Below are 215,250 nucleotides of genomic sequence, written 5' to 3'. Positions count from 1 at the left end.
TTAAGGGCTGTGCGGAAGGCCTGGACGGTGGTGAGGGTACGAATCTCCACGGGGAGATCGTTCCAAAGGGTCGGAGCTACTACTGAAAAGGCTCTCCTCCGTGTAGTTGCCAGTCGGCACTGACTGGCAGATGGAACTCGGAGGAGGCCTAATCTATGCGATCTAATTGGTCGCAGGGAGGTAATTGGCAGGAGGCGGTCTCTCAAGTGTCAAATTCAAGGCCGAAGGGGCCGGATCTGGCCCGCTGGGTATTTACCGTGTTTCCCTGAAAACAAAACCCTGTTTTGACCCCCGAAATAAGCGCTTGGCCTTATTTTCGGGGAGGTCTTATTATTTTTGAGGTGCAGGAGGCGGCGAACGTGGTCACCTCATGGCTGCTGCTGTGTTGCACTATTTTGGCTTATTTTGGCGCATGTGCTCAAAAGCCCAATTGCGCTTATTATCCAGGAGGGTCTTATTTTCGGGGAAAGAGGGTAGATCTGGCCTGTGGGGCCACCCGGGAAACAGTAAAGGTGCTTCTGCCAGCGAAAACAGAGCTCGGGAGTTTGCAGGAGTGTTGTAGGAAGCTGTGGCAACCGAAAATAGAGCTCGAGATCCTGGTTTTGCTGGCAGAGTGCTCGGGCCTCCACAGCCCCCCTCCCTGACACGAGTGATGTGAGCTGGTCACACACATCATGGTCACGCCCACCCCTGCTCCCGGAGATCAAACACAACCCTGATGCGGCCCTCAATGAAATCGAGTTTGACACCCCTGCCTTATTTTGATCTCTATTAGTACAGTACTAGCTGTACACACATCAGGTGTAGGCCAGCAATAGGACTGATTTCCAGTTTCCACAGGGCCTTGCTTATTTTGCTGGATAGTTTCCGTTAGAGAGAGACAGTTTGATCTAGCGGTTAAGGCACCAGGCTAGTAAGTAGGAGATTGTGAGTTCAAGTCCTGCCATGAAAGCCAGCTGGGTGATTTTGGATGAATCACCAAGAGACTGGGAGTTCTAGTCCCACCCTAGGCATGAAAGTAGGTTAGGTGACTTTAGTCCAATCACCAGGAGACAATGAGTTCTAGTCTCCACCCCCACCCCTTAGCCATGAAAACTGATTGGATGACTTTGGGCCAGTTGTTCTCTTTCAGCCTAGCCCACCTCACAGGATTGTTGCTGTGGAGAAAATAGGAAGAGGAAAGTGTGTTGGTTCGCCGCTGGTGGGATAGAAATAAATAAATAATCACAATTACTGTAATAATAATTAATAATAGTAATTAATAAACAGGCTACGACTGTTTCCCCTCCATGTGTAGACATGTTTTAAAATCGATCTTCCTCTGCATTTGGCAGGTGAAAGAAAACACAACGTGACACATTATCAACAAAAGAAAATAAGGATCCCAGAGAATCCATCTGGCATGAAAATCTAAGAGGCCGGGCATTCTTTCTATGACGGCACGAAGACACTACACGCTCCCACGAACTCTCTTAACACCTCGCTTTTACTCCGAAGGGACGATGGCTGGCATTGCCCAAATCACCCCCTTCCTGTACCTCAGCAAAGGCAGCGTCGCCACCAACCGCCAGCTGCTCTTATCCCGCGGGATCACCTGCATCATCAACGCCACCGTCGAACTCCCGAACCTCAACTTCCCCGACTTTGAGTACGTCCGGGTGCCCGTGGCTGACATACCCAGCGCCCCAATTTCTCTTTACTTCGACAGCGTGGCAGACAAGATCCAGAGCGTGGCTCGGAAGAACGGCGTTACTTTGGTCCACTGTGCGGCCGGGGTGAGCCGGTCGGCCACGCTGTGCATCGCCTACCTGATGAAGTACCAAAACGTCACCCTGTACGAGGCCTACAACTGGGTGAAATCGAGGCGCCCGGTCATACGGCCAAATGTGGGCTTCTGGAGGCAGCTGATAGAGTACGAATGGGAGCTGTACGGACGCAACAGCGTGAAAATGGTGCAAACTGCGTACGGGACGATGCCAGATGTTTACGCAAGGGGAGGGAGGGTCTTTATGCCTTACTGGGGGATCTGAAGAGAGGAAATTGGAGCAGGCGGTGGTGAGGCACCCTAAACTGGCCAGATCGGCGAGGACCTTCCACCTCTCTTTGGAAAGCATCCCACTTCTTGGCTCCAGCTCCTTTTGGGTCACCTGCACCTCAGAAGCATCTTCAAAGCACTAAACCAGCAACCTCTTAATCAAGGGGGCCTTAAAGCTACATCCTGCGGAATCACTTTTGTAAGAAAAATTGCCTTTTGCATCTGTAAAGTGGACTCTGCAAGTTCATTTCAAGGGAAAGAAGAATTCACAATGTCCAGTCACTTAATACGGGGAAGGGACAATGCACCTAGTAGCTATTGGGATAATTGAGGATTAATTATTATTATTATTATTATTATTATTATTATTATTATTATTTTTCTCACTTGTAATAAACGTTTTCTTGGCAAACCATCTCAGAAGGAGGGACCATAACTCTGTACCATGTGACATTAAACAACAACAACAAAAAAGTAATGGTCCATCTCCCAATAGAGAGGAAATTATTAAATATAAGTATTTAGTCAGAAAGGTCTTCCATTCCTTTCTGTTAATGTATAGCTCAGCTTTGGACTTTCAGTTTGGGGGTGAAATCAGGGTGGGGGAAACTGTCAGCTGGACAATCTGCCACAAATAAAATAATTTGGAGAATTCAAAGACTGCATCGTATTTTTCTTTCTTCCTTAGCCATTCTTGCCTTCGCAATTACCTTAGGGATTTTTTTTTTAAATCGATTGCCTTATTTTGTCTAAAACATTTGTCAACTGCTCAGGTGGAAACTATCAGGATATACAGATGGTTTTCAACTTATGACCAAAATTGATCCCAAAATTTCTGTTGCTAATCAAGACAGTTGTTAAGTGAGTTTTATCCCATTTTATGACCTTTTTGACACAAGGGAATCACTGCAGTTGTTAAGTTAGTAACATAGTTGTTAAGTGAATCTGGCTTTCCCAATGACTTGGATTGTCAGAAGATGGCAAAAGGTGTTCATATGACCCTGGGACACTGCAACCGCCATAAATATTTCATATTTTATGAAATAAAATATGAACATGAAATATGAATATGAAATAAATATGAATATGAAATAAAATATGAATATGAAATATGAAATATCTGAGTTTTGATCACATGACCATAAGGATGCTATAACAGTCATAAGAGTGAAAAACAATCATGTCAATTTTTCCACTGCTGTTGTAACATCAAACAGTCACTAAACAAACTGTTGTAAGTCAAGAACTACCTGAAATTAATGAAACAAATACAATAATTCAACCAAAAGTTAAAGGTTCCCCTCACACATATGTGCTAATCATTCTTGACTCTAGGGGGCGGTGCTCATCTCTGTTTCAAAGCCAAAGAGCCAGCACTGTCCAAAGACGTCTCCGTGCTCATGTGGCCACCATGACTAAACCTCAAAGGTGCATGGAACGCTGTTACCTTCCCACCAAAGGTGGTTCCTATTTTTCTACTTGCATTTTTAACGTGCTTTCAAACTGCTAGGTTGGCAGACGCTGGGACAAGTAATGGGAGCTCACTCTGTTACGCGGCACTCGGGATTCGAACCGCCGAACCAGCGACCTTTCTGATCGACAAGCTCAGCGTCTTAGCCCCTGAGCCACCGCGTCCCTAATTCAACCAAACACCTAAGTAAAATCTGAGAGAAGCAAATGATGATGTTCATTCAACAGAAAGGGGAAAATAATTAAAATGATCTTTTCAATGTACAGAAAAACCTGGCCAATTATTATTATTATTAATTTAAAAAGTCCATTTTCTGGTGCCCAAAATAGAATAGAGCACGTCAAAGGTGAACGTTTCCATGTCACTGGTATGTTTAGCCATATTGAGCGAAAAAAAGGGGGAAATGGAATGTGACAGAGGAGAGTGGGTGATAGCCTGGAATCTTGGTTAAGAGTATGGCTTAATTAGCGGTAGTGGGAACTAATTAGCTTAACGGTAGTGGAAACTAGGTACGGCTAGCCCCGTGATGGCGAACCTATGGCATGCATGCCACAGGTGTCACGTGGAGCCATATCTGAGGGCACGCGAGGCGTTGCCCTATGTCAGCTCCAGTGGGTGCTGCCCAGCTGATTTTCGGCCTTCGGAGGGCGGGGGAAGGCCATTTTCACCCTTCCCAGGCTTCAGGAAAGTCTCTGGAGCCTGTGGATGGCAAAACACAGCCCCAACGGACCAGAGGTGGGTTCCTACCAGTTCGCATCTATTTGGTAGAACCGGTTCGTCAAATCTACCGAACCGGTTAGAAGAGGTTCCACCAGTGGATCCGGAAAGCAGGCCACACCTACAGAAGAGGTTCCAAAAATTTTTGAAACCCACCACTGGTCCTTGGATATGATTATTCTACACTATCATGCTCATATTTATAAAACTCAGTGCCTCTGTGAAAGGCAAGGATGACTACTGTGCTTGTGGTGCAATCAGAACATTCCGTGTGTTGAAGTTGTTTTAACGCAAACCAAAGATGCCTTTTAAAAAACAAGTTTACATCATATTCTTATGCATGCCAGTGCTGTGTGTGAGGTAATTTAAGGTGGTTCTGACAAGTGTCATCGGCATCTTCATATCCGGTCACATGGGTGGCAAGCCACTCCCACAAAGGAGGCCACACCCACAGAGTAGGTTCGAACAATTTTTGAAACCCATCACTGCAACAGACCTACCGAAAGTTCGGAAATGAACTTCCAGTAGACCCTTTGGACTATTTTTTTGCCCTCCCCAGGCTTCAAGAGGCTTTCAGTGAGGCCTGCACGCATGCACAGGGGATGAGCATGGGGGGGGGGAGGGCATTGCATTATGGGTGTGGGCACGCACGGGCATGCTCTCACGCCCGTCCGCCCGCCCTTTTGGCACCCGAGCAGAAAAACGTTCACCATCACTGGTTTAGCCTATCGAAGAGAAAGATTGGGGCGACGGGATAACTGTCTTTCAGTACTTGAGAGGCTGCCACAAAGAAGAGGGAATCAACCTAATCTCCAAAGCACCTGAGGGAAGGACAAGAAGTAAAGGGTGGAAGCTTGTTAAAGAATGATCCAGCCTAAAAGTAAGGAGAAATTTCTTGACAGAACAATTAATCAGTGGAATAGCTTACCTCCCGGAGTTGTGTGTGCTCCACCGCTGGAGGGTTTCAAAAACAGAGTGGACAACTATCTGACTGACAGTATAAGGTCTCCTGCCTTAAGCAGGGGGGTGGATTAGAAGACCTCTGAGGTCCCTTCCAGCCCTATGATTTGATGTTCTATGTTCTAATATATCTCTCTCTATATATAAATGTGTGTGTGTGTGTGTGTGTGTGTGTCTCCCAGCATAACTCTGGAATGCCTTGAACAATTTCAACCAAACCTGGGACACAGATGACTTACCCTCTGTAAAAAAATACGGTGGGGGTAAGACACCCCTAACATCCCTCAGGGTTTGTGTTCTGCTAAGATACAGCCTGTTGTGCCTTAAAATGGCTTCTACTGTACAGAGCAGTGTTGTTGCCATGGTAACAGCTTTGCAGTACTCCAACATTAGAAATTACCTTTGGTCTGGAGATTTTCTCCCTATAAATAAATACTTGGACAATGCCGGGTTATCAGCTAGTACTTAGCGTATTATTTGGAGTATAAGATGCACCGGAGTATAAGACATACCAAGATTTTGAAGAGTGAAATTTTAAAAAAAGTTTTTGCACTCCGCAGACCTCCCCAAAACGACCCCTTTTTTTGTAAAAATGGGCCCCTTTTCTGTCAAAAAAAGGGCATGCATAGCCTTTAGGAGGCTTATAGAGTGTTCCTGGGGGCTGGGGGTGGGGCAAAAATGAGCAAAAAATAGCCCATTTTTTGCTCATTTCAGTAGGCTAAAAATGCTGTATTCAGTATATAAGACACACCCAGATTTTCACCCTCTTTTTTGAGGGAAAAAGGTACGTCTTATACTCCAAAAAATACGGTAGTTAAAAAATAGATGTTGAAAAACGGTCAGCTGGAACAGGATGCCCAGGAAGGAGTGTGTATTCATGTAAAACTATTCTTGCTCAATTGAAAAAAAAACACACCTCACTTGAGAGGATCAACATTATGTAGATTGTGCACCATAAGAGCAGAGGTTGGCCAGGTTCTTTCAAAACACCTAAACTGGGAACGGAATAAATTTGTTTTGGAGAGGCTTGTGCAAGAGGTCGAACAATAAACAGACCCAACAAGCTGCACTCACACAACTAAGTGACAAAACAAGTACCCAAGACGAATGCTTAACCCAAGTTAAGCATGTTGAATGGACGCAGCTGCTAGATTTGCCATGTTCTTGGTAATTCTAGGTGAGCAAAACCACCTACTGAGCAAGGGCATTGTACCCCCAAATGATTGTGTGGCCTTGCAGATTCTTCTTCCTCTCTATAGTTGCCTGCTGCTGTCAACACTTGGACCGTGCCAGCTGTGAAGCTGTGAAGCTCTTCGGAGCCTGTATTATAGCCTGCCAATCTGTTTTTATCGCTTAATATCGCGTATCAAAGCCTGCAGGCTGAACTGAATAAGAGTTGATGAAAGGTTCAAAACAGCATTTATTTTGCTTAGAGCAGTGGTTCTCAACCTTGGCAGCTTGAAGATGGGTGGATTTCAACTCGCAGAATTCCCCAGACAGTGGACAATGTGACCAGTGACATCTGGGGAGGGAAACTTTTGCATTTTTAACTAGGCTAAAACCGTGGAAAACTTTTAGAGTTGGTTTTCACTACCTGTGCCGATTTGATGCATCCAATACACATGTTTGAATGTTTGAATGTTTGAATGTTTATTTCATTTATATGCTGCCCTTTTCCCCCGAAGGGGGACTCAGGGCGGCTCACAACTCAAACCAGGGAAGGGGGGATACAAACAAATTAACAACAACACAAAAACAATACATGATTTAAAAACACACAACAATCATACCATTCGAGGCGGGGGCAACGGTTCTTTAGCCCCAGGCCTGTCAGAACAGCCAGATTTTAAGGGCTTTGCGGAAGGCCTGGAGGGTGGTGAGGGTGCGAATCTCCACGGGGAGTTCGTTCCAGAGGGTCGGAGCAGCCACAGAGAAGGCTCTCCTCCGGGTAGTCGCCAGTCGACACTGGCCGGCTGATGGAATTCGGAGGAGGCCTAGTCTGTGGGATCTAATCGGTCTATTGGAGGTAATTGGCAGCAGGCGGTCTCTCAAGTACCCAGGTCCATATGTTCTTTGGGAAATCTACTAGCCTCAGAGTTCTGCTTTCGATGGGTGTGTTGCTTGGAATGCTGACACAAGGCAAGACTGAAACTTATCTTTTTCTGGTTTCTAACTCGAACTTTCGCCACTACATCAACTGACTTGGCTAAAAGTAAAGGTTCCCCTTGCACATGTGCTAGTCATTCCCGACTCGAGGGGGTGGTGCTCATCTCCATTTCAAAGCCGAAGAGCCAACACTGTCCAAAGACGTCTCCGTGGTCATGTGGACAGTATGACTAAACACTGAAGACGCACGGAACGCTGTTACCTTTCCACCAAAGGTGGTTCCTATTTTTATTATTTGCATTTTTACATGTTTTCAAACTGCTACCGTGTTTCCCCGAAAATATGACATGTCCTGATAATTAGGCCATGCTGCATTTTTTTAGTGGGCAAAAATATAAGCCCCCCCCCCCCCCGCAAATAAGCCCCCTGGACAACCCCCCACCTCCGGCCAGGCAGAGCGGCACTCACCAACCTAGCGGTATCCCAAAGGTGCCAAGCCGCGGGGACTGGGGAGGGGGGGAAGGCAAAGGTGATCGAGTTGCTTGGTGCCTTCGGGATATGCTAAGTTGGTGAGCAGCGCTGTGCCCAGCTGAAGAGAGATTTAGAGATTTATTAGAGATTTATTAATATTTGTAGGCCGCCCTTTTCCCTGAGGGGACTCAGGGCGGCTCACATAAAATAGGGGAAGGGGAGATACAGACATTAAGGTAAGACATATAATAAAATAATAAACAACATACATTCATCATTCGGGAGGGGAATTATCCTTGTCCCCAGGCCTGACGGGCGAGCCAGTTCTTCAAGGCTGTGCGGAAGGCCTGGACGGTGGCGAGGGTGCGAATCTCTACGGGGAGCTCGTTCCAAAGGGTCGGGGCTACTACTGAGAAGGCCCTCCTCCTTGTAGTTGCCAGCCGACACTGGCTGGCCGATGGAATACGGAGGAGGCCTAATCTATGTGATCTTATTGGTCGCAGGGATGTAATTGGCAGAAGGCGGTCTCTCAAGTATCCAGATCCACTGCCATGTAGGGCTTTATGGGTGACTAATAGCACCTTGGGTGGTTGCCAAGGGTTGCCAGGCGGCTGCTGTCTTCCGAGTGGGCTCTCAAAGAGCCGGGCACAGTCTCATACGCGAATGGCTGTGTTGTGCTGTCGCAGCAGCACAACACATCAGCCATTAAGCAATCACGCTCACGAGCAGCCACTTGACAAACCCCCTTTCCAGATGGGCACAGCACCATTCACTGACCTAGGGGTATCGCCAAGCCGCGTGAGCACCTGTTTGTCGCCGCCCGGCTCCCATCGCTTGGCGCCTTCAAAATGCCAATGAATGGCGGTCTGCACGGCTGGTAAGGGGGGGTTACTAGAGCGGCTGATCCGCTCTCGCTCATGAGCCTCCCAGCCTCATGATGCCCTGGCCCAGCTCTCCCTGCAGAGCCAGGGCACCTTCACTGCCGCCACATGGCTTTTTTTGTGGCTTCCAAACTGAGTCTTCTGGCAGTGGCCACTCTGGGCGTACGCTCTATGGTTGTGGGTCAGCTGCCGTCAGAGTGTACAACCATAGAGCGTACGCCCAGAGTGGCCACTGCTGGAAGACTCAGTGTGGAAGCCGCAGAAAAAGCCATGTGGCAGCGGCCGCAGCGGAGGTGCTCTTCCTCTGCAGGGAGAGCTGGGCCAGGGCATCATGAGGCTGGGAGGCGCGCGAGCAAGAGAGGAACAGCTGCTCACGCAACCCCCCTCTCCAGCCGTGCAGAGCACCATTCACTGGCATTTCGAAGGCGCCAAGCCATGGGAGCCGGGCAGCGGCGAACAGGTGCTCATGCGGCTTGGTGATATCCCTAGGTCAGTGAATGGTGCTGTGCCCGTCTTGAAAGGGGGTTTGCCAGGTGGCGGCTCGTGAGTGTGGTCGCTCCATGGCTGCTGTGTTGCACTGCTGCGACAGCACAACACAGCCATTTGCCCATGAGGCTCTTTGGGAGCCCGCTCGGAAGAGAGCAGCCGCCCGGCAACCCCAAAACAATAAACCCTCCCCTCATAATAAGGTCCAAGCCATATTTTGTGGGTAAAAAGAAAAGCCTGTCTTATTTTCGGGGAAACATGGTAGGTTGGCAGAAGCTGGACAAGTAACAGGAGCTCACTCTGTTATGTGGTGCTAGGAATTTGAACCACTAAACTGCCAACCTTTCTGATTGACAAGCTCAGCGTCTTAGCCACTGAGCCACCGCGTCCCTTCGCCACTACATCAACTGACTTGATTGCAGGCCACAAATACCCAAATTGGAGACCCAATGCAGGGACATTCTGCTTTTGAGAGAGTTAAAAAGAAGACTCTTTTTCTGCTTCGATTCCACCACCTGGTATTCAAGACGCAGATTGTCCCCATCCAAGGAGGTTATGATTGGCTGAGTGCCACCATCGACTTCTCTCCCAGCAGCTCACCAACCGTGAAGGAGAGGAAGGAGAAGACACACACAGACACACATTGAGAGAGGAAACGGCACTTTATTAAGGATCAGAAAATTTAACAGGAATCAATACAGCATAGAGATTATGAAGGAGCGAGTAGGTCCCTCTGCGCGTGTCTATTTTATTTTATTTATGTGTTGTCTGTGTATGCATATATAAATAAGTTATAAATAAAACAATCATTCTCAGGTTTTTAAAAGTATCAACACCACCGCATAGCAAAGTCAAGGGGAGACGTCACATCACAAGCATGCCAACCACAAACACCATTCTGGAGGCCATCCGTGACGGCCACCAAAGGAACAGACACGTGTTAAAAAAAGAATTGAGATGCAGCCTTTCTTTTCAAGCAAGTTTTTTTTTTTAAAAAAGGTGTCACCATAACAAAGCAGGGAACTGTGATCTCTACAGATCAAACACAAATAGCAGCTTTATTTCAATTTGCTTTAGGGAAGGTGGGGAAGAGAGATTCGTGAATTCCCCAGGGATGCTATTTGCACGCAGTGTATAGAACCCGATATACAGGGAATTTAACGTTTCTTATCTCTCTCTCTCTCTCTTTTGCCATTCTGTATTTGCTACCAGGCTGGCTAGGGAAGCATTTATTTCTCTCTTCTGGCTCAGTATTTACCCAATGGGTTGGACATCCCGAAACATGGGAAAAAATAGGGGGATCGACCCAATGTAAGCCAACTTTAAGATGAACAAGGAGTCTGTGAATTATAGTGTCTCGCTTTGCTCTGAATGGCATGGATTTCAATGCAGAAAAACTCAGCTGTTTTTCTAGTAGTCAGTAAAGCTGCCTTCGGCCACTTCTACTCACACGTCTAAATGTTTGAGTTCCTAAGCAGCTGGCCTGCAGGCTATCGGGATTCGGTACCCCTTTACTAGCCTTCAAAGTCCGGATGAAGGAAGCCTAGTGATCCAATAGGATGCTTGTCCTTAAACCCAGGAATGGATCTGAGGCGTAAAAACTGGCTTGTTTTTCCTCCCCCCCCCCCCGTCGCCACCCCAAAATTGGGATAACAACAAAGAACCGTGTTGAATCAAGGTAGAGACTTAAGGAATTAGCTTGGGGTTTGGATCAAGTCAAGGAAATTGGGGAACAGTGGGTGCAGAAAATGGAAAGGATTGATGGGAGTTGAAACACGGATTGTAAACTGATAAGAGACAGGGCAGGAAACACAGAACTGGTGGAGGGGGAGAAAGCACTCACCGGTTCAATGGTCTCTTTTGCTTCCTTCACCCTCCAAAGGGGGTGCGTGTTTAAGCAAAACAATTTTTTGTAAAAAAGTGCAAGAACAACGGATGCTGGGGGCTTAAGAAACAAACAAAAGAAACCCAAACCAGCTGCAAACCTGGATTTGAAGCGAGGCAAAAGAAAAAAAAAAAAAGAAGAGCCGAACGTAATGAAATCTGCGGAAACACCGTAACCTTGGATACAGTTTCCAAGGACACAGGGGTGGAAGGAATTGGGGATGGGGGGGCTTGGCTAGCAAAGCAAGGGAACGAAGGAAGCTGCCTTAATAGACTGAGGCCTGGTCCAGTGCGACAGTTTGAAGGGAACGAATGGAAGATGAGTGGTTTTGCAATCTCCCCCAAAGAAAGGAAGATGTTTTGTTCTATTACATTCATCATTAAAAAACAACAACAAAAAACACTTGTTTTTCTTTGGGAGATGCTTTGTTCTGAATCATGGAAGCAAGTTTCATCGCCTAGTATCTGTGTATTTTCACACAACCAGTTTCAATAAATGTTTCTGGGAATTCAATTGGAACATCCTGAGTTGTGTTGTCTTTTTTGTTCATACGGGCCATAATTTGGGTTAATGCTTTTCAAATTGAGGCACTTTTAAGATGGGTGGACTTCAACTCCCAGAATTCCCCAGCCATCTGGCTGGGGGATTCTGGGAGTTGAAGTCCATCCATCTTAAAAGTGCCCTCAGTTTGAAAAAAAAAAGCTATGCTGGCTAGGGAATTCTGGGAATTGAAGTCCACCCATCTTAAAGTGCCTCAGTTTGAAAAAAAAAAAGCTATGCTGGCTAGGGAATTGAAGTCCACCCATCTTAAAAGTGGCCAAATTTGAAAAAAAACAACCACCGACCTAGAGGAAAATGCATTTATTGCAATCCCTCCTTTCCCCATTAGCTGCAAATTGGTACATTTCCGTAAACCTGGAGCTATTTTTTCCACTCCCTGGCTGGAATATTAAGCTGGTTGGATCTGTCAATCCCTGAACTCAAGGAGACTCCACCGTTTCCCTCAGCGTTGAAGACCCGACTTTTCTCACCTGAGTGAACCTGTCAGGATGTAGTGAATGCCTTGAAGGGGTGGGGTGGATGTTGGCTCAGCGGCGAGAAGTTTCGGAGGACTGTTTGTCCTACAGAGCCAAGCAAGTTTCTGAGTCACCAAATTTGATTAGAAAGATGGATGATCAATTCCAGCGAGGGCGTGCTTTGTTATTTTCAGTCTCCAAGGGTGGCTATGGGGTGTGGCGGGGATGTGGTTCCATCATTGAGTGGGGATGGGGGCCAAGGCTTGAAATTTTGGGTGATGGGAGGCAAGAGAGATTTGCTTTGAGATTTTGCAGAAAGCTCATCTACATCATTTGGGTCTACATCAATGTCTCTCCATCTTGGGGGCTTAAAGATGGGTGGACTTCAACTCCCAGAATTCCTCAGCCAGCCTTGCTTTAAGTCCGCCCATCTTCAAGCTGCCATGGTTGATGAACACTGGTCTTCCTACAGAGAAATTGACTGTATTCTGCAGAGATTTATCAAAGTGAAGCAAAACTCAACGATGTGACCTTTTTTTTATTACATAAAAGAAGGCGTCCTTTTGCTTTGGGAAATGTGGCCATGGCCACCACATTGGGAGGAGGATTCCAGATGCCAGATGAGAAGTCTGTAGCTTAAATGCAAACTCCAAAGGGACTTAGAGAACCAATATCTCCAACCAAGCCTGGTAAATATCCAACCACATGGAAATGAACTGGAGAGAGAGATTCTTGATTGGCTTATGGTGAGTATAGGAAGGAAGGAAGGAGGGGAAGGAAAAGAGGAAATGAAGGCAAGAAAGAAGGAAAGGAAAAGAGAGAACAGGAAGGAAGGGAAGGAAGGAAAAAGAAAGGGAGGGAAGGAAAGAAGGAAATAAAGGAAAAGAAGCAGGAAGAAAGGAAAGGAAAAAATGGAAAGGAAAGAAGGAAAAAGAAAGAGAAGGAAGGAAAAAGAAAGAGAAGGAAGAAAGAGCAGGGACGGAGAAGGAAAGAAAAACAGTCTCGCAGGGATGAATGCAATCACATGCTGCAATCTCTTCCTGCCTTCCTACTGCCTCTTTTGACTTTCCCTGTTTTTATAACCTGTGGGGGCTGGGGGGGGGGTTGGGGGAGATATCTTTGATTGCCAGGCCTTTGCTCTGAAGCACTGCACTGGGGGACACCTAGACCTGCACCTGGCCAGCCGTTTCAGGGGCCTCCTAAAAGACTCCTGCGCCCTGAGTGGTCTGGCCGCCATGCGCCAACACAGAGGCTGTTTCTGCAAATTCTATTCTCAGGTTGGGAGAAAAACAGTCCTGGGACATTGCAAGGGGGGGGGGCTCTTTTAAAGCCACCTGCAGAGAAAACTCCCCCCCCCCCAAGCAGACGATATAGGAAAATCATCATAGTGGCAAACTGCGGCGGCAAGATTAACTCGTTGAGCTTGGATGATGTGTGTTTTGGGTCAACAGAGAACACCGCCTAGTTTGCCAGCTATGACTTCACGTCAAATTAGAGGAGAGGAAAGATGCAGACTTTTATCTCTGACCAACAGCTCGGATCAAAGCATTTTCAACCTGTAAGCTCATTTCTAATCAGGGAGCATGAGTCATGGGCCAGGGCTATAATTACCATCATTAAACCTGACGTTAAAAAAAAAAGCCTGTGTTCAAATTGTGCACGGTGGCTCGCAAGCTGAAAATAGGGAAGGCAGAAAAAAAAAAGGCCGTGTGGTTCGTTTTGCAACAGCCCCCACCCCTCCATCACAGTCCTGTCTCAGTGGCCATCAAAAAAAAAACCCAGCTTCTGCTTAGAAGTGGAGCAAAGAGGCCTCCACCATCTGATGATGCTTCAAAAGAGTTTCCATCACAAATAGGTTTGCAGGATGAGTGCTCTGTTTGGCTACTAACCAACCTGTACAGTGTTAATGCTGTTAAAAAGAAAACATATAAGTGGAAAGAGAGGGGGTCGAACCTTGTCAACTTGAAGACTTCTGAACTTCAACTCCCAGAATTCCTCAGCCAGCTGGGGAATTCTGGGAGTTGAAGTCCGGAAGTCTTCAAGTTGACAAGGCTTCACACTCCTGGAGTAGAAGATTCTCTGCTTCCACTATCCACTGTTCCTGTGTGCACTTTTCCTACTGTAAAACCGTGAGGCCAAAGCGAAAAGATTGCATTGTAATAAACTAGTTTTAAAGGGCCAGGATTCTTCTATGGCCTGCGCCCCACAAACAGTTTCTGAAAAAGAGTTTTAAGGTTGGAAGGACAATTTGCATTCAGTCAAATATCACCGGATCTCTTCACCTAACTTGGGGTCTGGATTGGGTGGGGAGATACTGGTACAGGTGGGGACACAAAGGTGTGTCAGCAGAGGTGTTTATGTCCATTTTGGGAGGGGGGGATTTCTTTAAAAGGGATTATTTAGGTCAAACAGCAATACATTTTTAGGAAACCTACAAAGTGGAAAGTTCCTTTTTGGGAGAAAATTAAGGAAAAGCCACGGGGTGGGGTAGGGGGCTTTTTAAAAGGGTGTGCATGCTAAAAAGCGAATGAAGCCTCACTCTTTTGGGCCTTGCAAATTGTTGAAACCCAAGATACTCCTTTGAGGAAATTATCATGCACTTCGACAAAAAATAATAATAATCATCAGCGCTTTTTCCACAGCTGAAAGGCGGCATGAGTCCAGTTCTGCTCCAGAAGGCATTTATGCCTTAGTGCAAAATCCTCCCTCCAAAATATCAGGGTGTATCTCCAAATCCTTGCCAAGGTGAGGCTCTTGCAGATTAAAAATGTACCAGTGGCATTTACCCTTCCCATGAGAACAGCTGGTCTAGGATGAATGTTTTGGAAGCGCCCTAAAGCACCAGCACCGTTTCACGTTGGTCTTCTCAAGCACCTAGTTTCAACCCCCCCCCCTCCCTCCGGGCTCCCTCTAGGAATTGCTCCCTTGTTAAGACCAAAGGCTGGCGGAGAACAGTCTGCTTAAAGAAGGTCGGGCAAGAGAAGGCCTGGAGGTTTGGGCTCCACGCAATTGATCCAGAAGTTCGCACAGCTGGCGTGGTACTGGTGCCCTCCGTAAGCAAGCTTGAAGCTGTCCGTCTCGGAGTTGAAGGCCTAGAGCGGAAGGAAAGCAAGAAGATGGCGTGAGAAACACCTTGTGGCGTGTTGGTGCTCCGTGTCATCGAAGAAAGGAAGGGTTGACTGCTTTGGGGCACCAGGTGTGCTTGCCAAACTTCCTATCAAGGCGCTCTGGAGAAAAGGTCTAACCTAGTTTTCCCTAACCGGGGCCACTTCCAGATGTGTAAAACTTCAAATTGGCAGAAGATACAGAACAATTAAAACTAGGACCACACGTCTTCTGAATAGCTTTTATCCCAGAGCTATAATTGCACTCAACAATGAACTAAAGGGCCACCATCAATGAGCTGTTGGACAGCAGTTCTTGGTCTCTTGTGTGGATGCTTGGGTGGTTTAGGGGCGGGGAATTTTTTGGGGTGTGTTTGGGGATTGTTATGTATGTTGGGCCTGGTCTCTGGGTGTTATGTGAATTTCGTTGTATGTGTATACTGTGTATATACTTACAATGACCATAAAGTGAGTATAAATCCCAGAATTCCACATCTAGGGTATCCATTGGTGAGAATTATGGGAGTTGAAGGCCACACATCTTCAAAGTGAGCAAGGATTTGGAAAACGCTGATCTAATCTGGTTCCAAATTGCAGTGGCGCTTAATCCCAGTTGAATCTAGAAATGCTCTATCCAAGGCAGGTTGTCCTCGATTTACGACGATTTATCAACCGTTTGAAAGTGACAACAGTGCCAGAAAAGGTGACTTACAACCCAGTTCTCACGCATAATGACTATGGCAGCCTCTCTACGGTCACGTGATCAAAATTCGGGTGCTTGGCAACCAACATGTACTTACAGTGGTGGTAGTCTCCATGTGTGTGTGTGTGTGTGTGTGTGTGTGTGTGTGTGTGTTCGGGGTTGTCATGTGATCATCATTTGCGAGCTTCCAAGGTAGATTCCAACAAGCAAAGTCAAGGGGAAAAGATGGATTTGCGTAATGACCGCACGATTTGCTTAACGGTGGCCGCGATTCACTTAACAAACATGCCCAAAAGGTTGCAGAACCCGCCACAACTCACTTCACAACTGTCCTGCTTGGTGCTGGAAATTTTGGTTCTCAGTTGTGGTCATAAATGGAGGACTGTTTGTAAGGCTGAGAAGACAAACAAGTGTATTGCGGGTTTGAAGATATTCCTTGCCAGGTGAGGTGAAATAAGCTACTGGACAGGAATGTCTTCTTGGTGATGCTAAACCAGAGTGTGTGTGTCAAACTCGATTTCATTGAGGGCTGCATCTGGGTTGTGTTTGATCTGGGGGGGACAGGGGGGGCATGGCCAGCCAGATGTCACTCGTGTCTGGGGTACTTGTGGTGGACCCAGCGCTTTACCAGTGAAAATGGGCTCCTAAGCTCCGTTTCTGGCTGTGACAGCCTCCTGCAATCCTCTGCCAGTGAAAACGGAGCTCACAAGGGCCGCCCGCAGCCCTCCCAAGCATCGTTCTCACTAGGCAGAGGCACTGCGGGCCGGTCCTTCGCTGTTTCCAGGATGGCCCCGCAGGCCAGTTCTAAGCACCCCGCGGGCCGGATACGGCCCCCGAGCCTTGAGTTTGACACTCCTGCTCTAAACTCTCATCATTGCCCTGCAATTTTTTTAGTTTCTTGGTGTCAGGCAAAGTTCTTTCCATTTCTACAGTTTACTACATACAATTTTAGTCTTGCTGACTAGTCCACCATGCAAGGCATTCTTTCATAATCCTGACAAGAGCAGGATATCATTATTGATTAGCCAGTTATCTATACTGGTGAAAAATGGGTGGAATGTGTCTGAATGGGGTGAATAAGCATGTTCAGAAACTGGAACTTTGAATCTGGCTTCTAGGGACAGGTAGTCCTCTGCTTATGACCAAAATTTCCACCGCTAAGCGATGGGAACAGTCGTTAAGTGAGGTTTGCCCCGTTTTACGACCTTTCTTGTCACAGTTCTTAAGTGACTCAGGTGCAGGTGTTAAGTTGGTAACATGGTTGTTAAATGAATCTGGTTCACTCACTGAATTTGCTTGTGAGAAGGTCCCAAATGTTATTACATGACCCCCGGGGCGCTGCAACCATCATAAATATGAGTCAGTTGCCAAATGAAGTTTGCTGCAATGGTTATAAATGTGAAAAGCGGTCATAAGTTCCTTTTTTCAATGCCACTATAACTTTGAACAGTCACTAAATGAATGGCTGTAGGCCAAGGACTTCCTGCAGACCAAAATTAAATCTGTCATAACTTCAAATGGTTGCTAAGTGACCAGTCATAAGTTGAGGAGAGCCTATAAAGGGCAACAGAAACAATGCAAGAACAAGGTAAAGGTTCCCCTCGCACATATGTGCTAGTCGTTTCCGACTCTAGGGGGCGGTGTGCTCATCTCCGTTCTAAAGCCGAAGAGCCAGCGCTGTCCGAAGATGTCTCTGTGGTCATGTGGCCGGCTTGATTAAATGCTGAGGGCGCATGGAACACTGTTACCTTCCCACCAAAGGTGGTTCCTATTTTTCTACTTGCATTTTTACATGTTTTCGAACTGCTAGGTTCACAGAAGCTGGGGCAAGTAATGGGAGCTCACTCCGTTACGCGGCGTGGAAATTCAAACTGCTGACCTTTCTGATCGACAAGCTCAGCGTCTTAGCCACTGAGCCACCCTTTAAGAACAAGGTACTGAGAATTTATTGTTAAAGAGGAAACAAAGAAGAAGAAGAAGTTCTATCCACCCTTCTCTTATTAAGGAGCCACCATGGAGTTCAGAAATTCTTTGCCATAGACACACATAAGACACCAATAATACGGACTACAAAACTGACAACTCAACAGTCACCACACGAGGGACACCAGCACAAAGCAAGCGACTCACAAAGCAACCGGCATGCTGACAAGACTAAGAAGAAGCAGGAGGTCCTTTGACTTGGGAAGTGCTGGGTTAGTCGATTAAGATCAACGGGTTAAGAGAAAAGGGGGGTCAACAGAGATTGTGGCTGGAGAACAATGGCCCAAAGCTATGCCAAGATCTTGTTTGGGACACACAGTTTAAAAACAAAAAAAGAGTGAGGGGAGGACAAACCAGACAAGGTTTGTGAATTCGTACTTCTCTAGGATGTTCTTCCAGAGGCATTTCTTCTTTCTGAAAACAATGTCGAAACCAAAAGAAATTGTCAGCAACGCTCCATGTCATGACCCTTCATCCCACCAATGGTCAAGATTTGGAGATTGCCAATGAAAACCCCTTCCATCTTGCCATGCTAAGCTGAATCCAGCCTATTCTAATCGCCATGGATAGCAATAGTAATTACTGTGTTTTTCGGAGTATAAGATGAACCTTTTTCCCTAAAAAAAGATTGTGGAAATCTGGGTGCGTCTTATACACCGAATACAGCATTTTTGGCCTCCCAAAACCCCACCCCCTTTGCAAAAACGGCTGTGCATAGCCTTTAGGAGGCTTCCAGAGTGCTCCTGGGGGCTGGCGAGGGAAGAAAGGAGCAAAAAATGGGCCATTTTTTGCTTGTTTTTGCTCCCCCCCAGCCCCCAGGAGCACTCTACAAGCTTCCTAAAGGCTATGCATGCCCTTTTTTGAAAAAAAAACAGGCCCATTGTCATGAAAAATGGACCGGTTTTTTTTGCTCGTTTTTGGGCCCCCAGCCCTCAGGAGCACTCTACAAGCCTCCTAAAGGCTATGCATGCCCTTTTTTTGACAAAAAATGGGTCATTTATGGGATGTCTGCAGAGTGCAAAAACTTTTCTTTTTAATTTGCCTCTTCAAAATCTTGGTGCGTCTTATACTCCGAAAAATACGGTAGTTCACAATCCCCGACCTTTATCAGGCTTGGAGAGTGGCCAGGCAATATCTTTCAGACACCGCAATACTGCAGGAATGAATTAATTGTCTCCTGCAAACTCCACTCCCCTTTAGCTCCTCTTTTATTCCCTATGGGAGGGGCCATTCACCATCCACCTGTGGCCATACTCCCAAGTCGACCCTTTTCCCTTAGCTGTTGCCTTTGTCTGGCAACTCTGCACATGCGCACATCGGGAACAGGCTCCAGCTGTTCATCTGCCCCACTGATCTCTGACTCCGAAGGCAGCTGATAACTGTTGGATGGCCCTGGCCCCATCTCTGTCTCTAATGCAGAGCCCTCGTCCGAGCCTTTCCCAGACTCCAGGACTGGCCCGTGTTCCTCCCCAACCTCCTCACTGTCTGAATCTGCTGCCAGCTCTGCTGGTGGGCCACAACACATTTGCATGTCCATGGGATCTAACTTGTGTGTGCAAAACCATCCCCACTCAACCCCATCATTGCTGTCAATCTATGGAACCAGAAACATTGTGGACCATTGCATTAAGTGATTCCACAGCTGTCTTAAAAATCATGGTCCAAAAGAATTTTCAATTGTTCCTTGTGAAACTAGAAGTGATTTAAGGATTGGGCTACAAGGCTCAATGCTGGATCTGCTACTTTACAAAATGTTCAATAATGACTTGAAAGAAAAGATGGATGGAATACTTATCTAATGCAGAAACTGGGCAGGTTAATTATTATGATAGATGGTTTGATGTCTGAGAAGCGGATTGAAAATAACAATGAATTCTAATAAAGACAAAAGGGGAATTCTTCAAGAAATTTGGGGGGGAAATCAAATATATAAACTGTGGAATGGGGAAAACCTGGCTTGGTAATGCTTTATATCAGTATTTCTCATCGTTGGCAGTTTGAAGATGTGAGGACTTCAACTCCCAGAATTGAAGTCCACATATCTTCAAGCTGCCAACGATGAGAAACATTGATTTATGAGGACTGGACAAACTTAATATAAGAGAGCAGGGTTACTGTGACTGCTAAAATGGCAAATGCAATGTTTAGTCTGCAATCAATGTCATTTCCAAATGGCAGAACGGTGATTGTTTTGCTATATTTTGCCATTGTATTCTGCAAATTGTGTCCAATTTGGGGAACTTCATTCCAAAGACAGATTCTGAAGGACACTTTTAAACGATGGCAAACAAGCACAGGGAGGATAAATCGGCGGGTTGAAAGTTCAACCTCGCCAACAGAAAATGTGACGGGAGATGTACACAAAACAAGAATGTCTTTTTGGTTTGAACCCCCAAAAGAAACCACGTTCCAAATTTCTTCCAAATCTTTCGGATCTGTCCTGGTTTGGCAGAAGCCATATTTGGGGGGGTTCTGGTATTGGCTGCAACAAAATCTGCGAAATCTCTGGCAGAGCCAGAGGTGGGTTGCCAATTTCTTTACTGCCGGTTTGGACACGCTCAACAATTCTGAGCATGTGCAGAAAAATCCGGGCAGGTGGGCGGAGCCTCCTGCTGCCGCTACGCCCGGTTTGGCCAATCTGGGCAGAACCGGCAGCAACCCACCTCTGGGCAAGGCTGATATGCAGGTCCCTTGCTATGGCAGACTCTGGTCACTAGACCACTCATCACAGACATTCCCCTGGCAGAATTACAAAGTTGGAAGGGACCTTGGAGATCTTCTAGTCCAACCATCTGCTCAAGCAGGAAACCCTATATACCAGGGATGGCGAACCTTTTTTGGCTCGCATGCCATAAGCGAGGGGGAGCATGGGGGTGGGGTGGGGTGTCGTGCGTGGGTGTCCTGCACCCATAATGCAATGCGCAACCCCCCCAACACGTATGCGCGCATGCCAGGCATGACCCTCCATTTTTTGTATGCTTTTTTCGCCCTCCCCAGGCTACAGAGACTTTATAGGAGCCTGGGGGGGGGGGCAAAAACAGCCTCCCCTGCCCCTCCGGAGCGCAAAAACCCAGCCCTACGGGCAAACTGGAAGTTCAGGAACAGACTTCCGGTTTGCTCGTAGAGTAGATTTAAGCCCTCCGGAGTCTTCAGGGGCCTTCCAGAGGCTTCCCTGAAGGCTCTGGAGGGCAAAAAATGACCCTATGAGCAAACTGGAAGTGACTTCCCATGGCCTGACAAATGCTCTGCATGCCACCTGTGGTACACGTGCCATAGGTTCGCCATCCCGGCTATATACCATTTCAGACAAATGGCTATCCAACATCTTCTTAAAGACTTCCAGTGTTGCTGCATTCACAACTTCTGGAGGCAACTTCTGTTCCACTGATTAATTGTTCTCACTGTCAGGAAATTTCTCCTTAGTTCTAAGTTGCTTCTCTCCTTGATGAGTTTCCATCCCTTGCTTCTTGCTCTGCCTTTGCTTTGCTTTCCCTTCTTTCTTTGCCACTGCTGATATCCCATTGCAGTAATTCTCACCAGCCTGTCCACTGCTTTGATCTTGGCACCATCCTGGTTATCTCCTCCTCACTGTGATGGTCTCATCAGGAATTGAGGGGCCCTTGGTTGAGCACCAAGCTCAGAGAGCACCAAAGGCCCCTCATTTCAATCCTGAGCTATAAATATTCTCCATTACTGGTCATCAGGAATTGCCAAACAAGCTTCTGGTGTGGTATTTCCCATTGGCCTGTCTTCCCATTCTACATTCATTGATTCATGGATTCATTGATTCATGGATTCATTGATTCATTCATTCAAATATTCATGAAATGAGTGGCCCTTATTTGAATGAATGAATGAATGAATGAATGAATGAATGAATGAATGAATGAATGAATGATATTTTATTTATCAAGTTGACAGGGCCATTCACTTCATGCCAAGAAATTTTGGACTACGAACAATAAAAAGCAATGATTAAAATGTAAGAATGTAAGAATCAATTAAAATAAATAAATAACATTAAGTAAAAACAACAACCTTTCTACTGCCTCTTCCCTTCTCTACCCTCACTCTTCTGCCCAGCCTTGGGTTTTTGACACTCTTTTGCTGGGGTCTCCAATCTTGGCAACTTTAAGACTTATGGGCTTCAACTCCCACAATTCCTCAGCCAGGTGGAGTTGAAGTCCACAAGTCTTAAAATTGCCAAGATTGGAGACCCCTGCCCTTTTGCCTCCCTACCAAAACCACTTCTGCTCCAAATTCACATTTTGGCCTGTAACAGAAACCAAACATTCAAAACATGCATATTTTGGTTTGTACACGGATCAGCCATTTGGGCACAGAATGCTTTCTAAATCCCTAGAAATAGATATGTTTGGATTTGAGCAATGATGGCCGAGGTAATGGGACTTGCAAAAGGATCATCTGGAAAAAGCCTGCAATCTGCTCTTCCAGACTAAAGGGCAAGCAATAATGGATTTAAGTCACAGAAAGGAAGGTTGAATGTCAGGAAAAATTTGCTAAGAGTAAGAAAGGTTTGATAGGTAAAGGTTCCCCTCGCACATATTTGCTAGTTGTTCCTGACTCTAGGGGGCGGTGCTCATCTTCGTTTCAAAGCCGAAAAGCCAGAGCTGTCCGAAGACGTCTCCGTGGTCATGTGGCCGGCATGACTAACCGCTGAAGGTGCACGGAACGCTGTTACCTTCCCACCAAAGGTTTTTTCTCCTTGCATTTTTACCTGCTTTCGAACTGCTAGGTTGGCAGAAGCTGGGACAAGTAATGGGAGCTCACTCCATTACGCAGCACTAGGGATTCGAACCGCCGACCTTTCTGATCGACAAGCTCAGCGTCTTAGCCATTGAGCCACTGCGTCCCCTTAAAGGTTTGATAGGGTCGTATTATTCTTATTTAGGCTTCATGACTTCAAGGGTCTCTTCCAACGCTAAGATTCTCTGGCTGAGTTTACACAACTGGCTGGTTACAAATCTACCGGCCACAAGATTCCCACAAGCTGCTTCTCTAGGTTACTTGCTTATATTTTGGGTGGTTTAGCCGGTTCCACCACAAATCCGTGAAGCCCTTATCCGCGGAGACATAAGCGCGAAGACTAATTCGCGCCGTTCTAAGCGCTAAGGAAAAACGCGACCCTACCGCGATGACATAATCGCGGAGGGCAAATCCGCGCATTCCCAAGCACTCAGTACCCTAAACCTAACGCTAAACCTAACGCTAAACCTAACCCTAAACCTAACCCTAACCCTAACCCTAAAACAAACCCCTAAACCTAATCCTAACCCTTACCTTAATTGAAATCGGCTTTCTGCCGCGGCGCCGTTTTAAAGCGCCCTTCTGTTGCCACGCTGTTGTCGCGGCGGTGATGACGCGCGGTGATGACGTCGCGGCTTTAGCGCCGCAATTTTAGCACCGCGATTTTGACGAGCGCGATTTTGTCGTGCCACGGGTTTAGCCTGGCCGTTCCGTTAATTTAGTTTGCGGTATTGCGCAAACCTTCAAAACCGGCTAATTCTACAACCAGTGTAATTTGCTTTTATTTATTTAAATTTATAAGCGAGTTGTATGAATGCAGTCCATGACCATACTGTTCAATCTCTCATGACAGGAGTCTCTCCATTCTTGGCAACTTGAAGATTTGTGGACTTCAACTCCCAGAATTCCTTAGTCAGACATGCTGGCTGAGGAATTCTGGGAGTTGAAGTCCACAAGCCTCAAAAGTTACCAAGTTTGGAGTTCCCTGCCTTACAAAATGAGTATAGTAAACAAAGAGGGGGAAAATAAAACGCGGAGAGCAAAATGGAAAGAGAGATTGCAGAGTGGGGAGAAGAAGAGATGAAAATGGCCGCTGTACTTGCCTTGCTCCTTGAGTTTACATTTAAGAGGCAGACCCCACAAGCCAGTTCCTGAGCGTTTTTAATCCCTGGGCGAAGCATGCAGGAGGAGAAATCCAGTGAGTTTTCATCAGGCTGCAGGGAGAAAAGAGGAAGATCTTAACATTTCTCTGGGGAGCAAAGAAATGAGCCAATCAAACTTTTATTCTAGAAGAGCCTCTTCTGTCTGGAAGGATCTGTGCTGGAACTGTGAGACCCAGTTTGGTTTAGTGTTTAAGGCGCCAGGCTAAAAAAACGGGAGTTCTAGTCTTGCCTTAAGCATAAAAGCTAAACTGGGTGACTTTGGGTCCATCACTCACCCTCAACCCAATTCGCCTCATAGGGTGGTTTTTGTAGGGAAAACAGGAAGAGGATGTTGTGGTGGATATGTTTGCCACCTTGAGTTCTTTGTAAAAATCGTAAAGGTGGGAGATAAATAAATGTAAATAAACATAAGTAGGAAGAGGCCTTTCTCATAACTTGCTCTTTCGACCTTGAACGGCTGAGTTTCCTATGCCAGAGGTGGCACGCGGAGCCCTCTCTGCAGACACGCAAACCGTCGCTCAGCTCCACTGCGCCTACGGGTGTACCTTCCGCTAGCCACCTAATTTTCAGGTCTCTGCCATGTATGCAGGAGACGTGCGTGCATGCACGGGGGGGGGCATGGGGGAGCATGGTGTGTGTGGCATCCCTCCCCCCCCAGCCTGTTTTTGGTCCCAGGAGGCTTCAGGGAGGCCTGCTAGGCCCAAAATGGGGCACAGGTATGTGTGCCACCCCTCCACAGCCTGCTTTCGATCCAAGCAGCCTTCAGGGAGGCCTGTTAGGCCCAAAATGGGGCACAGGTGTGTGTGTCGCCCCCCCCCCCCCCCCACGGCCTGTTTTTGGTCCCAGGAGGCTTCAGGGAGGCCTGTTAGGCCCAAAATGGGGCACAGGTGTGCATGCCTCCCCCCGCAGTCCGGTTTTGGTCCAAGGAGGCTTCAGGGAGGCCTGCTAAGTCCAAAACGGTGTATGTGAATGTTGCACATGCACTGCATTATGGGTGAGCGCACACGCACACATGCTTTTGGTACGCGAGGACAAAAAGGTTAGCCTTCACTGTCCTAGAGAGACCTCCGAATAAAGCAGATGTTCTTCCTTTGAACTTCCTTCCTTCATGAGGTGATACAGGAAGTCCTTGACTTCTGACCCCAATTAGGACCAGAATTTCCATCGTAAGTCAGACCTAACTTTACAACAATTTTTACAGTGGTTTTTAAATGAATTACCATTAAGTGAATCACATGGCTGTTAAGGGAATCATGCAGTCCGTTAAGCAAAATTGGGCTTCCCCAGTGGCCATTTTTTTGCTGGAAAACAGAATTGAAGATTGCAAACGATGATCAGGTGACTGCAGGACATTGCAACCAAGCGCAAATGTAAGCCTTGTTCGAAGTGAAGTGCCTGAATTACAAATCGTATGACTGACAGGGTGGTGCGACAGTTGTAAGTGCGAGAACAGGTTGCAAGTAATTTTTTTCCTGACACTGTTGTAACTTTGAACCATTGTTAAACAAACTGTCAATAAGCTGAGGACTAGCTACAATTCCACAGGGTTGCAAAAATGTCAATTATTGGTTTCTATATGTGCACAACATGCCCCCAGACTTGATGAAAATTAGCTTAGGGCAGGGATTCCTGGAATGAAGGCCTTGTATAATTCAGGCAATGCCTGTATTAGGATAATAAAACTGAGGGTCCTTGGTGCTCTCTGAGGTTGCCTGTTTTCTTGCAGACGTTTCATTACCCTAACTAGGTAACGTCATCAGTGCTAGTAAGGGGTGCTGTTTGCTGTCAGTTTATCTTCTGGTGTCTTGCCTGTCTGGGTGGGTGGAGGCAGACTTAGGGATTCTTTGGTTGGGCTATTTGCTGGTGGCTCTTTAGCAGTTTCTTGGCTGGGGTATGGCTTACTTGATGGTTGGTCTGAATTTAACCTTTTGAGTTAGTCTAGGTAGATCTAGGCAATCAGGTCGCTGGACTATTCAAATAGTCAAGCTATTCTCCAAAGCACCTGAGGGCAGGACAAGAAGCATTAGATGGAAACTAATCAAGGAGAGAAGCAACCTAGAACCAAGGAGAAATTTCCTGACAGTTAGAACTATTAGCCAGTGGAACAACTTGCCTCCAGAAATTGGGAATTCTCTAACACTGGAAGTTTTTAAAAAGAGACTGGATAACCATTTGTCTGAAACAGTATATAGGTTTTCCTGCCTGAGCAGGGGGTTAGACCAGATGACCTCCAAGGTCCCTTCCAACTATTCTATTCTATTCTATTCCTATTCCTTTTCCCATTCTATTCCATTCCATATTTTATTCTATGTTTATCTGGACTTAGCCTCAGAAATATATATGCTGCCACTCACACATATGCAGTGATCATAATGGCTTAATGAAATTATATGCAGATACAATCCAATTCAACCGTTCTCCTGGCCCCACAGATGTTCCTCAAGCAATTATTCAAAAGCCGCTTACCGTTAACGCTGCAAGGGACATGAATCCAATCAGGTTATTCCACACTTTATCGATATCCTTCAGGAGCAGTTGGAGCTTCTCACTGCAGACGGCGGTGGCTTTGATGCCCAGCTCCACGCGCTTGGTGACTCGATAAACTTCAACGACCCCTAGGAAGCATTTGAAAAAAGAGCAAGAGACACAGCAAGAGGTCATACGGGCAAAGGGGGATGGATTTACCTGTATCATATATGAGATATAGTCTTAGCTCAGAAGGCACTGTGACTAACAGAACTGAAAGATTAACAGAGTTGGAAGGGACCTTATAGGTCATCTAGTCCAACCTCTCCCCCTCACTCAAGCAGGAGACTTTATACCATTTCTGACAAATGGCAGTCCAATCTCTTCTTGAAAGTCTCGTGATGAAGCCCCCACAACCTCTGAAGGCAATCTGTTTCATTGATCGATTGTTCTTGCTGTCAGAAAGTTCCTCCTTATTTCTAGATTGAATCTCTCCTTGGTCAGTTTCCATCCATTATTCCTTCTCTGGCCTTCAGGTGCCTTGGAAAATAGCTTGACCCCCTCCTCTCTGTGGTAGCCCCTCAAATATTGAAAGGCTGCTATCCTGTCTCCCCTGGTCCTTCCCTTCACTAAACTAGCCATGCCCAGCTTCTCTAACCATCGTTCATATGTTGTAGTTGTTAGGTTGAGGGCTGCCTGCACTTGGGCATTAAGTCCCACCATTTTTGCACAGGCATTTAATTTCTCATACTGCTTCTGAACCAAGAGAGTTGGGAGGATGTCCCTCCCCCATCCTTCCTGTTTCCTTTAAAACCTAGGTGAGCAAGGTGATGGCGGTGAAAAAGAGACACAGAGATGAATAGCCAAGAGAAGAAACTATCTTTGCAGGGAGGACTACTATAGGATTTCGCCTCTATCATACGGAAGAGAAAGAAGCCAATCAACCCATTGTCAATGGAGATTCTCAGTCCTCCAGGTCATGGTTGTGACCGACAGGGTCACAACCATGACTAACCCTTTGAGGCAACCAACCCATTGGTTAACTGCTCACCTGGCAGTCTCTGGTTTGATTTGCATGGAAGAGTTGGCAGGGGCAGATGGTTCACACAGGATATCTACTCCCCACCCCAATAACCCAGTTAAATATACCATGTCAACAGAACCTTAATATTTGCTTGGGCCAGAGACAGGTTTTCGGGGTCTTTTGATACAGGAAAATCTTTGCCGTCTGTTGGATGTTGAGGACTTTTGATTCTCATTTGTGCATCCAACCATGGATGAGTTAGATCACTGACCAAATCACATCATGATTTATAAAAGGTAATTTACTTGAAATAGCAACATTTCAAGGGAAAGTAGGCAGAAAGACAAGTATTTGTCTATAACTTTGAGATGGGCGAGATTTAAATCTCGCCCATCTCAAAGTTATAGACAAATACTTGTCTTTCTGCCTACTTTCCCTTGAAACCTCTATAGACAACTAGAAGGGAACTAACTAACTACAAGGGAACTAACTAACAGTAAGTACAAGGGAGCTAACATGGGAAGAATGTTTCTTCTGATGTTAGATTCCTTGTAGTTACTGTTAATTGTTGTCTATGGAGATTCTCTGTCATCCAGGTTGTCCCAAAGGTGCATTTTTCAAGAGGCAACTGGACTTTCTTGTTATTCTTTGAAGATGTTTCACTTCTCATCCAAGAAGCTTCTTCAGCTCTGATTGGATGGTGGGACATGGAAGGATTTATACTCCTTGCAGACAGCTTATAGTTATTGTTACTTCTAGTTACTTCCCTTCTATTTTTAGTTCCTGTTCTATAAATCGATGCCTATCAGCAAGGTTCTCCAACCTTGGCAATTTTGCAACTTGTGGACTTCCAACTCCCAGAATTTTGCAGTCAGAGTTTGTTGCAGCAATCCCATCCAGAAAGCACACACAGAGGTAAATGATTCAGCAGAATTCATTAATTTCTCTTTATATGTAATATAACACATGAAGTAAATATACAATACCAAAAGCAGGTTTTCCAACATGGTAGTAAATACAAGCAAACACAGGCAAAGGAGAGAACAGTTTCAGTTTCAGTTCAGAGCAGCAGACCAGTTTAGAGCTCAGCACAGACTCAGAGCTTTGAACAGTTGAGCTAAGCCACACCCAGGCTCCTCGTTGCTCACACAGCAAATACTGTTTCAGTTTCCTAACAGCCCTCTTTGGCTGACCCAGTTGCCATGTCTATTCATTGGCTGACCTTGTTACCATGTCTTCCCAGTCCAAAACTCTGACAGAGTTGAAGTCCACAAGTCATAAGGTCACCTAGGTTGGAAACCCCTGCCTTTAAGGAGAAAACTCCCTTCTTCCCAGCCAACCATCCTCACAAGCACCTGGTTACTTTTAATTCATGTTACAAGTTGTCCTTGACTTACAACCATAATTGAGCTCAGAATTATAGCCATAGCAGTCATAAATCGAAGTGCCACATGACAAGATTTGAAGTTATGACTGTTTCCCACAATGGCCGTTAAGCAAACACCATGGTGGTTAAGAGAATCCATTTTCCCAGTGGATGTTTTTGAGTCGACTCAGCCTTCCAACCTTCCGAGGTGGGTAAAATGAGGACCCAGATTGTTGGGGGCAAGAGGCTGACTTTGTAAACCGCTTAAAGAGGGGCTGTAAAGCATTGTGAAGCAGTATGTAAGTTTACGACTTAGACTCTAAGTGCTATTGCTAGAAACGAAGTAAATGCCAAAAACTGCCAAAAAAGATCACACATTGTGGTCGGGTAACCGTGGGATGTTGCAAATGGCCATAAAGGTGAGCCAGTTGCCAAGTGCCCCACAAAGCATGTGTATTTGGCACTTGCAACTCCAAATGGTTCTTAAGCAACTGGTCGTAAGTCGAGAACTACCTGCAATTGTGTTACTGAGATATGAAATGAAATAAAATTATACCTAATAAATATTCCATGCCCTGCACAGACTGGATGACTTCAGTACATACAGAAGAGCTGCTGATTCCGTTCAGGATGTCATTCGCTTTCTTGATGACCTATGAGAGGAGAGGTTCACTTTAGCACAGGTGCATCAAAGTTACACAGTCAGCTGCTGAATTCTATCCAATGTTTATCCTACACAGCTTGCTTTACATACGGTAAAGGTAAAAATTCCCCTCACACATATGTGCTAGTCCAGAGATGGTGAACCTTTTTTGGCTCGCATGCCAAAGTCGGGGGAGCGCAGGGGGGGGGGTCGTGTGCAGACGTGCTGCACCCATAATGCAATGCGCAACCCCCCAGTGCGCATGCATGCACTACAGGCGCGACCCCCATTTTTTGCATGCTTTTTCCGCCCTCCCCAGGCTCCAGAGGCTCTAAGACCTTAGAGGTCTTCTAGTCCAACCCCCTGCTCAAGCCGGAGATCCTATACCATTTCAGACAAGTAGCTGTCCAATCTCTTCTTCAAAACCTCCAGTGTTGGAGCACCCACAACTTCTGGTGGCAAGCTGTTCCACTGGTTAATTGTTCTCACTGTCAGGAAATTCCTCCTTAGTTCTAGGTTGCTTCTCTCCTTGATTAGTTTCCACCCATTGCTTCTTGTCCTGCCCTCAGATGCTTTGGAGAATAGCTTGACTGTCTCTTCTTTGTAACAGCCCCTTAGATAATGCAACACTGATCTCATGTCACTCTTAATCCTTCTCTTCATTAAACTAGACCTGCCAATTCCTGCAAATGTTCTTTTTGTTTTAGCCTCCAGCCCCTTAATCATCTTTGTGGCTCTTCTGTGCACTCTTTCCATAATTTTTTATATTGTGACAACAATATAACACAACCAACTGAATTCGATTGTACAAACTATTCTCGCGGCTCTATAGATGTCGTGACCAACTTTCCCCTTTTCAAATCACCATGTAACACCTACATAAAAAGAAAGGAAGCTATTCATGTAGATGGTGGTCACTTACTTACCTGCAGCGCACTTTCCAAGCATCTCTGCCATTCATAGGCATATCTCTCACTTTCCTAGTGGGAGAAAGTAAAAGAAACAATTTCTACAAAAAAACCAACATGGAATGATGTTTTAAGAGTGAATATTTTTCTGCACGGGAGAGCCAAATCCAGGTGTGGAAGATCAGAAACTTTTCAAATTCTCCTTCATCTATAACATAACAATTTGGGAAGGAAAGTTGTGGGTCTCTTCCCACCAAGTTGGGAAGATGAAATAGGGCATTTTGATCACTATCCGCTAGGAAAACTGGTTCCCTCCTACTGTCATTTTGGAAGCACATTAAATGGGCTGGTTCCAAAGAATTATTGGTATGCATGTTGCCTCTTGATTGGAAAATGGGGCTGAACATGGGCTGGTGGGTTTGGTTTATGAGATGGGTTGCTCTCAATCATTTTTCTCATTTGTATTTTATTTTTTGTTCCTTGTCATCATCTTCTTTGTGTTCTTTTTTAATTTTTATTTTAAACACTTAAACACATCAACAAAAACATACGCATGACTTACAAACAACACTGGAACTGAGTGTTCCTTCTCACAACAGATACTGATCGGTACATCTTTACAGTTATTATTTCCCCTTCTATGCATTCTAATTTGACATTTATGGCCACCTTGTTTTTTACTCCTTTGCTTTCGTTGTTTGTGTTAAGTTATTTGTAACAGACTATCATATTCCCTTTGTTATACTGTATATCTTTCTCTTACGTTTATATATCTTAAATTATGCTTCCTATCCTCTTATCGCTATATTCTTATTTTTCTACAATACATTTTACATTTCCCGATTTCTTATTTCTATCCTCTAATCCAGTGATGGAGAACTTTTTTTGGCTCGTGTGCCAAAAGCGGGGGGAACGCAGAGGGGTCGTGCGCATGCATGCCACACCCATAATGCTATGCGCATGACCCCAGCGCGCATGCATGCACAACCAGCATTCTCCCCCCATTTTTGGCGTGCTTTTTTCATCCTCCCCAGGGTCCAGAGGCTTTACAGGAGCCTGGGAAGGGCGAAAACTGCCTCCTTGCCCCCCTGGAGGCCCTCCGGAGGTTTCAGGAGCTTCCCTGAAGCCTCCAGAGTGCGAAAAACCGGCCCTATGAGCAAACCAGAAGTTCAGGAACTTACTTCCGGTTTGCTCGTAGGGCTGGTTTTAGCCCTCCGGAGCCTTCAGGGGCCTTCAGGAGGCTTCCCTGAAGGCTCTGGAGGGCAAAAAACAACCCTACTAGCAAATGGGAAGTCACTTCCGGTTTGTCCGTAGGTCCATTTTTCATCCTCTGGAGTCTTCAGGGAAGCCTCCTGAAGGCCTCTGAAGGCTCCGGAGGGCTAAAATCGGCCCCACAAGCAAACCAGAAGTATGTTTCCTTAATTTCTGGTTTTGTGCTCTGGAGGCTTCAAGGAAGCCTCGGGAGGGTGAAAAATGGCCTCAAAAGAAGGATGAAGTCAGTTGGCCAGCGCGCGCATGCGCGCTGGCCAGCTGACAGGGTAACGCCTCATGTGCCCTGACAAATGGCTCTGCGTGCCACCTGTGCCATGCGTGCCATAGATTCGCCCTCATGGCTCTAATCATTTGTACCACTTTTCCCAAACTAAATATTCTGATTCCTCCTTTCCTTGAATTTCTTTAGTCAATTTGTCCATCTCCGCGTATTTTTCCTTATTATCATCTTTGTTCCATACTGTGTTACTTTTTCATTTCTGTCCATATGGTATTCTGGTCGCTGTGATAATATGTAAAATTAGGTGTAGCATTTCTTTACTGTAATTTGTTGTGGTTAGACTTAATAGAAATGTCTCTGATTTCCAATCTACCATATTTTTCGGAGTATGACACACCAAGGTTTTGAAGAGGCAATTTTTTTTAAAAAAGTAGGTAGGTAGATAGAGGGATAGAGAGGGAGAGAAAGAGAGAGAAATACAGTAGGTAGGTAGGGAGAAAGTGTGTGTAGGTAGGTAGGTAGGTAGGTAGAGGGATAGAGAGAGAAATAGAAAGAGAGAGAGAGAGAGAAGGTAGGTTGGTAGGCAGAGGGATAGAGAGAGAAATAGAGAGATAGAGAAATACAGTAGGTAGGTAGGGAGAAAGTGTGTGTAGGTAGGTAGGTAGCTAGAGGGATAGAGAGAGAGAAATAGAGAGAGAGAAATACAGTAGATAGGTAGGTGTTTCTACTGGCACAGCACTTGATCAATTTAATTCTCATCAATCAGTTAAAAAGTTTTCCAAAAGGGGAAAAAAAGTTTTTGCACTCTACAAACCTCACAAAAATGGGCCAGGTTTTTTTCAAAACAAAGGCATGAATAGCCTTGGAGGACTGGTAGAATGCTCCTGGGGGGAGGGGAACGAGCAAAACCGACTCAGTTTTTTTTGCAAAAAACGGCCCCAGGTTTTTTTTGCCAAGAAAGGGCATGCATAGCCTTTAGGAGGCTTGTAGAGTGCTCCTGGGGGCTGCCCCCCCCCCAAACAAGCAAAAAACTGCCCCTAGGAGCTCTTTGAAAGCCTCCATAAGGGTATGCACAACCATTTTGGTGAAGGAGGCGGGGCTTCAGGAGGCAAAATATGCTGTTTTCAGTGTATAAGACGCACCTAGATTTTCAGTCTCTTTTTTGAGAAAAAATGTGCGTCTTATACTCTGAAAAATATGGTATATGATTCCCGGTTATGTCTTCTAGACAGTTTCTAATTTTAATCCAGAATGTTTATGCTGCCTCACATGTCCACCGTGTGTGGTAATAAGTCCCATAAGATTTTCGACACTTCCAGCACATCGGGGATACGTTTGGAGATATTTCCGCGAGTATCACGGACAGCGGGTGCATTCTGTAAAACATTTTGTAGTGGTTTTCCTTGTATGCCGCAGACGTGGTCAATTTCAAATTTGTTCCCCAAAGTTTTTCCCATTTTTCCAACTCTATATTATAACGGAAATTTAAGTTTGGGAAGAAAAGTTGTGGGTCTCTTCCCACCAAGTTGGGAAGATCAAACAGGGGATTTTGATCGCTATCCGTTAGCAAAACTGGTTCCATCCTACCGTCATTTTGGAAGCAGGTTAAACGGGCTGGTTCCAAAGAATTTTTGGTGTGCATGTTGCCCCTTGATTGGAAAATGTGGCTGAGCATGGGCTGGTGGGTTTGGTTTATGAGATGGGTTGCTCTGAATCATTTTTCTCATTTGTATTTTATTTTGTTCCTTGTCATCATCTTTTTGAATGACCCCATAATCCTTTGCAGGGTGGAACCTGGGCAACCGAGTGAAGCTGAGTGTCTACTGGCCGGATGCCCTTCCTGTCGCCAATGCAGTTTTGTTCAGCAGATAGAATCTCAATGTGCCCAGAGAGAGAGAAATATCTGCCTCTATGTAGGATCAAACTCACAGCCTCCTGATTGTGAGGCCAGAGCACCACCTCTAGGCTAGCGCACCACTCATTTTGTTGCTTGCACTCCTACTGAAATCTGGAATGAATTGGACAGCATGCAGATATGTTTGTAAGTATTTCTCAAACTCAGGAAGTTTTATTATCTATGGACTTCAACTCCCAGAATTCCCCAGCCAGAGTCTGGCTGGGGAACTCTGGGAATTGAAGTCCATAGATCTTAAAGTCGCAGAGACTGAGAAACGCACTGCTGTAGGCAATAAGTGAAAGAATCATAATGAAAACTGAGCGTATCGGGGAAACAAGGTAGCTACAACTCGGCTTCTCTTTCAGCAGCTCCCTATTCTGCCCACAAGGATTTTTGCCTCACCTGCATTTGCAGTTTGGCACCTGCTTAATCAAGCCATTGTTTTCAGCACAGATGCTCCAAGCCACAACCCATTTTTTGGTTCTCCCCTTACCTCTACTTCTCCAGTAAGGTCTTTGTACTTGTCTCGGATGACAGGCAGCGAAGGCTTCTCGCTCAGCGTGTTTGATCGATCCCTAAAGGGCTGCTCCACTGGGGGCAGAGGGGAGGAGCCCAAACTTAGGGTCCTTTTGTGAGAACCTGGAAAGAAAGACAGGTATTAAAGGGGTGGTGAGGTTAGGGTGAATACAGATATTTCTTGACTTATGTTGGAAGAAATATCCTTCTGGGTTCAGTTCCAGGTGGGGAAAAAAGACACTGGATTAATGGAAATTGCTTGGAAAGAATGTTTATTGATGGTGGGCAGGAGGATATGCATGGTTTGAGATCCTGGGGGAAAAAGGGAAGAGGTGATGAGAGTGCCTGAGTTTTACACCCTCTCTGGGCTTTTGAATTTGAGCTTGTATTCTGATTGGTTGTCAGACTCCCATGGGGCCATGCAGAAGCAACTCTGTAGACTGTCCTGAGTCCCTGGTTGAGCCTTGCTGGGTGATGTAATCTTCCCAGGTGCCATGTGGTGAGATGGGTAAAGGGTGACATTGGTTGCCACGATGTAGAAAAGATGCGGAGACTCTAGAAAGAGCGCAGGGAAGAGCAACAAAGATGGTTAGGGGACTGGAGACTAAAACATATGAAGAACAGTTGCAGGAACTGGGTATGTCTAGTTTAATAGAAAGAAGGACTAGGGGAGACATGATAGCAGGGTCCCAATATCTCAGGGGTTGCCACAAAGAAGAGGGAGTCAAACTATCCAAGGCACCTGAGGGTAGAACAAGAAGCCATGGGTGGAAACTAATCAAGGAGAGAAGCAACTTAGAACTAAGGAGAAATTTCCTGACAGTTAGAACAATTGATCAGTGGAACAGAAGTTGCCTCCAGGACTTGTGAATGCCCCAATACTGGAAGTCTTTAAGAAGATGTTGGATAGCCATTTGTCTGGAACAATATAGGGTTTCCTGCCTAGGCAGGGGGTTGGACTAGAAGACCTCCAAGGTCCCTTCCAACTCTGCTATTGTATTGTATTTAATCTTATCATGTCCTGAGGGCCATGTCTTAATCCCAACACCCTAGATCTTAAGGGGTATGTGTGGCAGGGAGCTGTAGGAAGCTTCTTTGTCCTTAAAAACATGTTTCTCCTTTTCTCATCCAGGGAAACATAATATTCTGCCTTTTTAATATTTCCTAGAATATTTCATTTTTCTAGGAGAGGGGTGGGTGCTAACTTCCTACACGTACAACCACAAGAAGCAATGGGTGGAAACTAATCAAGGAGAGAAGCAACTTAGAAGTAAGGAGAAATTTCCTGACGGTTAGAACAATTAATCAGTGGAACAGAAGTTGCCACCAGAAATTGTGAATGCCCCAACACTGGGAGTCTTTAAGAAGATGTTGGATAAAACACAGGTATCTATTATAAAAAAGAAGAAGTATATCAACTGGTTACAACATGCTTTGGTGCTTCTTTTTTCCTGCCTTGTCCTTTGTCGTTTTTGTCTTTTTTTTTGTTCTATTTTTTTCTTTTTTCTTTTTCTTTTTGATTTTTTCTTTTCCCACTGGTGTGGGCAGGTATTGTTCAAGACTATTGTATTAATATTTTTAAATAATAATTACAGTCAAATGAAAATGGATATATAATAATGCTTAAGTTAATATGAGTTATGTTTGTTGACCATGGAGGATCTGTAATCGATTGATACATTTTCTACAGATGTAAAGAAAGATGCTGTACTTGTTTCAATTAAAATTAAAAAAACATTTATTATAAAAAAAAAGAAGATGTTGGATAGCCATTTGTCTGAAATGGTATAGGGTTTCCTGCCTAGGCAGGGGGTTGGACTAGAAGACCTCCAAGGTCCATTCCAACTCTGCTATTGTATTATATTGTATTGTATTGTATAATCAGTGGAACAGCTTGCCTCCAGGAGTTGTGAATGCTCCATCAATGAAAGCTTTTAAGAAAAGACTGGACAACCATTTGTCTGAAATGGCATAGGGCTGTGATGGTGAACCTATGGCACGCGTGCCAAAGGTGGCACATGGAGCCATATTTTCTGGCATGCCAGCCATCAGCTCTGGAGTGCATGCATGGGCCGGCCAGCTGATTTTTGGCCTTCCGGAGAGCCGGAGCAGACCATTTTCGCCCAGGCTTCAGGTAAGCCTCCGGAGGCTGGGGAGCATGAAAAAGAGGCCCAACGGGCCAACCGGAAGTTCATTCCCAAACTTCCAGCTGGCTCGCTGGGGCCATTTTTTGCCCTCCAGAGCCTCCAGAACCCGGGGAAAGGTCGTGTGTGCATTTGCAGGTTGGGTGGTGTCATGTGCACATGCGCAGGTGGGCAGGGATGATTGAATTGGTGATAGCATGAGCGAACACAATTTTGGCAAGCTATAAGAAAAAGGTTGGCCATCACCGGCATAGGGTTTCCTGCCAGAGCAGGGGGTTGGACGAGAAGACCTCCAAGGCCCCTTCCAATTCTGCTATTGTATTGTATTGTATTGTAAAAAAAACAACAGAAAAAAAAGATGACGGCTCCCAGGATCGAACCGGTATGGTCCCATGTCCTGCCAAGTTACTACCTATTTGGCCAAACCGGTAGGAACCCACCTCTGATTCAAAGTTACAACCGTAGTGAAAAGAGTGACTTACGACCATTTTTCACACTTATGACCGTTGTAGCATCCCCATGGCCATGTGATTTACATTTGGATGCTTGACAACTGACTTACAGTTACGACAAGCAAGGTCAACGGGGGAAACCAGATTCCCTTCAGAGCTTTGTTCCTCATTTAAGAACTGCAGTGATTCACTTAGCAAAGGTGACGAGAAAAGTCGTAAAATGGGGCAAAACAAACTTCTCACTCAACAGCAGTTAAGTCGTGGTCGTAAGTACAGGACAACCTGTAATTACAACCACAATATCAGCGTGGGATTCTCACCTTGAACAGAGAGGTCAAAAGTTGCCAGCTCGCTTTTGATCATTTCTTCACTGGATTTCATTTTCCCTTGGGAAGTGGCTAATAAAAAGTCAAATTTGCTGATTTTGGGTTTTTCACCCTGAAACTCCCCAAAGTCATCAAAAACTTCTTTTCCAGCCTCTGAGGAGACGGAGGCTGAGTCAGCCTCTTGAGGGCCGCCTGCGGTTGGTCTCTCGTTTCCACCGTCCGGAGGTCGAGCAAACTCTCCGAAGTCTTCAACTTCGTCCTCGCTTTGGTCGACAGAACGAGGACTGGAACCTTGGAAGTTTGCAAAAGATGAGAACTTCACGTCCTCGTTCGCAAAGGTTGTCACCTTGGAAACGGTGGTCACGGTGATGTTTTCAGAGCTGCCGAAAAAGGTCTCCTTCTTCTGGAGGACAGAGGTAGCTAAGGAGGCTTCGTTTCCTGCAGGAGCGGAGGAGGGGGTAGACTTCCTGCTCTGATAGACATCTTCTTTATCCAACCAGTCGCAGCTTGGGAAGCTACTCAGAAGGGAGCCACTGCTATACGATCCAAACGGGGCACATTTCAAGTCATCCAGACCTAAAAAGAGCAACAAACATCCAAAGAGTTAAGGAAGGGATGGGCGATCTTCTCACCAAACCTCTTGCAAATCAAAACCAAAGGGGGAGACAACATCTGGAGTGGGTGAATTTAGACTAGAAAAGAATAACAGAGTTGGACCTTGGAGGTCTTCTAGTCCAACCCTCTGCTCAGGCAGGGAACGTTATACCGTTCCAGACAAATGGCTATCCAACATCTTCTTAAAGACTTCCAGTGTTGGGGCATTCACAACTTCTGGAGGCAAGTTGTTCCACTGATTAATTGTTCTAACTGTCAGGAAATTTCTCCTCAGTTCTAAGTTGCTTCTCTCCTTGATTAGTTTCCACCCATTGCTTCTTGTTCTACCCTCAGGTGCCTTGGAAAATAGTTTGACTCCCTCTTCTTTGTGGCAACCCCTGAGATATTGGAAGACTGCTATCATGTCTCCCCTAGTCCTTCTTTTCATCAAAGTAGACATACCCAGTTCCTGCAACAGTTTCTCATATGCTTTAGCCTCCAGTCCCCTAATCCTCTTTGCTGCTCTTCTCTGCACTCTTTCTAGAGTCTCCACATCTTTTTTATATCTTGGCGACCAAAACTGGATGCCGTATTCCAAGTGTGGCCTTACCAAGGCATTATATACAAGTTGAGAAACTCCAGTTGCTCCTTCAACTCAAATATCAGAGGTCAGTTCCTTAGCATTCCTCCACGCTCCCCTACCAGAAATAGGATGGGTAGCTTAAAGAAATCGATTATTTTGTTGTAGCAAGGAGATGAGAGAACGTATCCACCCAAGTATCTAAGGAGACATCCAGGTCATGGTTGTCCCAAAGCTGCTTTTCCAAAAGGCAACTAGTTTCTTGGTTTCTTTTTCCCCCTTTGAAAATGTTTTGCTTCTTATTCAAGAAGTAGTGAGAACAGAAGAAGCTTCTTGGATGAGAAGTGAAATGTTTTCAAAGAAAAAACACATTCCCAAGAAAGTCTACTAGCCTTTTGGAAAAAGCACCTTTGGGCAGTGGTGAAATGTAAAAAGTTTTGCCACCTGGGCGTGGCCTGGTGGATGTGGCCTGGTGGGGGGGTGTCATGTGACTGGGTGGGCATGGCCAACTTTTAAAAATTTGGTAAAGCATTTTTTACTACCTATTCGCCTGAACCTGTATTAAAAATTGCTCTAAGTAGAGGAAAAAAAGGTTCAGCGGTGCTGTGTGATCATGGGAACCTTTCCCCCCCCCCCACACATTTTTTAAAGAATTTTTTTTGCTATCGCTTTGGGCCAATAGATAGTAAAAAAAAATCTTTAAAAAGTGAAAAAAGGAAGGGATGGGCGATCTTCTCACCAAATCTCTTGCAAATCAAAACCAAAGGGGGAGACAACATCTGGAGTGGGTGAATTTAGAATTTCCCACGATCACACGGCACAGCTGACTGTCATACAACCTTTTTCCCCCCACTCTTTAAAGCATTTTTTTCTTGCCTATTCGCCTGAACTGGCAGGGGAAAAAGTGCTTTGAAAAGTGGGGGGGGGGGGGAAAGCTTTCGACAATCGCACGAAACAGCTGTGGGGCATGTGATTGTCAGAAATCTTTTTAGCTACTGGTTCGCAGAACCAATTACAATCGTCCCTACCGCAAACCAGTGTGAACCAGTAGCATTTCACCCCTGCCTTTGGGATCTCCACCGAAAGACATTGTCCTGGTTCTAACTTTGACTTCCACTGGATTTATGTGGTGCTCTGCTTCAACTGCGACCGTTCCTCTTGGCCTTCCTCCCCCAGCTGTTGGATCACAGCTCCCATCACCTGTAACCACCACCTCAATCTGCTGGCTGTGGGGATGAAAGAAGGGTACAGGTAGTCCTTGACATATGGCCAACATTGAGGTCGTGCTCACATTTGCGAACTGGTAGGGAAGGCAAGTGTATACCACCCCTGGCTAAGAGCAAGTGTTTTTGGCTCAGTTTAGATCAGTTGCCTTATTCAGGGGTGTCCAACCTTGTCAACTTTAAGACTGGTGGACTTCAACTCCCAGAATTCCCCAGCCAGGCAGCCAATATTAGGAATAAACAACCTGCATCACTGAAATTTGTTTCTTCAGCATTAAGGACTAGTTTTTTGGCTCAGTTTAGATCAGTTGCCTTATTCAGGGGTGTTCCAACTGTGGCAACTTTAAGACTGGTGGACTTCAACTCCCAGAATTTCCCAGCTAGGCAGCCAATATCAGGAATAAACAACCTGCATCACTGACATTTGGTTCTTCAGCATTAAGGACTAGTTTTTTGGCTCAGTTCAGATCAATTGCCTTATTCAGGGGTGTCCGACTGTGGCAACTTTAAGACTGGTGGACTTCAACATGCTGGCTGGGGAATTCTGGGAATTGAAGTCCACCAATCTTAAAGTTGTCACAGTTGGACATCCTTGGCCTTATGTAATAAAGAGAACTGGGATTGCACTGAGCTAAAATCCACAACAACATATGTCCCTTTCAAATAGGGATTCTCCCTATTTCCTCAGCAGCTATGTGGGGGAAAGCAGTGGTGGGTTCTGGGCAGTACGGCCCTGTACGGGCATACTGGCAGCAACTGGGAGCAGCAGCTACCATACCAGAACCGTGGCTCATTGGGCCCGCCCGCCCGCGGTCCTTACCGCTTTTTGAGGGAAATGGGCCAATTGTGCACAGTGTACGGCGCCTGTGCGACCTCCGCCGAGCAGCTGGGGCATTGCAGGGCGGTGGTATGCATATGTGTGCGCAGCGTGTGTGCCTGAGGTGGACGCCCGGCCCCATCGCAGCGCATCGGTTGCGACGGGATCCAGAACTCACCACTGGGAGAAAGAGAATGCATACAAGGCCCAAATATGCAATTGAGGGATTGTATGTGGAATATTAATTTACAATACAATACAATACAATAGCAGAGTTGGAAGGGACCTTGGAGGTCTTCTAGTCCAATCCCCTGACTAGGCAGGAAACCCTATACTGTTTCAGACAAATGGCTATCCAACATCTTCTTAGAGACTTTCAGTGTTGGGGCATTCACAACTTCTGGAAGCAACTTCTGTTCCACTGATTAATTGTTCTGTCGGGAAATTTCTCCTCAGTTCTAAGTTGCTTCTCTCCTTGACTAGTTTCCACCCATTGCTTCTTGTTCTACCCTCAGGTGCCTTGGAGAATAGTTTGACTCCTCCTTCTTTGTGGCAGCCCCTGAGATATTGGAAGATTACTATCCAATATTTCATTGTGTGGACTCTATATAGCCTTCATTGTTGATGAGCAGAACATCATGATTTCCAACAAACGGCAGGATCAACCCAACATTCCAACCTGCGTTGTTATTAAATGAATAAGAAGCAATTGTTTGGTGATCAGGAGATGATAAATTTATGAAGAAGACATGTAAATGAAAGGACAAGCTCTATGGGTGTTCAATGCTATTATGTCAAGTATGTCAAACTACCTTTGCCAAGATTTAGGTGACCTGCCTAGGCCTATAGGTAGCAAAAATCACCTTAAGTTTATGAACTAGGTGGCTGTGTCTGCACTCTTTCCAACTTGAAAACTGGCATGTATTTATGACTGTTATGGGTTCCCAAGGTCATGGGATCACCTGTTGGGACCTTCTGACAAGCAACGGGGAAGTCAGCGTCACTTAACAACTATGTTACTAGCTTAACAACTGCAGTGATTCACTTAACAACCGTGGCAAGGAAGGTCGTAAAATGGGGGCAAAACTCACTTAACAAGCGTCTCAATTAGCAATAGAAATTTTCAGCTCCATTGTGGTTGTAGGTCAAGGATTACCTGACACTATAAACCCTATTTATTTCATAGAATTCTTCCTGCTATGCAGCTATTAGAAATTATATTTTGAGACTGGCTCTTAATACATAAATACTTTACTTATCCATTTTTGTATGGTTTACAGATTCCGTCAGCCACTTTCCCCATTTATTAGCAAAAGAAAAAAAAGGCCTCAACAAACAAAATCAAAAAAGAGAATTGTAAATTAAAAGGTTGTTTTCCAGAAATCTTCCATTTCTTTCCATGTCTTCAACAGCTTTACCCTGGAGAATGTCATTTCCTACTTAGTTCTAATAAAGCAGCCGTCTTAGTTCCAGTTAGTTGCATAATCATCAAACTCATTTTTTAAAAATCTTTTTCTGAAGTTATAACTCCCTTTCTTTATTCTAGCTCTGTTAACTACCAAAGACAGAAAGACAGAGAAAGAGAGAGAGAGAAATAGAGAGAGAAAGAGAAAGAGAGAGACACTTTTCATATAGAAGGGGATACAATTGCTTTAAACTTTTTTTTTTTTTTCCTGATGACCAGAAATTTCTGGACTCAACAAAAAAAAAGTGGGGGTGGGGGGAGAGGAGGAAGGAAAAACCACACATGCTCAGACTTTCAAATTATGCCAAGATAAATATTTATTTAAACACAGCAGGACTTACAGATCACGAAAAAGAGAATGGTATTACAGGAGCTCAAAGGAAATCATCAGAGTCAAAAGCATGCAGGCCAGTCTTTTTGCAGAAGAGAGATTATCAAAGCCGGTTTTCCAAAAAGGCACATTCACACAGGAAAATGTCAAGTTGAAAATAAAAGGCATCAGAGAGAAGTGGAGGAAAAGAGACAGTCGGAAGGAAAATCTCTACCCCGGTTCTGATTCGAAAAAAAATAATTTTTTTTTTCTTCTGATGCAAGGCTTCCGCCAGTTTTGCAAACTCAGCAAATTGGCCCATCTTCCAGCTGTTTAATCGCACTGCAACCGTTTTTGAAAGGGTCAATGGAGGCAAATTAGGGGAAGAGGTGGGGGGGGGGAAGACCGCCACCCCCAAGGCCAAGACAATTCAATCCAATCAGACAGAACGGAGAAAAGGGCTCTTAACATTTGGCAGAAAAGTAAACAAACAGGTTGAAATGAACAAGCAGAGATGCATAGGAGGTTATAAACCTGGGTCAAGATTGTTAATTCCACAATAATGCCAGGGCATTTCGTGTTTGTTACCTTTCGTTCACAGAAATAAAGAACAAAGTTTAAAGAGACAGTATCCCCTTGAAAGAGCTAGAAAAAGTCCCTTCATTCCTGCGGTGTTAAAGAGCATTTAAACTGAAGAGTAATTTATTTGAATATCCTCCACCCCCCCACCCACCCACCCCGCTCATTATCACAGACAGATTCCTTCGAGTTCTCATAGCTGGATTTTGGTCACATAAACTCTGAGAATGGAAACATTAAACGCTAGTTTTGTTTGCAATGTATGCTAATACTGGAATAACCAGATGGTAAGAAGTCCTATGTAACCACCAGAAAAGCACCCTTGAGCAGGGGTGAAATTCAGCAGGTTCTGGAGAACCGGTAGCAGAAATTTTGAGTAGTTCGGAGAACCGGCAAATACCACTTCTGGCTGGTCCCAGAATGAGGAGGGAATGGAGATTTTGCAGTATCCTTTTCCAGGGAGTGGGGTGGGAATGAGGAGTTTGCAGTATCCTTCCCCTGGAGTGGAGAGGGAATGGAGATTTTGCAGTATCCTTCCCCTGGGGCGGGGAGGAAATGGGGATTTTGCAGTATTCTTCCCCCAAGAGTGGGGAGGGAATGGGGATTTTGCAGTATCCTTCCCCCAAGAGTGGCGTGGGAATAGAGATTTTGCAGTATCCTTCCCCAGGAATGGGGATTTTGCAGTATCCTTCCCCTGGAGTGGGGAGGGAATGGGGATTTTGCAGTATCCTTCCCCCAAGAGTGGGGTGGGAATGGGGATTTTGCAGTGTTCTTCCCCAGAAGTGGGGAAGGAATGGGGATTTTGCAATATCCTTCCCCTAGAGTGGGGAACGAATGGGTATTTTGCAGTATCCTTCCCCTGGAGTGGGGAGGGAATGAGGATTTTGCAGTGTCCTTCCCCTGGAGTGGGGAGGGAATGGGGATTTTACAGCATCCTTCCCCTGCCACACCCACTAGTAAAAAAAATTGAATTTCACCACTGCCCTTGAGGAATGGGAAAAGGGAATACTGTCCCTTTCTGACAATTCAGTTTACAGACCAATAGAAACGAGCAAAGAAAAAAAAGATATCTGCTTTCAATTAAAGTATATATGAAACATTACCAATTCAGAACTTGAAAAGTCCCCCCCCTCCTCTCTCTGTATATATACTGTACATTACAGCTTAGGGCTGTGAACATATTTCAGAGAAGGCGCTTTAGAGTACCAGTCTGTTAACTCTTGAAAGCAGCTGTGGGAATCCGAGAAAAGATGTAGCTGTTTTAAAGGGGTGGAGATATGTGCTACATGCACGGATCCTGTATGATTGCTCTTTGGAATCAAATCTGGACCACTTCACAGCTCTAAGATATACACAGAGAGAAGAAAAGAGAGGCAACAGGACAGAAAAATAGTTGATTTATCAAATAACAGTAGACAGAAAGCCCCAAGAAAATTTAGATAAGAAGAAATTTTGTAGTCGGAGCGGATGAAAGTGCTTCTTTGTCATTTTAGCTATCAGCATCTAAGGCGGTGTTTCTCACCCTTGGAAATTCTAAGCGGTGTGGAATTCAACTCCCAGAATTCCTCCACCATTCACCCATGCTGGCTGGGGAATTCTGGGAACTGAAGTCCGCACCTCTTAGGAGTTGCCAAGGTTGAGAAATCCTGATCTAATCCTGATCTAAGGAGCCAAGGTGGCGCAGTGGTTAAATGCAGCACTGCAGGCTACTGCTAGATCAGCAGGTCAGCGGTTCAAATCTCACCGGCTCAGGGTTGACTCAGCCTTCCATCCTTCCGAGGTGGGTAAAATGAGGACCCAGATTGTTGGGGGCAATATGCTGACTCTCTGTAAACCGCTTAGAGAGGCCTGAAAGGCCTATGAAGCGGTATATAAGTCTACTGCTATTGCTATCTAAGCGTTCAAAAAATAGCTGAGGACTTGCCATTCCCTTTCCTCTTGGGATTAAATTCTTCTTACGCCTTAACTTCATTTTATCACTAAGTCTGCATCAAAAAGAACCATGGAAAATGCCACCTAAGCTTGATTCGTAGACAATCGTTAAAATACTTAGCAGTTGATCTTAGTTGGCATTAACCATTTCTTTGGCACAGCTGGAATGGCAAACTGTGGATATGGGTTCTGGGATTTTGATTGAGAGAACAGAGAAGTCCACTATTGATCCGTTAATCGTGATTGGGAAATGGAAATATGAACCCTGAAGAGGCCCTTGGCACCAGAAAGTAGATAAATACTTGATTTCAGAAGATAAGGAATGGGGGTGGGGGGTGGGGAATCATTCTCTATAAAGTTTAGCATCAAAACATAATACTGATTTAATCAACCTCAGGATCCAGAATGTATCCCTCGGTGCAAATTGAATGGCAGTCACCAATCCTTGAATTGCTACGGACAATTAATTCATCCAACAATCACTAAGAAAGATTAGAAAAATAGTAGGAAAAAAGTGCTTTTGAAAAACTCAAAATTTTAAAAAAATATTCAAGGACAAGCATGGTAGGTTCCAGGCGACTGGATAACCAACTAGACCAGATCAAACATTTTAACACTCCCCCCCCCCAAAAAAAAATGTTTAATTTTTCACGAAGCAAGTTTATTCCTGATATTTCAAACACCCTGTTAGAGAAATCCCCTTCTTCTAAAACCACCAAAGGGTTTGTTTCTATGTTCCCTACCTAAAAATAGACTATAAGATTACAGTACAGTTATTTTTTCTCCTCTTTTCACTTACGATCTGGGGTGGGATAGAGGAAAGTGAGAAAGAAACAGCAACTTACCATTTTCTTCCTTATAACTGATGCAGAAGTAAATGGTTTCTGGAGCAACTATTTCTTTGCCACCTATATTAATACTGATTAACCCTTGTTTGTGCTGGAATATTGTGATTTTTCCCTTGTTTTTTTAAAGGCCACAAAATTCAGGGATCCACCCACTGAGAAATTGTACCCCCCTTCCCCCAATCACCAATCCATGAGGTGTTTAATTTAATGATTTACAACTAAGCTGGAGATAACCTATTCATTCTCTGTACGGTATTTGTTCATTTCCCAAAGAAAACTAAAAGGAGGAAAATTCAGTACAACGGTGTTTCTCAACCTTAGCAACTTTTAAGATGCACAGACTTCAATTCCCAGAATTCCTCAGGTAGCATAGCTGGTTGGGATATTCTGGGAGTTGTAGTCTACAAATCTTAACTTTCCCAAGATTGAGAAAGACTGCAAAATAAGATTTCCTTGCTTTTTCATTAGAGAGACAATTAAAGAGGCATTAGTGTTGTTTGCCTTTCAAATGATGCAAATGGGAGAGAGACCAATCCGCCATGTCCTTCTCACCCATCATAATTTAGTACAGATGAGAAAACCCAAGGAATTGGCCACACCCAGGTATCCCAGAGGACAATGATATTCTGTGGGGCCTTTCTATGGAAGGATGGCTTCCAACCTAATAGCAGTTGATGCAAAAGGATTGGTAGAATCCAGTAGAATAGTGATCTCAGTGTTATGTTTTCCTAGATCAAAGTCTATTATTTGCATCCTGAGACAGATTAGCCATGAATGACTATTTCAATGCCAGTATTGGGGATCTATTTTGCAGACTGCATACCAGAATGAAAATAAAATACATTAATAGTACCATTCTGGCTTTATAAAGCTGTCATAATTGTCTCTGTGTGAATCCGGAATGTTAAGAAAGCCATCGATCCACAGTTGGAGGAAAATATCACAATTTCTAGCATTAAACATAGCTAGGGCCTGGACTTCTGTTATTATTGCTAATTTCTTCCAGAATACACAGGGATGACAATCTAATGATCTGTGCAAATGTGATATAGCAGCTATATTATTCAAAGTATATTCTGGTGCAGAAATTGCATGAGGCAGGATTTCAAGTGAATACTGGGTGTATCTTCAACTGGGCCAAATTTAGGGACTGACCCGCTAAGTACGCATTGCCTTAATCTGGTCAGACAGTACTTTAATACCTATGACTAGATTTAACAATGATTCGAAACGGTAAGTTAAACTGGCCTTTAAAGTCCCAGTTACACTGTCATTCTGATTGATTTAACAATTGGGATTAAGGTACCACTTTATTGGGATTAAGGAAAAAGAGGCTGTTTTCATAGTTTAGAGAGACCCATCCCTGCATAGGCCAGAGCTAGGTAATTTCTTTCCAACACTGGGATTTAAAAAAAAAAATCCTCGCAACTGCAGGAAAATTCAAAAGATAGACCAGTGCTTTGGAAAAAGGGAATACCCACGCAACAGGATCAAATGCCTTTCCAACCAGTTAGCTAAACCCAAAGCAGCCTCTTGTTGGTTCTGTCTTACACTATTAGTGACACAACAGAAGAGCATTTTGCCTAAAACTGGGGTTGCTAAGAGGACATACTGTGCAGGACAGGATCTACCTCAAAATCCAACCAATCTAGAAATTACATAGAAGGACAACCAATTAATACTGCTCGATCAAGAGATGGGAAATAGCCAAAAGTACAGATTCCGGAGGTTTTTTTCCCACATCAGGGTCGGCGCAGAATACTGAAATTCAGCTCATGAGACCAACACTTTGGGACTTTCCCGAAGCTTCTGTTACCAGAGCAATCTAACCAGTTCCTCACCTGCTGCTGGTGGATGTTGACCACTAACCGTTGGTAAATCCAGAGAGCTATCAGACAGGACATGCTTAAGGTCTCCTCCCACATCTGCCAGTTTCATGTCAAACTGGACAGAGAGGGCGTCTTCCGAATCCTCCTTGCCCATGCTACTGCCCCCAATGGATGGGAGGTCAAGAGACTTGACAGATGCTGAGTCCTCCTTGGTATGCTTGAAAGCGGCCAATTTGTCGATGAGGGATTTTTCCGAGCTGGAGGAAAACTTGCTCGAGTGGAAATCGGCAAAGTCGTCTTCGCTTTTCACCGATGAAGGAGTATGGTCTTTGAGCTCCTCGAATCCCAACCCGGGGCTGTCCAGAGACAGCTGCTTGAAGATGTCGTATTTGTTGGAAGCAGCAACGGGACTCTGCCCGTTCTTCACGGCACTGGCCAAGGAGCCAGATGGGGGAACTGAGTTGGCCTCTTGCTTGAGGGCCCCGTATTTATCATCCAGCTGCTGCTCCAGAGAGACGGCGTTGTTGTTGAAAGCCATGAAGTCTGCAAACTCGTCCTGAGTGGAAGCCGAAGAACAACTTGGCAACCCTCCAAAAAGATTGAAGTCAGCAAAGTCGCTGGCCAGGGATGAGCTGCTGCCTGGCGCGGGCAGAGTGGTGGTGGCCGATATTGTGTGTGACGGTGTAGCAAAAGTTGCCGGTTTGGGGGAGTTGTACGTGGCTGGAAAGAGAGCAGGTTGGCTCTCTCCAGTTGAGGCTGAGGAGAAGAGGTCCAGGTCTGCCAAATTCAGAGAAGGCTTTGCTTGGGGTTGTGGTTTGGACTGCATGGAAAGAGAAGAGAAAGAGGAAGGAAATGCTTTGTCCTTTGTCGGAGGTTCTAGTGGAGAGATGCTGTCCGCGGTTTTGAAGTCGGTGAAACCGTCGTCTGTTCCCGGGGACTTGAAATCGGCAAAGCCCTCGCCTGAAAAACAAGAGAACAGACAGCAAAGTCCGTAGGGTTTCCTGAACATTTTAAGGGGCTCAACCGAGTAGCGTATCTGCTAACTCCTCCCCCCTTGTTCAAAATGGGCCTGAACTAATTTTATTTTATCCACTTTCCATTTTACTTTTCCTCAAGGATTCAGATGAATAATCATTTTACTGTTTCCCTCGCCCCCCAAAAAGTATAAATAAAATGTAAGAAGCACAAAAACGAGGCAAGTTAAGGATTGGAATGTTCTGTTGATTCCAAGGGAAATGTAGTGGAAAGAGTGTTAATGTTCGGGGCGGAGTTAAAAATGGGAATCAGCCTAGAATCCCTACATAGCCAAGGTCAACCCCCTTTGAGCGCGGTCGACCCTTATCTAACCAGGGTAGCTGAGAGGATTCCTGTACATAGGCACGAATACTAACAAAGGAATGCATTTGTAGCTCAGGGTTGACATGAGGGGTCCTTGGTGCTCTCTGAGCTGGTTTTCTTGCAGACGTTTCGTTACCCAAACTAGGTAACATCATCAGTGCTAACAAGAAAACAAGCAAGCTCAGAGAGCACCAAGGATGCCTCATAGGCCTGAATAGTAGTAAATCAATTTAATTGGACCTTCAGGTCTGGACCTGACCTTTTGTAAAGTATGTATTTATGCACCTTCTCCTCTTTTGGTAGCGAGGCAGGGTCCTTAACATTAAGTTACTGTTGTCCACTGGGGACCAAGCTATGAGTGGATCTTTTTAAAAATTATTTCTGAATATATACACTGCTCCAATCTTCTGTCATGATTCTGAATACAGAATACAGCAATAAGGAATACACACACACACACACACAGTCTTTTATACGTGTGTGTGTGTGTGTGTGTGTACATGTACGTATGTTCCAGCATAATTCTGGAACGCCTTGACAATTTCAACCAAACTTGGCACACAGATGACTTACTCTCTGGAGACAAATACTGTGGGGGTAAGGCACCCTCCGGGTGTGTGTTCTGTTAAGATACAGCCTGTTGTGCCTTAAAATGGCTTCTACTGTACTGCCATATAATATATTCTACTGTACAACGCAGTGGAATTGCCATGGTAACTGCTTCACAGTACTCCACAAGGGGGCTCCCTCTGGTAAGGGGGAAGGTCCAACATTAGAAACTACGTTTGGTCCGGACATTTTCCCCCTATAAATAAATACCCGGGCAACACCAGGTAGTCAGCTACTAAAAGATTAAAAACAAAGACCTACTGCCCAAAAGAGAATGTCTTGGAAAAACTAGGGTCTCTTCAAAAGACCAAAACATCAGACGTTACAAACCTGGGATTAGAGGCAGATTTTAATGGTGTTGTTTCAACAGGACCTCAATGGGAACTATATGAACCCATGGGAGGTGGATGATGTGGGGGCATGGGCCATAAGAGGTGAACCTCACTCCCTTGGTCTCACCAGGTGATATTGTTTAAGCAGTGGGACCGGGAGCACACTGAACTTTGTCAGAATGTGTGACATGGGCAGAAACTATGGGGGACAAGCGTTCCCACAACTAATCAGGCCCTCTGTCACATAGAGCCTTTTATGTAATAACTAGCGCCTTCTAACAGAAGAGAGTATTTGCAGCTCAGGGTTGAACTGTGGAGTCCTTGCTGCTCTCTGAACTTGGTGGTTATCTTGCAGAGATTTCATTACCCTTGCATTGATGATATTACCGAGTTGGGTAATGAAACGTCTGCCAGAAAACCACCAAGCTTAGCGAGAAGCAAGGAATCCACAGTTAGGCACTCAGAAGCCTCCTGTCAATCTGCACAGTTCACAAAGTGGAAGCTTTACATGCCCTTAACTGCCTGTGCCACAGTTTTGGGTGATGGTGACTTTTTTATGCTGTTTGCCATCTTTAGAAACCCACAAAACTACATTTTGGACTCAAGGGGTTTCTAAGGGACATGAGAATTTGGGAGGCCTTCCAAAGTGCTAGGGCAGGGATGGCGAACCTTTTTTTGCTCAGGTGCCAAAAGGACGCACAGGTGCGTGATAACCAACACCCATAATGCAATGCCCTCCTCCCTGCATGCGTGCTCGATCCCTGAGCTTTCCTGAAGCCTGGGGAGGGCAAAAAACAGCCCAATGGGCCTACCGGAAGTTCATTTCCAAACTTCCAGCAGGTCGGTTGGCCCCATTTTTTGCCATCCACAGGCCCCAGAGGCTTTCCTGAAGCCTGGGGAAGGCAAAAACAGCCTCCCCTGGCCCTCCAGAAGGCCGAAAATCAGCTGTGCGCATGCGCGTTGGAGCTGACATAGAACAATGCCTCACATGCCCTCAGATGTGGCTCCGTGCGCCATCATGGTGCTATAGGGTATGCATTTCTCACCATTGTTGTGAAAGAAATGAGTGTGTTGTGTTATTGGGGGCTAGAATATTTCTCATGGCACTCATTCCTTTCGGGAGATCCAGTGAGTTCTAGTCCCACTTTAGGCAAGAAAACTGACTAGGCCAATCACCAGGAGATGATGAATTCTAGTTCTGCCTTGAGGGATGAAAGCCAGCTGGTGATTTTCAGTCAATCACCAGGAAACTGACAGTTCTAGTCCCACCTTAAGCATTGAAAGATGTCTGGGTGACTTTGTGCCAATCATTCTCTCTCAGCCCAACCCACCTCACAGGGGTGTTATGGGGAAAATAGGAGGAGGAAGTGTGTTGGGCATGTTCATAGCCTTAACTTATTTGTGTGTGTGTGTGTGTGTGTGTGTGTGTGTGTGTGTGTGTGTGTATGTATATGACTCGAATTCAACAAGACCAGCATAGATAGATAGATAGATAGATAGATAGATAGATAGATAGATAGATAGAGATAGATAGATAGATATAGATATATATAAAAGCAGGATGCAAACATATAAATAAAAAAACAGGGTCACTAAGAGTTTACATTGATTTGAGGGCACATCATTATAACTTATCACATATGAATGGTTAGTTTAAAATGGAATATTTACTTAACTTCTTCAAATTTGGCTTAACCCATTCACCAGCAGGACGTAGAAACACCAAAATGGCGAAGAAAATACTTTGAACTCAACGCAATTCAAGAGTTGTTCTTTATGTCTGTATCTACCCAGCTACAGCCACATCCATGGGCAAGCACACACTTCATTTTTAATAAACTATTCAAATTACCATCACCAAAGCAAAAATTAAAAACAAAAAAACAAAAACACCCAGTCAAGTCAGTTTCCCAAATGTTGCAGTAGCAAATTGACAGATCAGTTTTTGAGACAGACGTAAATTCTGACAAGTTGGGGTTCTTTGATTCTCTCCAGAAAAGTGGTACAGGTTATATCACCTTTCCTGAAGGTCATTTGTGAAACTGACAGTACCCCAGACCAAGAAATGGGCACAGCAAAACTTGACTTACAGATGGGTTGCAAGCTTTTCCGTTAGAAATGTAAGCTGGTGAAAGGGTTAAAAGTGACAAGAAACACAGTTCAAAACCAACTTGCCTCTTCTGCCCGAAAATGAAATACAGGTAGTCCTCGGTTGACAGTGATTTGTTTAGTGACCATTCAAAGTTACAACGGCGCTGAAAAAAGTGACTTATGACTGTCTTTCACGCCTACGACTGTTGCAGCATCCCCCGGTCACGTGATTTACATTTGGATGCTTGGCAACTGACTCAGATTTATGATGGTCACAACGTCCCGGGGTCACGTGATCCCCTTTTGCGACCTTCTGGCGAGCAAAGTCAATGGGGAAGCCGGATTCACTTAACAACCATGTTACCAACTTAACAACTGCAGTGATTCGTTTAACAAATGTGGCAGGAAAAGTCGTAAAATGGGGCAAAAAAATCTCAACGACGGTCTCACTTAGAAAAGAAAATTTGGGCTTCAATTGTGGTTGTAAGTCAAGGACTGCATATACTGGATTGGCTTCAACATGGCTGCAAAACCTGAGTGAAGTGTGTAGATGTCCAACAAACCCATCACACCTAACATGATTCATAGCAGGAAAACGGGACTTTCAGTGACAACGAGCCAACGAGGATGCTTTTTCACTATTTTTAAGGATATTGCTCCTTAATTCCCACCACCTTTCTATAATTATGTTGAAATCAAACATGGATGCAATTATTAGGGAGTGGGTGGATGGTCCTCACTTTTTAATAATAGTTTTAAACCCCTCCATGATCTACAGGGCAGAGGTGGGTATTCAGCAGGTTCTGACCAGTTCTGGAGTATCGGTAGCGGAAATTTTGAGTAGTCCGGAGAATATCACCTCTGACTGGCCCTGCCCCCATCTATTCTCTGCCTCCCGAGTCCCAGCTGATCGGGAGGGAATGGGGATTTTGCGGCAACCGTCCCCTGCCACATCCAAGCCACGCCCACCAAGCCATGCGATGCCCACCAAGCCATGCCCACAGAACCGGTAGTAAAAGTTTTTGAGTCCCACCACTGTAGAGGCTTTTAAAGCTATTTTAGCCCTAATTTGGTGTCTTTCTTTCTTTCTTTCTTTCTTTTTCTTTTTTCTTTCTTTATCTCTCTCTCTTTCTTCTTTCCTTTCTCCTTCCTTCCCTTCCTTCCTCTTCCTCTTTCTTCGTTCCTGCCTGCCTGCTTGCTTGTCAATTTATTTTACATCCTTCCAAAACTCACTTTCTACAATATTTTGTGTTTATTATGCTAGGACTGAGGCAGGGTTGTGATACAGCTGAACTGGCTGTGAACCCAAGATTAAAAATGCATCTCTCCCAATCTGGAAATATATAAAGCAAGCTGGTTGCATTAAACTAACCTCAGCCCCAGAGTCTGTTAGTTTATAGCTGCCAACCTTTTTCTAAAACCACACACACACACACAAACACACACAGACAGAAAAACCATGCCATGCAGAAGAATCTGATTTTGATGACAGAAATTACACCTTTCTCAGATTGTGCAAGCTACTTAATCTCATAGACTTTATGCAGACTTCCTTTTCGAATTATCTGCCTTAAAAGGATCTCTCATTTCTTGCAGATACATAAGCAACAATAAAGGGAGATGGGAGAGGCACTTTGGAGAGTAAGATGTGTGGCATATAAATTGAACGAATGAAAGAAAGAATGAATGAATGAAGTTATGCCTCTCTTTGGTAGTTCTCCATAATAATAGCAGAGGTGGGTTCCTACCAGTTCGCACCAGTTCAGTAGAACCAGTTCGTCAAATCTACCGAACCGGTTAGAAGAGGTTCCACCAGAAAGCAGGCCACACCTACAGAAGAGGTTCCAAAATTTTTTGAAACCCACCACTGACACACAGACACACACACACAGAGACTCACACAGAGAAAGAGAAAGAAAGGAAGAAAGAAAAAAAGAAAAAAAGAAAAAAGAAAAAGTGAGAGAGAGATGAAAGAAAAAAAGGAAAAAGGGACAGAGAGACAAAAGGAGAGAGAGAGAGAGAGAGAGAGAGAAAACACATGGCCGGCAAGCCACTCCCACCAGGTCACATGCTGGCAAGCCACTCCCACAAAGGAGGCCACATCCACAGAGTAGGTTCGAAAATTTTTTGAAACCCACCACTGAATAATAGCAATAGCATTAGACTTATATACTGATCGATAGTGCTTTATAGCAGGTCTCCAACCCTCAAGCCGCGGCCCAGGGCTGGGTTTCAATTTTTTTTACTACCGGTTTGGTGGACGTGACTAGATGGGGGGACATGTGACTGAGTGGGTGTGGCCAACCTGACATCACTCACACACTCAGTCACATGACCCCCTCACCAAGCCATTCCCACCAAAACAGTGGCAAAAAGTTTTGATGGGAATGGGGAGTGGAGGGGGGGGGGCCCTCCGGCCACACCGAAGCTAAGGGAGCCCCTGCAAACCACCCAGTAAGAAAAAAAGTTTTTGTCCTCCTCGGGCCCCAGGAACAGCCTGCAGGCTTCCGCATAGTTGGGGGAAGGCAAAAACGCCCCCATTTTTGTGAAAAATGGGTAGAAAGCCGGCCATTTTTTGCAAAAATGGGGGCATTTTTCCCTTCCCCCAGCCTTGCGGAAGCCTGCAGAGTACTCCTGGAGGCTGGGGGAAGGCCCATCTCTGGGACTTCTCTGGGACCTCTCTGGGACTGGCATATGTACACCATTAAAAAAAGGGGGGGGAATGTTCATTTTTTTCAATGAAGATTGTTCTGCGCATGTGCAGAACAGAAAATAAAGAAGAGGGTGGCCGAGTGGTTCCACCACAAAACCGCGTTCGACTAAAGGGCGCTCAACGAAACTGCGTAGCTGACGTCATCACAGGGCGACAATAGCATGGAGACAGAAGTACGCTGTAAACGCTAAACCTAAAATTAACACCTAAACCTAAACCTAACCCTAACCCTAAACCTAATCCTAACCCTTAACCTAACCCTAACCCTAATCCTAACCCTTAACCTAACCCTAAACCTAACCCTAACCCTTAACCTAACCCTAAACCTAACCCTAACCCTTAACCTAACCCTAAACCTAACCCTAAACCTAACCCTAAACCTAACCCTTACCTTAACTTGAATCGGCTTGCTTTCAAACTGCTATTTAAAGCTCCCTTCTTTCTCCGCGCTCACTGTTGTCGCCCTGTTGATGACGTCAGCGACGCGGTTTAATCGGGCGTGCTTTAGTCGAGCGCGGTTTTGTCGTGCCACGGGCCGAGTTACTACCTATCCATCCAAACCGGTCCGAACTGGTAGGAACCCACCTCTGTTGCAGTCCATTTGAAACGAGGGCCACATAAATGGCGGGAGAGCGCCCGTAAAACTCCATTTGGGTGCTCACGTGGGAAGCTCCGTGGATTGAAGTGGCAGGGTGGAATTGGGAGCTAAAGCGCACACCTGCTGCTTGTGGAGAACCAACCCCTTTCCCCTCTGCAAAGCCAGAAAGTTTGAAGACCCCAGGCTCTCTAGCCCTCTCTGAGCAATTGGCAGAGTCAGCATACTGGCCCCAACAACCTGGGTCCACATTTTACCAACCTCGGATGGACAGAACATGGAGTCAACCTTGAGCCTCATCAGGATCGAACGCCTGGCTGTGGGCCGAGTTTGCCTGCCATATTGCATTCTCACCAGCTCTTGCATTTAAAGAGAGGCTGCTTATACAGGTAGTCCTCGACTTACAACAGTTTGTTTAGCGACTGTTCAAAGTTGCAACAGCACTGCAAAATGTGACTCACGGGCTGTTTTTCACATTTGCGACCTTGGTAGCATCGCCATGTTCATGGGATCAAAATCCGGATGCTTGGCAACTGACTCATATTTATGACCGATGCTGTGTCCCAAGGACATGGGATCCCCTCTTTGCGACCTTCTGGCAAGCAAAGTCAAGGGGGAAGCCAGAGTCACGTAACAACCGGGTTACTAAGTTAATCGATTGCAGTGATTCACTTAACAACTGTGGCAAGAAAGGTCGCAAAAATGGGGCAGAATTCACTTAACGGAGGTTTCACTTAACGACAGAAATGTTGGGCTCAGTTGCGGTCGTAAGCCAAGGACTACCTGTACTTATGAAAACTATTTAAGCCAGAGGATGGATTAACGTTCTGCACTCTTTTGGGCACATTCCAAAGAACTGACTCTGACCTAAAACACCTTCCCTGCAAAAAAAATAGCTTTTTCCTCTCAGTGACTTTGCTTAATATCATAATAAGCTCCACGGGAGTTTATTCTGACTTTGGGGAGATCCTCAGAGTCTCATAAATTGACGGACATTTCCTCCCCCTTTTAATTGAGAATATAACGGGATTTGAGATTTGGGACCTTCAGGATACCATTCTTCCCTGTTACCGACTCCGGAAACTGCTTCATCCATCAGAAACAGTATTTTTCTCTTGTTCCATTTCCTTATTTTTCATTTATATTGTAACCTTGTCCTTTTCGCGCAAATCATGAAGGACGGCAGATGAATGGCTCTAAATCAAGGAATCAAATTAATCTTTCCCTAACAGATATAGTCTTTTTCCAATCCAGGTAGTAGGAACTGAGAGAAATAAATTGGGAATTTCTGTATACAATTTTTAAAAAAAAAATGTAGCACGGTTCTAGTTTTATACACTACAGCTATATCGCATCCGATCTCCTTGGAGATTAGGGCATTGTAAGTGACCTTTATGTTCCATTATGCTATTATTTCCTCACAACCTAACAACGTACGTTGAGAAATAATCACCAGTCTCAGATAATCCAATGAGATTCCAAGTCAGGTGCAGTCTAGGTTTGATCCTTAATCTTTTTTAGCTTTAATCTGACAGATCACTGTACTAAAAAGGCCTTCAACAGCTTTCCGGATCCTCTCCAGTACCAGTACCTCAATCATTTTTAATTGGAGATATTGGATCTCAATTTACATTGTCTACTACAGGGGTCTCCAACCCCTGGTCTATAGACCAGCACCGGGCCATGGCGGACCAGAAATCGGGCCGCACAAACAAGCTTAGCCCCATCGGTGGGATGCTATTGTGGCCCGCCAGCGGCTAGCGGATCTGGCAGCAGATTTGAACAGTGAGGAGGTTGAGGAGGAACATGGGCTAGTCCTGGAGTCTGGGGAAGACTCTGAGGAGGGCTCTGGGTCCGAGGCAGAGAGGGGGCCAGGGCCGTCTGACAGTTATCAGCTGCCTTCGGAGTCAGACATCAGTGGGGCAGAAGAACTGCTGGAGCCTGTTCCCAGTGTGCGCATGCGCAGAGCTGACAGACGAAGGGATTTACTAAAAGGAACCAGGACTGACTCAGGAATAAAGGCACAGGTGGACGGTGAATGTCCCCTCCCATAGGGAATAAAGAGGAGTGAAAGGGGAGGGGCATTTGCAGGAGACAATTAGTTCAATTCATTAGGGTGAAGTTCTGTTCCTGACTTCTTGCCAAGTAATTGCTGCTACAGAGTGGCGTTTGGAAGATATCGGCCTGGCAGCTCCCCAAGCCTGATAAAGGTCTGTAGCTGTGAAATCTCATGAAAGACTGTTGGCCAGGACTTTGCTGGAGAGGAATTCACTTTAAATTAAATAAAAGGGGCTTTATCAGGACGAGGAATTGGCTTCATACTTTTGGGAGGCCTAGATCAGAACAGATGCAGCATCATGCAAAATCACGCCCCCTTTGGACCATGGGAAAAAAACCTCTCTCCATGAAACCAGGTCCTGGTGCCCAAAAAGGTGGGGACCGCTAGTTAATGCATTAATGATAGGTAGTCCTAAATCCACACAGAGGCAGGTTTTTCCAGTACATCTTATTTTGGAACATCCCTTCCCACCAGAGACTTGTGGTTGGGGAATTCTGGGAATTGAAATCCACAGGTTTTTAAAGTTGCCAAAGTTGGATAGACCTGACTTAAGAGGGCAAACACTCTAGTTGTTCTGACTTGAAGACTAGTGTTTTGACCTGGAAGATATTCGGGGAGCTCCCCTAGACCAGGGGACTCCAACGACCCACTACCAGGCTGCAGCTCCACTTGTGTGAGTGGCGGGTGCTCGTTTGCAAAACTCTGTTTGTGTGGGGGGGCGAGAGCACTCACCTCCACTCACACAATTGGAGCTGTGCACGCATTTATCTAACTCACACTCCCTCTCCCCTCGCCTCTCCCACCAAGCCAGAAAGGTTGGGGACCACTGCTCCAGGCAGAAACAACTAATTTTTATTTATTTTTAGAAAACTTGCACAAGGTGGCTTGCATGAATATATAATACTTTAAATACTTTAAATAACCAAATAAAGTTACTTTCAGAAATGCCTGCTTTTGTTGAAGGCGTACAGGTAGTTTTTCGACTTACAGCCATTTGCCTAGCAGCCATGAAAAATTCTAATGGCAATAAAACAAAGGTCTTATGACTCCTTAACTGTGGTTCGAAAGCAGTACTGCAGGCTAATTCTGCCAACTGCCAGCAGTTCGATCCTGACCAGCTCAAGGTTGACCCATCCTTCCATCCTTCTGAGGTCAGTAAATGAGGATCCAGATTGTTGGGGGCCATAGGCTGACTCTGTAAAACGCTTAGAGAGGGCTGTAAAGCACTGTAAATCGGTATATAAGTCTAAGTGCTATTGCTATTGCAGGCTAACTCTGCCCACAGTCAGGAGTTCGATCCTCAAGGATGACTCAGCCTTCCATCCTTCCGAGGTCGGTAAAATGAGGACCTAGATTGTTGGGAGCAAGAGGCTGACTCTGTAAACCGCTTAGAGAGGGCTGCAAAGCACTGTGAAATGGTATAGAAGTCTAAGTGCTGTTGCTAGGTGCTATTAACCTGCCATGGCATCCCCACTGTCACACGATCAAAATCTGGGTGATTGCCAACCGTCACACATTTACAATGGTTGCAGCATCCCAGAGTCATGTGATTGCCATTTGCACCTTCCTAGCTGGCTTCCAACAAGTAAAGTCAAAGCGGGAAGCCGGATTTGCTTAATGACCATTTGATTTGTTTAAAACAACTGCAGTGTTTCACTTAACAACCATACCATAAATTTGGCCATAATTCACTTAACCACCGCCTTGCTTAGCAATGGAAATTCTGGTCCCAATTGTGGTCGTAAGGCAAGGACTACCTTTACCTTTGAATGAAATCTTTTATATTCTGAGACTGTGATGGCGGCCATGTGGCACGCAGAGCCCTCGCTGCAGGTATGCAAGCTGCTGCCCCAGCTCAGCTCCACCATGCATGCATGCGTGCCTCCCGCCGGTCAGCTGATTTCCAGGTGTCTGCCGAACATGCACCACTTTTGGTCCCAGGAGGCTTTAGGGAGGCCTGCTAGGCCCAAAATGGGGCACCGGGGTATGTGTGTGTCACACACGCATGCACGGGGGGGGGGGGGGGGGGCGCTTTCGGCACACGAGGACAAAAAGGTTAGCCATCACTGTTCTAGGATCTCCACCAGACCCAAATTTAACCGGTGACAGAAAGCACTAGAAAGCCCAAGGAAGGCTGATCTTGGAAGGTTCTGCATTGGATAAAACTTACCTATAGATTTGCTCTCCGATGGCGGCTCCAGTTCTCGAAAAGCACTGTATTTATCTCCATAACCTATGGTGTATATTTAAAAAAAAAGAGAATGTAGTTAAAATTCTGATAGAGCCACAGTTCCTATTCTGTAGTAGCATGCGGACGATATTTTAGTTTAAATTCATTCATTCATTCATTCTTTCATTTATTCATTCATTCATTATGCCACCCATCTCCTGTATAAGGTGACTCTGAGCAGCTTACAAGTTATAATATAATACTGGAAGGTTTTCAATATTTCTGTTTTGGGCAACACTATTTACTACCCATTTTGATAACTGACTAATTTGGATCGAGGTAGGCTGCTCTTGTCAGAACTGGCTCTCGCAAATTTGCGAGAGCCAGTTCTGACAAGAGCAGCCTACCTCGATCCAAATTAGTCAGTTATCAAAATGGGTAGTAAATACTCCTGCCCAAAATGGAGAGGCTATGAGCCTATCTTCCAGATAAGGTAAAATCCAAGTTTAGAGCTCTGATGTTCACAATTTCTGGAATGGAATTGATGAGATTAGAATAGAGTTGGAAGGGACCTTGGAGGTCTTCTAGTCCAACCCCCCGGCTCTGGCAGGAAACCTTTACCATTTCAGACAAATGATTGTTCAATCTTTTCTTAAAAACCTCCAGGGTTGGACCATTTACAACTTCTGGCGGCAAATAATTCCACTGATTAATTGTTCTAACTGTCAGGAAATTTCTCCTTAGTTCTAAGTTGCTTCTCTCTTTGATCAGTTTCCATTCATTGCTTCTTGTCCTGCCCTCAGATGCTTTGGAGAATAGCTTGACTCCCTCTTCTTTGTGGCAACCCCTGAGATATTGGAAGACTGCTATTATGTCACCCTCAGTCCTTCTTTTCATTAAACTAGACAATGGTTATTTATATGTTTTAGCCTCTAGTCCCCTAATCCTTTTTGTTGCTCTTCTCTTCATGTTTTCTAGAGTCTCCACATCTTTTTTACATTGTGGCGACCAAAACTGGATGCAGGATTCCAAGTATGGCCTTACCAAGGCATTATAAAGTGGTTTTAACACTTCACGTGCTCTTGACTCTATCTCTCTATTTATGCAGCCTAGAACTGGTTACTATTTGATTGTAGCCTGGATTGGTAGTGCCTTGACTGGGATATTGTTTACTACTTGATTGTTGGTCTAGTGTTAATATTGGTTTTAACCTCTGCTCATCTGGGTGTTGATTGCTGATTAAGAGGTGTTCTGGTCTGTTTCCTTTTTCACTTTTTGATTGTACCTTTTGAATGTAAGAAAAGATATCTCAGGGGCTGCCACAAAGAAGAAGGAGTCAAACTATTTTCCAAAGTACCTGAGGGTAGAACAAGAAGCAACGGATGAAAACTAATCAAGGACAGAAGCCACTTAGAACTGAGGAGAAATTTCCTGAAAGTTAGAACAATGAATCAGTGGGACAACTTGTCTCCAAAGTTGTAAATGCTCCAACACTGGAAGTCTTTAAGAAGATGTTGGATATCCATTTGTCTGAAGTGGTGTAGGGTTTCCTCTTTAGGCAGGGGGTTGGACTAGAAGACCTCCAAGGTCCCTTCCAACTCTGCTATTCTATCCTATTCTATCCTATTCTATCCTATTCTATCCTATTCTATCCTATTCTATCCTATTCTATCCTATTCTATCCTATTCTATCCTATTCTATCCTATTCTATCCTATTCTATCCTATTCTATCCTATTCTATCCTATTCTATCCTATCCTAAAAGCGGAGGGGGAAAGGATCACATTTACAAAGGTAACATTTTTGGAAAAAATGTCCACGTACCTTCAGCAGGCTTGTCAGATGCTATCCCTTTAAAAACCGCATATTTATCCACAGCAGGTGTCACTTTGGGGCCTGAAAGAGGTATCAGCATTGAAGGAGCACTAAAGAAAAGAAATAATTGGAAAAGGAGGGATATTATCCAGGTAGTCCTTGACTTATAACCGTTCATTTAGGAACTGCCTGAAGTTACAACACTGAAAAAAGGATGTATGACACTTTTTCACACTTACGACCACTGCAGCATCCCCGCAGTCCTGTGATCCCCTTTTGCAACCTTCTGACAAGCAAAGTCAATGGGGAAGCCAAATTCACTTAACATCTATGTAACCAACTTAACAACGGCAGTCATTCAAGTAACTGTGGCAAGAGAAGTCGTAAAATGCAGCAAAACTCACTTAACAACCATCTCGCTTAGTAACATACATTTTGGGCTCAATTGTGGTCGTAAGTCAAGGACAACCTGTTTTGGGACAGACATGGGATATAATAATCTAGAAAAAAATATGATCAAAATCAGTTCTGGTCATGCAACAATTTTACTCAGAATAAAATATGGGATGTTTCAGACATATATCAGAATGAAGGAAGCCACAAAGAACAAATATGTCCAAAGCCTTCCAATCTTTATGTTAAACATTCTCTGAAAATATTTTGGGAACTACTACTTAGAATATGGAATATCAGTTTGCCACCTACAAACATTCTGTCACAAAATAACAGCCCTTTTCTTATGTGGTGTATTTTAACTTTTTTAAAGAGTTAAAATAGGACTGCTGCATCTCAATGCACAAGAAGGTACAGAATTAGTGAATAACAGAATAACAAAGTTGGAAGGGACCTTGGAGGTCTTCTAGTCCAACCCCCTGCTCAAGCAGGAAACTCTACCTGTACCATTCCAGACAAGTGGCTGTCTAATCTCTTCTTTAAAAACCTCCAGTGTTGGATTAATGGTGGAACACAGGTAGCCCTCAATTTATGATCACAACTGAGACCAAAATTTCTGTTGTTAAGCGAGGTATTTGCTTAAGTGAGTTTTGCCCCATTTCGCGACCTTTGTTGTCACAATTGTTAAGTGAATCTATAGTTAAATTAGTAACCAAATAGTTAAGTGAGACTGGCTTTCCCATGGAATTTGCCTGTCAGAAGGTTGCAAAAGGGGATCACGTCACCCCGGGATACTGCAACCATCATAAATGAGTCAGTTGCCAAGCATTTGAATTCAGGACAAGTGACCAGGGGGATGTTAGGCCTGGAAGCCATCTTTTACATTGGGCCTTCAGGCCTGCCACATTTCCTACTGTGGGAAAACAGGAGGGGGGATTATATAGAGTGTGGGTGAGATATAGTCAAAATAACATTCCTTTCTCAGAGAGTCAAGGATGTCTTGCCTTGCACCTAGAGGGGTGTGACCGGGAAGCATCTCAAGTTGGGAAGGTGCCTGATTGGACCATGTGATGGACATGTGGGTGCTGGGCAGGGGTTTGGACTTTCAATTGGGTGGGGAAAACCTGGAAGTTTTCAGATTCGGGTTTTCCCTGATGTGCCAATATGACATCTCTCATAAAATGGAACTTTGAGTCTTCTTTTGTTGGGGGTGTTACTTGAAACCCTAAACATGAAAAACTTTTCTAGCGCTGTTGTAATGTCGGTCACTAAATGAACTGTTGTAAACCGAGGACATCCTGTACTTGGATCAGCAGCGAATCCAACAAAGAAAGAAATCCAGTTGCCATGACTCCACTGGGAAGACATTTATGGAAATGTGGCTCAGTTTTTGTGCAGCCTCTCTAAACTTGCTATTTTATCATGGATCAACCTGTTCATCGTTGATCAAGCCTGCATGGTGCGTTCCCAAAGAAAATGGCTTTTTAAAGCAATTAATCTTGCTAAACAATTATATTCATCCTGAGGAAATGACTGATTAAAACCAGTTCCCAATGAAACACCTTCTTCCCCAATTCTGACATTTGGTTTAGACTTCCATTCAGATCAGGGGTGTCAAAAACTTGATTTCATTGAGGGTTGTGTTTCACCTTGGGCAGCTGGAGTGGGCGTGGCCAGGGTGGGCGTGGACAGATCTATGTCCCTCATGTCCGGGGCGGGGGGGGGGCTTGTGGTGGCCTCAGTGCTCTGCCAGTGAAAACCAAGCTTGGGAGAGCCAGCTGCGGCCCTCCTGAGCTCCGTTTTCTCTGGTAGTGGACTGGGGGCCGTCACAGTCGAAAACAGAGGTTGGGAGGGCCACGCACGGCTTTCCCGAGCTCCGTTTTTGCTGGCAGAGTCATCATGGGCCGATCCTTCTGTCAGGGTTTCAAGTAGCACCCCCAACGAAAGAAGACTCCGAGGCTTGTGGTTCCTCAAAGTTCCATTTTATGAGAGGTGTCATATTGGCACATCTGGGAAAACCCAAATCAGAAAGCTTCCAGGTTTTCCCCACCTAGATAAAAGTCCAAGGCCCTGCCCAGCACCCACATGTCTGTCACATGGCCCAATCAGGCACCATCCCAATTGGAGATGCCTCCCAGTCACACCACTCCAGGTGCAGCGCAAAATGTCCTTGACTCTCTGAGAAAGGAATGTTATTTTGACTATATCTACCCCACTCCATACAATCCCCCCCCCTCCCAGTTTCCCACAGCAATAAATGTGGCAGGCCGGGAGGCCTAGTGCAAAAGATGGCTTCCAGGCCTGACACCTTCACTGTTTTCAGGGCAACCCTGTTAGGAATATAATCTAATGGTTGGGTTGGCAATATATAAACCATGTAACAATGTTGTACCTGTTTCTTTAAATCATACTGTAAAATGTGATTGGTTGCTGTTTCCTCAATCGGCCATAAGAGGGAGCCAGAATGACTGTTAGCTTTCTGTTTGTTAGATGCTGGGCTGATCTGATCTGAGTGCCGTGAGCTATTGTAAGTTTTGCAACTGTTAGCAAACTTTGTGTACCGGACTGATTGTATGATTATGGACTATGTTATTTGGATTATCCCTTAACTGAAAGACATTGATGACTGACTGACTTACCTGTGTATGACTTGGACTGTTTGATGGACTCTGATACCTCTATTTCCACAAAAGTAAAAGCCTATTTAAACTGCAGTGTCTCTGTATGCTGGTTTGTGGGTTCTCCAACAACACTCTCACAAACGCTTCTCTGAACGCACTCGCTCTCCCAACGGGGAGCTTACCTAACAAACCCTGCAGACCATATCTAGGCACTCTGTCACCGGATCCGGCCCATGGGCCTTGAGTTTGTCACCTCTGATTCAGATACATTACCTTTTAATAGCTATGATAATGGTAATAACGATATCACTGAGACTTTTTAAGTCAGAATCACCATTTTACTAAACATAGAGATGAGCACCTCACATTTTCTTTAAATATTAGTTAGACAGCAGGAGAACAATTTTTCATTTTTCCCCTTTTTATTTTCTCGGAGCTTTTAAATCATTTTAGCGCCTCCAGTGTAGCACTGTTGTTCTTAATGCGCCTTTAGATGCTTTTTCTTATTCTGCTGTGTTGCTGAATTATTTATCATTTTACTCAGTTTTGTGAGCTACCTTGAGAATGACAAGTGAGGGAAGGCAGGATAGGAGAGAGATGAAATGAAGGAAGTACAGGTGGTCCTCAGCTTACAACCATTTAAGTGACCGTTCAGGGTTACAATGGCACTGAAAAATGTGATTAATAGCTGGACCTCACACTTACGATTGGCAGCCTCCTCAACATTGTATGATTCTTTGTTTCTTTATTCTTTACCAGCCGATAACCCGGCATTGTCCTGGTATTTATTTATAGGGTGAAACGTAATTTCTAATGTTGGATTTTCCCCCTTACCAGAGGCAGTATCTTTGTGAAGTAATGTGAAGCCGTTACCATGGCAACTTCACTGTGCTGGATAGAAGAAGTCATTTTACGGCAGTACAGTAGAAGCCATTTAAAGGCACAACAGGCTGTATCGTAACAGAGCACAAACCCCAAGGAGTTTTGGGGTTGTTTTGCCCCCACAATATTTGTTTCCAGAAAGTAAGTCATCTGTGCACCAAGTTTGGCTGAAATTGTTTGAGGCGTTCCAGAGTTATGCTGAAACGTACACCCGCACACACACTCACATGCCAGTGGTGGGTTTCCATTATTTTTTACTACCAATTCGCTCCTGCATGCAACTTACAGCCACAATTGAGCCCAACATTTATGTTGCTAATCGAGACATTTGTTAAGCGAGTTAAGCAAAGTTAATGTGGAAGTCAGATTGACTTAACAACCATGTTACTAACTTAGTAATAGCACTTGGACTTATATGTCGCTTCACAGTGCTTTGCAGTCCTCTCTAAGCAATTTACAGAGTCAGCATCTTGCCCCCAACCATCTGGGTCCTCATTTTACTGACCTCGAAAGGATGGAAGTCTGAGTCAACCTTGAGGTGGTCAGGATCGAACTCCTAGCAGTCAGCAGATTTAGCCTGCAATACTGCATTCTAACCACTGTCCCACCTAACCACTGCGCTATCATGGCTCTTCAACTGCAGTGATTCACTTAACAACTGTAGCAAGAAAGGTTGTAAAATGGGACAGAACTCACCATGTCTCACATAGTCACAGAAATTTCAGGCTCAATGCTGGTCATAAATGGAGGACTACCTGAACTGGCCCACTTTCCAAAACTGATGGCTACCATCCTATCATTAGATGAGAATAATGCACACGGCACAAGAACAACTGAAAAGGAGTGGTGGGGAGGCCTAGAGGTGGAGCTCTCATCTCGCAATCAGGAGGCTGTGGGTTCGATCCTAGGTAGAGACAGATATTTCGCTCTCTGGGCACAATGAGAATATATCTGCTGAACAAAACTCCTCATTGGCGACAGGAAGGGTATCTGGCCAATAAACACTCTGCTAGCTCCATTCAGTTGCCCAGACTCCACCCCACAAGGGATTATGGAATCATTAAAAGAAGATGAAGATGACAAGAGCAACTGAAAACAGTAACCCGGTCCAGGATTTCTCAATCTCAGCAACTTTTAAGATGCCCACCATGCTGGTTGGGGGATTATGGGAATTCAAGTCCCCATATTCTAAACGTGTCGAGGCTGAGAAAGACTGACCTGGTCTATATCTTCTCGGCTTGATTAAAAAGCGTTATGCAAAACCTGATAGTTACATGAGAGTGTCAAATTCTCTACCTGCCCCGCTGCTGTGCGGCTGACGTTTTCTTTGATCCTGGCGCTTCCCCTTGAAAATCTGTAAAGGTATCGTCAAGTCCCCCCGACTTGGATGCATCTTGGAAATCCTGAAAGTCGTCATCATCTGTTTTTGCAACCTATATTTGGAGGAGACATAAGAGGTTTTCCCAGGAGAATAGGATAAGGGATGATAAGGGATAGGATAGAATAGGATAGAAACACTAGACTAGACTAGACTAGAATAACACAGTTGGAAGGGACCTTGAAGGTCTTCTAGTCCAACCCCCTGCTCAAGCAGGAAACTCTGGACCGTTTCAGACAAATGTTGGTCCAGTATTAAGTGAGTTTTGCTCTTCCCCTGGAGTTTCAATTTGTTCTGTAAGAGAAGAAGATCTGAAACCCACAGATGTTGCTGGACCCTAACTTCTTTCATCCATGATCTTTGGCCATGTTGCCTGAGGCTGATGGGTATTGGAACTCCATGATGTGGGGAGGGTCATGATCTCAGTTCTCGCTTACGCTTTTATAGACCAAACCAACAGGATTGAATTCAGTAACTTTTTTTTCCAACTGTCAAGTGGAGAATTTCATTTCTATCAAATAGAAGGCTGCCACAAAGAGGAAGGGGGTAAATTTATTCTCCAAAGCACCTGAGGGCAGGACAAGAAACAATGGAGGAAAACTAATCAAGGAGAGAAGCAACCTGGAATTAAAAGAGAGAAACTTCCTAACAGTGAGGACAATTAACCAGTGGAACAGCTTGCTTGAGGGTGCTTCATCACTGGAGGTTTTTAAGAAGAGACTGGACAGTCGCCTGCCTGAAATGGTATAGAGCCTGGGTGTCAAACTCACAACGTTTTCCCCCTTCAAGGAGCTGGGGTGGGTGTGGCCTGCACATGAAGACCCAGGCCCACGGATCGCCAGTTTCACACTCCTGGGTACAGGGTCTCCTGCTTGAACAGGGGACTGGACTAAAAGACCTCCAAGGTCCCTTCCAGCTGATTGGTTGACTGATTGAAAACCTGAAAGCTTTGTTGTTCATATATACCTAAAAAGAAATCATTTTTTTTATTTTTAGTCCATGAATCTATACAACTAATAAGTTCCTAGACTGTCATATTGCAGAGAAGAAAAGAATATCCGTCAAGAGCAGAAACCAGTTTTCTGCACAAAACTGTCTCCCTTTCGTTCAATCAGGTGCTTCAAAATAATTGGTCTAGACCAGTGTTTCTCAACCTTGGCAACTTGAAGATGTCCGGACTTCAACTCCCAGAATTCCCCAGCCAGCATTCGCTGGCTGGGGAATTCTGGGAGTTGAAGTCCGGACATCTTCAAGTTGCCAAGGTTGAGAAACACTGGTCTAGACCAGGAGCCATTAAATATGGCAACTTTTTGACCTGTGGATTTCAACTCCCAGAATTCTATGGGAAGCATACAAAATTATAAAAGCATAATAATAAATAACTCTTATCTAAATCAGTATCCTAGGCATGGCTAGCTCAGGAATTCTGGGAGATGGTGTCCACAGGTTGTCAAGTCGCCATACAGGATAGCAGAGTTGTAAGAGACTTTGGAGGTCTTCTAATCCAACCCCCAGCTTAAGCAGGAAACTCTAAACCAGTGATGGCGAACGGCCATCTGGTCTTCCGGTTCTCGGTGCTCTGGGGCGTGCAAAGACCAGTTGGCCAGCGTGCATGCACATGACTGAAACAGGAAGACCAAGTAGGTGGCGCATGCATGCGCACCGGCCACCTGATCTTCCAGTTTCCGGGGCTCTGGAGGGGTGGGTGGATTTGAGCAATGGGTGCTGAAAAGGTTAGCCATCACTGCTCTATACCATTTCAGACAAGTGGTTGTCCAAAATCTTCTTAAAAACTTCCAGTGTTGCAGCATCCACAATTTCTGGAGGCAACTTCTGTTCCACTGATTAATTGTTCTGACTGTCGGGAAATTCCTCCTCAGTTCTCAGTTGCTTCTCTCCTTGATTAGTTTGCCATCCATTGCTGCTTGTCCTGTCTTCAGGTGCTTTGACCACACCTGGTCTAGATAATATGTTCAGACAGATGCTTGAATTCCATGGCTGAAAGTCAAAAGCTAAAAGAACAAGTTGCCTTAAACCAGCTTTACGGCGGGGAACATATCGGCACTAACCTGGTTTGCAGGGAAAGGTTGGATGAAGCTGCTGGAAGGCTGTGTGGTGGCTCCACCCACTGTTGCTGCCATGCTGATCCCCACCACTGTTGGTCCTATATTAAGAGGCATGGAAACCGGTGGCCCAGGAGGCATCAAAGGCTGTTGGCTGACTGTGACAGGGATGGCCATCTGAAGCCCGCTTAAGGTAGGGATGGGGGCAGAAGGAAACTGGTTTAAACCTTCAGGGCTCATGGCTGGCACTCCTCTCTGTATGAGGGGGGGGGGGGAAACACAGAAAACAGAGCGTTCGCACAACCGAGTCAACTAAAGTATTTGCACATCATATACTACATCATTGGTGCTAACATTAGTTTTGGCCTAATATGTTGCATGTAAACCAGTTTGGCTCGGTTGTTTCAGTGCGTTGTGAAACCCAGAAAATGAATTGCAAGTCTGTCAACTCATAAAGTTGCCATGGTGAGGAAAGGGATGGGGGGAGCGCTTTCCACGCATACCTTTGGCTAGAGTCGGATTTCAGATTACTACAGCGGGCTTGTGAGGTGTGCACCTTGTTGGAGAATGTGATTTATGACACAGACTGAGGGGAGGAAAGAAACAGGGGGAAAGGTCAGCCATAATTAAAATAAGGTCAGATCTGACGGCAGTAGGGTATTCCCGAAATAGTGTTCCTAATAAATGACTGGATTTCTTTTGAAATTTGGCTCGAGGCTCATGAATTAATTAGGGCATCTTTTGGAAACCTGACACAGTCTTTGTGTTATGACTGGTTGTTTAGCGACTGTTCAAAGTTATGGTAGAACATTATAACGTAGATGTGTGTATGTGTGTCTATAAAGTTCTTAAAAACAAAATTTTGTGTGTGTGTGTGTGTGTGTGTGTGTGTGTGTTGCAAGAACATGCTAAGAACTATGCCTGAGCGTATACCAAATCCCATTTACTGTGACATTCTGTTCCACAAAACCACTAAAGTTAAAGAATTAAATAGAAAGGCTAAAAACCAAATCGATGGGCAGACCTGGGTGGAGATGTTCTTTATCTGGTCAACCAACAACAACATAGCTGACCTTGTCAGAGTCCAGGCCAAGTGGCCAACCCATATTTTTAGGACTTTCTGGATAGCCAGGAGAGTCAGTCAGGGCAGGCCATACCTCCAGTGGGAGAATCTTCAAGAGGGTGGGGGCCACTGCAGAAAAGGACCTGCCAGCCAACCTTCTTTGGCAAATGGGATCTGAAGTCCATTTTACTGAAACAGGTTGGATGGGCTAGTCCCGTGATGGTGAACCTATGGCACACGTGCCAGAGGTGGCATGCAGAGCCCTCTCTGTGGGCACATGTGCCAGCCACCTGGCCTTCTGGTCTTCGCGCACACTGGAGCACCAGAAACCCCAAGACCATCTGGCCAGCACTCCGGGATGTGCGAAGACCAGCTGGCCGGCACGCATGCGTTTGCTGGAAACCCAAAGAGCAGGTGGCCGGCACATGCATGCGCACCAACCAGTTGGTCTTCGGGTTTCCAGCACTCTTGACACACACATGTTCCGGTTTGGGCACTCGGTGCCAAAAAGATTCGCCATCACTGGGCTAGTCCCATTAGGGTGAGATGGCTCCTCAGATTACAGAGCTTTATTTGATGATGTCTGTGTAACTATTAAAATGAAAATAAATTGTGGAAGAGGGAATTTAAGATTGCTATGTAAATACTGAACCGATTTTGCTAGAATACCATCACGAAAATACACCGGATTGAAGAGGAAAATATCTAAACACAAAACGGAAAGGGGGAATGGAGAGAGGAGTAGAGAGAAAGATAGGAAGAGGAGAGGAGAAAGGAGAGGGAAAGAAAAAAAAGGAAATGGAGAGGAAGAAATGGAGGGGAAATAAGAGTAGGAGTGAGGGTAGGAAAGGGAAGAAGAGGGGAGGAGTGGGGGAAAGGAAGGGGAAGTAGAGAAGGGAAAGGAGAGGAGGATAGAAGAAAGTAGAGAAGGAGAGAAGGGAGGGAAGGAAGGAAGAAGAAGTAGGGTTGTTGTAAAATAAGATGGGTGTATGGAATGGTAGAAAAGCAATCTGGATTGTATTGTTTATTGTAGGGGAGAAAAATTGTTATAAATGTTAAAAGATAACATGCATTATTAATAATAGTTATGAGATTGTATATTTGTGAATGTATGTACCATATTTTTTGGAGTATAAGATGCACCCTTTTCCCCAAAAAAAGAGGGTGAAAATCTGGGTGCGTCTTATACACTGAATGCAGCATTTTTGATCTCCCGAAGCCTCTTAAAGGCTATACATGCCCTTTTTTGGCAAAAAACGGGGCGGGTTTTTTGCTCATTTTTGCCCCTCCCCCCAGCCCCCAGGGACACTTTGCAGACCTCTCGGTGGCTTCCTGGGGGCGTGGCCTGTTGCCGAGGAGGGCTCCACCGAGCTCCTCAGAGATCTGGTCTGTATATCTAAATAAGATCATAGATAGCACCCCTTTTTGGCTAAGAAAGGGGCAGGGAGGATAGCTCCGTAGACTAGGGTCTATTCGTAAGCCACAGCCTTTTTCTTTTTTTGGCTGTGGAAGAGATTAGATCCAGCCGAAGCGGAGCTTTTATCTCCGGCCAGTTCTTCTCAGCTGCCTTTTTTTTTTTGGCAGCCCCAGACAGGCTAGCCCCCCCCAGGACAAAACAAAGTTTTTTTCAAGCTAGATTTGATACGGGAGGGTACCACCCCTGTGAGATTTATGCTTTTATTACTATCTTAAATACCAGCACCATTCGTCTTAAAGACTTCTTTGTTTAAATAGACTTCAAAATGGCGATTTCTCTCCGTGGATGATTACTGGATGTACTTAGCCGGGCTTATCTTTCTGCAGACCGCTCCTTAACAAAATAAACTCTTTTTCTTTGGAAATAGAGGGGAGCGAAGCGCTGCTTACTTGTTTATTTATTATGGCACCCAGATCAAAGAAGCGTCTTGCTACAAATGTGTCTAAAGAATTTAAAGAATCTTTTTTGGAAATACAGCCTTTGTCTCCTACGCCCTCTACTGGAGAAGTTTTAACACAGGAATATCTCTTTAAAATCTTTAATGCCTTTAAGCAAGAACTTAAGGAATTTGTATTGCAACTTTATGATGATCTAAAATCTAAAGTTAATCAAATGAAGGCGAATACGTTTGCAGCCGTGTCTGCCCTGTCAGATTACTCTGCTGAAATAGAGAACAAATTGGAAAGTCTGGAGAAGGCTAATTTTGATTTGACTACCAATATTCAAATTTTACAAGAAAAAATTAGAAATAACGAAGAACAGCTTATGATGCTAAATTTTGATAGGAAGGCATTTTCAATAAGAGTCAGAGGATTCCGTGAAAAGCAGCAAGAGAATTTGAAACAGACCTTTGCTGAAGCCTTCAGCCATGCGCTGGGAAGCCCGGGACTTAACTTTGATTGGCAGATTCGGAAAATCTATCGCCAGAACTCATTGATAGCGGAACAGCGACAGCTCCCGAGGGACATAATTATACATTTCTCTACAAAAGAATCTAGAAACGCGATTGTGCAAAAGTTTCATAATAACAGTCTCCGAGTTGATGACCAGGACGTGATTGTCTTCAAAGATATACCTTTTCAGATGTTGAAAGCAAGAAGGGACTACACTTTTTTAACTAAAGAGCTTAGGAGTCAACAGATTCGATACAGATGGGAGGCCCCTGCCGGCATCACGGTTACATTTGAGAATCAAAGATTTCGTCTTAACTCTGTTTCGGAGGCTCAAGATTTCTATTGTAGGATTCTGAAGGCGGGACTTCCTGACGCGCTTGGAAGAGAGGAGAGACAAGCGGAAGGAGAAAGCAAACGGCTGGCCATGCGGCTGCAAGATGGAGGGGGTAGCCCCTCCTCCCTCGGAGAAACAGAAGAACGCAGATCGAGAATTTAGATACTTCAAAAGACTTCCTAAAGTTGAGGACTGAATGGGGGTTTGAGACCTCTCTCCGGTAGAAAAAGTGGACTAATTTTTATCAGAAGGGAAAGCTGGGTGAAACTACTTTGAGCTAGATTCTAAAGTAACGTTAGCATAAATTTGATAGTGGTTAAAAGAATGCGGAATGATTTATGTTGTTTAAACTTTGTTAGAGGGGACTATCTTAAAATAGAAGGTTAACTGACTCTTGCTGAAAGTATTATTTGAATATGATCCATGCTATTTAACTTTTATTTGAAGGGAAAGTTGGTTGTAATAGTTCTGAGTTACATCTCAAATAAACGCTAGTATAAATTTGATAGTGGTAAATATTAGACAAGCATGAGATGAGGGTAAAATGCATGTGGAATGAACTACGTTATTTGAGGTAAATATCAGACAAGCAAGGGAAGAGGGCAAAATTTATGTTGTTTAAAGCTTATTAGAACAGGAAGCCGCTTGGGATTATCTTAAGATAACTGTAAAAAGAATGCGGAATGATTTATGTTGTTTAAACTTTGTTAGAAGCGACTACCTTAAAATAGAAGGTTAACTGACTCTTGTTGAAAGTATTATTGGAATATGTGGAATGATTCATGCTACAAATCGCTCTGAGTTATATTTTAAACAAATGGTAGTATAAATTTGATAGTGGTAAATATCAGACAAGTGGGGGATGAGGGTAAAATACATGTGGAATGAACTAAGTTATTTAAATTCTATTAGAAGGGGAAGTTGGTTGGAATTATCTTAAGATAGAAATTGATTCCTGTGTAAAGTAATATCTGATCTACGCTGCTTAACTTTACTAAGAAGGGGAAATCTGGTTAGATTATTTTGAATTACTGTTTGAAAAAGGGGTAAAGAAAGATCATTTACGTTGTTTAAATTTTACTAGAAGGGAAAGTTTGATTACTTGTCTGTAAAGTTATATTTGAATATATGGCATGAACCACGCTGCTTAAATCTTATTGGAAGGGATCATGAGGTTTAGGAAGGGAACGGGAGAGCCTACAGAAGGTCGGGGTAAATAGCAAAGAAGTAAGAGATGAGAATAAAATATAGATAGAATGATTTATACTATTTAAGCATAGATAAAGATGGGGGGCTGAGATCAACACGAAGAGTGGTTTCTTTTTTTCTTTTTTCTCTTTTCTCTTTTCTTTTTTTTCCTTTTTTTTTCTTTCTCTGCTTTTCTTTTTTTTTTGATATATTACTTTTATTTTTTAATCCATATGTATACAAGATATTTTAGATAGAAGGTAGTGCCAGGTGTGGGCCCTGGGAAGCCGGGAGGATTAGGGATGGGGATTGTGGGGGGTGGGGTGGGGGGGTGTTAATATAGTTTTAATAAGAACAAGAATGTATTTATATACGGTGGTTCTTTTTTTTTATTATTATTATTATTATTATTTTCCTTGGTTCACTTTACTTTTATCAGATCAAACAATACTCGAATAAAGGCATACACCAAGGAGGGAGGTAGAGGGAAGGAAGAGGGAGGAGTAAGGAAGGAGTAAGGGGAATGTAAGGAGTAAGGGGAATGTAAGGAGGGTGTCTGGGGAGTAAGGGGAGAAGGAAGGTTTGAGGGGAAAGGGAAGTAGGAGGGGAGTGTTAGAGGGAGAAAGGAAAGTTGGAGGGGGTAGATGGGGTGTATGGAGGATGCAAGGGTTAGGTGGGGTTGTGAATGATGAGTTGTGTTTCCTTTTTATTTGTTCGTTTTATTCCCTTTTTCTTTTTTTTTTCTTTTCTTATAGTAAATACCCTGTATATAAATGATTGCAAATGGAATGTGAAAATTGAATAAAATATTTTATACTACTGCAGACCTCTCAAACTCTTTGTATGCCCCATTTTTCACAAAAAAATGAGGCGTGTAGAGGGTTTGGGTGACCTGCAGAGTACAAAGACTTTTTTTTTAAAAAAAAAAACTTCTTCAAAATTTTGGTGCGTCTTATAGTCTGAAAAATACGGTATGAGAAATAAAAATAAAAAACTTAAAAGATTATAAAGCTTTACATTCCCATTACCCTATCAGGTTCCACAGGGCAGTTCTGGCAATCTTAACTGAAGGCTAGGACTACAGGTAGTTCTCAACTTACAACCACAATTGAGTCCCAAATTCCTGTTGCTAAGGTAATTTTGCCCCACTTTATGACCTTTCTTGGCACTGTTCTTAAAAGAATCACTGCCCTTGTTAAGTTAGTCATATGTTCTTTAATGAATCGGGCTTCCCCACTGAATTTGCTTGTCAGGAGGAGGAGGAGATCACAATGTCAGGTTTCCAAAAAATGCCCCAACTGATTCATGAGTCTCGAGCCAAATTTCAAAAGAAAATTAATCATTTATATTAGGAGCATTTATTTTGGCAAGACCTTTTTGCAGTCAGATCTGAGCCTTATTCGATTTATAGCTGAACTTTACCCCTGTTCCTTCCCTCCCCTCAGTCTGTGTCATGAATCACATTCCCCAATGAGGTGCACCCCTCCCAAGTCTGCTGCGGTAATCTGAGATCCGACTCTAGCCGAAAGTATGTGTGGAATGTGCTCCCCACAACTTTCCTCACCATGGCAACTTTAGGAGTTGACACACGAGGTCACACATGACCCCAGGATACTGACTGTCATCAATATGAGCCAATTGCCAAGCACATGAATTTTGATCACATGTATATGCGGATGCTGCAATGGTTATAAATATGAAAAATGGTCATGAGTCATTTTTTTCAGTGCCGCTCTGCCTTTCAATGGTCACTAAATGAATGGTTGTAAGTTGAGGACTGCCTGTATTTGCAGGTAAAACTGCCCCTCGATAGACCAGTCATTAAGGATGTTGTCGTACCCCCCTCCAGTTTTATCTCTGATCTTGATTCCTACCTGAGTTAGCGCAATCATAGCCAAAACGGTGTAGAGTTCTTCTTTTGTCAGCTTCCCTGGAGTGGTGCGATTGGCTAAGGCCCAGATTTGTCCAAGAGTTTCTCTGGGAAGCCCAGAGGACATCAGAATCGGATAGAGTTTTCCGGTATCTATCCCGGATGGTGTCATGGTGGTTTCCAGAATCTTCTTATAAAGATCTGGGAAGGAAAGAATTTGATCCAAGAGATTAAATAAACTGCAAACTGAAACAAATTGAAAAGGCTGGGCCTTTTCTACCCTCAAACGTTAACCTGGATTTATTTATTTAATTCATATCCCGCCTTTATTGTTTTTATAAACAAGTAGTGCTGATAACCCAGCGTTGCCCGGATATTTATTTATAGGGGGGAAAATGTCCGGACCAAATGTAATTTCTAATGTTGGATTTTCCCCCTTACCAGAGGGAGCCCCCTTGTGGAGTACTGTGAAGTCGTTACCATGGCAACTCCACTGCACTGCACAGAAGAAGCCATTTGAAGGCACAACAGGATGTATCATAACAGAACACCCACCCACCGAGGGGTGTTAGGGGTATCTTACCCCACAGTATGTTTCTATATACATACACACACACACACACACACACACACACACACACACACACTCTTAAGGAGGATATCATATCTAGTGCTCCTTCTTCCTATTTTCTTCACAATGACAACCCTGTGAGGAAAGTTGGGCTGAGAAAGAGTGACTGGGCCAAAGTAACTCAGCTGCCTTTCATTGCTAAGACAGGGTTTGAGATCATGCCTTAATCCCTAGGCTGGCGGCCCCCAACCATTTGGGCACCAGGGATTGATTCTGCAGAGAGAGATTTCTCCGCAAACCAGAGAGGGTGGGGTTTCGCATGCTGCCTGCATCCCGTGGATGGTGCTTCGCTTGTGTGCATGGGCCGGTTTCTGGAACGCTGCAGACCGGTGCCAGTCCATAGACTGCAGGTTGGGTGCCCTTGCCCTAGACCAAACTGGCAAAGATGATAAATTCAGTCATCAAAACTGAACTGCTCCAAAGACGTCACTTCCCTTAAAAGTGGGTGGAATTTGCCTTTTACTAAATTTCACTAACTGCTTCTGAAAGGTTAGCTGCAATTGTGTTTTGTGTTGTGTATGTGTGCGGGCGCACAGCTTCAAGTCAGTTTTAACTCCTATAACCAACTGGCTAAGTCCCTGCAGTTTCCTTGGCAAGGTTTTTCAGGAGTACTTTGCCATTGTCATCTTCCTAGATTTGAGAGAAAGTGACTGGCCTAAGGTCACCCAGCTGGCTTTGAGCCTAAGAAAGGACTGGAACTCCCGGTTTCCTGGTTTGTTCCTTGGTACCTTAACCACTTTGGCTTTAAAAAAAAAAAATCCTTATAGAAATAACATCCTTGACAACAGGATCCAAATTAAAATGCATTTGTTGCCTGATTAAAATTTCGCACGCTACTTTGTCAATAGTATAAAAAACAATGAGCTGATAATAGCAATAGCACTTATATACAACTTCACAGTGCTTTTATAGCTCCCTCGAAGCAGTTTACAGAGCTGGCATTTTGCCCCCAACAATCTGGGTCCTCATTTTATCCCCCTTGGAAGGATGGAAGGCTGAGTCAACCTTGAGCCTGGTGAGATTTAAACTGCCAACTGCAGGCAGCCAGCAGTCAGCAGAAGTAGCCTGCATTACTGCACTCTAATCACTGCGCCACCGCGGCTCATAACAACATGAGAATGACATTTCCTGCTTGAATATAGTATTCATCCTTGTCATTTTATTAATTATTACCTGGAATTAAATTATCGTTGTAAATCCATGGAGGCATCATTTGCTGGATTGGATCCTGGGAAGGAAAAACTCCAACGCCTAGAGACACAGACACACACATAAAAAGATCTTTAGAAAATAGCGAACACAAACGACTCCATTGGGACACATCTATCGAGAGTAGTTCAAAAGAAGGAATCAGCTCTCCAAAGGTGGTTAAAGAAATGAAAAGTGATTGGTTCAAGAAAAACGATTATTGTATTTTTCGGAGTATAAGACGCTCCGGAGTATAAGACACTCCTTAGTTTTTGGGGAGGAAAATAAGAAAAAAAAATTCTGCCTCTGTCTACCAGCATCCATCGGTATTAATCTGGCTAGCAAACAGATAGTAAGCAGCTTCAGCACATTAGCCTGATTCAGCATGAGCAGCTGATTGGCGGGTGATCGGCCTCCCAGAATATCCCCAATCAGCTGTTCCCCAGAAATGAACTTTAGGAACAGATTCACTGGTTGTGCGTGGAGGCCGAAGGGTGCGGGCCAGCGGGTGGGCAGGGCTACATTTGGTGTATAAGACGCACCAAACTTTTTACCCCCTTTTAGATGTGGGGTGGGAGAGTGCATCTTATACTCCGAAAAATACGGTAAATGTTTCTGCATTCATAGCTCTGAAGCAAGCGGTGTATAGTGTAACTTTCTGGAAAACACTATCTAAAGTAAACAAAAATACCACTGCTGGAATTCTGGAAGTTATAGTCCTAGCATATCTGTAAAGGAGGAAGTTGGAGAAAGTCATTTAGGGCAAATAAGGGCCCATTCTACTTGGGCAAGTGAATGGCAGCAAAGAGGAGGAGGAGATGGGGAAACAGAGAAGGAGAAGGAAAAGAGGAGGAGGAGGGGGGGAGAAAGAGGAGGAAGAGCAGGAGGAGGAAGAGCAGGAGGAGGAAGGAGGAGAAAGGAGGAGGAGGAGGAGGAGGAGGAGGAGGAGGAGGAGGAGAAGAAGAAGAAGAAGAAGAAGAAGAAGAAGAAGAAGAAGAAGAAGAAGAAGAAGAAGAAGAAGAAGAGAGGAGGATGAGGAGGAATAATCTTTTGCTTGGAAAAGGGAACAGGCTCAAAACATATGCAAAGGGCTAGTTAAGGGCCAACACTGTATTATGTGTTAAGTCAGGATAAAAGGTGCTTCATTGTTATTATTCAAGCAGGGATTCAGAGCAAAATTACCTAGCAGTCACCTTAAGAGGTTAGAACAGTGAAGCAAGCATCCACCTGGGTTGAAAACAACAGATTTGCTCACCGCACTCTTGAACTGGCAGCTTTTGTTCTGAAGCCTTGTTTGCCTCTGGACAGGGGTCTCCCTTGGGAAGCGCCCCTAGGGACTTCCTGCCACTGGCTGCTAACTGGGGATCAGGGCTGTTTACAGCTGAAGCAGCAGCGCTGAGCTCAACCTCAGGCGCCTTCTGCTTGATTTGAGCCTGCCCCAATTCACTCAACCCGCGAGGTACCAACGGCTTGTCTTCTAAGAAACGGCCTGGATGAATAAAAGGAGGAATTAGAGGTACTTGTTAAATGGCACTTCACTTTAGAGCAAGGGTGTCAAGCTCAAGGCTGGGGCCCGGATCCGGCCCGCGGAGTACTTAAGGCCAACCTGGAAATAGCAAAGGACCGGCCCACGGTGCTTCTGCCAGCAAAAACAGGCTCTTGAGCTCCGTTTTCGGCTGCCACGTTCTCCCGCATGCGGCCCTCCCAAGCTCCATTTTCACTGGCAGAGTGTTGCTGGAGGCTGTGGCAGCCAAAAACGGAGTTCGGGAGCATGTTTCCACTAGCAGAGCGCTCGGGCCGCCACAGGCGCCCCCGACAGGAGTGACGTTGAGCTGGCCACCCCCACCCCACCCCCAAAGTCAAACACAACCCTGATGCGGCCCTCAATGAAATCGAGTTTGACACCCATGCTTTATAGCTTTATCCCATTCCTTCACCCCGCAGGCGAAAGGGGAAACACAAACACACCCACAGCCCCACAAAGAAAGGCTGGTGCGACTCAGTAACAATCTTCAAAGAGGACGATTGTCCCTGGGTCACATCAGTCCTTATTTAAAGATTCTGCATTGCCAACAGAGGCTGCCAATACAGAGTCCTCGACTTAGGACCTTAACAGAGCTCGCCCATTGTGAATGGAAGTCGGGATGGTCATAAAGTGAAACCACTTTATGGGACAAAGGTGACGGAGTGAGATGGCTACATTGACTGCTTTGATTAAAGGGGGGGGGGAAACCCACACAATTACTTTTGTTTCTACTTAGAAACTTCTGGCCTTTTTGTGTTTTGAGGAGGGGTTTGGGTTTAGGTTTATTACATTTATATGCCGCCCTTCTCCCAAGGACTCAGGGCGGCGTACAACATTAAAAGAAACACATAATACAAAAGTTAAAAAAAAATTAAATAGAATAACCCAAACAAACTCAATAAGAATTGACAATAACATTTTTTTTAAAAAATCGAATTAAAATTAACAATGATCAATAATTTATTTTGTTTTGTTCAGGCCAGGCTGGCTTGCTGGAAAAGCCAACTTTTTAGGGCGCGTCGGAAGGACCGGAGGTCGGGGATTATGCAAAGCTCCGGAGGCAGCTCATTCCAGAGGGAAGGCGCTCCCACAGAGAAGGGTCTTCCCCTGGGGGTCGCTAGCCGACACTGTCTGGCCGACGGCACCCTGAAGAGGCCAACTCTGTGGGATCGCACTGGATGGTGGGAGGCTACTGGTGGCAGTAGGTGGTCTCGCAGGTACCCTGGGCCTAAGCCATGGAGCACTTTAAAGGTCATAATTAGTACCTTGAATAGCACCCGGAAGACAACCAGCAACCAGTGCAGGCCGCCTAAAAGGGGTGTAACACGGGAGCACCTAGGTGCCCCCATGATAATCCGCGCAGCCGCATTCTGGACCAGTTGAAGCCTCTGGGTGCTCTTCAAGGGCAGCCCCAATGTAGAGAGCGTTACAGTAGTCCAGGCGAGAAAGGATGAGGGCATGAGTGACTGTGCACAGAGCATCCCGATCCAGGAAGGGGGGGGGAATGAAACTTTGATTCCGGGTTTTTACCGGTTAGATAGGTTTGTTGTTATAAAAGTGGCTAGTTTATACTACTATGTAAAAGTAAAAAGGTTTTCTTTCTTTTTTTCTCTTTACCCTACTCTTTTGCAGTAGTGGGATTCAATTTTTTTTACTACCGGTTCTGTGGGTGTGGCTTGGTGGGCGTGGCATGGCTTGGTGTGTGTGGCTTGGTGGGCATGGCAGGGGAAGCATAGTGTAAAATCTCCATTCCCTCCCCATTCCAGAGGAAAATTACTGCAAAATCCCCATTCCCTCCCAATCAGCTGGGACTCGGGAGGCAGAAAATAGATGGGAGCAGGGCCAGTCAGAGGTGGAATTTACCGGTTCTCCGAACTACTCAAAATTTCCGCTACCGATTCTCCAGAACTGGTCAGAACCTGCTGAATACCACCTCTGCTCTTTTCCTTTCCCTTCTCCCTCCCTTATTTTCCTACTGTTTTGTATTTTTGTATTGTATATTATAAACAAATAAAAAAAAATAAAGTGAAACCAATTTTTTGGCAGTGGTCATTAAGTGAACTACCAGTACTATGAGCCCATCCTGCCAAAAACTGGGGGTAGATGCTGGTTTTCGACAAAAATGTCATAAAATAGGACACTGTAAACAGTGTCAATGCAGGCTGGTTGCAGAGTGTCCAATATATTGTCATGTTGGAACTCTGGAACCATGTTATAGGTGTTCCCAGGAAGGTTTATTTTAACTCTGAATGGTTGCTACTAGTTGTAACTTGAGGACTAACTGTACCAAGCATACTCAGAATTCAGCAGGACAAGAAAAAGGGACAAGAGATGCATTACCCTTTTAAAAAAATATTAAGAGAATTTTTTTACATTCTTAAGGTAAAGGACGGTAATGTCAGGCCTGCAATTATATCCCTTTTAGGATCTTTGGCCTGCCACACTTTTTCTTATTTCATTATGCTGTTTCATTAGTGTAGTTGGTGGGATGGGGGAATAGAGAGGAGTAGGATTGTGGAATGTGTTGTTGTCATTCTTTTCTAGAAGACCAAGGTCATCTTTTGTCTCCGCACCTTTGCACCTGACCAGAACCAGCTGGGTGGAGATGCCAGCGCGGAAGCAGAAGATTGGACCACGTGATGGATTTGTGGGTGTGGGGACAAGATCATGAACTGTCAACTGGGTGGGAATCTGATGTAACATCCAGAATTGGGATTCCACAGCACAATGCTAAGATGTCTGATTTATTAAATTGGAACTTTAAGGATCATTTTGCCTTGGACTCTGATTTAATTCTACATGACACTTGGAACGCTGACAGGTAACTGAAAATAATCCAACCTCTCCAGTATGCAAAATTGGCCTGATTGTTGTTAAATCTACCAGAATGCTTAAAATTGTAAACAGTAAATTGTTAAAATGTAAAATTAAATTTAAATGTACTAGAATAATTTAAATTATAAGAAGGCCTGGGGGGGGGGGGCAAGGAAGCGGAGACACATGGTTCCATTGAGGTAGGGAATTATAATCATCCTCTCTTTGCTTCGGGGTTCATATATTTTTGTTTCTAATAATATTTAATTTTTAACATTGAGTTTTTAGACTTTTGTGATTGGTTTATATACAGTATATGTCACTGTCATTTTATCTGATGGTTGTCTACTGCCCAGAGTTGCTTTTCATGAGATGGTCAGCCATGCAAATTTGATAAATGAAATAATAAAATGTATTTTATTTCATTTATAAAATGTATTGGCTGCTCATCCTACCAGAGAAATAAAATAAAATTTCTGGCTTTTCTGAGTTGAAAATTCGTTATCTTGGCAGAAGTTTGTCAAGTCCCTAGATATATTTATATCAAGGTGATATAAATGTCTTGATACACACAAAGACACACACACACACACACACACACACACACCACTTGGCTATAACGGCTGTTCTTTCTGCAAAACTTTGGTGCTGATTTATTCATTAGGGATACTATTTCTCTCCTGAAATTCAGGATATATTTTCAGTGGGAGAAAATATATTCATTGCTCCTGCATTAAGGGCTACATCAAGAGGCACCTACATTTTTGCAAGTTAGTTTTTAACTTACGACCACAATTGGGGCAAAAATTTCTTTCTATTTTGCACACTGATAAAACAATAAAAGCTATAGAGTCAAAGAATTTCCACTACTAAGTAAGGTGGTTAAATTAGTTGCACTTGATTTTATGATCATTTTTTTCCTTGTTGATTGTTAAGTGAATCACTACTGTTGTTAAGTGAATCACACAATCGATCAAATCCACCCACCCCCACCCCCATTGATTTTGCTTATGGCAAACAGACTGGAAGTTCACAAAAGGGGATCACATCACATCTCCCCCGGAACACAGCAACCGTCATCAATACAAACCAGTTGCCAGGCGTCCAGATTTTGATCACGTGACCACAGGGAGGCTGCCACGGTCCTTAAGTGCGACAACCGGTCATGTCACATTTTTTTCCAGTGTTGTTAATTTCAATTGGTCACCAAACGAATGGGTTGTAAATCGAGGCCTACCTGTATATTCTATTCCCCGAAAGACACAGTGTGTTACCTGTTTTCTGAGTGTTTTGTGAAGCTGGAGGAGGAGAGAAATAGGGTACCGGTCCGACGGTACCCTGGAGGACGGAGGTGACAGGAAACTGGACTGGAGGGAGAGGGTGGGCCGCAGCCTTCTCTGAAAGCCGCTGCCCGGCTTGAGAAACAGGATGGCAAGACTGAAAAGACTGGGAGGAGGTTGGAGGCACGAATGGCGGGGTTTCAACAGGTCCCTGAATAAAGTCACTAAACTCCTCGTCGTCAAGAAAGGCGGCAGTTTGGGAGACAGACACGGTAGAATGAGATGGTTTAGGATGATCTGTGAAATGGAATGAACACAGACATGTACACACACACAAGATGGAAACTTCTGGAGAACAACCAGCTTAAAAAATAAAATAAAATAAAAAAGAAGTGTCGGTTTCTAGGGGCTCTGCTGAAGAGGTACCATATTTTTCGGAGTATAAGACGCACAGAGTATAAGATACACCAAGATTTTGAAGAGGTAAATTAAAAAAAATTTTTTTTTTTTTGCACTCTGCAGGCCTCTTAAACCTTCTGCATGCCGCATTTTTTTGTGAAAAATGGGGCATGCAGAGAGTTTTAGAGGCCTGCAAAGTGCTCCTGGGGGCTGGGGCAAAAACAAGCAAAAAATGGCCCATTTTTCATGAAAATAGGCCTGTTTTTTTGCCCCCCAAAAGGGCATGCATAGTCTTTAGGAGGCTTGTAGAATGCTCCTGGGGGCTGACCCATTTTTTGCTTGGTTTTGCCCTTCCCAGCCCCCAGGAGCACTTTGCAGGTCTCCCAAACTCTCCCCACGTCTATTTTTGCAAAGGGGGCGGGGTTTCAGGAGGCCAAAAATGCTGTATTCAGTGTATAAGACGCACCCAGATTTTCTCCCTCTTTTGGGGGGGAAAAGATGTGTCTTGTACTCCAAAAAATACGGTAAATGGCTTCTTAGCTTCACATTGTAGAGGGGGGGAAATATTCTGCTTTTTCAGCAAGAGGTAAAAGGGAGAAGGGACTGCTTCCTCTCTATGGTCTATGGTCCCCATTTCTGCTTTTTAACAAGCATTAAAATCACTCAAAAAGGCCTTGGTTCCAATGGAGGTATTTAAAATACTGGGCAGAGTACAGGACTTTTATAAATTAAACGGCACATTCACAACTTAGCTCCCTTGTAGAGAGAAAAGTGGGACCACCTCTTTTTAGAAAGCTGAGAATTTATGCAGACAGGTCCCAGCTGCTATATGCTAAATTGGCTTTCACTGATGCACTGGTAATAAAAATATTTATTTTCCTCTGCCTGCTTTATTTTTACGAGCATTTTATTTTCTTGAGGACATTAGCAGCACAGTGGCCTCGTGGTGAAGACACTCGCCTCCAACTCAGAAGGTTGATAGTTCAATTCTAAGTAGCAGCAGATGTTTCTCTCTCAAAGAGAAGAAACTGTCTGCTGTGAACTGCAAGTAGGCATCAGGAAGGGCATCCAGACAATAAACTCTCAGCTCCAGCCAATCGCCCCGACTACAGGGTTGTAAAAAGAAACAAAAATCTTGAGGACATCAGTTTTTAATAGCCACAGCCATTAATTCGATGGTCTTAGAAGATGAGAATCTGCAACTGCAACTTATACAGATGCAGCTTAAGGTTTTTGAAAAGGTTGCTAGTTTTCATTACATGCTCAAAATCAACTGAACATAATTTGGTTATAATTTAATAGGGGTGGAATCTTAATCCAATTAAAATTAAGCACAGTCCTACTGTTCATGACCCAAAAGGGTGTTAAAGATTTTTTTTTTTTAATCACTAAAAGAGATAAAATGTTTTTCTTTGGCAGGTTTCTCAAAAAGTTTCTGGACCCCTTAAAGCAGCATGCATTTTTTAATTTCAAAATCTTGTCCCCAAGTTAAATACCTGCATTTTTGGGATGAGCAGTTGGTGTAGGATGGAGTTTAGCATCTCTGGAAAACCCGTCTAGGTTTCCTTTAATAGCTTCCAGGGCATCATCTCTGCTTTTTTCACCCATCTGAAAGCATATTGACATACCCTATTATGAAACAGCTCTAACAGAATTTTCAACTATTTTAGAAAATCAGATTACATTGGTTACTTGCCAAAAACAAAGTGCACTATTTTCTCAGGGTGGAATTCCTCAAGGAAAATCAGATGAGCAAAACCTATTTTATCTCAAAGTAGATCATTTTACATTCTGGTAAAAAAGTAAAGGTTCCCCTCCCACACCTGTACTAGTTGTTCCCGACTCTAGGGGGCGGTGCTCGTCTCCATTTCAAAGCTGAAGAACCAGCGCTGTCTGAAGAGGTCTCCATGGTCATGTGGCTGGCATGACTAAATGCCGAGGGCACACGGAATGCTGTTACCTTCCCACCAAAGGTGGTTCCTATTTTTTCTACTTGCATTTTTTACGTGCTTTCGAACTGCTAGGTTGGCAGAAGCTGGGACAAGTCACAGGAGCTCACTCCGTTACGTGGTGCTAGGGACCTTTCTAATCGACAAGCTCACTGTCTTAGATACTGAGCCACTGCATCCCATTTGGTAAACAGGTAGTCCCTGACTTATTACCAGAATTGGGATCAGAGTTTCCACTGCAAGAGCGATAGCGAAAGCGTTTATACTTATATACCGCTTCACAATGCTTTACAGCCCTCCATAGTGGTTTACAGAGTAAGTCTCTTGCCCCCAAGAATCTGGGTCCTCATTTTACCCATCTCGGAAGTATTGAAGGCTGAGTCAACCTTGAGCCAGCCAGGATCGAGCTCCTGCCAGTGAGCAGAGTTAGCTTGCAATACTGCATTTTAACCATCATGGCTCAGTTGTGGTTGTTAAGTGAATCACAACCAATTGTACAAGATTCTTTGCCAATTAAGCTAACCGTTGCAGTTGTTAAGTGAATCATGTGTATGTTAAGGCTTCCCCGATTGACTTTGCTCATTGGAAGCCAGCTGGGAAAGTTGCAAATAGAGATGATATGATTCCCCCAGACGCTGCAACCATTTTAAATACATGCTGGTTGCCAAGCGCCTGAATTCTAATCACAAGACCGTGGGAAATGTTGTGATGGTCGTAAGTGCGAGGCCTGGTTGTAAGTCACTTGTTTCCAGTACTGTTGTAACTTCAAACAGTTGCTAAATGAATGGCTATAAGTCAAGAACAATCCCATACTGTTTTGTTGAAACACTGGTATTAGTTTTTTTTAAAAAATTCTATTTATTGTTTTAATTTCCCTCCTCAACAGAAATTAATTTAAATCCAGATGGCTTGCCACTGAATAAATTTATCACCACGTACCTTTGGCTTCACACTGCTTAAAAGCCGTAGCTTTTGCTTCTGTTCTTCAAATTGACGCCTTTTTCTTTCTTCCTCCAAAACCTTCTGCTGGTGTTCAAACCGTTTCCTGCAAGATATATTCAATGATAATTAAAGATGTGATTTAGGCCTCATAGATAGTTTAACTGCTATTTCTGTTACTTTCGTACTCTACCTTATTTGAAGAAACATAGATTTGACCTGGAACCAATGGTGGGTTTCAAAAATTTTAGAACCTCTTCTGTAGGTGTGGCCTGCTTTGTGGGATGGCTTGCCGGCCATGTGACTGAGTGGGCGTGGCCAACTTGTAAAATGTAGTGGAATTCACTTAACAATGCTCTTGCTTAGCAACCAAAATGTTGGCTCAGGAACTCTGGCATTAAAATGTGAAAGTCTTAAAGCTGTCAATTACAAGACCCTCGCACCCCTAACCTTTTAGAAAAAAAAAAAACCCAGGGATGTTCAAACGTGACAGCTTTAAGACTTGTGGACTTCAACTCCCAGAATTCCTCCTCTCGCTCTTCATCTTGATGATGTGCGGACGGGTGGGGGGAGGGAGCTGGAACCGGTTCTAAACGGCACTGTAGAATTGTGGAACCTCTTCTATAGAAGAGGTTAGAGCTGGCAGGAACCCACCCCTGCCTGGAACACAGGAAAAGAAGTGGCAATCTATTAATCTAAAACAGATAATCTAAATCAATCTCAACTGCTGGGACGCAGCCCACCAGACTGCGCAAGCAGTGGGCAAGTGCACGCAGGAAGCTTCATTTGCGTAGTGGCAGGCGCCCACTTGTGCAAATGGAGCTGAACACGCTTACGTGCACGCCTACCACTCACACAGAATAGAATAGAATTCTTTATTGGCCAAGTGTGGTTGGAACTTGTCTTTGGTGCATATGCTCTCAGTGTACACGAGGAGAATAAAATACATTCATCGAGAATAAAAATATACAACACTTGATGATACTCAAGGTTACTAATAAGCTATCAAATTGTACTGGTAAACAAATAAAACAATATAAATTGAAAGATACAAGCAACAGGGTTATAGTCATAAGTGGGAAGACATAGGTACTAGGGAGGAAGAATACCGTATTTTTGGAGTATAAGACTCACTGGAGTATAAGACACACCAAGATTTTGAAAAGGTAAATTTTAGAAAAAAGTTTTTGCACTCTGAAAACTTCCCAAACCCTCTGCATGCCTCATTTTTTGTGAAAAACGGGGCATGCAGAGAGTTTGAGAGGCCGGCAAAGTGCTCCTGGGGGCTGCCCCCCCCCAAATGAGCAAAAACCAGCCCATTTTTTTGCAAAAACAGGCCCGTTTTTTTACCAAAAAAAGGACATGCACAGCCTTTAGGACACTTGCAGAGTGCTCTTGCGGGCTGGGAAGCAAAAACGAGCAAAACCAACTCATTTTTTGTAAAAACGGGCCCAGGGTTTTTTGCCCAAAAAAGGGCATACATAGCCTTTAGGAGGCTTGTAGCTCCGAGCTCCATTTTCAGCAGCCACAGCCTCCTCAACCCTCCGCCAGTGAAAACAAAGCTTGGGCTGTGCAATGGCCTCCTGCAACCTTCTGACAGTTGGCAGAGCGCTCTGGCCACCACAGCCACCCCTGACATGAATGACATCAAGCTGGCCATGCCCCCTGGCCATGCCACCCCCCAACCCCCCCCCAGAGGTCAAACACAACCATGATGCGGCCTTCATTGAAGTTGAATTTGACACCCTTGATGTAGACCTTCTAGTTCTGGGTTGCAAAATTCTGGACAACTCCTAGATGGCAGCAAAGAGCAACAAATCCATTTCTCTGCTCTCACTTAGTGGTGGTCCAGATTTCTGCAGTGTAAATTTGGAAACGGGATGCAAAAAGTTTCCTGAGAGACAATCAAGACCTTGAGACATCGTCAAGAGAAGTCATCCTCCTGAGTCATGCGTTGAGTATGGCAGCTATATCAATTATTTAATTTAAAAAATAATAAAGTCAGATCTATTGTTACAGAATGGCTCACTTACTGCTGTTCTTCAACAAACTGCTTCCGCATATCCGGAGTGTACTGAGGAGCTGCTGCACGCATTCCAAGGTAGGGACTTTGTCCCATATATGTCATCCCCGCTGTTGGCATCGCACCGAGAGGCATGCCACCCTGTGAACCAAATGAGCAGTTCAATCTATATATACAAAAACAGCTTTGTGTGTGCGTGTACGTTCCAGCATAACTCTGGAACGCCTCGAGCAATTTCAACCAAACTTGGTACACAGACGACTTACCCTCTGGAAACAAATACTGTGGGGTTAAGACACCCCTAACAACCCTTGGTGTGTGTGTGTGTGTGTGTTCTGTTAAGATACAGCCTGTTGTGCCTTAAAATGGCTTCTAATGTAAAGCCGTAAAATGCCTTCTACCATGCAGCGCAGTGGAGTTGCCATAGTAATGGCTTCACAGTACTCCACAAAGGGGCTCCCTCTGATAAGTGGGAAAATCCAACATTAGAAATTACATTTGGTCCAGACATTTTCCACCTATAAATAAATATCTGGATAACGACGGTTATCTGCTAATATTAAATAACAAAGAACAAGAGAGACAAGGAGATAAATGCATGGTAAATGACCCAGCAAACTGGATCTCAGGAGACTCAAAATGTATGTGAGCTTTCTTATAATGAAATCTCACCGTCTGCAAATACATGCCCAGTATTTAGAATAGAATAGCAAAGTTTGAAGGGACCTTGAAGGTCTTCTAGTCCAACCCCCCAATTTGTCCATGTTATTTGACGTGCAAAAATTATATGAATTATGGGTAGCCCTGGATTTACAGCTTACAGCTTATCCGTTTAGTGATCATTCGAAGTTGCGATGGCAGTGGAAATGTGATCCACTTAACAACTGTGGCAGAACAGGCCGTAAAATGAGGCACAAGTCGCTTAGCAACCTGTCTTGCTTAGGGACAAAAATCTGGGGCTCAATTGTGGTCGCAGGCCAAGGATTACCTGTATTAAAACAGAAAAAGTTGCAAATACGGTACACCACCCTGCGAGGTGTATGCTTAACGTTGGATGGAGCACTTTCATCTCTATTTCATTGACCGGTTCCGTCAGACCAGGCAGGGAGGCTTCCTTACGCATGTTAAAGAAGTTTGACTGGGGGAATTCTCTGCCATTGCTCCATCCTATGCAACATCTTGTTTTTGGAGGTCAGGCAGGCCCCCATTCCCCTAGCTTTTCAGAAGAGCATTAAGACCTGGCTCTGTGGGGTGGTGGCCTAAAGGTGGAGCTTCACAATCAGGAGCCTGTGAGTTTAATCCTAGGTAGAGGCAGATATTTCTCTCTCTGGCCACACTGAGAATATCTCTGCTGAAAACAAACCTCTGTACTGGCAACAAGAAGGGCATCTGGCCAGTAAACACTCAGCTCCGTTCAGTTGCCCAGACTCCGCCCCGCAAGAGATTACGGGGTCGTTAAAAGAGGCATATGATTAAGACTTGGCTCTGCCAACAGGTGTGGGGGAATCTAAGAGTATCATGGAACCCCAGAGGTGGTTGGTGGGTTTAACTTTGCAACTGTTCTTTTTAACTGTTTTAATTTTGAGGGGACCTTGGTATTCTCTAAGCTTTGTTGTTTCCTTTTAAATGTTTCATTACCCAAACTAGGTAACCTCATCAATGCACTGAGGATGTTACCTAGCTGGGTAATGAAAGGTCTGCAAGAAAACAGCCAAGCTCAGAGAGCACCAAGGATCCCTCATTTCAACCCTGAGGTACAAGTACAAGTAGTCCTTGATTTAGGACCACAATTGAGCGCAAAATTTACATTGATGAGAAATTTGTTAAGTGTGTTTTGCCCTGTTTTATGACTTTTCTTGCCATAGTTGTTAAGAGGATCACTGCAGTTGTTGAGTTAGTAACGTGGTTGTTAAGTGAATCTGACTTCCCATTGACTGTGGGAATAATTACAGAGAAATGCTCCCACAGGATGTCCCATAGTGTACACGAAACAATGAAAGCGCATGGGAATGTGGAAAACAGGATGAATGAATCCTAAAAATAACTGGCCATAGGCAATTCTGGCCCTCAGGGGTAACATTGTATGCTAATGAGTGTAATAAGAATAAAAGGGGGCTTCAGAGTCTGTTCTGAACACTCTCATCCCGAGACATCTTGCCTAAGTGTCTTATTCCTCATGAGAGACCACCACAATTGACTTTGCTTTTCAGAAGGTTGTGTGACTCCAGGACACTGCAATTGTCATAAATTTGAACCAATTGCCAGGCATCCGTATGTAAATCACACGACTGTGGGGGATGCTGCAATGGTCATAAGTGTGAAAAACAGTCTTAAGACACTTTCTTCCATGCTGTTGTAACTTTGAATGGTCACTAAATGAGCTGTTGTAAGCCGAGGATGCCTGTATTCTCCTTTATCAGTGCTTCAATTTTGTTTTCAACTATGGCTTGTATGAGACTTTTACCATTTTATTTGTAAACCGCCTAGAGTCCCACAATGTGGGTATAGAAATTGGACGAATAGAATATAATCCCTGATACAGATTAAAACCAGACAGATTGAAATCGCCCCAGCACGTACCTGCACAGTCATCGTTCCTGGAGGCATCTGAGAACCGTAATTCATCCCCATCATGCCTTGCATATTGGGCTGCATGACAGGCACCATGGAGAAGCTCTGCTGTTGCATTGGAATCATCCCTACACCGAGACATTAAAAAACGGTTAAGATTGCTGTGCAATCAACTCCACCACTTGACACAAGAGGGGAAGAACAGATACATCTATTAGCTACAGCCGTGATGGCAAATCGATGCACACGAGCCATCGCTTCATGCTCCACTGCACATGCGCCTCCCACCAGCCAACTGATTTTCTGGTCTCTGCTGTTTCTGATTCCAGGCAGCTTTAGGGAGGCCTGCTAGGCCCAAAACAAGGGATGGGGAGGGGGCTGTGGCGTGGCCCATTTTTGGTCCCGGGAGGCTTCAGGGAGGCCTGCTAGGCTCAAAACAAGGCGCATGGAGGGGTGTGGGCGCGGCCCATTTTTGGTCCCGGGAGGCTTCAGGGAGGCCTGCTAGGCTCAAAACAAGGCGCATGGAGGGGTGTGGGCGGGGCCCATTTTTGGTCCCGGGAGGCTTCAGGGAGGCCTGCTAGGCCCAAAATGGGGCATGGGGGGGGGGGGGATGTCACACAGGCCACCACAGGCGCAAATGATGTCGAACTGGCCACGCCCCCACCAGGTCAAACACAATTCCTGGCCCTCCTCCTCAGGCAAAATCTTTTCTTGGCAGGAAAGTTGAAAGCGGCGCCAAATTCTTATATTATTTAATTTGCAATAATGATCTGGCTGGATAGCAAGCCTCCTAATCAAAAAGACTAATCGGCTCTACATCAAGCAGCGAGTTGGGACTAAATGACTTCTGAGGATGCTTCCAAGGATTTTATCAATTATTGTTGTTACTTGCGAAGTCGTGTCCCACCCATCGCAACCCCATGGACAACGTTCCTCCAGGCCTTCCTGTCCTCTACCATCTTCTGGAGTCCACTGAAGCTCCCACCTACTGCTTCGATGACTCCATCCAACCACCTCATTCTCTGCCGTCCCCTTCTTCTTTTGCCCTCCATCTTTCCCAGCATGAGGCTCTTCTCCAGAGAGACCTTCCTTCTCATTAGGTGGGCAAAGTATTTGAGTCAGGGTTGATCTCCTCTAGGACTGACTGGTTGGATGGCCTTGCAGTCCAAGGGACTCGCAGGAGTCTTCTCCAGCACCAGAGTTCAAAGGTCTCAATTCTTTGGCACTCAGCCTTTCTTATGGTCCAACATTCACAGCCATACATTCCAACTGGGAATTTTATCAATACTGCCCTTAAATCTTTGAAACAAGAGTTAGCATTAATGAGGGGTCCTTGGTGCTCTCTAAGCTTGGCTGTTTTCTTGCAGATGTCTATGGAGATTCTCCGTCATCCAGGTCCTGATGCTTTTTCAAGAGGCAACTGGATTTTTTGGGTTTTTCTTTGAAGACGTTTTGCTTCTCATCCGAGAAGCTTCTGTCCCTTTGGGAAAACCATGACCTGGATGACTGAGAATCTCCACAGATATGCAGAGAATACTGTAAAGCACTATGGGACAGGATGTACCATATTTTTCGGAGTATAAGACGCACCAAGGTTTTGAAGAGGCAAATTTTAAAAAAAGTAGGTATGTAGGTAGAAGGATAGATAGATAGATAGATAGATAGATAGATAGATAGATAGATAGATAGATAGGGAGGGGAGGGAGGGAAGGAGGGAGGGAGAGAGAGAGAGAGTAGGTAGGTAGGTAGTTGTTTCCAGGTTTTTGTGCTGGAGAAGGAAATTGCTGACAATCTGCAGCACCTAAGACTTTGTTTCTGCTGGCACAGCGCTTGATCAATCTAATTCTCATCAATGACTCTAACTAAAGAGCTTTCTGAAAGGGGAAAAAAAGTTTTTGCACTCTGCAAACCTCCCCAAAACGGCCTGTTTTTCACGAAAACGGGCTCATTTTTTGTTAAAAAAAAAAAAAAGTATGCATAGCCTTTAGGAGGCTTGTACATAGAGTGCTCCTGGGGGCTGGGGGGTTAAAATTGAGCAAAAAAACGGGCCCGTTTTTTGCTCATTTCTGCCCTCTCCAGCCCCCAGGAGCACTCTGGAAGCCTTCATTTTGGTGAAGGGGGCGGGGTTTCGGGAGGCCAAAAATGCTGTATTCTGTGTATAAAACACATCCAGATTTTCAGCCTCTTTTTTGAGGGAAAAAGGTGCGTCTTATACTCCAAAAAATATGGTAAGTAAGTGCTATTGCTATAGATGCCTAATTTAAGATATCTCATTTTTCTTCTTTCAAGTCCAGTACCCTTTCCCGTTTTACCTACCTTGAGGGCCAAGGCCACCAGTTACAGGGAAAACAAAGCTGAAACGAGAAGAGGACAAGGGGAAAAAACATCAATATGTCATTTAATGAAAAGAACATCCCTTATTAAAAGTCCTTAGCGTAGATGGGTGCCCCCAGAAAACAGGGGAGAGATCCCATTAATTACTATGCGCAAGGTCAATGAAAAAAAACTATGCTAAGCATTTTTTCAGATGGTCAAAAACACCAAGAGACAATATAGAATTTGTTTTTAAACATTTATATCTGTTAAGAATGTCCGTGTAATAAAAGGGGGGGGGGGGAGAAATACACTTTCTTACGACCACAATTCAGCCCCAAACTTCTGTTCTTAAGAGAGACAAATGTTAAGTGAGTTTTGCCACATTTTATGACCCCTCTTGCCACAATTGTTAAGTGAATCCAAGGGGGTCACATGACCCTGGGACATTGCAACCGTCATAAATATGAGTCAGTTGCAAAGTGTCTGGATTTTGATCACGTAATCATGGGGGTGTTACAATACTCATTAAATATGAAAATTGGTTATAAGTCATGTTTCTCAGTGCCGTTGTAACCTCAAACAGTCACTAAATGAACTGTTGTAAGTTGAGGACTATCTGTTCAAAAAAGTACAAGGAAAGAAAAAGAAAGGTAAAGGTAAGAAATATATGACTTCTAACCTTCTTTTCAACAGATTGGAGTATTATTGACCTTCCTCTCTCTTAAGGGCTTTACAAATCCCCTCATTTAGTCCACAGCTTTATTACCGTAATCTCAGAACAGAACAGAATAATAGAGTTGAAGGGGACCTTGTGGGTCATCTAGTCCAACCCCCAGCCCAAACAGGAGATCCTACACCATTTCCGACAGGTGGCAGTCCAGTCTCTTCTTGAAAGCTTCCAGTGATGATGCTCCCACAACTTCTGAAGGCAACTTCTGTTCCATTGGTTGATTGTTCTCACTGTCATAAAATTTCTCCTTATTTCTAGGTTGAATCTCTCCTTGATCAGTTTCTATCCATTGTTCCTTGTCTGGCCTTCGGGTGCCTTGGAAAATAGCTTGACCTCTTCCTCTCTGTGGCAGCCCCTCAAATACTGGAAGACTGCTATCATCTCTTCACTAGACTAGCCATGTCAACTATTCATCATATGTTTTAGCCTCCAGTCCCCTAATCATCCTGGCTGCTCTTCTTTGCATTCTTTCCAGAGTCTCAACATCTTTTTTGTAGCGTGGTGACCAAAACTGGATGCCGTATTCTAGGTGTGGTCTTACTAAGGTTTTATAGAGTTGTATTAGTACCTCACATGATCTTGATTGAATCCCTCTGTTAATACAATTTAGGATTGCATTGGCTTTTTTGTCTGCCACCGCACATTGCTGGCTCATATTTAATGGGTTGTCCACTAAGACTCCAAGGTCCCTCTCACAGTCACTGCTATTAAGCCTGGTTTCCCCCAATCTTCATATTCTGTTAATTGCTTCAATGATCAAGACACAGTGTTCAGGATGGTTTCTTTACGAGTAACCAGGGATGCACATTGTGTTAAAGTATTTGTGTTACTCTGACCTAGCATAACATGCGAATCCAAGCATTAGATGTGTCGTCAACTACACTTTATGGCTTAAGTGTTTCAAGTTTCAAACAGCTGCCAAAAAGCCAACACAGTTCTAAGCTGCATAAGCAGAGGGATGGAATCAAGATCACGTGAAGTGTTAATACCACTTTATAAGACCTTGGAAAGGCCACACTTGGAATACTGCATTCAGTTTTGGTCGCCATGATGTAAAAAAGATATGGAGACCCTAGAAAGAGTACAGAGAAGAGCAACAAAGATGATGAGGGGACTGGAGGCTAAAACATATGAAGAACGGTTGAAGGAACTGGGCATGTCTAGTTTAATGAGAGACATGCTAGCAGCGTTCCAATATCTCAGGGGCTGCCAAAGAAGAGGAAGTCAAACTATTCTCCAAGGCACCTGAGGGTAGAACAAGAAGCAATGGGTGGAAACTAATCAAGGAGAGAAGCAACTTAGAACTAAGGAGAAATTTCCTGACAGTTAGAACAATTAATCAGTGGAACAACTTGCCCCCAGAAGTTGTGAATGCCCCAACACTGGAAGTTCTTAAAAAAGATGTCTGAAGTGGTGTAGGGTTTCCTGCCTAAGCAGGGGGCTGGACTAGAAGATCTCCGGGGGAACCTTCCAACTCTTTTATTCTATTCTAAATCTGCCAAGTCATTATGGCTTAGTAAAAAACACACGATGGCTTAAACAAGGCACAGAGAGCACTATGAATCCTTCCTGTCCGTGACTCAGTCCACTGATGTAAAATAATTCCATCTGCTTCCATTTAAATCTCAAGGGCCATATTTCTGACTGTGTGCGATCTAATCCAAGTCATTGTTAAACTACAGAATTTACCGGCCATTAACATCAGTTCCAAATATTAATGGATGCTGAGTCATTGGGTTAGCTATCATAGTTTTATATACAGAGTATTAAAAGGGGGGGAAATACATGGAATATTGGAAAACATATGCACGTTCATACATGTTTTCCCATTTGTTTTCCTAATATGCTTTTTCCAGGTTTTTACAAGATGAACCAAAGCCAATAGGACCATATCTAGAATGCTGCATCCACTTTTGGTCACCACTCTATAAAAAAGATGTTGAGACTCTAGTAAAAGTACAGAGAAGAGCAATTATTCTCTGATTAGAAGTGGTAGATTAAGGCTCACTGGTGCCCTAAGTACTGACAAATCTTGGTGCCCCCCTCCTTTCTACATACTGTACAAATCTTTATTGTTCTTTCTTTCTTTCTTTCTCAACTTTGTGGTGCCCGCTTTGGGCCTGGTGCCATAAGGACATGCTTAGTCTGCTTAATGGTTAATACACCACTGACGATTAGGAGATTGGAGACTAGAACATACTATGAATGATTGCAGGAACTGGGCATGGCTAGTCCAGTGAAGAGAAGGACCAGGGGAGACATGATAGCAGTCTTCCAATATCTGAGGGGCTGCCCGAGAGAGGAGGGGAGTCAAGCTATTTTCCAAAGCACAGGAAGGCCAGGCAAGAAATAATGGATGGAAACTGATCAAGGAGAGATTCAACCTAGAAATGAGAATTTTTCTGACAGTGAGAGCAATCGACCAATGGAACAGAAGTTGCCTTTGGAAATTGTGGGAGCTTCATCACTGGAAGCTTTCAAGAAGAGACTGGACTGCCATTTGTCAGAAATGGTGTAAGGTCTCCAGCTTGGGCAAGGGGTTGGACTAGATGACCTACAAGGTCCCTTCCAACTCTGTTAATCTGAATGGAAGGATTACAATGCTATCCAGGCAATTAATGCCTTTTTTATTTCTCCTTAAAATGAATGGTTGCTGGCCCGGAAATAACTAAGCACTTTATTTCACAAAAGCCTGAATGAATAATAACAAATTCTATGACAACATGCAGCTTTTTAAAGAAGATAGGGAAAACATTCAGTTCATCAGTTGTAATTGCAAATAACGGCCCAATGAAAATGCTGTCAGTCTCAATTCTGGCTCTTTAAAGACAGAAAAATATTGGAAGAAATAAAAAGTAGTCCAATACTTTTTAAGCATACAAACAAACTGAACAGGCCAAAAAGATACTAATGAAGGCAAAGTTCACTCCTATACTGTTGCGATTTAAAAATTAGACTAATGTTTGCCAAGAGGTTTAATATCATAATGTATTTGTTTTATCCCAATTCCCTGTATTTTATAATTATACAGGAGATGTGAACAAAATGTGGCTGAGGTGGGGGCAGCCTGTCAGACCCGGAAGCCATCTTTTAACTTTTGAAGTTCAGGCCTGCCACATTTTCTATTGTGGCAAAATGGGGAGCAAGATTATACAGAGTGTGGGTGATATGTAGTCATAACAACATTCCTTTCTCAAAGAGTCAAGGACAGCTTGCCCTGCACCTTGAGTGGTGTGACTGGGAGGTAGCTCCAGTTTTGGATGGTGCCTGATTGGGCTATGCGACAGACACGTGGGTGCTGGGCAGGGGTTGAACTTTCGTTTGAGTGGGGAAAACCTGGAAGCTTTCAGATTTGGGTTTTCCCAAATGTGCCGATATGACACCTCTAATAAAATGGGAACTTTGAGGAACCTCAAGCCTCAGTGTCAGAACCTCTCCATTAGATAATTAGGAAAGAAGACCACGAGACTCCATGTGTAGAAATCAAGTGTACTTTTACTAATTATAAATGATTAAAGGCATAGCGAAGCGAAGTCTGATTATTTAGGCGTGAAAGCGATTGATATATAGAATAGCCCATTCCCCACCCCTTGGCATCACAGTTACAGTCCAATCATAATTCTCTCAAGTGTCAGGTGTGAGATAACTTCAAAAGGCATCACGAAGATGGAATGTCGGTGCCGTTAGTCCTGGCGGGAATCTCCTACGCATGCGTAGTCCGACAGGCAGCTGAACTCCAGAACCTTCCTCCAGCACAATGAGTAACCCCTCCCAAATACCATGCCCTCCCTCCTCGTTTCATGGCAGCCGAAGCAACAGCAAAGCAGAGGCTGACACTCGGAGTCTTATTTGGTTGGGGGTGTTGCCTGATACCTTGACATTGGCATTTGTTTCTTTCCGTAATAGCAAAACAAGTGCCTCACAAATCCCCAAGGAACAAGACTCATCTGCTGTGTCTCTTTGACAATTGGTTTTCTGTTCTCTATTTTTTTTTAATTAACAAATAATACTGTACATTGAGAAGTATTGACTGAAAAAACCTATACAAAAACATTTCGAACTTTTCTTTTTTTGAAAAAAAAGAAATAATGTTATGTGTTGTGGCCCAGCAGGAGCTGTTGGAGCTGCCACCAGACTCCGACAGCGAGGGGCCCTATGAGTTGGCCCTGAAGGAGGTGGAGGACCCTGGACAGGGTTCTGACTCCAAACAGGGCACAGAGAGACTGGTTGGCCACCAGGTGGTGCCTGAGCCTTGGATCAGTGGGGAGGAGACAAGGGAGAGTGAGCTGGACGCCAGCAGTGAGTTGTTCCTGGATGCATGCCGTTGAAGAGCTATGAAGAACTACATAATTACAGGAGGTAATTATGCTCAGCTGATGGTCATTAGGCTCCTCTCCAGACTATAAAACAGACTGCTTGTGCCACGCCCTTCTTGCAGAAGTCAATGCTTTGACTAAAGAGAAACAAACTTGGCAGGCTGGATTGCTGCCAGAGTTTGTCTGAATTGCTGTCAAGGTTTGTCGGCCTTGCTGCCAAGGTCCTTATCTGTTTGTTTACTTGGCTTTCAGCCACCGAGAGTCTGGTCTTGTTATTAAAGGACATTCTCATTAAGCGTGTCTCAGCTTTCGTTACTGGGCGGAGGAGGGGCTCAGAACAGTTATGTTAGTCAACACCAGGTATACATTGTGCGGGGGGGGGAGATTGGTTAATTAGTTTTTATCATTGGATAGGAGGAAAAATGTGTCGAGTATAATTAAAAAGACTGAAAGGCGAGAAAGTCAAAGGCATAAACTGGTTCCTCTCTAGATCCGAGTTTATTCACTGTTAGGAGAAACCAGACATCTGAATCCACCCTAGGCTACTTATTGATTGCTTTGTCACGAGATGATGAGAATATAATATGGAAAATAGCCTCTCTCTCTCTTTTTTTTTTTAGTCCAAGGGCAGATAGATGTGCTCTATAATTGTTCTGGACCATAGCCAGAAAAGGAGCTCCCATTATTGTAGTAATAATTCAACAATCTCTCCAGATCAGTCTCTCTCAGCTTGGAACTCTCAAACTTTAGTGGACTACAATTCCCATAGAGCCCAGGAAACGATGGGTCTTTAATCCAGGAGAACAAGATGGCAGAACTGGTGGCGCAGTGGTTAGAGTGCAGTATTACAGGTTAATTCTGCCCACAGCCAGCCGTTTGATCCTGAGGGACTCAAGTGTCAACCCTGAAGCTAACCTGACCGAAGCCATTTTTGACCGCTTCAGTGTTGCCGCATTGGAGCTGAGGGATAGGGAAGGGGGATTTGAGATAGAGGGGAAACCAGATTCATTGAGGAACTGACTTAATTGCTAAGCAAGACTTATTAAATGAGTGGCACTCATTTTACAATCTTTTCTGCCACAGTTGTTAAGCGAATCACTGCAACTGTTAAGTGAATCATGCAGTCATTAAGCAAATCTGGCTTCCCCCGTTTGATTTTGCTTGTCAGAAGCCAGCTGGGAAGCTTACATATTGTGATCATATGACCCCAAGACACTTCAACTATCATAAATACATGCCAGTTGCCAGGCGCCCAAATTTTGATTACTGTATTTTTTGGAGTATAAGACACACCTTTTCCCCTCAAAAACTAGGCTGAAAATCTGGGTGCATTTTATACACTGAATACAGCAGTTTTGCTTCCTGAAACACCACCCCTTTTCAAAAATGGATGTGCATAGCTTTTAGGAGGCTTATAGAGTGCTCCTGAAGGCTGGGGAGGGTGAAAATGAGTGAAAAACAGGCCATTTTTGACCCCAACCCTCAGGAGCACTCTATAAGCCTCCTAAAGGCTATGCATGCCCTTTTTTTTTTGACAAAAAACAGTCCCGTTTTCACAAAAAATGGGACATTTTTGGCTTGTTTGCTCACCCCAGGAGCCTCCTAAAGGTTGTGCATGACCTTTTTTGGACAAAAAACGGGCTGTGCAAAAACTTTTTTTTAATTTGCCTCTTCAAAATCTTGGTGCGTCTTATACTCCGGTGCATCTTATACTCCGAAAAATCCAGTACGTGACCAAGTGGATGCTGAAACAATTGTAAATGTGAAAACTGGCAATAAGCCACTTTTTTCAGTGCCGTTGTAACTCCAAATAGTCATTAAACTTGTAGTTTGGCCGCTTAAAGATGTAGAGACTTCAACTGCTGGCTGGGGAATTCTGGGAGTTGAAGTCTTCACATTTTCATGTTGCTGAGCTGAAAAACATGGATCTTGCCCCACATATACACCTACAGTGCTCCAATTAATAGCTGTTCATTCTAGGAGCAAAGGCTCAAATATCTCTGGAGTGCATCAGGTTGGGTAAATTTGATCTGTCGGAACAGCAGATCTAGTTCAGAATACAAAAGAGCAGAAGTTAATAGCTACCTGGGCAGGTGGGTAGCTTGATTAATCATACCAAGCCTACAACAGAGGTCAACCCATCTGATTTTAGAGTTCATATCTGCATATTATAGTTAAATTCCCCCTACTGATATCTGAATAAGACTCCTACGATGCTGATGGTGACAACAGCAAGGAAAAGGAAAGATGTAATCCACAAAAGGTAGCGTCACACAACCCAGCCTGGCCTAACTCATTGCCATTTAATGAGGGACGGAAAGAAAGGAAAAACCATTAAACATAGATGTCTTTCTAAAGAAGGGATGACTTATTTATAAGAGCTTATAGAGAAAAAGGAAGAACATTTATTAATTACGTTCAATGTTCAAGAAAAAAAGATAATTGTCAGGGTTCCAAATAGCATCCAAAATAAAATAAGAATCCGAGGCAAGAAATTCCTCAAAGTTCCAATTTATTAAGAGAGCCAAGTTGGCACATCTGGGAAAACCTGAATCTGAAAGCTTCCAGGTTTCCCCACCCAGTTGAAAGTTCAAGATCCTGCCCCAAACACCCCCAAGTTCATCATATGCTCCCATCTTTCACTACCACAAAGACAGATTCCACCCATCCAGAGACAAAGATGACCTTGACTTTCTAAGAAGAATATTATTATGGCTACACGTCACCCAACTCCACATAATCCCCCCTCTCATTTTCCCACACTATTAAGTAGACAGTAGAAAGTGTGGCAGGCCTGAAACCTAAAAAGAAAAGATGGCTTGCAGGTCTGAAAATAATGCCAAACCATTATTTTTCTGATGCTAAAGGTCCTACAAAAATTAGATACCAATTCTGCAAGTATTGTGCTTAATTAAAACCGATAACTCTTTATAGATATAACCGCCTGCAATTTTAGGAAGAATGGGTACTTTTAAAAAGCCCTGGCTCTGCCTGTCATCTATTTCACTGTAGTAAAAGGAAATGAATATTCATTAATCAAACGCTCCAAAGCTTATCTGCCCACAAAACCTTTTATTAGCTTATTCATATCCTAGCACGTCAGTAGAGTAGGCTGAAATTTCAAAAGGATTTTGAACAGAAGTAAAAAATTAATTCAGGAGATTTTAACGATGGACAGGACTACAGTATTGTTTTTTTTAAGGAGAAAATGGATCAGTAATCCTAGCTATTTGAAATATTGTTCGTTGTTACTTTTGCCAATACAGGCAGTTCCCCAGCTAAAAATCTTCAGCTCCTTATGCCAACAATGATGGAAGTTCCGATGAGCAGCTATGCCGCGCAATTGTTGGAACTTTTTAAAAACTTTTTTAAAGCATTTTTTTTACTATCTATTCGCCTGAACGGGTAGTAAAAAAATGCTTTAAAAAGTTTTTTAAAAGTTCCGACAATCAGCTGTGCAACGATCAGCTGTGCCTGATTGTCTGTGAGGTTCCTGCTTGTTGCAGGGGCCATTTTGTGTGAAGTCCAGCTGCTTTTACATTGTGCGTGAGTCAGTTGTGCAGCTTCTGTGTTATTTTTGTGTAAAGTGTGATAGTTGGTTTTTGAGTTCTCCGTGACTCTGTGAGGTTCCTACTTGTTGCAGGGGACATTTTATGTGGTCCAGCTGCTTTTACATTGTGTGTGTCAGTCAGTTGTACATCCACGCCCACCCGGTCATGACCACCAAGCCACGCCTGTCCAGTCACATGACCACCAAGCCACACCCACCCAGTCACATGATTACTAAGCCACGCCCATAGAACTGTAGGGGGAAAAATTGAATTTCACCACTGCCTCAACCCTATACAGGTAGTCCTTGACTTACAACCGTTTGTTTAGTGACCGTTCAAAGTGATAACAGCGTTGAAAAAATGACTTATGACAGTTTTCCACACTTATGACTGTTGGAGTCTCCTCGTGGTCACATGATCAAAATTCAGATGCTTGGAAACTGGCATGTACTTATGACAATTGCACTGTCTCGGAGGGTCATGTGATCACCAGCTTTTCTTCCAACTTGTTGGAAGGCAATGGGGGTAAGCTAGATTCACTTCACAACCACAAGATTCGCTGCAATAACAGCTGCAGTGATTTCTTTAACAATTGTGGGGAGGAAAGGTTGTGAAATCAGGCATAGTTCACTTAACAATGACTTAGTAACAGTAATTTTGGTCCCAAGTGCAGCCATAATTTGAGCACTACCTGTACAGTTCTTTATCATTCAGTCTCTTAATAGTACATTATTGAGGGGGGGTAGAGTGTGAGTGACCACTGGGCGTGGTTAGTACTTGAATGGGAAATCACCAGGATTTTTTTATTTATTTATGTCCTGCCTTTATTGTTTTCATATATAACCCAAGGTGACAAACACACACAATATTACTCCCTCCTACTTCTACTTTCCTCAACAACCCTGTGTGATGAATTGGGTTGAGAGCAGGGGTGAAATTCAGCAGGTTCTGACAGGTTCTAGAGAACTGGCAGCAGAAAATTTTGAGTAGTTTGGAGAACCGGCAAATACCACCTCTGGCTGGCCCCAAAGTGTGGTGGGAATGGAGATTTTCCAATATCCTTCCCCTGAAGTGGGGTGGGAATGGAGATTTTGCAGTATCCTTGCCCTGTCAGGCCCACCAAGCCACACCCACAGAATTGGTGGTAAAAAAAAAAAAGAATGTCACCACTGGTTGAGTGTGTGTGACTGGCTTAAAGTCACCCAGCTGGCTTTCATACCTAAGGTGGAACTAGAACTCACAGGCTCCTGGCTTATATGCCTGGTGCTTCACCACTCAATCAAACTAGCCTCAGAGTTAAAGGCTGAAATCATTGTTTTTTCAAACTCGGCCACTTCAAGATATGTGGGCTTCACCAATTCTCAGAATTCCTCAGGCAACGTGCTGGTTGGGAATTTTGGGAATTGAAGTCCGAACTTCTTAAAGTTGCCAGAATATGAAAAACACCGGGCTAGACCTAGAAATAAACAAACAAACACACCCACACAATCCTGAAGGCAGGTAATAGCAAACCACTTCCTTTGTGTTGACAAAAAACACAATGTATGTATGTGTTCCTGTACTCACCACAAATTGAACTCAACTCAAGGTGTGTGTGTGTCTGTGTTACTTTACCTGTATTATTACTCACTTCCTTTGTAAAATGCGTTGGAGAAAGAAGGAAGAAACATATACCATTTTCATCATAAAACAATCTCTATTATTGAAAAGCGATCTATGAGGCTAAAGGACATTAAAATGTATTTAGCATTACATCTAGACTGAGAGTTTAAACTCTAGTTCTGATATCAATTTATCAGGAAATATCTGTCCAGTATAGGAAATACAGGAGTAAACAAATGATTTCTCCCCTAATAAGACACATATGAAATTAACTGAGAAACTACTGTTTGAACCAGATATTTAATTAAGCATCAGTAACTGGAAATTAATGTATTGCAATGTATGGCTGTGAAATTTGGACCATAAGAAAGGCTGAGCGCCAAAGAATGGAGGCTGTTGAACTATGGTGCTGGAGAAGTCCCTTGGACTACAAGACAACCGGTCAGTCCTAGAGGAGATCAACCCTGACTGCTCTTTAGAAGGCCAGATCCTGAAGAGGAAACTCAATACTTTGGCCACCTAATGAGAAGGAAGAAGGATTCACTGGAGAAGAGCCTCATGCTGGGAAGGATTGAGGGCAAAAGAAGAAAGGGACGACAGAGAATAAGGTGGCTGGATGGAGTCACCGAAGCAGTAGGCGTGAGTTTAAATGGACTCCGGGAATGGTAGAGGACAGGAAGACCTGGAGGAAGGTTGTCTATGGGATTGTGATGAGTTGGACATGACTTTGCAACTAACAACAACAAATTGGAAGTTTCATAACCATTTCAAACTCTTGGCTCAGTCCTGATACTATTTAGTGGAGACTGTAAAATAAAGAGCTTCCCATCATTTACAATATACTCTTACAATTAAAAAATGATATTAGAAGTGAGAGAAAGAATCGAATCTATTCCATAACAGTATAAAATATGAAGAGAAGTATTTCAATTTAGTCTCTCTGTGTATATCTTATATACACACATATACACTATATTAATTTATTTAAAACATTTATAATTGCCCCTCTTCTAACAAACTCTGAGTGGCTCTCAATCAAAAGTTAAAACAACATACAACATACAACATCATATCTAAACTAAAAAAAAACTAAACAGATTAAAAATTAAAATTAAAAACCACAAAAGGCTGGCACCAGGTCAACCTTCTAATGTTCTAATTTTATATATAATTGTTGTAAAGAAATTGCTTATATATTTTAATATCAATTATTACTTCTGTGTATATATATATATATATATATATATATATATATATATATATATATATATATATATATATATATATTTGGTCAAGAAAAACTATTTACATTTTTTAGTTATTTTATTGGTTCTTATCTACTTTCTATGTGTGTCTCTATTAATATATACCGATCCATAACTGAAAGGGCAAATATCTACCTATTCTGAATGCATTTATCTAAACCTATACTGTAGTATGTATGTATGTATGTATGTATGTATGTATGTATGTATGTAGAGAGAGGGCGGGGAGATTCAATACATTCAGAAAAAGTGGGGGGGGGGGGTAGGTAGGTTATACTATATATTTTGATGACATTTTTAATTGATGTTAGCCAGCAAGAGGGATGAATTTGGAACAGGCAGCCATATACAGGTAGTCCTCAAATTTTGGCATACTGCAAGGGTCCTAAGTATGAAAAATGGTTATAAGGCACTTTTTCCAGTGCTGTAATTTCCAAAAATCATTAAACAAATGGTTGTAAACCAAGGACCATCTATAAATTAAATAACCCCCTCCAATAAACATTCATAGGAATGGGATTTTATATATACCAGTTTTCAGTGCGTTCAAAAAAAATGTTCAATTAGTGTGCATGCATGTGTGCATTTATACATCACATAAATACCCACCTACCCATGTGTGTGTGCAAATTGTCTATGCTTATGGTCACATGTTTTAAGGGCTTTCTTTTTGCTGTTGTTAATTAGCCAAGAACCTGAAATGGTTAGCAGTATAAATACTCCTACACGTTTCTCTGTGGTGGTTGGGGGGGGAGAGGGGGATGGATTTTGTGCATGAATGCATTCAGAAAAATGCTCAGTCAGTATATGACAATGAAACCCTGCTGGATTTTTATAAGACATTTTTTAATGTCCTTTAGCCACCCAGTGTGCAAGTGATCACACACCCACTACTGTACAGTAGTGCAACTGGATACAGACATACATGATACCAATAAAGGGTTGAAATGAGGGGTCATTCAATCAGAATAGAACTGGATGGGATCCTGGAGGTCTTCTAGTCTAACCCCCTGCTCACATACAGTTCCCAAACTAGGCCAGATCTCTCAAAAGAGGGGGGGAAACATGCACAGGAAAGGAGAATTTTTAGAAAATAAGTTGGACTTTTCTTTGTGGCAGTCCCTCAAATACTGGAATATTGCCAATCCATTTCATAAAAGCTATGAGGGTCCTGGAGCTTGGTTTTCTTCTTGCAGATGTTTCATTACCAAACCAGGTAACATCATCAGTGCTAGCTGATGATGACTAGTTGACCAGCACTGATGACATCACCTAGTTTGGTAAATGAAACATCTGCAAGAAAATAGCCAAGCTCAGAAAGTTGCAAGGACCCCTCATTTCAACCCTGAGGTACAAATATTCTCCTTTAATTGCATCATACTATATATGTCTGTATGCAGACTCAGTACAGGTAATCCTCCACTTACAAAAGTTCATTTTTTTCATTTCAAAGTTGCAAGGGCACCAGAAAAAAAGGACTTACAACCGTTTTTCACATGTACGACCACTGCAGCATTCTCTACAGTCACATGATTTACATTCGGATGCTTGACAACTGCCTCACATTTATGACGGGTTGCAGTACCCCAGGAGTCACCGCATCTCCTTTTGCAGCCTTCCGACAAGCAAAGTCAATGGGACAGCATGATTCACTTAAAAACCAGATTATTAACAGATCGGCTGCAGCGATTCACTTAACAAGTGCGGCAAGGAAGGTTGTAAAACGGAGCAGAACTCAAGACTTCACAAACGCCTCACTGAGCAACATAAACTTTGAGCTCAATTGTGGATCCGAAGACGTAACGGACACAGTAGCCCAGTGGCTAAGACGCTGAGCCTGTCGATCAGAAAGGTCGGCAGTTTGGCGGTTCGAATCCCTAGCGCCGCGTAACGGAATGAGCTCCCCTTCCTCGTCCCAGCTTCTGCCAACCTAGCCGTTCGAAAGCAGGTAAAAAATGCAAGTAGAAAAATAGGAACCACCTTTGGTGGGAAGGTAACAGCGTTCCGTGTACCTATGGCGTTTAGTCATGCCAGCCACATGACCACGGAGACGTCTTCGGACAGCGCTGGCTCTTCGGCTTTGAAACGGAGATGAGCACCGCCCCCTAGAGTCGGGAATGACTGGCACATATGTGCCAGGGGAACCTTTACCTTTAAGTCGAACACTACCCGTACTGAAGTGGGCACTGTGTGGACATGTGGACCCCTGGCCCACTTGGGTGGACTTATGATCAAAAATCAGACCTATCTGAATTTTACCTGCAAGAGAAAGTCCAACCCTTGTAGGAACCAGGCGGATTTCTTGACATGTCCTGGAGAGCCGCTACAACCCCTCGGGGGAGCAAGGCCACGAGTGGATCGACACCCACCCACCCAACGGATCCCACTTTGAATAACAGGGAGGGGCGGATCTGGGGCCTCGCCAGGTGTAGCCCCCCCACCCACCCACGCGCGTGTCACCGCCGACCCCCGCATCCTCAGCCTGCTTGACATCCCCCCCCATCCCAAAAGCGGACGAGACACGCCCCACACACACACATGGGACACCATGGAGCCCCTCACGACCCTCTTGAGGGACCCTCCCCTCCCCCCCCCCCGTCTCTTTGCCCGTACCTGGCGGGTCCGGGGCTTCTCGCGGCTGCTGCGGTGGCTGCTCCAGCGCCGCCCGCCGCTGCGTTGGGCATCCCCGGCGGTCCGGCCGCAACATTGGGCACCCCGGCGGGGGCGGCTCCGGCCCCCAGCCCCGCCGGCCGCAGCGCCATCTTGCCGCCGCCGCCTCCGCCTCCTGTCAGCTGGGAGGCCGCCGCCTCCGCCACTTCCGGGGCCGAGCCGGCGCTGGCTGCCTCTCTCTCTGTCGTACGGGCGAGCAGGCGGGGTGCTGGGTGTTTGCTGGAGGGTTGAACTCCGCTCCTCGGTCTCTGGAGGCCGGCGGGGTGGAGCCTCCGGGAGCCCTTGAGGCCATCTAGGCCAGTGTTTCTCAACCTTGGTGACTTGAAGTCCTGTGGACTTCAACTCCCAAAATCCCCCAGCCAGCATAGCTGGCTGGGGATTCTGGGAGTTGAAGTCCACAGGACTTCAAGTCACCAAGGTTGAGAAACCACTGATCTAGGCCACCCCTCTGGTCAGGGGGGCAGGAGGGACCGCTGACTGAAGCAACCATCCCTGGCGTTAAAAGGGTTGCAGGTGGAAAAGGACTTCCCCATGCCATCGTCCCTTGTCACAGAAAGGGACTCTTTTAAAAAAAAAAATTTAATTTTTATTTATTTATTTATTTTCATATCAGTAACCACCAGATTATTAACAGATCAACCGCAGCGATTCACTTGACAAGTGTGGCAAGGAAGGTCGTAAAACGGGGTAGAACTCAAGACTTCACAAACGCCTCACCGAGCGACATACATTTTGGGCTCAGTTGTGACTGAGGCAAGCATCCCTGGCGCTAAAGGGATTGCAGGTGGAAAAGGACTCCCCACGCCATCGTCCCCGGCTCAGAAAGGGACTTTTTTTTTTAAAGGTTTTTTTAATTTTCATTTTCATATCAGTAACAACTAGATTATTAACGGCTCAACCGCAGCGATAAAGTGCAGCAAAGAAGGTTGTAAAATGGGGCAGAACTCAAGACTTCACAAACACCTGACTGAGCAACATAAATTTTAGATTCAATTGTGGGTCCTAAGTCGAAGATGTAAGGGACACGGTGGCTCAGTGGCTAAGATGCTGAGCTTGTCAATCAGAAAGGTCGTCAGTTCAGCGGTTCAAATCCCTAGCATCGCTTCTCTGGAGGCTGGTGGGGTAGAGTCTCCGGGAGTCCTCATGGTCATCTAGCCCACCCCTCTGGTCCGGGCCGCAGTTTGCTGATTGAGGCAACCATCCCTGCCGCTAAAAGGATTACAGATGAAAAAGGATTCCCCATGCCATCGTCCCCGGCACAAAAAGGGACTCCCTTTTTTTCATATAAGTATCCACAAGTATACCATTGCATCTTAAGAAATACTATTATGTGTTATCCGTTATTATATCCCTTCTTCTCACCATCTACCCACAATAACTCTCATTTGCTCTCCTGCTTTCCATACACCATATTATAGTAGTGGCAAAAATTGTGGAAACATTTTTTGGAAAAGTGTACAGTATTTTTGAGGTTTGATGGCTAATAACACCACTTTTTTTGCGGGGAGTAGTACCATAAAAGTATGTATCAATAGAAGGATTGAATTGACTGCAAGTTAAGCTCATTTTAGGAGACTCCATCCAAGTGGAAAAATATAATAGACCTTGTAGTTTTGACATTCATCTACCTTGGAACAGTATTTCCCATCTCTGCTTCCCTCCTTAAGTACCCAAATTTAAAAACATCTAAGACATCTAACAAGGACAGATATATGAAAGGTTAACCTTATAACAAATCTCATGCTTAAAACTAGAATGTATGGCAATTCCAGCTGAAAATTAGGATGGCAGGAACCCAGGATGAGACTATAAAACCTCCCAATGATTTACAACACTTAATCTCAATGTTGCACATAAACACAGACCAAAATGCAAACTAATATTTTAACAACACAACCACTTGGACCGAGGTTATTGACAAGAATATGGTTTTATAATCTCAAAAGATCCAACAGTTGTCAGTGAATTATTGTGGATTTTACTTATTTTATTTTATTTGCAAACCAGTGGGATACCTGTTAAAGTATGGTATTCAAAAACCAAGTTTGATGGTACCTTTTCAGGCTAAGAAATTTTTCAAAAAGGATGAAAATTTCTGCTCTTTAATGAGTCTGAAAAGATGCTACTAGACTCCTCTAATTTTTGCAAACTATCTGAATTCTTAAAGAAGAGTTCTTTTCCATCTTCTTTCCATTGATTTTAATCCACTCCTCAGGTAATAAGGGTGCAAAAGAGGACTGCTACAATCGTGCCTTATTGTTATATTTGTGATGCAGAGACTGGTGAGGATGGCAGAAAAATTATTGGCAGTTCACTCCCTTCTATCCATGACATAGCATAAAAGGGATGCTTGAGCAGGATCCACAGGATTGTTTGGGATGCTACACATCCTCTTCACAACCTGTTTTCCTTGTTACCTTCTGGAAGTGGGCTTCAGGGTATCCGAAGCAGAACATCCAGATTCAGTCAGTTTTATTCCATACAATATAAACCTTGTGAACTCTCAAGCTTCCTTTCCATTATGTATTCAAGATGGACAATGATTAACATTTATATGTATAGGTGTAGGTATATACATATGTATGTATATAGCAGGGTTGTCAACAAGGCCCGGCCCGCGGGATGCTTAGATCTGACCCGCGGAGCTGCCCCAGCCTGCGGCGCTTCTGCCAGTGAAAACAGAGTTGGGGGGGGCGCATGTAGCCCTCCTGGGTCCTGTTTCTGGCCAAGACAGCCTCCTGCAGCCCTCTGCCAGGGAAAACAGGGCCCATTTCTGTTGGCAGAGGGCTGCAGGAGGCTCTTGCGGCTGAAAACAAGGCTCGGGACGGCCACATGCGCGCCCCATTTGGGCATGCAAGAAGGGGCAGGAAAGGAGAAAAGGAAAGAGGAAAAGGAGAAAGAAAAGGAACAGTGGGAAGAGAGCCAGGAAGGAAAAATAAGGAAAAGGGAAGGAAGAAGAAAGAATGAAGAGAGAAGGAAAAAGAAGGGAAGGAAGGAAGGAAAGAAAGAATATAATGAAAGTGACTGAGGGTCTGAGGGAAGTCCTGCCTTAGCACTTGGCCACCACAGGTGCCTCCGACATGATTGATGTCGAGCTGGCCTTGCCTATTCCAGCCACACCACTCCGGCCCTCCGAGGTCAAATGCAACCCCTGATGAGGCCCTCAATGAAATCGAGTTTGACACCCCTGGTATTTAGCATGTCTATATGGGTGTTATGTGTACCCGTTTGAGAGCAGGCAATAGAATTTCATTCCTAATGTGTGCCAGGGTGCTCACAGTAAAAAATGACAGTAAAGGTTATTTGATTTCCATAATCAATGACAAAGTTTAGTAGCAGAAGTTCTCCCTTTTATTATGAGCTGAGTCATTTATCATTAGAGGAATCCTTTGCATCTGGAGTCCTTTCTGTGCCTGTGATGACTGCATCTGGATATCTTCTTGTGGTGTGACCCTTGCTTTGGCACCATTGTACTGTCACCAAGAAGGATGATCTGATTCAAGTCCCCACTTAATCAGGGGCTGGGGGATGAGCTACCCTGTAGCTAAAGGTAAAGTAGAAAAATATTAACCCACATATATCAAAGACGCAAAATCAAGGCATTTGTCCATCAAAAAAGGGCTCCCCGGGTTTATTCTTCTTGCAAAGATAAAAAAAAATCCTTGTTTATTTTGACAAAGCAACAGAATTAATTTTCTGGAGTTGCCTGTTTCTGAGAATTGTTACTTTGGACTTCCTTGGAGTTCTTTTTCATTTTCTGGACAAGTGTCCTATTAAAAAGTAAAAGGAACAAGTAAGTTATAAGAAACACAGCCAACTTTCTGAAACTTTAAAAACCAAACCAAAAGTTAATTACCTCTTAACGTTTTTGTAGAAGGATATATACTCATTTCAATAAGAATAAGAATAAATTAAACCTGTATGCCACCTGACTTCCAGAGAGACTTGAGTGGCTTGTTTAGAACTGAAAACCCCAAATCAGTGGTAGCAAACTACTTTGTGTTCAGGTGGCTTGAAATTGATTCTCAAAAAGAATAAAGGATCCTTGGAAATAGATAAATGTGCTTGTTTAGCGACCACAACTGGGACACACAATTCGGTCATTAAGCAAAATATTTGCTAAATGATTGACACCATGACTGTGCTTATGATCTTACTTCCATTTTCCTTTACTTTACCGGCTTCCAAAGGTTGTAAATGCAAGGACCAACTGCAGAGTTACCTTTTCAGCAACTTTGTAACTCTGAACAGTCACTAAATGAGGCAGTCGCTAAATAAAGATTACCTTGAGTCAAAACTTTGAAAATTCTCAGCCAGAAACAACAAACAAGGACTATTTTCTGTATTTAACATAGCACAATTTAATCATATTGTTTTTAACACTACTTATAACACAACTTGCTGGGGGAAATATTAATACAAAGTAGAACAAATAGAACAGAGATCCTGTGTTCATATGCCAATAAAGAAGGGAATGGCATGAAAAGCCTATTAAGAGCTACTGTTTAAAAAGTCAACCTAAACAGTGACAGATTTATGCCAAAAAAAAGTTGCATCTATTGCTATGTTAATAATAAGGTTTCCGACACTGATATTGACCAAAGGGAGTTGGACTAGAAGACCTCCAAGGTCCCTTCCAACTATGTTATTCTGTTAAGGATCCACTGGGAAATGTTACATTCCTTAATAGGAAATTTGCAAAATAGCAAATTGAAAGCACTCTACTCTTAAATTTTTCTAGGAATGTTCTTAAATGTGCATGGCAGTGGTAAGATTCAATTTTTTTAGTACCGGTTCTGTGGGCATGGCTTGGTGGGCGTGGCAGAGGAAGGATACTGCAAAATCCCCATTCCCTCCCCAATCTAGGGGGAAGGATACTGTAAAATCTCCATTTTCACCCCACTCCAAGGCAAAGATTTTGTAAAATCACCATTCCTGCCCCACCCCCACTAACCTGCTTTCCAGCTCCATTCTCCTGTGCAGGGCAACAGAAGAAGACCCAGCCGATCAGCTGGGACTCCGATCAGCTGGGACTTGGGAGGCAGCGAATAGATGGGGGCGGAGCCAGCCAGAGGTGGTATCTGCCAGTTCTCTGAACTACTCAAAAATTCTGCTACCAGTTTAGCAGAACCGGTCAGAACTGGCTGAATAGCACCTCTGGTGCACGGTGTTATTTCATTGGCTCCTATATTCACCTACATTTGCATCTATATGCAGCACTGTTCAAAAAATCATTTGGATCCAGGAGTGTCTACTTACTTGTTTTTCTTGGCTTTCTTTTGTAAGAACTTAGGCGAGGTAAGGATGTGTGCCCTTTCCAAGGGCTTCTTTGTAAATTTCTTCTTTTGCTTGCTGAATATGACATTCAGGGCAGAGGAAAAAGAAAGGAGAAATAAAATAGAAACAGTTCATTAGCAAAGTTTACAGTCCAGTTTCCTTCCCTGCTCCCTTTCTTTTTCCTGTTCCTTGTTGTGAACCTGAGCTAGCAAACTATCAAATCCACCAGAGAGCTAATCTGAACAGAACTCCTCATTCTGATCTGGGCGGTCAGTGGAAACCATAATGTGGTTATAGGAACATCTGAACTCCCCCCAAAAAAAGGAGTCAAGAAGGAAGTGTGAAAGCATATGACATGTTTCAGTCATCTTGAAGTAGACCTAAGTGTGAAAATTCAGTTGCAAGAACGGAAAACATTTATATAAGTGTATAGAATAAACTGCCTACAGAAGTTACATTTGACATATTCAGTCAAATGTATGACTTGTGAGCAGCCCTCATTCAATTTCTAAAAGGAGGCAGATTTTCCAGAAGCCTGGAAACTAAAAAGAGAAAAAGAATATTTATTTAATAAGGAAAAGAAATTGGGGAGAACTCAAAACAAATAACTAAATAAAAGGCAGCCTGAGTTGGGACCATAGTTGCAATTTTGAGAACATGTAGTAAGCACGCTAAAAAAAAAGGCTGCCTTAGAAGACTTGCTTAATATGATGAGATGGATGGATGGATGGATGGAAGGAAAGATTGGTTGATTGATTTATATAGCTGCCCATCTCGTAAGAAGTTATTCTGGGCAATATAAAATCATAAAACATATGAAAAAGAATCCTTATTAAAAGGTTTAAAAAGCATATGGCACATAAGAGAATAAATTAGCAAGAAAGTAACCTAAAGATCTGACTGGTTAGTCACAAAGAGTTCATTTACCAGAATTATAGTAAAGAGCCGAGGTGGCGAAGTGGTTAGGGTGCAGTACTGCAGGCCACTTCAGCTGACTGTTATCTGCAGTTCAGCGGTTCAAATCTCACCGGCTCAAGGTTGACTCAGCCTTCCATCCTTCCGAGGTGGGTGAAATGAGGACCCAGACTGTGGGAGCAATTTGCTGACTCAATTTGCTAAAAATCTGTAAACCCCTTAGAGAGGGCTGAAATCCCTATGAAGCGATATATAAGTCTAATTAATAAATAATAAATAAATAATTCTCTACCATACTCGAAGATCTAGTGTAGGACTCATTTCTGACTATAGGTAGTCCTTGACTTACAACCATTCATTTAGTGACCATTCTTACAATGGCACTGGGAAAAAATGACTGTTTCTTAACACGATCGTTGCAGCATCCCCATGGTCACATGATCAAAATTTGGATGCTTGGGAAGTGGTTCTTATTTATAACGTTTGCAGTGTTCTGGGGTCATGTGATCCCCTTTTGCGACCTTCTGACAAGCGAAGCCAACGGGGAAGCCAGATTCAATGAACGACTGTGTGATTCACTTAGCAACTGCAGTTATTCACTTAACAAACATGGCAAGAAATGTCTCACTTACAGCATACATTTTGGGCTCAACCGTTGTCGTAAGTCGAGGACTACCTGAAAACGGTGATGCTCCTGGAGTTTGGTTTTGTACTACACCGCTTCCTATTTATTTTATTTTATTTCAAGAATCATCATGACTATTTGTCTGAAGTGGTGTAGGGTTTCCTGCCTAAGCAGGGGGTTGGACTAGAAGACCTCCAAGGTCCCTTCCAACTCTGCTTTCTATTCTATTCTATTCTAAATCATTAAAAGGATCATCAGGAATGAGGAACCTGGGAGACATTAAGCAAAGTTTCTAAGGACTCTGACCGGTACCTTAGATATGGTACTACTATGCGCTTAGGATGCAGCGGTAGGCTTTTGTCCCCATTATTCTTTTGGACTATGCCCCTGGGAATCTCCCATAGGGGGCTAACACAGCAAATAAATATGCAAAGCAGCAATCAGGCTGCTATGCACGGGTGGGCTGCTGGGACTTCGCAGGGGTTCAGGAGAACCTCTAGCTAAGATTCTGTGCAGTTCGGAGAGCCCTCAAATCCCACACCTGGCTGACACCAGCCCTGCCCCTCCCCTCCCAGGAGTCCCCATGTGGCCCGGTTTTGGATGCAGGTTAAGTGCAGGGTTCGTGCAGAGGCTCAGGGAGAGCGAAAAACGGGATGACCGGAAGTTTGAGGGGCCTCCGGAGCCCAGGAGGATAAAACGATTCCCCCTACACCGTGGTGCAGGAGGCTGACTAGGCCACACCCACCCAGCCCACCCCTGCTGTCATATCGTTTTTTCTTAAAGCTGACAGATCTCTCTCTCTCTCTCTCTCTCTCTCTCCCTCCCTCCCTCCTTCCCTCCCTCCCTCTCTGTCTCTCTCTCTCAAGAGCCAAACGTGGGCATGCCCGGGGCACCTGTTTGATCTTAACTTCAGCAGTGAGAGAGCGCCAATGTGACTTCAGGCAATTGGGGACACCCAGAACACAGTGTCCTTCCCGCCTTAGCTTCTTCATTCACCTTGACCTCAAAGAACATACCTTTGCAGTTTGCGAAAGTGTTTTATGTAATCCGGGACAGGACAGCCAGCTCTCTGGATAATGGAGGCTATGCTAAAAGAGAACAAAACAGGGGATGAAAGGCAGGAGGAGAATAGTGAGAACAAACCTACAGCTGACGATTCCTACCTAACTGCCTAAAATTTGAGGATCAAACGCTCATCTGTGCCCTTGCAAATGCAGAGATTAGGGATAGACAGTCTGGGCCCAAACATGCCTTAATAGCTTCTCAAGTACTGCATCCCATTCCAAAAATAATTCCTCCATGGACATGCTAAAACCCAGGAGACTGTGAGTTCTAGTCCGGCCTTAGGCATGAAGGTCAAATGCATGACTTTCGACCAATCATCAGGAGACCGTGAGTTCTAGTCTGGCTTTAGGCCTGACTTTGGGCCTGACTTTAGGTGACTTTGGGCCAGCCTGTTCTGACCCAGGCTTCCCCAGCAGCCCAAAGCTGAGTCCCCGTCCCAATAAACCCTTTTATTTAATTGACAGTGAATTCCTCTCCAGCAAAGTCTTTCCTCTCCCACCGTCTTTCAAGATAGTTCGCAATTACCGACCTTTATCAGGCTTGGAGAGTGGCCGGGCCCATATCTTTCAGATGCTGCAATACTTGGCAAGAATGCAGGAATGAACTAATTGTCTCCTGCAAACTCCACTCCCCTTTCACTCCTCTTTTATCCACTATGGGAGGGGCAATTCAACGTCAAGCTGTGGCTTTACTCCCAAGTCGACCCTTGTTCCTTAGCTCCTCCCTTTGTCTCGCAACTCTGCCCATGCGCACACTGGGAACAGGCTCCAGCTGTTCGTCTGCCTCAATGATGTCTGACTCTGAAAGCAGCTGATAACTGTCAGACTGCCCTGGCCCCATCTCTGCCTCCTGGTGCAAAGCCCTCATTAGAGCTTTCCCCAGAGACTCCAGGACTGGCCCATCTTCCTCCCCAACCTCCTCCCTGTCCGAATCTGCTGCCAGCTCTACAACACAGCCCACTTTACAGGGTTGTTCTTCTTACGGGGAAAATAGGGGAAGGAAGGAGCATTGTGTGTGTTTGATGCCTTGAGTTATTTATAAAAAAATAACAAAGGCAGGGAACAAATAAAGAAGGGGGAACTAACCCCCAGATTCTTTCTACACGTAAGCCAAGGTATGCAACTCACAGCCAGAGGGTGAAGGGCCTAGTGCCATTTTGCCAGCAGACCAGGAGAGTGGAGGAGGAAATATCACCAAGCCAGCCCATGACTCATTCTTGAAGCCTTGACTTGCTCAACAATGGTCAAGCCCACGAACAAGATAAACAAAGCCCTGAGTGGAAGAGGTACCTTCGCAGTAATGGCTTGTCATCTTCAGTAAAGAAGGTAATTGCCTTTCCTGTATGCCCTGCCCGCCCTGTGCGACCTGTTGCAAGAGAGAACAGTATTTAGCCTCGGTAACAATAAAGGGGGAACTCCTGAAGAGAGAAGCAGGGAGGTTGCAAAGACATGTTACATCTATTCAAGTTTCTGTATTTTTCGGCGTATAAGATGCACCTATTTCCCTCAAAAAAAAGGGTGAAAATCTGGGTGCGACTTATACACTGAATACAGCATTTTTGGCCTCTTAAAACCTTTGCAAAAATGGCCGTGCATAGCCTTTAGGAAGCTTCCAAAGTGCTCCCGGGGGTTGGGGAGGGCAAAAATGAGTGAGAAAAAATTCTTTGCTCGTTTTTGCCCCCACCTCCCAGTAGCACTCTACAAGCCTCCTACGGTAATCAGACATCTGGAAACCAGCCCTAGTCAACGAGCCCCACACATCACCCAGGCCGTTACAACACAAAACAACAACAGACACACAGCCAGCACCAATCAGCACCAATCTATCAATCATGATACAATCACACAGCCAATCAATCCACTTACTGAAACAAAGCCAGCACTCCATACACACACACACCAAGATGCATATATACACACACACACACACACACATATAGACACATATATAGACACATATACATATACATATACATACATACATACATACATACATACATACATACATATATACACACTACACACACACACACACACACTCACACTGTATATACTGGGTTATATGAGTCATCATAATAATATATGAGTCATCTCCACTTTGCACTTCCCAGTTACTAGATTACACATTTGAAGAACAACAGATCATACTTCAGTTGCAGCCTTACTTGTCAAGGTCATGCTTTTATGTTCCTTAAAAGAAAAGAACAGGAGGAAGAGAGAAAGAGGGAACAAATGGAAAAGCTCCAAGGGACAGGCTGACATCTAAAAGGAAGTCAAGTCCTATATTACAAGTTGCAGTGAAAAAAGGTTGACTACTAAGTTTGGAAGGCTGCAATGCCAAGGCAAAATTTCCCTGGTAATTATTATGACTAGGATACAATAGCTCCTTCTCTGACCAATATATCAGAAAGCCAGGCACTACATTTGGTGCCTGGCTTTCTGGCATACAAATATCACAAAGAGATTTAGGATGTTCTCACAGCAATTCCAAACTTTTTAAGGCTTATCAGAGTTTGATAAACATTATGACAATCCTTGGGGGAAATTGAATGGATGGATAAAGTAATGGAACTGGCAGAGATGGCAAAGCTAACTGTCCTTAACCAAGGAAAGAAGATTTCCAGTTGTGTTTCTACCTGGAGACCGTTGCTAGACTTTGTGCTCGGAACAGAAAAAAAATGAAATTCTATTTTGAGTTTTGATTATTACTGTATTTTTCGAACTATAAGACGCACCAGAGTATAAAACACACTATGATTTTGAAGAGGTAAATTTTTTTAAAAAAAGTTTTTGCACTCTGTAGGCCTCCCAAACCATCTGCTCGTCTCATTTTTGCAAAGAAAAAAAGGGGGGGCATGCAGAGCTTTGGGAGACTTGTAGGGTGCTTTTGGGGGCTGGGGAGGGGGCAAAATGAGAAAAAATGGCCCATTTTTTTCAAAAACAGGGTGTATTTTGAAAAGGGGGGGCATGCAGAGGCTTTGGGAGGCTTGTAGACTGCTCCTGGGGAGGGGGGGCATTTTTGCTCTTTTTTTGCCCTCCCCAGCTCTCAGGAGCACTTTGCAAGCCTTCCAAACCCTCTGATGTCCATTTTTGCAAAGGGGGCAGGTTTTGGTAGGTCAAAAATGCTGTATTCACTGTATAAAATGCACCCTGATTTTCACCCCCCTTTTTTTTGAGGGATAACGTTGATGACAATTATGGCATCGTTAGGAAACTTGACAGTTGCGTCTTATACTCCGAAAAATACGGTAGTTCACTTTGTTGTTCTAGAAATGGCTGGTAGCTATTGATTACAGGTAGTCCTCAATTTATGACTACAATCAGCTCAAACTTTTTATTACAGGTAGTCCTTGATTTAACAACAGTTCATTTAGTGACTGTTCCATGTTACAATGGCACTGAAAAAAGTGTGTCATGACCATTTTTCACACTTATGACAGTTGCAGCATCCACACGGTCACGTGATTTACATTCGGATGCTGGACAACTGACTCACATTTATGATGGTTGCAGTGTCCCAGGATCATGTGACCTTCTGACAAGCAGAGTCAATCGGGAAGCCAGATTCACATAACAACCACATTATTAATTGAATAGCTGCATTGTGCTTTAAAATGGCTTCTACTGTACTGCCGTAAAATGGCTTCTACTGTACAACACAGTGGAGTTTCCATGGTTCACAGTGCTCCACAAGGGGGCTCCCTTTGGTAAGAGGGAAAATCCAACATTAGAAATTACATTTGGTCCGGACATTTTCCCCCTATAAATAAATACCTGGGCAATGCCGGGTTTCAATAAAGTTTTTTTTTTAAAAAAAGAAAAGAATCAGATATAATGGCAGAAGTTTCCAAGCACTGATTGGTATTCTCTCTTTCTTGACTAAAAACTTCCAGGTGAGTCTCAGCTGTGAAAGGCCTGGCTTGCATTCTCCTGCACCCCAAGTCAAATGCTGGAATGACGAAATGCTCTTCTTTAAAACGCAGAACCCTAACTCACCTATCCGGTGGATATATTCCACGGCACTGCTGGGGAAGTCAAAATTGATCACCATGTTCACTCCTTTGAAGTCGATCCCTCGAGCCAGCAAAGCAGTGCAAATAAGGACCCAGATCTTCCCAGCTCTGAAACTGCGCACTACATTATCTCTCTAGGGAGAGGGGGGAGAAAATCATCATGTAAGTCGTGATTAAATTCCTGTGTCAGGAATTTATATATATATATATAAAATTCATGACTGGGGGAGACATGGAAACAAGGTCAGCCAATGAATAGGCATAGCAACTAAATCAGCCAATGGGAGCTTAAATAGATCTGAATCTGTGCAGAGAATTGAAACAGAAACTTAAGCCGTCTGCTGCTCTGAGAAGTAAACTAGCAGTCTGTCTGCGCTTGTCTGCTGAAATGAAACTAACTGCTTGTGTTTGCTTGTAACTCTCCTGTTGGTATTGTACATTTATTCATCTATTATTATGTATATAAAGAAGTTAATGAATCCATCTAAATCAGTTATCTGTGTGTGCTTCTGGATTTGAATTTATGCAACACTGACAATATAGTCATAATAACACTCCTTTCTCAGAGAGTCAAGGACATCTTTCCCTGCACCTGGAGTGTTGTGACTGGGAGGCATCATCAGTTGGGATGGTGCCTGATTGGGCCATGTGATGGACATGTAAGTGCTGGGAAGGGGCTTGGACTTTCATTTGGTTGGGGGGAAACCTGGAAGCTTTCAGAGTCAGGTTTTCCCAGATGTGCCAAAATGACATCTCTAATAAAATGGAACTTTGAGGAACTTTAAACCTCAGAGTTTCCTTTCGTTGGGGGTGTTACTTGGAACCCTGACAACCTGCAGAAAGAACTTCTCTTCCACCTGAACTCAAAACACACCCTCTTGAAGAGAGCCAGTTAGCAAAGCTCTCCAAAAAGCAAAAACCAGGAGGGGAAAAAAACAAGACAAGACAAGCAGGAACTAACAATGGATGGAGACTACCGTATTTTTCGGAGTGTAAGATGCACTGGAGTAAAAGGCGCACCAAGGTTTTGAAGAGGCAAATTAAAAAAAAAGTAAGTAGGTAGACAGGGGGATAGAGATGGAGAGAAAGAGAGAGAACTACAGTAGGTAGGTAGGTAGGGAGAGAAAGAGAGTAGGTACGTAGATAGAGTGAGGGAGGGAGGGAGGGAGGGAGAGAGAGAGTGTAGAAGGTAGGGAGAGAGAGTAGGTAGATAGGTAGGTAGGTAGGTAGGTAGAGGGATAGAGAGAGAGAAAGAGAGAAATACAGTAGGTACAGTAGGGGGAGAGAGAGAGAAGGTAGGTAGGTAGATAGAGGGATAGAGAGAGAGAGAGAAAGAGAGAAATACAGTAGGTAGGGAGAGAGAGAGAGTAGGTAAGTAGGCAGATGTTTCCAGGTGTATTTATCCATGTGGTGAAGAAGGAAATCGCTGACAATCTGCAGCATCTAAGACTTTGTTTCTGCTGGCACAGCACTTGATCAATGTAATTCTTATCAATCGGGAGTGTGAGTGGACGTCGCGACAATACGATGTGTGATCTTGGAGCTCCAAGATTGCAGTCAATATTTCTGCCACTGGACGGTCCTTTTGGACCTAAACCATCCCGAAGAGATGGTGATAGAGAAGAGTACGTCCTGCTGATCTCAGGGACACCGCAAAGTCCCTGATTGAGCCAGGAGAAGCTCTTTTTTCCAATGACAGAAACCCAACCCTGAAGCTGCTAAAGTTGGGACAGCTCCAAAAGGGAAAGAAAACTGAAGAGAAAGTGTGTCGGTTTGGTGAGGAAATTTTATTATTAGAAAAGAGACTACCCTAAGAAAATTAAAACTAAATTAAAATTGAAGACAATAGAAAACAAGCGCCGAAATTAAGCTACATTAGACTTAGTGTGTTATCCTTTTTTTTAATTTTTCTTTTTACGAATGGAAGTTCTGCAAATGTTTCCTATTTTTTAAATTGGAAGGCTCAGTTTTTCTTCTTCTACTTTTTCTTCTTTATTTTTTCTATATATAATGGTGGATTGAAATTTTCTTTTTTCTTTTTGTTTTTTTACAAAGTTTGATTGGATATTTTTTTATTTATTTAGAATTTTTCTCCGTAAGTTTGCTATCTAAAGAGGGCTGTAACAGCAGAGAGAGAGAGAAAAGTAACACTGCCACTTTAAGGCTGGAGGCTTGGAAACATTGTTTTTTTCTTTCTTTTCTTTGATCATCGGAGTTACACTTCAAAGCCTTTCAGTTTATTTATTGAGAGTGATAGTGGAAAGAGCACGTGGAAAGAGCATGGATTGTTTACAGAGGTGCCCTTTTGAAATTTCTATTAGTACCTGGGCTGCAGTGAAGATAAAACTTTGACCTGAAAGACTATAATGAATTTGGTTGGAATGCAATAAAAGCCTTGAATGCTATAGTGGCAGTGTTTATAAGCTGGAAGACCTCAAAGTACAGAAGAAGAAAAAAGAGAAAATTTGATGGAAGTAAGAAGAAAAATCTTGATTGAAACATTGGTGATAACCAAACAAAAGTTGATGAAAGGAATAGATGGAGGGTTTCGAGTGCTCATAAGGTATACAATGAGCAACAAGCTGCGAAAAGAAGTTCATAAAAGACCTACTAAGAAAACAACTAGAATATTAATTCCACAAATGACACGAGATATAAAACTGCACTACTACTGGAAAGACAAGGGTTAATGTAGTGAAAGTTTACAATAAAAATTAAGTCAAACTTAGTTAAACTTAGAGTATTATATATAGCCATATAAATGAGTAATAATGATAATAATACATATATAGGTACTAGTTTGAGGATATGAAATTTTATACAAACTGCAAATGAGGACTATGAGAGGAAATTTAAAAGTATTTGTTATTAATCAATTTTTATTTAGAATATGTTAGAAAGATGAAATGTTATTGGATGATTTTAGGAGGATCTAATGGAATGCTATTATATAGTTTTACTTGAAATTTAGGATATTTCATACAAAAGGATGTAAAAGCAATTTATAGTCAAATGAATGTTTAATAATTATAACACTTTTTTATATAATATACTGGATTGATATGAGAATTTGTTTGAAATGAGTTGATAACTTGTGAGTTTACATACATTTGAAAGTGAAGACTATGGAAGTGATGCACAAAAACTTTACAACCAAATGACATGCTGTACGTGATTGAAGAAGGTTCCATGTGTTATGTATTATCTGTCTTTGTCTGACCAAAAAAGAAAAATATTCCTTTTTTAAAAAAAAATCAAGAAATGATAAACAAAGATTTTTGGGTTTGCGGAAATACCACCCCAAGAAAATAGAAATTAAGAGCTGGAAGAGACATCTGCAGCAATCCAAGTTCCCTTCCAACTCTGTTAACTAGCTTATAAAATGTTCTTCCATACCCAAAAAACCCTGCCCCCCTACCTGTTGTTGAGTCCTGTCTGCATGAATGACGTCCACATTGATGCCTTCGTAAACAAGCTCGTGAAACAGCTCTTTAGCCCGTTCAATAGATTGGACAAACACCAGGACTGGAGGTGTGAAGCCCTGTAATGGAAGGGAAAGAAAAGAAGAGAACCAGGGTGAGGTGACAATCCAGACAGGAAGTGCAGTGATGTTGTGACTGTCAGCTAGCCTAGTCAATTCCCTCTTCAGATTCAGAAAGTACTCTTAACTCTACATCCACACAATCCTGTTCTGACCGAGGCTTCACAAGAGCATGAAGCAAACTCCTTGTCCCGACAAAAAACCCTTTTTATTAATTTACTGTGAATTCTTCTCATTCACAGCCAACAAAGTCCCTTGAAGATTTACAGTCACAGACCTTACCTGGCTTAGAGAGCTGACAGGCCGATATCTGCAAAACTTGGCAAGGAGTCTCGAACTAATTAAGTGAACTAATTGTCTTCTGCAAACTCCACTTCCCTTTCGCTCCTCTTTTATTTCCTCTGGGAGGCGCCATTCATTGTCCACCTGTGGCCTTACTCCCAAGTCGACCCCTGTTCTTTAGCTGTTCCCTTCATCTGGCAAGTCTGTGCATGCGCACACTGGGAACAGGCTCCAGCTGTTAGACTGCCTCACTGATCTCCGACTCCGAAGGCAGCTGATAACTGTCAGACGGCCCTGGCCCCCTTTCTGCCTCCGACACAGAGCCCTCATCAGAGCCTTCCCAGACTCCAGGACTGGCCCATGTTTCTCCCCAACCTCCTCACTGTCCGCTGCCAGCTCTGCTCGCTGCTGGCAGGCCACAACAAATCCTATCATATTCAGGGTATTCTGAAATAAGTCCAACTGAGTTTTAAAATAGTTGGGCCCATGGGATTGGGACCTGCCTGAGAAAAATGAATCTTTCTAAACCTGGCTAGAGACATTGGCAGTCAAAACAGACAAAAGCTTTCCCCAATCGGGTGCAGAAAGGAAGGGGAAGAAAAGAGAGAGGGTGGGCTGGCAAAGGGAGGGAGGGAGGGAAGGTAGAGAAGGAAGGAGGGAAGAAGAGAGAGAAAAACTAAAGAAGGAAAAGGAAGAGGAAATATACTGTATACATATACAGGTAGTACTTGACTTACAACAGTTCATTTAGTGACCATTCAAAGTTACAACAGCACTGAAAAAGTGACTTGTGACCGTTTTTCACACTTAAGACTGTTGCAGCATCCCCATGCTCATGTAATCAAAGTTCAGATGTTTGGCAAATGACTCATATTTATGACGGTTGCTGTGCCCCGGAGTCATGTGATCAGCTTTTATAGTCCTCTTGCAAGCAAATTCAAATGAGGAAACCAGATTCATTGAACAACCGTGTTACTAACGTAACCACTGCAGTGGTTCACTCAACAGCTAGGGGAAGGAAAAGTCATAAAGTGGGGCAAAACTCAAATGAACAAATGTTTCACTTAGCAACAGAAATTGTGGGCTCAACTGTGGTCGAGGACTACCTGTATCAACCAAGTCAAGGGCTGCCTGTATCAACAGACTAAGTTACTAAGAACATTTATTTCATTCTCAGGATGACCAGGCCAGCTTTCCTTGACTTGAGGCCAAGGCTGTTTGAAGGACCAACTCTCCATTCGCCCAGCTGATCAGAATGGTAAGGCAGGGAATGTTGAGGGTTTCATCTATTAGGGAAGTACTATATTTTTCCAAGTATTATACACTATAAGATACACCTTTTTCCCTCAAAAAAGAGGCTGAAAATCTGAATGTGTCTTGTACATCGAATACAGCATTTTTTTGCCTCCCAAAGCCCCGCCTCTTCATCAAAATGGCCATGCATAGCCTTATGGAAGCTTTCAGAGAGCTTCTGGGGGCTGGGGAGGGCCATTCTTTTGCTCAATTTTGCCCTCCCCCAGCCCCCCAGGAGCATTCTATAAGGTTCCATAAGACTATGCAGGCAGTTTTCTTGACCAAAAACGGGCCCGTTTTTGTGAAAAACGGGCTGTTTTTTGCTTGTTTTTGCCCCCTCCCCCCGAGCACTCTGCAAGTCTCCCAAAGGCTTTTTATGCCTTTTTTTTGAAGAAGAAAAAAAAAACAGGCCCGTTTTCGCGAAAAACAGGCCCTTTTGGGGAGATTTGCAGAGTGTAAAAAAGAGTGGGGCTGAGGAACTTGTTGCCCTCACCTCCAATAGTGCCGGAAGTACAACCGGAAGTCTGTGGATTTTTTATTGTAAGCCACTTAGAATCATCTGCAAGTTGGGTGGCTGTATACATTTTTTTAATAAACGAACAAGTAATATAAATTCCAGTGTTTCCTCCTGTGTTTCAGCTTCAAGAGGGTGGCCCAACATTACCCAGTGATCTCCAAGAACCAGCAGAGATTTGAGAAGTATCTCAGCGTCTCAACTGGATGTTCTGATACCACATAGCACCAGAAGAAAGATTAGATACAAAGAACAATAAAGCTCATTCTAAAATTCTGCCTTGATTTGCTCATAGGCTGCTATCTCACGAGATGAATAATCTTTGACTTGTTGATATGAAAATGTTAGTTATGTATCTGAGGCCTATCTAGGTTTTTCCTCCACTTCTCTCTCTCCTTCCTTTCTTCCAATATGAAGGTATCTTAAAGAAAGCATATTCTCACGGCATTTCAAGTGAATTCTGTATATTCTAAAACATCTGCATCTCTCAAGGTGTTCTATTCATTTATCCTGCTTTATTAACACACTAGCTGAGAACCCGGCATGGCCTGGGTATTTATTTATAGAGGGGAAATGTCCGGACCAAATGTAATTTCTAATGTTGGATTTTCCCCCTTACCAGAGGGAGCACCCTTGTGGAGTATTGTGAAGCCATTACTATGGCAACTCCACTGTGCTGCATGGCAGAAGGCATTTTACGGCAGTACAATAGAAGCCATTTTAAGGCACAACAGACTGTATCTTAACAGAACACACACCCCGAGGAGTTTTAGGGGTGTCTTACCCCCATAGTATTTGTTTCCAGAGAGTCATCTGTGTACCAAGTTTGGTTGAAATTGCTTGGGGCGTTCCAGAATTATACTGGAACATACACACTCACAGCTGTTTTTATTTACGGTATACAGATCAGGTTGATTCAGTGCAGAAAACTCAGCATGAAAAACAAATTACCTTTTTCACAAGATCTCTCATAGCTAACAGTTTTCCTGTCTCTGATCCAACAAATAAGAGCTCTTGATCCACTGTCTCGACTGCAGCATTTCTGAAGCAAAAAGTCAAAGACCTGTGTCAGTTCTGAAGACAGCTCAGGCTTAATAGACATTTTTTTAAGGTGAACTCCCTTCTGTATTTGCCTTGTGCCATTCAGGAAATATTACAAGGGGTTTAGAAAACATCTTTCATCAAAATATCCCAAAGGCGCTTTTCCAAAAGGCAACTGGACTTTCTTGGCTTTTTCCTTGAAAATGTTTCGCTTCTCATTCAAAAAGATTCCTCAGTTCTGAACTGAAGCAGCTTGTTGGATGAGAAGCAAAACTTTTTCAAGGAAAAAAAAAACAAGAAAGTCCAGTCCATGACTTGGATGATTGAGAATCGAGCATCTTTGGGACAACCATGACTTGGATGATCGATTCTCAATCAACCAAGTCATGGTCATCCAAAGATCCCATAAATTTTCATCACGTTTTCCTATTCCTCCTCCCCAACTAAAAAATGATCATAGTTGGGTAATGTCTTTCTTTCAGCTGATAACATAGAATAGGGGTGTCAAACTGGCAGCCCGCAGGCCAGATGCATCACACACAGGCCACACCCACCCCGGCTCCATAAAGAAAAAAACACCACATGGTGATATGTCACATGACATGATCGAGTTTGACACCAGTGACATTGACACCAGTGACATAGAAACAACGTATATGGAATCATATTTTTTGAGTGGTGGGGGGAGTCTTACCTTCCCCTGTTCTCAACAGAATGGCTGTTAGTTACATTTTACAGATGCCAAATCCTTGAAAGCGCAGCCTATTTTACATTGGGAAAGGAACACTATATATTGCAACCTGCTGCTTTGTTCTACCTGGAAATTACAATCAACAAAATAAAGAGAAGTGAATATATGCAGCTCAGGAGTGAAATATGGAGCTCCTGGTGGTCTCTGAGCTTGGCTGCAGATGTTTCATTACCAATTAGATAGCATGCATCATCTTTGTCAGTGAATGTGGGATTTACACTGTTTATATACTCTAGCGTGGCCTGCCAGTGTTACTGGAGCTCTATTTTTTTCCATTGTAATACATTCATGCTTGATAATTTGTCTGGTGTCAACCCCTGCTTATCTGGGTGCTGGTTGCTAGAAAGGATGCGCAAATTATTTTGGGCTCAATTGTGGTCGATTTCATTCTGAGCAACTATCAAAATGAAAATGACCAATTTGGGCTTTTATTTTCTTCTTAGTTTATCATCTTTTTTGAATGGCATGAAAACACGCTTTATCTCAATGTGTCTATTGATGGTTGATTTGTCTGAGTGCCAGGCTTCCAGCAACTCTCTAGCATTTTTGGATTTAGCCTGGTCTAGGATGCTTGGTTTCCTAGTTGAAAGTATGGTTGAGTCTGTCCAAGTGTTGTGAGATTAAGGAGAACACCAAAGACTTCACAAAATAAAAAGAGTTTAGTGAGCAGAGTTCACAGAAGAAGACGCAGCTCAGCAGCAGCAGACACTTAGAACAATCTTGCTCCCTTTCTGTATGTGGGAATTACCTTGGGAGACAGGAGGAAGAATGGCAGTCTAGACAACACTCTTAATAAATGAAATTTGAGTCCAAAGGACTCTGTACATCGAAAAGCCAAGCAGCCTCTTCAGCTTAACTCAAAAACTGCTCATCTCTTCAGCAGGACCAGCAACGGCAATGAAAAGTGCCCAGAAAAGGAAGGGGAGCAATGGAACTCCATGGGAAGAATTTGATTCCAGAACAGGAAGTGAATGAGCAAGCGACTTCCCTTCTGGTAGAGACCAGACAAGGAGAATGAATCAGGAAGAGGCAACCTTTCATCCCAACACTCACCTTGCTCCGATGGATACAGATATGATATTGTCAAGGTTGAGTTTACACCACTGTTCTACATCATGTGCAAATGTTGCACTGAACATGGCTCTCTTGACCACGTGGGAGGAACACGCCAAGAAGATGGTTGCCAGCTGGTCTCGGAATCCTGTCTTCCCATCTTCAAACAATTTGTCTGACTCATCGACTACCAGCCATTCAACTCTAGGGCAGAAGATAAGGCTGCAATTAGGTGGTGATACATGTCTTGCATAGTAACATCAGATCACTGCTCACTGCCACATTCCAGATGGTCTTCTTAAGGCTGGTGAGCAAATATCAGAAAGGGTATAGATGTTTAATTATTTGCTAATATATAGTCGACTCTTCTTAAAAGTTCCTTGTCAGCATTCCAAGTATCATGTAGAATTAAATCAGAGTCCAAGGCAAAAACGATCCTTAAAGTTCCAATTTAATAAATCAGACATCTTGGCATTATGCTATGAAATCCCAATACTGGAAATGACATCACAATTCCACCCAGTTAAAAGTTCATGATCTTGTCCCCACACCCACAATCCATCACATGGTCCAATCTTCTTCTTCCACGCTGGCGTCTCCACCCAGCTGCTTCCGATCAGGTGTGAAGGTGCGGAGACAAAAGACGACCTTGGCTTCTAGTAAAGAATGAAAACAATACATTCCACAATCTCACTCCTGTCTATTCCCCCCTCCAATCAACTATACTAAAGAAACAGCATAATGAAATAAGAGAAGGTGTGGCAGGCCAAAATTCTAAAAAGAATATAATTGCAGGCCTGACATTCCTCTGTGATAAACACTGTTTCTCCTACATGTTTCTTCATAACCATCCTGGAAGATGATAACTTGCTGAGCTTTTCTGCCATCGGCTAGCAAAATCATGCAACTTTTATGGACTTTTATGTTATGCATACATTATAAACTTTAACTGGCATAGGATTTATTTGGATCAACATCTTTAGGCAAAATTAAATCTACAAACAGTATCTGCAGGTCCACCTTTTAGCAAATAAGACCCTGTTTCCCTGAAAATAAGATCTATCCAGAAATAACCATGGTTTTTTTACACATGCACCTATAAGCCCTACCCCAAAAATAAGCCCTACTTAAGAGCCTGTGCAACCTCCCAGCCTCCCATTCCATTTGGTTGCTCATAGTGCTGTGGCCATGAGGCGAGGCGCTGTGATGGTTGAGCTGCCCCATGCACCTCGGCTTATTTCAGCGCCCCCACCCCCCTGCAGCCAGGCCACCCACGCCCCGATACCCGCCTCGCAGCAGTAGCACCACTGCAGCAGGAGCCCACATGCCATAGGCCCACTTCTTCTGCTTGCAGTGTTGGCACTTATGTGCTGCACAACCTCCTGCTCTGCCACAAGCAAGCAGAAGTGGGTCTCCCGTATAGCAGGAAAAAATAAGAACCCCCCCTCAAAAATAAGCCCTAGTGCTTATTTTGTGTCCCAAAAGAAAGTAAGACCTGGTCTTATTTTTGGGGAAACACGGGGTAGCAAATACAGGAATACATTTTTTTTTAAAGGAGGGGGGGTTCTATTCCTTTTACCTGGTCAGATCTATGGCTGGGGGGTCTTGTTTCAACAGATAGATAAGTCGGTTTGGAGTAGTCACCAAAATATCTGTAGAAAAAGCAACAGTTACGAAGAGCTAGAAGAAGCAAGTAGATGGGAGTTGAATACAAATCCCTGTTTATTTCTGCCTTACCAAATTTCTGAGAGGACTTCGGCCCAAACTTCTTCGCTGTTTCAGCAGCTTTGTGAATCAAATGTATCCTGAAGCCGATACCCTCAGACAACTTAAGTAGCTCTCTGTGAGTCTAAAAGGGAGACGAAACAGGCACATGTTTACACAGCTGAAATACAGATTTAAATATCCGAAGAGTCACCATTATTTTCAGAAGCAGCAAAACAAAGCACAGAAAATAAATACACAAGGGGGTACCATCATCATGGAATAGCGGGAAATGAGAGCCTTTTGCTGTTCACTGGGATATTGACTAAATATTATTTAAATAATTTTCAACTTGATTTGCTACGTTATTTGCTGCATTCTAACCACTGACCCGCAGTGGCGCAGTGGTTAGAGTGCAGTACTGCAGGTTGCTTCTGCTGATTGCCGGCTGACTGCAATTTGGCAGTTCGAATCTCACCAGCCTGAAGGTTGACTCAGCCTTCCATTCTTCCAAGGTGGGTAAAATGAGGACCCTAATTGTTGGGGGGCAATGTACTGACTCTGTAAGCTGCTTAGAGAAGGCTGTAAAAGCACCGTGAAGAAGTATATAAATCTATTGCTATTATCTGGAGAATAGTCACTGAGGAGATACACGCAGTCCTTGTTTAATGATTGGCTGTTTTAAGTAACAATGGGATTTTTAAAAAGCTACTTACAACCTGTACTAAAAGTTATGACTGCTGCACCCCCCTAAGGCCACATTTTCACATTTCAGGCACTTGGCAACCGGCTCACATTTACAAATAATTACAGTGTGATGCAGTTACATGAGTGTGATTTGCGATTTTTTTTATTTTTTGCTGCTGCTTTCTGGCAGAAAACCTAAAAAAACATTGGATATGCTGGATTTGCTTAGCAACCACGTGATTAACTTAATGCCCAGGTAAGTCCCTCCAGAGCAGCAGCAGCAGCAGACAACAGTTCTGCATGTGTGTGGCCAGTGCATGGAACAGGGCGGCGGCGGGTTCAAGAAGTGTAGTGGCTCCGGTAATTTTTGCTGCAAGAAGCCTGCAGCCGCTGCATCTTTTGGTGCAAGAAGCACCTCCAGGTGCACCGAAAAAAAGAGGAGGCAGCTGCAAGCATCTTGCGACAAGGGGGGGGGGTGAGATGCGGGCTAGTGGGGAGCCCATCAGTGACAGCTCAGCCCTGGCTTGCCTTCTCTGGTAAGAATGCATCGTGTGGCAAAGGGAGAGCAGGAGGCGTTTGATAGATTAGGCCAGGCCTGGGCAGAAAATAGAATAGAAATTCAATTTTTTTTCCTACCAGGTTCTGTGGGCGTGGCTTGGGGGGGGTTCATGTGACAGAGTGGGTGTGGGCCATGCCTACTCACTCCCAAGACACACACCCCAAGGCACACCCACAGAACCGGTAGGGAAAAATTTTGAATTTCACCACTGCATCAAACCTCAACTTTTTACTTTTACATACTACTTTAAACTAGCCATTCCTAAAACAACAACTCAATCTAATCAGTAAAATTTCATTTTCATTTCATTTTATTATATTTATATGCCGCCCTTTTCCCCGGAGGGGACTCAGGGCGGCTAACAAATCAAATCAGGGAAGGGGGGGTACAAACAAAAAATAAAATAAAAAAACGAAACATAACAATACATAATTTAAAAACACACAACAGTCATACCATTCGAAACGGGGGCAGCAGCTCTTTAGCCCCAGGCCTGTCGGAACAGCCAGGTTTTAAGGGCTTTGCGGAAGGCCTGGAGGGTGGTGAGGGTTCAAATCTCCACGGGGAGTTCGCTCCAAAGGGTCGGAGCAGCCACAGAGAAGGCTCTCCTCCGGGTAGTCGCCAGTCGACACTGGCCGGCGGATGGAATTCGGAGGAGGCCTAATCTGTGGGATCTAATTGGTCTAGTGGAGGTGATTGGCAGCAGGCCAATTTTGGGTCAAACCCAAAATCAGTTTCATTCCCTCCCTCCTCCCCATTTGAATGTATCTTTAAGCCAAATTTAGAAAGATGAGAAGTCATCTTACCTGACTAGCAAGTTCCCGCGTGGGCGAGAGCACGAGAGCTCTGAAGCCTTTGTTCATGGGCTGCTTCAGGTGGGTTAAAATGGGAATGCTGAACGCCAACGTCTTCCCTGAGCCAGTGGGAGCACAAGCCAGGAGCTCACGACCCTGGGATGCAAAAGGAAAGCAACAAGGCTCAGCTGAACGCAGAGTATATAAACGGTGCTCGAAAAGGGGCAGAGGAGGGGCCATAGCAGGCGGTGAATGCCAGCTGCTGGCTGGCATTTCTAATGTCTTGAGGGCACTAAGCACTTGCAATAATTAAGCCAATCAATCTGACATCAGCCTCCCCACCAATCAATCCTTCCACTAGAAAGGCAACAGTGAGATGTTTATTATAGTTATGTTTGCTCATAGGCAGTTACTGCACTGTACAGCTAACTCTTGACTTTATTTATTTTCTTTATTTAGTCAAACATGTACAAGTTAACAGTTGTAAGTATAAACACAGGAAATGGGTACGAATAAATGGGGACAGTAGGACAGGGATGTTAGGCACGCTAGTGCACTTATGCACGCCTCCTACAGACCTCTTAGGAAAGGGGTGAGGTCCACACTAGACAGTTTAGGGGTAAAGTTACGGGAGTTTAAGGGTGTAACAACAGAGTTGAGTAGTGCATTCCAGGCATTGCCCGCTCTGTTGCTGAAATCCCCCTGCACATGCTTCCCCCACATGCATGCACGTCCTCCTGCCCACACCCTGCCCCTCCCCACACACATGTGCACGGCTTCCCCGGATAGGCCCCGGTTCCCCTGCGTGCCCCACAAGGCCCTGCGCCCATGCAGGTGCCCCCCTGCATGCACCCTGAACCTGCACACGCATGCCAGAGACCGGCGGAGCTGAACTGGGGCAACGGTTCGTGTGCCCACTGATTGAGCGCTGCACACCATCTGTGGCACATGTGCCTTAGGTTTGCCATCATGCGCCTAAAACATATCATGGCAACAGTATTCCCATTTTCTCTCAGAGGGAATTTGAAGGGAGACACACATGAAGCATGACGGGAATAGCTTGCATCTGAATTGGTGTGGGAATCTGGAATCCAGCAGCTTCAACATTCTGCATAATCTTAGAGTGGATTTTGTATTCTCTCCCAAGTTCTTCAAAGGAAGTAATTGGGTCTGGAAGATCCGTGCCTTGAATGTAGATTTTATGCATATTTCTAAAATGGTTTATCTGGGAAAAGGCAAGAGAAAGATTAAATTTTATTTACATGTAATTTTCATAGTAAATATCAATAACTTAGATGAAAACTTCATCTCCGTTTCAACTGAACGCCTCATTATTATCTTGAAAAAATATATTATTTTGAAAAAATAGCATTTATCCTCATTCAGTGACCATTTATTTTTAGTGAACATGCCAAAAGAGAAGCAACTCACCTTTTCTTGTCTAATTTGTTTTAATTTCTGTGATTTGGGTCCCTTTTTACCCTTGCTTTTTGGAATGTCAAGTTTTGCCTCCAGAGTGGACATCCATAATATGCCATCATTTTCAGTACCAGGAATTACAGCAACTGTTTCTGAAAGTTACAAGAACATCATCAAACAAGTGCTTCTCAACCTATGGTCTGCGGACTAATGGGGGGGCCACGATGTTGTCACAGGGGGTCCGTGAAGGCTTGCAGAAATGTTGATTTAAATCTTAAGTCTGGGGGGGCGGCCCACAGCCACAAAAGGAATTCAAAGGGGGTCGGTGGTGAAAAAAAAGGTTGAGAACCACTGAGCTAAACCTCTAATAAGAATAAAACTAATCTGTTGCAATGGCCACTATTTAAGATATTTTGTATCAGACTTTGCAACCTGGTCTTCTTTAAGGACAGTATTTTTTGGCGCACTTTGTCCACCGGCCCCGAAAGTGGGTGGAAATGTCTGTGCATCTTATAGAGTGAATATTGCAACGGGGGAGAATGGGGTTGATGGGTGCCGATCAGCTGTTCTGGCAGCGAGCGGGCTGTAGGAAATGGGCTGCAGCAGCAGCAGTGAATGGGCCACGGTAAACAGGCCTTGGCGAATTGGCAGCGGCATTGAAGAGGCTGGGGTGAAAGTGAACGTGCTGCGGTCAATGCATGGTGGCGGTGAACAGGCCGCGGTGGCACATTTTTTTTCTTGTTTTCCTCCTCTGAAGCTATTATGTGCCTTATAGTCCGAAAAATACGGTACATTGCACCACAACACACGTTGCTTCAAAAGTAATGGGAACTGAATTTCATTTTATGCACGTTGTACATTTTATAGGCTCCAATCTGAGTCGGTCACCAGGACCAGAGGTTTACTATACTTTTTGCACTCGTGCTGGAGCCCAGCCTCAGAGAACTTCTCTCTGGCAGTGTGAAGACGTTTAGCTTCTCATCTAAGATGCTTCTTTAGTAAGTGAATCTTCAGAGCTGAAGAAGCAAAAACGTTTTCAAAGAAAAACAAAGTAAGTCCAGATGCCTCTTGAAAAAGCACCTTTGGAACAACCATGACCTGGATGACTGAGAACCTCCATGGGCAACTACAACTTTCATGCAACTGAACGAAAACCAAAAATAATTCCATATTTTTTGAAGCTGATGGGTAGGCAGCCTTTCATTACCTTGGCCTTTTTTCTTTTTTCCTCTCTCTTTAGTACTTTGTCCATCTCCTTTTCTCTTCTTTGCAGCCTGTGTTTTCTGTGGTGCTGCTACCTCTTCAAGGGGCAAATTAGACAGTTCCAATGTTTTGGTTTGAGCTTCATGAAGTTCGTTTTCTTTTCTTTTCTTTCCAAAAAAATCAAGAGATCCAAGAATTTCTGATGTTTTGGTTGTTTCTTCTTTAGTTCTTAGTACCTGAAATTAAATAGAGCCACACACTTTCTTCAATGTAAAGCTAACAGAAACCCTTAATTGTAGTTTCTATTTGGCTGCTATATTCCCAGAGAGAACTAAGAGCCAATAACACCTATCGGCTTGCGACCAGCGGATGACAGGGCCGGCCCGGGAACCCTCTCAGCATTTTAAAGCAAACCTTTACATATCTCCTTGTAGACAAGTAGAGAAGAAAGATGGTCAATTTGGATTTGGGAACCCCAGCCTATCTGTTCTTGGACTGGAGCACTCCCAAAACAGTCCCAACGGGCAGACTGAGTTTTTAAACTGGACATGGAGAGGCAAAGGGAGGCGTGGTCAAGAAAAACATTACTCAGTCCAAGGGCAGTCCAAGGGCAGATAGGCTGTGTTAACCCACACTTGGACTCTCCAAGCAGCGCACTGGAGAAATTAGTAGCAATTTTTGATCAATTAGCACTGTCCTACTTTATCCCTCTTACAGACATATTTTGCATTTGCATGTGTCTGCTTGCTCCAGCTGGCTTCTTTCACCATATTTAAACTTACACTCGCATTTTTATACAGTTTGTTCTACAACATTTTGTAATTTAGAGGTTTGTTTTGTGTATTTTGTTATTTGATTTTAATTAGTTTGTCTCACAAAGGCTGGCAATAGATCTAAAGTGCTGTCTTCCTTGGATTTTTAATCTTGTTTAACAAATATAATTAATCCTAAATTGCTGGCTTCCTTGGAGTTGTAATCCTGTCTTGAACAGATTAACAAATCTGCATTTTTAAAAGGTGGCCTCCTCAGTTTCTTTGAGGGGAAGGAAGGAGGCTGAGTCTGCTTTCTGTCTTTTAAGAGCATGTTTCTCTATTTCTCCTTTGGGGAAATATAATATTCTGCCTTTTTAATATTTCTGAAAATATTTCATTCTTCTAGGGTGGGGGCTTCCCTCAATTGGGATGTTGGAAAGAAAGAAAGAAAGAAAGAAAGAAAGAAAGATGGATAAATATAGATGATAGATAGATAGATGGATAGATGATAGATAGATAGATAGATAGATAGATAGATAGATAGATAGATAGATAGATAGATAGATAGATATTCACACTGATGTAATGGGACTGGTGTTTGTTAATATGATTTATTGGGTTAGGGATATTTTTTTTCTTTTTTGTCTTCACTGTGAGTTGTATTATGTCAGGGAGGAGGTGCAATGAGGGAGCTCAACCAATCTCATTGTACATGTGCACAGACAATAAAGAATTATTATATATATATATGAATATATGTATGTGTAATGTGTGTGTGTACAAACACATAAATACAAATACACACACACACACACGTCTATCGGCTCGTCACAAGAGACCATCCAGACAGAAACCCAATATTTTTACTGTTCCCTTTGTTATATATATACATACATACATACGTACGTACATATATATACACACACACATATACATGCATACATATACACATATATACATGGTCAGTGTCTCTTCGCACTTTAAATTTATCTTTTAATAAATTTATATGCCGCCCAATCCCGTAGGACTCCGGGCGGCTTACAGAAACAAGATTAAAATAAGGAGTTAAAAAAGGAAAAGAGAAACAATTTAAAAAGAGAAAAAAGAGAAACAATTTAAAAATGACGCACCATACATTCAATCTGAGTGGGGCTGGACCTCATTCATGAGGTCAACAGCCCCAGGCCTGCTGGAATAGCCATCAGGCAGAAGACATCGAAGCATAGTCAGCTGAACAAATAGGTTTAGAAATAATTTCTATCCTTGGGCTGTCAGACTCTTAAACACTGCCACAATCACCACCTACACACGGAAACATGTGACTAGTTTTTCTTCTTTTTTCTTTTCCCCTAATTACTTGCATTGGGATTATTCTTTATACTATTTACGTTGTTTGTATTTGTGGTCATGTGATTGCACCAGTGAGGCTAAAACCAATTTCGTTGTATGTATTTTGTACAATGACAATAAAGGCTGCACTATTACTACTACTATTACTACTACTACTACTACTTATAGTACTACTACACCACACACACATACACACACACATTGTTAGAGATACAAAAACTTTCTCTTAAAATAAGAGAGTTTTCAAATAATGATCATAGCGACAAAACGCTTTCTGAGAGGCTGCCGTCCATTCATTTCGGACTCAACTCCAATCAATGGAGGGAGAATTTCCCACGGTTTTGCCATTCCCCCACAGTCCTCCCTCGCCCAGCCGTGGACGTCCGCCCAGCGACGAGGACGCGGCCTCCGCTCCTCACCCCGAAACGCTCCGCGTCCCGCCTGAAGCGCCTCACGTCGAATTTGGCTCCAGCGCCCAGTTTCCGGAAGAGCTCGTGGGCATCCATGCCGCTCGCCTCTCTCTCCCGGCCTGCACCGCGCGGCCGCACTCGTGTTGCCCGGCAACCGGGAAGTGGCAGGACCAATGGGAAGAGGAAGCGACGCGAAAAGAGCCATAGAGACGATAGGGGAGAGAGAGTCACTTTTCCGTCCTTCTTAGGCCGTAGAGATAATCAAGAGCGGTTAAAGACTTCCGGTGGTCATTCTAAGGTCTTAAAGAAATATTTTGCCCTGTAATCCTATGCAGACACGCACTTATGAATGGAATTTAATGGGATTTATTCCCAATAAGAAAGTATAATAAAGTAGTGTTTTTCAAGCTCAGCATCCTTAAAATGCGTGGACTTCAATTCCCAGAATTCCCTAGCCAGCCATAAGCTGGCTAGAGAATTCTAGGAGTTAAAAGTCCATATATTTTAAAATTGCTGTGTTATTTTTAACAGTAACACAATTGCTGTGTTATTGTGAAAAACACTGGTATGCAATATAGGGATAGAGATTCAGACTGCGTTAGATAAAGTCTCAGTTGAATTCAGTGGAGCTTCTATGGTCCTAATACATCTTCAGAAAATGTTTTTTAAAACTTCTAACTCTTTGAAAGCAGCTATACAAAGAATAAACAAGCCCTTCTATCCCACTCCATCTAGGTTGCACTGCCCTTTTTAATATACATTTTATATTTTATTCGAATTCATTACCCACTCAACTTCAATAGACACTTTTTTTATTTGGCTTTTCCAAATCTCCTGCTTTGAAATGGGACCCAGAACAACCAAGTTTACAGTTGGGGGATTGTTTTCTCTTACTTTCAAGGGCCTTTATTGGTACTAGGGCCAGGCATTTATTGGTCCTAGTCTTCTGAGCACCAGGAGAGGGCACTTGAGGCACACAACAAACTTATCTCTGCTGAAAAAGCAGGATTTTCTCCAGCCCCTTTTAATAGCATGCATCAGCACGTATTAATGACCAAAAGGCTCTTTCCATTTTCTGAGCAAACGTTGAATTATGGTTTGAGAAATAAGCATCCTAAACCAGAGGGTTGTAATTTAGCAGCTATGCATTCCTCGTTATAAACAGGAGTTGCATAAACATTATTCCAAATGTAATTGAAAATATATAACATTCATTATAAAACATTGTTTATATTACATATAAATTATACTATATATAAATATACTATTCCCCAGACTCTGTGAAAAGAAACCAGAATTATATTGTGCATTTTTCTGCAGGGTCCCTGTGATACTGACTTCCTCTCTTTTCAGCCCAGGTGTGAGATGCCTTAGATGTGGCATAGTCAGGGAACGGTAGAGAGATATGAGCCCCAGATCTCCTGTTTGCCTTGGGCTACTGTTGTTCATGCTTCAACCCCTTGGATATAGGGCTCTCTCCACCGGTCAGGGTTACCAGATGTCTGGCATGTGATTAAGTTACCTGTGGAACCACCTTCACTCTATTACTGGTAGTTCTCCTCTTATGACCACAACCGAGCCCAAAACTTCTGTTGCTAAGCAAGACAGTGGTTAAATACCGCTCACAATAGAATCCCTTATGCCACCAGGCTTGAAATTTTGGGCTTGGGCAATCTGGAACCGCGATGCCTACGGTCCTGATGAAAGGAATGTCCTTCTTTGTTCGGCACCAAGTGGGGAAAAAGACACTGGAGACATGGAGGCTGCTTGGAAAGATGGCTTATTGTTGGTCAGGGCCACATGGCTTGAGCCCTGAACATGCTTCAATGTTGGTGGAGAAGAGGAGAAGGGCTGAGGGAGGGGCTTGCTAGGCTTTTTATAACCTGTTCAGTCCCACCTCTCTGTTTCCTGTTCCTGTGTAAGAAATGTATTCTGATTGGTTGTCAGACTCCCATGGGGCCATGCAGGGGCAACTCTCTAGGCTGCGTTTGGAATCCAGGTTTGGTTGAGTTCTCAGATGCCATGTGGTCAGTTGGGGCCAATATTATCATGCTTTAATCCCATCCCCCTGGAACTGAAGTGGAGAAGCCTTTATTATGTAAAGTGGACTAGCTTGGCCTTCTTAATGGCCCATTGACAAAGTGGGGATGGGCAGGAAGCTACAGGCAGCTATTCTGTCTTTTCAAACCTGTTTCTTTCTTTTCATATACAGAGAAATATTCTGCCTTTTCAATATTTCCTACGATATTTCATTTTTCTGGGAGAGGGCTGGGTGATAACTTCCTACAGTCCGAACTAAGCATAGTACACAAAATTGTCTGCTCCAACGTCTTGCCTGTCAATGACTTCTTCAGCTTCAACCACAATAATACATGTGCAAAAAAAAATTTGATAGAAACTCAAGGTAAACTGCTCCAAACTCGATTGCAAAAAATATGACTTCAGCACCAGTGGTCAACGCCTGGAATGCTCTACCTGACTCCGTTGTTACAGCCTCAAACCCCCACAACTTCAGCCTTAAACTGTCTACTGTGGACCTCACCCCATTCATAAAGGGGGCGTGCATAAGCGCACCAGTATGCCTTCCGACCCTGTCTTACTGTCCCCATTTATCTGTATTTACTTCCTTTGTCCATGTTTATGTTCATCCTATACTTGTTATCTTTTACATGCTTGACAAACTAAATAAAGAAATAAAAATAAATGAATGAATGACTTGTGCCCCATTTTACACCCTTTCTTGCCACCGCTGTTAAGAAAATCACTGCAGTAGTTGAGTTAGTAACACAACTGTTACTTACAACCTTCGATCTTTTGACAAGCAAGCCAGATTTAATTAACAACCGTGTTACTAGCTTAACTGCAGGGATTCACTTAACAACTGGGGCAAGAAAGGACGTAAAATGGGGCAAAACTCACTTGTGAGTCACCTGTGGCAGTGGTGGGATTCAATTTTTTTTACTGTGGGTGTGGCTTTGTGGGCGTGGCTTTGTGGGCATGACTGGGGAAAGGTTACGATACTGCAAAATCCCCATTCCCTCCCCACCCCACTAACCTGCTTTCCAGCTCCGTTCTCCTGTGCAGGGCAACAAAAGAAGATCAGCTGGGAAGCAGTGGGGGCGTGGCCATCCTATTTGCAGGTTGTCCAAACTACTCAAAACCTCAGCTACCGGTTCTCCAGAATTGGTCCGCACTGGCTGAATAACACCTCTGACCTGTGGTCATAAGTCAAGGACTATCTGTAATTGGTCCATGCACCTTAAAGCCGCCAAGATGAGAAATACTGCTTTATAACTTTTCAGATGCCATCATGGTGGGATCCACACAGATCAGAGGGGGAATCCTACTTCAAAGGATACTACAATAAAGGAAGTACATTTCCTGGATCTTCCTAGATGAGATGATGTAATGGAAGAGATCCAAAATATGTCTGCTGTGTTGACTCTTACCGGCTGGGCAGAAACCCCATGAGATAAGAAGTGCCTAATTTTATTGGGGATTTTACCGGAAACATATAGTAGAGAATTGAAATATTTGATTGTAAATGTGTTAATAGCGGCTAGAATTGTATTTGCTAAAAACTGGAAAAATGAGAAAATACCAACGTGGGATTAAGTTATTCATAAAATAATGGAATGTGCTGAAATGAGTAAATTGACATTTGAAATTAGAGAACAAGAAAATAAACAATTTTATATGGGATTTATTTTACCAATGGTTAGACAAAAAAAATATGGAAATGAAATATGACGGAATTTTACAATACAAGGACAATGGAATGACACAGACTATAACATAAAGATGTACTATTATTGGATGGATTTAGGAGAGCGTAATGAATTGTTATAATTTAAATTAATTCAAAATTTAGAATATCTCGTATAAAATGAAGGAATAATAGTTATAGTCAAATAAAAGATTAATAATGATAATAATGTATACATATATATTAGATTGATAATATGAGATTTTATATAAATTTGAGGACTAGGGAGAGGATGCACAAAAGTTTTGTAACCAACCGACACACTGGATGTAACTGGAAGATGTTTTTATGTTTTATGTTTTGTATGTGTAAGTTTGTCTTTAAAAAGTAAAAATTATTTTTTTTTTAAAAAGTGCCTCAAATAACCTGCCCTACACCATGTAGGATTTTAGAAAGTATGACCAGCTCCTTGAATCACACTTAGAATGCACACTGGGGCAACTCCATCAATGATAGGAGTTTTCCAATATTTGAGGGCAATGACGTGCGGTGAGGTTTATGGCTGGTGAAGCACTGACACAATTTTTTTTAGACTTGTGGACTTCAACTCCCAGAATCCCACAGCCAGGCATGCTCAGTTCCGATTTAAAGCGACAGCATTTGTTTTTCTCCTTTGCGAAATAAGTTTCCTTCTTTCTTTTTCTTCTCCCTTCCCCTCCTTCCTGCCTCTCTCCCTCCCTCCCCCCCTCTCAAACACACATACACACACACACACACACAAAGTTGGATTGGAGGGAGTGAGGGAGACCACAGGAGGAGGCAGGAAGCCAGTCAAAGAGCCATACTGAAGCACACACACTTTCCCCCAGCCCCGGAAGGATCCAGCCCAGCTTCACTGATTACAGGTTTGAAAAGACAATGTGGCTCTGCCTGCAATCAAACTACACTTGGGGAGGGAGAGCACTTCCCTCCAGCCTTTGCCCAAAGCCCCGCACCAGGAGGATGAAGTTTGAATTCCTCCCCCTCCCTCCGACCCACACGTACCTTTTCCAGCTGTTTCAGAGAGGATTTCAACTCTGCTTTTGCCTGTCATCATGAAAAGGAAAAAAATGTAAAAGGAAAAAGGCAAGAGCTGAGGTCAGGCTGAGCTAGTTGCTGCCAGAGTCACCATGGATGATTCTGCTTAACTGTTTAAAAAAGCGCCCTCTACAGGAGGAGGCAGGAGAACGATGTGCCTCATCTACGTCAGGAATTTTTCGGCTTTTAACCCTTGCTTAACTCTGCTCGAGTGATCATAAAATGCCTAAAGTCAGACTAGATGAGGCATGTCGTTCTCCTGCCTCCTCCTGTAGAGGGCGCTTTTTTAAACAGTTAAGCATTAAGCAGAGTCATCCACGATGACTCTGGCAGCAACTAGCTCAGCCTGACCTCAGCTCTTGCCTTTTTCCTTTTACATTTTTTTTTCTTTTCATGATGACAGTGGAGAGGCTCTGCCTCCCCTGACTGCACATCACTGTTTGAAGGGCTGCCACAAAGAAGAGGGGGGCCGACCTATTCTTCAAAGCACCAGAGGGCAAGACAAGAAGTAACAGATAGAAACTTATCAAGGAGTGATCCAGCCCACAATTATAGAGAAATTTCCTAACAGTGAGAACAATTAACCAGTGGAACAACTTGCCACCAGAAGTTGTTGGTGCTCCAACACTAGAGGTTTTGAAGAAGAGATTGGACAACCATAAAGGGCTGTAATGGTGTATATGAAATGGTGTAGGGTTTCCTGCTTGAGCAAGGGGTTGGACTAGAAGACCTCCAAGGTCCCTTCCAATTCTGTTCTGTTAGATCCAGATTCCCTTTCTTACAGATGGGAATTGATCAGCCTGAAGGGTGAATAGAAGGCCAACCCCAAAACCAGCTGATACTGAGAGACAATTCAGGGGTCCTCCGTGCTTCCTTTAGCCCTCTGACTGTATTTTTCCGGCCAGTGATGGATTCTCCCTGGGTTTCCAAGTTGATTTATGGATCTTTGTTACACAAATTTCACCCTTCCCCCCCCTTCTTTCTCATACCTTGCCACAGCCATTAGTCATCATCCGTCTAAATGAAGAAGGGATCCGAGTTAATAAGCCTGATGGGAAGTTTTTGAAAACTTCTCTCTTGTGTTGGGGCTCTTCTTTGTTTTCTGCATAAAGAAAATGAAAAAGAAGAGAAGAATTGTTGCCATTTGAGAGAAAGAGAGCCAAACGAAACGGATTCGGGGTGCCTTGTCCCAAGCCCACCCACCCAAGCCCCAAAACGTTGCTTTTTCTCCCTTCCCAGAGTCAAAAGGTTGGCAGCAAAAAGGCAGCCATTCATTAGGGGGGGGGAAAAAAAACACAGACAGAGAGGGAGGGAAGCAGCAATGTGATTTTTCACCCAGTGGCTTGTTATTAAAAGCAGTCACGCTAAGGAGGAAGGATAGCAGCGATAAATCTTCCCATCCAAGCAATCAACACCTATTTAATTACATTTCCTGAAAAGGAACACTGGTCAGAAAGCAGCTAACATGCTAAGCCACGATTAAACAGATTTGGGGTGGGGAAAGAATGCACGTAGTTTGCATTTCCGTGTAACCATGAATGAACTTGGCTAGCTGAATTTTAATCATTGCTTTGTGACTGCAGCTCATGACAGCTGAATAGCAATCTACAGATGAGAGCCAGGAGAGTCCACAGGGGTTTTAAAAAGTCAGGATGGTGACCCAACCGTGCAATCAAAAAGCCTGCCCCCCCCCTTTTAATATAAATGTCATCATCTTGTGGGTTTTTTTAAACCTCTTTTCTGTGGACATCCTAGATGAGGGGAAAATGGGGCACAAAAATATTATGTTTTAGAATAGATAGAAATAGAAATAGAAATAGAAATAGAAATAGAAATAGAAATAGGAAAGGGATGGGATGGGATGGGATGGGATGGGATGGGATGGGATGGAATAGAATAGAATAGAAATAATAGAAATAGAAATAGAAATAGAAATAGAAATAGAAATAGAAATAGAAATTGGAAAGGAGTGGAATGGAATAGAATAGAAATACAAATAGAAATTGGAAGGGAAGGGAATGGAATAGAATAGAATAGAAATAGAAATAGAAATTGGAAAGGAATGGAATGAAATGGAATAGAATAGAAATAGAAATAGAAATTGGAAAGGAATGAAATAGAATAGAATAGAATAGAATAGAATAGAATAGAATAGAACAGGGAATGGAATGGAATAGATTAGAATAGAAATAGAAATTGGAAAGGAATGGAATGGAAAGGAATAGAATAGAATTCTTTATTGGCCAAGTGATTGGACACACAAGGAATTTGTCTTTGGTGCAAATGCTCTCATTGTACATAAAAAGACAAGATACATTCGTCAAGAATAATAAAGTAAAACACTTAATGATAGTCATAGGGTACAAATAAGCAATCAGGAAACAATCAATATCAATATAAATCGTAAGGATACAAGCAACAAAGTTACAGTCATGCAGTCATAAGTGGGAGGAAATGGGTAGTAGGAAGGATGAGAAGACTAATAGTAATAGTAATGCAGCCTTAGTGAATGGTTTGACAGTGTTGAGGGAATTATTTGTTTAGCAGAGTGATGGCGTTCGGGGGGGGGGACGACTGTTCTTGTGTCTAGTTGTTCTGGTGTACATTGCCATATAGCATACTTTTGAAGGTAGGAATTGAAACAATTTAGGTCCAGGATGCAAGGGGTTTGTAGATATTTTCACAGCCGACTTTTTGACTCGTGCAGTATACAGGTCCTCAATGGAAGCAGGTGGGTAGTAATTGTTTTTTCTGCAGTTCTGCAGTTACATATGAGCATGCCAAATTATAATAATATCTTAGTCACAAATTTATTTACCTATTTATTTATATATTCCTCCAATATTATATTTGTAAATAATGTAGTGAATCCCATACTTCAATTCCCCCCTCCAAAAAAACCAACCTTGTGAGGTCAGTTAGTCTGAGAGAGAATGATTGACTTAAAGTCACCCAGCCAGCTTTCATGCCTAAAGCAGGATTAGAATTCATCATCTCCTAGTGATTGGCGCAAAATTACTCAGATGATTGTCATGCCTAAGAAGGGACTAGAACTCACCGTCTCCTAGTTTCCAGACTGGAATCATAACTTATACACCAAACCAAAGAAATCCAGAGCACATGCCCAACATCTGGTTAAAACATCTTCATGAAAACAGTTTAATAAACTATCTACCATCATACAAAGCAATGGAAGGAATAAAAATCAACCTCGAGAAAGTTGATTTTAAAACACAGCCTAACATTGGGAAAAATCTCTTGCAAAAATGTGCATCTGCACCATGAGTCGTGGTGGCGCAGGCAGTGGCTAGAATGCGGGATTGCCACCTAACTCTGCCCACTGCCAGCAGTTTGATTCCCATGTGCTCAAGGTTGACTCAGTCTTCCATCCTTCTGAGATGGGTAAAATGAGAATCCAGATTGTTGAGGGGCAATATGCTGACTTTGTAAACTGTTTATAGCATTGTGAAGTGGCATATAAGTCTAAAGGCTATTGCTGTTTTAGAAGACATGTATCAGAGGTGGGTTCCTACCAGTTCGCACCTATTCGGTAGAACCGGTTCGTCAAATCTACCGAACCGGTTAGAAGAGGTTCCACCAGTGGACTCGGAAAGCAGGCCACACCTACAGAAGAGGTTCCAAAAATGTTTGAAGCCCACCACTCGTCCTTGGATATGATTATTCTACACTATCATGCTCCTATTTATAAAACTCAGTGCCTCTGTGAAAGGTAAGGATGACTACTGCGTTTGTGGTGCAATCAGAACATTGCGTGTGTTGAAGTTGTTTTAACGCAAACCAAAGATGCTTTTTAAAAAACAAGTTTACATCCTATTCTTATGCATGCCAGTGCTGTGTGTCAGGTAATTTAAGGTGGTTCTGACAAGTGTCGTCGGCATCTTCATATCCGGTCACATGGGCAGCAAGCCACTCCCATCCGGTCATGTGGATGGCAAGCCACTCCCACAAAGGAGGCCACACCCACAGAGTAGGTTCAAATAGTTTTTGAAACTCACCACTGGCCCGTAGGGCTGTTTTTTGCCCTCCGGAGCCTTCAGGGAAGCTCCTGAGGACAAAAAATGGCCCAACGCGCAAACCGGAAGTCCGTTCCCAAACTTCCGGTTTGCACGTTGGGTTATTTTTCGCCCTCTGGAGGCTTTGAGGAAGCCTCCAGAGGGCAAAAAACAGCCTTAAAAGAAGGCCAAAGTCAGCTGACAGGGCAACCCCTCGCGTCCCCTAACAAATGGCTCTGTGTGCCACCTGTGGTACGCATGCCATAGGTTTGCCATCACAGGTATAGGGTCTCCTGCTTGAACAATGGGCTAAATTAGAAGACCTCAAAACTCTATTCTGATTGATTGATTTATTGATTGATTGATTGACCTATTCTGGGTCTTTGAAGTCCAGTTTTCACTTCCATAAAGTTTCACAGAGAATATGATGGCTTGCAGAGTTCTGATCACATAATTGGTACTCATCTGTTTCCAAACTTTGTCTTCCTTCTCAGGGTTTCATCCCATCTCATGTCTTCTCTGCTTGAATAATGGGACACACATTGGCTGGAGAAAGCCGAAATGGAAAGGGACAGAAAAGCCGGAGCCGCAGAGCGAGCCGTTCTTCAACTCAGTCGTGACAGATGGGATTCTGAATAGCACATCCATGTCAGGTCATGTAAGCACAGGCTGGGCTACCACTTCTGAAGACCCTGTTGGGGCAAAGGTGTTCTTGTCAAGCCTTTTGCTTCGGTCTGAATCTAAAAAGGAGGCCGGGCAGTTGGTGGGATGAACTCACCAGTGGAATGATACAAAGGCTACAAAATGCTCATTTTGGACTATAAAAATGCTCCGGACAGTTTTATGATCCGGGGCAGCCATTAAACTGGCTGAGTCTCTCAGGGGGAGACAATGAGAATGAAGACAATGGAAGTGGGGGGGGGGTGAGGGAAAAGAGAGAGAGGGAGGGGGAGACAGACAGAGGGAGGGGGAGGGAGGGAGGGAGAGAGAGAGGAGGGAGAGAAAGTGTTGAGGAGTGTTGAACTCCACACATTTTAAAGCTGTTGGTTTTTTGTTTTTTTGTTTTATTTTCTGGCTAAACCCGTTAGACTAGATTCTTGTTAGGAACGCTGGGCTAACGTAGGATGCTTTCGACTGCTCTGGACTTTCTTTTGCAACCCAAAACACACGCAGAGGGTCATGACCAATATTGAATTGGCTCTGTTTGTTTGTTTGTTTGCTTGCTTGCTTGCTTGCTAACTTACTTATTCAATTATTTATTTATTTGAGGGAGTTTTGCCCCCATTTTACAACCTTTTTTGCCACGATTGTGAAGTGAATCACTGCAGTTGTTAAATTAGTAACACGGTTGTTAAGTGAATCTGGCTTCCCCATTGACTTTGCTCGTCAGAAGGTTGCAGAAGGGGATCACGTGGCTGCCAGCTATTGCGTCATAAATATGAGTTGCCAAGCTGTTTTCTTTGTAAACAGTTTTATTCTATTCTGTTCTGTTTTGTTCTGCTCTGCTCTAATTTTATTCTGCTCTGCTCTGCTCTGCTCTGCTCTACTCTACTCTACTCTACTCTACTCTACTCTACTCTACTCTACTCTACTCTGCATTCTATTCTGTTCTGCTCTGCTCTAATATTATTCTACTCTAGTCTACTCTACATTCTATTCTATTCTATTCTATTCTATTCTATTCTACTCTGTTCTGTTCTCTTCTGCTCTGCTCTAATCTTATTCTACTCTAGTCTACTCTACCTTCTATTCTATTCTGTTCTGTTCTGTTCTCTTCTGTTCTGCTCTGCTCTATTTTTATTCTACTTATTCTACTCTACATTCTGTTCCTGTTCTGTTCTGCTCTGCTCTAATTTTATTCTACTCCTACTCTACTCTACATTCTATTCTATTCTACTCTGTTCTCTTCTGCTCTGTTCTGCTCTGCTCTATTTTATTCTACTCTACTCTACATTCTATTCTATTCCATTCCATTCCATTGCATTCCAACAACCGTGTGACTAACTTAACAACTGCAGGGGTTCACTTTGCAACAGGGGCAAGAAAGGTTACAAAATGGGGCAAAACGCACTTCACCAATGTCTCGCTTAGCAAGAGAAATGTTGAGCTCAATTGTGGTTGCAAGTCGAGCGTTGCCTGTATTACATTCTAGTGCATTCAATGCGCCCCAAAAATTGTTTTACTTCTCCCAGATTATGTCCTCAATTGGTTTTTTAAAAAAAGTTCATGTACTTAGGACGAGATTTACCTTCTGCATTCTTACTTGTCTTCCTGCGGATGGCACTAAACTGATTGTTCCAGTCTTTCTCTCCATCCTTGCTTTTGGTCACCTCCCCCCCCACTCACTCTCCTTCCCACCCCACCCGTCAATTGTTACCAGTCTGTTAATTCATCTCCATTATTGCCCTGCTGACCTCTGACCCCTGCTGTGTCCCCCATCTCTTTACGGGCCCCTGGTCCTTGGCCTGCGATGTGTATTGATGTCCCTTCCATTCTCTTCTTGGCAAAGAAACATGCTGCCCGCATTCAATGCCCCCTCCCTCCACTCCACGGCTTTTGTCTTGCCCAGCTGTTTCCCGTCTTGCAGCTAACCCACCTTGCTGCTTCTTGACCTCCTGTCCTCTCCAGGATGAGCTCCAGGATCGGCTTCGCTGGGATGGGGGGGGGGGGTCAGGGTGGAGGAAGACTGTTCCACTGCCCTTCTTTTCATCAGCATCAATTCCCTTTTCAAAGCATCCTTTGCTCCTAACATTCCAGCTCTTCCTTCCTTCCTTCCTTCCTTCCTTCCTTCCTTTCCTCTTCTATGTCCTTCCTCCCTCCCATTTCCTCCCTCCTTCCTCCCTCCCTCCCCCCATCTTCCCTTTCTTTCTGTCCTTCCTTCTTTCCTTTCGCCACACAACATGAACTTTGTAGTATTATTCCTTCCTTCCTTCCTCTCTTTCCTCCCACTCTCCTCCCTCCATCTGTCCTTCCTTTTTTCCTTCTTTCCTTCCTTCCTTCCCCCACACTACATGGACCTTGTAGCATTATTGTACTTGCAGGAGCACACCAGGCTAAAGTACTTAGCCATGATTTATGGTCAACTCCTTCCTTCCTTCCTTCTTCTATCCTTCCTTCCTTCCTTCCTTCCTCCATGCAACATGGACTTTGCAGTAGAAGGAGAAGCAGAAAGAGGAGAGGGAGAGGGAGAGGGAGAGGGAGAGGGAGAGGGAGAGGGAGAAGGAGAAGGAGGAGAAGGAGAAGGAGAAGGAGAAGGAGAAGGAGAAGGAGAAGGAGAAGGAGAAGGAGAAGGAGAAGATAAGATATTCTTATCTCATTTACAATCCCAGCGCTGGGAATCTTAGAGTTAAGGAAGGCAAGGAATAATATCTAAACTTTGGGAAGCTTCAGGTCTCTTCAAAGGGGATTGAGGGGGGGGGGGTGAAGGTTGCTTTCTGATTCTTCTTTGTGTTTTGTAGGCTGAGAACCACTGGAAACAGGCGATGCCGATCTCCTTGGTTTGAAGCCGGGCTTCTTGTGAAAAAAAAGAGCCTCCTTGTCTGTCTTTCTTGCCATCTCAGCACTTACTCAACAGTTTTCTTTGGGGCTCAGAAAAGTGGCGTGGAAGGAAGGCTGTCTCTCTCTCTCTCTTTCTTTTACATGACTATGCAAATCCTTTGTCCCCCTGTTTCCCCTAAAGCCTCAGCGCACCTCTGGAGTTCCTTTGAATCCCCCCCCCCCGGATTTTTCTTTACACGAGACTCTTTGCTTTGTCTCGGTAGTATAAGGAGATTTTAAGAGCCAAAGGAAACAACTCAGCTTTCTGGGACAGGGATCTGCCTTCTGCTGCACCTCACTTTAGCCCCCTTCAAACACGACCCTCCTGCTTTGTGTTGAATTATTTATTGCCACGGCCCTTCCCCCTCCCCCGCCCCCCAAAAAACCACTTTATGTATAGATCTATATGCATGCTTGGGGGAAATAGGGGGAGGAAGGAGTATTAGGAGTGGAGTATTTGATATGTTGAGTTCTTTATAAAAAAATAAAAACATGATGGTAGATGTGTGAGAGATGATAGTAGTAGATAGATGAGAGATGAGAGAGAGAGAAAGAGAAAGAAAGATAAAGAGAGAGAGATGATAGAGACAGATGGATAGATGGATGGATGGATGGATAGGTAGATAGATAGATATAGATAGATAGATAGATAGATAGATAGATAGATAGATAGATAGAGAGAGAGAGAGAGAGAGAGATAGGTATAGATGGATAGATAGATAGATAGAGATAGATAGATAGATAGATAGATAGATAGAGATAGATAGATAGAGATAGAGATAGAGATAGAGATAGAGATAGAGATAGAGATAGAGATAGATAGATAGATAGATAGATAGATAGATAGATAGATAGATAGACAGACAGACAGACAGACAGATAGATAGAGATGGATAGATAGATAGATAGATAGATAGATAGATAGATAGATAGATAGGTAGGTAGGTAGGTAGGTAGGTATAGATGAATGGATGGATGGATGGATGGATGGATGGATGGATAGATAGATAGATAGATAGATAGATAGATATGATAGAGAGATGGATATATGAATGAATGGATGGATAGATGTATGAGGTGATAGATGAATAGTTGGATGGATGGATGGATGGATGGATGGACGGATGGACGGATGGACGGATGGACAGACAGACAGACAGACAATGATAGACAGATGGAGAGAGAGAGAGAGGAGGGAGGGAGAGAGGGAGAGAGATCTGAGCTTGGTTGTTTTCTTGCAGACCTTTCATTGCCCAACTAGGCAACATCATCAGTGCTAGTGGTTTGAGGTTTTTCCTGGGAAGTAAAAGTAATGTCACAGCATCTACTCTCTGGCATCAGATACTCCCTCCAAGAATAATAGAATAACAGAGTTGGAAGGGACCTTAGAGGTCTTCTAGTCCAACCTCCTGCTCAAGAAGGAAACCTTATACCATTTCAGACGAATGGCTGTCCACCATCTTCTTAAAGACTTCCAGTGTTGGGGCATTCACAACTTCTGGAGGCAACTTCTGTTCCACTGATTCATTGTTCTAACTGTCAGGAAATTTCTCCTCAGTTCTAAGTTGCTTCTCTCCTTGATTAATTTCCACCCATTGCTTCTTGTTCTACCCTCAGGTGCCTTGGAGAATAGGTTTTCCATCTCTTCTTTGTAGCCAACCCTGAGATATTGAAATACTGCTATCTTATAACTCCTAGTCCTTCTTTCATTAAGTTAGACATATACCCAGTTTTCTCCTCCTTTCATTCCTGAAATTGCCCATGATTGCATGTGAGTTTCTACTACGTTTCCAGTTTGTAGTGTGCTACAGTTCTTGGCGACTTGAAAACAGCAAAATGTTCATTTTAGGAAACAAACTTAAGAAGACTTCTACTGGGAGGTGGGGGTGTCCTTGGGGCCCTCTGGGCTTGGTTGTTTTCCTGCAGACATTTCATTACCAAACTAGGTAACATCATCAGTGCTAGAAGGGAGTGGGGTTTGCTCTCTGTTAATGCACAAATGGTTTGCCCTGTCTGTGTTAGCCGGAATATTCTTGTTGGTTCCTTGATTAGGCTGCTGTTTACTATTTGATTGTCTGAGTTGGTAGTATCTTGATTGGGTTATTGTTTACTGCTTGATTTTGTGGCTAGTGTTAATCTTGGTGTTAATCTCTAGTTATCTAGGTGTTGATTATTGGTGAGGAGGTGTCATCAAAAAAGCACAACAAAGAATGTTCTTTCTGCACCAACTCAGGAAGCTCAAACTGTCCAAAGAGCTGCTGATTCAGTTGTACAGAGGAATTATTGAGTCTGTCATTTGCACCTCTATAACTGTCTGGATTGGCTCTGCAACCCAACAAGACAGACACAGACTTCAATGGATAATTAGAACTGCAGAAAAAACAGTTAATGCCAATCTGCCTTCCATTGAGGATCTGTACACTGCACGAGTCAAAAAGAGGGCTGTGAAAATATCTACATCTATCCCTCCCATCCTGGACGTAAATTGATTCAACTCCTACCTCAAAACGATGCTATAGGGCACTGCACACTAGAACAACTAGACACAAGGACCAGTTTCTTCCCGAATGCCATCACTCTGCTAAACAAATAATTCCCTCAATTCTGTCAAACTATTCACTAAGTCTGCATTATTATTAGTCTTCTCATCGTTCCTACCATCCATCTCCCCCCACTTATGACTGTATGACTATAACTTTATTGCTTGATTGTTTCCTAGTATGATTTGATTGCTTACTTGTACCCTATGACTATCATGATTATCATGACTTATGATTTGTGATGAATGTATCTTTTCTTTTATGTACACTGAGAGCATCTGCACCAAAGACAAATTCCTTGTGTGTCCACTCACACTTGGCCAATAAAGAATTCTATTCTATTCTATTCTATTCTATTCTATTCTACTCTATTCTATTCTACTCTACTCTCTACTACTCTACTCTACTCTACTCTACTCTACTCTACTCTACTCTACTCTACTCTACTCTACTCTACTCTGGTCTTTTTTGTTTCCTCTTAAGCTTTTTCTACGTCTGCTAGGATTATATGTGCTCTGTAATAAATGCAGCTGGACCTTCCTGCAAAGAACATAACATAACTGGGCAGCCCCCTTTTAACCATCTTCGCCACCCCTCCATCATTCAAATGCTGAATTCCCACAGTTGATTGACTACAGGCAATCCTCGACTTACAACAGTTCATTTAGCATCCGTTTGAAGTAACAACAGCCCTGAAAAAAGTGACTTAGAAGGACCCCTGTTCACACTTATGACCATGGCCGCATCCCCATGGTCACGTGATTTACATCTGGATGCTTGGCAACTGACTCACATTTATGACGGTTGCAGCGTCCCAGAGTCACATGATCCCCTGTTGCGACCTTCAGACAAGCAAAGTCAATGGAGAAAGTCAGATTCACTTAACAACCGTGTTACTAATTTAACAACTGCAATGATTCGCTTAGCAAATGTGGCAAGAAAAATCGTAAATGGGGCAAAACTCACTTAACACATTTTTCACTTCACTACATGAATTTTGGGCTCAATTGTGGTCGTAGGTTGAGGATTATCTGTGAAATAAGGTGTAATCGTTTGTGTTCATGACATAAATTGTTTCAACTTCTACCCTCAAAATGACTGTGCACCAGAACAACTAGACACAAGGACAGCTTTTTTTCCGAATGCCATCACTCTGCTAAACAACTACCGTAATTTCCACACCACTGCTGCTGTAACTTTAAACAGTTGTAAATCGAGGATTACCTGTATCTGTTCAATCTCTTGTCTTAACTTCATTTTTGGTTGTGAGATATTTTCCAGCAGCCTGAGCTTTGTCTATATAGGAAACCTGCAATTATATTTTGTTTTCCAGGTCTTTGATGGATAGAAAACCTGTAGGGTTGTAAGAGCTAAACAGCCTTGAGTATCTCTGGATGATTTTCTTCATTTTTTGAATGCCTGTAGATAGGTAATAGTCAATAATCACTTTGAATTCCTAGCCCACATGGATAAATCTTAAGGTATAATTCCTTTTTCAGTCATACTTTATTTTATTTCCCAACTACATATGCTAGATATGTGATTTATTTTGGCACTTTTTGGATATAAGACTGTATTACTATTCTTCTTCTCTTCCTTCCTAGTATCTATCTCTTCCCACTATGACTATAACCATGTTACTTGTTTCTTTCAATTATATTTGTTTTATTTGTTTCCTAGTACGATTTGATAGCTATTAGTAACCGTGACTATCACTAAGTGTTGTCTCGTTTTATGCAGCATATGCACCAAAGAAAAATTCCTTGTGTGTCCAATCCACCCTTGACCAATAAGGAATTCTATTCTATTCTATTCTATTCTATTCTATTCTAGGCAAAGCAGGTCATGTGAATATTGCAGTTCTCCCTTGCTAAAACAGGTTGTTGATGAGTCTCACTAAGCTTCAGGGCCAATTTATAGGCAAAGCACGTCATGTGAACCCAGCAATTCTCTGTCACTGGCCCAAGTTATGGATGTAGTCCTCAAGTTACAACAGTTCATTTAGTGACTGTTCAAAGTTACGACACTGAAAAGTGACACATGACCATTTTTCACACTGATGACCTTTGTAGCAGCCCAATGATTGTGTGATCAACATTCAGATGCTTGGCAACTGGTTCATATTTATGACCACTGGTGTCTCCCGAGGTCAGGTGATTACCTCTCACAACCTTTTGATAAGCAAAATCAATTTTGTTGTTGTTAGTTGCGAAGTCGTGTCCGACCCATCACAACCCCATGGACAATGTTCCTCCAGGCCTTCCTGTTCTCTACCATCCTCTGGAGACCATTTAAGCTCACGCCTGCTGCTTCGGTCACTCCATCCAGCCACCTCATTCTCTGCCGTCCCCTTCTTCTTTTGCCCTTCATCTTTCCCAGCATGAGGCTCTTCTCCAGGGAGTCCTTCCTTCTCATTAGGTGGCCAAAGTATTGAGTTTCCTCTTCAGAATCTGGCCTTCTAAAGAGCAGTCAGGGTTGATCTCCTCTAGGACTGACCGGCTTGATCACCTTGCAGTCCAAGGGACTCTCAGGAGTCTTCTCCAGCACCAGAGTTCAAAGGCCTCCATTCTTTGGCGCTCAGCCTTCCTTATGGTCCAACTTTCACAACCATCCATTGCAACTGGGGAAAACCAGAGCCTTGACTATACGCCCTTTTGTTGGCAGGGTGATGTCTCTGCTTTTTAGTATGCTGTCTAGATCTGCCATAGCTTCTTCCCCAGGAGCAAGCCTCTTTCAATTTCTTGGCTGCAGTCCCCATCTGCAGTGATCTTCGAGCCCAGGAAAATAAAATCTGTCACTACCTCCATTTCTTCCCCTTCTATTTGCCAGGAATTGAGAGGGCCGGATGCCGTAATCTTAGTTTTCTTAATGTTGAGAAGCAAAATCAATGGGGAATCCAAATTCACTTAACAACCGTGGTAATAATTTATCAACTGCAGTGATTCGCTTAACAACAGTGGCAAGAAAGGTTGTAAAATGAGGCAAAACTCACTTACAACAAATGTAGGGCTCCTGCTTCAGAATTGCGCTGAGCCTCCTGCCTGATGGGCTTTGTAACTCTTCCAGATTGTTCGGAATCCATTCTCCTCCTCCACACCCACCCAGCATATTTCCTTTTTCAGGAAAACTTTGAAGTGACTCCATCCCTTATCAAGCCGTCCCCGGAGAATCAGCCCTGTTAGAGATGCCATGTTCATTAGCATAAACTTGTCAAACAATTGAATCAGATAAATGGAAAGCACTTCCTTAAAGAGAGGGGGAGAGAGATCGTCTCTTCTTGCTAATCTGGGCTAGAAATCTGGCCGTTTTAAGCAGTCCTAGAATAAGTGAAAGAAAATAGGTAGTCATCCTGGCGGGGTATCCAGATCAGCCTTAGCAGGTAAACAGAAGAGATGGGTGAGAAAGGTTTTTACAAGGTTTACCCAGAAAGTCTGCCTTGTGATTTGGGGATATAGTAAAACGAAGCTTAAGTGTTCCAGGAGACGAAGGAAGTCAAGAGCTGGCCAAAGATGAGGGATAGATGCATTTGGACTCTTAGGAGACCACGGGAGGAAAAAAAATGAGTCCCACTGACTTTGGAGGAATCCAGGGGAAGTCTAGATTAGCCCACAGCAGTGTCCCACCCAATTGTTCCAAAACATAGAAGAAAGAAAGATAGAATAATAAGAGTTGGAAAGGGATCTTGGACGTCTTCTAGTCCACCCCCTGCCTATACCAGTGGTGCTAACCTTTTTGGTGCTGAGTGCCCAAAGGGCACACACGAAACTCCCAAAAGCAATGCGAGCACCCCCGCGCATGTCTGCTGTGCATGCGCTTTGCGCCCCCCCTTGCCCCTTTTTGGCTTCCAGGTTGATGCAGGAGGCTTTCCAGGCCCAAAACGGGGGGGGGGGCGCACGAACTCACATGAACCTCCCAAATACAATGTAAGCGCCCGCTCCACATGGCTCTGCCCTGCACATCCATGGCAGAGACTTGAAGAACAGCTGGCCAGCGGAGGCGCAGGTGCACGCATGGTGAAGCTGGGCTGGGGGTGAGGGCTGGCTGTGGCCATCCCTGTGGCACGCGTGCCGTAAGTTCACCATCCCAGCCCTCTACCATTTCAGACAAATGCTTGTCCAGTCTCTTTTTGAAACTTCCAGGGATTGATAACTTCATAATGGGGAGCCGCGTTATAAAAGCCTACGTGTTATTGCTATAATAAAAGGAATATCAGCATGACTTTGGTTCCTAATCGGATCTAGTTTTGAATGGTTGACCACCAAGAAGCGGTGGCAGTGTACTATGGGTACAATCTGATGCCATTTGCTAACAATTTTGTCCAAGAGCCTGGCATGTATCGGCTAGATTTGATTGATTTGATTTTATTTTATTATATTATATGCTGCCCTTTTCCCCGAAGGGGGACTCAGGGTGGCTCACAATTCAAATCAGGGAAGGGGGGTACAGACAGAAAATAAAAGACAAACATAACAATACATAATTTAAAAACACACAACAGTCATACATTCGAGACGGGGGGCAACAGCTCTTTAGCCTCAGGCCTGTCGGAACAGCCAGGTTTTAAGGGCTTTGCGGAAGGCCTGGAGGGTGGTGAGGGTTCGAATCTCCACGGGGAGTTCGTTCCAGAGGGTCGGAGCAGCCACAGAGAAGGCTCTCCTCCCGGTAGTCGCCAGTCGGCACTGGCCGGCGGATGGAATTCGGAGGAGGCCTAATCTGTGGGATCTAATCGGTCTAGTGGAGGTGATTAGCAGGCAGGCGGTCTCTCAAGTACCCAGGTCAATACCATGAAGAGCTTTATAAGTGACGACTAGCGCCTTGAAGCGTATCCAGAGACCAATAGGCAGCCAGTGCAGCTCGCGGAGGATAGGTGTTACGTGGGCGAACCGAGGTGCACCCACGATTCGCGTCGCGCAGGCTGCATTCTGGACAAGCTGAAGTCTCCGAATGCTCTTCAAGGGCTGCCCCATGTAGAGCACGTTGCAGTAGTCCAGTCTAGAGGTCACAAGGGCACGAGTGACTGTTGTGAGGGCCTCCCGGTTCAGGTAGGGATGCAACTGGTGCACCAGGCGAACCTGGGCAAATGCCCCCCTGGCACAGCCGACAAGTGGTGTTCTAAAGTCAGCTGTGGGTCCAGGAGGACTCCCAAATTGCGAACCCTGTCTGAGGAGCGTACTGTGACCCCGCAGCCTGAGAGATGGAAAACTTGGCCAATTAGTAGGAGGGAAACACACCAGCCACTCGGTCTTATCCGGATTGAGTACAAGCTTGTTAACCCTCATACAGTCCCTAACAGCCTCGAGGCACTGGCACATCACGTCAACCGCGTCACTGAGATTAAGTTGATGTAAAACACCTGTCCCTTCTGGCTTTAGGGCATGGGGTGTTCCTGGGGAATTCTGGGAGTGTGAAGTTCTCATAAGTCTTAAGTTGCCAAGGTTTAGACACCCATACTCTAAGGCAGGGGTGTCAAACTGAAGGCCTGGGCCGAGAGTGGATCCGGCCCACAGGGTATTTAGATCTGGGCCCTCGGGGGCTGCCCTGGAAACAGCAAAGGACCAGCCCGCAGTGCTTCAAGCCAGCGGAAAACGGGTTCCCGAGCTGTATTTTCGCTGGCAGAGGGTTTCAGGAAGCCTGTGGCAGCCGAACATGGACCTCAGGAGCCCATTTTTTGCTGGGAGATTGTCCGGGCCGCAGGCAGGTGTCCCCAACTGGGGTGACATTGAGCTGGACATGCCCACCTGGCCATACCCACCCAGGCCCCCAGAGGTCAAACACAACCTTAATGCGGCCCTCGATGAAATTGAGTTTGACACCCCTGCTTTAGGGCCAGCCTATTTCAGGCAATGGAAAAGTTTTATCTTTCAAACCCAGCTCTTGCCTTGTGCCTATATGAATTCCTAGCTGGAGACCAGCATCAGTTGGTTGGGATGATCGGGGTCTCCGGGAATGGCTTGTAGAACCTGATGGGTGGAGGGTCTCCTCTCCAAGCCCAGACAGCTGACTTCTAGTTGGGAGAGGTGGTGGGTGAACAGAGAGCCATTTCTGACCAATAGCGAAATCTGTTTCGAGTACAATAGAATAACAGAGTTGGAAGGGACCTCGGAGGTCTTCTAGTCCAACCCCCTGCTTAGGCAGGAAACCCTACCCACTTCAGACAAATGGTTATCCAACATCTTCTTAAAGTCTTCACTGTTGGAGCATTCACAACTTCTGGAGACAAGTTGTGATTAATTGTTCTAACGTCAGGAAATTTCTCTTAGTTCTAAAGTGCTTCTCTCTTTTATTAGTTTCCACCATTGCTTCTTGTTCTGCCCTCAGGTGCTTGGACGAATAGTTTGACTCGCTCTTCTTGTGGCACCCCTGAGATACCGGAACACTGTTATTATGTCATCCCAAGGTGGCGCAGTGGTTAATGCAGCACTGCAGGATACTGCTAGCATCAGCAGTTCAGCGGTTCAAATCTCACGGCTCAGGGTTGACTCAGCCTTCCATCCTTCCGAGGTGGGTAAAATGAGGACCCAGATTGTTGGGGCAATATGCTGACTCTCTGTAAACCGCTTAGAGAGGGCTGAAAGCCCTATGAAGCGGTATATAAGTCTACTGCTAAGTCTACTGTACAGTCCTTCTTTTCATTAACTAGGCATACCCAGTTTCTGCAACCGTTTCCTATGTTTTAGCAATCCTGTCCCCTAATCTTCTTTGTTGCTCTTCTTCTTTGTGGCCTTATCAAGGCCTTATAAAGTGATATTAACACTTCACGGGATCTTGATTCTCTCCCTTCCCATCACAGGAAAGATTGTATGTGAGTCTTTGTTCACATGTGTTATAAGAAGACATCAGCAGTGATGGCCGAAACATGGAGCTGGTTAACACCACACATCCGAGCCATAATATGTTGGCTTGCTGTCTAGCTTATTGTGTAAAGTTTGGAAACATGGCTTGTTGGCATTGTCGGTAGATTGTATAAGCCACAATCAACAGATGATGCAATCAACGATGGATAAGCAAACCATGGTTTAGGCAAAGTGTGAACCAATTATTACTTGTGTTTAGACAATACAGTTCAATAAGACATGTTAGATACATATAGGCAAAATACAGGTAGTCTACACATCCTTGGTTTAGTGACTGTTCGGAATTACACGCACTGAAAAAAAGTGACTTATGACTGGTTTTTCACATCGGTGACCATTGTAGCATTCCCCATGGTCCATGATCAAAATTTGGACATTTGGCAACTGGTGCAGTGGTAGGGTGCAATACTGCAGGCCACTTCAGCTGACTGTTATCTGCAGTTCAGCGTTCTAATCTCACCGGCTCAAGGTTGACTCAGCCTTCCATCCTTCCGAGGTGGGTGAAATGAGGACCCAGACTGTGGGGGCGATATGCTGACTCTGTAAACCGCTTAGAGAGGGCTGAAAGCCCTATGAAGCGGTATATAAGTCTAACTGCTATTGCTATTGCTATTGCTATGTTGGTTGCAGCATCCAGAATGGCAAAATGAATCTGGATTGCAAACTTTTGACAAGCAAAGTTAATGGGGAAGCCAGATTCATTTAACAACTGGCAGTGATTCACTAAACCAGTGGTTCCCAAACTTGGCAACTTTAAGACTTGTGGACTTCAACTCCCAGAATTCTCCAGGCAGCTCTTGAAGTCCACAAGTTTAAGTTGCCAAGTTTGGGAACCACTGCACTAAACAACTGTGCCAGAAAGTCATAAAATTGGAGCAAAAACTCACTTAACAAATGTCTCGCATAGCAACATAAATTTTGGGCTCAATTGTGGTTGTAAGTCGAGGACTACCTGTGCGCTAAGCTGGGGTTAGTTTGTGATCTTCGCAGTCATGGTGGGACAAGTTGAGTCAATGGGAGGAACCCGATTTGCTTAACTCACTCATTTACAACCACAGTGATTCACGTAACGAGTGGCCAAATAAGTTGTAAAATCAGCCGTGATTCACTTAACAACCAGCTGCTTGGCAACAGAAACTCTGGTTCCAAATGCGGCCATAGGTTGAGGACTAGCTACATCAACTCGCCTCGCTTAGGTTACGCACGCCCCAAAAATGGATTAAAATTCTTCACACTAGGTTAAGTGTGCAGGCATTAAATACCAATGCCTCCTTCCCAACATCCAAATTCTGCTTCCTGTCCCCCTTTTTGAAATTAGCCAGCCCAAAGCTTCAAAAAAAAAGGCCAATGAGCCGAGGTGGTGCAGTGGTTAGGGTGCAGTACTGCAGGCCACTTCAGCTGACTGTTATCTGCAGTTCAGCGGTTCTAATCTCACCGGCTCAAGGTTGACTCAGCTTCCCTTCCGAGGTGGGTAAAATGCGGACCCGGATTGTTGGGGGCGATATGCTGACTCTGTAAACCGCTTAGAGAGGGCTGAAAGCTATGAAGCGGTATAAGTCTAACTGCTATTGCTAATTTGTAGCGTGCCAATAAATTTTGGATTGGATTTAACTTTATTTGTATGCCGCCCTTTTCCCTGAGGGGACTCAGGGCGGCTCACAGTTCAGGGGGAGGGAAGGACAAAACAAGTTATACACATGAAGACAATACATCGTTAAAAAAGCACAACAGTCATACTATTCGGGTAGGGCTGAAGTCTTTAGTCCAGGCCTGTCGGGACAGCCAGGTTTTAAGGGCTACGCGGAAGGTCTGGAGGGTGGTGAGGGTACGAATCCACGGGGAGTTCGTTCCATAGGGTCGGAGCAGCCACCGAGAAGGCTCTCCTCCGGGTAGTTGCCAGTCGACATTGACGGCTGATGGAATTCGGAGGAAGCCTAATCTGTGGGATCTTATGGCCTAGTGGAGGTAATTGGTAGTAGACAGTCTCTCAAGTACCCAGATCCAATACCATGAAGGGCTTTGTAGGTGACAAGTAGCACCTTGAAGCGCACCGGAGATCAACAGGCAGCCAGTGCAGCTCGCGGAGGATAGGTGTTACGTGGGGTGAAACGAGGTGCACCCACGATCGCTCGCGTGGCTGCATTCTGGACTAGCTGAAGTCGCCGAATACTCTTCAAGGGCAGCCCATGTAGAGCACATTGCAGTACTCAGCCTAGAGGTCACAAGGGCACGAGTGACTGTTGTGAGAGCTCCCGGTTCAGGTAGGGACGCAACTGGTGTACCAGGTGAACCTGGGCAAATGCCCCCCTGGTCACAGCTGACAAATGGTGTTCAAAAATCAGCTGTGGGTCCAGGAGGACTCCCAAGTTGCGGACCCTGTCTGAGGGGCGTAGTATTTGACCCCCCAGCCTGAGAGATGGAACACTTGGCCAATTAGTGGGAGGGAAGCAAAAACAGCCACTCGGTGTTATCTGGATTGAGTACAAGCTGTTAACCCCATCCAGTCTCTAACAGCTCAAGGCCCCTGGCTCATCACGTCCATCGAGCTTCATTGAGTTGGCACGGGGAGGACAGTACAATGTGTATCGTCCGCATACTGGTGGTATTTATCCCGTGCCGTCGAATGATCTCGCCCAGCGGTTCATGTAGATATAAAAAGTAGGGGGGACAGGACGAACCTGCGGCACCCCATATGTTAGGGCCTAGGGGTCGATCTCTGCCCTCCGACTAACCCGACTGGACCTGCCCGAGAGGTAGAGGGAGAACCACCGTAAAACAGTGCCTCCCACCCCCACCCCCGCAGTCGTCGCAGAAGGATACCATGGTCGATGGTATCGAAAGCCGCAGAGAGGTCAAGGAGTACCAGGATGAAGGCGTGGCCTCCATCCCTGGCTCTCCAGAGATCATCGGTCAATGCGACCAAAGCGGTTTCTGTGCTGTAGCCAGGCCTGAAGCCAGACTGGAATGGATCAAGATAACTGGCTTCCTCCAAGGACCGCTGGAGCTGAAAGGCTACCACCTTCTCAACAACTTCCCCACAAATCAGTGTTGCTTTGCCCAAATATTTTTGTTTCCCTTTGATTTTTCTGATCTGCCAATCCAAAACGTTGCAACATAAATCCTGTCCTTACAAAAACACAAAATACAACAATGAAGAGAGACGTAATAGGAGGCTTTGTGATCCTATATACAGGTGGCATTGCACTTAATTTCTTAATACATCCATTTGATAGACAACATTAACTTTAAGTTTAATATAAATCTCTGCGGGTAGGTGTGGGGGAAGGGAGGGGAGAGCCGGAATACCGAGCTCCTCATATATACAGTTCAGTAGGTTCCGTTCAACAGCACGGATGGTTTCCCCCTTCGCAACCTGATGTCACAGCCCCAAGTCCTCTCTCTGGTCCTCTCCAGTAGAAGTAGGTCACTTTATAAATATGATTGATCTCCAGCTTTAAGGTTCTTTTCCAAAGCTTCTCGTTCGGCATCCATTTTGTTCTGGTGTTGGTAAGAAACAAACAATGCCCCCCCAAAAGGAAAATATTTCGGCATATTTTGAAGCGATACGTCTTGGGAAACACCACGGGAAACGCTTCGTCCGGCTGACACCGTTCCGGATCCCTCGAAGAGAGCTACAACAGCAGCAGCACAGAAACTTCTAATCTTCTTTCCAGGCTGAGCCTGGGATCTCTTTGGGATCGAGCTAAGCAAGCTACTCGGCCTTTGATGCAGCCTTCCGCCAGATCTCATGGTGGCCAGGCAGGATGTTGTGGAAAAATAATTTCCAGTTGCTAAAGGCACAGGGAATGGGACGGAGTATCACCAGGCTTGTAACGGACACTGCGGGGGGAGAAGAAAAGAAGGTTAGCAGTGATTAGAAGGTGAGGAAGCGACTTAGACCAGGAGAGAATCTAATCAATGGAATGAAGGAGAAACTTCCTAACAGTGAGGACAATTAACCAGTGGAACAGCTTGCCACCAGAAGTTGTGGATGCTCCAACACTGGAGGTTTTTAAGAAAGAGATTGAACAACCATTTGCCTGAAATGGTATAGGTAGGGTCTCCTGCTTGAGCAGGGGAGTGGACTAGAAGACCTCCAAGGTCCCTTCCAGCTCTATTCTGATTGATTGATTTGTGGATGGACAGACTAAGGCTGTGATGCCGAACCTGTGGCATGTGTGCCACAGGTGGCATGCACAGCCCTCTCTGTGGGCACATGAGCTGTCGCCCCAGCTCAGTTCCACTGCGCATGCGTGCCTCCCGCTGGCCAGCTGATTGTTGGGTCCTACACGCATGCATGGGAGGATCATGCATGCACACATGGAGGCGTGGGGGTCCTGTGTGCATGCTCAGAGGCTGGGGGGTGCTTGGGGAGGCACTGCCCCCCAGCCCATTTCTGCTCCCAGGAGGCTTCAGGGAGGCCTACTAGGTCCAAAATGGGGGGGTGGTCACGCTGCGTGGGGAGGGGGGGTTGGCACACGACAACAAAAATGTTAGCCATTACTGGAGTAAGGCCTATGGGGGGCCTGTAACTCATCAATTATTCTCTGAATTGACCCAGTTCCTATCCTTTTGAGGCGGGAAACACAACACTGAAATATAAGATCGAACATAATATAGGTCTTCCTTGACTTACGACCAAAATTAAATTCTGCTGTTAAGCAAGATAAGTGAATTTTGCCCCGTTTTATGATTTTTTTCTGCCACGGCTGTTAAGCAAACCACTGCGTTTGCAAAGTGACTCATGCGGTTGTTAAGCAAATCAGACTTCCCCTCCCCCCCCGGGTGACTTTGCTTATCGGAAGCTGGCTGGGAAGGTTACAACCATAACTGAGAGCAACATCTCCATTGTTAAGCAAGACGGTTGTTAAACGGTTTCTGTCCTGTTTTACTGTCTTTCTTGCCACAGTTGTTAAGTGAATCCTGCGCTTATTAAGTTGTTAAAACACGGGTTGTTAAGTGGATCTGGCTTCCCCGCTGACTTTGCTTGTCAGAAATTCGCAAAGGGGGGGTCATGCTGCGACCATCATAAATACCAGCCAGTTGCAAGCATCTGAGTTTTGATCACATGACCATGGGGAGGCTACAATTTGTGAAATCATCATATCACTTTTTTCTGGCGCTTTTGTAATTTCCAACGGGCACTAAACGAACGGATGTAAGTTGAGGACTAGCTGTAATACAATACCATATTTTTGGGACTATAAGACGCACCATGGTATAAGACACGCCAAGATTTCAAAGAGGTAAGTAAGAAAAAAAGTTTTTGTCCTCCCCGGCTGCCCGGAGCACTCTGCAGGCTTCAGCAGGGCTGGGGGAAGGCAAAAACACCCCTGCTTTTGCGGAAAACGGGCAAAAAACGAGGTGCTTTTTGCAAAAAATGGAAGCCTTTTTGCCTTCCCCCTGAAGCTTGCAGAGTGTTGGTGGGGCCTGAGGGAAGGCAAAAAGGCTTCAGTTTTTGCAAAAAAAATGGCCCGTTTTTCACAAAAATGGGCTTTGGGAGGTGAAAAATTGCTGTATTCGGAGTATAAGACATAGCAACATTTCAACGCTCTTTTAGGGGGGGGGAAGGTGCATCTTATATGCCGAAAAATATGGTAATTTGCTTCTTTTTCCCTCTTCCTCTTTTGGTTCCATGTAGCACTGTTGTGTTTTTCAGCTGTGTGCCGAGATTTAGCTCTGAGCTGACAGGAAGCCTATCTGAGGAAGATCAAAGCAGAAATGCCCAAATGTTGACCGCCATCAAGATGACGGCCGACAACCTTTTTTTTTCAAAGCTAGGAAACGGAATTTCTTCTCTGCTTCTCAGGATCACCAGCAAAGACTCAACAAGTCGTGTCTTGCTAAGGTTTTGATGAAGGAAATGCTTCCTGAACGCGGGCAAGCTTGTTTGAACAAGCCAGCATCAAAGTTAACGGGGGGCCGGAGAGAATCATCTATCAAGGGCAAAGTTAGGGTTGAGTGCATGCTAGATGAATCAGCAAGGCCTGCTAAGGAAATGGTCTCCTCCTGGAGCCTGGATGCGCGTGACTGCCTGACTGATGGAGATAGGCGGGTTAGAGGCTCCTACTGCTCCATCTTTCGTGTGAAAATATTGGATATTGCATTTACTGGAATAAGCCACGCAGCATCTACATTTTTTTCGCGCCTATGAGTCAGTCTTGACTCCTGGCCTGGACAAGTCTTTGTGATTAAATGGTGGACAACCATTTAAATATGAGCCAGCCGTGTGCCGCAGCAGCCAAAAAAGCCAACACAGTTCTAGGCTGCATAAACAGAGGGAGAGAATCAAGATCACGTGAAGGGTTAATACCACTTTGTAAAGCCTTGGTAAGGCCACACTTGGAATACGGCATTCAGTTTTGGTCACCGGGATATTAAAAAGATGTGGAGACTCTAGAAAGAGTGCAGAGAAGAGCAACAAAGATGATTAGGGGACTGGAGACTAAAACATATGAAGAACGGTTGCAGGAACTGGGTATGTCTAGTTGAATGAAAAGAAGGACTAGGGGAGACATGATAGCAGACTTCCAATATCTCAGGGGTTGCCACAAAGAAGAGGGAGTCAAACTATTCTCCAAGGCACCTGAGGGTAGAACAAGAAGCAATGGGTGGAAACTAATCAAGGAGAGAAGCAACTTAGAACTGAGGAGAAATTTCCTGACAGTGAGAACAATTAACCAGTGGAACAGAAGTTGCCTCCAGAAGTTGTAACCCACCACTGCAAGAAAGGTAATAAAACACACTTAAGAACAGAAATGTTGGTCTCAATCGTGGTCGTATGTTGAGGACTACCTGCATCAGAATTCAAAAGTGCATTCCAAACGTTGGTGAACACACCCCATTATTACGATTTTTGGCACAAGTCTATCCAAGGGGGCGGGGGTGGGGGGAAACCCCCACATGCCAGCTTATCTGTTGAGAAGTTCAAGGTTTTCTCTTCAAACTATCTAAGGATCGATAGAGGCCACATATTTCCCACAGTCTGCAAAGCTGCCTTTGAAAAATGAAAAAAAGGAAGAAAAAAGGTGTGTGTGTTTTTTTTGTCAGCTCTAGAACGATTTTTCATTGCAAAAAAAAAAAGGGGGGGGGAGCGGACAGGTTTACACCAAAGGACTCTCGGGTTTATTTTTCATAAAGACTCTAAAGTGCTATAATATCAAGAAGTGTAAAAACCAGGATGCCTTCATGGGTGTTTCCCCCCCACACACACACTTTGTGTAAAGTTAGCTAATTTCTTCTTCTATCCAATTGCTGAGGAAAAAAATAGAACCGTTTAGGATTAATCCCCCCGAAAGATTCACTTTTTTGGGATTCTTTCATATTATTAGATTTATATCCCACTTTTATTTTGTACTGTGAAGACGGCAAACATAATAATGTTGGCTCCTGTTTTCTCTACCACAGTAACCCTTTGAGGTGTGTTGGCTTGAGAGAACAACTTGTCCAAAGTCAACTTTTGGGCCTAAGGTGGAACTAGAACTCACGGTCTCTGGGTTTTTAATCCAGCACCGAGCTGGGTTTTTCTGGTCCTTCTCACTGTTAGCTAAAAACAACTTGTGTCTAGTCTGACATTCTGTGTAATTTTCTCTCCCTTATGCAGAATTTGAGGCTCTAGAAAGAGTGCAGAGAAGAGTATCAAAGGTGGTTAGGAGATAAGAGGCTAAAACACAAAAAGAAGGGTTGTAGGAACTGGGTACATCAAATTTGGTGAAAAGAAGTGATGAAAGAAATGTCCTTCTGGGTTCGGCTCCAAGTGGGGAAAAAGACACTGGAGACATGGAGGCTGCTTGGAAAGATGGTTTATTGGTGGACAGGACATGGCAACAGAAAAGGTGATCACATGCTTCAACGTTGGTGGAGAAGAAGAGAAGGGCTGAGGGAGGGGCTTGCTAGGCTTTTTATAACCTGTTCAGTCCCACCTCTCTGTTTCCTGTTCCTGTGTAAGAAATGTATTCTGATTGGTTGTCAGACTCCCATGGGGCCACGCAGAGGCAATTCCCTAGGCTGTGTTTGAATCCAGGTTTGGTTGAGTTCTCAGATGCCATGTGGTCAGTTGGGGCCAATATTATCATGCTTTAATCCCATCCCCCTGGAGCTGAAGTGGAGAAGCATTTATTATGTAAAGTGGACTAGCTTGGCCTTCTTAATGGCCCATTGACAAAGTGGGGATGGGCAGGAAGCTACAGGCAGCTATTCTGTCTTTTCAAACCTGTTTCTTTCTTTTCACATCCAGAGAAATATTCTGCCTTTTCAATATTTCCTAGGATATTTCATTTTTCTGGGAGAGGGCTGGGTGATAACTTCCTACAGAAGGATTAAGGGTGACATGATAACAGTTTTTCAATATTTAAGAGGCTAACCACAAAGAATAATCTATTCTCCAAAGCACCTGAAGGCAGGACAAGAAGCAAAGGATGGAAACTAATCAAGGAGAAAACTAACCTGGATCTAAGGAGAAATATTCTGACAGTGAGAATAATTAATCAGTGGAATGAGTTGCCTCCAGAAGTGGATGCTTCAACCCTGGAGGTTTTTTCATTTTTTTTTCATTTCATTTTATTAACATTTATACATTTAACATTTTTTTATTAACATTTTAAGAAGAGATTGGACAGCCATTTGTCTGAAATCGTATCGGTTCTCCTGCTTGAGCAGGGTTGGACTAGAAGACCTCCAAAGTCCCTTCCAACTCTGTTATTTTGTTATTCATCCACTGACATCCACTGAATGCCTTAGCTCTTGAACTTCACCCTACAAGTATTTCTCAAAATACGGCCATAATGGGGCCTTCCCATTATGGTCCTATGTCCTCATGGTCACAAAAATGAGACAGTCATTTGATCAATTCAAATTCCTCCTGCAACCGGTCCTTGCACTTACGACTGCTGCAGCATCCCATGTTCATGCGATCAAAATTAGGGTGTTTGGCTGATTCCAATTGTGGTCGTAAGTCAAGTACCGCCTGTATTAATTTTCCCCAATAACATTACATCAGTTTACCTGTTTATTGGAAGACATATTGGTTAGTGAACTGAGGCTGCTGGTATCCGTGACCACCATCGCTGAAGGAAACCGTGATGTGTGGGAATACTGAGGAGGTTCTTGCTTGTGAGCGTACACTGTGGAAAAAGGCCAACAGTCATTCTTTACTCTCTATGTGTGTTTGTGTGTGTGTGTGTGTGTTAGAGACAAAGACAAAAGAATGGCAATGATTTCAGACTACAGCCATAAATTGCTCTCCCACCGAGTATTTTATTCCAAACAGAACCAAATTGCTATACCTTCAGCAACTTTTGGAAAACTAACATATGTAATTAGAATAATTATAATTACAAATTAGGCTGCCACAAAGAAGAGGGAGTCAAGCTATTCTCCAAGGCACCTGAGGGTAGAACAAGAAGCAGTGGGTGGAAACTAATCAAGGAGAGAAGCAACTTGGAACTAAGGAGAAGATTTCTTGACAGTTACAACAACTAATCAGTGGAACAGAAGTTGCCTCCAGAAGTTGTAAATGCCCCAACACTGGAAGTCTTTAAGAAGACGTTGGATAGCCATTTGTCTGAAACGGTATAGGGTTTCCTGCCTAGGCAGGGGGTTGGACTAGAAGGTTCCTCCCAACTCTGTTATTCTATATATTCTAATAAAAACATAAATGGGACTGTGAACATTGATTCCCTAATCCAAGGTTCTCCAAACTTGGCATCTTTAAAATGTATGGACTTCAATTTCCGGAATTCCTCAGCCAGAATTCTGGGAGTTGAAGTCCACTAGTCATAAAGTTGCCAAATTTGGAGGCCCCTGCTCTAATTCATTAAATGCTGGATATCCCACAAAAGGAATGTTTCCTTCCTTTTCACCTAGGGATTTCTATCTGGGCAGGGAGTGGACTAGAAGACTTCCAATGTCCCTTGCAGTTCTATAACTCAGTAATTTTAAGTCCACCCTCAGAGGCCTTCATGCTAATAAAAGTGCTAAGCAGGCTCAGATCAGGAATAAAACAACTTTTATTAAGGCTAAAACATATGAAGAATAGTTGCAGGAGCTGGGTATGTCTAGTTTAATGAAAAGAAGGACTAGGAGGGACATGATAGCAGTCTTCCAATATCTCAGGGGCTACCACAAAGAAGAGGGAGTCAAGCTATTCTCCAAGGCACCTGAGGGCAGGACAAGAAGCAATGGGTGAAAACTAATCAAGGAGAGAAGCAACTTAGAACTAAGGAGAAATTTCCTGACAGTTAGAACAATTAACCAGTGGAACAACTTGCCTCCAGAAGTTGTGAATGCTCCAACACTGGAAGTTTTAAAGAAGATGTTGGATAACCATTTGTCTGAAGTGGTGTAGGGTTTCCTGCCTAAGCAGGGGGTCGGACTAGAAGACCTCCAAGGTCCCTTCCCTTGACGTTTTTGAAGATGTCACGTTTGTTCCACTACTAGGATTTAACTTATGCTGTTTAATTCTACCTACATGACTCCTTAAGACATCATGTATAACAAAAGTTCTCAATAATACTTCACCAGCTGCAAAATTCTTTCCTTTTTTTGATAAAGAAAAAATTATGAGGAACTAAACATTGCAGAATGCTGGTTCCAATGATGATAGAATGCTCTTAGCTTACAAACAGTCTTTTTCTTATGAGTATATCTGTTTGAAAAAAACAATTAAACTCAACACTACCTGAATATGAGAAAAAGGATTACCAATAGAATAACAGAGTTGGAAGGGACCTTGGAGGTCTTTTAGTCCAACCCCCCATTCCCCTGCTCAGGCAGGAAACCCGATACCATTTCAGATAAATAGTTATCAAATCTATTCTAAAAATATCCAGTGTTGGAGCACCCATGATTTCAGGAGGCAAGCACATCAGGTACATGAGGATCACCTGTACATCAGAGAAACAGAGAGGGTTTGGGTTGCACAATTGTGGCTACCTTCCTGATTGAGACAGAGGCAAACAGCTTGCTGTGCCTACAGCCTCTGTTACCATTGCTTCTCCCAGGTTTCACCCTTCTATTTCAGCCAATGCCCCAAAAGAATCTTACTGTGTGAATTCTGCAGCTGTGTCACCGCCGCCATGAACGGCTGTTGAGCCATCGGATTGGCCGACTGCTGCATGATTGACTGCTGGTGTGGGCTGTGCAGCTGTTGGGAGAACTGGACCGGTTGTAGGGCGACGCTGTTGATAACGGGGACGCTCTGGGCCTGCGAACTGTTTAGGCCTGAAAGACAGAGAGACAATCAGAGGCATTTGATTACGAAGCTGCAAAGTCTTCGGATTTTCCCTGTAACAAGCACAGCCTCTCTGCAATTTTCCAAGATGAAATTTCTCAATTTGAATAGTCTGGAACCTGATTTTCCAGGGCATTATTTTTTTAATTGGCGCGTGATTGTCTTTTTGTTGGTATCAGTTAAAGATGTTTGGTTGCTTCTGGCTAAAGGTAATTAAAAGACAATCTCTCGCGGGTTGTTTTGGATAATGATGTGATTCTCTTAATAACAGCCGTGTTCAAAGTTAGGATGGCACTGAAAAAAAATAACTGTACACCCGGTCCTCACATTTACAACCATCACAGCAACCCCAAGGTCCTGGGATCATGGTTTGTGATCTTCACACAGCCGGCTTCCCGACAAGCAAAGTCAGTGGGGAAGCCTGCGGGAAGTCGCAACTCACAGTCACGTAACATTTTGCTTAACAATTGTAGGTGATTCACTTAGAAACTGTGGTGAAAGTAAGGTCGTAAGCCCATACCAGTCACATGGCATTTTGCTTAATGTGTGTGGGTTCCCCCCCGTTTTCTTTGCTTGTTGGAAGCCAGCTGGGAAATTTACAAATGGTGATCACATGACCCTGGGACAGTGCAACTGTCTTAAACTCACGCCGGTTGCCAAGCAACCGAATTCTGATCATGTGACTGTGGGGTTGCTGTCATGGGTGTAATTGTGGAAAACAGTCGTAGGTCACTTTTTTCAATGCTGTGGTAAGTTCAAATGGTCACTAAAGAAAAGGTTGTAAGTCGAGGACTACCTGTAGAAAAAAAAAAAAGAAGGATATAAAGCACCAAACAGAAAAGGGGAGTTGGTTAACCTGGGGCAGGGGTCGGCAAACTTAAACACTCAAAAGAGCCATTTGGACCCGTTTCCCAAAGGTCCTAACCGGAAGCCCCCTGTTCAATTCTGGAGCTGACCGGAAGTTCAGTTCCCTACCATAGAGTCTCCTCCTAGCACGGTGTCCTTTTTCCTCTACCTGTCATAACCGAAAGCCCTATCAATTGTGGAGACAACTGGAAAACCCTCCCCTTACCATAGAGTCTTCTCCTGCCCCCCCCGCCCCCACCGGAAGCTCCTCTCAAAATTGTGGCATCGACCGGTGACGGAGCCGCAGCAGAGGGAGGAAAGAGCCACATACGGCTCCAGAGCCGCAGTTTGCTGACCCCTGACCTGGGGGAACAAATGTCCACTAAAATTCATAATGCACCTGACAGAATCTCACATCCCCACAATCCAGAATCTGGAGCAAGAATTTGGTCTTCCAAGCATAATTTAAAATAAAGCTAGGATTCTTCACCATCTCACGAATCAGGTTCCACTTGATTTAACTCCCAGTATCAACCAAGGTTAGTTAGGGGTTACTACCACTTTTAAATGTCTATGGCGATTGTCTGTCATCCATCCATGTCGTGGTTGTCCCAAAGGTGCTTTTTCAAAAGGCAGCTGGGCTTTCTTTGGTTTTCCTTGAAGACATTTCGCTTCTCATCCAAGAAGCTTCTTCAGTTCTGATTGAATGATGGGGAATAAATCCTTCTATTCCCCACCATTCAGCCCGAACTGAAGAAGCTTCTTGGATGAGAAGTGAAAGATCTTCAAGGAAAAGAAAGAAAGAAAGCCCAATAGCGTTTTGAAAAAACACCTTTAGTACTACTTTTTAAATCACTATTATTGGAATGACATGATTGAAGCTCTCTCCCTTTTTGCAAAATAAAAAAAGGGGATAGGGCTTTAACCCGGAGATGTGAGCCACCATTTTCATTTTTGATCACCTCTCCTCTAGCAGAGTTCCTCAATTTTCAAGTCGTTTTGGGATGAGAGGCACAAAATATTATGGTCTCATTCTCTTTCTTTCTCTCTTTCTTTTTTTCCTTCCTTCCTTCTTTCATCTTTTCTACTCCTTCCTCCTTTTCTCTCTCCTTCTCTCCCTTTCTCTCTCCCTCCCTCCTTCCTTCCTTTCTATCTGTCTTTTTTTGTCTTTCTTTCACTCTCTCTTTCTTTCTTTTCCTTCCATCCTTTCTCTCTCCCTTCTCTCTTTCTCTCTTCCTCTCTCCCTCCCTCCTTCCTTGTAACGTTTCCGTGGTTCGCCCATGAGGCCAATGTTGAGAAAAGACAGGAGACAACCTTTCTCGGGATGGAGCGACGACCCAGATTGGGGGTCTGGTAGCCCCTTTTATTGAGATAGGACAAAGGCAGGAGGAGCAATAGCATGTGGGTAAAGACAGCCTGTAAAAGTACAATTTCTAATCTACTGCTCAGTCTATATATGGTCAAATCCTGGACGTCATTGGTAAGGCACATCTCAGAATGTTATGTTATGAACTATCAGGATGTTATGGCATTCTAGGAGTTTGTTTTCTCCTGTGTGATTCAGCGTGACTCTGCAAGCCCTAGTATGAACTGGGCCATGGAGGACACACTACACAAGGAACTATATTACAACACTTCCTACCTTCTTTTCTTTCACTCTTTCTTCTCTTTCCTTCCTCTTTTTTCTCTCTCTTTTCCTTCCTTCCTCTCTCCCTCCCCTCTTTCTTTCTTTTCTTTTTCTTCCTTCCTTCTTTCTTTCTCTTTCTTTCTTTTTCTGTCACTCTCTCTTTCACCTCTTGATTTCATCACTGATTCATTTTTTTAATCTCAATTTCCTTCTTTTCTCACAGTGCACCAAAATCAATTTCTCTCTTAATATTTACTGAGCAATTGGAGACTAGTACCCATGGAAACCAGTGCCGTGCTACAATAGGCAGTCACAATTGCAGGTAAGAAGAAAGGAAGAGATAGTAATATTCTGCAAAGTCTCTCAGACAGGATCCTGCCCTTTTGGACTCTGCAAAAAAGCTCTTTGCTTCCTCATGGTGCTATACAAGGAAAGAGGTAATCACGAATAATTCTAAGAACAAGAAGACGTTTGTCTAACTCATAAAGCACTTACTTTGTGTGATAGCCATGACTCCTGATAAAGGTGTCATAATGAGGTTCTGGGATTGTTGTGGGGTGTGATGGGAAAAGCTGTGGATATTGGTGAGGGTACTGACTGGGGGGAGCCCACCGCCAGAAACTGTAATCTGTCAAGGAAAGAAAGAACAAACAAGTCAGAATTCAGGAATAGGCCATCAACAGTGCAATATTATCAACCCACAGAAACAACGTGCCAAAGCCGAGCCTATCGGGGAGATTTTGCTGATTTCCTGGCTGTGACATATGAAGTAAAAAAGCTATATTTGTAACTTAGATATCTTTGTAATCTTCCTGTTAAGATTTCAGTTTTTATATTCTGCGCTTTCTCTTTTACCTCTGTTCCTTTTTAACTGAAATATGATGTGAATACGCCATATGATAAATAAATAACAATATTATCCACCTTGTGCCACTCTTGTTAATGCAGAGTAGCACAATCCAAACTTATTTCAATCAATACATGATTTGATTTATTCATCCAAAATATTTGGAGCGTGCCCATCTTTGCCCTTTTACACATCCTCAACTTACAACAGTTCATTTAGTGACTGTTCGAAGTTACAACGGCACTGAAAAAACTGACTTATGGCCGTATTTCATACTTATGACCATTGCAGCATCCTCATGGTCACATGATCAAAATTCATTTAGCAACCATGAGAGTCCCTTAATGACCATGGTGATTCGCTTAATGACCACAGGGGGGGAAAAGATTGAGAGCAGGCCAGGGATGCTTTGTGAGTTGACACTAAAATTGGATATGCCTTAATTAAGAACTGTTTTGCTTAGTGGCTGAAGTTCTGGTCCCAACTGTGGTTCTAAGTCAAAGGCTACCTGTGGATCAGGAGCTCCAGACTTGGCAACTGTGTGGACTTCAACTCCCAGAATTCCCCAGGCAGCATGGTTGTTAAGTCAAAGGCTACCTACAGATCAGGGACTCCAAAATTGGCAACCTTGAGACTTCTGGACTTCAACTCCCAGAATTCCCCAGGCAGTATGGCTGGCTGAGGAATTCTGGGGGTTGAAGTCCACAAGTTTATATTTGGAGATTTCTACTGTAGATGAAAGAGGCCCTCGGCTCCCATTTTGCTTTAAGGGAAACTCGCCCTAACCTCCTCCAACCCCTGAGATACTTTGCTAAGCCTGATTTGAAATTCCTTTTAACTTCACAACCTCCTACAAAGGTTTCACTTGAGGTGGGGCGGGGGGGGGGAGCCTCACATTTCATTTAAAGGGGGTGGTAGGAATCTGTCTGGAGGCCCAATGACCCTGGATTCAAGAGTCAACAAATGACTTTCTGGATGGAAGACCAGGCTGTCTCAGTCAAGAACTATGCATCCCCAACCAGGGAGAGAGAGAGAGAGAGAGAAAAGGAAGGCCATAAAAACCATCCAGTGTGACTTGAATCAGTCAAGCTAGGCCAAGAAAAATAACCCCACCAGATGAATTGCTCAAATATTCTAAGTTTGCTGCCACCGAAGCCTTGCAGAGCCCAAACGAGGAGAAAACAGATACATCACAGGGAGTCCTGGACTTACAACCATTCATTTAGTGACCATTCATATCGTGTTTCCCCCCAAAATAAGACACCCCCAAAAAATAAGCGCTTGGCCCTTATTTTGGGGGAGATATTATTTTGAGGTGCAGGAGGCTGCTGCAGTGTTGCAATATTTTTGGGGAGGGCTTATTTTCTGGGGGAGGATTATTTAGTGCATGTGCTCAAAGCCTGATGGGGCTTATTATACTGGGAGGTCTTATTTTCAGGGAAACGGTAGTTGCAACGGCACAAATACAACCATTCGTTAGTCACCGTTCGAAGTTACAACAGCACTGAAAAAAGTTGTGAACAGTTTTCACACTTAAGGCCGTTGCAGCATCCTCATCGTCATGGGATCAAAATTTAGGTGTTTGGGAAGGAAGGGAAGGAGGAGGGGAGGAAGGAGGAAAGGAAGAAGGAAGGAGAGAAGAAAGGAGGAAAGGAAGGAAGGAAGGAGGGAATGTAGGAGAGAGAGGGGGGAGAAGGAAGGGGGGAAGGAAGGAGGAAAGGAAGGGGAGAGGGAAGGAAAAGGAGAGGAGGAGAAGAAAGGAGGAGGAGGGAAGGAAGGAGGGAAGGAGGAGAAGGAGGGAAGGGGAAGGAGGGAGGGAAGGAAGGAGAGTAGGAGAGAAGAAACAAGGGAAGGAAAGAGGGAGGGAAGAAGAAGTAGATGGATCTATGGGATGTTAAAAAGCATCTTCAAGTATATTGTTAACAGTAGGGAAAAATTGTTATAAATACATATTAATAACAGTTATGAGATCATATAATGTGAATGTATATATGAAATTGATAAATAAAATAAAATTAAAAATTTTTTAGGTTTGGTATCTGTCGTGTATTTAAAACAGTCCCTGGGTCGTGTGGTCTCCATTTGCGACCTTCCCAGCCGGCTTCACAACAAGCAAAGTCAATGGGAAAAATCCAGATTCGTTTAACGACCACGTGATTCACTGAACAAATGTAGTGATTCGCTTAACAACTGTGCAAAGAAAAGTCGTGAAAGGGGGGCACAAACTCACTTAACAACTGCCTTGCTTAGCAACGGAAATGTTAGGCGGCTGTGGTGGGCAAAGGTACAAAGGTAGTTAAAGGGGGAAAAAAATAGAGAGAAACTGACTTCAGACGAAGTGATAGATGTTTGAAATTGAAAGTATTTTGCCAAGTGTTCATAGGAAGGTTTTTAGGCATCAGAGCAATGACTGTTTTCATTGTTGATTCTAGCAGTCTGGCACTGTGGCATCTTCCTATTTTGAAAGTACTATTTTGCTCACACAGAGGGCACCGGTCAAGGATGGGTCTCCGTTTACCCTGCCAGCTGGCGGATGGGAAGATCAACAGTGGTGGGAAAACTGTTTTCTAGAGAGGTTCATGAGGCTTGGTGCCTAGTATTTGGTTACTCTATATGAGTGGTCTTGATGTCAACAGAAGTCTCTTTCGGTCCTCTAACGCTGTGTGTTTCTCAACTTCCACAACTTAAATACCTGCGGAAACTCCCAAAATTCCTCAGCCAGCTATGTTGCAGTTCATAGGTCTTTGAGAAACACTGCTGTACAGATAGTCCTCAACTTATGACCACCGTTGAGCCCAGAATCTATGTTGTTAAAGCAAGAAATTTGTCAAGTGAGCTTTGCCCCATTTTACGGCTTTTTTGCCACATTTGTTAAATGAATCTCAGCAGTTCTTAAATTAGTAAAAAGGTTGAATGAATCCCCATTGCTTTGGCTTGTCAGAAGGTCGAAAAAGGGATCACATCACCCGGGAAGCTGCAACCGTCATAAAAATGAACCAGTTGCCAAACGTCTGAATTTTGATCACGGGACTATGGGAATGCTGCAACAGTCATAAGTGTGAAAAATGGTTTTCTCAGTGAGGTTGCAACTTAATTAAACAAGCGGTTGTAAGTCAAGGGCTACTTATATCTGATAACCCTACATATCTCAACCTCAAAGAAACCTCTAAGCAAGACTGAGGAGAATAGTTGATAACCAGAGGACTAAGAATGAGATCTTTATGTCATATTATGACTGTGAGAGGGACCTTGGAGTCCTAGTGGACAATCACTTAAATATGAGCCAGCCGTGTGAAGTAGCTGCCAAAAAGCCAACACGGTTCTAGGCTGCATAAACAGAGGGAGAGAATCAAGACCACGTGAAGAATTAATACCACTTTATAATGCCTTGGTAAGGCCACACTTGGAATACGGCATTCAGTTTTGGTCACCACGATGTAGAAAAGATGTGGAGACTCTAGAAAGAGTGCAGAGAAGAGCAACAAAAATAATTAGGGGGACTGGAGGCTAAAACATATGAGGAACGGTTGCAGGAACTGGGTATGTCTAGTTTAATGAAAAGAAGGACTAGAAGAGACATGATAGCAATCTTCCAATATCTCAGGGGTTGCTCCAAAGAAGAGGGAGTCAAGCTATTCTCCAAAGCACCTGAGGGCAAGACAAGAAGCAATGGATGGAAAACTAATCAAGGAGAGAAGCAACTCAGAACTTAGGAGAAATTCCCTGACAGTGAGAACAATTAATCAGTGGGACAGAAGTTGCCTCCAGAAGTTGTGAATGCCCCAACACTGGAAGTCTTTAAGAAGATGTTGGATAGCCATTTGTCTGAAGTGGAGTAGGGTTCTCTGCTTTAGGGGGTTGGACTAGAAGACCTCCAAGGTCCCTTCCAACTGTTGTTCTATAACGTCCAGTTGCTTTTTGGAAAAGCACCTTTGGCATAAGCTAGGAAATCCAAACCTTGCTAACTCTTGGCAAGACCATTTTCCAAGTGATAGATAGCTCTTGTGATTTATCAGAGACTGGCAAATGCAGACAAAAGTCAGCCCAGCTCATTGAGAGCAGCCACAAACATCTGAATGTGCTTTCCAGCCCTTGTCTTCATCGGCTTCCCTCTTCTTCCCACTGACCACGAGGTGACCCTTGAGGTAGAATGTCCTGACAATGCTAATGGCCTGAGTGGGGAACCTGCTCCCTTCTGTTGAGGTCTGCCTAAGCAGGGGGTTGGGCTAGAAGACCTCCAAGGTCCCTTCCAACTCTGTTATTTAATTTCTATCTCCACAAATTACAAAGTTGTTTCATTAGCCCCACTGTGATACAGCTGTCTTCACTTCCTAGGAACCAAACTCCTGACCTGGGATCAGACATTCATATTTCACACTGTAAACTGCCTATAAATATAAAGAGAATAAAAATGTTCCTCGGCACAGCACATCGTTCCTTCTGATCTTCCCTCAAGGAAGGAGACATTCCTCAGCTTAGCTAAACCAGGCATGCATACATAATAAATTTTTTAAAAATATATTTGCGAAAAGCCACCATTAGGCTCCAGCTCCTCTTGGAAAAACAATTAGGACAAGAAAAAATGAATTAATGCGGCAAGGGAGGGAAATCACCTGACTGGGAAAGAATTTAAACCCATTATGGATCTGGAATAATGACCCCTAAGACATGCTAGGAATTAAACCCCGGAATAATTCATAGGCCAAATTCCAAAGTGAATTCTGATCTGTTTACATTTTTTTAAAAAACCTGCTATTGTATTAGGAATACATTTTAAACGATAACTTGAGTTTTGCTATCCCGATAATACCACCCAAACCCTATTTGCTTAGAAGACAATCCAATTAATTTTACTTCTGAAATGAATGTGCAACAGGACAGCGGTGTAAACTTAAACAATGTGCCCATTCTTAGCTGGTTTGGGATCGTGAATAAAAAGTGCACATGCAGTTTTCCTCCAATTAAATCAAGGGACAGATATTGTAGGAAAGATCCTTGCACCGCAAATACAATCGGAAAAAGCATCTGTTTTCACGTTGGGATTATGAAGAGGGAGAAATTGAGGAGTAAGCTCTGGGATACTTTTGTGCTTGATTTTTCTTTCCTTTTAACCCTTTAACTTTATTATTAAGGCAACAGCAAGGATATAAACAAGTCAAAATATATATCCTCTTCTCCTGAAAATAAGAGGTGGAAGGAAAGGGAGAAAGTCTGCCTGAAAAAGTGGGAGAGAGAAAAAGACTAATAAAGGAGAATATTTGTAGCTCAGGGTTGAACTGTGGAATCTTTGGTGTTCTTTGAGCTTGGTGGTTTTCTTGCAAACATTTGATTATCAAGCTAGGTAACATCATCAGTGTCAGTACTCCCTTGCTAGCACTGATGATGTTACCTTGTTTGGTAATGAAATGTCTGCAAGAAAACTACCAAGCTCAGAGAACACAAAGAACTCCATCCTCTGGAATTGAAGGTGTTGTAGTGAAGGATAAAAGCTACCACTTGAGGTTGGTTTCATTGGTTTTCCTATATATCACAGAAGCGTGGGATCCTCTGTGCTCTCTGAGTTTGGTGGTTTTCTTGCAGACATTTCATTACCAAACTAGGTAACACCATCAGCGCTGATGATGTTACCTAGTTTAGTAATGAAACATCTACAAGAAAACCACCAAGCTCAGACATATCAAGAACTCCACAGAAGAAAACAATTTATACTTTCTGTCTGTAATAATTATTTAAACTAAATAATAAAAATAAGTAATTAAATAATAACTAAAAAGACAAAGATCATTTTTTTCTTCTTTTATTCCTGTTTATGCAGTTCTTCAGGACAACCCTAATAAATTTGTCATTGTAAATCAGGTATCAAGCTGGGATGTCTCATAGCCAACAAAGCCTGTGAAACCAATTTTTTTATTATGGTAGAATATTCTACGGCTTGAACTGAAGAATCCACCCCAATATTGCAGCAAAGGCTAAGTTATCCATGGCACTATCGTGATAAAGGCATTTTTTATCACTATATCCTTCACTCCATTTGATGTCCCTATTTGTAGAAGTAATGAGGGGTGGGTGGGGAGAGGAATTGTTGAAGCTTGCTAAATAAAATTAAAATTTGAAGAGTTAAGTGGAACCTGGGATGTCTTAATCATGGTGGGCTGTTTTTTTTTTTAAAAAAATTATGTGGAATGTCATCAGCAGTGAAGAGTAAACAATGATCCACCCCATTGTGCCAATCTGAGAGGCATTCGATCAATACCCTGAGAACAGTTTTTATTGGCATGTTTCAATGCCTGAGCAGGGAACGAGAAGGTCAGAAGGCTATTTTCCCTGAAAGCACTCAGGCCTTTACCCTCGTCATGCCTACAAGCCTTTCATTGTTTAATGCAGGTCTTGGGGGGGGGGGGGGGGGGAGAGCTTTAACATGTAGGGGGAAAAAAGTTCTGTTTGTTTTTCACCTCCTAAGCTAACTTATCTTATCAGCACCTGAGGTACAATAGCCCAGGTGTGCTCACCATTTTACCATCTGGGGACAGCAAGCTGTGGCTGTGACCTGGGTCCAAAGTGGCTGGAGATACTGGCTGGAGAATGGACTGGCTGGTGGTCACCATCGAGTTGTTACCGTGATGGCTGATGGAAGTTGAAGAGGTGACTTCATTGCCACCTGGATGACTGTAGCGGACCCCTGCGAGAAGGCAATCAACAGAGAAGAAATCATAGCAATTTTAAAAGTAAATTAGGAAAAAACATAGAAGTGTGTTTGTTTTATTTGTTATTTATTTACCTACTTTTCTAAGTAATTCAAGGCAGCGACACACACCACACAATACTTTCTCCTCTGATGGGCCCCACAACAACCCAGTGAGTTGGATTGGGCTGAGAGAGGGGCACCAGCTCCAAGTCACCCAGCTGGCTTTCATGCCTAAGGAGGAAACTAGAACTCACCGTCTCCTGGTGATTGGTTCAAAGTCAACAAGCCTACTTTCATGCCTAAGAAGGGACTAGAATTCACAGTCTCCTGGTGATTGGCTCAAATCAACCAGCCAGCTTTCATGCCTAAGATAGGACTAGAACTCACCATCTCCTGATGATTAGACTAAAGTCACTCAGCTGGGTTTTATGTCTAAAGCAGGATGGGAACTCACAGGTTGCTGGTGATAGGTTTCAATCTATGTGCACAACTGGCAGGGCACGTGACCCGTCAAAACCGCGGTCCACTAAAGCGCGCCTGATTAAAGCGCGGAGAAAAAGGGCGCTTTAAAAAGCGCTTTTAAAGCAAGCCGATTCACATAAAGGTAAGGGTTAGGTTAAGGGTGAGGGTTAGGTTTAGGGTTACGTTAAGCGTTAGGGTTAGGTTAAGGGTTAGCGTTAGGTTTAGCGTTAGGTTAAGGGTTAGGTTTAGGGTTAGGTTTAGGGTTAGGTTAAGGGTTAGGCTTAGGGTTAGGTTTAGGGTTAGGTTTGGGGGGGTTAGGTTTAGATTTACGCGTTAATTTTAAGTTTACCGATCACAGCGTGCTGTTTTTGTCGTGCTGTGATGACGTCACGTACGCGCTTTCATCGAGCGCGCTTTAGTCTACCGCGTGGGCAAGCTACTGCCTAATAACTTGCCCAGCTGGTTTGGTTTGGTGGCGAATTTACTGCTTAGGCAAACCAGGGTCAAAAACTGTAACTGTAAGAGAGACATTGGAGTCCTAGTGGACGATCACTTAAATATGAGCCAGCCGTACAAGGCAGCAGTCAAAAAACCTAATACAATCCTTGGTTGCATAAACAGAGGCATAGAATCAAAATCACGTGAAGTATTAGTACCACTTTAGAAAACCTTAATAAGACCACACCTTGAATGCTGCATCCAGTTTTGGTCACCACATTACAAAAAGGTTGAAACTTTGGGAAAAGTGCAAAGAAGAGCAAATAAGTTGATTAAAGGCCTGGAGACTAAAACATATGAAGAACGGTTGCAGGATTTAAGTTTGGCTAGTCTAGAGAAAAGAGAAGGACAAGGCATGACATGATAACAGTATTCTAGTATTTGAGGGGCTGCCACAAAGAAGAGGGGGTCAACGTATTTTCCAAAGCACCAGAAAGAAGGCAGGACAAGAAACAATGGATGGCAACCCGTGGTGGGTTGCCAATTTTTTTAGTATCGGTTCGGGCGTGCTTGCTTCCACCGCCACTACGACCAGTTTTCCCGATCTGGGTCAAACTGGGAGCAACCTACCTCTGATGGAAACTAATCAAGGAGAGACGCAACTTGGAATTAAGGAGAAACATCCTAACAGTGAGAACAATTAATCAGTGGAACAGCTTGCCTTCGGAAGTTGTGGATGCTTAAATCAATTGAGGTTTTTAAGAAGAGACTGGGCAGCCACTTGTTAGAATTGGTATAGGGTATCCTGCTTGAGCAGGGGGTTGGACTAGAAGACCTCCAAGGTATTGTGTTGCGTTGCGTTCTATTCTATTCTATTCTATTCTTCTGAATATAAATACTGCACACCGCATACTCCTCACACTGATTTATCTGTGTGTCTATTGATGGATAATTGACTGAAAACCAAGCTTTCAGGAATTTGTTGGATCAGAGGTGTCCAATCTTGGCAACGTTAACATTTATGGACTTCAACTCCCAGAATTTCCTCAGCTAGCCAGCCAACTTCCTTGTTTTTAAATTCCCACTTTTAAATTTGCCACAGAGATCACAACTCTCATGTTTTGGGCAGTGGGAAATAAACATCAAATGTTATTCCTTCTTGAGAAAAATACTCACCAAGATTATTTAATATTCCTTATTTGCTACATGAACATAATCCTGTGGCTCCCAGTTGATTCCATCTTATATTTTTCAACATGTTTTTTGGGGGTATTTCTGTCTTTTCAGCAAGACTATCCTGCAAATGCGGTTTTTAGAACTACTTAAAATTTTATATTTCACCATTGCTTATTTAATCATTGCAGGCAGGGATGGTATTCTATTTTCTTCACTACTGATTCGGTAGCGGGAGTGCACTTACGATTGTTGCCACATCCCTTTGGTTATGGGATCAAAATTTGGATACTCGGGAACTGGCATGTATTTTTGATGGTTGCAATGTCCCGGGGTCATGTAATCACCATTTGAAAATCAAAGTCAATGGGGAAGCCAGATTCACTTAACAAATGTGTTACTGACTTAAAGCTGCAGTGATTTACCTAACAACTGTGGCAAGAAAGGTCGTAAAATATGGTGAAACTTACTTCACAAATGTCTCACTTAGCAACGGAAATTTTGATCTCAGTTGTGGTTAAACGTTGAGGATTACCTGAAGATATTACTACCAGTAGTGGTATTTTGAATGCCGCTGAGTTTTAGATACATGAAAGATAAAACAACAACTGCTATTATTATTTTATGAATATATTTTGTTGGAGAAGATCAGCTATATAACTAAACCAAACATGTAGGGGAAATATAGTGTTAAAGGACTAGCAAGAAGGGGAAGCATTAGTTCTAAATAAGGTTGAAAATAAATGAATATCCACATATAGGTAGACCTTGAATTGTGACTACTGTTGGGATCAAAATTTCCATCGCTCACTATTGGTAGAAAATGAAATAGGTTGATACTGTTGATGATATATAGCTAAATAAGATACTATTGTTAGGTATGGATAATCAATTAAGCAAAATGCTTGTTATATTAAAATGGATTTGATGATATACGCTGCATATAGAAACCAGAAATAACAAATGGAAAATGAAATGGTAAAGTTGGTATATTATTTGTTAAGAAAAATTTAAACTTAAGGTGGAAATATGGTAAGAAAATGTGGGGCCAAAATTAGAAATGATAATGTGATGTAAAATTAATTATGTATAAGAGAGAATGTAAAAAAAAGGGGGGGGGAACCAGGACAACACTTTGTTTATAAAGAGGTTTTAAAATTTGTAACAAAAAAAAAAAAAAACTTTACACACAAAAATTTCCATCATTCAGCATTGTTAAGTGAATCATACCTGAATTTACAACCTTTCTTGGCCATGGTTATTAAACAAATCACTGCACTTGCTAAATGAATCATGCAGTCGTTAAACAAATCCAGCTTCCTGCATGAACTTTGCGTGTCAGAAACCAGCTAGGATGGTCACACGTGGCAAACACGTGGCCCAGGGACACAGCAACCATCGCAAATCCATGCCAGTTAACAAGCATCTGGTTTTTAATCACATGAGTGAAGGGACGCTGTGATGGCCAAGTTGTCACTTTTCCCACTGCTGTTGTAACTTCAATTAGTTACTTAAAAAATGGTTGTAAATTGAGGACTATCTGTATACACAAACATAACCTGTCTGTGCGCCAAGGGAGCTGTTTTCATTCTATAAAAACTGAAAAAGATTTTTATAGTACACAAGTCCTACAACAGTGAGACCATACTAATAAAAATTGCCAAACTTTTTGACCACACATTTGTGTGTGAATCTAAAGGTGAAGTCAAGAAAAGGTCTAATCTGGGGGGTTGGTGTTTTCGTTTTATATTTTGCATCTCACTTTTTATTATTTTTATACATAAACTAAGAGGGCAAACACGCCTAAAACTCCTTCTTCCTCCTCCTCCTTTCCTCACAACAACCCTGTGAGGGACGTTGGGCAGAGACAAAGTGATGGGCACAAAGTCACCCCCAGTTTTCATGCACAAGGTGGGACTAGATGTCTCCTGGTGACTGGCCCCATCTTGTCACCAAATCAGCTTTCATATCTAAGCTGGAACTAGAACTCCCAATCGCCTGCTTTCCAACCTGGTGCCTTAACCATTAGATTAAACTGGTTCTTCCAGATCTTCCTAACCACATGCTGAGGGGAAGAAGAAGACGAATACATTCTGCAGAATGTCATATTTATTGTTTTGTGTTTATTTGCTTCTATAAGACATTGGTATCTCTTCAGAAGTTTGGGCGCGCCATCACTGGAGGCTTTTAAGAAGAGAGAAGCCATTTGTCTGAAATGATATAGGGCCGTGATGGGCGAACCTATGGCATCCGTGCCACTGGTGGCACGCAGAGCCCTCTCTGCAGCCATGAGAGCTGTTGCCCCACCTTAGCTCAACCATGCATGCGCGCTCCCACCGACTAGCTGATTTTCGGGTCTCTGCTGAGCATGTGCAGGGGCGGCGTGTGCGTGCGCAGAAGCAGGGGGGCACACCACCCTTTGGGCCTTTTTTGCTCCCAGGAGACTGCAGGGAGGCCTACTAGGCCCAAAACGGAGCAGGGGTGTGTGTGGTGCCTCCCCCCCGGCCTATTTTTGCTCCCATGAGGCTGCAGGGAGGCCTACTAGGCCCAGAACGGAGCGGGCACGTGTGGTGCCCCCCCCCCTGTGGCCTATTTTTGTTCCCATGAGGCTGCAGGGAGGCCCACTAGGCCCAAACGGAGCACGGGGCATGTGGTGCCTCCCCCCCTGTGGCCTATTTTTGCTCCCATGAGGCTGCAGGGAGGCCTACTAGGCCCAAAACGGAGCACGGGCGCATGTGGTGCCTCCCCCCCGTGCCCTATTTTTGCTCCCGTGAGGCTGCAGGGAGGCCCACTAGGCCCAAAACGGAGCACGGGCGCATGTGGTGCCTCTCCCCCCTGTGGCCTATTTTTGCTCCCATGAGGCTGCAGGGAGGCCTACTAGGCCCAAAACGGAGCACGGGCGCATGATGGTGCCTCCCCCCCTGTGCCCTATTTTTGCTCCCGTGAGGCTGCAGGGAGGCCCACTAGGCCCAAAACGGAGCGGGTGGGTCACAGGAGAGCATGTGCACATGCACGGGAGAGGGGGAATAGATGGGTCACGTGCACATGCGCAGGGGGAGCGGCACACAGGGGGGATCGCACAACAGAAAGGTTAGCCATCACTGGTATAGGGTTTCCTGCCTAAGCAGGGGATTGGACTAGAAGATCTCCAAGGTCCCTTCCAACTCTGATGATGTTCTATGTTCCATGTTCTTCTCTTCCCATCTCACCTTTGTGGGTTTTATTTACCTATTGATGCTTCTCATGAAACATATTAAGGTACTGCAGTCCAGCATTCCTAAACTGATTGCTCATGACATGGCAGGCACTAGCAATAGCGAAGAAAAACAGAGATTGCCTCTCGTTCAACAGGTGCATCGAAGTAGCTATGGAATGATTCATTGCCGAGGTGTTTAACTTGGTTAAAAATAAATGTCCCTTCAGAGATCACCCTTGGATGTTACACTGGCAAGCACATTAAGCAGATCAGAAATAATTAACCAGGAGCCCAGCTGAGAAACAAAACCTCTATTATCAGTTCTGGGATTCCAGGGTGATTTGTTATAAAATGTCATATCCCATCTACCAAAATGTTGGTGTCTGTCTGTCTGTCTGTCTGTCTAAGTCCAACATCTATAGCTCCGAGGTAACGCAGTGGTTAGAGTGCAGTACTGCAGGCTACTTCTGCTGACTGCCGGCTGCCTGCAATTTGGCAGTCCCAATCTCACCAGGCTCAAGGTTGACTCAGCCTTCCATCCTTCCGAGGTGGGTTAAAATGAGGACCCGGATTGTTGGGGGCCATGTGCTGACTCTGTAAGCCGCTTAGAGAGGGCTGTTAAAGCACTTGAAGCAGTATATAAGTCTGAGTGCTATTGGTATCTCTGCTAACCCTTCAGGAAGGCCTCGAAGAAAGCGAATAACATAACCATGGAAAAGGATCATCGGATGTGTTTAAGCAGCTGAAGAGATCTGGGCAGCCTGTAGGTCTCTGCAGAGGTTTACTGGTTTTGTCCAGATGATTGTGGGTGCACCCCGGTACACCCATGTTACACCTATCCTCCGCGAGCTGCACTGGCTGCCTATTGGTCTCCGGATACGCTTCAAGGTGCTAGTCATCACTTATAAAGCCCTACATGGTATTGGACCTGGGTACTTAAGAGACTGCCTGCTGCCAATTACCTCCCAAAGACCCATCAGATCCCACAGACTAGGCCTCCTCCGGATTCCATCTACCGGCCAATGTCGATTGGCAACCACCCGGAGGAGGGCCTTCTCTGTGGCTGCTCCGGCCCTTTGGAACCGAACTCCCCGAGGAGATCCGGACCCTCACCTCCCTTCAGGCTTTCCGTAAAGCCGTAAAACCTGGCTGTTCCGACAGGCCTGGGGTTGATGAGTTCCCTTCCCCACTCGAATTGTGTGACTGTTGATTGTTTTTATATTTCTCTGTATCCTGTTTGTTGTTTTGCCTTGTCTGTATTACTCCCTCCCCTGGGTTTGTTAGCCGGCCTGAGTCCCTCCGGGAATAGGGTGGCATATAATGAAATAAACCTATAACCTATGATGACGTTGAGCCACAAACTTCACCCTTCACCCCCGCCAGGATGCTACAACCCTTACACAAATAAATGCCAAGTTCCAGAACTTTGATTCTGGGTCCAATGTTTATAGACAGCCAAAGCAGACCTCGACTTACGACCACAATTGAGTCCAAAATGTAGGCTGCTAAGTGAGCCATTTGCAAAGTGAGTTTTGCCCCCATTTTTTCCCCGTCCTTTCTTGCCGCAGTGGCTAATTGAATCATTGCAGTTGTTGAGTTAGTTGCCCGGTTGTTAAATGACTCTAGCTTCCCCATGGACTTGGCTTGCCAGACGTTTGCAAAAGCGGATCACATGACCTCGGGACACCACAACGGTCATAAATACGAGACAATTGCCAAGCATCCGAATTTTAATCACGTGACCAGGGGATACTGCAGTGGTCATAAGTGTGAAAAATGGTCATGAGACCACATTTTTTCCCCAGTGCCACTGTACTTTGAACGCTGGCTAAATGAACTGTTGTTAAGTTGAGCATTACCTGTTGTTATAAATCATTTTATTCAATGCCTTTGTACCTTCAACAATTGCTGGACAGATGGTTATAGTTAAGGACTACCTGTATGCCAATGGTAGATTGAGAAAAAGGTGAGAAACAACCTCATCAGCTGCTACCTGGTAAATGCGACCGCACTTCTTTTTTTAAATCAATACTTTCTCATGACCTTTGACCTCCCAAATTCCTTCCAAAACTTCCATTCTATTATTCTATCCCAACACTTTTAGGAATCATCCAAAGTTTGCCATGAACGTGCCCGTCACAAAATCTCAAACATTTCAGCATTCCCTATCTCTGGTTCAGTTATTTATATTGCTTGTAGTAGCCACCCATTAAAACAGAGGGATCATATTTCATTTTTATTGAATGCCACTTTCTCCTGAGTTTAATTTTCTAGGTTTGTATGCTGGCACCAAGCCAGGGTAGCGTAAAGGTCAGGACTAGCCTCTTTCATCTTTCTCTTTTTGCCTCCCTTTGTCTCCAACACCCCACTCCTGAAATATTATTCTACTCTCTAAGCCAGTGGTGAAATTCAATTTTTTTTTTTTACTACTGGTTCTGTGAGCATGGCTTGGTGGACATGGCAGGGGAAGGATATTGCAAAATCTCCATTCCCTCCCCACTCCTGGGGGCAAGATATTGCAAAATCTCCATTCCTACCCCATCAGAGGTAGTATTTGCCGGTTCTCCAAACTACTCAAAATTTCCTCTACCAGTTTCTCCAGAACCTGTCAGAACCTGCTGCATTTCACCCTGTTCTAAACATTCATGTAGCAACTGTTTTGAGGTTACAATGGCAATGAAAAAAAAAGAGTCTTACGACTGGTCTTGCACTTACAACATGCAGCATCCCCATGGCCGTGTGATCAAAATTTGGGCCCTTGCAACAGGCATTGTCCCAGGGTCATGTAATCACCATTTGTGACTTTTCTAATTGGCAATGAGAAACTGTGTGATTCATTTACCAACTGTCGTGATTTGCTTAACAGCTGGGGCAAAAAGGTCACAAAATTTGCAGGACTCACTTAACAAGGTTTAGCAACAGAAACGTTGGTTGTCCCAATTGTGGTTATAAGTCAAGGACTACCAGTGCCAAGTGCCAAGCAATGGCATCACGTGGCCATCAGGAATCATAGTTCATTGCCTTCTTGAGGAGATCTGTTAATGAGGATCTCCAAACTTGGCAACTTGTGGACTTCAACTCCCAGAACTGCTCAGCCGGCCGTACTCCTGGGGAATTCTGGGAGTTGAAGTCCACAAGACTTACATTTGCCAAGTTTGGGAGAGCCTTGTCCTAGACGTCACTGCACGGCGTTCCATTTAAGACATGAGTGGGCAAGTATGGCCCCCTTTAGCACCTGTGGACTTCAAGTCCCAGAATTCCTCAGCCAGCATGGCTGGCTGAGGAATTCTGGGAGTTGAAGTCCACAGGTGCTAAAGGGGGCCATACTTGACCAGCCTTGATCTAGGATCTATGGCTGTTTGCATAGACCCAACCGTACATGGTCAAAGGTCTCAAGAGGCTTTCTTCTGAAGAGGTCTTTTCACTCCCTGTTTTCCCATCCCTTCTCATGGAGGACCACCCTTTGAAAAATGGACTCTGGCCAGGAGAAGTGGTAGGTCGCAGACAGGAACAGGGTAAACATTGCTCAGGGGAAAACCTTGTCACCACATTCTTGAACTGATTTCTAAACTCATGCAAAGGATAGCCAGGCAGGGCAGGTCAGAAGAGCTGAAGTGTTGTTTGAACAATGGGAGGGAAGATCATAAGAACAAAGGAGCTGGTTTGAATGCCGGGCCTTTGTTGTTCTTTTTCTCTTTTAACAGAAACATAAACAGAGGAGTACTTCATTTTGCACCTCATCCAGCCCAGGCAGTAGAATATTTGTCTTCGAAACTGATGTTTAAGGAAGATCGGTTTGTTAGATGACGAAAAGTCCTCAAAAGCAGAATGTTAAGTGAAGTAAGGTTATACATTTAGGCAAGAAAAAACAAAATGCACAGGTACAGTAATAGTGCTACCTGGCTCAATAGTAGTAACTGTGAGAGGGATCTTGGAGTCCTAGGGGACAACCATTTAAAATAGGAGCCAGCCGTGTGCAGCAGCTGCCAAAAAGCCACACAGTTCTAGGCTGCATAAACAGAGAGAGAGACTCAAGATCACATGAAGAGTTAATACCACTTTATAATGTCTTGGTAAGGCCACACTTGGAATACTGCATTCAGTTTGGTCACCACGATGTAGAAAAGATGTGGAGACTCTAGAAAGAGTGCAGAGAAGAGCAACAAAGATGATTAGGGGACTGGAGAGTAAACATATGAGAACGGTTGCAGGAAACTGGGGTATGTCTAGTTTAATGAAAAGGACTAGGGGAGACATGATAGCAGTCTTCCAATATCTCAGGGGTTGCCACAAAGAAGAGGGAGTCAAGCTATTCTCCAAAGCACCAGAAAGCAGGACAAGAAGCAATGGGTGGAAACTAATCAAGGAGAGAAGAAACTTAGAACTAAGGAGAAATTTCCTGACAGTTAGAACAATTAATCAGTGGAACAACTTGCCTCCAGAAGTTGTGAACACTGGAAGTTTTTAAGAAGATATTGGATATCCATTTGCCTGAAGTGGTGTAGGGTTTCCTGCCGAAGCAGCGGGATGGACTAGAAGACCTCCAAGGTCTCTTCTGTTATTCTATTCTATTCTATTAATGGCCTGCAGGTAGTCCTCAACTTATGATCGCAACAGAGCCCAGAGTGCCAATTTATGTCATGACGGTTGTAAACTGAGGCACCTGCTTTAACCAATCTGATTTTATGACATTTTTGTCTCAGTGGAAAAGCAAACACCGCAGTTGTTAAGTGAATGCTGAGGTTGTTAAGTAAATTCATTGTCCAAAAGGAGTGTTTTTGGCTGGAAACCAGAAGTGAATACTGGTTTCCAGCAAAGGAAAAAAAAAAATCATAAATGGCAATCACATGACTGGCAGGATTCCAGAAAATAGCCATAAATGCAGGCCGGTTGCCAGGTGCCCAAAAGGTGGATAGCAGTTAGACTTATATACCGCTTCATAGGGCTTCCAGCCCTCTCTAAGCGGTTTACAGAGTCAGCATATTGCCCCCAACAACAATCCGGGTCCTCATTTTACCCACCTCGGAGGATGGAAGGCTGAGTCAACCCTGAGCGGTGAGATTTGAACAGCCGAACTGCAGAACTGCAGTCAGCTGAAGTAGCCTGCAGTGCTGCATTTAACCACTGCGCCACCTCGGCTGATCATGTGACTGCAGGGTGGTGGGGGGTTAGACTGTCATAACTTCGAATCCAGATCATAAATATCTTTAGGGGAGCCATCATAACTTTGAATAGTCAGTAAGTGACCAGCTGTAATGACTATATTTTGCTCTATTTGTTTCATGATTTATCATTATTCGTTATCATATGTCTATGCCCATGATCAAAAAAGACTTACGCAGCTTACACAGAATGAATAATACTGTTAAAAATAGCCAGGGTACAATCTGAAACCTAACGTCATTTCAAACAGATAAATAATATTAAAACTGCCGGTATTCAGGCTTAAGGGGGGATCTATCTGTGAAACTCTCTTTCCAACATGCACCGAGTAGTATATTTTGAAGTGCCCTTATCTGATCATTTATAGTTTCTCAGTTTATACATAGATTTATTTTTTTAACCCTTGGATGGAGTTGGGGAGGTGCAAATTGTTTTTATCTAATTATTTCTTCCCATTTCCTGCAGAAAATGCTCTTTTTCTTTTAGAAAATGATGTTTAGAACTATGCAATTAAAAATGCATAAAGGAAAGGGAAAAGTTCCCCTCATGCATATGTGCTAGTCGTCCCGACTCTAGGGGGCGGTGCTCATCTCCGTTTGAAAGCCAAAGAGTCAGCGCTGGTCCGAAGACGTCTCTGTGGTCATGTGGCTGCCATGAACTAAATGCCAAGGCACATGGAACACCTGTTACCTTCCCACCAAAGGTGGTCCCTATTTTTTCTACTTGCATTTTTATGTGCTTATGAACTGCTAGGTTGGCAGAAGCCGGGGCAAGTAACAGGAGCTCACTCCGTTATGCAGCACTAGGGATTCGAACCGCCGAACTGCCAACCTTTCTGATCGACAAGCTCCACAGCTGCCACCGCATTCCCCCCCCCCCTTTTAACAAATACATAGAACTATGCAATTACCAATGCAATTAAAAGGTTAGCAACAAGAACCACATAAAAAGCAGTGGGTTAAAAGCACAATTACAGAATTAAAAAATAACAGAGTTGGAAGGGACCTTGGAGGTCTTCTAGTCCACCCTATACCAATTCAGAATGCCTTAAACATTGGATGCTATATTTAACTCAGGAAAGTGAAAAGCTAGGCCAGCCAGACGGGAAGGCCAAAGTTTTATTGCTGAATGCTTTGGGATAATAGGTGGTGCAAAGGATATATATTGTCTGTGGTTTATGGAGAACCTCAGCAAATGGAAACAACCAGCCTTACTGTGTGCAGCTGGCTTTCCCTCACTACTGTTGGAGGAAGGACGGGTGTAAAGGAATATCTGGGGTTCACTCCCATTAAACTGGGAAGGCTGCACCCAACAGCAAGGGAGCCGCTCGGAGGCTTACAACTGTCTGTGCCAGCGTTCACAAAGAGAGTTTTACTAGAATTAATGACAGAATGTAAAAAGTCCATTTATGGGACCTGCCCAACTGTTTTGACACTGGATAGCAGAGCTCACAAATGCCTTTATGAGTGAGTCTTTCTTCTTTCTTTCTTTCTTTTCTTTCTTTCTTTCTTTCTTTCTTTCTTTCTCGCTCTCCTTCCTTCTTTCTTCTCTCTTCCTTTCCTTGTTTTTCTTTTCCTCCCCTCCTTCTACTATGTCCTCCTTCCTTCCTCTCTGTCCTTCCTTATACGCTTTCTATCCTCCTTCCCTTCCTTCCTCCCTCCTTTTGTCTTCCTTCCTTCTTTCTTTCCTTGTTTTCCTTTCCTTCCTCCCTCCCTCCCGCTCTGTCCTCTCCCTCTCTGTCCCCCTTCCTTTCCTTCTTTCCCTTCCTCCCTCCTTTCATCTTCCTTCCTTTCTTCCTTCCTTCCTTCCTTCCTTCCTTCTTTCCTTCTTTCCTTGTTTTCCTTTTCCTTCCTTCCCTGGGTGACTTTGGGCCAATCACCACAAGACTGAGAGTTCTAGTTCCGCCTCAGATATGAAAACCAACTGGGTGACTTTGGGCCAATCACCAGGAGACTGAGAAGTCTAGTTCCACCTCAGATATGAAAACCAACTGGGTGACTTTGGGCCAATCACCAAGAGACTGAGAGTTCTAGTCCCGCCTTACATATGAAAACCAGCTGGTGACTTTGGGCCAGTCCCTTTTTCTCAGCCCAACCCACCTCACAGGGTCGTTGTTGCGGGGAAAATAGGAGGAAGAAGGAATACTAGATATGTTTGCCATTCTGAATTATTTATACAAATAATAAAGATGGGACTTAAAAATAAATAAATAAATAAATAAATAAATAAATAAATAAATAAAGCCATTGTTTGCCTTATAGTTATAAATCCTGACTGAACTTTTATCATAGCTACCTTGGTATTTCATAGCGAAGGGAGTTTAAATTCAGATCTGTCTTCTCGTTAACTATTGCACGTCCATTTGGGAATAGTGATTTCACTAAAAATTCTTCACCCCACATTTAATTAAAGGCATTAAAGCATTTGAGGTTATTTTTAATTTGTAAAAAAAATGCAAGCTGGTTTTTTTTTTTAATAATCAGTTGGAAATATGTCATAGGTTGCATCAGGGGTGCGGCCATGTGCTTGCGCGGAAGTGCCAAAGACTTTGAGATTTGAGATTTGAGATTTTATTAACATTTGTAGGCCGCCCTTTTCCCTGAGGGGACTCAGGGCGGCTCACATAAAATCAGGGAGGGGAAATACAACGATGACATAGACACATATAATAAAAGTAATAAGCAACATACACTCATCATTCGGGAGGGGCAACTATCCTTGTCCCCAGGCCTGACGGGCTAGCCAGTTCTTCAAGGCTGTGCGGAAGGCCTGGACGGTGGTGAGGGTACGAATCTCCACGGGGAGTTCGTTCCAAAGGGTCGGGGCTACTACTGAGAAGGCCCTCCTCCTTGTAGTTGCCAGCCGGCATTGGCTGGCCGATGGAATACGGAGGAGGCCCAATCGGTGAGATCTAATTGGTCGCAGGGAGGTAATTGGCAGGAGGCGGTCTCTCAAGTATCCAGATCCACTACCATGCAGGGCTTTATGGGTGACTAATAGCACCTTGAAGCGCACCCGGAGATCAACAGGTAGCCAGCGCAGCTCGCGGAGGATAGGTGTTACTTAAAGGACAGGTAAGGAGCTTGGGCAGGCGAGTGGGCCCTCCGGAGCACCGTACCGGAATTGTACTCGATGCTCCGGGCAGGCTCCAGTACGCCTCTACCGGGGCGTACCGCCTGCAAACCCACCACTGGGTTGCATCCAAGTCTGTCTGTCTGGCGGAAGACAAGGCTTTCACCTCCACAGCCAGTGGATGAAACAAACTTTCTACCTTCCTATCCTGCTTTCCCCAAAATAAGACCTCCCCAGATAATAAGCCCAATCAGGCTTTGGAGCACATGTGCTAAAATAAGCCCTCCCCTAAAATAAGCCCTCCCCGAAAATATTGCAACACAGCAGCAGCCATGAGGTGACCACGCTGGCTGCCTCCTGCATATCAAAAGTAATAAGACATCAATATTTAATGATACAAGCAGGTGTGATATACTAGTAAAAGTAAAATGGACAGAAGTGTCAATTTTGTGATTTTGAGGGGGGAAAAAAGGGAGAGGGAATGTTAGATATCTTTTTAACTGACTTTTTTCTAGAATACGTTATAAAGATGTAAAGTTACGGCAGATTCATTGAGACTGGGGGGAAAAAAAATGCCAGTAGGTGGCTGTGTCCTTAAAACCCTATTAAATGAAAATGGTGGTATAGTGATAGTAAAATATATAAATTCTAAAGTGTACAATTTAAACTGAATGAAATATATGTGATTGTGGAAGAAAACGCACGAAATGTACCTGTAACCAATGGATACGCTTTCTACAAGATGTAATGAAAGATGTAATGGTGGACCTGCCAAAGGTTAAGGCATTTTGGATAAAAATATGGTGGATTATGCAAAATATCTTTAAAAGAAGGATAAAGTTTACTCCTCAGTTATTTTTACTAGCTATATGTACTGACTTTACAGTGGTAGAGACTAACTTGATTCTGCATCTAATAACGGCAGCAAGACTGTTGGTGGCGCAATACTGGAAGAAGGAAGACTGACCTACAACTCAAGAGTGGACATTGAAAGTTACAAACTTAGCCGAGATGGCTAAAATATCGGCATATCTTAAAGATCACTCAAATGAGAGATATAAACGAGACTGGAAAAAAATGGATTGACTATATACAAAATAAATAAGGGACCAAGAAATTCCAGTTAGCCTATGCTTAAGATCAGAAATGATTTAAATTGTTTAAAGTTAGTTCAGTAAGAAGAAGCTAAGGTCAATGTAGAATGTTATTAATTTCTTTATTTCTTTTTTTCTTAATAGATTTTAGACTGTGTTTGTTAGAAATCCATACCGTGTACGGGTTCTGGGAAGTCAGGGGGGGGAGGAGGAGGGGGGTTGGGGGAGAAGGTGGAGGGAGGGAGGGGTATATATTAGGCTAGACAAGATTTGGTGGTAAACTAGAATTATTTTGACATACAAAAAAAAATTGTACTTCGATGTCTTACTGATGAGGAATGATGAAATGTTTGCCTTAAAGAAATAAAACTTTTGAACTGAAAAGATGTAATGAAAGATGATTTCGGGGGGGGGGGGGAGTCGAAAGAAAATAAGACCCTGTCTTATTTTCGGCGAAACACGGAAGTATGGCACTTCAGAACTTCTCCCTGCCTCAGACAAATGGATTATTCCGAGACACAACAGCTGCCTATCAAAAGTGCTAGAAAGTGTTAATGTCCTTTAGCTGTACGGCGAATTGGTGAATCGTTTATGTCTATTATAAACCAGTTATTGTGACTGCCCCTTGCCCCCCTGCAGCCATTCAGATGATGCCATAAAACTCTAATGATCCCCAATAAAACTCCCTAAACAACCTGTTGGCTTGGTAGAACACAATGACAAGTAAGAAAGCGTAAAATAGAAAGTGTAATGGGGTTAGAACGCTGGGCATTTGAATCTGGCAATCTTTTACTCCCCTGGCATTAGAAGGAGGAAGCCACAATGGCTTCCCCCAAGTCCAACCTCACTGCCTGTCTCCCAGGATATGAAAATCTGAGATCGGACGTGACCTGTCAAAAGCGCGTTCCACAAAAGTGCGGTCGACGAAATCGCGTATGTGACGTCATCACAACGCGATGAAAAAGATCGAAAAATTGAAATAAAAATTAAATTACAGCAAGCTGATTCACATAAAGGTAAGGGTTAGGTTAAGGGTTAGGGTTAGGGTTAGGTTAAGGGTTAGGGTTAGAGCGTTAGCGTTACGTTTAGCGTTAGGTTAAGGGTTAGCGTTAGGTTTTTCGTTACGTAAGGGTTAGGTTTAGGGTAGGTTTAGGGTTAGGTTAAGGGTTAGGTTTAGGGTTAGGTTTAGGGTTAGGTTTGGGGGGTTAGGGGAAGGTTTTAGCTTTATTTTTACATTTTTCGATCTTTTTCGTCGCGCTGTGATGACGTCACATACGCGCTTTCGTCGACCGCGATTTTGTCATCCGCGGTTTTGTGGTAGAACCAGATCGGAGGGCCCAGAAACAGATCAATATTACAGGGTCTCTTGCTTGAGCATCCAGTTCAAAGGCTTCAATTCTTTGGCACTCAGCCTTCCTTGTGGTCCAACTTTCACAGCCATCCATTGCAACTGGGAAAACCACAGCCTTGACTAGACGCACTTTTGTTGGCAGGGTGATGTCTCTGCTTTTTAGTATGCTCTCTAGATTTGCAATAGCTTTCCTCCCCAGGAGCAAGAATCTTTTAATTTCTTGGCTGCAATCCCCATCTGCGGTGATCTTGGAGCCCAGGAAAATAAAATCTGTCACTACCTCCATTACTTCCTCATCTATTTGCCAGGAATTGAGCAGGCTGGATACCATGATCTTAGTTTTTAGTTTTAATGTTGAGTTTCAAGCCAACTTTTGCCCTCCTCCTTCACCCGCATCAAGAGGCTCTTTAGTTCCTCTTCACTTTCTGCCATTAGAGTAGTACCTTCTGCATATCTGAGGTTGTTGATATTTCTCCCGGAAATCTTAATTCCAACTTTTGATTCACCTAGCCCCGCCTTTCTCATGATGTGCTCTGCGTATAAGTTAAATAGGCAGGGCGACAGTATAAGCTCTTACAGTTATAAGTCACTTTTTTCAGTGCTGTTGCAACTTTGAACGGTGACTAAACGAACGGTTGTAAACTGAGGACTACCTATACCACTGCACATAGTCCAGAACGCAGCCGCGCGAGCGATACTGGGTGTACCAAGATACACCCACGTTACATCTATCCTCCGCGAGCTGCACTGGCTTCCTATTGGTCTCCGAACACGATTCAAGATGCTGGTCATTACCTTTAAAGCCCTGCATGGCTTAGGACCTGGATACCTGCGAGACCGCCTACTGCCGCATACCTCCCAGCGGTCGATAAGATCGCACAGGGTGGGCCTTCTTCAGGTGCTGTCAGCCAGACAATGTCGGCTGGCGGCTCCCCGGAGGAGGCCCTTCTCTGTAGCCACTCCGACCCTATGGAATGAACTACCCCCAGAGATCCGGACCCTACCCACTCTCATGGCCTTCCGAAAGGCTATCAAAACCTGGCTATTCCGGCAAGCCTGGGGCTGTTGACCTCATGACTGAGGTCCAGCCCTGACCAGATTGGGTGCATGATGAGGTTTTAATTCTGTCTCCTATGTTTTTTAATTCTTTATTTTTTTTATAATTTATTTTCTGTAAGCTGCCCGAAGTCCCCCGGGATTGGGCGGCCTATAAATCTATTAAATACAAATCCAAAACATAAAAAGCAGATCACCGAAATGAGAGCATTTGCAAGGGCAAAGGTGCGCAGTGCATTAAAAATCAGAGCTGGGCAATTCAGTTCAAATCAAGAACATCTCAGATCATCAAGAGAGATTGAGAGAGCGACAATTTACTGAGGGCCCGATGCCAATCTTAAGGCTTGCTTGAATTCATAATTAACAAAGAGTGTTGAATAGGATTCACAAAAGCAGATTCTTCTGATGACGTGGGCTGTGATTGGCAAAAGCTGGTGGGCCAGTAAGTGGGTTTTTTTTAAAGGTGCCACAAATCTCTTTGTTCTTTCTAACAAACAATTCACATGCTCTTCACTGAGCTCATTCGGCTTTCAGCAAGGCATTATTTTCTCAATTGCTTTCACATCATCATCACTGCAATTAATCCCCTTATGTCCAATCTTTGGAGAAACTTCTTAACACCGGAGAGGACACGCTAGCGATGGCTCAGCTGGAAAGCTGACAGTCCAGGTTCGAGTCCCGAACTGCACGCAATGGGGTAAGTTCCCTTTACTTGTCCCAGGCCCTGCCCATCTAGCCGTTCAAAAGCATGCAAATGTGAGTAGATAAATAGGGACCACTTCGGTGGGAAGCTAACAGTCTTCCGCGTGCCTTTGGCGTATAAGCCAAGCTGGCCACATGACCACAGAAATTGCCTTTGGACAACACCTGGACAGGGAAAACCTTTACCTTTACATTACTCATTACTCAACCTCAGCCAACTCCCAGGAATCCTGGGAGTTGAAGTCCACAGGTTTCAGTTGCTGAGGTTGCGAAACAACGCTTTAGGCCAATGAAACTCGATTTCATTGAGGGACGCGTTGTATTTGATCTCGGAGGGGTGGGGGGCATGGCCAGCTTGACATCACTCATGTTGGCCTGATCCAGCCCCTGCATGGCCTTGAGTTTGACACCCCTGCTTTAGGCTGTGGATGGTACAGCTCAAACACCATTGTCGCCCCCCTGGAGAAAGAAGTATTAATGCATTCAAGGATTGTAAAACGATCACATAGGAGAGCCTGAAAGTATTCAGAATGCAATGGCAACAAAATGAAAAACAAAGAAGGAAACTGCAATAGAAAGAAAGCAATGAAGAGCAGCCATATATTCTACCAGTCTGCAGGTGGCGTCGTGGCAACTGAGTTTCTTAATGAAAAGGACTCGGGCAGTGTCGGCAAACCATTTCAGTGCCAAAATGGGGCTGCGCAGGCATGTGCGTGTGTGCGCACCCCAGAAACCAGAAGAGCAGCCACTTGGTGCACTTGCGCACACTGGGAACGTGATGTTCTGGTTTCCGGCACATGCGCACGCACCACGGCCACCTAGTCTTCCAGGTTCTGGGGCGTATGCATGCCCAAACTGCTGGTGTGCCAGAACCCAGAATGGGCAACAGCTCACATGCTCAGAGAGATGGCTCTGCACGCCACTTATGGTACACCTGCCATATGTCCACCATCATGGGACTCAGCTGACATGATAGCAGTCTCTTCCAACATCTCAGGGGCTGCCACAAAGAAGAGGAGGGTCAGCTCCTGGGAGGTGTGTTGCTCCCGGTTTGGTCTGGATCGGGCAAACCAGTAGTAGTGGGCGGTGGGAGGCTCCGCCCACCTGCCCGGATGCATCTGCACATGCACCAGTAGAGGGTTGAAGGCAATACGTCCCGGTACAGGCGTACTGGTGCCTGCTGGGAGCACCGGGTACCATTCTGATATGGTGCTCTGGAGGGCCCACCTGCCCGCCCGTTCTCCTTGCCTGTGTTTGAGCTCTTCGGTGCTTCCCCGAATGCGCACAGAATGTGCAGACGGTGTCTGCACAATGCTCCGTTGAGCAGCTGGAGCGTCACGGAGGCTCGTGGAGGTGTGCGTGCACGCTGCATGCGTTCATGTGGTCGATACTGGGCCCCGTTGTACCGTACCAGTTGCAATGATATCCGGAACCCACCATTGACATGCGCAGAAGTGGGAGCGCCCAAACCAGTAGTAGAAAAATTGGCAATCCACCTCGGGGTCAGCCTATTCTCCAAAGCACCAGAGGGCAGGACAAGAAGCAACTGGTGGAAACTAATCAAGGAGAGAAGCAACTGAGAACTAAGGAGAAATTTCATGACAGTGAGAACAATTAACCAGTGGAATAGAAGTTGCCTCCAGAAAGTTGTGAATGCTCCAACACTGAGACTTTTAAGAAGAGATTGGACAATCCTTTGTCTGAAGTGGTATATTATTTCCTGCTTGAGCAGACGGTTGGACTAGATGATCTCCAAGGCCCCTTCCTACTCATTTCCTTATTCTGTATGTCGAGGACTACCTGCACCTTTAACAATGTCAAGACAAGTTAGCCAATATGATCCACAAGCCGATTGGTTAGAAAGCTCTTCCTCCTAAATTTGTTTTGAAAGGTAGCAACCGATGCCATTAAAACATATAAACTATGTAGTAGGATTGCATATCGTGATAAATAGCATACATAAAGGCGGCAGATGCCCCAAGTTATCTTAGGTTAGATCCGCACTTCTAGCTTTGAACCTCTGGATTTTCAGCTCCCTGTCTATAAAACCAAGTCTACAATGTACTGTGGTGGTTGGGATGATAAATATAATAAAGATGGCCAGATTGCCTTTGTAATAAATAAATGACGGCCTTCTTTCTTTTTCTTTTTTCCTGTTCTGGAGGATGCTACAAAATGTATTAAGTATATACTGTAACAATTTTTTTTTAAAAAAAAAGTCCTAAGGTTTCTCCTTTGATTAAAATCTTTCTGTGTCTTGCCAATGCAGATAACTTTTAATGTGTTGCAATTGTTTAGAACACAAGTGGGCGGAGAGGCTTCAGCCAAACCATTTGAGGCACGCTATTAAACGGTTAAGGAATTTAGTGCTCCAGACCAAAAGAAAAAAAAAAAAACCCTACAAAACTAGTGCAAGGACAGTTCAAATCCCAGCATGGGGAATCATCGGCAGGGTCAGAAAACAGCTGGTATGGGGAGATGGAACTTCAGCATAGCACCCCCACCCACCCAACTCAATAACCCTGCCTCACATGGTGCATGTGAGGATAATCTTAACAGAACAAAATTGGAAGGGACTTGGAGGTCAGTTTTGGTCACCATGATGTAAAAAAAGATGTTGGGACTCTAGAAAGACTGCAGAGAAGAGCAACGAAGATGATTAAGGGACTGGAGGTTAAAACATATGAAGAACAGTTGCAGGAACTGGGTATGTCTAGTTTAATGAAAAGAAGGACTAGGGGAGACATGATAGCAATGTTCCACTATTTCAGGGGTTGCCACAAAGAAGAAGGAGTCAAACTATTCTCTGAGGGTAGGACAAGAATCAATGGAGGGAAACTAAGAAAGGAGAGAAGCAACTTAGAACTAAGGAGAAATTCTCTGACAGTTAGAACAATTAATCATAACTTGTCTCTAGAAGTTGTGAATGCTCCAACAGTGGAAGTCTTTAAGAAGATGTTGGATAACCATTTGTCTGAAATGGTGTAGTGTTTCCTGCCTAAGCAGGGGTTGGACTAGAAGACCTCCAAGGTCCCTTCCAACTCTGTTATTCTATTATACTCGAAACAGATTTCGCTATTGGTCAGAAATGGCTCTTTGTTCCTCCACCACCTCTCCTAACCTAGAAGTCAGCTGTCTGGGCTTGGAGAGGAGACCCTCCACCTATCAGGTCTACAAGCCAATTCCTGGAGACCCCGACTAGGGGAGACATGATAGCCGTGTTCCAATATCTCAGGGGCTGCCCAAAGAAGAGGGAGTCAAGCTATTCTCCAAGGCACCTGAAGGCAGGACAAGAAGCAATGAATGGAAAACTAATCAAGGAGAGAAGCAATTTAGAACTAAGGAGAAATTTCCTGACAGTGAGAACAATTAATCAGTGGAGTGACTTGCCTCCAGAAGTTGCTAATGCTCTAATACTGGAAGTTTTTAAGAAGATGTTGGATAACCATTTGTCTGAAGTGATGTAGGGATTCCTGTGTAAGTAGGGGGTTGGACTACAAGACCTCCAAGGTCCCTTGCAACTCTTGTTATACTATGATTCTTCTAATCCAACACCTTCCTCAAGCAGGAAACACTATGCCATTCCAGACAAATGGCAGTCCAATCTCTTCTTTAAAACTTCCAGGGTTGGAGGTCCCACAACTTCTAGAGCAGTGTTTCTCAACCTTGGCAACTTGAAGATGTCTGGGCTTCAACTCCCAGAATTCCCCAGCCAGCAAATGCTGGCTGGGGAATTCTGGGAGTTGAAGTCCAGACATCTTCAAGTTGCCAAGGTTGAGAAACACTGTTCTAGAGGCAAGTTGTTCCACTGACTAATTGTTCTAACTGTCAGGAAATTTCTCCTTAGTTCTAAGTTGCTTCTCTCCTTGATTAGTTTCCACCCATTGCTTCTTGTTCTGCCTTCAGGGTGCTTTGGAGAATAGCTTGACTCCCTCTTCTTTGTGGCAGCCCCTGAGATATTGGAACACTGCTATCATGTCTCCCCTAGTCTTTCTTTTCATCAGACTACACCTACCCAGTTCTTGCACCCGTTCTTCATATGCCTTCAGTTCCCTGATCATCTTTGTTACTCTTCTGAAAGCTGGGGAATTTCCAATGATGACGCTGAAAAGGTTTTCAGAGTAGCAATAGCAATAGCAGTTAGACTTATATACCGCTTCATAGGGCTTTCAGCCCTCTCTAAGCGGTTTACAGAGTCAGCATATTGCCCCCAACAACAATCCGGGTCCTCATTTTACCCACCTCGGAAGGATGGAAGGCTGAGTCAACCTTGAGCCGGTGAGATTTGAACAGCCGAACTGCAGAACTGCAGTCAGCTGAAGTAGCCTGCAGTGCTGCATTTAACCACTGCGCCACCTCGGCTCTACGTATATCTACACTGATATACGTATCTTGAACCCCACATTTTCTGCAAAGGAAATTGTGTGTGCATATTACAGAGAATTACCCTTGCAACTTAGAGCATTAAGGGTCTGTCCTATACATTTAATTTGCCACCATTTATTCATTTGCCACTGTTTTCTCATACGTTTGTACAAAGAAAAGAAAAAAAAGTATACCAAATTAGGAATTAAGGAAAATACCCATCGTTGTACACATTTGATTCTAAAATGCACGTTTGGGTGCCCCTCGTCACTCGTGACAAGGTTCGCGTTTTCCCATGCAACACACATTTGTGTATCTGTGGATCTCTGTGCGTAGTAGGTGTGAGAGGTTGAACAGCTACTAAATGCAATATAAAACTAGGTAGATCAATGGCTCTTGGCACAATATAAGGCAATGTCCTCATTCCCCAGAAATAGACCATAGTAACGGCTAATATTTTCCTTGTGATGTTTACAGTATTTCTTACCTTCAGTTGATGACTCATTCAAGAGAGCAATCAATTCTCTTGCAAACCAACTTGTGAGGCTGTAGTGTCAGCAGCAAAGGATAGGAGCTTGCTGACTCAAAGTTTAGGCCTAGCTCATGTGACGGGTTAATACCATTCTATAATGCCTTGGTTAGGAGGGGCTGCCATGAAGAAGAGTGGGGTCAACCCCCTGAAGGCAGGACAAGAAGCAACGGATGGAAACTAATCAAGGGGAGAAGCAACCTAGAAGCAAGGAGGAATTTCTTGACAGAACCGTTAATCAGTGGAATGACTTGTCTCCAGAAGTTGTGGGTTCTCCAACACTGGAGATTTTTAAGAAATGAATCGAACAAACGTTTGTCTGAAATGGTGCAGGGCTGTCATGGCGAACCTTTGGCATATGTGCCCACAGGTGGCATGCAGACATGCGAGCCATTGCCCCAGCTCAGCTTCATCGCACATGTGTGTGTGCGCCTCCCGCTGGCGGGACGGTTTTCAGGTCTCTGCCATGCAATGTGCAGGGTGCATGTGGGAAATGTGCACGCTTGCACATGTGCGAGGGTCGTGGGGAGTGCAGGGGGGCGTGACCCGTCAAAACCGCGGTCCACTAAAGCGCGCCCGATCAAAGCGCGTACGTGACGTCATCAGCAGCGCGGCAAATAAAATTAAAAATAAATTAAATTAAAATTAAAATTAAAATAAAATTAAAGCAAGCCGATTCACATAAAGGTAAGGGTTAGGTTTAGGGTTAGGTTAAGGGTTAGGGTTAGGTTTAGGGTTACGTTAAGCGTTAGGGTTAGGTTTAGGGTTAGGTTAAGGGTTAGCGCTAGGTTTAGCGTTAGGTTAAGGGTTAGGTTTAGGGTTAGGTTTAGGGTTAGGTTAAGGGTTAGGCTTAGAGTTAGGTTTAGGGTTAGGTTTGGGGGGGTTAGGGTAAGATTTTCACGTTAATTTTAAATTTACCGCTCACAGCGTGCCGTTTTCGTCGCGCTGTGATGACGTCACGTACGCGCTTTCGTCAAGCGTGCTTTAGTCTACCGCGGATTTGTGGTGGAACCGCAGGGGGGAGCAGCACACACACCCGCACCCCCCGTTTTTGCTCCCAGGAGGCTGCAAGAAGGCTTACTAGGCACAGAATGGGGTGCGGGAGAGAGGTTGTGCATGCATGCATGGGAGGGGGGAGGGGGAGCACGCACTTTTGGCACATGGGAACAAAAAGGTTAGCTATCATTGGTGTAGGGTTTCCTGCCTGAACTGGGGGTTTGACTAGAAGACCTCTGAGATCCCTTCCAACTGCTCCGTTTATTATTTGTTATTCTGTTTTGTTATTCTGCTATATGATATGGGAGCTTTAGAATCGAATCCCTTCAATCTAATCCCTTAAGGTTATTTTACTTGGGTACCACATCATATTTGCAAGCTGTGTGGAATCACTTGGGGGCAAAATGGCCTATTTTATACCAGGAACGAAAAACAAAACAACAACAACAACAACAACAAATACCCCAGGGCTCAGGTGCATGCAAGCGCATATCTGAAATCTTTCTATGTGGATCATATCACTATCACCAGGGGATGCAATGTTTGGGATACTGTATGTCTGTAGAAAAATTCAGAATATCTGGCTGAGCCGACCTTGACAGTGCAACCTGCACAGGAAAAAAAGTGGAAAAGTATGACGGCTTCAAGAATGTGGCATGTTGAGATTGCACCAGTTTAGATTATACTTGTGCAATAGGCTATGCCCAAAATCTGGTTAATGAGCCAAGTATACCAAGTATGTACCAAGTATAAAGGAGAGAAAGGAGTACAGTGGGCACAAAGGCCTGGTCTTAATGCCCTTTCTACCCCCTCGGAATCCAATGGATGTTGGTTAGCACAATCCCGGCATCCTCTAATAGAGACGACAAAAGAACATCCTAGGATAACTCCACAGAGGCTGAAGGAAGACAGAGGACACATCAAAGGTACCCAGGATGGTTCAAAAGCTCCATTTTAATTGTCAATTAAGGATGCACAACCGGGGGAGAGGAGCAAAACAAATCCATGACAACCCCCAGGCACCATGCTGGTGTGTTATTGTAATGCCAAGCGGGAGAAACACTGAAAACAGCTGATATTTGCTGACAATGAGTTCGTAGGGCATCTTGTAAGCAATCAGACCTCGACAGAAGGGAGCAGGCTCCCCGCTTAGGCCACTAGCATTGTCAGGGCATTCCACCTCAAGGGTCACCTCGTGGTCAGTGGGAAGAAGAGGGAAGCCGATGAAGACAAGGGCTGGAAAGCACATTCAGATGTTTATGTGGCTGACTTTTGTCTGCATATGCCAGACCCTGATAAATCGCAAGAGCTATCTGTCACTTGGAAAGGGTCTTGCTAAGAGTTAGCAAGGTTTGGATTTCCTAGCTTATGCCAAAGGTGCTTTTCCAAAAGGCAACTGGACGTTATAGAATAACAGAGTTGGGAGAGACCTTGGAGGTCTTCTAGTCCAACCCCTTGCTCAGGCAGGAAAGCCTACACAACTTCAGACAAATGGTTATCCAACATCTTCTTTAAAACCTCCAGTGTTGGAACATTCAAAACTTCTGGAGGCAAATCGTTCCACTGATTAATTGTTCTCACTGTTCTTAGTTCGAGGTTGCTTCTCTCCTTGATTAGTTTCCACCCATTGCTTCTTGTCCTGCACTCAGGTGCTTTGGAGAATAGCTTGACTCCCTCTTCTTTGTGGCAACCCCTGAGATATTGGAAGATTGCTATCATGTCTCCCCTGGTTCTTCTTTTCATTAAACTAGGCATGCCCAGTTCCTGCAACTGTTCTTCATATGTTTTAGCCTCCAGTCCCCTAATCATCTTTGTTGCTCTTCTCTGAACTCTTTCTAGAGTCTCCACATCTTTTCTACATCGTGGTGACCAAAACTGAATACAGTATTCCAAGTGTGGCCTTACCAAGGCCTTATAAAGTGGTATTAACACTTGACGTGATCTTGATTCTATCCCTCTGTTCATGCAGCCTAGAACTGTGTTGGCTTTTTTGGCAGCTGCTGCACACGGCTGGCTCCTATTTAAACGGTTGTCCACTAGGACTCCAAGATCCCACCCACAGTTACTACTATTGAGCGAGGTACCACATGTACCTTATTAGGATTTTTTTTTCTTGAAAACATTTCACTTCTCATTCAAGAAATCAGAATCAGGATTCTGATTGGGGAATCAGAAGTACAACGTTTTCAAGGGAAAAAAACCAAGAAAGTCTTGGTTTTTGGAAAAGAACATTTGGGACAACCATGACCAGGATGGTTGAGATTCTCCATCAACTCACTTTTCTTGCCATGTACATTTGTACATCCGAACTAGCCTGTGTTGTTTCTCTGTGTCATACAATATATTTGGATTTATTTATTGATTTATTCATTTATTTATTTGTCATTTTTATGTAGTGTATATTGGAGAGGGTGACCCTTTGAGAGCTGTATGCAACGAAATTTCATTTTCATGTGGGCCAAGTAGTGTACATTTAAAGTGACAATAACAGTTATTCTAAGTCAATTCTTAATCCGCTAAGACATTTCTAAGACTTCTAAGACTGGACTTAACTGTAACAATTCACTTAACAACTGTGGCAAGAAAATTTGTAAAATGGGGCAAAACTCACTTAAGAAATGAAATTTTGGGCGTAGGTGTGGTCCTGACTGGGGAATTCTGGGAGTTGAAGTCCACGTGTTTTTTTTTAAACTTGCCAAGTTTAAGAATCACTGCTGTACAGGTAGCATGTGAGCCTCCTTTTGTGACCTTCTGACAAGCAAAGTCAACGGGGAAGCCAGACTCACTTAACAACCAATTTACTCATTTAACAAACCGTGGCACGACAAAACCGCACTCGACTAAAGCGCACCCGATTAAACCGCGTCGCGTCGCTGACGTCATCAACAGGGCGACAACAGCGAGCGTGGAGAAAGAAGGGCGCTTTAAATAGCGCTTTGAAAGCAAGCCGATTCAAGTTAAGGTAAGGGTTAGGTTTAGGGTTAGGTTAAGGGTTAGGGTTAGGTTTAGGGTTAGGTTAAGGGTTAGGGTTAGGGTTAGGTTAAGGGTTAGGGTTAGGGTTAGGTTTAGGGTTAGGTTAAGGGGTAGGTTTAGGGTTAGGGTTAGGTTTAGGATTAGGTTTAGGGGGGTTAGGTTTAGGTTTAGGGGTTAATTTTAGGTTTAGCGTTTACAGTGTGCTTTTTTCTCCGCGCTGTTGTCGCCCTGTTGATGACGTCAGCTATGCGGTTTCGTCGAGCGCCCTTTAGTCGAACGCGGTTTTGTGGTGGAACCTTAACAAACAGCAGTGATTCACTTAACAACCATGGAAAGGTTGTAGAATGGGGGGGAGAATTCACTTAACAAATGTCTCGTTTAGCAAGATTAATGTTGGGCTCAATTGTGGTCATAAGTCAAGGACTTAAAATTTGCAGGCAGCATCGCTTCCAGGAACTCTGCATCACTTCTAGCCTGTCTGGTGGCCTCCCCTTCCAAGGTGGGCTTGGCTTGCATGCCTGGGCTTTCCCTCCACCCCCCCTTTTAAAGAGGGTAAGGCCACTGGGGGTGCTCCATTGTTTAAGGAGTCAGGGGTGGAAGCCAACATGAAAAGGCTGGTGACCCCACACTGACCCTCTTGCAACCCTAATGCTTGTCCAAGAGCTGATTTTCCTTTTGCTCCGGGCCTTTGGTGTGTAGATTACAGGTAGAAGAACAATGCGGATTGTTCTCGGCAACAATGCTTGGTGCTCTACTACTCCCTGGAGATTAAGCCTCTCTCCAGATTAAGCCTTGAGTTCTGCCTTTGTCCTTTTTACTCTATCTAATTGAACTGTGCCAGCAGGCCTTTCAGACCAGCCTCTTGGGTCTAAAGGAGAAAAAAGTCTGTCATCTGCACCTCTATGACTGTCTGGTTTGGCTCTGCAACCCAACAAGACAGACACGGACTTCAACGGATAATTAGAACGGCAGAAAAAACAATTGTTACCAACCTGCCTTCCACTGAGGTCCTGTATACTGCACGAGTCAAAAAGAGGGCTGTGAAAATATTTGCAGACCCCTCGCATCCTCGACCTAAATTGTTTCAAAATCTAGAATATGGCATCCAGTTTTGGTCGCCAGGGTGTAGAAAAGATGTAGAGACTCTAGAAAGAGTGCAGAGAAGAGCAACAAAGATGATTAGGGGACTGGAGACTAAAACATAGGAAGAATGGTTGCAGGAACTGGGTATGTCTAGTTTAATGAAAAGAAGGACCAGGGGAGACATGATAGCAGTCTTCCAATATCTCAGGGGTTGCCCCAAAGAAGAGGGAGTCAAGCTATTCTCCAAAGCACCAGAGGGCAGGACAAGAAGCAATGGGTGGAAACTAATCAAGGAGAGAAGCAACTTACAACTAAGGAGAAATTTCCCGACGGTGAGAACAATTAATCAGTGGAACAGAAGTTGCCTCCAGAAGTTGTGAATGCCCCAACACTGGGGATGATGTTGGATAGCCATTTTGTCTGAAATGGTATAGGGTTTCCTGCCTAGGCAGGGGGTTGGACTAGAAGACCTCCGAGGTCCCTTCCAACTCTGCTATTGTATTGTATTGTAAGTATGAACCAGTGAATTTTGATCACATGAGCATGGGGAAGGCCGCTGAAAAATGGATGTCCATTCTAACTCTGTTATTCTATTCTATTCTACCCTCAAAAGGACGCTATAGAGTACTGCACACCAGTACAACTAGACATAAGAACAGTTTTTTCCCCGAACGCCATCACTCTGCTACACAAATAATTCTCTCACCACTGTCAAACTATTTACTAAGTTTGCATTACTATTACTATTCATCTTCTCATCGTTCCTATCTCCCATCTCCTCCCACTTATGACTGTATGACTGTAACTTGTTGCTTGTATCCTTACGATTTATATTGATTGCTTCCTAATATGATTTGATTGCTTATTTGTGCCCTATGACTATCATTAAGTGTTGTACCTTATGATTTGTGACAAATGTATCTTTTGTTTTATGTACACTGAGAGCATCTGCACCAAAGACAAATTCCTTATGTGTCCGATCACACTTGGCCAATAAAGAATTCAATTCAATTCTTTAAAAAAAAGTTACCGTTCATACAGGACCTTCCAGTTAATTTCATTTTCCCCTCGAAGGAAAAATACTTACGCCAAGGGGGTGGGGGGAGATTTTCTTCTAACAGGTACATACACAGAGGCATAGAATCAAGACCACGTGAAGTATCGGTACCACTTTGTAAAATCTTAGTAAGACCACAACTGGAAAATTGCATCCGGTTTTGGTCCAAAAATGTGGAAAAAAAATTGTTGAGACTTTGGAAAAAATGCAAAGAAGAGCAACAGAGTTGATTAAAGACCTGGAGACTAAAATATACGAAGAATGATTGCAGCATTTGGGTTTGGCCAGCCTAGAGGACAAGAAGGACTAAGGGTGACATGATACGGTAACAATTTTCCAGTATGTGAGACGCTGCCACAAAGAAGAAGGGGTCAATTTATTTTCCAAAGCACCAGGAGGCAATACAAGAAACAATCAAGATAGAAACTAATCAAGAAGAGAAGCAACTTGGAATTAAAGAGAAACTTCCTAACAGTGAGGGCAATTAACCAGTGGAACGGCTTGACTCCAGAAATTGTGGGTGCTTCATCACTGGAGGTTTTTAAGAAGAGACTGGACAACCACTTGTTTGAAATGGTATAGGTAGGATCTTCTGCTTGAGCAGGGGCTTGGACTAGAAGACCTCCAAGGTCCCTCCCAGTTCTATTCTGATTCTAACAGGCACTCTGCCTCTGTTAAAACCACACTTGGAACATTGCATCCAGTTTTGGTTGATAAAAAAGATATTGAGACGCTAGAAAAAGTGCAGAGAAGAGCAAGAAAGATGATTAGCGGACTGGAGGCTAAAACATAATGATGAATGATTGCAGGAACTGGGTATGTCTAGTCTTAGGAAAATAAGAATTAGGGGAGCAGTCTTCCAAAGTTTAAGGGGCTGGCATGAAGAAGAGAGACCTGAGAGACCGCCTCCTGCCGATTACCTCCCATAGACCGATCAAATCTCACAGATTAGGTCTCCTCCGGATTCCATCCGCCAGCCAATATTGGCTGGCGACTCCCCAGGGGAGAGCCTTCTCTGTTGCAGCTCCAGCCCTCTGGAATGACCTCCCCGTGGAGATCCAGACCCTTACGACCCTCCCGGCCTTCCGCAAAGCCACCGTCCTGGCTGCTCCAGCAGGCCGGGGGGGCTTGCGAAACATCCAGTCCCACGGAAACTGTGAATGTTGCGTTTTTTTTTAAGTGTTGTCTTTGTCTAGTTATTTCCCCTTCCCTTATCTATTGTGAGCCGCCCGGAGTCCTTCGGGAGTGGGCGGCATACAAGACAAATAAATACAAATACAAATACAATACAAGAGGGGGTCAACCTGTTTCCCAAATCACCCGAAGGCAGGACAAGAAGCAATGGATGGAACCTAATCTAGGAGACAACCAACCTCGATTTAAGGAGACATTTTCTGACTGTGAGAAGACTTAACTAGTGGAACGCCTTGCCTCCAGAAGCTGTGGGTGATCCATCACTGGAGGTTTTCTCCTGCTTGAGCAGGGGGTTGGAGGAGAAGACCTCCAAGAGCCTCTTCCAACTTTATTCCACTGGGTTGTATTGAAATAGGCTCCCATTTTGTTATCTGTTTCACCTCCACTCGACCTATTAGATCCCATAGATTAGGCCTCCTCCGAGTCCCATCTGCCAGTCAATGTCGACTGGCAACCACGCGGAGGAGAGCCTTCTCGGTGGCAGCTCCGACCCTATGGAACGATCTCCCCGTGGAGATTCGTACCCTCACCACCCTCCAGACCTTCCGCACAGCCCTCAAAATCTGGCTATCCCGTCAGGCCTGGGGCTAAAGACTGTAACCCACCCGAATGGTATGAATGCTGTGTTTTTTAATGACGTACTGTCCTACGTGTTAAATGTTTGTTTCCCCCCCCCTTTTTTTGAGTTGTAAGCCGCCCTGAGTCCCCCCAGGGAAAAGGGCGGCATATAAATAAACTTCTAAGTCTAAGTCTAAGTCTGTTTAGCTGGTTTTAGATTGAAATGCATTTTTGCACTGAAGCATTTATAGATTAGATTTATTTAAATGTCTCAATCAAAGATTACAGCAGAAATGAACATTTCAGCAATAGATAGCATATCAGTGAAAAATAACGCCATCTCGGGTGTGAGATAATGCCCTTGTTCTCTGGCACAATATGAATATGGAGATGTCGGAGGAGGGCTTTATTAATCCTAGTTAAATGAAGCTATCATGAAAGGTTTTATTTGACTAAGCCAGTATCTTTCTCTGAAATAGTGAAGTCGGGAGATGGGTGGGGTGAGGGGTGGGGGGGATCAACAAACAGGATTACAGAAACAAAATCACAATGCAAATTACCAAGAAAGAAAGACCAAAAAGCCCACCACCCACTGTGGATGGAACAGCAATTCATTTACTGACATTTGAATCACCAGGGGAAAATTGGAAAAGGGCAAATAGTTTACCTTGAGTTTTGTTCTTACATTAGCTAGACCGCTGTTTCTCAATCTGGGCAACTTTTAAGATATTTGGACTCCCAACTCCCAGAATTCCTCAATCAGCTACTGGCTAGGGAATTCTGGGACTTGAAGCCCACACATCCTAAAGTTTGGCAAATTTGTAAAATGCTGCTCTAGATCAAGCAAACATCAGATCCACCCCTGTTCTTTGTGAAATGTGGCCTTTGTATCTAGCAATTTGTGTTGTTAAAACGACAGTGAGGACAATTAATCAGTGGAACGACTTGCCTCCAGAAGTTGTGAATGCTCCAACACTGGAAGTTTCAAAGAAGAGATTGGACGATCCTTAGCCGCCCTGAGTCTTTTTTTTTTTTTTACTTTTCTCTTCATACCAACTTTCTCCCTTTCAATAACAATATACGTTTATTTCCATTTCATTCCATACAGTCACATGTATACTGTGCATAACCGGGGCATATGACATTGAATAATAAACACAGCCCTCGCTTTTATAGACAATACCCCCCAAAATACAAACCCAATATACCACCTTGACCCACCATACACCCTCTTTCACCCCCCTCCAACTTTCATTCTTCCTTCCAACTTTCCCCTCTACTTCCTACTTCCCCTCCCCCTCTATCGCTCCTCTCTCCCAATACATTCCCTCTGTTCCTTCTCCTCCTGCCTCCAATCCTCTCTCCCACCCTCTCTACCCCTCTTTCTTCTTTCACTCTACTCCTCCCTTCGGTGTATTTCTATTGTCTATCAATATGTTCAGCTTGTCCTATTTTTACACTAACATTAAAAAGTCACAGTATACAAGTGCAATCATGTGCTTTAAGAACTAACACATATTATATTTCCCCCTCCCCCCTCCCCCTAAAACCCCACCTCCCTTCCCTCCCCCCGACTTCCCAGAGCCCGTACACGGTATAACTTTTTAACAAACACAGTCTAAAATATCTTAAAACAAAGCAGAAAAGAAAAGAAAAAAGAGGGTCAATAGGATCTCTACGTTGAACTCAGCTTCTTACTGTTACCCAAACTTTAAACAGTTTAAGTTATTGCTAATCTTAAGCATAGACTATCTGGAGTTTCTTAGTCCCATATTTGCTTTGTGTATAATCAATCCATTTTTTCCAGTCTCATTTATATCTCTCGTTTGAATGTTCTTTAAGATATGCTGAAATTTTTGCCATCTCGGCTAAATTTATAACTTTCAAAGTCCATTCTTGAGTGGTAGGTACGTCTTCCTTCTTCCAGTATTGCGCCACCAAGAGTCTTGCTGCCCTTAGTCTTTCGAGAGTGGGCGGCATACAAGTCCTAATAAACTCAAACTTAATAAACTCAAACTTTGTCTGAAATGGAATAGGGTTTCCTACTTGAGCAGGGGGGTGGACTAGAAGATCTTCAAGGTCCCTTCCAACTCTGTTATTCTGTATTCTGACAAGATCAAAGCGTTAAGGCAGTTCTGGTCCAGTTTAGCTCTAGATTATTGTTTGGTTATATTTTCCCCTGTAGTTCTATATTTATGAACCTGAGCAACTTTAATATGAGGGGGAAATGTATTTTACATCTCTGCTAAACGATAAAGCTGATTGGATGCCTTGGGCTATTTATTCTTTGGCACAGAGGTGGGTTCCTACCAGTTTGCACCTATTCGGTAGAACCAGTTCGTCAAATCTACCGAACCGGTTTGTAGAAAAGATGTAGAGAATCTAGAAAGAGTGCAGAGAAGAGCAACAAAGATGATTAGGGGACTGGAGTCTAAAACATATGAAGAACGGTTGCAGGAACTGGGTATGTCTAGTTTAATGAAAAGGACTATGGGAGACATGATAGCAGTGTTCCAATATCTCAGGGGTTGCCACAAAGAGGGAGTCAAATTATTCTCCAAGGCACCTGAGGGCAGAACAAGAAGCAATGGGTGGAAACTAATCAAGGAGAGAAGCAACTTAGAACTGAGGAGAAATTTCTTGACAATGAGAACAATTAATCAGTGGAACAAAAGTTGCCTCCAGAAGTTGTGAATGCCCCAACACTGGAAGTCTTTAAGAAGATGTTGGAGAGCCATTTGTCTGGAACGGTATAGGGTTTCCTGCCTAGGCAGGGGATTGGACTAGAAGAGCTCTAAGGTCCCTTCCAGCTCTGCTATTGTACTATTGTATAAAATAATGTGACTCGAAGACAATGTATGTCACTAAGCTCCTTGAAAATGGGAGATAACGGTTACAAAGAAATAACAATTGCAAACCAAGTTGTTCCTTCTTATTCCTGCATTGTTTGGGTTGTAAAATACTGTATTTCTCAGAGTATGAGACGCACCTTTTTCCTCCAAAAGGAGGGTGAAAATTTGGGTGTGTCTTATACACCGAATGTAGCCCCCACCCACTCCCACAAGAGGCCAAAAACGCGAGGCATGGAGGCAGGGATGGTCAGTGGTAATTCCTGCTGCCTGGAACAGCTGATTGGGGGTATTCCAGCAGACGGATCTACCCACCAATCAGCTGTGCTGAATCAGGCTGTAATAAGTGCTGAAACTGACTTGGCTGGTCAGAGTTTGCACCAGCAATCGCATTCAGAAAGCACACACAAGTAACTGATTCAGCAGGATTCAAAATAATCATAATATACAATACAATACCAAAAGCAGGTTTTCCAAGGTAGCAGTAAATACAAGCAAAACGCAAGCAGTTTCACTTTTAGTTCTCGGCTAAGCCAGGCTCCTTCCTGTCTCCTTGTTGCTCACACAGCAAATACTGTTTCAGAGTCCAAATAGCCCTCATTGGCTGGCCTTGTTACCATGTGTCAGCCGAATACTATGGATGCTGGTACGCAGAGGCAGAATTTTTGTTCTTCTTATTTTCCTCCACAAAAACTAAGGTGCATCTTATACTCCAGAGCGTCTTATACGCCCAAAAATACCGTAAGTGTAGAGCAGGAAATAGCCTTTCTCATTCTCTTCCTTTCTACACTGAAACCCCCAAATGTCCAATCTTTCCATAGAAAAGCCACTTTCACCTTAGCTGACCTCCTCTGAACTTTCTCCAGCTCCACACTCTCCTTTTGGAGGTACAGACATACTAGCACACATAATACAGACTTGATTTATGACCATAAATGGAGTCTACCCATCGTATTTGTAAGTCACGATATAAAAATCATCAATAGCAATAGCACTGACACTAATTCATAGTGCTTTACAGCTCTCTCTAAGTGATTCACAAAGTCAACGTATTTCACCCAACAATGTATTGCCCCTAACCATCTGGGTAGGGTAGGGTAGGGTAGGGTAGGGTAGGGTAGGGTAGGGTAGGGTAGGGTAGGGCAGGGCAGGGCAGAGTAGAGTAGAGTAGAGTAGAGTAGAGTAGAGTGGAATGGAATTTTCACTACCAGTTTGAGCAAACCAATCCGAACTGACTGAATACCACCTCTGGTCATAAGTGTGAAAAACAGTTATCAGTTGCTTTTTTCAGTGCCATTGCAGCTTTGAACAGTTACTAAATGAACTGTTGTAAGTCAAGGACTACCTGCAATGTGCTCCAGCACCTGCCACTTGTAAAACCATTTACTATGTCTGAGCTCCTTTGCAAACAAGAGGTGTTAGTTTTGACTTACCTGGCATTTTGCTGGGCGGAGATGAGCTGGGTTGAGTGTGGTGAGGTGACCCATGGGACAGCAAGAGGTTCATGGTGTGAGGCTGACCCGTGCTGTAGGCATCCATGGCGAGTTTTTGCCGAAAAGCTTCTTCTTTCCTCCGGTTTGCAAACCAGTTGTAGACGCGGACTTCCGTGACCAGATTTGAACCCAAGCCATGTGCTTTAGAGGGCGACACACCCCGCTGGAGGCATTCTGCCCTAGAGGAGAAAATTAAGAAAATTCCTAGATAGAAAAGGGTTTGTTCGGACCCCGATGTTGGACTAACACAGGAGGAGAACTTGCTAAGAAGATTACCAGGCTAAAAATTTGGTCGGGCTAGCTCAGGGGTCGGCAAGCTAAAACACTCAAAGAGCCACAAAGGTCCTAACCGGAAGCCCCATTCAATTCTGGAGCCAACCAGAAGTCCGGTTCCCCCACCATAGAGTCTCCTCCTAGCGCAGCATCCTTTTTCCTCTTCCTGTCCTAACCGAAAGCCCTATCAATTGTGGAGCTGACCAGAAAATCTGCCCCCTGCCATAGAGTCTCCTGCTGGCGTGCCCTGCTTACCACCACCCCCCCAAAACGGAAGCTCCTCTCAAAATTGTGGTGCCAACTGGCGACAGGGAGCCGCAGCAGAGGGATGAAAGAGCCACCTGCAGCTCCGGAGCCGCAGGTTGCTGACTCCTGGTCTAGCTCAATATTGTTATTCTGATTTGAAGCAACTCTCTATGACTTTTGGCCAAAAAAGAAAAGCCTAAAAAAGAATATAGGCATTGAATTAGGAATTATGTGTATGCAAAGAGACGCTTTACCCCTAAGGTCCTGTCTTCACATCACCAGGACTGCAATAACAGAATTCTGTAAGAATTTTTACATATTGTGTCCTCATGGTACTGGTTTTCATCTCATCCTCAGTTCATAGCTGAAGCAGATGGGCTAACATTTATTTTATTTATATATGGAAGTCATGGTACCTCATTAAAGCACAGCGCTCAAGATTTATTCTATTTATTTATTTTTATCCAAGCTTTATTATTTTTTTCTAGGCGAAGGGATGGCGAACATGTCTAAAACTCCTTGCTTTGCCTATTTTCCGCATAACAACAATGCTGTGAGGTTGATTGGGCTGAAAGAGGGACTGGCCCTAAGTCACCTAGCTCGCTTTCAAGCCTAAGGCGGGACTGGAACTCGCCATCTCCTGGTGATTTACAAGGGTGATTTGTAAAAAGTAATTTATGATCAGTCCTGGCACTTACAACCATGAGTAAGTGCTAGGTTTTTGGCAAAACTGACAAAAAACGAGCTCTTGTGACCGCAGGATTGTGCAAACAATCATAAATGTGGATGTTTTGCCAAGTGTCCAAAATTCAGTCCCCTGACCATGGAAAGGGCCCAATTCAAAGAGGAGAAGAGAGAGAAGAGGGGGGGGGGGAAGAAAGAAAACAGAAGAGAGAAAAGACAAAG

At 43.9% G+C, this 215,250-nt stretch overlaps 4 protein-coding genes across 6 annotated transcripts in view; 1 reads left to right on the top strand and 3 right to left on the bottom strand.

Annotated features, from left to right (window-relative positions):
* The first annotated feature begins 1,410 nt into the window (after positions 1–1,410).
* Positions 1,411–2,481, top strand: DUSP14 (dual specificity phosphatase 14). The gene has a single exon (XM_032216865.1). It carries the CDS (start codon positions 1,434–1,436, stop codon positions 2,028–2,030), a length of 597 nt encoding a protein of 198 aa, XP_032072756.1. The 5' UTR covers positions 1,411–1,433; the 3' UTR covers positions 2,031–2,481.
* Positions 2,482–12,953: 10,472 nt separating this feature from the next.
* On the bottom strand, positions 12,954–106,913 carry SYNRG (synergin gamma). 3 transcript variants are annotated; one of them, XM_032215588.1, is made up of 24 exons: positions 106,756–106,913; positions 92,679–92,716; positions 90,372–90,490; positions 87,802–87,932; positions 85,769–85,874; positions 84,377–84,488; positions 82,476–82,778; positions 78,118–78,351; positions 76,848–76,925; positions 75,048–75,244; positions 68,225–68,473; positions 66,074–66,210; positions 60,891–60,991; positions 59,067–59,129; positions 47,172–48,119; positions 36,977–37,558; positions 34,038–34,183; positions 30,174–30,227; positions 29,161–29,257; positions 26,215–26,363; positions 24,969–25,049; positions 23,689–23,799; positions 18,197–18,232; positions 12,954–15,120 (listed from the first exon to the last, which is right to left on the bottom strand). In XM_032215588.1, exons 1-24 carry the CDS (start codon positions 106,902–106,904, stop codon positions 14,989–14,991), a joined length of 4,353 nt encoding a protein of 1,450 aa, XP_032071479.1. In that variant the 5' UTR covers positions 106,905–106,913; the 3' UTR covers positions 12,954–14,988. The 3 variants fall into 3 exon arrangements, with proteins under 3 accessions (XP_032071479.1, XP_032071480.1, XP_032071481.1); XM_032215589.1 differs by lacking the exon at positions 24,969–25,049; XM_032215590.1 differs by lacking the exon at positions 78,118–78,351.
* Positions 106,914–110,164: 3,251 nt separating this feature from the next.
* On the bottom strand, positions 110,165–136,219 carry DDX52 (DExD-box helicase 52). The gene is made up of 15 exons (XM_032214853.1): positions 136,069–136,219; positions 133,552–133,783; positions 132,357–132,496; positions 131,965–132,150; positions 130,938–131,081; positions 128,919–129,030; positions 128,761–128,833; positions 127,182–127,385; positions 125,288–125,378; positions 122,125–122,247; positions 118,690–118,840; positions 115,984–116,059; positions 114,646–114,717; positions 112,072–112,164; positions 110,165–110,582 (listed from the first exon to the last, which is right to left on the bottom strand). Exons 1-15 carry the CDS (start codon positions 136,153–136,155, stop codon positions 110,501–110,503), a joined length of 1,866 nt encoding a protein of 621 aa, XP_032070744.1. The 5' UTR covers positions 136,156–136,219; the 3' UTR covers positions 110,165–110,500.
* Positions 136,220–161,287: 25,068 nt separating this feature from the next.
* The window catches only part of HNF1B (HNF1 homeobox B), an 89,854-nt gene continuing 35,891 nt past the window's right edge, over positions 161,288–215,250 (bottom strand). The window contains exons 3-8 of the mRNA XM_032216128.1: positions 213,766–214,004; positions 178,846–179,015; positions 171,985–172,117; positions 168,830–169,006; positions 166,790–166,908; positions 161,288–161,626 (exon numbers count right to left, since the gene is read on the bottom strand). Coding sequence (XP_032072019.1) covers positions 161,606–161,626; positions 166,790–166,908; positions 168,830–169,006; positions 171,985–172,117; positions 178,846–179,015; positions 213,766–214,004 — 859 coding nt within the window. The 3' untranslated portion in view covers positions 161,288–161,605. The remainder of the gene's footprint in view (positions 161,627–166,789; positions 166,909–168,829; positions 169,007–171,984; positions 172,118–178,845; positions 179,016–213,765; positions 214,005–215,250) is intronic.

The sequence above is a fragment of the Thamnophis elegans genome, chromosome 4 (assembly GCF_009769535.1).
Source record: "Thamnophis elegans isolate rThaEle1 chromosome 4, rThaEle1.pri, whole genome shotgun sequence".
NCBI classification, from domain to species: Eukaryota; Metazoa; Chordata; class Lepidosauria; order Squamata; family Colubridae; genus Thamnophis; species Thamnophis elegans.
This window is presented reverse-complemented; position numbering and strand designations above follow the sequence as displayed.

Coding starts and splice junctions, on each gene's coding strand:
- DUSP14 (XM_032216865.1), top strand. CDS start 1,434: ATGACGGCACGAAGACACTACACGCTCCCACGAACTCTCTTAACACCT.
- SYNRG (XM_032215588.1), bottom strand. CDS start 106,904: ATGGCGCTGCGGCCGGCGGGGCTGGGGGCCGGAGCCGCCCCCGCCGGG. Junction 68,474..75,047: donor CTATGATTGCGCTAACTCAG/GTAGGAATCAAG, acceptor CCCCTCATACAG/AGAGGAGTGCCAGCCATGAG. Junction 60,992..66,073: donor GCCGCACAGCAGCGGGGCAG/GTAGAGAATTTG, acceptor TCTTTTCTTTAG/TGCTCCTTCAATGCTGATAC.
- DDX52 (XM_032214853.1), bottom strand. CDS start 136,155: ATGGATGCCCACGAGCTCTTCCGGAAACTGGGCGCTGGAGCCAAATTC. Junction 122,248..125,287: donor TGAGAGATCTTGTGAAAAAG/GTAATTTGTTTT, acceptor CTTCCATTACAG/GGCTTCACACCTCCAGTCCT. Junction 118,841..122,124: donor CAGACAGGACTCAACAACAG/GTAGGGGGGCAG, acceptor CCCTCTCCCTAG/AGAGATAATGTAGTGCGCAG.